This window comes from Pelecanus crispus, chromosome 1 (genome assembly GCF_030463565.1).
Source record: "Pelecanus crispus isolate bPelCri1 chromosome 1, bPelCri1.pri, whole genome shotgun sequence".
Taxonomy (NCBI): domain Eukaryota; kingdom Metazoa; phylum Chordata; class Aves; order Pelecaniformes; family Pelecanidae; genus Pelecanus; species Pelecanus crispus.
In genome coordinates this window covers 136,932,891-137,217,753 of record NC_134643.1, presented here as the reverse complement: position 1 = coordinate 137,217,753, position 284,863 = coordinate 136,932,891, and the positions used below count along the sequence as shown (strand labels likewise).

The 284,863-nt window shown below is 42.5% G+C and overlaps 8 protein-coding genes across 26 annotated transcripts; 5 read left to right on the top strand and 3 right to left on the bottom strand.

Moving 5' to 3' along the window:
• Nucleotides 1-21,016: 21,016 nt before the first annotated feature.
• Nucleotides 21,017-29,480, top strand: PRDX4 (peroxiredoxin 4). Its single transcript, XM_075717094.1, has 7 exons — nt 21,017-21,269; nt 23,350-23,467; nt 24,486-24,602; nt 25,140-25,262; nt 25,907-26,037; nt 27,718-27,752; nt 29,351-29,480. Exons 1-7 carry the CDS (start codon nt 21,017-21,019, stop codon nt 29,399-29,401), a joined length of 828 nt encoding a protein of 275 aa, XP_075573209.1. The 3' UTR covers nt 29,402-29,480.
• A 6,587-nt stretch (nt 29,481-36,067) lies between these two features.
• ACOT9 (acyl-CoA thioesterase 9) lies at nt 36,068-59,458 on the bottom strand. 7 transcript variants are annotated; one of them, XM_075726798.1, is made up of 16 exons: nt 59,413-59,458; nt 57,864-57,955; nt 56,271-56,297; nt 53,206-53,251; nt 49,381-49,551; nt 49,248-49,285; nt 47,031-47,114; nt 46,325-46,428; nt 45,116-45,189; nt 43,031-43,098; nt 41,985-42,096; nt 40,194-40,284; nt 39,593-39,678; nt 38,699-38,786; nt 38,365-38,515; nt 36,068-38,111 (listed from the first exon to the last, which is right to left on the bottom strand). In XM_075726798.1, exons 1-16 carry the CDS (start codon nt 59,424-59,426, stop codon nt 38,053-38,055), a joined length of 1,305 nt encoding a protein of 434 aa, XP_075582913.1. In that variant the 5' UTR covers nt 59,427-59,458; the 3' UTR covers nt 36,068-38,052. The 7 variants fall into 7 exon arrangements, with proteins under 7 accessions (XP_075582913.1, XP_075582930.1, XP_075582922.1 ...); XM_075726815.1 differs by lacking the exon at nt 38,365-38,515; XM_075726807.1 differs by lacking the exon at nt 56,271-56,297.
• A 6,727-nt stretch (nt 59,459-66,185) lies between these two features.
• SAT1 (spermidine/spermine N1-acetyltransferase 1) lies at nt 66,186-69,214 on the top strand. 2 transcript variants are annotated; one of them, XM_075712232.1, is made up of 6 exons: nt 66,186-66,429; nt 66,760-66,811; nt 66,896-66,979; nt 68,181-68,282; nt 68,368-68,408; nt 68,703-69,214. In XM_075712232.1, exons 1-6 carry the CDS (start codon nt 66,364-66,366, stop codon nt 68,871-68,873), a joined length of 516 nt encoding a protein of 171 aa, XP_075568347.1. In that variant the 5' UTR covers nt 66,186-66,363; the 3' UTR covers nt 68,874-69,214. The 2 variants fall into 2 exon arrangements, with proteins under 2 accessions (XP_075568347.1, XP_075568339.1); XM_075712224.1 differs by having other exon boundaries at nt 66,760-66,979.
• Nucleotides 69,215-87,732: 18,518 nt separating this feature from the next.
• APOO (apolipoprotein O) lies at nt 87,733-122,047 on the bottom strand. Of its 3 annotated transcripts, none has more exons than XM_075728001.1 (9): nt 122,006-122,047; nt 116,986-117,096; nt 114,495-114,614; nt 111,746-111,800; nt 110,592-110,687; nt 107,633-107,724; nt 102,023-102,130; nt 91,504-91,599; nt 87,733-88,506 (listed from the first exon to the last, which is right to left on the bottom strand). In XM_075728001.1, the coding sequence occupies exons 1-8, from the start codon at nt 122,012-122,014 to the stop codon at nt 91,531-91,533; spliced, it is 660 nt and encodes a 219-aa protein (XP_075584116.1). In that variant the 5' UTR covers nt 122,015-122,047; the 3' UTR covers nt 87,733-88,506; nt 91,504-91,530. The 3 variants fall into 3 exon arrangements, with proteins under 3 accessions (XP_075584116.1, XP_075584125.1, XP_075584132.1); XM_075728010.1 differs by lacking the exon at nt 87,733-88,506 and adding an exon at nt 88,513-91,089; XM_075728017.1 differs by lacking the exon at nt 87,733-88,506 and adding an exon at nt 91,100-91,142.
• Nucleotides 122,048-135,096: 13,049 nt separating this feature from the next.
• Nucleotides 135,097-162,947, bottom strand: KLHL15 (kelch like family member 15). Of its 10 annotated transcripts, none has more exons than XM_075709806.1 (5): nt 162,915-162,947; nt 160,489-160,585; nt 149,215-149,926; nt 139,543-140,299; nt 135,097-139,308 (listed from the first exon to the last, which is right to left on the bottom strand). In XM_075709806.1, the coding sequence occupies exons 3-5, from the start codon at nt 149,917-149,919 to the stop codon at nt 139,190-139,192; spliced, it is 1,581 nt and encodes a 526-aa protein (XP_075565921.1). In that variant the 5' UTR covers nt 149,920-149,926; nt 160,489-160,585; nt 162,915-162,947; the 3' UTR covers nt 135,097-139,189. The 10 variants fall into 10 exon arrangements, with proteins under 10 accessions (XP_075565921.1, XP_075565929.1, XP_075565871.1 ...); XM_075709814.1 differs by having other exon boundaries at nt 135,097-136,263; XM_075709756.1 differs by having other exon boundaries at nt 135,097-140,299.
• Nucleotides 162,948-163,280: 333 nt separating this feature from the next.
• Nucleotides 163,281-177,525, top strand: EIF2S3 (eukaryotic translation initiation factor 2 subunit gamma). Its single transcript, XM_075709365.1, has 12 exons — nt 163,281-163,355; nt 165,682-165,745; nt 166,249-166,376; nt 166,499-166,620; nt 168,064-168,158; nt 169,415-169,573; nt 170,830-170,964; nt 171,908-172,002; nt 172,926-173,070; nt 173,498-173,667; nt 174,658-174,830; nt 177,080-177,525. Exons 1-12 carry the CDS (start codon nt 163,287-163,289, stop codon nt 177,141-177,143), a joined length of 1,419 nt encoding a protein of 472 aa, XP_075565480.1. The 5' UTR covers nt 163,281-163,286; the 3' UTR covers nt 177,144-177,525.
• Nucleotides 177,526-199,535: 22,010 nt separating this feature from the next.
• Nucleotides 199,536-224,244, top strand: ZFX (zinc finger protein X-linked). Its single transcript, XM_075727938.1, has 8 exons — nt 199,536-199,570; nt 205,582-205,670; nt 206,129-206,695; nt 215,605-215,754; nt 215,952-216,095; nt 216,188-216,322; nt 218,878-219,018; nt 220,388-224,244. The coding sequence occupies exons 2-8, from the start codon at nt 205,610-205,612 to the stop codon at nt 221,572-221,574; spliced, it is 2,385 nt and encodes a 794-aa protein (XP_075584053.1). The 5' UTR covers nt 199,536-199,570; nt 205,582-205,609; the 3' UTR covers nt 221,575-224,244.
• A 26,144-nt stretch (nt 224,245-250,388) lies between these two features.
• Nucleotides 250,389-260,225, top strand: LOC104031837 (organic solute transporter subunit alpha-like). The gene is made up of 8 exons (XM_075727681.1): nt 250,389-250,467; nt 251,706-251,857; nt 251,974-252,047; nt 253,601-253,759; nt 256,767-256,878; nt 257,914-258,060; nt 259,448-259,553; nt 260,038-260,225. Exons 1-8 carry the CDS (start codon nt 250,389-250,391, stop codon nt 260,223-260,225), a joined length of 1,017 nt encoding a protein of 338 aa, XP_075583796.1.
• The last annotated feature ends 24,638 nt before the right edge of the window (nt 260,226-284,863 follow it).

Sequence of the window (284,863 nt, the reverse complement as noted above, 5' to 3'; positions counted from 1 at the left end):
CTGTCCATTTTACTTTATCCCATGATGTTGTTAGAATGAATTAATTTTATGTTTAGATCAAACCACCTCCCTAATAGGTTCACTCATCCTTTTGGCTACGCTGCTGGTGCTCCAGAGCACAGTGCCAAAGCTGCTGAGTCAGCACATCCAAGACAGCACAACACCTACCGGCTCCCAAAAACCAATGCAGCCACAACAGTACAGCACTACACCTGAGCCAGGTGAGGTGGAACATGGTGCTCACACTACTGTAACAGCTCCCTATCTGTGGCAAATGTGATAATCAATGGCTCAGGCATTTCTGTACTTGCAGAACAGAACAAGCAGATATTTCCCTTAGGGGGAAAAAAAAAAAAAACCCCAAACCACAAAACTATCTGTGATGTGGTTAGATGGAAATTAACTATCTACTGACCCCTGTAGGCACTTCAGTCCAATACTGAGAGCCTCAAAAACTACAAAGTGAGGGTCTCACTCACACAGTCACTGTCTAGTGCTACATGCCTGTCTATAGGCCCCTGCATTTTCAGCCTTAAAGCTCCTCTGGTGCTTAAAGTTCAGTCCTTGAGCATACCCACACAGTGCTGAGCAGATGGAGACTACCTCAAACCTGGGCTCCCACCAGGATTTACAAACCTCCACATTTGTCCATTCGCATTCCTCACTGCTTCTGCCATTTGCAGGCAGCACTAGCAGGGCCACTTGAGGATAAATCAGCCCACAGGGGTTAGGGACACAACAGAAGATGAGTACGCCCAGGGCAAAGGATGATCACACAAGCACTCCACTGGGAAGCCACCATCCTGCTTTAAGTGCAGGACAGGACAAATTAGCCCAAGCTTTTCCACTCCCGCACCAAGTGGACAGAGACAGTTGGGTGATGCACCACCGAGAGACAGTCACTGGACTTCACACTGGCCAAGAAGAGACTTTCCTAATGAGCACTGATTAAGAGAGGCTGGAAAGGTTTTGCTGCTTCCCTTGTGACATCTAGAGAACAAGTCTTATGAGGAGCGGCTGAGGGAACTGGGGTTGTTTAGCCTGGAGAAGAGGAGGCTGAGGGGAGACCTTATCACTCTCTACAACTACCTGAAAGGAGGTTGCAGCGAGGTGGGTGTCAGTCTCTTCTCCCAAGTAACAAGTGATAGGACAAGAGGAAATGACCTCAAGTTGCACCAGGGGAGGTTTAGATTGGATATTAGGAGAAACTTCTTCACCAAAAGGGTTGTCAAGCACTGGAACAGGCTGCCCAGGGAATTGGTTGAGTCACCATCCCTGGAGGTATTTAAAAGATGCGTAGACATGGCACTTAGGGACATGGTTTAGTGGTGGACTTGGCAGTGTTAGGTTTATGGTTGGACTTGACGATCTTAAAGGTCTTTTCCAACCTACATGATTCTATGATTCTATGATCTTAAAAGATATGGAAAGCTGGTATTAGTATTTACAAAACTCTGTCACAAATGAAGGTTGGTCTGAGTGCAAGTCACTTAGAGCCAAAGGCCAATCTTTCACAGTTTGCGTGGGTGGCTGGTTGATAAATCTGGAATCACAGCCAGTCCCCAGGAGGAAAGTTGTCTGAAAGCTGCATGGGACTTTGGTTTTCCAGGAAAAGGGCAAAGAGCTAAGGAACTTGAAAAGCCCAGTTTGATACAATGAGAGAAACCCCTTTGGAATCTTCTTCGACTATCCCTACAGGACACTTGGGCTCTGTTCTCTGCTCCTGTTCCCATGAGAAGATCCTAACCACTGAGTAAAAATGTATTCCAGGTTCACAAAATCATAGATTGGTTGAGGTTGGACGGTAGATCATCCAGTCCAACTCTGTGCTCAGAGCAGGGTCAGCAAGAGACAGTTGCTCAGGGCCGTGTCCAGTCAGGTTTTGAATGTCTCCAAGGATGGAGACTCCACAACCTCTCTGGGAAACCTGTACCCTCACAGTAAAAAAGAATAAAAATAAAAATTATTCTTATGTTTAAATGGAATTTCCTGCATTTCAGTTTGTGCCTCTCATCCTGTCACTGGGCATCAATGAGAACAGTCTGGCTCCATCTTTTTTACGGCCCCCCCATCAGGTTTTTAGACACATTGATGAGGTCCACCCTGAGCCTTCTCTTCTCTAGGCTGAGCATACCCAGCTCTCTCAGCCTCTCTTTGTATGTCAGACTCTCCGGCCCTTTAATCATCTTCACGGCCCTTTGCTGGACTCTCTCCAGTATGTCCATGTCTCTCCTGCACTGGTGAGCCCAGAGCTGGACCCAGCACTGCAAGTGTGTCTCACCAGTGCTGAGTAGAGGGGAAGAATCGCCTCCCTCAACTTGCTGGCAATGCTTTGTCTAATGCAGCCCAGGACACCATTGGCCTTCCTTGCAGCAAGGGCGCATTGCTGGCTCATGTTCAAGTTGGTGTCCACCAGGACCCCTAGGTCCTTTACTGCAAACCTTCTTTCCAGCCAGCGTGTACTGGTGCCTGGGGTTATTCCTCCCAGGGGCAGGACTTGGCCTTTCCCTTTGCTGAATTTCATGAGGTTCCTGTCAGCTCATTTCTCCAACCTGTTGAGGTCCCTCTAAAATGGCAGCGCAACCATCTGATGTGTCAACCACTGCTCCCAATTTTGTAGTGTCTGCAAACTGGCTACACTTGGATACAGATGCCCCCTTCTTGAAGCAGTTCCAATTTTATTAGTCAATCGCCTGAAAGCACTGAAAAAGTCTCTCTCTGGTAGAATATCAGTATTTACCTGTCTTTTAGCAGAAAGGCATGAGTTTTGCCTAGGGGCACTTTTTTCCTATAAAGTTCAACATTAAAAGAAGCAGTGCTACTATAAAACCTGTATCAACTGATTTAATAGAAGATGCCACCTCTCCCTAAAATGTCACATCTCTTGTTAGACCAAAATGGTTGCTGCAAGTACTACTGCTATTGCTACTATAAAATTTCAGTCGTCTTATTTGGGCTTTAAGAGTAGGTTTTACGGATTCTTTACCAGTAGTTAAAAACCCCTGCCTCTTACCTCTGCGTACTTGAATAGATTGCCTCATATATTCTGTTAAATTATTACTAATCACATTTATTACCTGAAGATTTAAGCCTTCATTTGAGAGATCCATATAAAGAGTAAGGAGGTACACACTGTTGAAGGGGTACATTGCTGAGCTGTCTATTTCTTCCATTAATCAAGGCACCAAAGGAAAGATCTCCACCAACACAGCTACACCAGTTCTCACCAGGCAATGATCTCCCATTAACACCTGAAAAGGATTTCTTATTTAACAATGCCAGAAAATTAAATAATCAGAGAAGCATATGTCTATGGAGAATCAGACAAGTATATGCCTATGGAGATTGTTCAGTCCCAGGCATAAGTGTGAGAATGGGGGTTTTTTTCTCTAATTAGTATTGAAGCTAATTTCCTTCTTAACTCTTTATCTTACGGCTCATTTGAATTTCTCAGCATTCGTTTTGTCTCTAAGAACAGTTGCATTTCAAATACTTGCACCTTTGTTGATGTTCGGATTAGATCTCCTCACGGAGTACAGTGCTCCCCAGGACGGCTCTGCTTAGCAGGACACAGGGCTCAGTATTTGAGTGAATCAATCCAGACCATTTCAGGGTCATTTTTAGCAAAGGAAAGCCTGCCTGTTAAGACCAGATAAGACTGAGGTCATTGATTTATTTTTTCCTCATTATCTGGCAAGGTTTCAGTTGAAGCCTAAACTCATTATCTCTGTGGAAATACAAACATAAGTTGGTCTCTTGAAGCAAGTTAATTTAGTTTGAAAACAGTTAGGGAGTTACCTTCTGAATTCAATTAGCTAATAACTCCTGACGGGTAAAGGTCACAGGAGATCAAGGCACCATGCTGGTTTAAGTTAAATGGAATTCCAGGTAATATCAGAGCAGCACTTTTTGCCTTTCTACTGAATCATGGCTGCAGCTTCTGGTCACCATCTCCAAATTCTCCATCAATAAGAAAGACACGTTTATGCCAGAAGAGAACACCTTCGGGGATGACAACAGCAGCAGTACCTTTGAGCCACAGCTCCTTCAAAGTCTTCCCTTTGTACAGGAAGGAAATCAGCAGGGGAAGACCTTGCCCCTTCCAACCACACTGAATAAAGCCCCTCTACTCACCTGCATTAATCAGAATAATGTGTACGTTAAAATCCAAACCCCTCTCTACAGCAAGGTTGCAGGCAAACGCAGGATCCATTTTCTGCTCCCACATGTAGAGAAATCTTTTACAAGGACTCATGCCATAGGAAAGCCTATGTTTCTGCAGAATATATGACACTCCTGGATCACTCATTGGCCACCAGCCGCAGATGCTGTTTCAGGCTGGGCTGGGAAAACATTTCCAGCTTAACGGCCAAGTTAGAAAATAACACTATGATAGAAACACTGACAGGCTTGATCACAGTATATTAACTGTTGGTATCACTATAATGGAAGGGATGTAAACAGTGCATGGGCAGCACATTGTAATTGTTCTCTCAAGGAAATGCTGGGCTCTGAACTACCCTGGGCAATCATGAGCTACAAGCAGCTCCCTCCTAGAGAAATGATTTTTCATGTTACAATGTGAAAGCAAATTTCTTGCCAGTATTACCTCAGGTCATTAGCTGGATTGTAATTCTTGTTTTCCCAAACTGATTTCCACCTTAATTTGATTTTGAGCACCTGATTAAATTTACCCTCCCTGAAGAAACAGACATTGAATTTAACTCCAGCTCGACATTATCCTCGTGCCAAAATACGGTTCTCATGGTTGCACTTTTAGCTATAGAGTAGTTTTGTCACTGTTTGAAAGTGGCATTCTCTAACCAATGACAATATATTGGCTTGCTCCTGCACATCTGTGTTATACACAAGCTCAGAAAGCAGAACAATAAACTGTACAATGCAAAAGGTGGAGCAGTAACCTTCAGAGAACTACAAAACATTGAATTACAGGATGGGAAAAGCCATGTATCATGCATTACTCAACACACTTTACCTTTCCCAAGTGACTCTTTTGATCCCACCAAGATGCACCACAGGATAATGTGCAAGGTGCAGCACTGGTATTCATCTTACTTCCTCATCGCACAAGCAATGGAATTCAATACCCAAAAGCATGGGTGTCTCTTCTGTTCATTACAGTAGTCCTCAGGGCTCTCCCCTCCTCAGGTGTCTGGATCAATACAACCTTCTGGATACTTTCTCTTCCGAGACTCTGAGTGGACATCCAGGCTAGGTCTAAATTCTTTAAGTAGAGATCAAGCCTTAGGACCCTGTGGGTCTCTGGGGTATTTTATGTGCCTTTCTCCCAGACCAATTCCTCATAAAAACATTATACAGAAGAATTATATCTGCCAGCAGCAGATACCGAGGGAAACAATTTTAAAAAGGGGTAACCATGCAGGCATTTTCTCCACTCTCTTCTCCCCGCATCCAGCAGCCTGCCATACAGGCAGTTCCTCAGGCAGGAATGTCTTCTTCCTGCCTAATAGCCCCTGATGGATTTTTTTTTCCCCACGAATTCATCTGATCAGTTTTGAGCCCGTCTAACATCTTGACACCCGGCAGACACTGTGAGACTGGTTCCAGTTTAATCACACACCGCAAGGACCAAGTTGTTTGCTGTTGTTTGCTTAAGCCGCTACCCAGTAATTCCACCTGATGTCCCTTGTTCTTGTTCTGGGAGAAACGCAAATAATCATTTGCTACTTATTTTCTCCATGCCACTCATGATTTTAAACACTGCTATCGAATGCCTTTCTACCTTCTCTTTTCCTATCTAAAGAGTCTATTTAATCAATCTCAATTCAGAAGCCGTTCTCTATTTCTGAAAACACTTGTCAGGTTTCTCTGTCCCTTTCAGGCTCTGCTATCTCTTTTCTTAGACAGGGAGACCAGAATGGCGCGCAGTAATCAAGAGGTTAATGCACAGCAAGATGATTGTTTTGTTTTCTGTGTCTTCCCTAGCAATTTCTGACAATCTGTTTGCTTTTTGAGCATTGCTCTGCCCTCAGCCATCATTTCTTAGAATTACTGACAGCCACTCTGAGCTCTCTTCCCTGAGAGGTAAGAGGTAGTTTAAAGCCATCTTCAGCATTGTACAGTTGGGTTTATTTTTTCCCATGTGCATTATTTTGTGCTTATTGGCACCAAACGCAGGCTGCCATTTTACTGCAATGCCACTCAGTATTGTGAGATTCTTCCATGTTTTTAAAACTAGATTTTTATTTTTCCTGTCCTGAATAATTCAGTTTAAGAAACATCCAGCAAGTCACTATTTAGCACATTTTCCAGACCACTTATGAATATGCCAGGCATCACAGATCTTAGTGCAGATCTCGGTGAGATTCCACTTGTTATCTCCCACTGAAATACCCAACCATCTATTCCCACCCCTCACATCAGTTCCAGAGGGGATCTTCCCTTTCATCCTGCTACAGTTTCACTTCTTTAGGATCTTCCAGCTCAGGAGCTTATCAAAAGCTTTTGGAAAATCTGAGCACACTGTACCAACGAAATCACCCTAATCCACACACATGCTGATGTTTCAGATGAACAGCAGCAGATTTGTCTCAGACAGGATTTCTCTCAACAAAAGCCACATGGACATCTTTCCAGAGTCCTTTTTAAAAAATTGGTGTCAAATTGGCATTTTCATTTTCTGTTGTCCTTTAGTACAGTGGATTTGGGGGGAGGTTGTCTGGGTGTGTGGGTATTTCTGCTCTCCTACCAAAAGTTGGCTGAATCAGAGTACACTGCAGTTGCAATGACCAAAAGTCCCTCCAGCGCTAACTGTGCAAACAAGGCCCCAGTTGCTCTTCCAAATGATGCCAAGCACTGTTTCTTCTCCCAGGCATTCCCTATTTAGTCGCTTCAACAAGCAATCACTCGTACTGCTTACAGCAGCAGTCTCCCTCTCCCCATCACAACGCTTTCCCAGCCTATCCAGAGGCAGCAGAAGTCACCCACTAACACTCCTGGTTTTTTTCTTCAGCTGCTCAGTTCTGTGGACTGTTTCCACTCCTTTAATGCCCTAAACACCCCCTGCAGAATAACCTTCCCCTCAGCAGCCAGAATTCTCCTGCAGCCAGGCTGCACTTCCCTCGTTAACTCAGGCCCTTCTGGAGCTCACCTGGAGGGCCGGGGATCTGCTTGCGTAGGGATGCGGCCCCTGCCTTTCTCCCCCACATTCAACCACCCTGATGAACATTACACAATAGAGCTGTCTTTTAAGAAGCATTAACAAAAGCCCAATCTACAATTCATATGGGCTGCCCAGTGATGAAAATTTTGAACCCACACAGACATACTAGCCCTTAGAATCATAGAATCATAGAATCGTTTAGGTTGGAAAAGACCTTTAAGATCACCCAGTCCAACCATTAACCTACACTACCAAGTCTAAGCCAATCAAGGGTAGACTGGACTAAACCATGTCCTGAAGTGCCACATCTACCTGTTTTTTGAACACTTCCAGGGATGGGGACTCCACCACCTCTCTGGGCAGCCTCTTCCAATTCTTGACCACCCTTTCCGTAAAGAAGTTTTTCCTAATTTCCAACCTAAACCTCCCCTGGTGCAGCTTCAGCCCATTTCCTCTCGTCCTATCGCTTGTTACTTGGGAGAAGAGACTGACACCCACCTCACTACAACCTCCTTTCAGGTAGTTGTAGAGAGCGATAAGGTCTCCCCTCAGCCTCCTCTTCTCCATGCTAAACAACCCCAGTTCCCTCAGCCGCTCCTCATAAGGCCTGTGCTCCAGACCCTTCATCAGCCTTGTTGCCCTTCTCTGAACACACTCCAGCACCTCAATGTCTTTCTTGTATTGAGGGGCCCAAAACTGGACACAGTATTCCAGGTGCAGCCTCACCAGCGCCGAGTACAGGGGAACACCCTTCCCTTTATGATTCTAGGTTCATCATCTTAGTATTACAGCAACTCATCTAAAGCCTGAGACATTAATTAAATTAATGCCAGTGACAGAGTTCCTCTAATAACACCCAGTTATTCATCAACAGACCTGGTAGTTATTCCAAAGTATTGTAATTATTCCAAATAAAATTTAACTATGTAAACATACTTTGTTTCTTTCCAGTTTTACTGATTTTTATGTTAATGGGCTTATCCTTATCTCATCCTTAACTCTTTCGATTTTTCATAGAATCATAGAATGGTTTGTGTTGGAAGGGACCTTAAAGATCACCTAATTCCAACCCCCCTGCCATGGGCAGGGACACCTTCCACTAGACCAGGCTGCTCAAAGCCCCATCCACCCTGGCCTTGAACCCTGCCAGGGATGGGGCATCCACAACTTCTCTGGGCAAACTGTTCCAGTGCCTCACTACCCTCATAGTGAAGAATTTCTTCTTTTTTTCTAATCTAAATCTACCCTCTGTCAGTTTAAAACCATTACCTCTTGTCCTATCACCACATGCCTTTGTAAAAAGCCCCTCTCCAGCTTTCTTGTAGGCCCCCTTCAGGTACTGGAAAGCTGCTATAAGGTGTCCCCAGACCCTCCTCTTCTCCAGGCTGAACAACCCCAACTGTCTCAGCCTGTCCTCATAGGAAAGGTGCTCCAGCCCTCGGATCATCTTCGTGGCCCTCCTCTGGACCTGCTCCAGCAGGTCCATGTCCTTCTTGTGCTGGGGGCCCCAGAGCTGAACGCAGTACTCCAGATAGGGTCTAACGAGAGTGGAGTAGAGGGACAGAATCACCTCCCTCGACCTGCTGATCCTGCTTCTTTTGATGCAGCCCGGGATACAGTTGGCTTTCTGGGCTGCAGGCACACATTGCCGGGTCATGTTGAGCTTCTCATCAACGAATACCCCCAAGCTCTTCTCCTCAGGGCTGCTCTCAATTCATTCTCCATCCAGCCTGTATTTGTGCTTGAGATTGCCCTGACCCATGTGCAGGACCTTGCACTTGGCCTTGTTGAACTTCGTGAGGTTCAGACAAGCCCACCTCTCAAGCCTGTCAAGGTCCCTCTGGATGGCATCCCTTCCTTCCAGTGTGTCAACTGCACCACACAGCTTGGTGGTGTCAGCAAATTGCTGAGGGTGCACTCAATCCCACTGTCCATGTCTCCGACAAAGCTGTTAAACAGTGCCGGTCCCAATACTGACCCCTGAGGAACACCACTCGCCACTGGTCTCCACTTGGACATCAAGCCATTGACCGCAACTCTCTGAGTGCAGCCATCCAGCCAATTCCTTATCCACTGAGTGGTCTATCCACCAAATCCATGTCTCTCCAATTTAGAGACAAGGATGTTGTGTGGGACAGTGTCAACTGCTTTGCACAAGTCCAGATAGCTGATGACATCAGTTGCTCTTCCCTCACCCACCAACGCTGTAACCCCATCATAGAAGGCCACCAAATTTGTCAGGCACGATTTGCCTTTGGTGAGGCCATGTTGGTTGTCACCAATCACCTCCTTATTTTCCATGTGCCTTAGCATAGTTTCCAGGAGGATCTGCTCCATGATCTTGCTAGACAGAGGTGAGACTGACTGGCCTGTAGTTCCCTGGGTCTTCCTTTTTTCCCTTTTTAAAAGTGGGTCTTATGTTTCCCCTTTTCCAGCCAGTGGGAACTTCACTGGGCTGCCATGACTTCTCAAATATGATGGATAGTGGCTTAGCAACTTCATCCACTAGTTCCCTCAGGACCCGTGGATGCATCTCATCAGGTCCCATGGATTTGTGCACCTCAGGTTCTTTAGGTGGTCTTGAACCTGATCTTCTCCTACAGTGTGCAGTTCTTCATTCTCCTGGTCCCTGCCTTTGCCTTCTGTGACTTCGGCGGTGTGGCTTGAGCACTTGCTGGTGAAGACTGAGGCAAAACAGTCAATGAGTACCACAGCCTTCTCTATATCCCAGGTAACAAGGTGTCCCGTTTCCTTCCAGAGAGGGCCTACATTTTCTTTTCACCTCTGACATACCTATAGAAACTTTTCTTGTTGCCCTTGACATCCCTGGCCAGATTTAATTCTATCAGGTGAAGTCCTTTCCTAACCTGATCCATGGCTGCTCAGGCAATTTCTCTCTATTCCTCACAGGCTACCTCTCCTTGCTTCCACCCTCTGTAGGCTTCCTTTCTGTGTTTGAGTTTGTCCAGGAGCTCCTTGTTCATCCATGCAGACCTCCTGGTGGTTTTGCCTGACTTCCTCTTTGTTGGGATGCATCGCTCCTGAGCTTGGAGGAGGTGATCCTTGAATATTAATCAGCTTTCTTGGGCCCTTCTTCCCTCCAGAGCTTTATCCCATGGTACTCTAGCAAGCAGGTTCCTGAAGAGGCCAAAGTCTGCTCTCCTGAAGTCCAGGGTAGTGAGCTTGCTGTGCACCCTCCTCGGTGCCCTAAGGATCTTGAACTCCACCATTTCATGGTCACTGTAGCCAAGGCTGCCCTTGACCTTCACATTCAACACCTTGAAAAATATAAATGTGCAAGTTTCAGTGGCAACTTAGCTTTTCAGAATACACCACAAGTTCTTAGAGTTTTATGCACACAATCGGTAAAAAATCCACCAGGATCTTAGGCACTGCTTTGCATGTATGAGGTGCTATCTGTAAAAGAATTCAATCAGAAAATTCATTACAAAATGTGAGAAATGGCCCAGAACCTCCAGTCTAGTGTATGCAGAAGTTTATGAAGTGGTATAAAGGGAAAATTGTTTCCAGAAGGCGTCAGACAGATAAGATAGCAAAGATAAAGACTTCCAGACAAGAAATCGGAAAACAGACCACACAGTAATGCCCAAAAATATGTCATTATAATTCAAGATACCAATGCTCTAGTTAACAGGTAGATCTGTATCCACTCATGTGAAGCAAGACTGGGGATTAAAAATGTTCCTGTCTCTGAAAACAGATATTATGAAGTATGTTAATATTAATGGATTATTCTCCACTGAAGAGGTAAAACCTTCCAGTGGAAGAAAAATAATTAGTTTTCTCACCGACACACATATTTGTGTGTGTACATAAAGATGGACACATGAGCTCATGGAGCATTGTGAAAACACATACTTTGAGCTTTGCAATATTCTTTAAATTGAAATGTGAAACAGGTAAAGTGGTACTACTGTCCCCTTGTGAAACACCCTCAAACATTTCATTTCAGATTAAACACTTTTTGCACAGGACCCTTTCTGTCACTGGGGCTACAGTAAGTACTACCATTTCAGCTTCCTCAACTCTTTATTCCACACTTACTCCTTTGGGTGCCTGAGTCAACCTTTCAGAGATGACGGTCCTCCAAACCCAGGCCCAGCTATTTTGAGGTATTTAACCAAGGCAGTGGGGTCCATTTGGACAGAGCGGCAACAGAGTAATGCCAAACTCCTACCAGTGAAACCTGTAATCCCCTTTTCGCTGACCGGCCTCCAAAAATGGCAGAACTCTGACCGTAGTCCATCCCCCAGCAGCAGTTGCCTGCTGGGGAAGAGAGGGTGGAAGGAGCTGCTGGCCTCTTCCCCAGCCAGCCCAGGGCAGGACAAGCCCTGGTGACCCGCCTGGTAGATTATGGAAAGGCTGTGGATGTCATTTACCTGGACTTTAGCAAAGCTTTTGACACCGTCTCCCACAATATTCTCCTTGGGAAGCTGGCAGCTCATGGCTTGGATGGGAGTACTCTTTTTTATTTTATTTTATTTTGGACGAGAGGAAATGGGCTTAAGCTGCACCAGGGGAGGTTTAGGTTGGAAATTAGGAAAAACTTCTTTACGGAAAGGGTGGTCAAGAATTGGAAGAGGCTGCCCAGAGAGGTGGTGGAGTCCCCATCCCTGGAAGTGTTCAAAAAACAGGTAGATGTGGCACTTCGGGACATGGTTTAGTCCAGTCTACCCTTGATTGGCTTAGAGTAGACTTGGTAGTGTTGGCTAATGGTTGGACTGGGTGATCTTAAAGGTCTTTTCCAACCTAAACGATTCTGATTCTATAAGCCCACAGGCACAGCAGGGGCTAAGCGGCTGCACAGACTCCTGTGCACTCTGCCCTTACAGCTGCCTTGCATAGAAGCCAAGACCAAATCTGACCCATGGCAAAAGGAGGAGAATCCTTCAGGCTCTTCTGCCTTCAGCTGCCCACAGACTGGGCGCAGTTCTTCAGGAGCATCACAGTATCTGCTTATTTTCCCAAAATCCCCCCATCGAAAGCCTCACAATTACATGAAAACTCATCTTTCATTTAAAAGAAACAACAGTTTTGGGAGCCCAGACATGTGAACCCTACACACACATGAGGAACCAGACAGGTCTAAATATCTCCAAAGATATTACTGTTACCGCTTTTCATCTCCCGACCTTTTAGCATCTGGATTTGGCAACACTGCACAAAAGCTCAAGGCATGTGGCTCATCATTTCCTTTCCTCCAGGCTCGGGGTTGTTACGTGCCGCCGGGGGTGAGGAAAGGGGACAGTTTCAGCCCAGTGACTTCCCCCGCCGGTCTGCCAAGAAGCAGAGCGCTGCTGCCCAGCGAAGCTTGGGCTCTTCACTTGTGGGAGCACCGCCGTCACCAACAGCAGGCTTCATACCAGAGATGTCCAGGCTAAAAGCAAAATTTTTACAGCTTCTGAAAAACAGCCAGCCCCTGTAGCTACAGACAGGGCAGACTCGCATTTTCTTTGAGTGGGTGCAGAAGGATTTAGCACATTTACCAACCAGGCTACATGTTCTGTCATCTGGAGCCTTCTGCTTGCTCTTTATTTGTAATTTAAAAAAAAAACCCACCCACCTAGCATAGAAACAGGTCTAGGTAACATGTCCCCTTGGTGAGGAAGGACATACCCTGGGTTGCTGGTGACAGTCTTTTCCCTCCCTCCCGCACTAACAACCCTGCAGCAGCTCTCCTGCCGTTATCAGAAGCGCCCAGGAGCACCAAGACAGGAGTGTGGATGCACTGAAGCATGAAGCAGCATGGGATTATAATGAGCTACCGACCCTTAACAAATAATTTGGTAAATATAAGCAGCAGTTGCCTACGGTGACCTATTCAAGCATGCCCAGGCGCGAGGCGCAGCGAGCGGGTGATTTGCAAGGCATACCGCTGCTGCCCCTGGAGGAACAGAGCACACAGCCCGTGGCACAGCCAAGCCTGTTCAGTATCGATGCCAACTTGCCACAGCTGTTTCTGGCTGTATCCGTGGTTTTCCAGTAAGTAAACTGACCTTAGGGGGAATAAAAATTAAATCACCAAGGAGATGATGTCAGGCATTTTTAATGAGGTGGTTTTAAAATGAATTATTCCTTGCTAAACATTAAGAGGCTCCAGTCTGTTGGTAACATGGCTGCAGACTCACCAGGATGAAGTGTCATGTCAGCCCTCTGTGAAATGGCAGCAAACGCTGCAAATGACCTTGAAGACTGTTCTCCTACAGGATGATCAGGAGCTACGGAACCTGACTTTTCCTTTTTTTTAAAAGTGCTGCTTGTTTCATTTCCATTAAAAATACCATCTGGCAGAAATCATATCTCAGAAATCAACACCGAGGTCTAAGAGAGGAACTCTGCCACACAAACTATTCTGTGTTACCAGCTTTCTTAACAGGGAACTTCAGCTCACGCAGCCAACTTTTCATAACAACTATTTCAAAGCATAGGCCTGAGGAATAATTCCACGTAACAGCTAGCTGTGCAGCAGTTCAACACATTATTTGACTTATCTCAGCAATACTTACCATCTTCAGAATCTTGGAAAGGTTTAAAATGTTTCTAAAAATTGGGGGAATTATTTAGTAGTGCCTCCCACCCAGTAAATGGTGGAGACAACACGAATTTTGACAAGACGGATGCAGCTCCGGAGCGGCTCAGACCTACCCGTCCCCATGTCCAGGGACAGGCTTTGCTGCCTCGAACCGCACAGGGAACAGCCCTCAGCCAGAACAGAAGCCGTGCATGCGCTCAGCAGTACAATGCAGATTTTTTTATTATTATTTTTATATTTTTTATTTTTATTTTATTTTATTTTCAAATGACCCAATGGCATGAACCAACCCATTGTCTTTTTTACCACTTCAGACTTCATACTGAAGAAAACTGTCACAGTATTTGGGTTTTTACTCCTCTATTGTAATTTAAGTGCGTAAGTTGCATACCATGCTTTATTTTAGGCCTCGAGAGTGACAGATACAAGAAAATCAGCTGTACACAACTGTAGCTAGTATTACTATCTTCTAAACATTTTCCTCAATTTTTTGATTCTGTAATGCTGAATGAGATTGTAGGGTATAAACATATACATGCTTTGCACATAGGTAATATACTTTAAGTGTAGTATCTTGAATACATGTAGTATCTTGAAATCCCTGTGCTTTCACTTAGGAGTTTGTAAACTTGCAAACTTTTCTAAACTTGTAATAATGCCTTTCTGAAGAAAAAGTAAGCAAGCAATAATAAATAAAACTCCTAGCTGGAAATGATAGGCTTTTTTTCCTTTAATTATGGGAAAATAACAGCACTGGATTTCAAGTTCAGATGTGGTATATCAAATATTGGCTCTTGCACAGAGGCATGGTTTCCCAAGGCCCCTTGGAAAGTTGACGATCCAAAGCAGAGAAGCAGCTTTGACACAAGCACAGGTTAGGTTAGTATTGACGTAAATCAACGCACAATTCACTACCAACACAACTTAAATGCTAAATTAGATTGTGGAGAAAATATGAGCTCACTGAAGGAGATTCAAGACATATACCTATGGTCTGGGGAACACCAATATTAGATCTATTTCACTTCCAATGACTAAGAAGTTTTGCTCTGCAAGGAAATGTCTAGGTACCTGCATTAGACCAAGCGGACAAACCGAAATAGTTGAATCTCTGAAATGCATGTAAAATTGAATCGGAACGGACGAGGATGTTACCATAAAAAATGGCAAAGTCTTCACTTATTTACAGCACTTCTAAATGGAGCACAGAGACTTCTGAAGCAGCAGAGAAGAATGAGGGCCTGTGCACTCGACTCAGCTGAGCTCAAGTAGAGATGATAGCTGTCTGAACTGCTATTTAAATTCCCAGAAAAATGTGTGTAGCTAGCAAAAAAGGAAGCAGAAACAAAAATCCAACACTGATTTCAGTACTCCATAGTGAGCAGGTTAAAACTTATCTTCTGTTACAAATTTCCACCTCTTTCACCATGGGTTTTATGGTTGGTTTTTTTTCTTATTTTGTCCTCGTTTTTAAGAGACTACTTTAGTATCCCCAGCATCTTCCCTCTCAGAGGCATAATCGAGAAAACTTCTTACTGAAAAATTATACAAGGTTGATTACCTTTATTGTTGTAACGAGTTCACAGGAACTGGGGTTGTTTATGAGTATTGAATATAGATTTCATCTTGCATTTCCTACTGTATTTTAGAAAAAATAAATTAAAGAAAAATTAAAAATTTTAAGAAAGCTCTTCTGATACCAAATCGTCAGATTTTCAGAAATTTCAGGCACTTGGCAAATACACAACTTAATTTTTTTAAATCGGTATAGCAGCATTTTACTGCCACCTAGTGAGCAATGTAAAAGCAACTAACACATTAAGGCACATGAATATTTCTGGTCAAAAGCCATTTTTCTCTTTCACAAGTCCAAATAGAAAAGAAGGGCAAATTTAGATATGGAACAGTGTTAGAAAATAGATAGTACAAAAAGCTTTTTGAAAGAAGACAGGAGAGGAGCAGGGAAGCAGGCGTAAGGAGAGGAGCTGGGAATTTTTTAAGCCCACCTTATCCTGGTACCATTCAGCCTCCTCTCTTCCACAGATCTTGATGTGATCACCAATGCTTCAGGCAGTAGGGTCTATTTTTTTGATGGCAGCTAAACATTTCATTTTCCTCCACTAAGCCCGAATGCAAGGCAGCTAGCACACCCATAAGCTTCAGCAAGGCTTAAGGGCTGCTGCAGGGTCTTTTTCCACCCACGAGGCTCCGGTGGCAGGCACCTGCAAGGGCAGGAAGCAGCTTTGCTTTTTATCTGAGCTGAGGTGACAAGTTTTCCACCTTTTCCCAAAGGCTGACTGAGCCAGACTTAGACCAGAGTGTGCTAGCCTCAGTTCAGACCCAAAAAGGCAGAACCAAGGGTGGGAGCCTGAGGGCAGGAGCCTGCGAACCCCTGCGAGGGTTCTGAAAGAGACCACTACACTTGACACAGTGGGGTTACTGCTCTGTGGGCAAGGGCCTCTCTTGGTCAGCAACACCAGACGAAGCCAGCTGGGTTATTTCGGCTAGCAAGCTCCTAGCTGTGACGGTCTCAGGGCACGACAGCAGCACACTGCCAAGGGCAGGTCCAGATGTCCAGCGTTGGTTTTCAGGTGCAATACCTCAACTATCCTTTATAGTCCACTGACTTGTAGAGGACAGCAAACGTCTAACAGGTCTTGTTCAGCGTTGGCTTTCTGTCCTCACTTGTCAGTGCTGCTGTCCAAAAATTGTGCTAATGCTCAGAGACATTTTGGGCACTTTCTTTGAAAGCCTTCTTGTCAATGGAAGAAAAAATGGGATAGAGCGTAAGTACACTTGTAACCCACCGCCCAGGAGACAACCAAAGGAAAACTGACAGGGCCCCACAAGGACTGCGTTATTTATTAGGTCAAGAAGGTGGTCTCGCAATATTTGTTTATATTCACAATCTTGTAGATTCTGTCAGCACTTACAGAGGCAGAAGAAAGCTTAGAACAGGTGGTGCTTTAGTAACTGTACTCCCCCATTGCCCAGTGACTAGCAGTATTGATCACCCTTTTTTGCCATGCTCCGTCAAACACATTAATAACATGCTCGGTCCTGTTCCTATCACACAGGCCCCGCAGGGTTTCTGACACCAATGCCGCAAGAAGCAGAACCGGATGGAGGAGACAGGGAAAGAAATGAAGCAGAACTTTTCTATGGCAGGTGTGTTTGCAGAGGAAAAACATAAATTCATCTCCAAACACTAGCATATTCCCCAAAGGTAGGAGAAGTACACCTATTGTACCTCTACACTACCAAGTGGCAGATTTTAAGAAGTCTCTGTTTATATTTAAGCAACCATACTGCTTCAGCTGTATTAGCAGCAGTTAGAAGTTAGGATGAAGTTCCCATCAAAGCATATGGCAGCACCCAGCACTTCTCAGCCTGATACACTTTTTCTTCAAGGACCCTTTGCAGTCAGCACACACACAGCTGATCCCACCAGTCTAGCCTTATCAAGAGCCAAAAAGGAGAAGACTTCTCTAACTGGTAATTTTGATTATGGTTATTCTGATCCAATACCACTTACAAAACAGATGTTTTCTACCCTCCTTTCTCCGGCAAAGTTTTCTACGCTATAGATTTTCTGTCATGCATGACAAGCAATGCAATATATTTGTTAAAATGTCCCTGTAAGCCATGAGGAGTATAAAACCAACTGCTAGTTTCACCAGTGCAATATTGAACATCTGCTCCATCTGTTCCAGGAAATGGTGACAGGCATCTTGCTACAATATACTATGCTAATTTTTCCAGGATGTTTTTATATTAGGTCATTTAAATGATAGTGAGGTATTTTATTACTACAAGCAAGAACAGACAGAACCTCTGTAACCATTTCTAAACTGCTTTAGTAGCCTAAATCGCTCCCTGCTTCTGTAACTTTAGTGCCACCGTGGCAATGACACCCTGCCACAATCAAGCCCTTTACCAAAACCAAACCACCCTTGCGGGCCTGAATATGGCGGAAGGATATAAGAGCTTTCCCTTTGCACGCAGTAAACCCTACCAGCTTCAGAAGAGCTGTACAACTGGATTAACATAGCACAGTGTTTCTCTTATTACATATTAACAGCATCACTTAATGTCATCAATTCAAACACAAAAACCAGCATTCAGTTCAAGTGTTTCATCACTGGGTAAAGAAAGAAGGCTGCCTGTGTTCTCTGTTTGGACACTGAAGGGTGATATATATTTGGATTTCATCTTGGATTTCATTTACGAAATTTTTCATTGTTTATTCACTTGCAGAAGTCTTGATGGTACAGCAGGAGCCAGGAAGTCTTTCTTGTTGCTCTTTTGAACTCTGTTCCATGTTTATATATACTTAATCGCATATAAACCTCAAATTAGTGCTATTTAACTAACATTATATTCTGCAGATAAAACCCACTTTTCTTCTTCAGCATCTTCTCCACTCAAAAGAGGCCTGATTCTTTTCTATTTTTACTCCATTAATTTTACTGGTTTTCTCTCTCATTTATAGGTATTTGGGAATATCTTTTGACTGAGGGATGTCAACATGACGCAAAGTGCATACATCTCAACTGCTCTTTTTTTTCAACTTTACTGTATGACTATTTTTCAAATCACTACCATTTCGTGCGGCTCAAAACACCAGCAAAAAGAGAAGAGCAGGGACAACCAAAATAACTTTCTCTGTGAACTCATGGAGGTCATGACTGCCACATTCTTTACAACCAGTGAGACTGAGGGAAGCTTGATATTAAATTCAGTACTACTAGAGTTGGATCATGTAAGATGGCAATCTATCGACAAATTTTAGCAAGCTTAAATGTAAGGCACACCTGAATCTGAAACCAGTGGGAGTACAAAGCTTGTTGAAGTGCTTTTTTCCACCTGATCCAGAGTGCTTAACACGAGCAAACGGGTTTTGTTCCTCCTCCCTTTTAATGGCATGTCCTTGATAGGGGAGGGAAGTCAAACTTAAACAGCAGCACTGAAAAGAATGTCAGATTTTATCCTGCTTCCAACATTTTAGGAGGTATAATCAGAGACTGGCCACCATCTATTCACTGTGAAAAAACAGGACAAGGGGATATCATGTGCCATCAAGTCCATTTCCCCTGTAGGCAGACATTTAATACAATTTTTTATAATTTCACACATGCTGATCAAGCCCGATAGCTATGTAGGTATTTTGCTCCCGTACCTGTCAGAGTGCTGTCCTTCGAACCCTTCAGGTGGGCAAATATGCCTGAGACAGACTATTGCTGTGACAGTATCAGCATGAATGGCATTTTACAAGCATGATCCCTAACTTGTACAACCTACACTGGAACTTACACGCAAACATGACAGGAGATGGGAAAGGAAAAGAGCTCCCTCTGGAGAGGATTCACAGCTTCAGGAGAAAGGAACACTAAAATCACAGGTTAAAAGAACTGCAAGCATGCCTGCAAGGTCGTATTTCTCCCACTTCTGTGAATTTAATTTTGTGAAATATCTTTTTAAAGGGTGGATTCTGTTGTAGGGAGGCCAGAAAAATAATAAGATTCGTTCAAGACACAACATATAATGATAGGTACCTTGCTAGTCTCTTTCTTCTTTGACAGAGCCTGTGTTCTTTGAAAATGGCCCTCAGCATTTTCTTTTGACTCTGCTCTTTATGTGCCTGTTCTGTATCATTTTTAAAAGAGAGAAATTGTGCTGTCCATTCTGGTGCAGGTACCATACCATCCTGAAGGTATGTTTATCACAAATCATCTGCAGAGACAGGATGCGATGCAGATGTTCCTCTGTTAAGGGCCTGACTTCATCAGTCCGGGGTAACTTTTTACTGAACCACCAGTTTTCCCACAAGATGGCATCCACAGTGCCCCGTGCACAAAAGGTCAATGGTGTCCCCACTTTCAACGAGGCACAGCTCCAGCTCTCTCACATCTTACTTTTTAAGGATCCTGGTTACAGTTTAACTGATACACTTGACAGATGACCTGAACTGTCCCAGTCAAACAGATATGCCTTGCGTAACCTAGTTCGACCAAATACTGTGCTGCAAAGCCTTACCTACTGCTTGTCACAGCCTACTTACTGTCTTCAAAATCTTGCTTGTTACTGAATGTGCTGCCGAATTACCTTCTAGCATTGCTTACATGTGACAAGTATGTACCTATTTTGCGATACGGACCACAATCTACTCAGCACTGAGCAAAATGACCTCTCATGAGGCAAACTTGAACCGAGACATCTGGGCCACAAAAGTGATCTGAGGGCTGGAGCACCTCTCCTACGAGGCCAGGCTGAGAGAGTTGGGGTTGTTCAGCCTGGAGAAGGCTGCGGGGAGGCCTTATTGCGGCCTCTCAGTGCTTAAAGGGGGCCTACAAGAAAGATGGGGACAGACTTTTTAGCAGGGCCTGTTGCAATAGGACAAGGGGTAATAGTTTTAAACTAAAAGAGTGTAGATTCAGACTGGATACAAGGAAGACATTTTTTACGATGAGCGTGGTGAAACACTGGACCAGGTTGCCCAGAGAGGTGGTAGAGGCCCCATCCCTGGACATATTCAAGGTCAGGTTGGACGGGGCTCTGAGTGACCTGATCTGGTTAAAGCTGTCCCTGCTCACTGCAGGGGAGTCAGGCTAGATGACCTTTAAAGGTCCCTTCCAAACCAAACCTTCTATGATTCCATGACTCTAAAGGCACTTAGCAGCCTCATTTCTGTTTAACCACACTCAATGCAGCCAGCACGTGCATTACATGGAGGTCATTCACAATTTGCGGCCCAGCTGGCAGCAATTCAAGACTTCAGACCTAAAGCAGCACGCTTTTTCACGTTTCGTGTATTCATTAGGCCAGAACGTACAAGCTGCAGTTGGCATAGATTGGTGAAATGAAATGCCCACAGAACCCACGCTGCCACAGATAAGAGAGACACCGGGGCAGGAAATCTCACATATTGGCAGAGCGCTTCCTTCTGCAATCACACGCGCTGGACTACATGCACGCTGTCTCTCCACATAGACGTGTATTTTTCTTTCCTCCTCTTCTCCCGACATAATTTACCATTTCCTCCGAGGCTCAAGCATGAGGCCACAGCCCGGGCCCCGGGGCCCCGGCGGCAGGCAGCGCCCAGCCCTACCGAAAGGCCGGGCCTGGGGGCAGCGGTGCCGGGCGGGGGGCAGCGCGGCGGGCCTCGGGCCTCCGCCTCTCCTCACGCAGCCGCCGCGGGGCGGGCAGCGGCCCGGGGGGCCCGGCCGTGCGGCTGCGAGCGTGTGCGAGCGGAGCGGCCAAGCTCCTCCCCGCCGGCGCCACCGCCCCTGCGCCGGGGACGTGCACTCGCTCAGCGGGCCATGGAGGTGGCGCGGCGGCGGCGGCTGCTGCTGCGGGCGGGCGGCGGGCCGCGGGCCCGGCTCTCCGCGCTGCTGCTGCCGCTGCTGCTGGCGGCGGCGGCGGCGGGAGGAGGAGACGAGGCGGAGGAGCCGCGGCCGGCGCGGCAGCGGGGGGAAGAGCAGTGCCATTACTACGCGGGGGGACAGGTCTACCCCGGGGAGGCGGCTCGGGTGCCCGTCTCCGACCACTCGCTGCACCTCAGCCAGGCCAAGAGTAGGTGCCGGGCGGGGCTGGGGCTGCCGAGGGCGTGGGGCCGTTAACGGGCGGCGCGCGGGGCCGTTACCGGCCGCGGGGTGGGCGCGGGGGGGGTGGGCAGCGCCACGTCAGGCGGAGCGCGGCGGCCCTCGGCGGCGGGGAGCCCAGTGCCCGCCCGAACGGGACGGCGCGGCGCGGCGGGCCTGCGGGCCTGCCTCCCTCCTTCCCTCCATCATGGGATCCCCCGGGGTCCCGCTGGCCCCGCACCGACCCCCGCGGGGTGCCCGTGGCCGTTTGGTCGCGGGTGGCCCTGCGGAAGGTGGCGATGGCCGCACACCCCGCGGCTGCCTGGCGCCTTCCCTTCGCCGCATCGGCTTCTGGCTGTAGCAGCGTGCGTACGGCCTGCCGGGGAGGCCTCGGGGGGGGAGGGAGGGAAGGCCCACCGCCCCTTCCAGAGCCACCTTCTCGGCGGGGTAAATTGGCAGCGGCTTTAACGTTTCGCAGACCTTTGCTCTGCGGTTCCAGAAACAGCGAACGAGTTCAGGGAAACGCTTTGAACAGCGTGCAGAAGTGTTCATGCTCACACTGAAATACTGAACAGGCACCTCTCAAAATGTTTACCAGTTATTACTGGGCTCGTTCTGTCGCTTGCTTTTGTGCCTACGCTCTCTTGTGATTTAAATACTTTATGGCAGACCTCGGTGCAAACATCTGTAATTTGTCACGGTGCGATGTTCAGGGGCACCTGTTCGAGTGGGTAGATGCTCTCCTAAAGCCCTGCTCTCCAGAGCAGAGGATGGAGAGAAGTCACATAGAAACAATCTTTGCTGTGAGAATTTACAACTTTAAATCCTTTTCCTCTACCGAGCCAGGGCATAAATTCCATTAGACACATTTGCAAACAGATGCTATGAGAAAAATGGAAAACCAGTCAAGATATGTGTAACCAATTTGGGGTTTTTTTTTCCTCCCTTTGTAGTGTAAGTTATTACAGCATTTTAGACAAGTATTTTTAAACCAAAAATGCCACATTCATTTAAAAATGGGTCAAGATACATCTTATTTAATTTCTTTTCCTTCTCCCCAGTAATGTGAAGGTCAGTTGAAGAGAATGTTTTACTACAAAGAGATTAGATTTGAGGTGTCACTATTTTGTAAAGAGCAACACATTTGAAACATTTTTGGAGAGCTCAAAATGACTTGGGTATTCATGCTTTCTTTCACTTCAGCAGTCATCGTCCAGATAATAATTAAGATTCCATGTATGTTTCTGAGCAGCATTTCCCTAATATCCTGGAGCTGCATGTCAATGTCCTTGACATCACAAGTGTATTCAGATCACCTTGTATCTCCAGCATACCGTACCCTCTGTCTCAGAATTCACATTACTATGAAAATAGTACCTGGTAGAATAATTTTTAGTATTTTAAATTCAAGGTTAATGTCTTTTGATAGGAATAGGAAATATATTTCATGTGTTTTAACTGGATTTTTTTTTTTAAACACAACTATCTTCAAGTTACAATTTGCTTAGGAGTTGTAATTTAATAAATATACACTGCATTTTTAGGCATTTGTCTCTAAACATGTTGTAGCATGTGGGTTTTGTGGACTTCAATTCCAAGTAGGTTTTTATGGCTAAAATGTAACAATATGAATTTGAACCATCTTATGCTTCTGATTCGCAACAGCTATTCATAAAAAAATATGAGATCTTAAACAGCTTCTCCTTGAGTCTAACAGATGTTCTGCCATGAGCTGATAGTGCACATGCAGTTTGTTCAATATGCCCAGATAAGGTTTCTGTGGCCTTGATTATTAGTGATTCAAAGGGCTCATGTATAAGCACAAGTTGGTCAAATTATTTGCTTTCAATGTGTACTGAAACCTACCTTTCTTCATCATCCTGTAACCTCTGCCAGCTGTGAACTTTATTTAAAGTGGTAAGAAAGTTTCATTTTGTAACTGCGTGCAGTAGGGGTTTTTTTCGGGCAAAAGGAAGAACAGTTGACCTTGCGCACAAGCTAGCTAATGAGCAGCTTGCTTTGAACACGTGCTTCGTATTCTGACTTCTAATCGAACGTTCTTTGTATTTCAGTCTCCAAGCCAGCACCTTACTGGGAAGGAACAGCAGTCATTAATGGAGAGTTTAAAGAGCTGAAATTAACAGATTATGAAGGAAAATATCTTGTCTTCTTCTTCTATCCTCTTGACTTGTAAGTAAGACCTCTGGAGACATACCAAGACGGAGTGCAGCTACACCAGACTCATAATTCATTAATTTTTCTCTTTTTTTGAGGTCTTTTTTTTTTGTTTGGTAAGGGTTTGGGGGAGAAGGAGTGACAGAAGAAAATGTATTCTTTGCGTTTGTGTTTTCATCATGCATTGGCAAAATTGTAACACAATCTTTGTCCTAGTGTGTCCACCATTTTGTGTCTCCACACAAAAAACATAACTTTCAGTCTGTAGTACCCAGTCAGGCAACCTTTACGTTCTGTATGATGCTGTAAGTCACTGTTGCAAACAGAAGACAGCAACCCATCTGTATTTCCTAGAGTGTATGTAGTGTATCTAACACATGGTGTTTTCCCTTTAAGCTCCCATAACAGCCTAAGAACACTTAACATTATCCTCCTTTATTTGGAATGCAGTAACTTCACTGGCTGAATGAAAACATCTCTGCTTTCTACCAGACAATCCCATTCTTTTCCACAAAATGAAGAAAAGAGGACAGAGATTCATAACTACCTTAATATCGTAAAGGAAATAACGTGGCTCTTGGCCCTTAGCTTCAAGGCCATAGAAACTGTGATCTTTACCACTTTATTTCTTCTGTAGTGGAAAAAGTCCAAGTCAAAACAGTTAAAATTTGCAGACATGCACAGTAACAACAAATTATAGTATGTTCATCTGAAAAAAAATGGCATATTGTGCTTAAATTCAGCCACTTAATATTCATAAAGTCTAAAAGAAAGTAACTGTAAAACCACTTGTATCCAGATTGTAATCTAACTGTAGGTTTATAATCTTCTTCAGTAATAAACTGTTTGTAACTAGGCTAGAGTCCGAGTCTGGAAGATTTGTCAGGCAGCATTTTGGTTAAATACTCAAGGAAGCAATAAAAAATAAGTAAAAGCTGAAATCATTTAAGATAATTCTACAGTTTTAAGTTAAACAGAGAACTTATTGGATGTTTCATGAAATTTTGACTTTATCTTGTCTTAAATTATCTAGTACATTTGTATGTCCTACTGAGATAATCGCCTTCAGTGACAGAATTGAAGAATTCAGAGCAATAAACACCGAAGTAGTAGCATGTTCTGTGGACTCAAAGTTCACTCACTTAGCATGGTATGTATCTTATCCTTGTCTTTCACTAAAAATTATTCATGGGTCCATCTTAGCTGAAGAACTGTATCCCCAGATTTGTAGCCTATGTAGGTATATCATAATGTGTAAAAGCATGATACTAGTGATACAAATCTTTACAATATTTTTCAGTGGTAAAAATTTTTAACCCTAGTGAAAGTACCTTTATCTTTGAAGTCTGTTTAATATGTACTGCTTGAAAAATATTATGTCTCAGTCCAAAAAAATACTGCAAATACAAAAAAAATTCACTCTCCCAATTCATGAGCACATTGGTATAAAGCAAATACGACTGATAAGAAAGAAGTCACTATTAATAGATGTGGCCAAAAACTTCAAAAGATCTACTGAACATTTTGCTCGAACCATAAATAGTATTCATCTCCCTTGTGTGTGGAAGAAGAAAAATGCCACTTTCACTAAATCCTTCTGTCTGTACTGCTCTGGTTTGTGACTTAACTTTGTGTAGGGGATATAAATCTTTATGAGAAATACATCTGTATCTCATTTCCTTCAAAGGATTAATACTCCTCGAAAACAAGGGGGACTTGGACCTATGAGGATTCCACTTCTTTCGGATTTGACACACCAAATTTCAAAGGATTATGGTGTATATCTGGAAGATCAAGGGCATACACTTAGGTATTTCACTTGGTTACAGTTAATTTTGTTCTGCTGGAGTAGTACTTCCTACTTTGTATCTAAAGAAGCATTTGAAATTTTTCTTTGAGAGCAGTTTTTACTTGGGGATTCATACTGAGAAAATATATATTGAAGAACACAAAAAAACCAGCCATAATGAGTCAGAACAGGGGTCGACATTAATACCGTGTTTAACAGCAGTCATCAGCAGATACCTAGGGCAGGGCAAACATGCAGAATACCTGAGAATTGCAGTTACTCAGGGACCTCCCAAGTCCAGGTGGAGTCAAAACTAAGGGTAACTAATGGCCTCAAGAGATACATCTTTCATAAACTTGATTAGTTGTTTTTGGGATCCCTGTAATGTCATAGCATCTGCAGCATCCCCTGGCAGGGCCTGCCACAAAGCTTGGTTTTATGTTCTGCAAGGAACTATCCTTTTTTGGTTTTAACTTGCCATTAGCTCATGTCATTTGATACCCCAGGTAAAAGAATAGTAGGTTAGCAGTATTCTAAGGTGCTGGGTATTTTATGGTCTTTGCAGAGATCAGATTCTTCCCATCCAACAGACATAAAATAGTGTGTAAACACAACACTGCAATTAGTTCTGTTTCCTAACACACACAAAAAAAATGTTTTCACAGAGGCCTTTTCATTATTGATGATAAGAGAATCCTTCGACAGATCACGATGAACGACCTTCCTGTTGGGAGATCAGTGGATGAAACGCTTCGTTTAGTACAAGCATTCCAGTACACAGACAAACATGGAGAAGGTGCTCATTTAAATACTTTCATGTTGAAGATTTTTGTTTTACTTAGACTGGAAGCTGTATTTGTAGCTTTTTGGAAGAAAGGTACTCAGTAGCATTAGAGACTGGCCTCATGCAGTGAATGAAGCTGTTTGATTGCCCTGCTACAAGATTCTGTGGTCCTGGTACCTCCATAGGTTGTTTCTAGTGTAGTAATTCACATTTTGCTTCATGTCCACAAGAATGCAGATCATAAAGCATTCCTTAGTCTGAATTAAGGCATTATGTACAAGCGTAAATCTGTACAAAATGTGAGGCCATGAAGAATCATGCCCAATATTTCAGTATGTTTTGACATACTAAAATAACTGAGATGCAGGCCATCCTTGTCCTGTGTCATTTATTGAGGATCTGTGACAAGTAATTGAGCATGTTTCATGTCAAGATATATGGTGATACTCTGAAAGTTAGACCGCCATTATTTGTGTTTTCTTTACAAATGCTATGTGATCATCTTCCCCTGACAAAGCACTCTTCACTGGCTTCAGATCATTACTTTGTCTTAAGAATTCGTATTCCCCTCAGTTCAAGCATAGGGTGAACTTTTCACATTCCTTTAACTAATGTGTTTAAATAAAAACATTCATTTTTTTAAAGATTTGTTTAAATATTAATGCACATGTTCAGCAGCTTAAAGTCCATTTCAGCTCTATTCCACCTGGCATTTGAAAGTACCTTCATCTTGAAGGTACAAATCATTATTACGCTTTGCTGTACAGATATAAAAAGATAAATGCCGATGCTTAGGCTACGCACATTTGACTAAGGACATTTAACCTCTCTTAATTAGTTATAAAGCTGTAACTAAATTGCAGAATAAAAAGCAGAATATTGACCTGCAGTGTGTTTCCAGAGTATTACATTTTTTTTCCACCTGTACGTGGAATCTCACCAGCTTTTGCATGAGTGCTGAGGAGAGCCTTCCTAGACACCTTATTGGATTCTTTGCACAGAACAGGAAAAAAAGTTCTCCACAATTCCTAATTGCATTTGTGGTATTTTGTCTAACAGCGTGCCTTAAAGCAGCGTAATATGGCATAACTTGTTGGGCTAAAGCCTCAGAGGGAGAACTCTGAACAGTTAAGAGCTTCACTCCAGAATGTGCAACTGTGCAGGTGGTCACAGGGCTCTCAGCCACACTGCATGCTAACCGCATGCTATAATCCCTTTACCCCTGAGCAAGGCTTCAAATAAAATCGATCAGTCTCTTGTGGAATCTGTGAACTGATCTCTTTGCTAAAAAATTTCCCCTAGCATTGGTTTGAAAGAAAGAAAGGTAGGTCTCTGTGTAGTCACCTGAAATTTATCATGAAGCTTTTGTTTCTACTAGAATAGGGGTTCAATCTCAGATACTGCTTTGCCAGTACTTTGTCTAGAAGGGCACAAGAATTAAACCAAGGCATAGACATCCATCCAGAGATACGCAGTTGCTGGTTAACAGAAGTGGTAGGTAGTATCACGTATAAACTGTTATGACACCATTCCATGTATAAAGAAAACTGCATATTTAATAGTTACAGATACTTACATGTGACACTTGTGTGCTGTTTTACTTCCAGTTCAGAAAGAGAATATTAAGTCCACAAAAGTAAGTGTGTGTAAGAATACTTTTACTAACTTTGTCCTTTTTTCTCTTTTTTCCAGTTTGCCCTGCTGGTTGGAAACCTGGCAGTGAAACAGTAAGTCACTGTTTATATTTAAATGCACGTACTACTAGAAAACACTCAGTTACCATTTCCGCTAAAGGCAAATCCAAAGTCTTTGCAACTTTCAATGAGATGATATGAGTAAACTCACATTATTATAGTTACAGCTCTCGGGTTACTACTGATTTCATTAGGAGCTCATTTCCCTGACACTAGACATATTCCAGTTGTTTCAAATTCCCCATGTATGAACAAAACTCTTTTGAGCAGCAATGAGTTCATGATCAAGAATGTTTTTTCCTGTTAACACCTGATGAGAGGAAGTTGGAAACTTCTCTTGAGTCTCTCCTGTCTTCTGTCCATGTAAATTCTTGGTTCCGTCGAGTCTTACTGTGGATCCTAGGCACTACCCAAAAAAGGAAAGATACAAGTTCCCAGGCTGCTGTAGTATCTGACAAAGACAGCGTGCCACTATCGGAACTCCAGCAGAGAGCACTGCTTTGCTGCGCAGTAGCTCTTCCTCCTCTGTTACTACTTGCCTACATGTGACTACAAGCAGAAGAGCTAGGGTTCAGACAAACACACATTGAATGCGTTTGTGTTCTCTGGGCTTGGATCAAGCCTCAGCAGAATAATGAAACTTTCAGTAGAGGTCTGAGCCACCTAGGTCAGATGAGATCACTGTCATTTATTTGAGCACGTGGCTTTCTTCTGAACCATCTGGTGATGACAGAGCGTTGTTGTTTAAGGGCTGTCTTGACAAAAAGCAGGTCCCAGCAGCCTCTAAGCACAGTAGTGAGCATTGTAATTGATAGTAAAAAGAGTGGTATGTTAAACCATGTTTCTTTGCTGGATGTGAAAACGTCCCAGGATGACTTGAGGCTAGGAGTCACCTCTTTCAAGCTAGCACAAGAGTGTCTTAGTGGGGAAAGCTGGATAGCAAGACTGCAAAATGAAAGAGGGCTGGCTGGCCTAGCAGACGTATTTGGCACTGAAAAGTTCAGCCCTCCATAACCATGGATTGCCTATATAATACAACATTAACATACTTTCTAAAAAACAGTCTTGCAATGCTGAGGCTAACAGCTCCAATACTGCCAATTTAAAGATCTAGAGCAATGCATAAGCATTCTCTTTCTCCTCTGTGCAAAAGATGTAGATATTTTAAATAGCGGAGTAGTTCAAAGACTTTCATGAAGATGTAGCCATGCCTTCTAAATGTGTTTGATTTAATTAGATCAAACCAGAGGAAGCCATGAGAGTGTGGTGGCCAAGGGAAGAACTGTAAGTAAATTCTAAGACTCTGGATTACAGGCGTTAATTTATTAAAATACCTTGCTTTTGGGGCAAACAACATAGATGTATGCGCTCCCAACTGTCAAAATTCTTCCTTTGGTAGGCTGCACTCTCTCTTCCCACAGTTAGTTAAATCTTTCTGCTTACTGCTGTTAGGTACCTTTGGAGATAAACAGTAAGCTAGTTTCAAGTCAACGGATAAATTACTCTTCAGTGTTGCTTGCGGGTTGGCCTAGCATCATATTATGAAATACTATGCTGTTCTGCTTTTATAGTTTGTGATGTTTGCATGGTTTTGTTTTTAGACTAACATTTTCATTTTCTTTCTTGCACAGATAATTCCAGATCCAGCTGGAAAACTAAAGTATTTTGATAAACTACACTGAAGCTCTCTTCTGTTGAATTTCACAGGTCACATTCAACTTGATATTTGCCAATAAAATATCATTAATTTTGTTACTTTCATGAGCTTGACTAATATATAACTATGGTAGACCATTAAAGGTCTTAAAGGTGCTTAAACAGGAGTCTAACCTGTGTGAAGCACAGTTACCTCATTAGTTACAGAGAATATTCTTGTGAAATACGTGTTTTCCCTGTAAGTCTTCTTTAGACGCTTGGTTTTCCCAAAATTTACTCTTAGCTTCTCAGGCTTCGATTCATGACTTCTACTATTGATAGATTACTTAATTTCTGAAAAAATCTTGTCTGCTTGGTCAGATTCTAGGAGCTACAGCTAGAAAAGAGCCACTTAGTTACAGTACATTAGTCTGTAGTCCAGAGGCAATACCAGCTAACCCAAAAGCCAGAAATAAGTTACAGTTGCTGAATTAAATTTCCAGTCTGTCCAAAGCTAGAAAACATTTTTAAACTACTAAGAACATATCCTACACTACATAAATCCGTAGAACTGCACTGAAAAAAATACAGCTATGCCAGTTCATGTGGTTCAAGAGCTGAACCAGGGATTTTTTCCATGCTTGTACTTGTAGTGTATATGCTGATAAGATCGATTCCGTTTCACACGGTCTGAATTTTTTCCCTGGCCCTACGCGGTTAACAGATGTACAGGGCGGTTAATGTCCTGTGCTGATCCACTCGTTAACTGTGGCTCCTAATTTTAAGGGAGTACTTACAGTGTTTCCCAGGATTAGTATTGACACGTCCAGTGGCTGTCAGAAACTCCTGTGGCTCTTGTACATGAATTTCTTCTTTCAAGGGAAAAAAAGAACATCTCCATGTCAGACATACTTCATACTTGTCTGCACTGGAGATCCCTTCCATAAGAATGCCTTCTCCTGCTCCTTCCCACCTCTCCCTCTTTGTAACATTGGTGTTCTGGAGTCTGTGCAACTGGGAAAACAGCACCTGAAGTCAGTGTCAGCCCTTCACCAGGGTCATCCTTGAAAAGGCCACAGCGAAGGGGCTTCCTCCCTGCTCCAATCCAGCACTGCTACGTTATTGCTCTTGGTTGGATCCCACACTTGTGAGACCTTGCTCCCCTTCCTCCAGCAGGCCATACAATTCCCTTCCCTATACACAGACACTGCAGTTCAGCAGAACTAGATCAGCAGTTGCATTCTCACTGTAAAGTTACCTGATTTTGTAGACTTCGGTGAGTATTGAGCAGCTCTCCGGATTAGTCGCTGCAGAGAGCAGAAGCAGCTGCTTGACTTTTGCGGTGGAGTCACCATCCCTGAAAGTGTTTGAAAAACGGGTAGATGTGGCACTTTGGGACGTGGTTCAGTGGGCATGGTGATGTTGGGTTGATGATTGGACTGATGATCTTAAGAGATCCTTTCCAACCTTAATGATTCCTAGTTTTTACTTTCAAAAAAATAATCCAGCCACCAAGCCAGGAAACATGAAATTACTACTCTACCCTTAACTGGTTTAGTGGTGGAGTTGGTAGTGTTAGGTTAGTGGTTGGACTGGATGATCTTAAAGGTCTTTTCCAACCTAAACAATTTTATGATTCTAAATAACACCTACGCGCATGCCTAGGGCAGAGGCAACCACAGCCAGAGCAAGCAGAACACCACCAGGCCCCGAGGCTCTGTGAGGCCTGGGGAAAGGGGGAGCTCCTGATCCCATCCCAGAGGGTAATGGAGGCACGGCGGGACCAGTGCCAAATGCCAAAGGCTGCTAATGTGCTGCCCCAGCCCATGTGATCTCAAAGGCCAGAGGGCAGCATGTAGAGAGGCGGTTTCTCACATTGCTAGGCTGTAAATCACCCGCTTGAATTTTACTCAGGATGTTGTTTACAGCCTTTATCAACCCTGAAACACCAAAAACATCATCAACACAGAGAACGTTCAAATAACTCCAAGCAACTGCAGCGTGACGAATGCAGGCCCAGCTATTACGTGGCTGTTCATAAGCAGCCCAAGGCACAAAACAAACCCAACGCTCGTGTCTGCCTTAGAAATAGTGCTTGTGCCCTCTTCTTCAGCAGCTTTGCCTGCCTCTCCGGCCAGGTCACTCTCATACACACCTAACGCTCCCCCAGCAGCAAAAACCTCTGTTGCCCTAAGCCCGCAAATGAGACATTATAAAGACAGAGACGAGTTATCCCCACGCGTTGAACGTGCTCCGTCCAGCCCATGGCTCCATGCAGAGCCAGGCGAGTGCTGAGTTACAGCAACAAAACTACAGGTTGTATCGCTGTAGCACACAGAGCAGCAAGAGCATCAAACAAAAGCAGATGTTGAAAGCTGTACAAACCCTGAGCCAAGAAAAGAAAACGGGGCTGAGAACGCTTACTGACTGAAGAAAACTGAGGCCATCTGCACACTTTCAACATTGCAGATTTAGGTTCACAGCAGTGTAGCTGTGCCAAATTTGAAGGCCCTAGCCCCCTAAATGTGTGTGGTAAGGAATGGGCTAAGGATTTTTTTTTTTTTTTAAAAGCAGTTCAATAGGAATAAAAAGTCTCCGGGAAATAGTCCTTAAGCAAAGACCTGAGTCGCTATGTCACATTACATATTTGTAATGAAAGATTATTTCTATGGAACGAGAAAATGGGGTTTTACAGAGATTTGCATATGCTGGTAAGAAAGTTTAGGAAGGAAAAGACTTGGGGGAAAAAAAAATGCGGAAGTGCTAGCATTTGAGAGAGAGAAGTGAGAGTTTGGGGGGTGTGGTGGGAAACAAAGGCAGACCCTCAGTTGTACACTGCCTCCAGGAAAAGGGGAAACTGAAGGACAGAAGATGAGATCCCTGAGTAGAAGAATAACACTGGAAACTCGGCAGGGGGCAGGGAGGGAGAAACACTGAAGTCTGTGGGTTTGGGATCATAAGGATTTGCTGATGTGCAAGACAAACGGAAAGCTGAGGATCTGCCTTATCACTACCTACTAAAGCTACTGCCTTCCTCTTCCTCTACTATTGAGAACTTGGTTTCAGCGTCCCTTGGGATAACGTGTACCATTTAATGGCCTCAGCTGATTTTTGTACTACCCTCCATCACGTAAGAGCCTGATGAGCAGCTCTAAGCACTACAGAGCTTCCTCGGGTGGTTGTTCCCTTGGCTGCAGGGAGAAGTCAGGGAAGGAGTGACAGAAAGCAGGACTAGAAACTAACACCACATTAACAGAGCAAATAAAGCTCCTGAAAGTGCAAGGCGCTATTCTGAACTGACATTTCCTGGAAGAATCATGCTTTTTGGCTTTCATACACATACTATATATACCCTGATAAATGCAGTGAAATAGTGATGAATTGATAACTTTAAGGATGATGCTATGATAGCGATTTCAGAGGCTCATGTGGCTGTTTACTTCTTTGTATTATATAATCAGCAGGGTTTGAGATCTTCCAGCAAAACCATCAAGAAAAAAACCTAAATTTCAAAATCAGAGTCTAGTAGTACCAGTATCTTGGATAGGATTATCCAGCAGGCAAAGGATTTTAAAGGTTCACTTTGCCCTTCCATGTTTCGATTAACAGACTGCTGCAATCATCCATCCTTCTAGTTCTGGTCTCAAAGTCTGCCTCTTACATTAAGCACATATAAAATATGTCTGAGCTGAAGCACAGTTACTGGGAGACTAAGCAACACCTGAGGCCTTTAGTATCACATCCAGTCTGCAGTTGATAAAGGTAAAATGTAGGTAGTTTCATTTAAACAGCTGAAGTTGATTCTGACTCCTTAGTGATAATGAAATGCTGAGGCAGTACAGAAACCCACTCCTCTTCCACATGCACATCGCTAATCCTTGCCTAGTGTTTGGATGAGGGATTGCCATGGCCTTGTTGGCATACCTGGAAATGTCTTATCCACAGGTGTAGGAGCAAAATCTTCAGATAAGCACAAGCAGGACAAAAATTAAAATCCTGATTATTTTTTAGGCAACAAATAAAAGTGACACTGTCTCCTGAAAGAAAGAAGATCCATCAGCGAACTTCACTGAAGTTCACATTGTGACAGATACCCTTAGCACTGCTTGAAATAAGACCCATTAAATGTCAGTGCAGAGAGGTGAGTCTAAGAACCTGATTTCCAGCCACCGGTTTGAAATTGGTGATCCACATCACGGCAACCTCAAATGAATTCAGATAGCCTGGGCAGCACCACCTGCAACAGTCTCTCACAAAACAGTAACTGAACAAACGACAGTGGTCTGTTCTTCCAGTACTCATCACCTGAGGTTTGAAATAGTGGAAGAATTAAATCTCACACAACTCTGCTTCCCAAACCCTGGGATGTATTCACGGGCCTCTCCTGGAAGTGCATGAAATGCAGATGCACGGAGCTGCCATTGTGAACTCGTCTTTTCAACAGAAAAAGCAAAGAGCTCCTGCAAAGCAAGCAATAACACGTAATGAGACACTGCCTTCAACTTCCACCGCTGTTTCGGGCAAGCCTCTCACACGCCTGACCGCTACCTCAGCAGTTAAAGAGAAACTTTATACAGCGGTGAGGTCTGCAGGTGAAAGCCACTTCTCCAAGCAGAAAGGATCCAGCTGGGGTAGGAATTTCTGTGACACCCCCCCCACCGCCGCCTTTGGGATGGGTACTCCAGCAAGGCCACCTCACGGAACAGCACCCGCAGATGCTGCCCCACCGCCCCCGGATGCAGGCAGGCAGCCCTGCCTCTCCTGCGGTGCAGAGCCCTGGCGCTGGCCTACTTGCGATGCCTGTAAGAAGAAACTCACTTTTAGCAGCATTTAATTCTGGAGATGACCCCGTCACAGGCTCCCCATTGGCCTGGCAGACACAGAGGGCCCAGGGGACTGGTCCCTGCTGCAGGACTGCACCTGAGTTTCCTGCTGAACAGTTACCAGATAAAGAAGTGACACTGTGAGCAGGGACCAGATGCCCTACCACTGTCCTTTCTGAGTGCCCCAAGCACCAGCCCCCAGAGCCATGCTCCCCTCCTCCAGAAATCTCCTATTTTTTGCTACGTAACAGAAGATAAAAAAGTAAGGAGCAGCCAATGCCCAGAAGTGCCTCCAGCCTCGTGGACAGGAGGCCTACAGGGACAAGGATCCCCTGCTGTCAGGGCAAGTGCTCCAGTGTATTTTCTATGCAGGTATCATCATCCAACTCCACCTTCCACAAAAGGAGTCCCCAGTTCCCCTTCCATGAAAGCTGAGTATTTACCCTTTTATTTTCCCATGAGCTAGTGCCTAGCCCATGAAGAAATAACCTCTCCCACTCCTAGTTAAAAATGCATTCAGAGGAGGGCCAGCAATCAAACAAATCTGTCACCAAAGGCTGGACTGAACGTGCAGTAAAAACAATTAAATGCGCAGAAAGTTTAGAGCAGGTTTCTGAACTATGCCCTCACTCAGTGGCCCATGCTGTACCAGCTCCAGCAAGCTTCTTCCCAGAATGCTGTACACCACAACGCGGCTGCAAAGGAATCGTGCGTATTTGAAGAATGGCTACCAGAAGCTGTTACAGTAAGTTTGCGTTAAGTAATTTTAATATTTATTTTTTTAGAACACAGAAAAACAGTTAAAACAAAGCGCTTTTTCAGGCACTGAGCTCAGCCAGTCCCACAGGAATCTCCTTTTGTATCATCATTAACCACTGAGAGGGTTAGGGGAGGCAATGCAGCTACCACGGACTTCCTCCTCCTCGCTGTATTCCAAGATGCGATGGGCACAGAAACATTTACTTCCCACTACAGAGCCACAGCCAATTACACAATAGGTCCACTATAAATAAAAAGATCTTCTACCAATACCTTTAGGCTTGTGTGGTAATGGTTAGTCACTTAGAGCAGTGACAGGTTAGTCATTAAGTTGCAATATAAACTCAATGTTAATTACTGTGTTAAAATACTTTAATTCTGAATGCAAAATCTGAGAACAATTTTCTCACACACAAAGGGTATACAGTGACATGCATAAATAATACCCTTGAATAAAGATACATTTAGCCTATTATCAGAGAGGGTAACAACTTGCAGTTACTTTCTCCGAGTAAAAAAATATGTGAGCACATACTCTATGTCTTTCTGTTTATTACTATATATATTTTATATATTTTACATATGTATATCCATACACAAACACATTCTTTATGACTGTACATACATTTCTATAACTACTGTGATTGCGGTACATGATAAAGTTATCATAAGCTTTGAAAACACACTAATTCTTCTAAGCATCTTCATTTGTGGGATTCCTTTTCTTCACTGTGTCCAGAGGTTTTGATGTCACGCCTTGCTCCCTACTCTATTACCTCTTTTTCTCCTCTCCAATCCCTTCCTGAAGGCTGAATTTAGAAATTATGATAAATTCATATTTAAATACAGCTGAAAGGCAGTAGAGGAAGAACTTGGTACCCCCTTAACTTACAAATGTTACACAAAAGCAACCCAGGTAGGACCACTGGGTCAATGATAAAAACCTGTAGATAGTCAGGAGTAATATATAGTTCTGAAATAGATCCCTCCACTTCCTGCCTCCCTACTTATTTTTTAATAGCCAACAGTGATCCCTGCAGCGAGTGGGGAAGAAGCTGGGATAGAATTGCAGTTCTTTATTTGTGTGGTCAGGCAAGTATATTCAGCTTCCAAAGAGTTTTAAAAAGGAGAAAAACAGAAAATACAATACATATCCACAGTGTCATAACCATTAAAGAAAAAGATTATAACATCATACAGCTGAATCAGCACTGGAGTGTGGCTGAAGAGAGAAACTTTGTGTAATGAACCAAGAGTTTACTACCACTGCCAGGCATGAATCTGATCCGGATCAGGCAACACCCCTGTGCCTCCACTGGAAGGCAGCTAACTTAGCAATACAGGCAGCCAAATCCTAGAAAGCAAAGGCTGATGCATAACATGTTGGTTATTACAATGCTCGCTCTCCTCACATGAACAGCAATCAGCTGTTAGGAGCCATGAACTTCATGCTATCCTAGCACCAAAGGAAGCTGGTCCTAATTGTGAATTTCTCAGACTCTCTTACTCAGAAATAAAATTTCAACACGTTGCTTTATTTTATCAACCTGTGTCATGCATCTGTGCCGATTCACATAATTTCTACTTGCTGCTTCCTGATTTCAAAACATTTTAAACCTAGCAGGGAAACCAGAGCCTATTCTCATGTATTATATAAGACATTGTATTTCATCCATTTAACCTACCATTGAGCCCAACTACTCCTCTTTGGGTGTCTTCATCAGACAGCTTATCAGTCTTGATTTGAATGTATCAGAGGTCCAATTTTGTGCTTGTGACTAATCATCCTCACTGCTAAAAGCTGATGCCTCCCACCCACTCAACCTTCCTAATTTCAGGATGTTGGCCTTTATCTGCCCGATACTGAAGATTATTAAAACTTCCTCCACTACATCAGAAGCACTTCAGTATCAAGTACTTTCTTCCTGTTACTTATATGCCATAGTTATGTCCACTGTGGTGTCCCCTCTGTGGTGGGGAATTACTCTGTCCTTCACAGGTAAACTTGACAACCTTTAAAACTCTGCAATACTCGTACTTCATTATTGTCTACCAAGGAACCAGACAAATAATCCATCTGAGGACGCTGTCCTCTAGCTGTACCACCCCTCAGTGGGATAAAAATCCTCCCACCATTCAGCAGCTGACTTGGGAGCTGCTCAACACAGATTCTCTGGACCCCTAACTCCAGCATCAAATATAACCATTACCGTTTTGGCAGCATTTTACCTTTCCTGCTCTCAATCCCCAACAAACCAAAATATTCTGCTCTACAATGCCATTTCCAAGTCCCACCCAATCTCACGAATCAGATCCCTACTCTACAAGCCATGAGAAATAATTCATTAAGAAACTCACTTACAGTTACATCCAAAAAGAAAAAGTTAGAAGAGGCGGCAAGGACTGGCTGTACATGAACAGAATGCCAGAAGAGACCATCTGGCCACCTCATTTCATTGCAAAAATCAGCTTCCTCCCAATGGAACATGAAACCATCCAAAACAGAAGCTGCAACAACCTTGTAAAATCCCATCTGATAGGAAACACCTGCTTTACATTGGGCACCCACTAGTAACTTCTGAGCTTATGCTGCTGCCCAGATGCATGTGTCCTTGTTAAAAAAATAAGAAAGACCCTAAACCTAATTTACACAAGAATGTAGGTCAAATGGCTTCATCTGTCTGTATCTACTTATTGCACACATTCTTCTGATAGAACTTCTATCCCTTATCAGGGAAACACAAAGCAGAGCTACGAAGGGAAAGAAGGCAGATGGTGACAAGAGAGCAAAGGTCGTAATGAGATCTCTCAAAGCAGACAAAGAGAAGCTATCTAAAGCTTAAGATCATGGTTTTTCAGCCTTTTTTCCTAGCATCAGCATATAAAAGTAGTTTTCAACAAATCCTAGTAGCAGAGAATAAAAACTCCAAATATATGCAAATACATAAATAGCACTAAAAAGGTGGGGTTTTTTTTTGGAGGAGTTTGGTTTGGGGTTTTGTTTCGGTTTGGGATGGGGTTTTTTTAGTATTGCAAGCACCTGTCTGTTAGCCATCTCTGGTGACAACTTCCAAGGCAGCATGCTGCTACACTGCTGATGCAGCATTCGGTGTGTGTCAGATTTCTTTCATGATTGCAGCAAAGTGTCGCTTCCCATCTAAATACAACATGGACTCTGAAATAAGGTAGAAAAAAAGCGAGAATCACATTAGTAACTTAGTATCAATACTGGGCAACTACATAGAATGATAAGATTAAGAAGCAATCCACACTGTAATCAAAGCATAAAATAAACATGGTTTGCCATTGAATCCTGTTAAATACTTCAAATGCCAATAGTTCACCTACTAAAATTACCAATGTTCCAACAGAAAGCAAGCTGTCTTATCTACAGAGTTACGATGACAATGCATTAATTGGATACTTGCCTCCGTAAGTTTTGGGGACAACCCGTGGGACCTCATTTTCTGATATAAATGTAAAATGGAAGATATTGGTTGTGTGGTGCTCCCTGGTATCTGCATCATAAACCTCACTGTGTACTCGAACCTGCATGTAGTTTTTTTCTGTGTAACAGACCTGCACAGTTAAGAGTTATAGTTCGTAATTTATCACTGGTGCTGAAAAACTGTAACATACTTCATTGCACTATTTAACAAGAAAAGTCACACACTCTCATAATGCACTGTTCATTAGCAGTGATTAACAGTGACTACAGCAAAGATAAGTTTTTCTCCTTTTCAGAAATAAATCAACTCCCACCTGTCCAGAAAGCAGTAATAAGGATCCAACCTCAACTGGCCTCTGAAACATGATATCATCAACAGATACAATAAAAGGTCTGGAACCCCTGAGCAAGAAAGAGAGAAATTGGTTCTCAAGAATAACGAGGGTGTTTGGAGAAAATTTTAAATATTTCATTGTCAGCATTTTAATGAAGGGTTACTAGAAAATAGATCTCTCTCTCAAACACAGGCCACAGGAACTGCTAAAGAATTATGTCATCACCCAAGACAAAAATAACTGGAGGAAACCTCTCGCGTAAAAATACACACTCTCTAAGGATACGTTATTGCATCATTATTGTATCTTACAACTTACACTTGCTAGGCAATCTTCATGCCATCATTGCTTATGCCTCAGTTTTCCAAGCACTGATGTAAAACACTTGCTATCAAGCTGTGCATGCTCCATTAAACTTATGCGTAGATCTTTGCTGGGTGATGACCTCAGGCACACTTTCTAAGCGCAAGCAGTTACTAGAAGTAGTTCAGAAACCATTCCTCTTGTGTACAGAATGAAAAGATGTAATATTTATTTGATAGAATGTCTATTTTATATGGTTAGAAAAAAAACATACCTTCAAAAGTCAATCTCAATAGCTTGGTAAGATAAAAGAAAACAGAAAAAAGAGGTATTTTCTATCTCGACTGTAACGTTTAAAAACCAAGCTCCAAGGAGCGAAATGCAAATCTCTTCATAAACACAACAGATGCTCCGAGTAAAATAGTGCTGTGCACCAATAGTGCAAGGTTCTACTAGACACCTAGGTCTTTTCTACTCAGATTGTCATTAGGTCGGTTAGCTTGGCTTCCTGACCTATGTATATGTGCACAGCGCTCTGGATTATATAAATACTGTAGGTCTACAACTCACCCATAGCTGCAAGCAGTTGCCCATCCCAGTTCAAACGCCTTTCTCATGAGAAAACCCCCAAAGATCCTATTGAAGATGTTCCGTTCCTGTATGTAGAAACAAAAGTCAAACTGCAGTATTACAGATATTCTTTTCAGAGTATTGTGTTGAAGTCTGCACTTCAGTTCACAGTATTTAACAGAACTTCCAGCATCTGAATGTATAAAAAGCACTACTGAAATATATACGTGAAAGTCCAAATGGCTGAGGCAACTTTACTTAGCAGGAGCTCATCTGACTCATTTGACAACGTAAGATAAAAACTCAAAATTGCGTCAGCAACCAGAAGCCCAACTTAAACACTTTGCAAAGGAATTTCTTTACACAAAATGTCTGGTAATGTTTACACAAAATGTCTGGTAAGAAAACAAAGTAATTAAAACTCTTCTGTTTTGAAGCGGCAATCCATACAGATAATAGAAAAATGGCAAAAGAAACTACGATCTAAATACACTGCAAGGACTGCAGCAGTGAAACAAAATATTGGATTGACTAGTCTTAAGGATCCTAGGGCAACTCATAAGTAACTGTTTCTGTAATTCATTAGTATTTTTCAAAATACCTGAGGATGGCAAATCTGTAGGCCTTTTAGCTTTGCATCTTCCATCCACACTGAATTGGGTGGTAATTTACGACTCCGGAAACTTACTGTCCTTTGGAAGAGACAATCAACTTTATAGCCCAGGTTAGCAGAATTCAGCAAGTCAAAAATGCACAAATAGCAAATGCAGACACACACAAAAAAAAAACCCCAAACCAACACCCCCCCCCAAAAACAGAAATGCTATAACTAAAAGTTGTTGCAACTGACCTTGAAGCCTTATCTGAAGTGAAACTTTGATTTGTTACTGCAATAAGCCTACGCTCCTGATCTTTCAAAAACTTCTGCTAATGTTCAAGCTTATGTGAATGAACAAGCTTGAGAAAGGTACAGGGAAGAGAAGATGAATCACACTTTGTCAGAAAAGCCTTACTCTGGTTTTTAAGTCATAATAGGAATTAAAAGCACACAGTGAGCTAACAGAGTAATTCAACATCAAATATGCAGACAGTTTGAGGTTTTCAAATCCAGACAGAATGTGTACAAAATTGTCCTTGTTTTGGCTGGGGTAGAGTTAATTTTCTTCCTAGTAGCTGGCATAGTGCTGTGTTTTGGATTTAGTATGAGAATAATGCTGATAACACACTGATGTTTTAGTTGTTGCTAAGTACTGCTTACACTAAGTCAAGGACTTTTCAGCTTCCCACGCTCTGCCAGGTGCACAAGAAGCTGGGAGGGGGCACAGCCAGGACAGCTGACCCAAACTGGCCAAAGGGCTATTCCATACCATATGATGTCATGCTTAGTATATAAGCTGTGGGGACTTGGCTGGGGGGCAGCGACTGCTGCTCAGGGATGGGCTGGGTATCGGTTGGAGCGTGGTGAGCAATTGCATTGTGCATCACTTGCTTTGTGTATTATTATATTACTATTACATTGTTATTATTACTTCTACTATTTTACTTTATTTCAATTATTTAACTGTTCTTATCTCAACCCAGGAGTTTTCTCACTTTTACTCTTCCAATTCTCTCCCCATCCCACTGGGGCAGGGGGAGTGAGCAAGCGGCTGTGTGGTACTTAGTTGCTGGCTGGGGTTAAATCACGACAAAAATACATCCACTTATTTTAAGGGAAAGCATGTCTCGCTTTGGTAAACACCTTTGAAAATAACAATTGTATAATGTTAGTAAGTTAAAGAAATTATAAATTATCCACAAATACAACACCGCACTAATGTCATTAGGCATTGTTCTATCACCATTGGCACTGGACGATTTCACACAAATCTCAAGTATAAGAGAAGTACGCCAACAACAGTCTCCCTCAAATAATTCTGTCAGGTTTAAATTTAAATTTAAAATGCATTGCAAAGTTACCTGGTCAAAATATTGCCAATTCCTGCCCTCACAGGTTTTTTTTCTAGATATCATGGCAGAAAACTCTTAGACTGTGCAAGTCACACAGCTGCAAAACCATTCCATTCCCTTATTTGGTTAAACATCATCAACCTTTTCCCTCAAGACTATTCCTAACAGCTTGCTCAGAAGCTCTTCGTGCTTACACTGTCACTTTCACCATCTTGGCACAGCTAACACTCTTTAACAACAGAAGACTCTTAAGAGATGCAGATGTCACATTAAAGTTTGTACCTGTGTTTCAAATAAAATGCCACTGAATTTAAATGGTGAAATAGGAAAACAAAATGCGTGTGTTTATTCCAGACTACCCTCCTATGAGCACCCACTCAAGAGGCACAGGACTTTTCTCTTTCACAAGACTTCAGTTCTCCTCCACCCCTCCCCTTCTTGCCTTGTGTCCAATGTATTAAGGAATATGTCATGAACAATGTTTCTTTCTTCTGCAGTGGGAGCCATTTTCAGTAGGGAAGCAGTGCTGAAATCAATCCTCTTCAGCTTGTTCACTAAACATAAAAAAAAAAAAAAAGAATCAGAGCTCAAAGAAAAAAAATTTGGCTTGGCTGTGGAGATCTTAACCTGGAATCAGCTGTCTCTTTCCTATTTTCCCCCCTATAAGTTAAAAGCTGTAACTTCACAGTCCCATAGATTCAAATAGAAATTTGCCTTTTAGAATTGACTGCATCAAAGAAAAAATAAGGCTGAAGTTCACTGTTAACTCACCAATGTGATGAAGACCTTTTAGACATGTATTGTGATACTCACCCACCGCTCCTACAGAAAACTTAAGTACTTCCCTCAAAGTACAGAAAAACATACCAAACAAGAAACCCGACAGAACAATCTTCTCCAGGTTTTGCCAATGGTACAAGAATGCAAATTTATGATAGAATTCATTACCATAGACCACAATGATTGAAAGTTTAGCTTAAAAGATCTCCTGTTCAGTTTATTCAGTCTCTAATGTTTCTCTAATTCTCTGCTTTAAAATTCCAGCTTGAAACAAAAGAAGATGGAGCTACACACTCCTTCCCCCACTCTCCCCGATTCGTTTTCTGAGTTCCTTTCTAAAAGGCACATGGGCACCTAGACAGGTAAGGAGCTGTGATGCACCCAGCAGACCCACCATGGGGGCATTAGGAAAACCTGTGCTGCACTCAGGTCTGAAGTGGAGCAAGCATCCTGGAAACAGAGAAGTCTAGGGGGGGTGCAGAGCACATCAGGAGGGCCCTTGTCTGTCAGTGTAGCCAAAGCGTTTCCAAGAATGCAATAGCAGGCTTTTAAACTCTCTTACCCTACTGACACACATGAGACAATGAAAATCTGATTTTAAACAAATTAGGAGCATTTCTAAGCAGCAGAACTTCTGAAGTCTACTTCCTTCCAGCTACTGAGTTGAACGTGAACTAGATGTGCATACTACCAGGAAGTATGACATACATTCCCCTTGCTTGAAGATTTCTTCTTCCTCAGGGGTCTCAGGAATGAGTGGATTAACAAATGCTGGCCTACGGACAGGAATTTTTTTTTTAAGTTACAAACATTGTAAGAGTTTGTCCTGTGAATACATTATAACAGTCTTCCATGTTTGCTTACATGCACATTACAAGATGAAAAGACATGCACTTCAGGTTATGTGGCAGCTGTCAAGAGAATATCATATTAGCTTTAACTCTGAAGTAGCAGTTAAGTGATCCAACCACTATCTAGTGTAACTGAGAGAGTAAGCAACACGTCTATGCTTCTTAAAAGCTAAAAACTGTACCCACAGATTATAATGAAGATTATTCAAGCAGAAAGCTGCTTAGAAACTCAGCAAATGAAGACGTGATGATCTAGGATAGTCTAAAAGAGATACATAAAACTTGAACGGTATCATTCCTCCTGGAATAGAAAGAGCACAGTGCCGTAGCTAGCAAGTGTTCTTTTAATCTACACATTCCCATGACAGCCTTATCAACAGCCAAAAGCTGTTTACCACATGTACTACTTATCAAAGATGATAGCAGGCTGTCTTGAGTACAAATTTGTATGTTTATTTTGCTGCACAAATAAGTTTAACCTAATTATATAACATTTAATTATTTCTTTTCACAAGGCAAGGCAAATGCTTATTTTCAAGAGACATTCTTCCCCATAATTTCCAGTTATTATTTTTGCTGAACAGTTCACCTCTACCCCAAGCCTGTACTTGGGCTGGTGACAAGAGGCATGCAGACAGGACCTTTTCACTTGGAACAAACTGCTCTTTCCTGGCTTGCTAAAGCTCTGGATTTTGAAGACACACCAGCTCCTTCTCCATCGCAGAGCTCATTCTCCCTCTCCTCAGCTCAGGACGCATCTACGTCAGCTCTCCTGTCCAAGCCCCAAGCTGCTGAGATGCAAGTTTGCTATGGTCCAGAAGCCACACAACCATGTTTCTGCAGCACTATAACCAACCTAGCATACCCTGTACCTCTCTGAAAGGTTTTTACTTGACACAGAATAAGCGCCTTCCTTGTATGGACAGAATGCTTTCAAAACACAGCTTGTGGCCGGCTGGTTTGAAGAACAGCCACTGAAGTTTGTATCTACCTGCACAAGTCCATGTAGGCTTGTCCTCAGTTAATCTGCTAGTGTATAACTACATCAGATTTGATATAATTCTTTTGCAAAATAAGTCCTTAAAATGGGAACCATAAATATACGTATTTTTCTTTTAAACGTATATTAATGGGTTGTAAAAAAATCTCACAAATCTGAAGGAAACCGACCTAGTAACTACTTCTAACATTATCAGGACTAAGTAATTATGTCAAGCAAAGCCCCTTCATTAAATACAGGCAATTATTTAAACTAGTTAGAAACAGAAAATTTCTTATTACTTTTGCAGGCTATGCAAGAAAGAGGTAAGAAATACAACCGATTTTTCTGGTGCTGGACTCATAAACCAAAACTGAAACTGAGCAGCCTGTTAGTTTAATGACTAAAAAATTACAGAGAGAGTAAAACCAGAAAAATACGAAAGTGGGTGGGTTTTTTTTAAGTTCTGTGGGAATACTCATCAGTTCCATGTTACCCGCATAAGCAAGTTTGAGGCTGAATTATTCTGATGATACCTATCACGTGTCTATTAGGGAATTAATGGCATTATTCACTCAAAGACTATTTAACTATTGAAACAATCTTTTCCGTTTTTATGGCAAGAAGGCAATTAATTCTAAAAACTACTACAATGCAGGTGGGTTTCTAGCAGACTCATCCACTTCTGTGTTCATCAGGCCAGCCATTCAAACACAGGGAAAATCTCTTCAAGAAAAGGGCCAGATCCCAGTACTAACAGCAATTCCCAGTATCATCTGACTGATGAAATCAATGCTCTGAAGCTTGCTGCAGGAAAATAACACTTGCCAGCAGAAAATACCGACTATGTGATTTATTGGTCACCTACACTATACGGCTTCTACACATACATAGCAAGCTGCCATGTTTGCTATTTTCACCACAGCAGGAGTCTGAAAACTATTTTTCTGTCCTACAAATTACCGTTTATTCTCTGGATCCCGGGCCACCATGACAAAGGTTGCATCTAACACAGGGCTGTAATTGCCATCATGTAGCTAAGAGAGACAGGAAACAGTTATATTTTTAAACTCTAAAATTGTAAATGTGCTTAGCAAGCTATTCAGTTGACATCAACTATGCCATCACACTGTTAATGTTGTTTACTTTCACATTCTGTCATCCCTTCCAAGATCTCTCACAATAGGTCAAAGAGAAGGAAATAACACAAATTAAAAACTCTAGTTCTGGCATTCTGCACTGTAAACATTAAGCAGGGAATGCTTATTAACTACTACTTTCAGCTGGGAGAAGAGGAAATCAACACAGACGTCATAAAAGGACCCACTTACCCTTTATTCTGCGAAATGCCAAAACAGTATTTTTTTGTCAATACCAAATTTCTACTAATGCCAGCACTGCAAGGAGTTCAGACAATAAAGGTGTAACATTATCTTCTATATCAGAGACTTTACTTAAGGAGATCAACTGAATAAAAAAATATTTATCTGTTTATGTGAATTATAGCCACTAATACCACTTAAGTGTTTATAGCACATCTTTGTTATTCTAAATAATTAAATAACTGAATTAATGTTTCAGTTAACTAATGAATTGACAGTAAATATTCAACAGAAATGTTAAGGATTTTTAATTGAATTATTAATATCCCTTTTGCTTCCTGCACAGTGTAGCGTAGTTACACCCTTCATTTAATTTATTTTATATTATTTAGTATTTCATAATTTACTATAAAAATTATGCTACACAGTAGATAAATTGAATCTCTTGTATTCATCTTAATACTGAATCTGAATACTGACAATAAATTTATAAATCTGTAAAATACAAAGGTATAAGGAAAACAAAGTTTTTCAAAAGCAAGGAGAAACTTATTTAAGAACATGCAGAGCACAGCCACCTATTTTTTCTGTAGGAGCACCGTGTTGCAGTTTAATTACAAAATGCTGGTTATGAAAAATGCATGTCTTGAAAGAAAGATTAGCAACAGAGTATCTTGCTGCACCTAGATGACTGGAAGTCATCTTGGTCTTGAAACACTAGGGCTGTCTCAAGCCCTTCAAGAACAGTTATTCTAGAAAACATAATTTAGATTGCTAATGTCATCATCCAGAGTTCTCCCTGAAGCACCTCATACCTGTAATAGGATGGAGAGAAGTCACAGGAACTAACCTGCAGCATGTGCATCTTCACTTCCATTGAGGTCCTCCCAACCCAAGAAACATTGCCTGTGAATTTGATGTCACAGTCTGGATATATAATCTTCTTGCACAAATCTACATGACAAACGTTAGAGGTTACTGGAGACAGATGACTCACATCTAATATTAGGAAGACTGGATTCTCTAAGACCTTTTTGTGTTCTGCAAGTGGCAACACACACAAAGACAACCCAGAAAGGACAGTTGTTGCAAGGGACGACACTGCTAGCCTGCAGTTTCTGCCTTCTCAGACTTGAAAAGCCAGAACAGGAGGTAGTAGGCATACAGGTGGCAGACAGATGGCAGACCCGCAGAGGTGTTCAGCAGAACACGTGACACAAGCAGGGTCCAACTACACCAGAACAAACACTGTTCAATAGTGAAGCTAAGAAACTCACATGCCAAAATAAAACCAAATGCAGAAGTACAGGAAGCATGACAGTTTTATTTTGAAGGGAAGGGAAATATGAAATGCTGAAAAGCATCTACAAAACCCTCTTCTCTCCTCCCTTACAACAAAAGCCACAGTACTCGGAGTTCAAAGCCAAAACAAGATGAAGTGAACTAAACAGGAGAGGGAAGAAGGTATCCTCAGAAACAACCAGGGGAAGGCAGTAGGTTCTGAAAGAGTAAGACAAACAGCTGAAACCATTTCTACTGACCAAATTGCCACTTACTGATTTTATCCACCAGAGCTGTAACTATTGATAAGGGAGACCTTGGCTGCATTTCCTGCTTGGTGTGAGTGTAGCAAATAAGAACTGCGGAGAGACCAAAAATGATGTCAGCTGTTTAACAAAAACTTCAGTGGAGCAGATCAAAGCCATCTTTGTGAAGCATGAGAAGTACCTGCAAAACACAAACTAAAGTATCATACTGTAGAGTGCACGACTTCCACATTTTCATGTATGTAACTCACAGAATGGTTATAAAGAAAACAGTGATTCAGCAGCTGTCTCAGTTATATGCATATTTACGTACTACAAAGAGAAATTTAGCTGGGCACTTTAAATCAACCCAATCCCACGTAATCTCTTCCCTCTACCCCTGCAGCCCACTGTCTCAGGTCCTTCCTACCTTCTGTTTTGATTTCATGTAGGTTGTCCAAGGCTACATGCTATCTGAGGACTTATTTTCAAATACTGATTCCTTTAAAGAGATGCAGACTGGATAAACTGTGCCTTACAGGCATGAAAGCATAGTCAGAGGTATTTATCACACCGTAGTTACTAATAGCCAAGCCACTATTTAAATTAATTAGCTCTGTTCATAAGAGCACATCCAAGCAAACAGACTCCTTAGAGTAATAAAAGGCTGCAAAGATTTTTTTTCTAGTACTCATGTGATTTTTACTCGACACAGATTTCCATAATCAAAAATATCTGTTTGTACTTAATGAGATAAGAGAGAAGGAAGATCTCTGACCTTCCAGGTAATCTAAGATTTTTTTTTTCCCCTAAAATTACTGAGTCACAATTCTAAAAACTGTAATGCCTATCAACTCATGCCATCAATATGATTAGTAAGAGTCTGAATGAGATTTATCTAAATCCTATTGCCAAAACCAAAAAACTAGAAATCAATGAGACCTTTATGCAGTACATCTGCTGAGATCACAGAATATACTGGGAGGGAGGGGGGGATGTCTATGAAATGGTACATTTTCCTGTGAAAACTGCTGACCACCATCCTGAATATTGTGTAACTGGGATAACAGGATCTTGATTAACCCAAAATGATACATCCCCAGTGGAACCGACTGAAGCCCAGTATGACTACAAACAAGGCAAAGACTTTCTGTGCTGCAACAGGAAAAACCTAAAATATTCACAGATTTCCAGGGAAAATAAACAAGGCACAGAATGAGAAACAGGCTCATCTCATCTACCAGTGGAGGGTAGCCAATAGTTTCAAGTCTCCTTTTCTAATTCAGGACAGGTACTGAAACCACTATCTTCCACATCCCAGAAAGAAACACAAATCATCTAGCTATTTTGTCTATCCTTGATAGATAGGTGACATGCATTCACTTGTTTCTCTGCCTTCCTCAATTTTGCCCATCTGGACCCACAGAAGGTCTTTCTTTCCTGCCAAAAAACCTGTTCCATTCAGAACTTCCCCTTAATAAGCACTTACTCTTTGTCAGAAACCTGCATCAAAATGATCCCAACGAGCTACAGAACTTTGATGAAGGAAGTCAACTGGTGACATTTTAAGAGAAAAGTATCTCCAAGTTATATTACCAACCTAGCACTTATTTTAGCTGCAAAACAAAAGTCAAAGATCTTGAACTTTTAAAGACCACGAATAAATGAAAAGGAGAAAAAAAAAAAAGAACGCTAACTCATGAAACAACTGAGATGTTTTTACCCTTAACGTCAACTTGGACACAGAACCCAAGTGTTTTGCATTTCTTCTCAATGGATACATTCTCTTCTTTCCAGGTTATACTCTCTTCTCCCCAAAAGGAAGATTACAATATTTGCACCTCACTATCTGTTGGCTTTTGTGTTGGCTTTGTGGGGTTTTTTTAAGAGAAAAATCGTATGTTTTAATTTGAAATAGCACACTCTGCAAATTTTCTCTGATTTAACACTCAGTGCAGATTCATAATCTAGGATCATTTCTCAGTAAATTATTCTTGTAGCTGGTCCTTTACAAAATTGGCAGAGGCAAGAAGATGAAGTTGAGCAATTTTGCTTCTGTCTGTTCTTTATCAACCTTCCTTCTCTTTCAGCATCAGTATCTTTTTTTTTGCTACCCCTTTGAGATAGCGCATTGATATCACTCCCTCCCTAAGGTTATACTATATCATACCAAACAGTGCTCAACAGTACTGAAACTCACTTTGTCTGCATTACTTGTGCAATCTTTACAAGGGCATAGATACATACCTCCTAAACTGTCAAGATCTTCAAGTATCCTTCCAAACCTGTAAGATACAGGTTTTTTGACAATTAAATACGTAAATCAGTAGTAAATTAAAGTTAACACTTTCCTGTATGTGTAACATGGTTGCTTTGTTACCTTACACTGTTGTGTACATTCAGGTACTTTTCTCTTATTTCAGGCTGACTTCCTAGAGGCAGAATAACTTCCAAGTAGCTATCCTTCATTCTCCTAGGAGAAAGATCTTCTTGCCGTTTTGCCAGTAAAGTATGAAGAGCTTTCCTTTCTTGCATTGCTTGCACATGATCCCTGGTAAGAAAAAAAACACTCTGTCTGGAGTATGACAACAGAACTGCAATCCTAGCTAAAATATGTCACATTGAAGATTATCAAAGTGAAAACAAGAAAGTAGTAAAAATAGCAAGACACAGTAAGCGTGCCTTGAAAAGCAAGTGGAATGCACATAATGAGATATGCTAAGCAAGACTACTGCAGAAAACTTTTAAATAGTTTTGTGTACAAGTGGAAAGCACATACTTTGCACTAGAGATGAACAAAATTTATCTCATTCTGAATGCTACCAGAATGGTTCCCCTTCAAAAGAACAAATCAGACGTAATGTAACCTGTGAGGTTTTGTGCATTCATATCTTCCATAGCTACTGTATCACAAGTCTTCCTACAGTGCCAATTTTGATGGACTGACCATCAACTTACAATCCTTCCCAAGAAGTAAAGCAGATGTATAGTGTTGGTTAGTACTAACAACAAAGAGAACTCATCTGCTAAGACTTGCTATCATCCACAGGTGACTTCTCCCTTTACAGGATCAGTTCATACAAGATACACTTGATCAGCACACTAGAAGAAAGTGAGAATTAATCTATTTCTCTCTCTCCTTACCCAGTCATCTTACGACTATACAGGAAAGTTATAGGAAGAAACAATACGGAAAAGGGAGCACTACCCCTTCAGAGCTGCTTTTCCAGCATCACCAGGTCAGAGGGGCTGCAACTCTCACAAGGGAGTAAGAGCCAACTTACTGTCAGTTCTTTCCAATCTACGAAGTTGGTTCCTTGCACAGGTATCTATGAGATATAACAACCTTGCCCAACATTCTCTCTTACCTGTTCCTCCAAAGTTCCCTCCCCCTAAAAGTGCAACCTGACTGAATAAAGCAAGTATTCCACAACATTCCTAGAATCAACAACAAAGCATTAAAAACCTAAGGGTTAAACATGCAACCGTTCCAGTATGAGGATGAGTATGCAAAACTATGAATCCATTTCATAGAGTAAGAGAAGGCATAAAACACTAAGTAACCAACTTAATTTTAAACTTGTGGATGTATGCCATTCATTCAGTTGTGCATGCTGCATTGCTGAGATCTGAGTGCCATTGTGTTTAACAAAACCAATTAAAAAAAAAAAAAAAAGGAAAGAAAACAACAGAAAGAACCTTTTCACCAAAAAGAACATTTGTCTTAAGTTTTGACTTTGGATGAATTCTGGGTATGAGCCATTTATGTTGAAGACTTTTTTGGCTTGAGTTTTATTTTTGGAAGAGGAGAGGCACAAAGCAGTCACACTTCAACATAGTTATATTCCCTCTTTTCTGTTTAATAATTTTGAGGGAAATATGAATAATCCATGATCAAAGAGAGTAAAAGTCTAGCAGAAAAATTCAGTTAGTTTTGTTTGTTTGTTTGTTTGAAATATGAAATATAGTTTACCTCATCTGGGCAACATGACTACTGCAGAGTTCAGAGAAAATAGAAAGGTAACAACCTCCTCCACAGGGTTAATGTTTGAAGTTATGCCACTGCATAGAAATAGAATATACTAAATGACTAAGGACAGATGCAATGTCCAAGATGATGCACCTTTATGCTTTTTAAAATATTTGTTTCCAAGGTCTTTCAGTGAAAGGTTTAAGAGAAATTAATCAGAGAGTAAATCAGAAATTTGTCTACAAACACAGAGAAAGCAAACAATAAAAAATTAACTATATTCTGTTTTCACCAGTCCCATCCTGGCTCCTCTGAGGTCAGCAGCAGAACTCTTCTTGACTTCAGCTTCAGAATATACTCTTCAATATACGGAGGTATTAGGCTCAAGGCAGTAACATTTTTCAACAGATAAATACTGTTACACGCTGCAGTACCAGTCATACAGTAACAATACTTCACCTAAGTATTAACTAATACCTGCCCTAAACATTCCGAGAAATGACATTATTTATTTCTGAAATGGCCACAACTCTATCTAGACTATAATTAGCAATGAACAGATTAATAGTTTTAATTACAATTTAAGTACAAAACCAGAATAAATATATAAGCAAGATGTTTCTTTCTAATACAAAATGCCACTGGCCTTTACAAGAGAAATCATGAACCAAAGTGTCCTTTTAGCAAAATTAACGGCCGAAGGCATTCCTCCAACACGCATCTCTCCCCTCTCCCAGCAATCCAGATGTATGTGCATCAGTCCTTCCCTAGTTCCCATTTCGGGACCCCTATCAAGCTATTCTCTTAGGTTTGTCCTCTTCAGTCATTCTGTGGTCTAACTTGATTAAAGCACTGGCTGTTCAGTCTCCGTGTCTATCAACTCTTTGTCACTCCATTTTAAAAGTGGGATCTCAAAGACGACATGATCCATGTTGTCCAAACCTCCCTATATTACACCCGTCATTCTCAAGCACTCCCAGATATGGGCTCCCCGGCTTTACTGTTTCATGGTAGTTGAAGTGAACAGCACTCTGCAAACCATTTCTGATGTATTTTACACAGCGCGAGAGACATACCTATCTAAGAAAAACACTGCTGTGGTGATCCTGGCTTCAGTCTGCTTTCCTTCCAGGGTAGGGGTAGCGGGGGAAAAATGGATGGAAGATCAGATTTGACCAGAGCCCTCTCAAATCTCGATCCTCGGATGGTATTTCCATATGGCATGGTTCCTCCCCAGCCATTCTGGGCTGCAGGAAAGGCTTTTTTAAAAATCAATTTCTAGAGCTCTTTTCAGCTGACCTACCAAAAAATTTCAAGCCCCCTCATGCTTAGATACTAGTATTACTAGGCAAAAATCAGCTTCCTGGATTCAGGCATTTTCTTTAGCATGCCTATAATCCTGTTTAGACAAACCTAGTCAGAAGGCCTGGACATCAGGCGTTCCATCCAGACAGGCCTCTCCATTTGCCCATCAGTGCACAAAGTATGAAACAAGAGCTCAGCAAACACAGCCATAAGAAAACCAACAATCAATACAATACATTTGGGACCAACCAAACAGCAATATGTCATTTCCCCAGACTGCTATACTGACTTATTCAGAATTGTTAACACTAGAACATTACAGTCAAATCTGGCTTATTCAGCATAATGGAGGGGGAGGAAGGTAACCCGCATAAAGCCGAAACATCACTGACTTATTTAAATTGTATGTAAATTAATCTAAAATTAAGTTACAACAGAGAAAAGAAATGCCCGAGACGCTCCTGACTAAGGAGACACAGACCTAAAGCTCACAATTTTCTCAAGTGACATGGGTGCTGCCAGGCAGCCTGCTTCATGCTGAACCAGCTCAGCTGCCTCTGAATCCAGTGCAGGACAAATCCACCATAAGGGTAATCCACCAACAGGTAAGTCAAGAGGTAACAGCAACATAACATGTCCAGTCAGACTCTACAGCTCTTAAACTTCCATCAGATTCAAAGCTAATGGGAGAATCTTGTAAGCATCAAGATCACATATTTTGCTCCTCTGGTGCTAAAGATCTTCTGCAAGAGAAATCTCAGAAGTCTGTGATCCACAAAGTAACAATTCAGAAACCTTGTTTGCGTTACTTCTTAGCTTGGATCTTTTTTCTTCCCCAGTCAGCAAGCTAACATCAACTTCCACTACAACGACACTGAGCTCTCCCTGGGTTTCACAAATAAAGTAAAATACATTTAATGTACACTGTACCTCCAGTTGGTAGATGCTCCCACTATATCCCTCAATCTGCTCCGCACTGGAAAAAAAAAAAAAAAAAATTCAAAGCAAATCAAGCTTAGTTGTGCAGGTGATGAACTTGAGGTTGCCTGGTGCTAAAAGGCACAATCCTCATCCCAGAACAGGAAAATTAAGCAAATTCATGCAAATAGCAGCCCAGAAATAAAAGTTCAGCCAAATTCACTGATGCTGTTAGTAGGCATATCACAATAATGGGTTGAGTAACATGATTCCGTAGCTTACTGTGTACAGCCAACAAAGAATGCATCGCGAGTGTTTGTTAATGCAATCAAACACCTGCAATGCTAATTAACAACTGAAAGAGACAGTGGATCAAGATCAGATTGAGAAATTCTGATGTGAAAATATTTCAGCCTGAATACAAACAAACTGTGGAAATAACAAAAATCAGAAAGTCGTCATAAAAAAACATAGAAAGGAACAGGGCAGCTGGGAGATGGGGACTGAGGAGAGTACTTTTTAAATAATCCCACCCATGAAGGGCAGGTAAAGTCAGCTGACTGCCTGTTGCCAGCAGGGTCTCATAGCCTAAATTTTCAGCAGCCTCAAAAAACATAATGTTAAGACACTGAAGACAGGCCTACAAAATTGCTTCTGGCACTGTTTGCACTGTCAGAGTTAATGCTAGCTCTGCAAAAGTTCTTCCTAAATTTCAAGAATAATCTACATAAGCAGTTTTTCTACTCTTTCCTCAGATGAGGCTATTAAGTGTGCTACGGCCCCATCAAATCTATCAAACTACTCCATCACTGTTAGGCAGGTGAACATACGCTATTTGGAAACACCTGAAAACTAGCCGCAATTCCCAGGCTCAAAACAGAAGAAAGTTAAGAACTAGATAGCAGGGATTCCTTGCTTATTTACAAAGATTTTTATACAAAGGGTTCAAATATTAGAGCAAAATAGCTAGGGACAGACCAAGGAAGGGCTACAAAAAAAAACCAAACCAGATTTTATGGTGAAACAGAGAAAGGGCTGCTGGTGACTCACAAGCTGATCCTTTGTACTTTCAGGTTATTAGACATCATCAGGCTTGGCACATTCCAAACTAAATGCCCAGTCAGTGTATCCACAGCGATCAGCAAGCTGTCCTGTGAACCCTGGAGCAAGCAGAGCCTGATTTCCTAGGTATTTAAATCACATACCCCTCTCTCAGCCAGATCCACCCGGCTCTGCCCCCCTCCTCCCCATACAGTCACTTCAGTTTCTGCTGCTTTCCTGCCCAAGTCCCCACACCTCCACCACTGCCATACCCCTAACCTACCCTTTCTCTTTCCTTCCTCTGCAAGACCTTCAGCTCCCATCCCTACACCCCCAGGCTGCTTCTGTTTGGCCTGCCCTCTAGACAAGCACCAGCATGAGCCATGGTTATCCCGGAGCTGCGCAAGGCTGACCGCCAGCATGTAGATCCCGGTCACTTGCCAACTGCCAGCAACACCATGGTCGTGGCTGACCCCAACGCTATAGCTCTGGCACCCTAACAAACCTCTGATTTGCAAGTCAATTTTCACAAAGCACGTGGAAAGGCGTTTCTCTCCAAGATTTGTGCTTGTCTATTTTGGCTGACATCAAGCAACACAAGGTTCTGGAAGAAGAGGGGGACAAGAAGATAGGCAGACAAAGACAAAATAGATTGCTGAGGCTTCATTTCTTTAGGAAATTAGGCTAAAAACATGTTTTGAAATTAGAAGAGTTCCACTACTAATTCTAAGAACAAAAAAAATTTCAATGAAAGAAAGTGATTGAAAATCTTAAGAGTTGATTTTTTTTTTGAAGGGGGCAAGGTCTGATTCTTTTTTTCTTAAGAAGCAGTGGTCTTGTTTACGGAATAGGTACTACTTTCCTGTTACTCATACCCCACCTGTGAAGCTGCCATAGCATGCATTCGACTAATACAGTGTTAGCAGAAACACTGTTACAGCTTCTAGAACACAAAACCTCAATTTTCCAAGTGTGCAGACTGTGCTGGGATGGAGGGGGAATAAACAGAACTTTGTTTAAACGAGGTCCATCTTCCCTTCAACTCTAAAGAGGTAAAAAGCTCTGAAAAAAAATCTCAGGTCCAAACCTGCAAACATGTATGTAGACTGTTAGTCCCACTTAATACTTGTGATTTCCATTTTAGACATACAAGTAAACATTTGCCAGGCTGAGACCACATAATTTTTATTTTAACAATAAAAGGACAAAGTGTAAAAGTGTTTCTAAAATTTTGCCAAACTAAATCGAGTCCATTTTACAGGCTCTTAAGTACATAACTTCTCCTCTTTTTTCACTAGAAAAACTGTATTGTTCTTCTAGATACTAATTATTTTGCAACAGAAATTTGAGTAAGTAGTTAAGCGTAAAAATCCATAAATTCCTTCTCTTTCTCATTTGACAAATGTCTTAGATGTGCAAAACAATTACGGCAGATGAGTTTTATCCATCATTACCATGTCGCATATTCTACAGTATCTCCTAAACTGTGGTCAGTGGATCATTAATGCCAGAGCAGCAGGGCCTGAGTTTATTTGCACTGTGCTGTGACAAAGGACAGGGGGGCAGCTGGACAAGGTCACTGCTTTCGTCTCTGCCAATAAGATCCATGGCCCTTTGTGCTGGTGCCTCCCCAGGCTGCATCCAGGTTCAGGTAGACCGCTGGGATGTATTTTACCACCAGTTTTGGTACAGAGCTTGGTCTGGACTTCAGTGAAAGATGCAGATTCAAATGGCTAAAGTGAAGCTAAGTACTGCAGGAGCTGCTATGTAAGAGATTTTGTATCCCACAAGCCTCTTAGAAAAGTGTTATCCAGCACGCCACCAGAAATACAGTGTGCTGACAGAGATCTAGTACAACAATACTGCCACAAATAAGATCAAAGCCATTCACTGAAGGCAAAGAGGCTTTAAGCAAGTCGACAGAGAAGAAGAATAGTATTTCATTTCTCATGAGTGCTCAAGTGAGGAAAAACAGAGGCTGAGTAAGTTTAGTGTTATAGCAAATATTAAAATATGTACAGATTACCACAACACACCATTATTCACATGAATGGGTAAGTGTCCTGTGGAGTGGAAAACACAGGTGAGATAAACAAAAAAAATGCAAATTACATCTATTAAGGGTTACCTGATTATTCTACCTGCTTGAGTACCATTTACGCACATGTTCCTTAATTTCAGTAAGCAACTGTAAGAAACCTGTCCTTGCCTGACTTACAGTCAGTATCTTTGTGTTTGCAACTGAGTTCGTCCTTTCCTTCAAAGCCAGCTTTCCAGTTCCTTTGTCTACTGGTTCTGTGTAGCATCTGATTGCAGTGTAATTCCAATCGGTTTGCCAAACTTGGTGCTACCACATACTGTTGACAAACACTATTAACTTTGGAAATAATATCTGGGGCACTTTTCAGGAAGCGGGATGAGAGTTATCTCGGACAAAACTTCCAAAGTCCTGCTTGGTGTAGCCTTTGGGAGAGCCATGGAAGAATTGAGGGCATTCACAACTGGGACCCAAAGTTGGGAGGAAGCATGTGAAAGGATAGTAAGAATAAGTATTTGATGCTTTGTGAAAGAAAGCATGGATACCAAATTAAAGGAAATTAGTTTACATATCAGCAAAAGTTTGTATAACGTTATTTAAATGTTACAATTTTGGAAGAGAATCTCAAATATTTACAGTTATTATAGTCCAAAAAATGTTAGTATTCCTTGGAAACCAATCAGAGGCAAGGCCAAGGATGGCCTCACTGCTTCACCAATTTTACTGGCCTTCTAGGTGGTATCATTATCAAACACCAAAATAAAAGCGCAGGGTAATATTTGCAAGTGTGCAGTATTCTGTATCCTTGCTTCTCTCCTTTAACCTCCCAAATTACTATTTATTAACAGTATTGAAAAAAGGTTCTCTAACAACAAATAACCCTCATTTTCACTGGATAACCTGTGGTTTCTATTTAAAGAACAACGGGGAAAAGATGATCTCAGAAACAAGCAGAACTCCATGAAGGAATTATTTGTACCTGGCTCCAGCCCTTTTCCTCATCCCCTTTTCTCAGTACATGGGATTAGAATGCAAGATTTTTTTTTTAAAAGCTTCTGGAACAGGAACATTATGGTTTATTACGATTAGAGCGCTAAAACAATCTTTCAACACAAAGCTCTATTGACACAAGAGCATTTTCATGAGGCAATGCTTCTGATCTGATTAAAAGATTTCTCTATGAAATTAATGGTATTGACACATTAAAAGTTCTGTAAGACATTATTTCCACTCAGTTCCTCCATTTCTTGGTCATTCTCTCCAGTAGCGATAGTACCTGTCTGTACGACGTTGACCTTCTATCTAGAGCCAACTTGAGAAGCAGTTGTCCCTCCAGAAAAGAATCACACGCTCTCCCAAGACTAAAGACCCAGACAAGCCCCTAAATCTGCAACTTCAATGATTATGCGTATTTGTTGCCATTAATCTCCACACACGGTGATTTTCTGCTACTTCCTAAGCACACTATGAGCTAACAGTCAAGGACATATCCATTATCCAAATCATACTAACACATGAAGGGCCACCATCTGAAAGAATAAACTCCTTAGAAACATTTCTGAATCTTCCAAAGTACAGCCAATTTTTTTACCTTCAGACATGTCAGGAAGCACTGGGGAGCCACTGGTCCCAGAAGTGAGTGTCCTAGCCAGAACAGATGGAAGCTTCCTCATGGTGCAAAACCTACAGGCAGAGTGGAAGAATTTAGTGTCATTAAAACTAACACCACAAAAATAATTTAGGGTTTATTTTTGGAATGGCACTGATTACTTCAGGAACCCCATTCATTTTTAGCCTGATTTTTAGAACCAGACAGTCAGTACAACAGTTCAAGCCACCTGAAATTCCAACTGCTACCTGTCCTTATCTGAAAACAGGAAGGAGGACTGGTTCGCTGGTGGCAACTGTTCTCTTCACTGACTATTCAGATGCCCTGGGACAACCAGCTTAGACCAAACACCAGCTGCTACCCTGTAGACGTCCTAACACACACAGGGTCCATGTGCATCTAGGAAATCATCCATGACCCTAACCACACACTTCTCCTGCACTTGGCTGGTGTGCATAGTGGTGGAAGGTGGAATATCCCAAGAAGGATATCACAAAGCCTCCCGCACAGTCCCATTCAGCTAAGCCTGGTCTTTTCCTCCATGGCTTAGTACTGCTGCGACTCGGAACAAGCCTAAAGTGCAGGACATAATCCTCTTAGCTGTTCAGCAAGAAGGGACAACCATGAAACCCTTCAAAGAATGTAATCTGCCCAGCAGCTCAGTAAGTGTTCAGCCAGGTAGTAGCCAGTGGAACTCCTCCAGGCAAGCAAAACTGTGGTAACACAAAAATACACAGAGTCAGCAGGAGTAAAACCACTCATGATAGTTCACAGCGTTACCCTGACAAGGAACATGGGTTACCTGTCCCTTCATTTTCTTCAGCTGAGGCGGGGGTTTCACCTCAAAAAAGAGGCAAGCCCCCAGGCACCAGCCGAAAAGTGGGGCCACATGCACATCCCTATATACATATCCCTGAGGTATGTATCTACACATATATATCATGTACACACAAGCTTCCTCTGCCTGCAGGTACACCAGGATTACTTAAGAGAGTAAAAGGGGACACACACAAAAAAAAACCCCAAACCCTCGGAAGCCAGCAGAGTCTCGTATGCACCAGAGACGACATTAATGGCAATTGCGAAAACTCTCTGTGACCGGCTTCTGCCCTCAACGCGTGTCTCACGGCACAGCCGGCAAAACCGCCCTCCCGCAGCCTGCACCCCCCAGGGCCGCCCCCCGCTGGGTGCCGTTGGCGAGGCCCAGCCAGGTGCCCGACGCCCCCCGCGCAGACGGGCGGCCACCGGCCGGGCCCGGCGCCATCGCTCGGGGCCGCGCTGCCAGCGGCGCTCGGGGCCCGCCCTGACAGCGCCCCGCCGGCCGCCGCACCGAGCCCCGCACCCGGCAGCGGGCGGGGCAGCCGCGGGGCGCGGGTCGGGGCACGGCACCCCCGGGCAGGGCGGCGGCGGCGGCGGCCCAGGGCCCTGCCCCACCTCGCCGGCACCGCCGCGCCTCAGGGAGCGGCGCCCACCCCGGCCGCCCCCCGCCTCCCCCGGCCCCGCCGCCGCGGGCAGGGGCTAAGTGCCTTACCGGGTGGCCAGCATGCTGCTCGCCGCGCCGGGGCCGGGGCCGTCAGCGGGAGCGGGGCCGGAGCCGGAGCCGTCAGCGGGGCCACGCCTGTCCCAGGCACGCGGTCCTCCAGCACCATAGACTGGCGGCTCGCCCGGCACGGAAAGGGCTCCGCGCGCCGCCCTCCAGCGCGACGCTCTGCGCGCTCCCCAGGCAGGGCCGCTCGGGGCCGGCTCCCCTCGCCCTTCCCGCCGCCCGGCGGCTCCGGGCCCGCCGCGGGGTTACCGCTCGGCCCCAGCCACCGCGCCTACCGCGCAGGGCCGGGCCGCCGGCCCCTCCGTCCCCCTCGGCCCCTCCGTCCCTCCCGGCCCCGGGCGGCGCCGCCGCCGCTCTCTGGCGGCGGTTGGGGCCGGCGGCGACCGTTAGGCGTCGGGCGGGCCCCGGCAGCGCGGGCAGGCCCAGCCCGCCGGGCCCCGCGTAGGGCTCGCCTGTCATAAACACCGCCACAACGGTTCGGTTTTTAATACTCCTTTTGAATTCCCCTGTGTCCTGAGGAGGAGCGGGCGCGCAGCCGGGCACTGCCGCGGCGCCAGGCCCAGCTCCCGCCGGCCTGCCCCCCCCCGCCGCCCGGGCGTTCGGCAGGCCCGGGAGCCGCCCCCCGGGGCCGGCCGGCCCGCAGCGGCCGCTGCAAAGCTCCAGACGGCTGCGTGCGGCCGGGGCAGCGGGGGGCACAGCCTCCTCCCCTGGCCGGTCACTGGGTGGCACTGTTAGGGTAATGGAGAGGGAGCCTCGGTGTTTCCTAGGAAGAGGATGTTTAAGAAAACACTGCCGAGTTAGAGTAAGCTGTGCGTTTTCCACACGCGAAAAATCAACAGTTTTAATTCATTCGAGTTACTTTTATCATTATCATTTATCATTATCATTTATCACTAAGGAACCTTAGAGCAGAGAGGACGATCAGCCTGCGCCGGGGTCTGAGGGCAGAGGGGCAGCTCCTGCTCTGCACCGAGACAAGGTAAGGAAGCGATTTCAGAGGACTGGCCTCTAACTGTGCCAGCACCTCCGAGTGACTTCTGTGTAGGTGGCCAGGCGCAACCCGCGGCTTTCACACCGACCAAAACTTCTGTGGTTCTCGCTGGTCATTTCCGCTTGCCACCAAAGTGGTGCTTATAGGAGGTTGTCGTGGTTTAGCCCCAGCCAGCAACCAAGCACCACGCAGCCACTCGCTCACTCCCCCTACCCCGATGGGATGGGGGAGAGAATCGGAGGAGTAAGAGTGAGAAACACTCCTGGGTTGAGATAAGAACAGTTTAATAATTGAAATAAAGTAAAATAGTAATGATAATAATAACAATATAATAATAATAACAATATACAAAGCAAGTGATGCACAATGCAATTGCTCACCACCCGCCGACCGATCCCCAGCCAGTTCCCAAGCAGCGATCGCTGCTCCCCGGCCAACCCCCCCCAGTTTCTGTACTGAGCATGACGTCATGTGGTATGGACGTCAGTCATACATGGTCAGTTTGGATCAACTATTCTGGCTGTGCCCCCTCCCAATTTCTTGTGCGCCTGGCAGAGCATGGGAAGCTGAAAAGTCCTTGACTGGCATAAGCAGTACTTAGCAACAACTAAAACATCAGCATGTTATCAACATTATTCTCCTACTAAATCCAAACCACAGCACTATGCCTGCTACTAGGAAGAAAATTAACTCTATCCCAGCCAAAACCAGGACAGAGGTACAAGTTAGCAGTGAAGTTGTTAAACATACCTTACTAAAGACTTAGCAAAGACACCACTGAGATTGTATGAGGGTAGGAGAAAACAGATGTTTCTAGCAAGCAGATTACTATTTGCAAGAGTAACACCTGATCAGTCTTGTTTCTCTATGACCTTTTTGATAAATTGCTTCCGAACAAAGAAAACGTGAATCGAAAAACAGGATTCCTGTCTGTTTAATATGAGACTTGTGATTCATCGCAGTTTTCCCTTTTGAAAGACTGAGAGACTGAAGTTGTGTGCCTTGCACACCGAGCAAAACCCGCCCAGAACCGACCCTTGCTCCTGGCATAGTTTTTCTGTCATGGATGTGGGTGCGAACACTTCCCTCTTGTTTCATGACCGCATAACCAGGCACAAGCAAGTGTCCTGGCGCGTGAGCCTTGTTCATGGAGGAGGAAGAGAGTGGGCGGAGTGGCAGGCACAGCACGACGTGGGAAAGGCTCCTCTCAGCTGGCCCACACCCCCCAAGATCTTACAAGTCCTGTCCCCAGCTACAGCCCTTAGATATGCCAGCCCGTACAGTCACACACCTCATGCTACGTGACCACTCATAGACCAGCTCTGCACGTCTACAGAGAAAAAAGTCGAGACCGCTATTGCAAAGCTGCTTGTTCACCTGGTCGTGGGAAAAAAATGTGGAAACCTGGTATGGGTGCGTGCTGAAGGTTCAAAAAGCAAGATGCCATGAAAAGAGTTGCCTCTGGACAGTGCAAAAGACTGTGCCAAAGGACAAAATTGTGACAAAATTGTGATTGTGACACAAGAAAAACATCTGCTCATAATGAGAATGCCCATTAGTTTTAAGGAAAAATTTAGATTCCCTGGGTTTCTCTTTAGAGCCTGAGATATTGCACCCAGGAACACTGATTTAAGTATATCTCAGGATCAGGGCCAAAGGGACTTCTACCGTATCCAGAACATAAAGTTATAAAATTGAGGCCTGGTTTGACTTTTTTCCCCAACATTTCTCTCTACAACTTTTATATCCCAAATTATTTGCATGCATGATGTAGATGGTTTGTGGATGCAGGCAGATAATTAGTTATGTCTAAATCCCAAATTCATCAAATTGTATAATTACAAATGACACAATGAGATATATCAGCTTACAGGAGTAGTGTTCTAATGACCTAAAATAGGTCTTCAAAGATAATAATGGAAAAGTTATGGTCCTTTTCTTCAGTAAATGGAAACTGGTTTAAGTGAAACTGTTGATTTTGCATTTACCCCAAATTTTGAGCAGTGCTACTGCAGTATTTATTTACCATTCTGTACCATTCTGATAGAAATGAGTATTTTTTTCTACGTACAGCCTAGTGTTGATAAACTGAAATTGTAAGTTGCTTGGAAATAATATCTGGAAGCAACTGTGAACTCATAAATATCAATGCAAGTTCTGAGTATTAAAAAGAAATCATTCAGTTGAAAATGCTGAGAATCCTGAATGTTGCCCAAAGATTAGCCTGGAAAAATAACAGGTCAACACTGAACATTAATTGCATTTTCTGTATTTTGCTCCAGAGATTTGACAAGAGATACAATATGGAGATACAATTTGGAGATATAATTTGGACTGAAATACTTGACAATATTTACTACTGTAATTAAAAATGCATTTTAATGTGGAATAAGCAGTTCTCCTTCCCTCTTTTATTTATTATAGAGAACCTTTGAGGCATGAGAGAGGCATTCATATAGGTATTCAAGGAATCTTCCTAGCGAAGGAGGAAATTGAAAATTAAAATACCAGAAGTAAAGGAAAGTTTGATTAGTTCAACAGTAAAGAAAGCAAGCTGGTGCCCACTTTCAGCCTTCCCCTCCAGCATCCGAGATAAAAGGACATTCAGAAATTGATGCAAATAAAAGCATGTTAACAGCACAAGTGTCCAGCTGAGGTCCCATAACTCTCTGAATAAATTGTTCATTCACATCGCCATGAAAGAATCCTGAGGAGCTAGTATGGCTGTTTCCTGTAGCTTGAGACTAGACAAGACCTCCATCTCCGGAGAGGATGTGGGGAAAACTTGCCTCAGTCAGATACGTAGCGCTCTGTGTGCTTTTATTGATACCAGTTCCTGTTGCATGCTAAAAAAGAAAGCGTTGCTAGCTGTTTTGCATGAAATTTGCTGTTTCCCCACTTACAAGTGAGATCTGGGGAGGAGATAAAATGACAATAAGAGGAACAATGCACATGATCTCTTTAGATAATTGTAACCATTCTACCCCTCAAACACCAAAGTACAAGCCCTCCTGGTGAAAGTGCAGATGGATTCACAGTCTGTAGGTTCTGCATGGAAGAAGCTGCTGGCTGGTAACAGAAAAGCGAGCTAATCCAGACTTCAGCGCATATTTCATTGTAACAGGTTGTTTCAACATCGGTTTACCTTAAACACGTTCGCTGAACACTTTCCAGAATACATAATTGCATAACTTGAGAAAAACTTGATCCTTTTCAGGAGACTTACCACTACCCATTCCCCTGGGCAGAAGTGCAAATGAATAGGCTGACTATTCAAGGATAAAATCCGAGCCCCATGCCAGTCATTAGAGATTTCACCACTGACCTCAGCTACGTCAAGATGACACAAAACCTGCTCAGAGACAAACGGACCTGAGACAAAAGGAAGAAGCTGAGAAGTACAAGGCCCATCAGTCTGATTCACTGACAAGACTGAGTTCTTCTAGAACCTCTTTGTAAAATATTCTTACCATTCTTATTAATCTTACTTACTCTGGAAAAACACCTCTAGTAATACATAACTAAATAATTGCAGCATAATCTCTGAGATCTAGGAATCTTAATTATGTATTTTTCATTTTCCTGTTGGTTTTTTTTTTATTCTCTGCATTTTCTATTGTTTCATGAAACTATTTTTGTTACTTTAGGAGATTTTTTAATAGTTTTTTCTTCTGCCTTGTGAATTTGAAAACTAACTCCAATGAACTGTATTCACTGGGGCAACACAGTATCAGCATATTTCTGAGCAAGTTAAAGCAGGACTTTCAAAAACAGTCAAGATGGACAATGTTGGTTGGTTTGTTTTTTTTTTTGCTGAAACTTCAACTTCTAAAATCATACGACTTTTCTGACTTGAGAATGAAAGAAATCAGGCACTTTCTGCTCTTACACAACAGTAGGTTTCCTGACAGCATGACTTCCTCATTATGAAATGCAAAACAAAAAGAGTTGACCCAACACAAATACTGTTAAGTCTTTCACAGAGACAGTATTCCCCATTTCTGATCCCAGTCAGATTGTTCTAGGGATTGAAAAAATGTATATTCATTAAATGTATATAGTTAGGCTGAGTCTATTCTTTGCTAGGTTATTCAGATTGAGTCTCCCTACCAAAAGCCCTGTCCTGAAGGATTTCCAGATCCATAACGCATGAAACAAATCTCAACTTTCCTACTACTAGCCATTGGCTGTTGCTTTGTGTTTTGGAAATGCTTCTGTTCTTTGAGTATCTCCATTTTTGCTCCAATAGAGGATAAAGTGAGCCAGCTAGGGTGTTTGCATAAATCCTAAATTACTCTTCCAGGACTCTAGGCACTTTCCACTGCGTGCCAAAGGATTTTCTTGGCTAACAGCAGCCACCAGAATACACACTTCTTTATACAGTTCTCTTGTAGTATCATGTTCCATGCTGACCCCTGTGTCTAAATGAAGGTGAACCTTGTAGGTTGTTGGATACACTGAAAAATAGGGTGCAAGTGTTGTGAGTGTGGGAATCCAGGTTTTCAGGATTGTTACTCTGCAGCAGTAGCATGACTTAGTGTCCTCCCATATCCCAAATCACTCTTAAAACTAAGATTAAGTTAAATGTAAAATAAAGAGCTCCTTTACAGTAGCTAAGAACTGAGATGATAGCTGCAAAGTTTATAGAAGAGGGTGAAAAGAAAACCATGCGTATGCCAAGGTATTATACTTCTCCTCTGGCTGGCCTAGCGGGTAGGTCTATAGACAGGCATGGTCATCCAGATCAGGATCCTGCTCTCATTCGGCAGCGTAGATCTACATCTGTAGGTAATGTTCAGCAGAAGACCTGGGCTGGGGATCATTCCTCCACCCTTTCATAGTCTGAAGCCATGTTGGGGAGTTTATCCAGATTGTTTCTTCATCACACCCGCCCCTCTCCTCAGGGACATCCATACCTCCACAGGGAAGGAGTCTCGGCCTCCCTTATGGCAGACCACTGGCAGACCCCTCCTGTTTTGAAAACACTCCCGTCTTTTGTGCTTTTCCCAGCACTACCCCTTCCTCTCCAGTCAGGCTGGAAAACCAGGTCGGTTACGGTGCGCGCATCAGGCCGGAAAATGTCCCAAACCCAAAGTGAAACTTCAGTGCTTGAACCCGTTTCCATCCGGACGCTCCGGCCCAGGGGCATACCGTGGTACGTGACACACGCACCCCGCAGGGTTCGGTACGGATCACTGCTTAGTATTTCAACCAAATACAGAGGCTTTTTTTTCCCCGCCCTACACACACCGGTGAAAAATACCGTGCTGAAGGCCTGCGCCCAGAGCCTGCGGCCGGGGCGGCCCCACGGCCCCCAAGCTGGTGGCGCGGCCCCCAGCACCCCCGCAGGCAGCGTCCCCCATCCCCAGCGGTCGCACTCCTTGGGGCACCGACGGGCTCACTTTTCGGGGAACAACCCTCGGCGGCCCTGGCGGAGAAGCCGCCGCCGGGAGAAGCCCGCGGCTCCCGGGGCGGGCTGGGGCCCCCCGGGCCGCGCCGCTGAGGGGAGGGGGCGGGGCCTGGCCCGGCCGCCCTGCAGCGCCGCCCGGCTCGGCCAGGGGGCGCCACAGCGGGGGGGGGGGGGGAAGTCACGAGACACCCAGCTGTTGCTGGCAGGCTGAGGCAAGATTCCGGGGAGGAGCGCTATCATTGGCTGAGGGCGGGCACCCCGGGCGCTCCCATTGGCTCGCCTGCGGGGAGAGGCGGAGCGCGGGCGTCTATAAATAGGGAGCGCGGGGCGGGCGGCCGGCACAGTTGGCGTCGGGGAGGCAGCGGCAGCGGAGGAAGGTCGCTTGTCTATTCAGCGCCGCCGGGACATGCTCGCAGCCTGACTGACCGCAGGTGGCCGCCGCGCCCGGGACACGAATGAAGAAGCAGTTGCTCCTCCTGTTCACACATCGGGGACTCGTCAGCCGAGGGGGCCGCAGGGGGAAGCGCCGTCGAAAATGGCCTCGTTCAGCATCCGCGCCGCGCGTCCTGAGGATTGCCCCGACCTGCTGCGACTGATCAAGGTGCGGGGCGGGCGGCGGCTGGGGGTGCGGGGGGGGCAGAGTCGCCCCGGCGGCAGGCCAGACCGGCCTTTGCCTGCCCCCCTGGCCGTGCTCTGCCGGGGGAGGGCCGCGGCGGGGCCGGGGGTCTCGTCGGGCGGCCGGGCTGGGGGCAGATCTGCAGCCTTCAGGACGGCGGGGGGCGGGGGACACGACGACACCTTTTCCCTTCCCTCTGAGCAAAAACAAGCTCTTGCGCAAGGCTGCGGGGGGGGGGGGGGGGCGGAGCGGCCAAGGGGGAGGCGGCTGCGGGGACCTGCGGGGAGAATCTGCTCACTCGGCCTTCTCTTCCAGGAACTAGCGAAATACGAGGACATGGAGGATCAAGTGGTGCTAACTGAGAAAGGTATAAAAGCGGCATCCGCTCACCGGGTCGGTAGCCTGGTGACAGTATCTGTAGCTCAGGTGCCGATTTCTTCTGTTTTTCTAGAACTGCTCGAGGATGGTTTTGGCGAGCACCCTTTCTACCACTGTCTTGTTGCAGAAGTGCCGAAGGAACAGTGGTCGTCTGAAGGTGAGACTTCCTGATACTTATTTTTAGGTGCTAAATACACAAGACGCATCTTATACTTAATGTTGTCGATTGTACATAAGGTTCCACCAGTGATTTGGGGTAGGATGAATAGGTTAACTGTTAAATGCAGTAACATATGGTAGTGGTACTCTGCGGAAGTAGTTGCTAATCCTGGAGGCGTGGGAAGATCAGGTGTAACATAATGTACTTGACTCCAATTAATTAAATGGCTTTTCTTGTTTGACCCTGACTTACCTATATGTAATCCTGTTGAATCACATTTTTTTCTTTAATTTGTCCCCAATCTTCAGGTTACAGTCTCTAGCTTCGCCATGTACATGGCCCTTCTGTGTACATGGATGGGCGGGGAGGTAACTAAAAGATCCGTTACACAATAAAGTAGATGATCATAATATGAGGTAAGGTCTACAGGGACAAGTGCTATTCCCAAACCTTTACCAAAGACACAGTAGATCAGAAATCTGTTTGCACGCTTCTGTTACAGTATGTGCAGAGTGTTATGGCAGATGTAGTTAAAATACTCAAGGTCTAGGTTTGAGCGGGCTGCTGTTGGAAGAGTTGGCTTCTCTTCCCTGTTGAGCCACAGAATTATAATTGAAGCTGCAGCTTTACTTGACTTTATAGTGCTGAAGGTCAAGAAAAGAGTGTGATGCTCTCAGTGGAAGCCTAAGTTGAGGTGCTGGAAATGCTGTGGTAAAGGTGGCCTGTGAGCATGCCTTCTTGCGCAGTGTAGTTACTGAGGAATATACATTGAAAGATCAGTGTTCTTTAGAGTTTGATAAGACTGTTTTGGTTGCCAAAGGAGCAGAGCTGGGGCAATCATCTAGATTGTGAACTGCTGTGTAAAGTTTTCACTTGTATTCCAGAATGGAAATACTGATAAATCAGTAGGGTATGCAGTTGTTTGTAGAAAAAAGCCTTGTATTCAGCACTTACTATGATAGTACTTTTGAGGATTTAAGGGTATGGCAAGGGTGATCTTCATTCTGTTAGGTTGATACAAGTTTGTCAGAACTCGTATTTTCAGTTGTGTGCTTACTTGCAAATTTCATTCTTAATTATAATGTAATAGCAAATGTCTGCATGTCACAGAAAGAGAATATGTTTAAACATGCATGTAAGACTTAATGGTTTTTGCCTTTTAAATTCAGACTAGCTAAAGTTACACCCTTTGTTTCAGAACACTGTATTGTGGGCTTTGCCATGTATTACTTCACTTATGATCCATGGATTGGAAAACTGCTGTATCTTGAAGATTTTTTTGTGATGGCTGAGTATAGAGGTATGTATTACAGAATTAGATGAGTTGCTTCCTATAGGGCTTTTTTAAAATTAGGACTTAAATTCTTGTTGTGTTTTTTTTTCAGGACTTGGCATTGGGTCAGAAATTCTGAAGAACTTGAGTCAGGTATGTCTAAATAGGTCTAAATAAGCAGAACTGAGGACACACGGCAAGGCAGTGTTCTTGCTCTTATGCTAACTGCCTGAGAGGTTCTTCAGCACTACTCAGAATTAAAGGTGGTGATGGGACACTAGATGGCTTAAAACATTGTGTAGAGTCTGTTAAACAGTGACAAGTGACCAACAGAATGAACTTCATGACTTCTGGTGATAAATAGCTGCTGAGTAGTCTCGACAGTTCTTACTAGGCTTATCATCTGGGGCTGTCATTTGAATAGCATCTCGTTGCACACTTTTGCAGGTTGCTGTGAAGTGCCGCTGCAGCAGTATGCACTTCCTTGTTGCAGAGTGGAATGAACCGTCCATCAGGTTCTATAAGAGAAGGGGTGCCTCTGATCTGTCCACCGAGGAGGGGTGGAGGCTCTTCAGAATTGACAAAGAATATCTCTTGAAGATGGCAACAGAAGAGTGAGAGATTATTCCAGCAAACAAATTCTTTCTGCGAATATATATGCTCTCTGAATAAACTCCTTCTTGCTTTCTGTGTACAGTAGTGGAATAAAGTAGTGTGGATGCTAATAATGAAAATGCTATGCAGGTGTGGTCATAGAGTAATTGGTACTGTGATCTGGAGTTGAGGCATCTGTGAAGTTGTGTATGTGCTTGTGTACATCCTTTACCAGTGTGGGCTTGTAATCTTTGTATATGGAAACTTCATTCTTGTAAGTGTCATTCAAATGTGTACAATGTACACACTGGTAGGGTTTGTTTTAATTATTGCCTTTTATAAAAATAAATAGTGTTTTCACTTCATGGCAGTAGTTTTGACTTTAATTCTCATGTAGAGTTTTCCATTATCTAAATGTGCAAAATAATAAAAGGCTCTAATTCACCTGAATGCTTTCACACAAATGAAGCATGCTTTACCAGAGTCCCAGAGAGATCAAAGGTGCACTTGTGTGCCTGTGTGACCCAGTGGTGGGCATCTGGGCGCCTCTGCCAAAGCTGAGCCTGTGGAGGGGTTTAAGATCAGTTGCTCTTCCTGTGTGGTGCAGTGTTGCCTCTGATGAGCGAATGAACTCGAGTTACAGTTGGTTCATTTGGAGCCCCTCAACTAGGCTGCTGGTCTCAGTCCTCTAGAAAGCAGTTCCAGAGAAATGGGAGCTTGTGGTGTTGCCTCCTGGCAGAGCACCTCAGTCTAGGCGGGCATAGCCTTGGAAGGGGAGGATGCTACTGTTTCCAAGTCTACATCATAAAAATAAGTTTGGCCAGGAGTAGAAGTATTTTTACAAACCACAAAAAAAAACCTCCCTTATGTGACTCTTAAGACATTGACCTTGAATGCTTCTGGTAATCTGGGTTTATGTACATTATGTCAGATGCTGTACAGTTTTTCATGTGCTTCAGTGCTGTGTAGTCAGGGGCAGTGGTGAGCTGCCTGAAACCAAGTGCTGTGGTAAGCAGTGAAAAACTCTGATCCTGTGTGTTTAAACCTTGGTACAGCAGTAAGTGAAAACAATGCTGCTCATCAGCTTTTTAAGCAGCTTGGAAACAAACTTACCAACTTTGCAGTACTGTGTCTGCCTTTCTTCTGAGTTGGTGGTGAAAGTGGGTGCATGCAAGTTTTAAGCTGCTCTCTTGGTGCTCTGTAGCAATCCCACAATAAAAGGCTGCTTTTGGCCAGGACTGCTTTCACTTCAAAGGAAGGGAACAGACTTACCTGCCTTGCAACATGCACTGGTTTAAATCAAACAAGGTTTCAAACTGATGTTGATCGCTGCATAAATCATGTCATCTGGAGGATGTCCCCTCATCCTAGAGGGTAGTGGGCAGTGACTGCTTCAACCATAGGTAACCCTAACCTAAATTTAAGAACAAGATGTCCCTCTGCCTAGCACCAGCAGCAGGTTGTGCAGGGCATTTAGCATGAAACTATTCTTGGTTTCTGTTTTGTTTTTGTTTTTAACTAAAGCGTAGGCAGAGGTGCCAGCTCTGCCCAGGTGTGAGATACGGCTGTCAGCTGTTGCCTCAGGAATGAGAAAACCAGTAAGAAGTACAGGAGCTCTTGGAAGAGAGCAGGAGGTAGCGTATGTCCAAGTGGTTGTCTGGACAAACACAGGCTGGACTGAGCCCAGAATCCATCACGTAAATTACCCTGATTTTGCGGGTCAGGTTCTGCATAAGAAACAGCCATTTCCAGACACCACCCGTGTCCGCACAGCACCTCAGCTGTGAGAGTATTTATACCACGCGCGGGAGCCTGAGGCTCAAATCCCACTTCTGCCCGAGGGGAATAGCAACCTGTGTTTCTTGCTTGACAGCAGATTGACTGCTGGGCTACAAACCGCCCTGTGCTCGCAGAGGTGTTCGATACTTGCCCTTGTTGAGCCTGTTCTATTCTGCATTTCAGTAGGCCAAAGAACACAAGAGTAAGCCCACCCGATGACCCGGCCCAGTAACTGGAGCTGGAGGCAGTATGGGAAGGACGAGATGGTCTCCGGCAGCTCTTGCTGAGCCTCAGGGTGTTGCATCTTCTCATGGGTGAAGCTGCAGTAATTTCACTGGTAACCCAGACAGCTGCAGCAACCTACTCGTGCATCTCCTAGTGGAATCTGGTTTGAAGTCATTTTAAGCTGGTCCTTTTGGCTCCATGTATCAGTCCAGAAGGTGATCACTAGTAGAGCAGTTTAAGAATGTTTTCATTTTCAAATTAACTCTTCATTAGATATCTGGGACAGACCTGCTTAAATCTCAGGCCCCAGACTTCTGGAGCACAATAAGGCTATCAAAGCTGCATGACTGAATGGAACAAGCCAGCTAATTAGGCATTATAATTAGGAAAGCAAGCAGCTTAGTCAAATTTTCAATCAATTTAAAAGTGTTTATTGTATCTTGTTCATCTTCTTCTGCCAATTACAGTTTACCATTGCATTTTCTAAACAAATTCTGATGAAATAGATTCTCAGGGAGTCACAGAAAAAAAGCAAGGCGCTGCTAAATGAGAAGACCTTTTCTAGCCAATTGTGATAATTTTAAACATTCACAGGTGAAAGTAAAGACAAGGACTAACCTTTCAGATGTGACTTTCACTGAGATCCTACTAAGAGGTAGGGTTTTTAAAACCAGCAGAGATATTCTCACAGTTATGGTACAGAGTCTCCAACAGAGTGATGTGGTAATGCCATGGCTCAGGAAAAGACCAAGTTTAAATTCCCTCAATAACTTTTTCTCAAGCTACCGGGGGACCAAAGTGACTCTGTAACTACAACCGAGCCATGCAGCTGAGTATTTTCATAGAATCATAGAATCATAGAATGCTTTGGGTTGGAAGGGACCTTTAGAGGTCATCTAGTTCAGCACCCCCTGCAGTGAGCAGGGACAGCTTTAACCAGATCAGGTTGCTCAGAGCCCCGTCCAACCTGACCTGGAATGTTGCCAGGGATGGGGCCTCCACTGCCTCTCTGGGCAACCTGTTCCAGTGCTTCACCACCCTCATTGTAAAAAATTTCTTCCTTATATCTAGTCTAAATCTGTTCTTCTTTAGTTTAAAACCCATTTTCTGTGGGTTTAGACATGGGAGAAACCTCCCCCGGCTTGACTTTCTTCATTTCGAGGATCATGATTGCACCACCAAGCTGCAGTGCGAGCGGATGACCGGGGCTAAGCAACACCAGTAGGCTTTGAGCTGGTGACTGGTATCACACCAGTAGGAAGCCATCACAGCGCAGACATGGGGCCTGCAGGTATGTCAGCCTCCTGCGTTACCCTGTTTCCTCACTGCAGTGTGCCTGCCTCTGGGGAAGAGTTAGAGAGCGGGTGTTATGACAGCACTGATGATAACATCTCCGGAGAGGTGAGGTGCAACGATCCTCCTCGCTCTCGCTCTCCAGCTCATGACCTGGGAAGTTCTCCTCACCCCAAGCCAGCCAGCAGAACGCTTCACAGCTGCGGCGTTTCCACATGCCCATCGGGTGGGGATGGAAGGGTGGCCTTGGACAAACGTGTGGCCGGAGGACACAGCGGAGGGCCATACCCGGCTGCAAGAAGAAGGAGCGCCGGGCTCGCCGTCACCTCGCCTCTTGGCGTTTTCCTGCTCGCAGGCTCCCACACAATGATCTGAGCTGTAGCCATAGCAACGGCATAGAAAGAGGCTTTTTTGTCTACATAATTTGACTTAAAACATAATATATGCGAGGAAAACAACCCTTCCCCCTCCCCTCTTCTTTTAAAGAGCCTTTGCTCTCAACGTAATTCAAAAAGCCAATGCAAACGTTTCCCCCCACAGGGCATATAGGTGCTTGAGTGCGTTCCTGCACATGGTGGTTTTGTTTTGGGGGACTTGCCGTCCCGGAGGCTGGCCAGCAGAATGCAGAGGTCTCGCTGATGCAGCTGCAGGGAAAACACCAGCTACGTGTGGAGCAGGGGCTCAGGAAACCATTGTGTAACTCAGCACCGCACACGCTACCTCAGGCTGGAGGCCAGCCCGGAGACGTGCTTCATGCCTCCCTTTCCTGGAGCCGACCAGGTTTATCACCTTCGGCTTGCACAAGCCCCCTCCTCACGGCGCTCGCTCCCCTGGGCTCTCCCTCCACGCGCCTTGGGGCAGCGAACGCTGAGCTGAAGGAGCGCACGCACAGACGTGCGCGCGCACACGCGCCGACTGATGGCAGCGCCGACGCGACCTGCGGCGCGCAGCTGTTCGCCTTGGTTTAGATAATCCACCTCATGTAACAGACTTGGCTTTGCCCAGTTGTTTTGTTTGTCTGGGCAGGATTGCTTAAATGCTTTTTTTTTTTTTTTTTTCTTTTTTTTTGAGCTCGGGTTTCAGAGAAGTGGCTGCAATTTAAATAAAGGCATTTAGCTGCTCTCTGAAACAAAACAACACACGACTAGCGCGCCTGCCGCTAATGTTTAATCTCACTGCAAACTCGAAGCAGGCTGGAACGTCGCCATCCGGGCGCGACGCCCTCCCAGGACTCTTCTTTCTCCCCCCCCCCCCCCCAAGACCTGGCTAACTTTTTTTGCTGTCGAGCAGGTTTTTGGTAAGTGCAAGTGATGGAGGGCTTTAGAGCCCATCAGGAGCTCAGCCCGGTGCCCACAGGGGGCTTGTGGAGGAGCGGGTGTAAGGCTGAAGATGGTGGATGTGGGGTCTGGGGTAGGGGCACAGCCCGACGCCAGCGCAGCGCTGCCAGCTGCACTTCCCCCGTCCCCCCGGCCTCGCCCTGCCGCACTCGGGCTTTTTTTTTTGCTACCAAAAACGCTCACTGTGGTTGATGATAACAGAGTAAAGCACAGGTACACACCTCTACTGAAAATAGGGAGCGGGAGGGGGAAAAATTACATCTTCAAACCAGTTTTGGTTTCATTTCACAAATTTACTGGAGGCCAAAGCAAGAAAGAGAAAGCCCTAGGGGATAATTGTTCATAAGGATGAAAAATAAACACCAGCTGCAGAAACTCCTCTGAGTTAAGTAGTTTTGTTTATTTGCATTTGGATCTTTGCGTGTTTCTATTGTTTACACAACAGGTGTGAGCTGGTCAGGTTCACTCAAAGGGAAAAGGCATCTTCATTTTTTTGAGCTCTGTTTCCTTTCTCCGCCAAAACAGGTTAAAAAGAATGTGCTTTGGTAAGACAAAACCGGGTGCCCGTCCTCTCCTGAAAGTTCGCTGTACGGCATGCTGAGGTGGCCTCACACCTTCCAAATCACCTCCCAGGACCCCACTGTGCAGGGAAGGGACACGAACCCCTGAAATTCCTACTAGACACCTTCCTCCACCTGGAAGCATGAGAGAGACGCTAGCTTTCCACATGAAAGCCCATTGGAGTTTCTAAGCAACTTGAATATTGCAGTGCCGTTTTCAAAACACACTGGTGAAAGTGCAGGGTGAGATTTTTCAAAGCTGGTTACTATAAGGCAGCATCCAGATGCCAAGTGCAAAGAGACCTTTGAAGAGTCTTCCTCTAATTGCTCTCATGATGAGAAAACTCCAGTCTGGGGTCTTCGCAATCCCCCTGAGATTTCGTATTTGACCTGTTTCAGTCACCAACACAGGAACACCACTGCACAGCTTGTGCAGGAGGAAACAAAAGGACTTGTAGTTCTGGTCTATAGTCCTGTGCCTTTTGCACTCAGTTCTTCTGGTAGAATTTTGGGGTTTTCCCCAGCCAACTTCCCACTGTGGGCTAACACGAATGTACAAGAACATTTCCCACCACGCAGCCTGAATACGTGTTAGCTACAGTTGCAGGCACGTGGGTCTTCCCCCCCCCCCCCCCCCCCACCATTTTTTTCAGAGCCAATATGGAGGGAAGGATCAGAATTTGCATTCACCACTCCTAGAGGTAATAACCTCTGTATGGAGCTGTCCCTTTGCCATCGGGGCAGAAACTGTAAAGAAAAGAAGAGTCAGGAGGAGAAGTCTGCAGCAGTGAAGGGAGGCCAGGGGCAGGGGCTGACCACGTAGGCTGCCACGGGGAGCCCCACGCCCCATGGAGGCGGTGGCATCAAGGGAAATGGGTTAGTCTTTATTCTTTTCAAGTAAATGTAATCAGAAGAAACTGGAAGAGTCTTACTTTGCAAAATCAGAAGTCTCAGAGGTAAATTCCTGGGATACATTAATACTTTCAGGATTATTTTTACCTCCCACCGATCTCATTAGCTATAACTCAATGGATTAGCAAGCATTGGATTTAGTGGTGCAGAAGCAGGAATTATTTGCTGCTGAAGAGCAACAGGCAGAACTGGCAGATAGAGGCAGCAACATGTGCTAGCATCAAAGAAATAACACTATATTAATCCAGTTTTAAAAAAAAACCTAGCTGAAAATTCAAGGGATAATGGTAGTCAGTGTATGCTGCTCCTTAGCCAGGCAAGGAAGCATGCCCATTTCATGTAACTACATATCTCTGAAAGCTGGCAGACTGTAAATAAGACTAATAAAACAAAATCCCCCGCATCACAAAGTACAGCTGGTCCAAATGACAGTGAAGCGAGGACAAGGTTAAAGAATCCCAGAGGAAAAAAAAAAAAACTTTTCATAAGCAAATACTCAGGATTTATAGGCATCAGTTGACTACCTTCTCAGCACAGAGAAGTAATCCTGCATTTCCATGCTGAGTTTGCCATCACCAAGATTTGACTGAAATTTGATTACAGAAGTCTTCCGGGGAGTCATGCCCAGGGGAAACCTTGCATGTGTGTGGAAGCTGTGCAATGGCCAGAACCCCAGAACTCCTTTTCTTGCCATTTGGGCTTGGCATCAGCAAGCTATTGTTTCCCGCTGTTAAAAGCCAAAGCACTTTTTCATCCCTGCAGTTCAACGCCCTCAGACATCCCTGCTTCACTCCCAGGTAGGACCAGGTTTGCCTCTGCGCACCCATAGCCACGTGCCTCTCCAGCACAGCTCAGGCAGCTAGGGCTTCCCTTACGCACGCCTACGTCTGGTTTCTCAACTAGGGTATTTTCTGGAATAAGCACAGGACTGCAAAAGCCAAAGGTCCTCTTACCACAGCTCTAAAAGCAAGAAGGGTTTGTGGGGTGTAGAGGAGGACATGACCTTATCTCCTGTTCTTTCTTAGAGAAGATGTTGAGCCTTTGGGATCCAAGAAATATAAAGCACCAGGTGCTCCTGCGTGCAGGAGTAAAGAACGTGAAACAAATGTAAATCCGCCTAAAGCCTTGTCGCAGCTTGCAACCACAGGGTTAGGAACACAAGTATGCGCGGGCTGCGCTGGGCCAGCCCTCGCCGCTTGCTGGGCTGCTGCCCCAGCTCCCCAGCCGGCCGGGCTGCCCCGCGCGCTTCACAGCCCCAGCGTTACGGGGCCAGCGGCGCTTGCAGCTGGTCCTTCCGTTTCATGATCTTTTCCACGTCCAGCCTTGGTGGTCTTACTTTACGCAGCTCCAAACAGCACCCGCATCCCCCCCTGCCCCCCCAGCCCCATCACAGGTGCTGCGGAAGGCGTTTCAGAGGAGCTTCCGTGGGAGCTGGCGCAGGATGGAAGGGCACGGGGGCGGCCGTGAGCAGCTGGCAGCCCTCAACGCCTTGGTGCACGAGCACTCGCCCTGCGCCCAAAGTCCCGCCGAGTACTTCAGAGAGCCGGCTGCCTGGGGAAATGATCACAGCCAGCTCCCAAGTGGCAAAGTCTGATAGCGTCGTCATCCCCGGTGCTACCCGCAGCCAGCAAAACCTGCCCGGCTGCAGCGTGGGGAACATCTTCTGCAGGCTCAGCGCCTGCTGACGCACCACATGGGCGCTGGCCAAAGCCAAAATGACGTCCCTTTCCAGGGAGGCTGATCCCCAGCAATCTCATGACATGGCAAACAACACTTGGGAAGAGCCCAAATACGTCCCAGCCAGCTTCCCGGCAGCGGGGCTGAGCGGTGGCAGCTGAGATTTAGTGCCTGCTGGGATGTGAAAGTCGGAGTCACGGTCATGGGCTCGCTGGGGTCTGCAGCGGGAGCACGACGGAGGAGAAACCTGCTGAGAGAAACGCGGGGAGATGTGGGGAGCAGAGGTGGGTTTGTCCCTCCTCAGGTGTTTGGGCACCTGACCGGCCAGCGGGGGGGCCCGGGCACCCGGAGGGCAGGAGAGGGCTGGCAGCACGTCCACTCCACTGCCGGCCTCCCTCGGCGGCCATTTTACACTACGGAGGAGAGGAAGCTCACACTTCTCCTTCAGGCAATAAAGCGTCTTGTCCAAAGAGATTTTTGGGCTTGAATGTGATGTGCAAAGGGCATGTTATGGGGCCACGGATGCACACGTGGGTACGTGCCTCACAGGCTGCTGCCCGGCACGCTTGGTAAAACACACGCCGAGTTTTATAAGCGAAGAACTACAGCCCCCTGCAGCGAAACAGCAGGCGTTCCCAAAAACAGCTTTCTGCAATGCAGCTGGCATGAAACGTAAATATTTTTTCCAGAGAGCCTCTTTTACCAAATCCCTGCAAACTTGGCCACTGCCTCGGCCAGGCAGCTGCCGGCGGCCGGGGCCCACACACTTGCATTTCGGGAGAGCGTCGGGGTGTCCCTGGGGCCAGGCAAATATGGACAGGAGGATGTTCAGGGCTGCCCTTGAATCAGCCCTCACTGCAACAGCCGCCAGCGACCTCCATGGACATCCAGCAGGGCTGCCGCCATTAACTAAATACCCTTGTCTTCAGTGTAATTTGTTAAATCACAGAGCCTCATCGTTATGTGTGACTCGTATAATGTGTGAGTGAGCACATGTATGGGAGTTCCTCTTCTTTTCCTCCGTTAAAGCTATAGTTAAAAGATTTTTCCCACAGAAATATATTAAGATTTTAATTAATCCCCAGCAAATACAGTACCTGAGTGATAACGTGCGTGCATAACGCATAAGTTGCACCTAGTCATGATGCATTTTTGTGTTACTTCCATTAAAGGAGTAATGGTGAACTTCTAACGACCATATTGCAAGGAAGCCTACAGAAGGTGTGCTGAAAACACTAAACGCTGCATTTATGCATGAAGTAATTTATTCTAGGTGTTTTATTCTTGAGACAAGCAACTGTACTATTACAGCATTAAATAAGAGACTTTTACAACCACCAGTAACAAGCGCGTACTATACCCTCTGTTTTGGGCATTGCTGCCCATTGCAACCAAGTGCCGTGTTTTGGGTACCCTCTGCCCGGCCGAGAAAGACACGCTCCACTCAGCAGCCCCGGCGTGTCCCCGGCCGCGTCCCAGCAGGGCGAGGAGCTGGTCCCCGCAGCGAGGACCAGCACCCCCAGAGCACCCCAGCCCTGGCTGGTACCTGCCAGCTGCCTCCCTGCAGGTGTTACGGGGCTTTTTGGCACGGGAGGAGAGCCCACATCCCGCTGAGCCCTGTGGCAGGGATGACGAACGGCCGAGCCACATCTCTGGTGCAATCTTGTTTGCTTACAGAGTCCATCTCCCCTCTTTTCCTGGAGGCCAGGGGGTGGCTGGGTGCCATTTGGGCTTTTTTTCTTGCCTTTCTTTTCGGAAAAAGGGCAGGGGGCCCTGCGGCGAGCCTTTGGGCCGCCCGCGTTGCCCTGACACGCGGAGCGCGGGGTGTCAGCATCGCCTCGGGACCGCCTTCCTTGGGCCGTCACCTGCAACGCCAGCTTCCTGCAAGCCAGCCCTGAAAATATCGGTCAGGTATCTGAAACCTGCCAGTTTCTTTTTAGTCAAAGGCTCCGCGACACGGTTTTATCCGTCCTTTATCTTTCCTGCCCTTCGACAACCCCTCACGTCACTGACTCACCTGACGGCGAACAGTGCCCAGGCGACGACGCGGCGCTCAGCAGGAAGTCCTCGCCTCTGCTGTGGCTCCTAAAAGGTTACGAGATGCAGCTGTAACCTTCAAGCATGCACCAGGAAAAACATCTGGCACACTTCCCAGCAAAGCGTTTAATAACATTTTTTAATCCAAAACCACCGCCGGACTGGGATTATCTCATGATATATTACTTCAGGGTGTCTACTTTTGTTTTCAGTAAGATAATCAATGGCTCAAACTTGTTGATCTATAAAGAGAATTAGGGCACTGTAATTGCACAGGCATACTTGAAGAAGCCCAGATAGTTTCTTTTTTGCTGTACGCTTATCTCTTCTTTTTTTTTTTTTCCCTTTAGGACAAACTAAATAGATCAGATGAATAAATCAATGGCTAAATCTCCATCCCAGGAGAAGCAAGCAGCTCTTCTGTACACCTTACTATAAGCAAGTTGTTCTCCACAAATTTTTTAAAGATCTCATATTAATTTCTTTCTCCTGAAGTCAAAATGTTTAAATGTCAAAATGTTTACAGAATATATTACCTAGAACAATCAAAAGAAAAGTCAGCATGAAATGTGTCTTTGAGCATTCCCTTTCAACAGTTAAAACTTGATCTAATTGCCACGCTTGTTATCAATATACTGTTGAAGAACTGCTATTTCTAGTAAAAAATAAATCCCACCTAAGGATGGGAGAAAAACTCTCCTAGATTTATTAGCAGGCAGGGTTTCTCCTCTGCATGCAAATAGGCACACAGCCTCCACTGTGCCCTACCACAAAACAAATAACATAAAGACCCCTTGCAACTACAAGGGTACATTAGGAAAAAGTGATTATAACAAGACTTAGAGGGCTACTGTAACACCTTGAGTGAAATCAGGGCTGGGGTGTCGCTGGGCACCTGCCCATCGCCAGCCTTGTGCATCCCAGAGATACAAGTTTTCCTCTTAGACAGCTGGAAGTTGCCCACAAAAATATCCCTTAAGCTTTAACCTGGGGAGGAGTGCGGTACCCTTCCAAACTGTCCTGCCGAGCTGGGAAGAGTAAAGGGGAGAAAGGAGAGGTGGGAAAGCAGTCCTTACTAGTGGGGGTAGAAAGTCAAGAACGGAGAGCACACATACAAAACAATCTACCATAGCATGCATATGCTATATATATATATACACACATACCTCTGCATGTTTTCACTGCGTCCTTTCCAATCACATCGCACACTTCTGCTCTCCCTTGCACTGATGTTTCTTTTTTCCCTGGTTTGTCATCGCCCTCGTCCCTGCACTCAGCACGGAGGGAAGGTCAGGTCCAAGGAGCTCACCTGCCCACGGGTGTCACCACGTCCCCCCCGTCAGGCCGGCTGTCCCCCATAACTGCCTTCACACAAGCAGGAAACAGCATTAGAAAAACAAATGCAACACCAATCTCTTCATAAATAAATACTCGTATCCTTCGTACACATCCCTTTTATGCAAGGCATGCTCTAACACCCTTTCAGATGGTTTTTGGCTGCACGGTGCCAAAAGCACTGCAAAGCTGCTGCTGCCAGGCTTTTTAGGGACAGCCGCCCAGATCTGCAGTGTGGAGAAGGAGGAGGAGAGGCTGCGGCTGTGCCAGCACGGGGAGACAACCTGCGCGCACCCACGTTGGCACTGGGTGACGCGCCACGGCCCCCTGCACCGTGTGTTTAGGAATAGTGGCTTGGGGGGCACCAGGAGCCCTCCAGACATGCCGGCGCAGAGCCGAGGCCCCCCGTACTGGGTCAGATGAGGCCATGGGACCAGCACAGCCATCACCGCTAAAAATTAACCTGGCTCAAAACCTTGACGTTTAAAATAAATTATATTTAAAAAAAAAAAGAGTGAGCTTATTGTTCTCCAGCTCTCAAAATAATAATTAACCAGGTTTTAAGGAAACACTGTCTCAAAAACAGTAATAAAAGCTGCTAGCGGTAACCATACATGAGAAGGAGCTAGAGGAATCCATAAATGAGAAACCTTGAAAGCAGGGGCGTTGAGGTGTCAGAATTCCTCAAGAAAATTACCAAGGCAAGAGAAAAATGTTGGGAAGACCTCAGCGGGGCGCCTGGGCCAGGGAGGCACTCCAGGCAAAGCTGAGAAAGTCCACCAGAGACAGAGGTCACAAACGCAACAAGAGGATAAAGGTGAGAGGAAACAAGTTGGGCGCAGAAATTAAGTCAACAATCAATATGGAAACATTACAGAATCTTCTGCCTAGGGACCCCAGGGTTGAGTTCCCACAGATGCGGGACTTTTCCAGTTGGGAGGGACAGTGTTGAGCTCCCCTGCGCTCCAGGAGCACCCCTCCAGGGCTGGCAGGCGAGCCGGGTGGTTCACACGGTGCTCCTCAGCCTTCCCGCGGGCAGAGCAGTCTTCCAGCTGCAGGGGAAGAAGGGAGAACTCCTGTGCAGATAAAACTGTTCCCCTTGCGCCTTTTACTCCGCAAGGAAAATATGAACATACGGGAAATCCCGCAGGATTACCAATTAAAATTACCACTTCACACCTCCTTAATGGTTATGTTTTTATTTATGGCAGTTTACTCACGATTGATGGCCCCGAGTTTATTCACGGTAGTTAACCCTGTAGCCTTCCAGGACAAAAATCAGGCTCCGAGCACAGCATGTTCCTAGATCAGAAACTTGCAGCCTGAGGTATGGTAACAAGTTCTGCACATCTATGTTACACCTTAGCTTACCCACTGGGACCCTAAAATCACCCGGCTTTTTTGCTCCCATCGTTCTGTTACTTTTGGGTGTGAGTCACCGGCTAGCCCAGGGCTGAGGGTGTTTTTACACCACCGCTCCTCTAACATTCCTCAAACAGGAGGGTCTTCTTAACAGGCTAACATCATCTACAAATAGAAAAATAGTGTAAAAACAATATGCTAAAAAGCAACCAGTAAATGTCTGGCTTTTTAAAGAGTTTGAGAAGGGTCACGGTAGTAAAAGAGGATGTGCTCATATTTACATTGAATCGCCTCTTTTTTCCACAAGCTAAGACTTCTTCCCCTTTACTGTTTTCTTCTTGGTCAAAACACGGTTGCTGATTTTAGCATCTGTGCATTTTGCTCTCTTGTGCAAGGATAGATCATACCGCTCTTACTCCATCCAGGCAAAAGTACAGCCAAAGGTCGTTTGGCCCCAGGGACATGTCCTCATACAGCTGGATGCTGCACAAAAGCTACTAAACGGCAGAGGACTCCAATATTATGTCTGAATTGGCTCACTCTCTCTCCTGGCAGAGATGGGGGAGAGCCGAGCAGATGCCCGTTGCCTTCTTCCACCAGCCAGTAACAGCTCATCTTTTTCATCGTCAGATGAACGTGAAGGCGAGCACGGAAGAGATACACGCAACAGACGGCGCCTCGCTGACCTCCCACCAGACCGCAGACAGGAAAGTAGGTCCTCCGCTGCTGGTAGCCAGCCGAGTTTTCTCCAGCATCTTCATTCAGTCTGGTGTACAAAGGCTTGCGCCCAGCCTGCCCGGGCTTGCCAGCGAGGCTGCTGCGTAAGCACCGTGCCTGGCACCGTGCCGAGGGCGACTCACTCCCAGCTCCTGATGCCACTCCTCGTCCCTGGCAGGATACGTAGAATGCGTCAAGCCTGGCACACCATAGTAAGCATATTCCTTTGGGCTGGCTTTGGTGCTTTTACCAGCCCGTTTGCTTTCGGGCGGTTTGTAAACGATGCTTTTAAGACAGAAGATCAAAAAACCCACTGGCAAGGCTCCCGGGTAAATGCAAAGATGACCTCAGCGTGCTGCGCTGAATAACAAAACTCTTCTTTTTGCACAACGCCGAAGTATCGAAGTATCGGCACTTTGAACGGAGGTTACCTTTATGATTCACGGCATGAATGAGCACTTAGTGGGCGCATACAAGAGCGCTGTACGAATCAGGAAATGGCTCTTTCAGGTCTCTTCACAAAAGGAAGTGAGTCTGAAGCTTGCTAAATTTACAGAGAGGACGTTTGTGAACTTAATCTAGGGCAGGGGATGGGGGGAAGGGAAGAATCCCTTTTCTTTCACTGCGAGTTGATGCGCTAACTCTGTGTGTTCCTGTACACGATTTTTAACAACAAAAAAAGAAAGTAAAGGGGCTAAAACTGTGGTGGCAAGGTCTGCCTCTGCAGCTGCCTGCCTACGACTCCTAGCTGGTGCGTGCGTACAGCCACAAAGACTTTTCTGGCCTGACGCTTCAGCGTCCCCCGCCATCGCTGGGAAAATAAGCGAGCTTTTCTACGCCCCTCAGGTAAAGCCGTGAGCCGGCACGGAGGGAGCATCACCGCACGCCTCTGCTCGGGGCGTCCTTCCTTCCTCCTCTGCCTCTGGGGCCGGCTGCCTGCAGAGCGGGGGCACAGGGGGCTCGCAGGGCACCTCAGCACTCCCGGCCAAGCGCTGGATGTGGCTCATTTTCAGTTCAAAGACAGAGAGTACTTCATCAAAGCCACAGGTGCTGCGCCCTGGAGTTGAGTGAAGGTACTTCAGGTTAAGACTCGGTGTTGGGAGATTCGGATGCAGTGGGACACATAATACCAGATTTTGAAAGATTTCGGTACGGGAGGTGGTGTGGTCCTGGAGCCTTCACACCATAATGGCCAAAGAAGGAAGAAATGAGGTTCTCCTCTTGAGGTTATTATATTCAGGCTCGCCGTTGCTGATCTCACGACTACCTTAAAATGCATGCTGAGCAAGCCCCTGAGGCAAGACGAGGTGCTCACATGCAGCCCTCCAGCACTCCTCTGCAGAGCGGTCTCAGGGCTGCAGGCCACCTTCCTCGGGTAGGACTGATGAGCCCAAGCAGTAGAGGACACCAACAGCCTTCCCGACACAACATCTGCCCTCTCTGCCAAAAAGTGTGTAGCAAGCGACCCATCTTGTTACTTCATGGGACTGTCTTACAAACTTTAGGTTAGTGTTGCTGACCAAGATCTGGATGCTCAGACTACACATAAAGCACATCCTTTAGCTTTAGTCTCTATCAAACTAAGTTCTTGAGTCTTGTGCAGGCTTATATTCACACTATAAACAAAACGAGAAGTTCCCGGACCAGGCTGTCCCATTGCCCCCACTGCTATTTTCACGGTGGGCACAAAGACTCTGCGATCATGATTCCAAGGGCAGTTCAGGCTGCTGCACGGCTATTCCCAGTAGCAGGTCACCCAGGACCTATGTTCCTCTCCAGAAGACCCAGCAAAGCTTACCAATAACAAGATCATGCCTCAGTAACTGGGCTTGGCGATGGAGCATCGCACCCAGCTTACCCGCCACAGCTGGACGTGGCCCACACGGCTGACTGGCTTTGCGTGTTAGTTGGTAGATTCAGACCTTTAAGCGCACTTGAAAAAAAAGAGGCCAGGAGGCAAGAGAGCCTGACAGCTTACTCTGGTGCAGGCACCGTAGCTCCATTTCCCATGCAGAAAGGAATTTTTAGAGGAAGATTGGTAACCAGCTGTGAGACGTCCCGAGCCCATCTTTGATTTCTCCACCTTTCAACACCAATGCAATGGCTACCAGTAACACCAGCTTGAAAACATGGCCGTGAGAACCACATTCTGGTGGAATCCATGAACTTCAAGACAAGATGAAAGTCCAGACCAGACTTTGGTCTTTAACCAGAGATGGCCAGTAATGAACTTCACTGACGTGAAACAGGAGGAAACGACACAATTGCATCAATATACCAACGTTGCTTCCAGAGAGACCTTGAGAAAGCTGTCGGCTCCAGTCAGTTTAAGAACCATGCACAGTCAAAACCCAGCAGAACCAGCTAATGGTACAGACTTAAGAGGACAGGGGGTTTTACACAATTAGAAACATCTTTTTTTCTGCTAAAACATCTTCCACTTTGTAGTTAAGATATTGTTATCAAAGGTTTTCCTTGTAAACAAGAAGCTTTTGTACCTGTTGAAAACACTCCGCAGTGGGGTTGCCCTAGCCAGCTGCCAGGCCATCCAGGTGCAATCACTGACCCTGCTTTGAGATGCTACATCCAGGAAGGTCCAGCGAGAAGTTATGCAGGCCTCCCCAGCACGCCTGAAGAGCCAAAACGCTCCTTGTCAATAGCAGTTTATTATGATAAAACTGGCTTTACAAGGAGCTTGGGATTTATGGGACGGTATGAAAAAAAAAAAAAACCTTTACAAAACAAAAAAAAGGGGAAAAGACACACATGCTGCAGGAGCTCATATTTGTTCTGAAGCAAATGTGCTCACACTGAGATTTTTCTGCCAGGGCTAATGAACAGAGCAGTAGGTAAGCTGCTTCAACTCCCAGGGCATTATTTTCTCTAGGTCTAAAATACAATTCCCTCCGTATCAGTCTTGCTCTTTATTGCACTGCAGTTACAGCTCTCTTTGAAGGTAACAGATGCAATGAAGAATGCTCAAAAATATTTCAGTTACAACCTCTGCTAAGAAGTCTGTGTCTGGGGCCTTCTACCGAGTCTAACCCAGATTAATTGCAATGAACACTTGTGGCAAAATACTGTGTTTTTATTCAAGGCTGCAAGATTGTGCATATTTACCTGGGTGTTGTGGTTTAGCCCCAGCCAGCAACCAAGCACCCCAGAGTCGCTCGCTCACCGTCCCCCCCGGTGGGATGGGGAGAGAAGCAGAAAGGCAAAAGGAAGAAAACTTGTGGGTTGAGATAAGAACAGTTAATAACTGAAATAAAGTAATAGTAATAAAACTAGTAATAAAAATTGTAATGAAAAGGAGAACAACAACAGAGAAACAAAACCCAGGAAAAAACAAGTGATGCAACTGCTCACCACCCACTGACTGATGCTCAGCCCATCCCCAAGCAGTGATCGCGGCCCCCCCGGCCAACTCCCCCCAGTTTCTATACTGAGCATGACGTCATATGGTATGGAATAGCCCTTTGGTCAGTTTGGATCAACCCTTCTGGCTGTGCCCCCTCCCACTTTCTTGTGCGCCTGGCAGAGCATGGGAAGCTGAAAAGTCCTTGACTAGCATAAGCAGTACTTAGCAACAACTAAACCATCAGCGTGTTATCAACATTCTTCTCATCCTAAATCCAAACCACAGCACTATGCCTGCTACTAGGAAGAAAATTAACTCTACCCCAGCCGAAACCAGGACACTGGGCTCACATGATTATTGCAGGTTGGTGATGCTCTTTCTAGCAAAAGGAGAGCCTATGCTGTCCACTTTTATTCAGATGACTTAACACACTACCTACAGGAATTGTCATCCCACCATCGAGGGCTGCACAGGCCAACCTGATGATCTCCAGTTCTACAATTTTCACATGCTGCAGAAATTAAAGATCATGTTTTTAGGAGACAGCACTGCAACCTGGCCCCAACGTATCTGCTAACAGCCACTATGGCTGAGGATGCTGAGATGAGAACACTATTTCCTCAGTTGCACAGACTCCAGTTACCAAGCCGAAAGGCTTCAAGTGGAAGGATGACCAAACTGTTGACGTGAAATTTGGGTGGGGAATATGCCATTTTCAGCTTATGTTGCAATACCTACAGGCAAAGTCTGGCAAAAGACAACACATGCGTGCACAAATTAGTTCCATGCATCTGTGTATGTGTATATACGTACATATATATATATGAACAGTGGTCGACTGCTCTCCGGTTCCTCATCAGGAAAGTCTGTGCCAAGTAAGTTGAATGTTTGCAATCTCTTGCACTCTTACCAGCACGAAACTTTTTTTTTTTTTTCCATTTCCTGTACTTGTAAAAAACCAGAAGACATAAGGAAAAGATTTCAGTTAGGCTATCTTGCTCACACTTTGGAACCATCTCCTCACCATGTGTGTATGCAGGTGCTCCAAGGCAGTCATTTCCTGCTGGCTAAAAGCACTCTGTTTTGATGTCAATCATGTGGGACATTTTTAAGCAGTAGTGTAAATATGCAGTATGAAGATGTGATCAAGCAAAAAGCATTTAAGTCAAGTGATACTTATTTAACCCAGGATTTTTTAAACAAACACATACATATGTAAACAAATAAAGAATAAAAGCTGTTGTGTTTGAATGAGGATTAGCTAATGACACAGACTGGACATGAAAAGCTTCACTTCTCTCACAGGCAGTAAAAAGAAACAGAACAGCTAACAACTGCATCAAAGAGGAGAATGAGGAAAGCACATCTCGGTGGAGTCCAGGGGTGAAAATAATTATGTTCTTAAATGCCAATGTGGCATATGCCAGATATTACTGAAAAAAATACAGGCATCTAAATCTGTATTCCTAACTCAATGGTAATAATTTTCTCTAGGTTATGACAACACGTAAGTGTAAGCCTATCTTTAAGGGAAGAAACAGATCTATGCCTGTATTGCAAGAGTGGTGTAACAGAGCAGTTACAGCTATAACCGGTATTTCCCAATTTTCCTTTCCACTATTGACAAAAACACTACTTTGATCCTCCCAAGCCTGTTCAAACTACGTTGGAGAAGCTAAAGCAGAAAACAAAACACACACACACACCTCCCCCAAACCCCACACAAGAACTCTGCTCCCTTTGCTAAATCAACACCCATCTTAACCAGCCTGAAACGATCATAAAAACATACACTGAATATGTTGGGAGATACTGTTTTTCTGCCTGAGGCAACCACATGCCTTATGCCTATATTAAAAAAGAGTTGGCCTGTTTTATAATACCCACACAGGCTGGTGAATACCAGTCATTGCCAAGGTCTGTTTGTTTTTCTCTAAAAGTCTGTGGAATACACTCAGCCAGAATACCTAGCCAAGCAGTAACAAAGATGTTTAAAAACATTTTGAATACGATTTACTTTGTATTTTCTTCCCTGTTCTTTGTAGAAAGTTAACATCATACAAACAGACATTTAATTCCATCCTTCCCCCAGTCCTCATATTCACTGATTAATTTAGGAACATTTAAGACCCACCAATAGAGCTTTAAATGCTCTGAGCTACTTGGATTACAGTAACTTGTGAAGCACCGTGCCCAAAAAGAGACACTCATGGAAATGGCAACAAATGATGAAAGGGTTTTATTGTGCAAAGATTTCAAAATGCTGGAAATCCTTTTGCATTTCCCATCACTTCACTTTTTCCTCCCCGCCCCTAGCTGGGAATAAGGAAACAGCGAAGTTATTCTATAGCTGGTTCCCACCACCACAACGTTCTGGTTCCCATTGCGCTGTGCATTCAAGCAAAAACAAGAACAAACATTAACAGCTCCATTCCCATCCATCTACTAGACAGGAACTCACAGATGCTTCATTATATACCTCCTGCTGGCACTGATGAGGCAGAAGATTTGTAAAGAAAGGAGGGTAAGACTCAGACAAAACACAAGAGTCACTGTAATTGTTCTCATTCCTAATTCTATTAGCTAACGTTAGCCAAAACACCATGCTACTTTAAGCTTGTCCTCACTGTTAAAAATACAGGCATTGTCAACAGCATCTCGAGAACCTTTCATGGATTGTGCAAGTGTCACATACATGAGTTTAAAGAAGGTAAGAGGAGGGAAAAAAACCAGGACCATTTTGTGTAACTGGAATTTTATTTTATATATAAATAATAACAAGAGACTGAGGAATTTTGAGACTTGCTACTTGCAATGCTGATCCTGCAATGGGACAAGATGGGCAGACTTGAGTCCCACTGCAGAACTGAGGACAAGGTCTCAAGACTGACCCAAAATACATAGTGTCCTTTCACAGATTCCATACCAGAAGCCCAAGCAGCACACCATCAGTCTTTCTCTCCTGAGGCAGAAGGCAGATTAGTCACATTCAAAATCAAAATGGATTCAGACAGTTTTCCTCTTTTTCTTGGGAAATGTTGCTCATATCTGTACTTTTTGTCCACCTATAACCAAGGAAAGGGGACAGAGGATAAGGGGGAGAGGGAGGAGAAAGCAGAATTAAATATCATAAGCCTTTTCTTTCCATTGTCAAAGTGCAATTACAACTTTGTTCCTCAAATAGATTTTGATCAACCTGCCACATCAAAGAAAATTCTCAATACCAATTTACTTCTAGTACAAAGATTTAACGCTTCATATTGCTGACATAAGAGCATTAATGATTATGTCTGCTCTAGAGAACTCGATTCCTATAGTTGAACTGTGTGGAAATATAAAAGAGAAAGAACACTTCACAGCCACAAAACACCAACTGGAATCTTGTGTAATAAACCAACTTTCTCAAAGAGACTTCTCTTTAATTCCCATCGGTTGCATTTTTTCCTAACCTCGCTTACTCTGGTGTAAAGCTAGGGTAATTTAACTTGAAGAAATGGAATTACATAAATACAGAACCTGAACAGAGTGAAAATGAGATACGCTATCTTCACAGAAAAACACAAAGCCATGTGACTTCCGCGCAACTCTTCAGCACAACAGCTGGATAAAATTAAAGCTTGCTTCTCCCACAATGGGATGTGGTTTGAACTGTAGTTTGCATATAATTATTGATGACAAACATACTATAATAAAGGAGGTGCAATGCTGCTGTTCTTTGGAATGGAGAAATATGTTACTGTCTCCAACCCGAAGTGATTTTGTCCTTGGCTGATCATTCACAGTTCAGAGACCCATGCTGTGGCAAATCTTTATGAGGGAAATGAGACTGTATTCATTTTAGTAACCAGATTCAACTAGGAATATTGCCAACAGCTGAAAATACAGTGACACTTTCAGGACTGATCTCGTTTGGAATAAACAAATACATCTTTTCAAAGATCACAGCAGCGTTCTCCAACCTTTGGGATCACCCAAACCCAACAAAACATCTGGACTTGGGTATGGATTTAAATAACTGGATTTGATTTCAAGCAGAAGTAACAAATTGCCACCCCCACACAACAGCCGAAAATTGATACTGAATTGAACTTTCAACCATCTGGCTGCTCTAGGTCAAAAATCTAGCAGTTCCATTTATGTACCTCCTCCAGAAACGTGGCAAAACAAGCAGACTTCAAAACCAGCAGCACCCAGGTACCTTAAGCACCTGAGCAATTATCTTAACTCTTTAAAAAGAAAGACAGTAGAACATCTGGGGCACCAGCTGTTAGTGAGGTTTTCCTCAAAACTTACTTATGTAACATGAGTATATTTATGATTAAAATCCCAAGGACAAAGGGTCTGGATACCAACTTCAGTATAAGTTTTCCTGACAGCTTTGCTCCTTTCCTTCCACCCACGCCCCCTTAAAAAGAAAATGTGCCTTAAGCAAAAAGCATTTCAAAAAGTGAATAATGACTGACCAGAAATTATATTCACATAGTAAGAAATGCTAAAAGAAAATAAAAGGTATTTATGGGTTTCTGTTTGTAATGAGCCTTGATATTTGCACAATGTCCCACACACATAAACAAAAGTTCAATTTTCCTGGCTTTTTATCATTTAGTAGCTCTGTCCTAGTTCACAATAAGCACAGTGTTTTAGTGAATTTTAGAAAAGCTTTTCTTCTTCTTGGTTCTCCTGGGTATCTTTACTCAAAACAAAACTGTTCTATTTTTTTTTTAATTTTTATTTTACAGGGCTATTTTATAAAATACTTGGAAAACACGTATTCTTAAAGACTGTATATTCATATGGCTGAAGGAAAAACTAATGCACTCATAAATCAGCCAGCCAACATACCTTTTTGCCCTTGTGAGAATTAGCTATAGCAATTAAAAACACATTAAGGGAAATACAACATTAGAAACTAGTTTTGCTTTTAAAGCTGACTGTGTAACAGTGGAAAACCGTTGCTCAGCAGATGCATGTGTTCCATCATATCTGCAAACATTTGCGACTAGTGATGACGCACGGAAGAAAAAAATTGGTGGAGTTTTCTAAATCCAGACTCTATTTACACAGTTGGCAGTTAGGAAAAGAACAATTTTACTGCTAAATGGAACACTGCATACAAACATAATGAGGAGTCCCGACAATGCTAGGATTACTTTCTGATGAACAGTAAGTCTTTAACACAATGTGAAAATAATATAGGGCAAAGACAAGCAACTAGAAAACACATTCAGAAAAGACATCCTTTATCAACTGATAGCAGAGTAGACATCTGATTTTGTAGTAAATTACGTCCAATTATATTATCACTAGCAATAATAAGCCTCAAATACAGAGCAATTTTTGTCCTATGAAATTGAACCATCTTAAAAAAGTTGAGAAGGTGGTTTCGTTTTCCTTTTCTAGAAACTGTAACAATCACAGGACTTGCTTGAGTTCAGAAAGCAGCCCAGTGGCCAAGTCAGAAACAAAAGTGGCATCTCAACTCGGGTTTCTGGCTCAGAGCACTGGGAAATGCTGCCTCTACTTCCTCCATCATTCGTTCCCAACTGATGAAGCATGTCTCATTAGGGAGGCGCATCAACATGAATGGTCAGGCACATCGTGGACTGTTACAGGCTGTAAGATAACGCCGTACCCTGGCATTGACAGATCTTTAGAGAAAACGTTATCAGTAGGAAAGGCGTTTCTCTCCCTTCCTTCATACCTGCGCAGGTGTGACAAAGAAGGCAAAGAGGTTTGTGGTACAGGGGGCGGGGGCAGAAATGGGAAGGAAAGAAGGAAAAAATACCCAATACATTAACAAGGCCTTGCTAAATTAACTCGGAACCTTTGGAGGAGACATACATTTACTTGCTGTGCTCTAAAAATGAAGAATTTAGATAAGTTAAATAGTGTTAAGGAGCACGCATATTCTTGAGAAATGTTAAGATGAATCAAATTATTACCTCTCTTCCCCTCTTTATCATTATGAAGAAGGTAACTGCAAGTCAAACTTGCAAATGTTCAGCTTTTCCAGGTTATTTTGCTGCTGTAGCCACATACTGTTACCAGTCTTTATCCTTTACCTGTTTGATGCCAAGTGATCTGGTGTTCTACTTCTGGGCTTGCTCTTCATTTGAAGCAGCATGGATTTCCAGGGGCTTGTCATCATTTGCATCACCCTTGAGGAGGGAAAAATTTCACAAAATTGCACAAAATTTCAACTGAGGCAATCCATGATTAACGTTTTTGCTAGAACAGAAGCCCTCTTCAAAAGCTGAAACAAAAACTTCTTGCAAAATCAAGTGGTTGATGAGACTAATTCAGTATATTATCTTCTCCCAAACGGTTCCTAGATTTTAGTCTTCCTGTAGTTAGCTGAGCAATTAAAGGATTTGAAAGAACACGTAGTTCAACAGAAATGCTTTAATTGACTCATTTTGCCTGCACTAATAACAGAGGATGAGTTCCCACAGAGTAGTTGCTATTTTGCATTCTCTGAATTCTGTGCGGATTCATACAATAGGTCTCTTTTAGTACATATCCTTTGAGAGAATGTTCTCACACTTTCCCCGAAATAAATGGTAGACATCAAAGAACGAAGAGAGGCTTGTTAGAGCGTCTCGTCTATCTATTTGCCAAGTATGCTATAACAAACAGGCATTTGATTATAGTTTTAAATAGGTATCAATAAAAAAAATACTTAAAGGGCCACACACGTGGCTAGGGGACCGAAGCACATGACACACAAGGACAGGCTGAGAGATGTGGATCTGTTCAGTCTGAAGAAGACCAGACAAAGGGGGAACCTAATGGCTATCCACAGTTCCTTAATGGGCATTTACATATTTGGAAGAGCCAGACTGTTCTCAGAGGTTCACACCAAAAAGACACAGAGCAAAGGACACAGAAGCATGGCAAATTTCTATTAGATCTAAGGGGAAAAAAGAAAAACACATATCACTGATCGAGCACTGGAACAGGTTTTCCATACAACATTTGAATCTCCATTGTTGGAAATATTCAGAACTTGACTGCACAAGGCCTGAGCCACCAAATCTAACTTCAAAGCTGTCTCTGCTTTGAACAGGGGGTTTGATGAAATGATCAGAGGTTGCACCCAACCTCAATTTGTCTTAAATTCTACACATGAAAATTAAATGGCATTTTTTTTATTCTAAAAAGATATTTTTACCAATATGACTTAAATGTAATGGCAAATGTAACAAAAGAAGCCAGAAGAGACTGGCAAACATAAACATTTCACAGGATGGGTCAGATTTATGTCCCAGCACAAATTAAACACTATGAATAAAGCGCCGAGTCAACGAGACCCTGCATATGCTGCACTGGAGACAGGGACTCAATACATCAAGATTCATCTATGAAGATAATTCTTAAATTTCTTATTCAAAATATGTCTAGCAAGATGCAAGGCCTTTAAAAGGTAATTCTTTCTTTTAAAAACCCATTTTGTTTTGATCACTACCCCAGATATTTCATAGTGTAGGAAATCACATCCACAAACCACACCCATTTCAAAATAATGATCTACACCATAATTCCCTGTACAGGATCTTGTAAGTTACGACATTTTACTACAATATAATGAATAATCTGACTCACAATGCCTCGTCTCAGGGATTACTCAATCCCGAACAAATGAACTAAAAATAAGTTGTTCACAGAGAGTTCTCTGTTTTTCCACTCTCTTGTTTTAACTTGTAAAAAGCAAATACGATCTAGGTAAGCTTCCCCCAACCCCCACCCTCCCCCGCCCGAAAGAAGGAAAAAACCCAAAGCAACACACACACAGACACACAAACGTACAGGAAGACAGGGGTCTTGCTCAGTTTCTTTGTTTCTGTGAGTTCAGTAGATCTCACCACTAGATCTATTGAGCCCAAGTTATTTAATTCAAGCCAATCCACCGCTAAACTGTCATTCCTCACACAAACTTGTTTGCTGAAATAGGAATTAAGAAGTTCTTTTACCTCCACCCACTGTATGTGACCACTATGTAAATAGCGAGCCTGAGTGAGACTGATCAAGCAGTAATATGGGGAGCCAGAAAAGGCCGTCCTTTGAGCTAGCACAGGACATAAACACACCTAATTTTACAACAAAGCGTCAAGGTCCTCTAGTCACACTCAAAACCAGATTGGAAGCAAAAAACGTGTTTAGATCAATGACCCAGAAGACAGGCCGCCTCTGTGCCATGATGCCCTCTCATAATTAGAACCAGGCACATTTTCAAGACAGTCTTTCTACTTTCTGGCTCAACACAACCACTCCGTAATATACGTGGGTGGCCAGAGGAGTTCACGCATCAGAGCTCTATCCCACAGCAGAAGGGGAAATATTTTGCAGCATTCTTACGCATCTGACGGTTTGAACGGAAAGGCGACTGATAAGAAATCTCCATAACACATTCATTAGTAAAGTTGAAAGGGCTAAACCTCTGACAATACCTGACTCAGTTTTAGTTATCTGCTGAGACATATATTTCGAAGAATGTGACTCCTTACGGAGAGGTTCAGACTTTGAAGAATAGTATCCGCGAATTTTTGTATCAAAGTGTTCAATACATTGGAATTCCATGGGATTTAAAAAAAAAAATTTAAAAAATCATTATTTGAAATTGGAAATAATCTTGGAACTAAGGGGACTGTACACAATGCTTTTTGTAAGGTTTCAGTACATGAGTGATCAAAAGATGCCCCAACTTAGCTCACAGTATCTAACAGAGATACATTGAGACCTCAATTTGAAATAACACACACACAAAAGAAGCAATTATTTCTGTGAAAATTTTCCTTCCATACAGAGAAAAATGCCAAAAAGCAACGTAGCCTAATGTCAAAACTACAAATGTGGGGTGGCTTTTTTCTCACATTACAGCCTAGTCTGATGCAGAAGTTAGTTTCTGTTGCTCCCTCTGAGAAAGTCTTGCAGACGGCCAGGCCCTTTTACACTGGCACCTAACCTCAGAAATTGTAACTCCAAAGGTAAGTATATATCTCTTATGCTTATGGAAAATTCCTGAAAGGTAGTCTGGCCACCAGAAAAAACACACACCTGCAAAAGAAAAACAAAGGCTCATCTGGGCTCACAGATTAATAATTTACCTTTTCTTCTATCCTCTTTTGTTTGCAATGTATTGCTTAGAATAAAGAGAACGTCACTGGTTTACCTTATTCATCCTCCCCTAGTCAATCAATAACTTATTCTCCATCTTTTATTTTTAGCTGAGCTTGAACTTAACTCTCTCAGAAACAGGAAGCACTTTTAAAAATATTACTCTTAAGTTGCCCTAAAAAGCTCAACTTTTCGTGGAGTAGATTCTGTCTTTCCTACCTCTAACACATTTAAATTCAACACAGCCCAAACTAAGGATCCAATCCAAAAGAAGTAATAATTTTTACAAGTTTTACTCTGTTGTTGTTCTTACTACCAAACTGTAAAAGGAGAGCATATGACAGGGAACAGCATTTTCTGTCAGAAGTAGATGTTTATCTTTTAGTTCAGGTGGCCAAACTTTTGCTTGTCTGTTCAGAAGCTACCCAAGACAAGTCTTACAAGCATTTAGTGTAGAAAGCAGCTCTCTCAGCTGCTTATGTTGTGTTTTAAAAGATCCTCAAAACACAAGTGACTTAAAAACTCTCCTCTCCTTGAAAACACAACTTAAGGTTTGCTACAGTCATAATCCACAATGCTTATGGTAAAGGTCCCCAGTCAACACACTGACATCACAACTTCCACCAGAGCTTCCAGGTGAGGATAATCCAGGTCCACAATTTCCTTGATGCTTGTTCCGAGCAAGTGCAGGAAGCAAGTACCCAAAGCTGAGCAGTCTTTGCACTTGGAAGCACTCTGTCACCAGCTAACAATTAATAAAATACCCAGACACAGCTATATAGATATAGCTATATTTGTAATATTTATGTATTTTTATATGTGTAATAAATATGTAGAGAGGTTAAAAATATGTAATATATATTAGTATTGGTAAGTCACAGATGGCTTCTGTCAACAGACCAGCCAGGAATGAAAACCTAACAATAAGCTGCAGGAGTTTCTCTCAATCTCTGAAGCTGTTTAAACAACCAAATGACAGCAAGAAAAACAAAACAGTTTTTTCTAAGGTCTTATTACTGACTGGACCAAAGTGGGAAAGAGCACACATATGAAGAAAGGAACAAGACCTGAAAAGGAGGGTGTTTTTAGAGTTCTAGCGCTGTTCTGGTTTTTCACATTTCAGCCACTTCAGTAAAAACAACAGGTGCCCAATTCAGTGTTGGGGGAAGAGAAAGAATCCAGAATAGCTGAAAATACAGCGAAAGTCTTTGAGTGGTATAAAGACAAGACAAAGCAAGACCTAACTGAAGAAAACTGGTTTTCTATGTGTTTCAGTACATATTAGCTCACTGGCTGGAACAAAACCTGGGTTTAAGTGACTTGGTGCCGTAACACATTCCCTTGTCATCTGAAGATGAAGTCATTATAGTATGAGAGCTAACAACCCTACAGCACAATACAACAGCACAAATTATGGAAGTATCGAAACCAGAGGCAGAAGAGGAGGGGCAAAAAGGCTGCATTTCATGAAAATAAACCTTAAATGAGCTGACTGACAAACAGGACCCAACTGTTAGAAACTTACAGGTGGTATGTATTGAACTGTGGCTCTGAAATACTGATCTTTAAGCAGTTTTCTGTAAAGAAGTTATAATCCTTTGTATAGAAAACCACAGCCCTTAAGTTTATGCTGTTGAATAAAATCCTCAAGCTGCTATGGTTCGTCTGTCCCCCTGACCTACGGACAGGTATTAAAGCTGATAAACTCAGCCAGTATTAAACAGAGATTGCTGTGGACAAGGGAAAAAGAGAAGCTGCAATTCACTGGCTTAACAGTTCAGCTAGTTCAACACTTTTGTAGGCACTGGAAGGCAAAAAAGTGTAGAAGAAAATAAATGTAGAAAAAGATGATCTTGCATGTACTCTGATATCACTGGTCAGAGCAGAGGGACTAGTTACTCACAAAGACTAGCTGAAGGCAATGCAGGGTATTGGCCTTCACAATTGCAAAACCCCAGTAATTAAAGTCTGATGCCTCCTAAGGCTACTCAAAAGGGTTTCAGATGCATTGTTCCAAAAAACTATGTAAAAGCATAAGTTGGTATGACTCTCTACAAATTTTGCAAACTAAGATAAACAAGCTTTGAGGGACACATCTTCCATTTCACTACGGCTTCCCGTAAGGATTTACAACCTGATAATATAAATGTTAACACTAATTCCACCAATTTTTGTGGAATTACTCCTTGTGAGTAAAGATCACTCAAGTAAGCAAAAGATTTTCAGAAGATAAAACCCTTAAAATATTCCTGCCTGCCCAACAAGATGGTTACATTTCTTCTACTATCTCCTCTACCTGGGGGAAGAAGTAGAGAAGCTGTCCCTTTATATCGAGATAAAGTATACAGAAGCCGAATAACTGCTCCTGCAGTTATATAACTGTCCCTTAACAGGAAAATGTTTCACCCTTCTGGAAATGAAAAACGTGAACACTGATTTTTACTTATGGTACTTGTGTAGTTTTAGCAGAGGGCTTTCATCCGGACATCCTGAAGAGCTGGCTCCTTCAATAAGCCAGCTTCAGGATACAAGAATGCTATACTGTAAACAGTGTATTCAAAACCTTATCCGACAGACTTGCCCTATGGAGGGGCTCCAGCCACAGTGTTTTGAAATGTAGCAGCAGAAGGTCCTGGAATTCATCTTTCTTGGCAGAACTCAGATTTCAGTTGATATGACCTCAATTTGGCACAGGTTTTTGTTTCATAAAACCTTCAGAAAATTAACATACCACATCTATTTTAATGACATATTGCTGCACAAACATGAAGTTATGCACAGCTGTGGTACCTATGACTATCAAACAAATTATGAACAACATAACAAATTAACACAAGCCAAGAAGAGCCACCCATATATTGCTTGACTATTTGCAAGAATCCTTTGTGTAGCAACAGAAAAATGCTAGAGTGAATGTCAAAAACAAACAAAAAAACCCATCTTTTGCTCTGGCATGGTTTCACAAAATGGGTTACATCTGCTGGAAGAGCAACTCAAGAATAACATCTATATTTGCCTTCACTAGTTAAGGAATCTAGCTGCCTCGTACAACAATAAGAAATAAATATACAAAACCAACCAATTCTGTCACACAGCTGTCAAATTAAGACAGAAATCCCAGAATCTCTCCTAGAACCTTTTGCCAATTTTAGTACATGATAGTTAGAAGTATTTATTTTATTCCATGACATTTCTGTATCAGTAAAAGCTCCAATAAAAATGCAACTTGTAACAGAAATTCTTTTGCTGGAAAAGTTGATACTGATTTGGTGGATCTAATCACCTGTATGAACAAAAAGTACTTTTTTGCACTAGTATAACTAGTGCTTGTATGTATAAAAAAAGGTAGAGGTTTTCATTGTTAACCATGACTGACCACATCCTGATAGAACAGAATAACACAGATAAAAATTATCTTTAAGATAAAAAAGAAGAAAAAAACTAAACAAAAAAACCCCAAACCCACCCCTAGCCTCCCCCGCTCCAAATTCTCAACTATGTATTTTATAGTGCTTCACCAAAAGGAAGTTTCAGAGCAGACTTCTTCCACTAGAAATACTTTTCAGTCCACATTCTAGTGACTTCAAAAGCATGTGACTTTTTACAACTGCTACTCAGCTTCTCCAGACACCAGGGTTACAATACCGTCTCTTCAACAACTTCAGAGGACAAAGAAACAAGGAGGCTGTATACTCCAGTGGTAAGAGATCACTGAGCATCTGAAATGCCGGCAATTTCACCAAGTACATAGTGCTTCTTCACATAAGTCACAGGTTTTTTGTATCTTGCCTAATCCGTGAAGTTAAATGGCAACAGCTAACACTAACAATATCTGATCAATCAGATGAACTTTAGGAGGAAACCATTCAATGGCATTTCATTCTTTTCTGCAAATAACATATTTTGGCAACTAAGGGGTGTGATTTAAAGATTCTGCAAGGAGGAAGAGAAAGAAGCATGTTTACTTAGTCGTCTCCACAATTTTGCATGTCATTTGTTTTTCTGCTGAGGTAGCAAGTGCTTGAATAAGCCTTATAATAAGATGAAAGCTTCAGACGTTTTTGCCTTCCAATAACAACCACATGTTTCTTTTTGAAAGCCTGGGACAATAAAATAAAAAGCTCAGCTAATTTCTACTGATGCTGTCAGTTTGTCTTTTTGAAATATTTTAATGTTGCCTACTTTTTTGAGATACTTTTTGGCAGCCTAGATTTTAGGAAAGGTATAGTAACTAACCTTTGTTTATTCAGGGAGCTATACAAGCGCATTTACTGAAGCGCCTCGGGTCGATACAGGACGAGTATCCACTGATGACTCTTTCCACTCTCATAAGACTCAGCAACTGACAGGACACGCAAGCATTTCTCCAACCCAGCTTGTTTGGAACTAGTCCCACACCTAGACCTACCTAGGGAACTCAGTCCCATACCTGCAGTCTATTCAAATGCAATTGCCTCTCCAAAACATCTCTCTCTCAGTGGCTATCCCCCTTACGTCTTAGGCCTCTGGGTTGAAAATACCATGTTCTGGTCAGATAGGACTTCTGGCTTACAGCAAGCCAGAAGCCATACATCATTGTCAACCTAGTATGAACTGTTAACAGTTGTGAGCTATGGCTCAATCAGGAGGTCCACAGTAAAAGACCAAAACTTTCTGCCGGTTCAAAGCTGTTTTGAAATCACCTGCTAGTTTTGCCAGGCTACATTAAACAACTAAAATAAGAGATGGGAAGCAGTCTGCAGCTAGGGCAGCAGTTTGTAACAACAGAACAAGCATAGCTGTTTAGAAATCAGGAATTGAAGATGCAGTGAGTTTAGAAGGGAATTTAAACCCACAGAAGCTTTACATTACACACCTGAACTTTTATTTCTTTAAGTAGCAGTTAAAAAAATTTCCTAAAAACCTTACAGGCTCTCTCTGGCACACATTTAAGCAAGACACACAGTTCTCCAGTCTCTCACACTCTGGTCCACTGAGCCATCTACATAGATTTCCTAGAAGTCAGTTTGCTTATCTGTATCAGAGAGGTACAACTACAAAGACTGCTTGCTTCTGTGGGGTAACAGAAATGTCTAGTAGATAAAAACCAAAAACATCAAGATACTTAACTCCAGAAGCTTCAGGCAGGTTATAAATTATGATCAAGACATTACATAACGTAATGGTTCATTAAAACAAGTTCCCATTTCTTCACTAGTCAGTGTTAATCTTCAACCGGTATCATTAATCAATTTTGAAAACTTGGTAGCATTTTGTAGAACGCAAAATGCATTTGAAGGAGCAAAATAGGATCTCATTTCAGATTTTTTTTTTGGGGGGGGTGTTATATATGAGTATTTGCTCTAACATAATGATTTCACTGTATACTGCTCTACTGGACAATAATATCAAGCAATTTGTAGAAGCAAACAATTATAGACATACAAAACTAAAACCCTACAATTCACTACAGTTGTGTACCATCTTGACCAACTTCACAGACAAAGTTTAAGTACTGTGTCCAGCTCTGGGCTCCCCAGTATACGAGAGACACGGACATACTGGAGGGAGGCCAGTGAAGGGTCACAAAGACGATGAAGGGACTGGAACATCTCCTGTGAGGACAGGCTGAGAGAGCTGGGACTGTCCAGCCTGGAGAAGAGAAGGCTCAGGGGGATCTCATCAGTGCGTGTAAATACCTGAAGGGAGGGGGCACAGAGGACAGAGCCAGGCTCCTTCCAGTGGTGCCCAGGGGCAGGACCAGAGGCGATGGGCACAAACTGAAACACAGGAGGTTCCCTCTGAACATCACGAAACACATTTTTTACTGTGAGAGTGACTGAGCCCTGGCACAGGTTGCCCATGGAGGTTGTGGAGTCGCCATCCTTGAAGATATTCAAAAGCTGCCTGGACATGGTTCTGGGCAACCAGCTCTAGGTGGCCCTGCTTGAGCAGGGGGCTGGACCAGATGACCTCCAGAGGTGCCTTCCAACCTCAACCATTCTGTGGTTTTATATAGAAACATAATACTTATTATGTATATTTTTAAAAATCTAATATGAAGTCTTAATACACACTGCTTTAACACACATACATAAGCAAACAGTTAGATACCAAAACAAACATTAACTCAAAACCAAGGATAAATTCATTCATGTACACTGAATAATATGACTTAAATATAGCACAACTACTTTGATGACTATAAATCAACTATGGAAGAGCATGGTGGCTGAGATACTGAGATTTAAAGTAACTAAAGGCACACATGCCTTAAAATGGTGGTATTGTATAAGCGTGGACCACAGGAGTGCTGGAAGAAAAGACTTCCCTTCTCTGGTGAAGTACACAAGAAAATCGTACTGTATCAGTGATGGTCTGTAGGGGGATTAGGGAAGGCTGCTCTGTAGGGGGAATGAGGAAAGCTGCTCCATTCTAAAACTGAAAATAAGCATGCAAACATTCACTTAGTTGTACTAGCAATGTTAATTCAAAAATGATGTTTTAAAGAAACCTCAGTGCTTACCAAACTCTGGAAAACAAAGCCATTATGTTAGCATTTGCTCTGTCATCTCTAAGCAGACATCAGAACAGTAATGCCAGACCAGAAAACAAAAAGTGACTCGCATAACAAAAAATAAAGATGAATGTTATTCTAACAAAACAAAAAAAAGAAAAAAGAAAAGAAAAAAAATTCACATATGTGAATGTTAGTCTGACCCCTCATACAGTGTTTAACAATTGGAAATCCAGAAAGCAGAAACTGTCAGCAATGACTGCGCTTGGTACCTCACAAGGATGTCTGGTTCAAAGCAGATTCAAAAGAAATTCAATTTTTATTGGCAGTCTTCTGGATGAGAACCAATTAAACCAAAGTTTCCTAAAACAGGGCTGTAAGTATTAAACCACACAACTAGTTATCTGTGACTAAATCCCCAAGAACTGCATCTCTCTATGAACTGCTGGTTTTATGACTAGATAGTAATGTTTAATAGAGCAGCACACAATGACATTATCACGTTAGAGCAAATATTCATGAACATTCCAAGGAAAAAAACAAAAAGGGAATAAATTGGAAACAAGATTCTACTGTCTCTCTTTAAAAGAGGCAATATCTAATAAAAAAAAAGTTTTTTCAGATTTTGAAACATGGAGCTTGTCAAAATAAATTACTAAAAAAAAAACCTTTGTTTTTTTAAATAATCAAGACTATAAGAGCCTTGATCCCTAGCATTCCAATCACAATACTCCCAGCCTTCCTATTAAACACTTAGTTGATTATACTAAAGAAAACTTCCAAACGGCATTTCTGAAAGTTTAACTTGAAATAAACTTAATATTTTACCACAGCTTAGAAAGACAGAATGAAACCTTTGTCTTCAGAAATAAAAGCTGAGTCACAGTGGAAAAAACCCCACTATTGTTTGTATATTCTTTGTCTGTAAAGGCAGTGGTAAATTCAGAAATCAAGTTCCTCAGACTTCTTACCTTATCACTTTTTTTTGCAGATTTCTTCTTCTTAGGATTATCCTTCCAAAGAGATTCTACAGCAATATATCCCTGAAGACTCCAGTCATAAAGCTGTGTACCAGCAACCTTTGAAACAAAAGATATTAGAAAGCATGAACTTAATAATCTGGGAAATATTATTTTGCTTCTTGTTTAAGTGGGAGAAGTCTCAAAACACAAGATCTTTAACATCTTCCTATTCAAGCTCAGGGTGTACACCATTAACATACATCTTGAAAAAAACGACACATGAGGAACAAGAAAAGCCATCTTGCTAAAAAACTGTCTGAAGACTACCTGAAAATGTATCAGTATAGAAAGAGGTGGAATGATGCTGCATAGAAACAATTGTTTTTCTTAGTATTCGACGTTCAACAGATTCAACATATGCAAATTATTTCTTAATTTGGCCATACTCATTTTAAAGACCAAAAAAAAAAAAAAATTCCCCTACTTAATTTGTTACTATTTTGCAACTTTACATTTTCACTGCTTTGACAGAACAGTAAGGGTACCCCTTTGTTTCTCTTTATTTGCTATTTAGAAGACAAACCTAATTTGCTAATAGATAGATGTAATGAATAACCAGCTATCAACTCTCAAAACAGAAGACAGCTAGGAAAGACAGTGTTCGCTATATTACACCACAGGTAATTTTACAACAGGAGAAATCCCCAAGTCTAATAAAAGAGTATCTCCTGCCCTTTACACGACATGGAACTGTAATATTCATAGCATCCTTTAAAACTCAAGAGTGTTAGGCTTTTACAGCTCCAAGATCAGGTCAGTACTCACCTTCATATCACTATCAGTTTTCTTACAAATAAAGAACAGCAAAAATGGACAACTTGCCCAACGAGACAGCTATTAAACTAAAAAGCTTACAAAATCAAGAAATAAGAAGGTATCACCCTATCTCCCACAGCAGGCAAAGAAAACCAAAACTATGAGAACAGGGCAAGTGTAAATTATGTTTCTGAATTTTTTTTTTTCCTGCTTTAGTAATCATTCTAATAAATCACAAATTTGTACAGGATTTATTTCCTCACTGCTCGTATTACTTTAATTTGTGTAACTTTGAACAGATGGTCAGACTGTGTATGTGGTAAGGGAACTGAGTTCAATACTAAAGTTTATTTTGTTCTGGTGGAACTTTAACTAGTGTTTTGGAACTGTATTGCTTTCCAGCTAATCATAACACATTCAAAATATTTTGTGTTTACTGTGGCTTATCTTCCATCTGGAAAAAACCTTCCATTATGAAGTTACTTAAATTAGTCTCATTATCATTAGAATTTTTGTTCCTTGTTGTTAGAACTTCTCAAATTTCCTGAAGTAGCATGTGTTATGCTTATCTTCTTCTTGAAAGAAAGAAAAACTTCCTAAGGCACCTTTATTTCTTTGACAACAAACTAAATTATTTCTGTGTCTTTTGAACCTATACCTTGTCCCTTGCCCAGTTCAGTCCATAAGACATAAACAGTTGTACTGGCACCACTAAGAGCATGACATGATTACAGGAACTGTGGGTTGAAAAGAAGGAGCTGGGGTCACTTGATCCATGTTTGCTGCAGAATGAAATGCTTGTGAAATCGCACTATGACTACTTTGTTAACAATATGTAGAAAAGCCAACATATTCTCAGTTTAGTTTCTCAGCATGCAATGTAGATAAAAAATTGCTAACCATAATTCTGCTCAATAATCTTGAACATATAACATATGGTACAGTCAATATTATATGCTTATGGTCCTGTGTGGAATTAAAATATGGGAGCTTGTTTACATGCACATTAGGCCTTCGAGACTGCTGATGCTACCCCAGAAGCGCCTACTATGGGTGTTTAAGGCCCAAGGTCACTTCCAAACTATTTCAGAGTTGCTGTCAAGAACCATTCAAACTGACTTTCGAGCCTGTTTGTTCAAATTTCAGCATACAAACTTACAGTGTTGCACTGAACAGAGGTGGTATTTTAGCATGTTGTAATTTAACACGAACAAGCTGGAAATTGTTACCTTCCAGAAATTAAGAATTCCAGATGACTGAATGGAAAACCGGTCCCTCTTTGAAAGAAACTCTTTGTATGAATGTTGGAATGAACACTTTGAACAGCTGGATGAAGTGTTTGTATTATGATTATTCCTTTTACTTTCCCTGGTTGGAACTGTCACTCCAAGAATAGTAGTGGCAACTGCAGTACTCACCTGCTTCCTCTTCAACTGTTCCATGAGAAAAAGAGGTATAAAACACAAGCCTAACGTGTGACTCTAGTGTTGTGTACATGAGAGGATGCATTGGGTGGTTTTAAAAATTTCTTGGCTATGTTCCTATTGACCCTGTAACTTGCAGCTTACAGTCTACCTAGAATTGTATTTTTCAACCCATGCAAACTGTGAATGCATGTGTGGGGCCCAGCTCTTGGGAGGTGTGCACAGTGTTGAAACATTGGCTGACTGTGGCAGACTAAACCATCTGGGTTGCTGTACCTTGTGATGTAGCTACTTTACTCCAGCAATGTGAATGACCAGTTTCTCATTTGGTGCAATTCATCATTCATCTGATCATATGACTCCTATAATAAGCATATTTTAAAGTTTGCACTGTTAGGTATTTAGAGTGTTTTTAAGTATTTTAATGGAGTATTTTTAGGCAGGAACAAGAAATGGCTTATGGATAGTTGTTGTTTCTCATTTTATGTTGATAGCTGTGTCCTCAGTAACCTTGCAGACAAAAAAAGCCCTGTTAGTTTGTTCATTGTGGTTATTTTTCAGTCCTGGAGGGTGTGTACTGCTTGCACATCTGATCACACTATCTTTCCAGATGAGCCATAGGTTTCTCTGACTGTCAGAGCTATTTTGTTTAAGTATTTAAGAATGAACACTCCTGATACTGAAAAAGAAGATAATCATCTATACCTGCAATGTTTGAATTGAGGGATTTTGGAGATTTAATACATTCATCCCTGGAACAGTTGGTGTGTTTTTTTCTGATGATCTTTATCACCTTCAAATATAGGGAAAACTCAGTCCATCATACTAACTTGTTTAAAACAAAAGTACAACTGTAACTGCCAAATGTGGTGACAAATACGCTAGCTCTTTGTATTTAAAACAGCCTACATTTTGGATTTAGTTGGGATTTGGTAATGTAGTTGCTGATTTGGGTTTGTTTTCTTTTAATTCTAATTATTAAATAGCCTCTTCTGTAAGGTAGTAACATGATCACTTGCCCAGAAGCACATCTCTTAGCATTGTGATACGTAACTGGTGTACTTAATTTTGTTCAGACAAACAAAGGGAAGTGGTTCTTTGTACCATTGTGCCCAGCAGCAGAACTTCTTGGCACAGGATGTTGTGGATGTTAAAAATTTGCATGGGGTTCAAGGGGAAGTGCAATAAGTTAATAGGAGGGAAATTCCTTGGGCATTGTTATACACATAGAAATCATCTCTGGCTCAGGAAATCTCCGAGCAGTGAATTGTTGGAGACTGGAAGAAACTTAAAACTTTCAGAACTGTGCATTTCTTCCATCTCCAGTTAGATGAACAGTGTTTGAAATCCTACCTATTACCAATGATGAAGTCTGTTACTGTAACTTCACTTAGCAACTCACACATTTTAATTAAAGAAAAAAGTTTTCTTCCAGACAGATGCATCAAGTTTTGTACCTCAACTGCAAATACATTTTGCTGTGTTTGTTTCCAACTCTCCAATGGAAAGTGGGAAGGAAAAAAAAAACCCACCACCCAAAACTTTTTTAGTCTTTTAAAGTATGGTCAAATCTGAAAGTTTACCAAATGAAGGGAACTATACCACTGTAAATGAAAAAGCAGTGATGAAGTACTCAAATGTGGATGAAAAATAAAAAGAACATAATATAAAGAATAAATAAAAAAAATAAAATTTATGTTCTTGAATATTTCCTATACTGTTCTATTAACTTGGCAAGTGAGCTGTGTACTGCCAGCATCCCTTTCTAGGCTTACAGAAATTTTTTGAAAGGCTTATGAAACACTTCAAAAAAGTGCTTCCAATTTCAGACTAAAGCGTAAAAAATACAGATAGTAACACCTGATGTGCTTAATCTTTGCTTTTTTAAGAAAAGAAAAGTGAGAGAGAGATTAGAGGAACCAAAAGAATATCTAGGATATCACTCTCTCCACATTAGTTTTCAAACTCTTACATCTAGTGTCCTGACCAAGACAACAAAGCTAAACCTATTCCAATCAAGTTTCAGGCTCATGGTCTTGTATCAGAGTTTTTGTTAGTCAAACTAAGAACTGTGAATTAATCAAAGGGCAATCATGCACTTCAAAGTTTTCATAAAATAAACAAGATACTGTGAAGCTGTTAGTAGCAAATCCATAGTTAAGACTGAACTGAGCTTCTTTAAAAACAATAACATCAGTTTGAACACCATTCAATCACTTCCCACTTCACTGTTCAGGAGGCAACTAGAATTTCAATATCCAGTTTCCAACAGAAATGTCTAAGCTTCTTAAATTTTGATGCTTTTTTTCCTGCCACTTGCATAATTTTCTCTCCCTGAGAATAAGTCAACAGAACTATTTGTATTTAGAGCATCTGACTCCTGGAAGTACTAAAAAAGGATTCCATCAAAGATCAGGGTATCACCATGCTGTCAGAGTTCAAACACAGTGTTTTTGACTCTCCCTATGTTAATGACCTTTCAGTTTTCAAAGATCATATGTTCTTGAGAATATCATATTTTCATCCTGACATCTCAGTGTCATTCTCAAGTCACCAGTAACTGGATAGCCAATTTACCAAAGCCTGAAATATAAAGTATTGCTGACACACTAAAATATGTGTGCTGTGTGTGGTTAAAAGCTGGATTTGAAAAAGAATGTGGTGGAGAACTGAGAAATCTGCCAGTACAATTAAGTGTGGATAGCAAGGCATATGAACTGACATCAGTAGGGGCTGTAAGCAATTGTTTGGTCTCTTCAGGTCTTTCTTTCACAGGAAACCCACATAAGCAACTGTAAGTTAACATGTTTCTTATGTGCCTGAAAGAACAAACGCATAAACAGGAAAGCATCCAATAAGCAGCAGAATTCTACCCCATTCCAGAATGTGCATGCTATCTTTCTTAAAACTCTATCCAACAAAAAGCAGAAAACTTCAATAACAATGTTTAACTCAAAATGTTGTTCCTACAACTTCTCTATAGAATCTCCTTTTTTTCTTTCCTCTTTCTTCCAAACACTGTTTTCATTTGCTCTCAAGGTATTTCAGGCTTCCTTAGTATTGTAAGTAAACATGCAAACTGCGCTTACTAAGCATATTTATGTTAATTTATTTGAGGTTAGAGATTCAGAAAGGAAATTATGTTCCTCAAACTGAAGACACTACAGCAGATGTTAGGACAAAAAAAGTCACTAGAAGAAACAGAATATCTGACCGTCTTTCAGCCTAGACTGCATGTTTTTTGACAAAATAACTATCATTTTGTTAAGTGCCAAGCACACTGACATGGCTTTTAAAAATGGATTACCAGTTAATTTGAAGGTAGGAGGCAACAACCAAAGTAAAAGACGCTTCTCCAAAGAAAGGTATCATCACTGACCTTTGCAATAGAAACTGCTTGCTGAGGGTAATACATGGAGGCACCAATACCCATGAGACCTGCAGGATACACTAACTTCTTTATTTTTGAGCCTGTTTCATAACAAAAAAACAAAACAAAACAAACACCCAAACCATTGTTAGAGTATATGTTAACCAAGACAGCGGAATGGCCCTACCCTTTTATTTATAATCAAAACAATTTTATTAACTACAGTTTACCATATTTCTGTTCAGTCCTATTGGTTTCTTAAGAAACATTAGTACTCTGATCAGTAATTATTCTTTTAACCTTTTAAAGAGAATATTTTTATTAACATCTTTCCACAGTGAAAATTACCTTACAACTATATTTACTGTAGTAATACATAATTTATTTCAGTACTGAATAATGAAGTAAAAGCCACAGTTAAGAGATGTTTAAGAGAATTATACCAACTGATAGTCTTTCTAAATTAAAAGGAAAAAACTCAGGCAAAGAAAAGTTAGGATAGCATTCTTTTGAATGCAGAACAAGCATTCAGAACAAGCAGAACAAGAAGCTTTCCAATACAAACTTTAAGTTACCTTGACTCACAAACATTGATTCTTCCACAACTGCTCTTATGAATAATTGTTCTTAATTGCAAATAGCCATTTGCAAAGCATTTGAAAGTACTTTTAAACTAAAGTACTTACAATTATGCCATGCCTATTGCTCAGTCCCCAACTAAATTTTAAACATTTTAATCAATTTGAACTCTCCATTCAATTATACAAGTCTAAAATCATTTAACTGCCTGAAAAGTTCATCCTCGTATCACAGCTGGCCACAGGTTGTGTATCCTGGCTGGCCAGTGACAATACGCATCGCTGAATCAGTTACAGGGCATACTGCAGTTTATCCAGTCAGAAAGGAACACAGAAGGGAGGACGTAAAGGAGAAAAGCAAGCAGTACAGGAGAAAAAAGGTCGTAGAACAGACCTATGGGAGTCAGGACGCAGTAGTTTTGTTCCTCATAGAACAGCTTGTTCTATATGCGAAGCCACACGTGCTTCTAATAAAGGAATAATGAATTTTGAAGAGGAAACGTGTATTAGAAGTGTTTAGTGTTTCCACTAACATATGCTCATGATGAGATGAGAAACTTAGCAGTAAACAAGAGACATTCATAAAGTGATGCTGCTAGTCAGGTGAAGAAGGAACTTGGTACCAATTAGTTATAAGAAAGCACAGAAAAGGCAAGCTTCATTGCATCTTTACAACCAGAAAAATTATGCTTTTGTTGTAATTTCTGGGAATGGGGAAATCTTCCTTAGTGACAGCTTATCAGTGTGCTTACAATATCACTTTAGGAATAAATATAATAGCTGAAAATATTAATGCCTTCCAGCAGGCTGCTACCTACTGCAGATACCCATTAGAGGGAAGTTTAGGAATACTCCCGTGTCCGTTCCAGTACTACTCAACAGTTAGAACAAATTCTTTTCAATGGCATTTTAAACCAAGCTGGATGACTGCACAATAGTCACATGATTAAACTCTGAATACTGTATTTTCTACTTAGCGGTCAGCTGTATCTTCAAGTGTTCTGGTTAGAGCTGGAAGATTTTATCTGTACCTTCCAAGAGGGGAGGGCATTTTTCCGGTGACACCAAGGGGGGAAGGGATAAAAAAAGAGAACATTTGGTTCTAACTTTCTGTAGCATCAAAATTAAGGGGCACTTCCTTCTACAGTTTGAATACTTTCTTGAAATAACAGTCAGTATATATAACTATAACCAGACAAAAAGTTTTAAAATTATGGCTCCCATCCTAAAAGATTCACAAATCAAACATCTGTATTATGAGGGATTTTTATTTTTATTAAACTTAGGACCCTCTCATCTTTCAGATCCATCCCCAAGACTGCACTTCCCCACTGCCAATTTTGCTACAGTTGTAAAGGCTGGAAGCTGATCTCATTCATAATCACATAACTCAAGAAGCAGGAATTTGAAGAGAAAGAACTTCAAATGGGTAAAGTTGGAGACCTTGATTTTCATTTTAAAAAAAAAGCAAGGAAAAAAAAAAATACTGCTTTCAACATCTTCACGGGAAAATTAAATATTTTGAGGGTGCATATATAAGTGTATATATTCAAAGAATGCTTTCCATTTCTACATAGCCAGGCACACACTTCCAGTTTGTTCAACACGTACAGGCCCCACAAAGGTGTATTTTTATCCAAAGCAAGTCCTCGCTAGTATTTGAAATCTAGAACTTCATAGTTTTGTTACTTACAAGCTTTCTTCTTGTGTTACTTCATTTCACTGTATTAAGAATATCCCAATAAAAACACAAAACACTTTTTCACAATTAACATTTCTTAAAATAACATTTATTTCTATAAAAGCATAAATGTATTAGTTTCTTCAACTAGTGTGAAGAAATTAACTGTATCACATTTCTATAGCAAAAATGTGCGTGTATTTGTAGTACATATAGTACACCCAGAGTTCACAAGTATTTTTGCCAAGTATCACCATCTGCAGCAGCTCTGTGCCTGGACACACAATACTCAAAGGAACTCGAATATGCAACTAATTGTACATGTATCATACTTCAGGAACCTCTGTATTTTATCATAAAATATTCCTCTGTAGTTTTCTACAGTAACATGTGATTGAGAACTTAAGTAATTAAAAAGATTTTCTGGATAAAAAAAAAATCCTTTCCTACTTCTGCTATAATAAGCTAGAACTGGAAAAGATCAAAGACTAGCTTCCAGTAACAAATACAGTATTCATAAACAATAATTGATGGTTATTACACACCTTTTACATTAAGTTTCTTTATAATTGGAGGAACACTGTAGAAACATGCTTGTACAGTTAAGTCAGATCTCATGCGTCACAATTAAAAATTAGTATCCAAAAAAACACAAATAAATTATTTATCCCAAATCATAACATAAACAGTTCAAAAGGTTCCCACTTACCTCTAGCAAGAAACAATCCAACAATTCCAGCAAAACCTATCACGCCAAGCCTTGGATAAAATCCAGCAGGGGGGTTTTGGAGAAATTCACAGCCCTCTGAAAAGAAGTCAGAACAAAGTGCTTTAATGTAATGTGAAAGTGGTTTTGTGATAAGGAATCATCAACACATGCTGGCAATTGTTACAAAACATAAAGAGTTATCAAAACACATTTAACTATCATGCACATTTTGGATCTGCTGGCATAAATTTCAAAGCCTGTGAGATCTTCTCTAGTGACACATGAATGAAACTGAACATCGTATTGTATTTACCAATTTTCATAGAGGCTTTTTGCCTTTGCTCCTGGGCCATCTATTTTGTTTTGCTCTTTTGCATCTCGATTATATCTTTTTCAAATTAGTGATAAAAACCTTTGCAAAATGGATTCTTACATTTACATGTTAACACGAATTAGTTTCAGTAAAACACTGTACAAAAAACAAAACACAGAACAAAGGAAAGACAGTATAAACAAAGCTCACTCTAAGATGGGAGTCCGATGGGTGAATGGAAAACTGTGAAAAACCTTCCATACAAAGGAATTCCAAAGACTCAGACTGTTAAGTTTAAGGAAAAGAGGCGCAGTATTTGAAATGAGCTCTAGATAGCATCCATACTCAGCCCTGACAACCCTAAGTATGAAAGGATGCTTCCAAAACCAAAAATAAATACAAATTATTTTGGATTAATTCAAAATTCTTAGGACATCCAAGGAAGTAAACCAAAACGAAAAGGCTAAACATTACAAACAAAAGACCTAACACTTGGAACAAGTAATAAACATTGCAGGAAATTTCAGTTACTAGGCTGGGTCAAGCAAATACTACCAACTGGGAGTAAATGTGAGGCTGTTTTTCCTTCTTTTCTTGCATAACTCTCATTTTTAGTGACATTGGTCAACATAGATGCAGGTCTCTGATTTTAATTGTTTAGAAATGTTGTGTCATAATGACCTACAAAGGAAATTTAAGCATATACACAGTGCAAATAAAGTAGCCTCAAATGCATTAGAAATTATGTACATAATGATGCTTAATGGACCTCCCTTTTAACAGAAGATACAGTACAGTCTTGCATTTTAAATTGCTAGTTAAGAAAACTAAACTGATTTACCTCTACCATGCTCAACAGCTTTTTCTAATTTGGGCACAGCTTTAGCATAAAGATCCTAAAAAGAAAAGAAAACAACAGTAAATAGATACCAAGTAAGTAAAGTATTAACTACAGGTAACTGACCTGACGAAGAAAAGGGGGGAAGGAAAAAAAAAAAAAAAAAAAAGTGTTGAGTCCCTAAAATAACTTCTTTTTATTCCCACTTCCACCCTTCACTTACAGGGCTATGCTTGCTCAACATTATGTTTGGCATAACGTACAGCTTTTTCTCAAAGCAGTCTTTAAACACATATGAAATATAATACCTCAAAACACAGAAGTCAACTTCAATATTTCACTGAGTTCCTGGTCGGGTAGCCGAAACTCAGGATTATCTCAGGTTTCTCAGTGTACATAGGTATTGCAAAAATACTTGAGTTGATGCAAAGAAAGGAAGTACAGCATTGTAACTCCTTCCTAGCACTTCACAGGGGTACATGACTCATTTTGCAAGGTGATAAATTCCACCTTCCAAAAGACTGTCTTAGGCTAACAGAACTACATGTTTTGAGTGCCTTGGAAAATGAGATGTCCATAGAATGTCCAAAATAAATCAAAGAACACTGCATCAACCCCACAAACTAGTTCTAGATTTTTTTCTCAGACTGAAAATATGCAGGAAGTAAAAGAATTCACACTGCCTTTTATCAAAGTAGGAAAAAAAAAAAATCTCAGTAAGAGCAACCCTGCTAATTGTTATTATGCTAATAATCCTTCAGAGAGGCAGTGTAAGACTGTCTATCAATTACGGAACAAATTCATAAACATGTATGCCCAAAGCTAAAGCAGAAAACGGTCTTGCAATACCACTTGAGCTATATCTGTGCAGAAGTGAAAGCATATCTTTAGAACTTTCATTTCCTCACTGGCAAGAGTGACCAAAAAAAAAAAAAAACCCAACACCCAAACTTGTCACGGAAACAGAAGTGTTAGCATGTGACACACAACATAACTCTAAATGGATGTTATGGATGTTGGTCTTATTAAAAGCCAATGAAAAAAGAACATGCTCCAAAGACTCCAGAGATGAAGTCTGATATTCTGTCACAGCTCATATATAACTGGCTCATTTCTACATCTGTGTTTTGAACCGATTTTCCACTACAGTTAAGCAAGCAATTTTGAAAAAAGTAAAATGGACACACAAACATAACCAATTTTATTCTCATTATTCTGGATTATGTTTTTAATTTTAAAGACAACTGAGACACACCTAAAATGTTATTTTCTTTAACATAGCAGGGGGTGGGGGTGGTGTAAAACCAAAACTATCTCTGACTACAGTTAAGCAAGCAAGATGACCCCAAACCCATAAAGTTTACATGCCCACTTCATAAAATGAGTCAGTAAACCACTGCCAGGAAATGGCTTGCTGTGTGTGAGCAGAAGAGCACATCTTATGTAAATAATCACCATGCAGACAAAATATAAAGCAAACAGGAAAACAACAGGCCAGTGAGACATAAGCACTGTTCAAGGCTTACCTGCAATCAGTCCAACTGGGCAACTAACCTTGTCTCACATTTCATTCCCAGTTAAGGTTACCGCAGGCAACCAAACCGAACCCATGTGTTTAGTTGGTCAGAGCTCTAACTGTACTGTGGAAAATCCCCCTTCTCCTTCAAAACTGAAGTCAGTACTCCTGCTGGTGGCACTTTAGAAACACATCACTAGACTGAGTAGCCCTGGGTATTTCTGAAAAAATGCTTCAGTACTGTTAAAGGTTAGTACCACAACACAGAGCTTCTAGGCAGAAAGGACACCCTGATCTGAACAGCTTGGCTTTCTACGGAGAACTGGAGAACCAGCTTGCAGCTTAAGAGGAGGATTCACAACAGCCAGAGTGCAAAGCAGAGCATCACCTAAAGTTGCCAAGAGGCAACCAGGTGACAAGGATGCTCTTGCTTCAAAAGTAAGCCTCAACATTTGCTGGGTCAGGAAAGAACAAGAAAGCCATCATATGCCTCTGCAATCTAATGTCAGTAATTTAGGCCTCGATTTAGATCTTGGTTTTCCTCTATGCTCCAAAGACTATTTTTGTATTTAATGACTGTTTAGTATAAACATGCTACCTAATAAAATACGTAAGAAAGTTTTGGGTTAAGGTCTGGGGGCTAGGTTTGCCACTCCTAGTGGCCTGGGATTTTCTCTCTTCCAGAGAGCCACATTCCTTCCCTAAACGTTCCAGTTCAGCAAACACTGATTTATTTTCTGCAAAGTTGTGTTTTGTCACAGTTGCAGTGAGGACAACTCGGTATTGCTGCCCCAAAACACACTGCTTGATAATTTAAGACCTTCTCCTTGAGCATGGAAAATGCAAATTTAATCACTCTCCTGTCTTCCTCAGTCACAGGACGGTACCAAATCCAGATATCTCCAGGCATCTTGAAGCTTAAAGTTTATTTTAGATAACAATTCTAAGCTCTAGTTAATTTTCTTTTAATTCTTTTGGAGGGATACAAAATGCAAACAAGCAGGGATTTAGTTCAGCAAGTTAGTAGAAAGAAACAACTGGTTTTGTGTGAGGAGGGGGTAAATATTATGATCCAAACTGTGGAAAATTTTAAGTAATGCAGCATTTCGGAAAAATGCTTGTACAGCTATCAACATTTACTTTGCTGCTATCTATTAATTCTGTCTCTTAGAAAAAAAATCCCAGCTCAACTTTTTTCACTGAACCACTACCACATGCGATATAAAACCATTATACCTGACACCAGGCTGTATATGGTTCCATAACATGCCGTAAACGTGAAACCCCCTCTTCCAGTTGGGTTTGTGGATTCTCCACATACTTAGTCTCACGAGCTGGAGAGGAGTAGAGTGACAGCTGTGAATATTAGCAAACAAGAGGTTAAAAACAAAGGTGTAATGGTGTAAGTAGGTCTTCAGGGCATGAACAGTCTAACCAGAGAACACCTAACACGGTGCTTACTACATAAACAATGCATAATAAAAATTCAGGCACAGCTGTGAGACAACCATTATGAGCAAAGTTTAATTATATACTATGATGAAGATGACTTCTAATTGCTATGCAATTCATCCATAGCTGCTATATGATCCAAGTCACAGGTTATAAATTAATATTAAACTAGTTTAATAAGAACACAGAACATAATTGTGAAAAATGTTTCTGGTCTTAATCAGCACTTCTGGTTCCCAGTTAACATACTAAATGTACTAGAACTCTGAAATCACAATCGATCATTTTCTATATTTGCACAAGCCATCATTAAAGGGTCTAAGTAGGTTGTAACAAAGGTAACATCCGATACAAATTTGTCTGTTTGTTACTGAGCAGGAAAATGGTACAACATCCCAATGTTGCAGTCATTGACCACATCAGCAACTGACAGCATTAATAGCGCCATGGGGCTGAGCAAATAGGAACTGCAATATCCACCTGAAGAGCAATGGGCATCTTCACATAATAAATACTAAACCACTGTATTTAGGGTTTAACATCACAATGTATTCATTACAATTACCTAAACATATTTAAAATTGTATTCCATTAAAACAAAAAAAAGTCTATACTGTTGAAGATGAACAGCAAAGTTTAGATCAAAACAAAACCTGTTAAAATTCCTAGCATATTCCTATATACTACACTGATGTTTAGTAGAAAGAGCTTATATTTTGTACATTTATACTACATTTAGTAGTTCATTATAAACTGATGTTTACATGTATTGTTGCCTCAAAGTGTAGCTAGCCCTGTTCAAGATAAGTTGGAAAACAATTGTATCTCTATCATAACAAGAAAAGCTGCTAACCATAACAAAATATATAATGACATAGAATTTGTCAAATAATTCGCTAACTCGTGCAGCTGGATTTCCAATAATACTTTGAAAGACAAGCATTAAGTCTCATTTCCCTAGGAAATCCAGTCATCTCTGGCAATCACAGTCACAATCGGTTTAACTTTGATCCTGTCAGACAACCTAACAGCCGTGTCTGGCACAAGGACAGAAGTCTCAGAGATAAGGAAATTCCCATACATTTTTTTATGAAGCTGGACAGCTGACAGTAGAGATCCAAACTAACATACACTGTGAATGGTAAGAAAGGCAGCCAGAACTCCACGGCTTGCACATTCTGCTTTGCTGAAGCTGACGGGCAAGTCAATTATTCAGCACACAGGTAACCTTCAGACCGCTGCCTCACTACTGACTCATGCCAGCGGTGGTGTAGGCCACGCCGACGGCCCAAGCTAAGGTTACTTCACCGGGGTGAAGTCAGGAGACTGCTTCAACTACTGATCCTCTCCTATTATGCAAGTGAACTGCCCATGCAGACACATCCAAAAGACCTAAGTATACACAAAAATAAGTTACATTTCATTTCCCTGCTCATGTAACAACACTTCAGCTTGGGTTGAAGTACTTAAAATTGTTAAACATCTACAAACTCTCATGGATATAAAGCTGTATTTAGTTATGAACTACAACTTTTTTTTTTTCCATGTTGGAGACTGTTAAAAGTCTATGGCAACAGTGCTGGTGAGTCTACAGTTTTACAGGGTGTTTTAAAGCTCTGCTTGTGATATAACCAAAACATTTGTAACATCTTAGACAAACAATAAAGTAACAGGTTTTTATTATCACTACTTATTGTATTTGTTGTTGCTTAGGTCTGCACGCTGTAAAGAAAGAAAAACTGATAAAATTCTGTAGGCTACTATATCGGATTCAAAGCATTGCCAGACAAGAATTTTGCCTGTAAAAAGAGAATATTTTTAGAAATAAAAACTTTTGATTTGCTGTTTTACAGGAGAACATAAATGAAATTTTATTAGAATTTGCCAACTGTACTTGTAATAAAAAAAATACATGGTGTTACCTGGATAAAAAGCAAAGAAAGTATTTCTGGGGATTTGAAACATGACCACAAGTAAATCTACAAACACAAACTTCTGAATGAAGAACAGAAGGCTTTGATGTAGGAAAAAGATCTTGCACACAAGCAAGCCTGACACTATCAAGCAGAGGGCATCAAATGCAACCGTCGGGTAAAAGAAGCAAAACCATATCGACATCTCTATTACTGAAAATAGAGAAGCAAGTTTAAAGGCAAGAATACAAAGGGTGAAGAGATGCACCTAATGCTTTCACACATCACAATATAATGTCTCTCAGAGTTCCATAGGTATTTCCATATAGATAGAAGAGGACTAGGGCTCTAACCATACTTACCTCCTCAATTTTCAGCAACTCCTTTTTGGAAGTCTCCTTCTCTGACGAGGAAGCATAAACCTGGATAGAGAGCAAGCTCAGGCTAACAGGGGTGGCCCCCAGCCGAATTACCTAGAAACATTATAGGAAGAGATGTGAAACGTTAAGTTCAAACAAAATGGCAACACGTTTGAATATATCCATGTAGACAATGTTCATGTCCCTGCATATGTTAATAAGTGATATATTAAGATGCTTAGATGGTACAAGAAAGGGGAGTCAGTGGTACACAATCTAATGCTCTCAGGCACTCAAATGAAAACACCTAAATTATTCAGATGGTATTCAGAAAAGCCTAAGGCTAAAGGAGACAGTAGATATAAATGCTGATCTCATCAGTTTTCATCTCACAAAAAGATCTTCTGTTTTCTCTCACTTGAAACATAATTTTGTCAACTTTCTTAGTATAGATATTAACAACATTATATTTATATTTTAACCAACTCTGTGAATGTCCGTAACACCTCCATTTTTCCATAGTTAGTACCAAGAAGTTCAGCATTTTATTTCTAGTTATTCGCTAACATCTAGATTTAGGGGAAAGAGAGACCTGCAGCTGAAAGTATCAGAACATAATCACTGCTTTCTGCTTTCACTGCTAAGAATTTTAGGAATATCTCCTACTTTTCTGTAAGAAACATGAATTACAGTGCATCATGACAGATACTTGATTGTTTTTGAATACTTCAGATTCAATCCAGTCACACAATGCAACTGCCATGAGTAAGGTGAATATAATTCTTCCTATACTCAGGGCCTACACTAAATTGTATTTCTTAACAGGAGAGACTGCTTTAACTTAAAAAACAGAGGACAAAAATCTTAGCTGTGTAGGGAATCAAGAATGCGTAGAAAGCATTTTCCAACAAATGCACATCCTTATTAACAGCAACATTTAACTCAAGAAGCGGCAGTTCCAACGGGAAACCTTTCAATGCCTCATATTCACGTTACTGCTCAGACAAACATGTGCAGAATTACAACAGCCTGTGGTTTGTTGCTATCAAGTTACAGCGCGAGCGCATCTAACAGCCTGCGGCCACCAAGCTGCAGAGAGAGGTTTGGCTCTGCTCGCGGCATCCGTTCCCAGAAGTCCTGCTGCTCACCTTGCCCTAGCTTTGGTGGCCGGACGCTTCCACCGCGAGGCAATTCACCTCGCCAATTTGGCAAAAGATTAATCCTGAAAAAGAAGCGGAGAGCTTTGTGCGGGCTTGGTAAGTTGCACCCATCCACAAAACAGCCTGACAAGCACCAGAGGAACTGTGTGGCCAGGGAAGAGGGGATGAAAAAGGAGAAGGCAGCAAGCCCTCTTCCTTTCCAGTAAGGGTACATTACATTGACCTAGCTGCTTGTGAAACTGAACCCTTGGTCAAACCAACACATCCTTCATGCTGTTACGATGAGAACTGACACAGCATCAGGACAGTTACTCTGAAACTTTGTTTCTGCCCTTTGCAGAACTGTTAGAAAATTATCCAGACTACATGCTTATTGCATACAGATCATTATTTGCAGCTTAAATTTCTTGCGCTGCTTTGCAGACGGAACATTTATTAAATGTATCCAGGAGACTCCTCAAACTCAGAACTAGACTATATAGTTGTCAAGCTTCCTGAAAATGTTCATTTACATGTAGAGAAACAGCACGCAAGAACTAGGTCATAGGATTTCTTTTCAGAAAGACATAATGAATCTGATGGATCAAAAGGTATGGAAAAACTTGCTTAAAATGGAAGTTTTTCCTTATTTGTATTTATGGAATCATATTACAGCACTATAATGAAACACCACAATGACCGGATCAGCTGTTTCACAGCCAAGGAAAGACATGAACAATCTTTAATAATGTTTGCTTAAACAAAGACTTTTCACATACTTTCATTAGCCAAGATAAAAACGTGAACGCCACTAACCATTAATAACTGTAGATATATTTCCTCATTCTTTCCTTTTTTCACTGCAAAACTGTTCTGTCACTGAAAAGGCAAAAATCTGAAATGCACTTTCAATTCTGAAAAACATGCTTTCAGTAAAATATTACTTCCTGTGATTTTTGGAACATTTAAGAATGAAATACACAGCTAAAAAAGACATCAAGATGTTCACAACTCCGTTCACTTTCCTCAAAGCAGTTTCAAATGTATTTAAGCTATAGCTACCGGTTACCTGAACAGCTGTATTCAGTGCAAGTATTTCATGTGAGCCTAAATTTCAAACAAGTCTAAAACTACAGCTTCGGTAGAACAACTACTAAATCAATGGCATATACTACACTCAAAAGAGGTTAGCAGCAGAGGAGGGTTTTGAAATAAGCCCTGAAAAACACAACTTCACAGAGAGCCACTCGGAGACAAGCATCTAAAACAATTCCTGAATATGGCAAAAGTTTGTTACATGAATATGCATGCAGAGTTTTTACATCTTCTATTTAACATTTCTATCAGAGTCCCTTGCAGTAAAAAAAAAAAACCCAAACAAAAAAACCCAACACCAAAAAAAACCCCAACAGCAACATCAAAAAATAATACTTTAATTAAAGTATAAATCATTATTGATAATCTCTGTTTAGGAAAAATAAATCCAGTCTGCTGCGTTAAACAAGAGGTGTGGTTTTTGACGCTCATCAACACCATTTATATTGTTTGAAAATTATCTAAATGTCACCAGCAGAAACAGTAAATCCAAATGCTTTAAATATTTGAGATTTGTATATAAAGACACACGCAAACAGGGGAGCATAAGAATGGAACCACCTTGGTTTCGCAAACAAATACCAGTGATGACAGAACTACTCATACTGAAAACACCATAGTATCAAAATACTAAAGTGCAGACATCTTCCAAAGGTTTCATATTTACATTTTAAACAAAATGAAATTAACCACTAAAAGCCAAGAAGAATCTCTCCTTAAATGCACTGTTCAAGCTACACTGCAAAGGTCTTCTACATCAGCCAAGTTCATGGGACAGATATAACCAGTACTAAAGTACGGTACGTATGCACACACTAACAGGTTTATTCAGTAGTATGAAAGATTAACTGTTCTACTTTCTGTTTCCAAGAAAGCGAACTTTAGGATCTCATTTCTTAATTTCATATTAACCATGTTATTACTAAACCAGTTGGTTTAGTAAAACATTTTAATTGAGCTGTGCCTTCAGTCTGCCTGTCTTACAACTATTCAGTTGATACCAAAAAAGTAGAGCTGACATTCCTCTCTCTAGGCAATGCTCAGCATTTCCTTTAAGTAAAAAAAGATATTACGTTTATTCCTTTCTCTAGCTGAAGAAGTCAACTTTATCTGTAGACACCAGATCACTCATAAGCAAATTCCATCTGAGAGTTGGAGGGGAAAAAGACTATCACATTTCATCTTCCATTGTCTTGCTTGACTTTCTCAAAGTTCTTAATTCTTAACTAAAAATGCCTCTGGGAAGAATAAATCCTGTATTAGGTCACAATACAAACGGGGCTGGGGAGGGGTGGGGGGTGGAAAAGAGCTAAAGGATCAACTACAACTTTTGTCTTTTTTTCCTCTTGCCTGTGGTTTCTCAGTTCACTTGTTACTATTGTCAGCCTGTCAAAACTGGAGAAAGGAAGAATAAAAGCAAAAAAAATCCTTAATCATACTTTTGTGAAGGCTGATATTTGCCCTAATGTATGAAACAGCTTCATTCTTCTTTTTCCATTCTTCCCCCTCTCTCTCAACCCCAACTAAAAAAAACCCAAAACCCAAACTCTTGAGCTCTCCTGTTCCCTGAAGCACAGATATTAAAGGCAAGAAGCCACCTTCCCCTTTTGCTCTTAGAGGCAAAAAATTAGGTTGGCCTGAAGCACTGGAATCTGCCTCACCTCGATGGTTGTATAAAAGTAATGACATTATGCACAGTAGCTCAAGCCAGAGGTTCACATATAACCTCTTTCATGACGATTCAGTATCACTTATGGAATTCTCAACAATTCTGAGATAAAGTCCTTACATAAGAATTGCAGCAATTGCCCCAACATTAAAAGTACCAAAAAAATGAAGTTGCGACAAGAGTAAAGCAAACATAGGCTGCTCAGCATATAAATGCATTGATGTATTATCAATACTTGACAACCAAAAAAGATACAAAAGAGAACGAATTTCAAAAATTGAGTGTCACCAGTTTTTTAAAAACAACTCCTGCTTTGTGAGTAGTCATGACAACAATTTGATTGAAACATACAGCTTGCTTTTGGCCTGAAGGCACCTGGGGCTCTTCTTATCAGAGGCAAAGACCTTTGAGACAATGATCTGAATTAAGCCCAGATCATGCACCTTTGCCCCTTTTCACGGATTTCGCCGACAACCTACATGCAATAAAGGGAGATTTTCACGAGGAAGGCTTTCACAACTGTACGAATCCAAACTCCGTAAGACGACTAACTCATAGCTCCATGCTGCTGCATTCAAGAGGTAATTCTGAATAACGAATGTGCTGTTCACGTGTTTCTTTTTGCGCCACACGGACAGGGCACGCAACTTTGGAGTATTAAAAAGAGACATTATGCAGCTGCAGCAAAACTAACAGCTTGTGAGAGCTGTAGATAAAATACCCCGGGTTCAGCTGCCAGCAGATAATACGGGTTTTTAGGACAGTTCTAGCTGGAAGGTGAAAAAAAAAAAAAAAATCATTGGCGGGTAACAACGCCAGGGTCTCCCCTGCCGCGTCTCGTCAACCGAGTAACAAAAAACCGGCTTTAAAACGGGAAGCGGGAGAGAAGGGGCCCACCCTCCCCGGGCCAGAGCCCCCGCCTGCAGGCCGCCTCAGCGCCGGGCCCCCCGGCCGCGCTCCCCGGCCGCCCCCTGCCGGCCACCCCGCCGCCGCGTCCCCGCTGCAAGGCCCCGGGCCGGGGCTGTGGTGCGGCCTGAAGGGGAAAAGCCACCGCCCGCCTCCGCCCGCTCCCCGCCTCGGGGCTACGGAGGGGCGGCGGCGGGGGCAGCGCTTTCCTCACCTTGAACATGGCGGTGCCGAGCGGGCGGTAAGGACCGGCCGCTCGTCGCTGCGCTGTGACGTCGGGAAGGCCCGCCCACCGAGGAGGCGGGGCCTCCTCCGAGCAGACCCCGCCCATTGGCGCCTGGTAACCTGGCAACGCCAGAGGGGGCGGGGCTTCCTCCTCGGGGGCCCCGCCCACGCTGCCGCCGCCGTCGCCGCCGCCGCCGCCGCTGCTGCAGCAGCGGCGGCGGCGGCGGCGACGGCGGCGGCAGCAGCTTTACAAGGGGAGTACATCCAACACGCTTGGAATTCTTTTTCTTTTCAATTTGGACTTGGATCTTCCTTTGAATTAGCGCTTGCCGTCCGCTGGAAGAGGCTTGGGGGTAGAAAATATTCTCAATTTCAGTAGCTGACAGTGCGGGAACATCTCTTTAGAACTTATATGTCCTGGTTTCGGCTGGGGTAGAGTTAATTTTCTTCCTAGTAGCTGGCATAGTGCTGTGGTTTGGATTTAGTAGAAGAATGCTGATAACACGCTGATGGTTTAGTTGTTGCTGAGTACTGCTTATGCCAGTCAAGGACTTTTCAGCTTCCCATGCTCTGCCAGGGGCACAAGAAAGTGGGAGGGGGCACAGCCAGAAGAGTTGATCCAAACTGACCAAAGGGCTATTCCATACCATGTGACATCATGCTCAGTATAGAAACTGGGGAGAGTTGGCCGGGAAGCAGCGATCGCTGCTCGGGAGCTGTCTGGGTATCGGTCGGCGGGTGGTGAGCAATTGCATTGTGCATCACTTGCTTTGTATATTATTATTATTATCATTATTATTATTATCATTTTACCTTATTTCAATTCTTAAACTGTTCTTATCTCAACCCAGGAGTGGTTTTTTTCACTCTTACTCCTCCGATTCTCTCCCCCATCCCATCAGGGTAGGGGGAGTGAGCAAGCGGCTGCGTGGTGCTTAGTTGCTGGCTGGGGCTGAACCACGACACGAACTTATATTAAAAAAAAAAAACAAACCCAAAACCAAAACAGAAGCGCCGGAGTGACGTTAGTGCATTCTTTATGCCTGCACACGTGTCTTCAATGTATTTACCTTGCGGCCTTTATAAAGGCTATGCAGAGCTCCCGCAATGCCGTTAGAACTTGGATGGGGCTAGAGTACAGATATCAAAATAGGGTTCCGTGGCTTTCTAATCGCAAAATATTAAAGTGAAACCAATAAAACTATGCTTTTCTCCGTATCTTAACGCTCCTCGGTTTCTGCAGCCCGGGATGTGGCATCTCCAGCTCACTTGAGCGAGTCGGACGGGAGCAAGCTCTTTTCCGCTCACATCTGCTGCGAGGGAGGGTCTCGTACACATCCTATGCTGGCTGACTCGTTACTCAGAGGCAGAGGAACATCAGAAATAACGAGTGCTAAATTCCCGTCAGATAAGATAAACCAAGGCAATTTGCCTTTCAAGAAAATAATGCAGATCCTCCCTGTATGAGTTTTCTCAGGTCGTTCCCCCCCTGCAAATTGTAGCAATTTAAGGGTTGATGTTGCTTTTAGAACATGAAGAATAGCACCCTATTATATGAGTCCTGGAAAATTTTATCAAAAAGAATTTTTACATAAAAGGTAAAGCACCTGAAGAACAAGGCAGCAGATAGTTCACTGGGAAGGGTATCGTGGAAAGACAGAGGAGGTACGCACCCTCTCATGATCTTAAAATTTCTTGTGGCGATAGTTTTTGTTGTTCTCTCCTAAAGAAAAAGCCAACATTTCTTTATGGCAGTCTCTTGACAGACCTGACAGAACCAGCTATAGCAGGAACAGGTATTTTCCAGCCTAATGGGGATGTTTAACCATCGCGTTGTAGAATTGGGCAACGCTTCTCAAGGAGCTGCCTGTAAAATTAGCAGGCAGTCCTTCTTACTTGTTGGCACATTGGACTATTGTCAGGAGCAACATGAGGTAAAGTAAGACGACTTCAGGTTTGTGCCTTTTCTTTTTAAAGCTTTATTGTCTTTTTCTGCTCTAATTCACAGGCAGCAGCTGATGCTCGCAAGTTATCGGCATGTTGGAAATATCATGAACAAATGGAACAAGATGAGCTTCAGTACCCAGACCACAGGATAACAGATGATAATGATATTTTATTACAGATTTGGTTATGAAGGCTCCCTCTTTAGCAAGGAGAGTTATCTCTAAAATGTCTGTAAGTGACTGACAGGTGACGATGGCTAATGGGCCTCTTTCTCCATCGCATTACGCTTTGCACAGTCAGCTATAGCTGTGGAAAATAAGCAGCCAGGGCGCGGCCCGTGTTTGTGGAAAACTGATTTTGCAGTGTTTTATGTCAGTTTTGTGAGAGCGTGGAGATTGACCGGCTAGTTTGCAAAGCAGTCGCATTTCTTGATGCATTTTATTCATCCTCAAGGAGTCAGAGAAAGAAAATTTTCAAAGCTCAAAACGACAGGCGAGCCCACAAGAGGAGCGATGGCGTTGAGGTGAATAATGGCGCCTGCTCTGGTTAGTTCTCGACCAAAGCTAAGGCCCAGGCTGTGGGTGGGACCGGCTGTTTCCCAATTTTACAGAGGACAGACATAAGAACATTTCAATTCTCTTTTTAAGTTTGGTACGTGAACAGTAAAGAAAATTCCCATTGTTTCTGGACATGCAATGGTGTATATGTTACAAATACATATTTTTGTGAACAATTTATATTCAGTGACTGCACAGCAATTATTGAGATATAAACACCTGAAGAACAGATAGTTCTTTTGTAAAATTTTTTAAACCAAGCAATTTAATCAGCTCCAGGATCAGTGAAGTTTTTTCTTTAATGTGGATATTCATCTTTAAAGTGATTGATACGACTGATCAAAAAAAATGGGAAAACCTTTATAGAGAAGAATGATACAAATATATTAGCTTTCATGTAGGTGAATTGTTCTCCTATGGTCTACAAGTAATCTGGATGAAAGCCCTGCATACTTTGGTAGCAGGAATAACTGCTGGAGAAGGTTGTCTCTGCAAAATTTCCCTGGGACGACAATAAAATATGCCATAATGGATTACACATAGTCCAAAACATTGTCAGACAGACTTAAAAAGGAGCTGAAGTTTCTGCTGCTGAGGCCACAGAATAAAGAGTTTTGGCATGATGGATTCCTGGCTGGTTTTAATGTAAGAACCTATACCAAGTTTCAGTTTTATTTTGCATGCCAGTATTTTTCCCTTTCCCTGGTAACTGGCTTTTCTAAACACTTGTGAAAAGGAAACATTTCCTTTAGAAAGCTGCAGCTCAGAGAAACTTGAAAATGTTGCCACAGTTCAGAAACTATATCACCCCAGGCAGAAATACAGTTTAAGAAACGTGATCTCTAATCCTTTGCCTTAGCCATTACAGTCTGAGCTTTCATAATGTTGCATTAGATTGCTTATTAACAGTTTAATTTTTTTTGTCAGGAAAATAAGAACAGTCCTTTACTAGCAATACAATGACAGTTATTTGCCACACATTTATAGGTACAGGAGGAAAAAAATGGACTTGTTGCACATTCCTGTTAAAACGTGAGTTTGTAACGTCTGCCCATTAAGTATCAGTGCAGTTACCTACTCATAGTGATCACTGGAAAACATTGTAAGTCTGAAAGGCTGGCTTATTTTGATGTTCTCCTTCATGATAATGTATGTGTATTTTTTTTAAAAAACCCACATTTTTCCATGCACCTTTTATTCACTAAAATGAACAAATTTTTTAATACCATGACTTGCCACTACAGTTTTGCCAGCCTGTTTAGAATTTCTTTTTAAGGTCTTTATAAAATAAACTGCCTCTGACAGCTTTCTTTTTGTGTTGTGTTTTAAGTTAAAAGAATGCTGTTTGGCAGATCTCTCTTCCAGTTCTTTTGAAAATACGTAGTTAATAGAAAACACACAACTGCAAGGGCTCCAATAAACTCAACTTTCAGTTGTTAAGCAGTTTCACCTAACACTGTGAGCCTGGCTTTCTAAATGCTCCGCACAAAGCACAGTCAGAGGTGACATGTCAGGTACACAGCTTTTCTAGGTCGGTCTCCACACAACCCATTTCTCACGTTCCCGTCGCTTTTAGCACAGATTTGTTGAACAGCTAATTGGACTAGCTTTCATAAGGGTGTGTGATGATGGACCTTTCCCAGCATCTTTATGAAGGGGGTGCAGTTCACATATTCATAAGAATACTCTTTCATTCATTCTACTTTATTCAATTCCTAACTTGGAAAAAAAAAAAAAAAGGGTTGAATAGATTTTTTTATTTAACAATACTGTTTTATTTGGAGTGAAGCTTACCTTGTGCTTTTGCCTTTCATACTTAAGGATGGTCAGTTTTCAGTGTTTGTCAGAGGTCCTATTTCGGCAGCCATGAGGTCTGAAGTCACACACTCAGAAAGTAAATCGAATGTTAAGGACAGATGCCATTGCAGAGCTCTTTGTGCTTTCCCACTGACCTACCTTTAATTGCAGCAAAAGCATTACTGCATTCACATCTGGGGTAAACCAGTACTTGAATTTCAGCCCGTGCTGTCTCATCAGCTTCATCATGTTGTGACGGCATCCAAAATACACTCAGTGCTTTCTAAATAAAGATCCTATATTCTAAGACAGGGGACAGGTAGAAAAGAGAAACATATCATGCAAAAAAACCAGTGTAGTCACACTGCATATAGTGTCACTTTTGATATAGCCATGGTCAAACACTCAAACATTCCTTCCCTAATTCAAATCCGTGACTTCTCACTGCAGCCATCAGTAGCTGTAGTTCCACTTTTTTCAATTACTCCCTTCTGGCACCGATGAATAATTCTTCTGTTAACAAGTCGTTGATACTACCAACAGAGATGTCGGCTAATGTGTGGTGTAGCAATCCTCTTCTAAAGCACAGATACATGCTACCAGTAGCAGCAAGAACACAAACACCTTTCTGATGCCCTTAAACACCATCCAAAGTCCAACTCCTGTCAAAATTCAAATGCATCTCAGATTTCAGTTGAGCTGGATACATTTTGGAAATTAACTGAGGCTAAAAGGTGAAAGGTCTTGCATCTCTTGCCAGTCTCTTTAGGTATTTAGTGCATCGAGTCTTTTTACCTTCAAAATTATTTTCACAGTAATCCTTAATTTCCTAGCAAGATGATGTGAATATCTTCACCTCATTTGCCTGCAAATGCATTGACATCAGTATCTTCATAAATGTATATATTAAATGTAGTACCTTACTTACCTGAATGACAGGTTCCAGGTCTACCAAAACATTTCAAACTAAAGGCACGCACTCCTTTTACTGTGCTGCCTCTTTAATAATTAACAGTGACAAGTAACTGGGCTTACTTTGTTACTTATAACTGACTTTTAGGATGAGCAGTTTTGAAAAGTTTTAATTTCTATTTTACTCTCTACCAGGACACATGATGTAGCTTTCCCATGAATGAGAAGTAGAATGTATTACATGCTTACTATATACACATATACCATTACATGATTATTACAGTCTGCTACTGAAAGTCTTCTAGTGTCTTCATTTTTGCCATTAGGAAATTGCATTTTAATGTTTCTAACAGTATCCACACACACTTGTAAGAGTGAGAGGAGTAGTTACAGCGAGGTCCACGGGACTTACCACTCACACACACACGCACAGACCAGGTGGAGAACGCAGCAGGTACCACTACCTGCTGTGCAACATCTTGCACGATACAAGTTCTTGAGAAATAGGCCAGGATTTGTGTACCTGAGTAGCAAAGCCTATAGTTATGTTGTTAGTTAACTCTTGGCTTCAGCTCCAACTTGCTTCCCCATTGAGCCCCTAGGCTGGGGCTCGAAGCCTTGCAGCATCCTAGGACCCGAGCAGCAGACCGTTCCGCAGGGGTTTGTTGCGCAGCTCGAACAAGAAGGGAGACAGAGCTGAGCAGCACACGAAGAATCATCCAGATGTCTTCCTCACTGATGCTGCCACCATCATTCGATGTAATAGGAGAAGAGTGTAAGGGAAAACCTGTATTATTGTATTTCTAGAAGGCAGAATTTGGTTTCATGGCTTTATTTTTTCAGTCTGGAGTAACACCCTTTTTGAGAGGAAAAGCCTGTATTTGGCTTTTATATTTTTTCATTTCTAGATCTTCATTTCCATACAATTCACCAGTCACCTCTTCATTTTACTGGCCCACTACAGTGGCCATGCAGCCAACATGTTGCTCTTCTCAAGCTCTACAGAAGCTAGGAAAAATGAAGAGGACATATTTGAGAGAGAATCAGGCAAAACTGGAAGCAAGATGCCCTTTTCAGGACATAATCCTGTGTTTCTGTGGAGAGTACTCATAAGCCAGAAAGTCCTACTAGAGTTCCTTGCTCTTTGGTACCATGGCATTGTTCAGGCTGGTTTTGCACCTTTCCATTCCTTTGCCTTGTATTCATGAAAAACCATCACATCTGGTACCTTCAACTACACAAAGGAGTAACACCCAACCTTATGCATGCTCAATCCTGAAATGCATTTCAGAAACTCTAGGACATGCTTCAGGGGTCTTTCACAATCGCTAATGAAAACTGTCATTTAGATAGTTTCCCCCAGTGATCCCTTATGTATTTATAACATGTGTTATCACCTACTACTTCTTATACTCCCCTATGGAGGAGGGCTACGGCTGGCGTAGTTGCAGCTTATGGTGTAGGAACTGAAGGGGCACAGGGTAGCGGTGCACGGACTGACATTGTCTTTACCTTTAATTGTTTCTCTCTAGCACAGCATTTGAAACTGCCTCTTCAGTCTCGTAAATTAGTACAATATGGTGCTGACACAGGTAAAAACCAATGCTTTAGCTTGCTTTGGCAGTTTTATAGATGAGAAAAACGTCACATTTCTCGAGTGTGATTGAGTAAGTTCTTAATCCTGTATGTGTGTAACAATGCCTGGTATTATACAGGTACAGAAACTGGATGTTCCAAACAGGAGCGACTTCGCTGAACATCAAGGGATGGCAATTTCACAAAGTGAAAAGCCCAAGGGATCGATCTATTGCTGCAGAAGAATGGGAATACGAAGCAGGTAAATTGTATGCCTGGTCCCAGGCATTTTCTCTGGAGGATATTGGACAATTTCCATCCACAGCAGATGTGTAAATCTTCGAAAGTTAAGGCACTGAAAATTGCTAACCCTTCTACTCACTTTAATGTATTCTGCCCTGCTTTGAACAAGCCTGCAAATCTGAAAGCATGACTTCCTACACCGGTTTAACAAGTTTAGCAAAAAAATACATTCTTGTAATTAATTTTTACCATGGGAAAAATAAAAATCTCTGCACTGCAAAGCTAGGACAAAACTAAAACTGAGCAACTGTGATTGTTTTGTAAGGTTCATAACTTCTGCAAAGTACAGCTAGCTGATTATTCGGGTGTTAACAATTTTGTACTGAGATTTCTTTGGCTAGAGTATTTTGTTTATTTAACTTATGTAGAGGTCAGCCTCACTCCTCTTGTTTTCAGAGAACAGTACTGAGCCAAAATCCAGCTCTTTCAGAAATCAGCTAAAACACTTCCAATAAGGTTGTTAATTGGATCAGCTCCCAACTTTAAGACCATGAAAAGTCATTAAATTAAAAGCTATACAGTTCAGTTAATTATCATCACTTTTTTTTTTTTTTCTGACTACATAATTCCTTTTAGTGCTCTGGATAATCTGTCAGGAGAAACAGTGAAGGAAAAACTAGTACTCTTCCTGATTGCAATAAATGAATAGAGAATCAGGAGGAGAAGAAATATATATATATACATACATATATATATATATAAAAAAAAGGTTTCACACTCTGAAATGTCTTCTTCTGAAACTTCAATTTTTGATGTTTTGGGTTTCGTTATAATAAGTTAAAATAAGGTCTTGGTATCAAGTTGCCACCTGTGTTAGATGAAAAAAATCCTTGCAGAACTACCTGTAAGAGCCAAAGGAAGAAGTGAGAGCACATGTGACACGAGGCAAATCCCACAGCACATCCTCAGCCGACCAAGGGTGACTAGGACTCAGCCCTGGGAATAAATTAGCCATGAGGGCTTTCCGAGAGGTGCAAGATGACAGCAAAGCAATTTCTTGCTTTCCAGGAGTGAAAATGAAAATGTAGTGATACTACACCAACATACAGGAAAGCACTTAGGCCATGCCTTGCACTGACACCAGTGTTGCCACCACAAGCACAATCCCATGCATTTTGTATGACTTCAGCAATCTAGGAAGGTAAACTGACCACCTCAGAATTTCTCCCCCAAGATTATGGAAGTTAAACACAGGGGAAATACTTGCTTTCAATTAGCATTATGCAATTCTTTTGACAAAGAAGGGATGGTAAAGTCAGAAAGTCTCATCAGTGGTACTCAAAGACATATAAACAGACCCATAACATGCAGAGTTCACCACAGGAGATAAAGATTCTCACACAGAAAAAGAATCATATGGTTGGTGTAACTCAAACTTGTGAGATGAGCCACATGACAAAAAAAAAAAAAGCAAACAAACCAATGCTTAGAACATGCCTGAGGACATACTTAAATGGGTGTGGGAACGGAGGCTGCCAGTTTAGGCCAAAGACTTATCTGTCTGGTAAAATTAAATACTGCAATAAAAGGGTTAACCATTAAAGCCATCTATCTCATTAGAAAACAAGTATTTTTCTCGGCACAACTTCCTGAGCAACATTTATCCATAATACAGGAGGACTGCTACCAAGGGTGACATCACCAGGAGACACATTTGACAGACATCAGATACATGGCAAAAAATATATTTTTAGTTCCTCAAGTACCACACAGCATCAATCTAGAAGGCTTGCCGCTCAGCATGCGATGCTTAATGCTGGCATTCATTCCAATGGACAGATGACTGACGAGTCACTGGGTACTTAAAAAGAGATCATGCTGAGGTTTATTTTTGCCTGTAAACATCTCCGAAAGCACCTGTGAGTGCAACTAAAGCATCAAATGTAAAAGTGGAAAGTGTTAACGAAAACAATAAATTAAAGCTGCCTTTACACATATTCCCTACCCTCTCCCTTGAAAGAACAAAAATTTTGCACATGCCAAGAAAGTTGCCTTGGACAAGAAGGCACTCAGATTAAAAGATGACACTGAAACATCAGTAAGACTTGATAGGCTAAAGGCTGGGTGGGGGATCACATGTCCAATGAGTATGTTATGAACTCAAAAGGCACAGAACTAATACAGAATCTGTGCAACACCTAAAGCAGCAGTTTTCCTTTCCATATTATGAAGCTGATGGAATCGGAAAAGAAAAAAAAAAAACCCACAAAACCCAAACCCCCACAACCCAATCTCTAACAGAGGGGGGAACATCTGTTAAAATCAAGAATTTCAAGTCAACAAGGGCAGGTTAACTTGTGCCAAAGAATCTGGAAGGAATTAACTGAAAAAACCCTTTCCCAAACTAACATTAATTTCATATCACACAAAATAAGTGAACACAGATGACTGAACTACTGCCAAAAAGTAAGGCCGCATATTCAAAAAAAGCGAAGAATTTGGTACGAGCAACCATGAACCAGCTAACATGTGAGAGCTCTCCTTAGCGAAACAATGGAACCATTACTGGAGATTTCTAACCAACTACAGAGGTGCTAACAAGTCAGTCAAGCTGGCCAGTGTAGCATTGTGGAAGAAAGTATTGACGAAAAGACAACCTGGCTCACAGAGAAGGGAAATTAGAAAGTTGAACAAAAAATGATTGTAAATAACATTTACAGTGTGAAAAGACTGATACAGTGGCAGAGGACAGCAGTCTAATACATTTGGTCTCCTTTTGAACCAAAAAATGGGAAAACATCACAGTTAAAAGACGCCCTTCCTCCCATGATGCATCCCACTGGGACCAGCACAAATTCATCCACAGCATTCTCCCGTTAAAAAGTACTACTTAGTGTAGGATGAAGTCAAGTTACTGAAGGCCAGCGGGGGTGGGGGGTGGAGTTACTTCATGCAAACAGTTTTAAGTCATTCAAAGTCTTAAAATAAAATTAAATGCTATTTTAGAACCCAGTATTTAAAAAAAAAAAAACACCACAGTTATTTTCAAACATTTTTGATAGCAGATTGTCAAACCAGGGGCTTTGATCTGACAGCAAGAGAGCTACCAAAAAATAGTGGCAGAGAAAAGTAAAAGTGTGGCAAGGGACTGACAAGGCAGGCTTTCACCAGACTGCCTGAGAACGCAAGATCATCGCCTCCTGTCTTACCTGCCCCCCCCCCCGCCCTTCTTGGTGTTGAATGTTTTTCCAATCTGACACTTTAATCCTGAAATGAAGTTTCCCCTTCCTGTTATGGGAAACATTAAGCAGCATGACTTGGACTTCTGGCACTCTGAGGTCCAAGCGTGTGAAGAAGGTATGTTGTCCCAGAGCCCTCAATTCTGTGTACTCAATAGTGGGGAACAGTCTCTTCTCCTGGCTGCTAACACCAAAGGCTGGCTTCAGCTTTCAGTCTTATAGTTTAAATTTACGCCTTGACACGGAGGTACAAATCTAACAGTGAGGTCAACTCCAAACGTTACTTGAAGCTTGAAGTGCAGAGTAGACACATGAATGCACTACAGCAATTAAAACTGTGAAGACTGTAAAAATACAGCTAAAGATATCAGCTGGATGCTATATAAGGACATCCAGCATTTCTTTTTGGGATAACTTTAACGCAATGTTATGAATTATAGCGACACAACGTTTTTGAAGAGTTGCTTTACCGAGTAAACTCTGACGTGCTGTAGAAAGTAATCCAGGTCCACTACACTTTCAGTATTACAAAGTTTACACGAGAGTGTTTAAAGATTAAAAATATTTTATTTACACTTTTCTTTATACACATTTTATACATTTTTTCAGTTTAAAACCCGAACAGAATGCATATGCAAGTCTGAGCATACTGTATCCATAGCTAGGGAAAATTACTTTCTGCCAAAAAAAGACAAGAAAAAAAGGCTTTAAAACAGTTAAAAAGAGGCAATTCTTAAATTATTCAGAGAAGTTTATAGCAGCCCTGGGGTAATCATTAGACAGTTAATCCAAATGTACATATGAGGTCATATATATATAGTTCTAATTTTCTATAGGAAAAGTCTTTCCAATTGCTAGACACAAAACACAGCACAGTTTGAAAATAACTTTTCCTGTTAACTTATCAAATACATTCTTTTCAATACAAACAATCTGATATTGTACACTGGAATCAAGTGGGATACTATAGTGGAATTGCAATCTCCAGCATATAATAATTTATTTTAAAAAGATCTACAAAAATAACAATATATAGGGAAAAATATTTAAAATAAAAACATAGCTCACTCTTCCTTTCACCTGTTCCCAGAACTGACATAAAAGTTAGATGGGTCCCACTGAGGTAATAAAAGCCCCCTAAGCATATCTAACTTTAAGTCCTACATAACACTGTATTTTCCAGACTTACAATAACATTTTCTACCAGAGCCATAAATAAAAACTACCATCTGCAAATAGAAGTGGTTTTCCCCTAGCTACCAACTTTATATTAATCCAAAGGTATTTGAAATTGATCTTTGAAAGTTATTTTTAAAAGACTATATAAACATTAATTGAAACTTGCAAAGTGAACAAAAAATTAGTAGAGGGAAATGCAGGAAAGCTGTGCTCAAAACAAGTCAGGTTGTCCGCCACCTGCCACATACAACTATGTTTTATGAAGTTTACCCACACGAATGGAAATTTTGAAGTACTCACCAACTTTCAAAAATAGAATACAGATGCAAAAGTAGTCATTAGTATTTATTTTAAGCAGCTTCAGATTGTTTTACAAACATTAAAATCTCAAAATGTTAGCTACAGGACACCAGCAAGCTTTGTCTTAAATAGATTACAGTTACGCTCTTTCCCACTCTCCTTCAGTGAGCCCTGCCACGTGTGATGGATCACGCTTATTCACATCACTTCACCAGCTGTGTTTTTATTAATGGAAGGAGAGCAGGACGGATGTTTTCTTTGATGCCCTCAACCCTATAAACACTTAAGCACAGGTTTAATAACATTTGCACTTTTATGTTTTCTTTTAAGTACCTTACAGTTTTCTGTTTTCTTTATATTGGACTGTTCACATACGAGTACACATTTGAAGTGTTAAAAGAATCAGGGGCCTAATTCACTATTTTTTTTTTTAAGGAAAAATATGTTAAAAGGGCAAAACGTCTCTACAATTGCAACTACTTCTAAGAAGACTTTGTCATATAAACGCTGACACAAGCTTGAAGTTTATTTTTAAAGAGCCATTAGCATCTCCCCAGAACGCTTACCCTCCTTTTGCAAAAGAATGGACATAATGAGTTAAGCAATGTTTTTTTTAAAACCAATCTGAATTTGTACCTGCTGAATTTAATCCTTCGCTTCCTGAGCGTCAAGCTTTGTCCCTGATGCAAGTAGTTATCATATTATCAGCATGAAAAAACGCAGCACTTGAGTTTGTTCAAGGCAGGAGGTCCTCAAGAAAAAATGGCTGCAAATCTCAGAAACCCGAGAAATATTAAAGTCACAAGCCCTCAGAGCTAGTTATAACAGGACCGCTATCATACTGCACAAAGTAGGGCATTGTCCTGGTTTCGGCTGGGATAGAGTTAATTTTCTTCCTAGTAGCTGGCATAGTGCTGTGGTTTGGATTTAGTAGGAGAAGAATGTTGATAACATGCTGATATTTTAGTTGTTGCTGAGTACTGCTTATGCCAGTCAAGGACTTTTCAGCTTCCCATGCTCTGCCAGGCGCACAAGAAACTGGGAGGGGGCACAGCCAGAAGAGTTGATCCAAACTGCCCAAAGGGCTATTCCATACCATATGACGTCATGCTCAGTATAGAAACTGGGGGGGGTTGGCTGGGGAGCAGCGATCGCTGCTCGGGAGCTGTCTGGGTATCGGTCGGCGGGTGGTGAGCAATTGCATTGTGCATCACTTACTTTGTATATTGTTATTGTAATTATCATTATTATATTGTTGTTATTATCATTACTATTTTACTTTATTTCAATTCTTAAACTCTTCTTATCTCAACCCAGGAGTGTTTCTCACTCTTACTCCTCCAATTCTCTCCCCCATCCCACCGGGGTAGGGGGAGTGAGGGAGCGGCTGCGTGGTGCTTAGTTGCTGGCTGGGGCTAAACCACACTTTTCAAAAGGAAGGGACATAAAAGCAGGTTGCCAGGTAGCTCACATGCCACCAACCAGCCTGTCTTGCTAGCAGCGCTTTCTGAAATAGCAGAGCCTTTGTAAAATCAAGTACTGCCTTCCTCCGGCTGAATCAATGGGGAAAAAAAATTTCAAAAGGTTTTTTTGCCACCTAATACTTCCCACTACGAAAATACCACCAACACTTTGTGGGGGAAAATGAGCTATTTTTTCCTTATGCACTACTTTGAAAAAATTATCTGTCCCCTAAAACCAGACATAGCAGCATGCAGAATGGGAACTGGCACCATACAACCCCTTTACAGGAGCACTATGCTTTTTGTCCATTCTGGCTCATTTGAGAACAAAATTTCCTCCTGGAGCTAGTTGCTAAATTAAGACACAAAGCTGATACATTTTTGCTATAAATGTGAAAAAAAGCCAAGACTGTAACTCACTATGTCCACCTGTTTAAGAAAAGGCAAGTACACTTCCTGTTGAAAAGCAGGTCATGTTAAATTTTAAATATGTGGGTGAGATCAGATTTGCTGGTATTCCATTATGGTGGGGATGGGAATAGAGGACGAACCCCCCCCAAATTTAATAATCGAAGATCATAACTTACCTCTTCCTTGACAAAATGAGAGGCATTTAAATGTTTTTAACACCCATCTTAATCTGATCATAATACTCAAAATTTGATAACAGGCAATTCTTGTTTAGCCAGCTTAGTTTTGTTTTTATTTAAACACTAAATTATCTGGAGCTAAATACTAAAAGCAACCAGAAAAAGCAAACACAAACAGAAACTTTCAATTAAAAAAACCAGGAAAATATCCCTCTGATATGCAAAGCAACAAAAATAACTGCCTCAAAAGTTCCACTGCAATGGAAAAGAGAACGTAAGCTAATTTTGTATTTCATGTTTGAAACAATAAAAGCGCAGTAGAAATGTAAATTAACAAATCATTCTCGCATACCCCCACACGTTCTAAACCCAAGCAAATTCCAATCATTCCTAATGCTCGAAAGGTTACAGCCAGCTTCTCAATGGAGACACAACTTCAGGGAAGCTGAAACCAACAGTTCAAGTTAGAATTTCACAGAATAATTACTATTAATTAAGCAATGTTAATTGCTTAGCTATTACTATCATGAACAAGATCTTTCAGAACTGGGTGCCTGAAGATAAACATGAACTTAAAAACAGAGCACCTAAAAACAATCTGGTTCTTCATGTTTCAAGTGTCAATACTCACCAATGACTTCAGTGGCAGTCACTTAGCGCACAGAACTTCAGAAGGTGCTTAAAATGCAGACTCAAAAACAACTTGAGACACCCCCAATCCTTACCATTATTTTTAATAAAGTCTTGGCCATGTCTCTTTACTACACCTGAACCATGGAAGACCAGATATCCAGAACCACATCCATTCCCCAGACTGGCCCTAGGTAAAAGTGAAGTACTCCATACTATACATAACATGCCCATGAAAACCTTCTCAAGCAGCATTAGTTTTTGCTGCCTCATAAACTTATTGAGAAATGTGCTGGAGACAAAAAAAACAATAAAAAACACTTGGTTTTCTTCTTGTGCCCCGACATTCCATGAACTATGTACAGCAGAACCTTTTTACTTGCACACAGCCAGCATCTACTGGAGTCACTTTATCCCTGCACCCATGCAGGGTAATGTACACACAAGTCTCACAGTGACACTGAGGTTTTAGTGTAAGCCATGCTGGCTTTAAGTTAAGGTATGAAGGAAGTAAATTAGATTTCTAATTCAGCAAACTGAATTTTGATTAAAGAAGACTTAAATTTAACTGCAAACTGGTCTGCATCAGAAGGCTGAATCAATATTTGGTCCAGTCACTACTGCTGTAAGTAACTTATCACTACAGCTATGATGGCATACATTCTCTCTTTCTGTTAAAACATATGGAAAGAAAATACTCTATCAATAAATCATTCCTAATTTAAAAAAAGAAAAAAAATCTGCCAACTTGCCATATAGCTCCAAATCCTCACATCTCAACCCAGAATGTAATTACTACAAAAATATCAAAATACAAGTATGAGGAGTTTCACATGTTGTTTTAACTTCTATGAATTATTTCAAACTTAGTTTAGGCAAGTAGGTGTTATTTCTAACATGGAAATTTAGGGTGATTTTGGTCCCTTTGTAAGTGCATTCTTTTGAACTCCCTGAGTACTGTACATTCCTTTTCTACAGTGATTTCTGACTGGAAGATGCTGAATAAAGTGGTTTTGCATTGCTGCATATAAAGTCTACTGCTTAAAGTGAAACACAGCAGCACAGGATTTTACAAAATACGCAGGTGCACATTTCAGCATTTTGCCCCTACACATCTGAACTAAGTGTGAGCCTTCAACTTCTTCAAATCTCTCCTTTGGGTTCTAGAAGTGGCTAATTTCACATCATTAAATATAATCAGAATGTAATTACTGTTATTATTTATGTCTTAGCAGATAATTTTTACCAACCTACTGTCAGTAATATCTGCAAGTTAACACCATGGAGTTATTCAAAGCCCTCTTGGACCACACATCTCGATGCAGGCACTCCGAGGTCAGCAGCTATAGCTGTGCAGGTTTTTTTTGTAAAAGAAACATAAATGGTACTAACCATCCAACCACCTAACTCCACATTTTCAAAACACAGTAGTTCATAGCAGTCGATAATTAAAATAATAATAAAAAAAGATTATACCACTTCAATACAAGTACAAACAAAACACTTGTATTGAAGTATGAGTACAAGCAAAGTACTGAGAATAAACTGTAGTTTATCCAGTTCCAAAAATAACTGTGGGTCAAAGCAGTGCTGAGCATTTGCTTGTTGACATTTTCCATTTTCATAAAAAAGAAGACCGGGCAGCACATTCAAACATAACAAAAACTCAGGTAAGATGTGTTTACTTTTTAAAAAATAATTTATAAAATAACAAGTTATCAACAGTTCATTATGTAGCATCAATATAAAGAGTTTAAAGTTACTGAATCAATCAGTATATACTAAAGATAAGATCCTTCGATACCAAACGAGGCCTCCAGTTACTTAAGAACTTTGAATTATTTAGCTCATTAAAGGATAGTACTATACCTTAAATTCAACAGATATGGCTGAATCTGTGCACTAGTTAAAATATAATATTGTAACTGCACATAAAAAGATGTATTTATATATAGTTCTTACAGTGTATGCATGTGTGTGTACATATTTTTTGCTCACCAACAAACACAATGCAGACAATAGAAGGCAGCATAGAAATAGTGTTTTTGAATATAAAAATGTTGTTTTCAATTTAGTAGAAAATGTGTAATTTGCATTTTGGCAGACTTACTGGTAGTACTATACAAAACCAGGAAAAAGGTCATGCAAAGGGGTTAAGATTATTCTTCAACATATACAAGGGAAAACAAAAACACCTAGCAGATTTGAGAATACTTTGCAGTTAATGGGAAAAGCATGCAAAAGACAACATAAAATACAGAAATGGTTTAGTTTTGTTCTTTTAAACCTGGTTGTACCCTCATACAGATGATGAGCTTTATTTTGGTGCTCAATAAAAAATTAAAATAAAGTCTTTCTTCCTGCCACAAATATTTTGTTAAACTCAACCAATATCAGAAGTATACTGGTATAATGGCCATTAAAAAAAAAAAAAAAAAAAGGATAAAAAAAGTATTATGGACATAAAATGTTACCAAAAAATAACCACACTCAAAAATATATTTTTCTTCCCCTACTTACAATTATGTTTGTTAATAAAAACAAAGCTTTTACAATATCAGACCAACTATTGGCTTTTCTAATAAACTTGGTAAGTACTCTCCCTGTACATCCTGCTTCTCTTCAGCATTTAGCAGTTGTTCTTATACACAAGGTAATGTCTCTGAAGGAATTCAACTGGTTTGTATTTTTTGACAAACTAGGTATAGCTTTTTGTATTTCACCGAGTTGTTCATTCTGTTTTAGCTGCAATGTCTAACATGCTCCAAAACATATTCAGGAAAGTGCAAGCTGCAGACTTGTAAGCCATCCAGCTTGCAGGGCATTCTCGGATATTCATCTTCTTTCCATTTGTTTTCCTCTGGATCAAAGGTGAGAATCGAATCACTGTAATGACCATTGTAACAAAGGCCTCCAAGAACCATTATCTGTTTGTCCAGAACAGCTACACCATGACCACTCCTACCAATTGGCATAGAAGCCAATATAGTCCATTGATCAGTATCTGGGTCATAAACCTCTGTAGAAGGACATCCTTGAGATTCAAAGGAGGCCCTTAGGATCACACAGACACCACCAAAGACATAAAGCTTACCGTTATAAGAAATCATTTTGTGAAAGCATCTTGCATAATTCATTTTGCATTTGTTCTCCCAACAGTTAGTGACCACTTGAGTTCTCCTTGTTCGCTGCTCTACTGTCCCTTCTTTACTGGGATCAAACACACACACTTGCTTAGAAGTTGAAGATGATGTAATTCCACCAGTGATATACAACTTGTTACCAAGCACAGTCCCTTCATGTCCGTATTTATTGACTGGATAGGGATCCACAAATTCCCATTTATCTTCAGTAATATCATACCGTTCAGTTGAGTAAAACGTTTCATCCCTGGTTCTCCCAGCCACTGCATAAACATACCTCCCAATAACTCCAACAGCAAACTCAGAACGTGGAACAGACATGTCTGCCATTCGTAACCAAGTGTTCTGTCTTGGGTCATATCTAAACACTTTGGATGAAGCATGAAATTCACCATCTGGCCCCAGTTCTTCCCCACCTAATAGGAACACAAAATTATTCACAATGGCAAGGCAGTCTGGTCGTAAAGGTACTTGAGGGCCCTCTAGTTCCCACCAGACCCTTGGTTTGTGCAAAAGAAGAATTTTACTGTTTACCATACTGTGTCCTATCATTCCTCTAAATACTGCAGTCTGGGGTTTGGCAGAACGAATTTTGTTCGATTTCATTTCCATCAAAGGCTGTTGGTGAACGCTATGAAAGTAATTCATGGCTTGGTCAACCTCATGTCGCAGCTGCCGGGAGTATCGATAAAACTCTGATGTTTTTACCTATGAATACATTTAAAAGATATTAAAATTCTGACCAAGAGAAACAATCCAGAAAACCTAAATGACTATGTGTCAGTAGAAGATTATTTTACTTAGTCTCATTCAGGTAATCTTGAGAGCAATTGCATTTGTGCATGGAGGGTTAAGCTAATGTACTGTTATCCAAAATCCAGAAGGTAATTTAGTAATTAACAGCAGTGACTAACGTTTTCAGTACAATACTCACATGCAGAACTTAAGCCGGAATTCAGCACAACTGAAATCCCCAAATCTAAAAATCGTTATTGCTTCTCCCCCAAAAAAGCCTCTGTTCATCTTCTGCTTAATCCTTGAAACACTTAAATTAAAAATGCACTATTTTCCTGATTTTGAAAAACATTCTACACAGCCATTTTGTGTTTACCAGCGTCTACCCTAGTCTAATTTCTGCTGAATTGTCAGAACCAAGCCCAAGCAGGTATTCCCAAATGCTAGGCTCTGCTCACAAGGCTATTTAACTGGGGTAGGGTAGGAAGGGAAGGTACCCAAACACCTTCCTTCAGAACACCTGATTGCACTAACCACTCCTCATGATGGTTACCTTATGGTTTCCCCTCTGTGAGTCTCCACATGTTAACGCATGCCTTTAACAGAAGAGGAAAACATCTCAACCTAAAATCCTTTGGGTGCACATTTATTTGGTAAATTGCAGAGGCAGGTTTAAACTTCCACTTCCCAGGTGAGAGTTACAACTGTTGAATTACCACATAGCAGTGAAGTGCTCCTTCTTGGTGCCATCTCAATTTGAAGAGCTATCCCTACTCAGTTTTACTGGAGTTGGGGAGAGAGGGGGAAGATTGTAACAATTTACCTTTCCTACTATCTAAGGCAATTTCAGTTCCTAAGACACTTCCAAAACACACTCGTCTTGAACATTTTAATAAATCTAGCTCCAGGCAGCCCTCGGGTCACCATATGATTCTCTTCAAAGAGGCTTCACTCTTCCTGCACAGTCTGGTCTAACGCAGCATTCTGAATTACACTTCTAAAACAAATAAAAACCCGCTAGATATTGCCAAATCCAGAAATCCTCTATCACATTTGATCCCAAGTCCCAGTTTCTTTCACATAGAACTGGATTGCTTTCAAACAGTCCGAATGCCTTTAGTTCCCAGCCAGCTCCAAGAAGAGAAGCAATGCACTGAAAAAATGTGAGGCCACTCTGAAATTTCAAAGTGACCACAAGATAACACCAGAAGCTACCATTTTTCAGTATCTGTTCCCCCACCTCCTCCTGTTCCCTGTCCCAAGGACAAAAGCACGTACCACCACTTACCTAAGGGGTGGTGGTGTGAATTTTCATGTATACAAAAAGCAATTTGGAAACAAATGTTCTTTATACCTTGTGAATAAAGTAGTTGCTTGTTCCATAAACATGTACTGTTACAATTTTGTTAGCTTTCTGTTAACAATTTCTCTTCCTTGTATAGTAATTAACAGATGCTGCTGTCATATAAACAATCCTAAAAATATCTTTTGAACTGGTGTTATTGGGCATGATTTGCACAGATTTTGAGATTGCTTTACACACCAGATTTTCAAAAAACCCTGAATACTAATCTATTGTTGTAAGGCACTGTATAGCTCAAGAGTTATAGTGATTTGATGTTTTTATTTACATTTTTTCTTTCCCCTACTTTATTTTGACAAGTTCGACTTATCTTTGCTTGGAAAAAAGAGTATGGTCACATGCAGATTGCAGATACTATTCTTGTGGCAATATCCAGCTTCTTTCTACCATTTTTACTGGGGGTGATTGTGGAGCAAAAAGGTTTACTTAGGTATAGTGCTTATGGAACATCCACAGGAAGCCCAACTCTTCTGGGGAATAACAGATCTATTTTCTTGTTGCAAATAAAGAATATATCATACAAACACAGGAGATCTGCTCGTATGGAATTTGTTAGAATAAACCACATACCTTGCCTGACTGAAAAGACTGAACTTAAATTCCAGAAAATATGCTGGGGGAAGGGTGTCAGGGAGAACCACAGCACAGAAAAATGGTAAAATATAGAAAGGCTTAAAGGTTACAAAAAATTAAACAGGAAGTTAAAATAACAAAGTATCCTGGGTGGGTTACTTTATCCTTAAAAGTAACTTTCAAATTCTAACATAGCACAACTATTTCATGCATTCCCAAACTGGCGCTATCATTTTTGGAATTAAACAAAAAGATAAACAATTTTTGTTCCACCTACATGCATTTCAAGTTTTCTTGGATGATTATGGAAGACAACAGGATCAACATGCTTACAACGTGAAGTATGCCAGCAAAGCCTGGCAGAGATGGAAAATGTTTTTTCTTTCCCCCTCAGCATTTACAACTCTGTCTTTAGATCTAGAAATTGAAATGCCAGCCAGACACTGGAATTAAAATAAGCCTCATGTATGCTCATCACTCTACTCCTTCACATAGCCCAAATCTCACCCCATGAGAGCATACAAAAGGAAACAAGGAATATCTCTAATTCCAGAGACATCATCTCAAGACTGGGGAATCAATCTATTAGTAGTTTACTACTACTTATCTTGACAAAGGCACAGACATCAAAGCAAAGCCTCAATCTCTTACCCTAAACCAGAAAGACATCAAAAAGCAAATGCGACTACCAGTTATAAACAACTCTTTCAGACTGAATTTCGTGGGGAAGCTATCTACATGCACAATCTTGAAGAGATGAACATGAAAATGTATAAGCACTAGCAATTCTTACAATATTCAGGAAAAAAAAAATCCACAAAACAAAACAGAGTGTCAGACTACCTACACTCTGGTAAGAAAGGTAGTTGGAGGCTTCCTAGACTTTGCTGTTGAGGAAAAATACCAGTGTTTCTAGCCTTCCACCTTTCACCAGCACAACCTCTGCCATACAGGAGTGGTACCTCTCCTGGGGCTCAAATGATGGTCTAAGATTAATGTTAGGATATGCCTATATGAAAGTACAGGCTGCTCACGCTTGCTTGATGCGAATGTAGGTCAGTTTGCCCACTTCCACATTCACACACTATCCGCCTGAAATCTTCCAGAATTATCTGAAAGTCCTATTCAGCCCATAGTAGGGAAAACCCTCCAAACACCTACACTTCTGAATAATTTTACAATACTTTTAACTACTTGTGTGTATAATCAAAAAAGAGAAGCGTTAAAATTTATGTGTTTAGGTAGTAAAATACAACTGTAAGTTCTGCATCTATTTTAGTTTTAGTAGATTAAAGAACATGGACTTCAGCAAGCCTTTTGTGGGAATTGCTAACACCCAAAATACACTGAAGGAAATCCTTCAGCATTCAAAAGTATGCTTCTGCCATTGCCCATAAGTAGCAACAAGTAGTTGATCAACAAATATCTAAGTGCTTACCAGCAGACTGATTTTCCTGTTAAGTTCAAATGGAGAAGCTCTACAAGGAACATGCCCCTAATTACCAACATACTCCATTAGAAAGAATGCTCACAAGTTTCTGCAAAACATCCAAAACAGATGGAAATGTACACCAACCGTGATGAACCTTGAAGTAAAACAAATGCACATTCTTAAGAGTACATCATCAGCTCTGAATTGATTAAAAAAGAATATATATATATGTAAATACTTCATAGCACTTTCCAAGTTTAAAGAAAGACTGTTCTGTTATCTTGCTGAAGGGTCTCGAAGTTTAAGTTGGACTTCCTTACCAACCCCAGTCTTATTATAAAAAAGGAATTTAATCCAAGTGCTAAAGCTTTGCTCATATCATTTTCTACATTCTTTCCAATTCTTCCTCTTCAGTTTTCCAGACAAAACCTTCTTACAGAGGTTCTGCTAGGACACAGCGCTAGTGTAAGAGCTCCCCAAAGAACTCTAATGAGAACCATCTCATTGCATCATCTACCAGTTTACAGTGGTTCAGTCAGACTTTCAGCTACACAGAGAGGGAACAGCATGAACAAAATCAAATGTGTCATTCCATAAAAAAAGAAGATAAGGAAAACAATTAAAAACATCCATCTCTATACTCACCCCCTAGGCAGTCAATATCAAAAACATCAAGACTTCACCAAAATCACCACCATCCCTCCAGCCACAGTAAATTGGAGCTTGAATGCATTTTCTCTTCTTCATTTTGAATCAGCAAAACTCACAGTAAAAACTGCTGGCTTTCCAAATTAATGCAGCTATTAATCATTGCCTATTTTTCTGCTGTATTGCAATGCATGCTTTTCTAGTTGCAGCAGCTATGCAAGTTTCAGAATTTTCCATCTATATTCTATGAAAAAGTAAAACCAAAAATGTAAGCCATTAGTTTCTAATTTGAAAAGTGATCCCCACAGAAGACCAGACATATCCCATGTTATGTTCATCATCTCCTCCTCCCCCTTAAAATAATTAAGCAAATTAATAAGCTGAGGAAGAGCAACGAAATGCAAGGTAAATGTTCTGTAACACAAGTTTGACTTCAGCATATAGCTGCCCTTTTTTTGCCCCCAATACAACCATTTACAGCTATTGCTCTATTTGTATTTTTGTTACTTGGGCTTTTAGGAAAAAACTTTCAAAACTATAAGGAAAGGCTACTTTTAAAGTGCCCAAACTAAACATCTATTATTTGTACACTGGGTAACTAAATCTTAACATGTTATTATATGCAGTAGATATTAGCTTCGTTCCTTCTGTAGAACTGGTAAAAAACCACAGAAAAATCTGGATGGCTCATAATGTGACTATAATGTCTAGCCACATAAGCAGAGAACTATTTCAAAGGTTATAAACTCGTGCTTACTTAAGTTTCTAAAACTGCCAATTCTAAATGTTAAGTGATGCAACTCAAACTCAAGTACTAGGAATACAGAAGCTATGCTACACCTTTTCAATTAATAATGATGGCATCTGTATCAAACTTCTAGAGAGCAAATTCCTTTAACTTGCAAAAAAATTGATACTTTACTAGCAATTAAGCTGAATCAAACTGAAGATCCATCAATCCTACTAACTAGGATCCTTATTATTTTCACATCTACTTAACTCTGGCCGTATTCTAAGCACAATTATAAGCCTGTCAACAAACATTATCAAAATGTTAACGCACTTACTCCAAATTAAAATTCAGTCAAATAGAAAAAGTCACACATGTGGGTAAACCAGCAGCAACCAAAATTACTTTGCAACCAATCAGTATACATAGCACTGGACAAGCTGCTGTACTTAACTTTCCCTATTTCTAGCATGGCTCATTACTCAGTTACACCCCATGGCCAGTACAAAAACTGGTCAGTACCAGTACGGGGCTTTGAAGGGCTATTCTGCAAGTGCTACAACTCACTGGTTTTCAGCCTAACCACAGAAACACAAGACCACATAGCCTCTGTGCAGCAAGGACAATGCCCTCAAATTAAGTATTCTGCTGTTCCTTTTTAGAAACTGGCAAGAGAAATTAGCACAATTAAGCTGGAATCTAACTCAAATCTAATCTCTCAAAGTGGAGCCAACAATCTATATGTCAGAATTGAGATGCTCAGCACATAATAAATACTGCTAGCAAATCTATCCAAGTCAGCAATAACCTTTAGACATAAAAATGTAAGTACAGCACCTACTTAAGAGTGGCCCACTAACCTCATCCACTAGACACTTATTCTAAGCTTCAGCATATGAAGTTGTAGAAGTAGATACATACGAATTACTAGACATGGAGGTAAGTGAGGAAGGAAAAAAAAAAAAAGATAAATTCAACACATTTATCAAAGCTAAAGTCACAATGACATAAAATTACAATGACATCTCAAAAGTTACTATTTTCTAGGCACAGAAAAGCACATACTCAAAGATAATGTGCTATTCATCCTACCTCTAAAGCAGAAGCTGATGCACCTAGAGATTAGTAAATTTCCGATTTAAACTGGGAATTTATAAATCAGCATGGGCTAGTCATAACAAACCCTACAGACTGGACATCAAAACCCAAAAACCTTTCCATTTTAAGGACAGAGGTTTTGAAACATTTCAATCCAAGTAGTAGACAGAAACTAAATGGAGCTTAAACGGTATATGAAGGGAAATCATGACATGGTTGCCTCCAGTAACACAGAAAGGAACTCAATGACCTAGGAGAAATGCCCTCTAACTTTTATCTCCAACCTTCCTCAAGACTTACAGAGCCATGGATATGTTTCAAATAAAGTGTAACATGGATAGTGGAACTTGTGCTTCTCCCCATACACTTTGCCTTTATTTTCTAACTATTCTTCAAATCCTTACTTCATTTGTCTTTCCATTTTCCCTCATACATCTACATCTATTTTAAGGGCTGAGGAACAAAAGGACTCTCTATTCACACTTCAGAAGCAGTTCTTCCAGGACAGCTTAGAGTCAGCAAACAGGCTGCACCTTCACTCCAAACGCACATCAGCCTCAAGGTATAAATCTAGTCGCCCGTCAATTTCTTTTTGAAAGGACAAGCCATCCCACTCAGACTGTAAATCTCTTCAAAAAGAAAGATGTAAGAAATAGAATGGCTTAAGAGGCCAGAAGTATCCTTATTGTGACTTGCAAAGTTAAGTTATATAAGTTATTTATATACTACAATGACAGGCATCTTAGAAATGCGTATTAGAAAGATTATGTAAGAGTACATATGACAAGCCAGCCAGTGTATAGCGAATTCAGAGCTCACTGAACCGTAAGAGTCAACTTCAGACTGTATTTGGTACATTCACGCAGGCATTTAGTATGTGCTGGCTTCAGGAAAAGGGCGAATTCTGTTTGTGGATCTCCAAAAAAAGCAGTTTTACCAATATTTTTCCCCTTCTATACACAGAAGAGAGCTCTCCTCAGGTCACTTCCACAACAGTTAACAGACATGCTCTTTTATTTAAGGGAAAGAAAAAAAGAAAAAAAAAAAAAAAAAAAGGTGTGGCCTATACTTTGATGTTAGCTCCAACTGCAGTTGTCCTTTGTCACTTGTCATGTTGGATTACTCAAAGCTCTCTAGCCAGAGCAAAACACGAATACTCTCCTAGCTGCAGCACCAAATGACATACTTATTTAGTTGTGCTTCCCTCTGCTCAGCTGTCCCACTCCAGAATCTGCACTGGCTTCTCTCTGTTCCCACATACAAGTAATGGAAAGGGTATTCACAAATAAAGCTTTTACATGCGGGTATATAAACTAGGATGCTGAAAATTATTTCTCTCCTTAAATTGTACCTATCTGGCCATTTGGTAGCTATCAAGATAAAACATGAGAAGCACTGTATGCAGAATTTATACCGCTGATACCAAAAGCAGCTCCAGAACTTATACCTAAATATAATGCTGAAGACCAACATATACTTTTCACATGTGCTTACAGAAATTTAACTGAAGACAGCTTGATGCTTGAACTTGTATCCCAATAAACGCAAAGAGCTTGAAGCAGACTTTTTCAGATGAGTCTTACCCTATTAGACTGACCTTAAGAATACTCTGTGACTCCTATCAGTTTTCCTACTGAAGGGCTTAAATGATATAGTAAGGCAAAAGTGTTATTAAAAACAAGACACTACACAGTATCTTGCAGAGTTCAGCTCTTACTAGTTGGAAATGTTTTAGCCCAATATAAACATTACATTACTGTTCTAAAATATGGTTAGGTATTTATTTTGTTTATGTTTATACGCTAAAATAGGATCATAAATATATTTTATGTATTTGTTACTTCCTCTACTCAATTCACACACACAAACCCCAAATCCAAAATACAAAAACTCACTAGTCTCTGAAGTAGTTAATAGCTTTTATAATTTAAAATACAAGTAAGTGTAAGCATTACTGCTTAAATGATCCAGTAGCCCTTAAAACCACCAAGAACAATACAACCTTATCTTTATATTCACTAGATACCGAAATAAAAACATATAGGAAATTAATCTGTTAGAAGCCCAACAAAAACACATGGTCTTAAATCCTATTAATTCACTGAGAAGTGAAAAATACACAAGTTAAAGTTGTATCTTATCACACAAAATTAACATTGTTAAAACAAAGCAGCACAGTTTAAGTAATTCCTAACCTGAATACCCTTACTGTTAACTAGCCTGCAAGAGAGCTGCTTACAAAGTTTTGTAGTTCTCTACTGTTGACAAATACTCAGAGATTCTCAGGAACTAGAAAACAAAATTTTTTGTCTATTCTTCAACAGAACAGTAGAAAAAGCAAGTTCTCTTTTAACCTCTTAATACATACAATGATCAGTTGAATTTTAGATCACCTGTTACAAAGATTCCTCTGATATTTAAGTAAATCATTACATTTCACACCGTCAATAACTTCTGATTGTATTATGTGCCTTGTGTAGAACCAAACGTATGTGCAACTTTGCAGGATCAGGGCTTAATTCCAACTGCCCTGTAACAGCACAAGAACTGAAGACAGAACAACAAACCCTGCAGATTTAACAGCAGATGCTAGCTTTCATTTGTAAATAAAAAAAATCTGTACTTAAACCACATAAAATCTACAGTCACTACGTTTTGATTATATTGATAACAATTATCATGACATATGCCCTACATACTGTATGCAGCAATAAAATCTCTGGAAAGCAAGCAGCAGCTTGTGGAAAACAGTAAGAATGATTGAAATAAAACTTGATACATGTGACCTTATTTTAAAATGTCCTTTCCATATGAAATAACTTAAAAACATGTATTGTAAACCTACCTGTTCTCCAGCCACTGTACATACTATTATCTAATAATCAGATGACAATACGTTTAGATGTTTGTCTTCTACAGGTTTATTCAAAAAATAAATGCTACCTTTTTGTTCCTCCTAATAGGTTTGGGAATCTTACCTATTTAATGGCATGCTGCCCTAGCTAAATGATGAATCCTGTCTATTGCTTTTCAAATGCACCAACCTTCTCAAAAACACTGGATGGTGTCATCAAACAAAACCTGATGTTCTGAATGATGGTGTCCGTATGCCTCCAGCGTCTTCTATCATGGCGCAGCCAGGCCTGAACAGCTTCATACAGCTCTATCTCTGGAAACCTGCTCAGATGATCATTATCCAAGTAAGACATGAGCTTCTCAAAGCTCAGATATGAAAGGAAGTCAGGTCTGGACATGAGTGGCACAAAATTCTCTAGCAGAAAGGAGTCCAGTTTTTCCCTGACTCCTTCGATGTTTACACCAAAATCATCCAGAAGTCTCATAATTTCTGCACAGTTTTCTAAGCAGATTTTAGCTAAGAGAAAAGAGCAGCAAAATTTTACCACCTCTATAAGCTGGACATACATGGCAGCCTGAAGGATTTCATGAACAGTGTTCATACTCAGTTCAATAGTTCCATAGTACATGAATTGGAGGACATGACTGAAGCCTGTAGCTGTCAGACCTTTCAAATGGATTTTGTCCTGATCTCGTTCTCGCATATCAGCTGTGAACATAATCCTGAAGTAATCACTCTGGGTGGCAAGCAGTGCTTTATGGGCCTGAAATTGGTGGTCTTCAATGACAAGTGTGACATCAAGAAGCAATCCCTCCTCATACAGTGCTCTGAATCCAGCAGAGACACTGGTGTCATGGATGGAGGAGCTAAACCCTTCCACGTCCCCTGCCATGAATCACCTGGGGGGGGAAGAAAAAATAAATAAATAAAAATAAAAATAAATTGTTATTTCTAATAACATATCACAAGCCCTTCCTGATCAGATAAATGCTGACTGAGATTCCTTTCATGAAGATGTAGAGCCTTCACCATCCTTTTTGCTTTCTCATCAGCTGAAAAATCAACTTAAGAAACAACTTAAAACACAAACTTTAAATATTTCTCCCCCCAAAATATTCTCATTTTAAAGAAAGGGTAGTGAACAAGAGTAACTATGCAATACTGCCAGAGTGATTCCTCACTCCAAGCTACTTAGTGGTCAGATAATGAATATGCAATGCTAAAAAGGTTGTCATGGTTTTCTTTCCTCCCCCCCTCAATCTTTCTAAAGAACTTATCTCAGGGGAACAATAAAACACCCACTCTTGAATATCAAAGATTTCAGAAAGGAAGCAGAACTTCCTTAACTTCAGAAACAAGCTCCAGTTGATCTGTACAAGGTATAACGTAAAAAAATTTTAGTCTCTTTAAAAATATATGTCAATTTACTCAAAAGTTATTTCTAGGAAACTGAACGTTTTCAGAGACACTATTTAAGTTTGTCTCTTTCACTTCTCCTGTAACAGCATAGTCCCGTCCGTCCCCCCCTGCCCCATTTCTTACTACAAGGATTAATTAGGTGATGAGATTTATAAAGCGCAAAATACTAAGGCAACAGGAAGCACCGACAAGATTAGGTCACAATAAATAATATTCTGTATACTGGGTGTAGTGAAGCTTAATTGCTTATTAAGCATTTGAACATTTGCAGATGCAGTGTTACTTACATGCAAGCTATAGTCAAACTGTAAATAAGCAAAAAAGAAATTAAAGACTATCAGGATCCTACCCTGTTAACATTAAGGAAGATAAATATTCAATAAAAATCTGTATCAAAAACTGTTCAAAATCCAGGAATTTCTCAAAATCTTGCTCAACTTCCTTGGGTTTAGGTAGAGCGAAGTTGCACAAGAAAGCTCGAGCCAATCTAACAATTTATCACTAGTCAACAGGCAACGGCGTACTCCATTCTCCCTCTCTGTCCTCATTCTAGGGTCTGAGCGCCTGCTGCCGACTTTGAGCCATTTCTGGGGCTCACTGGACTGCTCTAGAAATACAATTCAACTCATAAACCTGACAGAAAACTAAGCTGGAACTGAGGAGAACAAGACAAACACCACCACTCCCCAGCACACAGAAAACCTCAAAACCAGAGAGCTTTCTGCGTATCAGTGAGCTGACTTCTGACTTGACACAGCACAAGAACCAAGCTGTTGCAGAGGGCAGGGCATCAGGCACAACCAGGAACAGGGAAGACGAGTAACATCTTCCCTTTTTGGCATCAATCAGCAACTAGAACTGGTTCAACCATTTTTGTTGCACTTTATCCCACCTTAAATTACACTACAACATTCACTCAGTTATTTGTGCATTTAACTCTGAATTTAGTATAACAATTACAAGCAGTTGTCATGTTACTCCCACTTCCTCAAGCACCACATCCTGACTGCTGCCATTTTAACTGGAATGTATTTTATTAGACTCCATCAATAGATAATCACCTCCTCTCCTTAACTCATCAGCACACATCCTGGAAAACAAAACTGGAGATACTCTTTGTCTATGCAAAACCAAAATGGTGAGTGGGTGTTTGTAGCCACACCTTATGGAATTAGCACCGCTCCCACACTGTTGAAGCCTGCTGACAGGTTCTGTGCACAACAGAGTTAATGCCAGGAGCATTCATGAAAATTAAGGCCTTATGACAAAATTCAAATTCCTGAAAGTAAGAGCAGCAGCAAGAGAACAAAGCTGACAATCCAATCACTTTCTCACCAGTATCCATGATAGCACACTCCTCTCAATGTCACTGAAGACAGAGAGAAAATGCAAACTGCTTTGGAGCTTCATATTGCGAGTCCCTTACTCCTGAACACAGCACATGCCCACCAGAAAGAAAAATTACCACCAAATATTTTTCCTGGCTGTTGCTAATTGTTGCATAAAAGCAGACAAGGAAAGAATTACTTTACTAACTCTTAGCACCTCAAAAGAAGCAACAAACTGAAGAGGAAGCATAAAGCCTGACTCTTCAGGATTTTGCTTTCTAATGGGATTTCTGATATCAAGGAAAAGGTAAACACTAATATTAGCTTATTTCTTTCACTAGAACAGTTGTAAGACCTTCCCCCCCTGTCCCCAGTTCTCTGATGTTTAATAATAGTTGAGCTCATACTTCAGTCTTCCCTGTTTAAGAGATTTAAGGTCCTTTGCCTCCAAATGGGCCACCCATTTTCATAAAATATACAGCAACTTGAAACAACTATGTCTCAATTTTGTTTGAAATTGGCCAAGAGCTTCATAGGTTACTAAGATTCTCAGACAGTAGAACCATGTAAGTTACATTTCTTTAGGAGACCAACTAAGACATATGGCTCAGTTTCAATTCCAAGATCAATGGAAAAGACTGGACAGGACAGTTGGAATTTACAAATGTGAGACATGAACAGAATAACACAACTATACATTGGGAGGGGTGTGTGTCAGAAATGAAGCAACATTCCCCAGGTGACTGAAGCAACATAGATTAATCTGAAAATAATGGGATCTCTCATCACACAAGCTCATGCAGGCAGCAATCTCGTGGAAAGGATTTCTTCAAAACAGTACAATACATTACTGTTTACGTGAACAACATAGAAGAACCATACCAGTAAGCTCTGAACACATACTAGGGTCTTTCCCCCTAACTTATCTTGAGAAAGATAATTACATTATAGGCACTCTGCAAATAAAAGGGGAGAAATTAACATTTAGATGGGACGGCTTTAAAAGGCCTCTTTCAAAGAAGCAAAAAGAAAAAGTTGGCAAGTGAAGATAAGCAGTGACAAATGGTAGAGGGTAAATGCACCAAATCCAGAGGAGTACCTTTAGTGTTTCTTTTAAGGATGAAAACAAATAAATAATACACAAAACCCAAAAATCAGCATCAGAGAGTGTCCTGGGCAACCGGCTCTAGGTGGTTCTGCTGAGCAAGGCAGAGGGGGGGACCAGGTGACCTCCAGAGGCCCCTTCCAACCTCAACTAGTCTGCAATTCTGTGATCAAGCTGCTTTTACGTAGAGACCGCACTGAATTTCTTTTTGTGACCATCCTTTTAATTCTGACTAAATAGCAATAAAAGACACACGCACAAAAATCAGGTATAAGCTACTACCCTTCAAATTTTAAATCTATCAAAAAATGTGTTAGGAATCACCAAAATACATTAACACACACACCACACACACACACACACACACACACCCGCATTTAGGGAACAGCTTTTAGGGTTCTAATTTTCACATGTCCATAAAACTGGCTATTCTGTAAAAATATATTAAAACCAGAAGTCAGACGCAAAACTCTACAATGGTAACACAGTGGTCAGCACTCTGAAATTATTATCTCAGAATGTTTTAAAAATACAGAGGTTTAAGTCACTTAATCCTTCTTTTCACATCCCTGCTTATATTATTTTTAGTAAATCTACAGTCTTCAATCTCAAAATATTTTTCCTCCCAAACATCAGACAGCATTTAATGGATTATTTAAGTAGAGACAAAACCAGTAAGACTTCTCCATAACACCATCTAAAGAAGCTTCAGAATCCTACGAGTGAAAAGCAAAAAGACTACTTGTCTTCCTGCTTTAAATAAAAGGAGTAAATACCCTTTTTTTTGGCATAAAGCCATACACAGTATCAGCAGATATATTTTTCTTTACAACAGAAAAATGTATTGGCCAGTGCAAATACACAAGGCGGGGAAAATAGCACAGAGACTGGGAAACTAGATAGCTAAATGCCTATTATGATCAACTGGTAAAAATCTTCATTTCTATAGCTAATATCCTCAGTCAAAAGCAAATAGCAATGTGGCAGTTCAAATATTAAAAAAGCAATATGAAATATTCTCAAATGAAGTCATTTTTCTAAAGCACAGCTATGCCATTCCTCCCACACACAGACTTGCAATCTTAGATGTAATTCTATGCACTATTCAAATGCTGCAGCTTATTTCCCAGAGGATAATAACATAACGATTTTTTTTTTTCATATTTTCAATAAAAATGCAAAATTCAGAGTTAGATTTTCTTCACCCATGCAAATCACAATAGCACACTTAATCCTAAGGAAAACATGTAGCCTAAAGTGGTCTATAAGAAAACTGGAGCAAAAAATTCCAATGTATAAACAATAGGGGGGGGGGGGCAGAATCTAAGTTGACGTTCTGCATTGTTCTGCGCATACTAGAGCTGATCAGTATAATGCAGCACAGGAAGCAAGATTCTCTGCTGAAAAGCCAAAAGAGAAATACGCTTAACCTTATTAGCTTTTCCTGACATTTCTTCCTCTTTTAGCACATAATGCATTACAGAGTCTACTCTGCCGTGACTGTAAAAGCACTTACTTGGAACACTGATTTCTCATCTTTATTCCGCAGCTGTAATAAGAGTCTGAAAACCCTGTTCCAGACTGCTTTTTCTTGCTAAACAAGGAGAACCTTCTTTCCTCAGGGTGTCTGAGGCTCTTAGTCACAAGCAGAAGAAATGGAGTCTAAATGCACAGGCTACAGAGGAGGAAGTTACGGAATACCTGGCTCATGCCCTGCTTCATTTAAAAAATCTATCCAAAAGCAGTACTTCCTGAAAAAACAACCTTTAAATAAGTGCGTTTATATAATATGCAAGCTTATATGCACTTTCTAGGGATAGAAATGTATTGTTCTAGGAAAGTATTGACAATACCAACTCTAGCACACCAGCTGAAAGGCAGATTTCTGCTTTTCTTTACTGCTGTTCCTTAATAACTCATTTAAGATGCTGAGACAGAACTAGCAAGTTCCTGTGTTTACAAATTTTGAAGTTCTTGTTCATTCCATTCCACCTACCTCATAGAAATTCTGAGAAAGCACCTATGTGAATACAGCTGAACAACAAATTTTCACATAATAAAACACTGTGTCTACTGTGTTACACAAAAAGACATACTGGACATACCGAACCATGCTTTGGTTTACACAAAGTCCTAAAATAGAGCTTAAAATCCAATAATCTACTCCATCTATCCCATTCCTTTCATCCATCAAACACACGCATTTAAATGCAAACTTTAAAGCCATTACGTATGCTTTATTTAGTGAGCTGCACAGCAAAGACTGCTTTGAGCAGAATTCTCTGACCCTAATTTTGTTAAAACAAACACTTTCCTGCACAAAGTCAAATGTTATACACATGTATGAAAATACAAGACACAGGCATTTGCACATACAAGCAAAACATTCACAACTGCACACATTCATCACTAAAAACTGGGCCTCTGAATGCACTGTACTGCAATGAGTGAGAATGCAGTGAGTGTATAAATACACGTCTACGCAGCACAAATAATTTATCCCCCAAATTAAACTTTTGTTTATATGGTTTGACACTAGAACCATTAAATCTTGTCCAAACCACCATTCTTCTTTATAACTCCCCACTACAGAAGGAACAACAACAGAAGGAACGACATAGAAGTGAGATAGATCAATAACCAGTGGGTATCGGAACTTTCCATTGCTACAATTGCAAATGTAGGAAACCAAGAAAGACGTCAAGTTTGTAAGCATTTTACCTAAAATCCTTTATAATTAATATGCTACATTTGGGAAACAAGTTATCTTAAACACATTGGTAGGTTCACACTAAAGACTTCACCCATTCCATGGTGAGAATTCCTAAAACACTGCATTACTTTAGAAGCAACGAGTTAGGAGCTTACCGATCGCTGCCAGTCAGAGGAACCAGACTGCCAGAACTCTAGAAATTTAAACTTGGGTACTCCTGAAAACTGTCCACATTGCATGAAGAATTTCTTAGGGGCACGCATCTGACCATGACAGCTCCTCTTACAATCGCTACCCAGGTTGCCATCTCTGAGAGATCTGCATCAGTTCATAACAACAGTGGCACTTCTATAACACATCAGTTGTCTCTGAGTTCATTATGGTTATTCTAGAAGCATTACCAGAACTAGTTATAACCAAACATACTAAAACTCAGCATGGATTGTGTCTCAGCTCAGTATGGTTATACATCACTCTGTAAGTATGCTAGAAGCCTGCTGAGTAGTCTTTAGCTATCTTTGTAGAGTACAGTACTAGGAGAGAGTGTTTTGTTCCATTTTCTTTTTGAGAAACTTCTAACTCAACCAGGTGTGTTGGTGCTCTTATATGCACGTCTGCATAATGGATAGGTTTCTTGGCTCATATTACTCTGTTCTTAAAAACTTTTACTATAACCCAATTTAGTCTTTCTGCACAGAAGGATCCAAATGTTACAAGGGCGTGCACACACACAAAAGATCGCAACCATTTTGTTTTAAAATACTGTTGAAGAGTATAGTTTTCACATATGCTGAATTTAGATTAATGCTAATCGATTATGTCAGAAACTTCCCATTTTAACAACATTAGCCACCAGCTGAACTCTTAAACCAAGCTTTAGGATGACTATCAAAAGGATTCTGATGAAAGTATATGCTTGACAAACATTTTAAGACTGCCAGACATGCACATCAGCTGTAGTTACTTGACCAGTTTAACTTCCCCCTACTGAATCTAAACTCAGCTTCTGTCTCAGGAATTAACATTAATGAGATATACACTGGTTTCTCATCATATTAGTCCATTATGTGGATGATGTAACTGCACTTTACAGACATTAAGACAGTTTAAACCATTTGGCTAAAAGATCATTGCATCACTACACCTGTAGAAAAATATGCTCCCAAAAGCAAGCTCAGCTCAATGCTCTCCCAATTGCATTTACTGATACCAGACCAGGTGACCACTATGAAATATTTTTAATATATCCATGATAATTGCCTTTAACTAGAAAAACTTGTATCACTAATACATAAGAGTTAAATGGTGGTCATGTTGAAAACTAGAGATTTGCCAATGCTGTCAAAGTGGACAGGACTGCTCTATCCCAAGTGCCAACACTCATTATACATATATATTTGTGGCTTCTGTAATGATTCATTTTTCCAAATGTAAGAAAAAAATTATTAATGAAGAGCGATTGTCTTATTGTGAAGGTATTTATCAAGAAAATCACGCGGTACTTTATACAGAAAAGTAGCAAGTTAAGTATTTCTTAGTAGCAAAAATCTAATCCTACTTTTTTATATCAAAGTGTTTGGACTCATCACATAAATTTTTAGCATGATAAAAAGGTAATGAACTACAAGTAGTATTTAAACTATATTAGCAAATATTAATAATTTTAATCTAAATTAAGATAGTTGAACTACCCCTTACAATTGTCTTTTTGTTATTATCTGTATATTTATTCCTAACTTAGTTAATACTTGTGGCACCTTCTGAGCAAATTACATTAATGAGATTGTGCCTTTTGTTCAAGACACACAGCTTTTGACCAAATGTCAACCTCATTTGTCAGAAAGACAGAAATCACAAATATATTAAATTTCTACAAATTTCCCCCAAACTGGCAGCTAGATAAATGAAAAAGATCCAGTGTCTTCAGTGTGAGCTCAACAGTTATCTGTTCTGCTTTACTTGCTGAAAGGCAAATCAACACACGTGTAGATCCAAGCCACCCGTGGGGTATAATTAAGGAAAGTGAAAGGAGCTGAGTGACAGTGGGAAAGTTTATAGGACACACAGTAGAAATTAAACACGTTGGCTAGGTGTTGGAAGGAAGAAGACAGAAAGGATGTTGGTGCATGGTGGTATGCTGAGGGGATCCGAGTGTGAACTGGGGCAATGGTGGTGAAAGAGCTGGGCTCTTATCTTAGGGACGAATATACACAACAAAGAAGTCAAGAGGAAGCCAGACTTCAGTAGTTCTGCCCCTTTATCCAGTAACAGCTCCATGGTTCCCCTATTCTTCTTCTAAAGGAGCAAAAAACCCCCCCAAACAACAAAAAAAACCCAAGAACTTTATATTTTTAAGTGACATTTAAGTATTTACCAAATCGGTCAAAGCTCCAGTACCGCTCCTGAGCGGTACTCGTTCTGCTCACAGATACTTTTTTTGTCCCTCAACATCGCTGGTCGCGAAATAGCCATTTTCGGGGGAGGAACTCAGATGACCTACTTCAGCTCGTCTGCTTGACACGGTTAGCATCACTCCGCTCTGAGCGAAAGCTCCCGGGCCGAGCTCCCCGACGAAGGGGGCAGGCGGGCTCGGAATTCGAGACGTGCCAGCGCCCGCCGCGCCCGGCTCGGGGCCGGGGCTGGGGCTGGGGCCGGGGCCGGGGCCGGGGCCGTCCCTCAGAGGCCGCCCCGCCATCCCCCGCCCCGCGGGCGCCCAAGGCTTTCACGGCGCCCGGCCCGGCCCGGCCCGGCCATGCCCGCCGCCCCGCCACAGCCTGCCGCCCCCACCCCGGCGCCCGCGGGCACCCGGCCCGCCTCGGCCGGCGGGGCCGGGGAAGGAGGGTCCCTGAAGGCCGGGAAGGGGCCCGGGCCGGCCTCGGTGGGGCGGGCAGCGGCGGGAGGGCCCGGGAGACCCCGGCGGCGGCTTCACCTACCTCTCGGCAGCGGCGGCGCTGAAGACGCGGCTCCTCCCGCTGGACCGGCGGAGAGGGGGGCCTCTGTGTAACATAAAGCCGGGGGCGGCGGAGGGAGGCGCCGGGGGGCTGAAGAGAGGGGCAATGGCTGAGGCAAAGCCGGGAGGAGGAGGAGGAGGCGGAGGCGGAGGAAGGGGGGATCCTGGGCTCCCTCCTCCCCGCGGTCCGTGCTCGGGGGGAGCCGCCCCCCGCCGCGCCGCGCCGCCCGCGCACCGGCGCTCCCGGCCCTGCCTGGCCTCGCCCCCGGGGTCCCCGCCCGCCCCCCGCCGCTCACACTTGTTTACCTTCTGCGCTGCCTAGCGCGGCCGCAGGCGCCATCTTCCCCCGCGACAGGCACCCCGCGCCGGCCGTCACTTCCGCCGCCACCTGCGGGCCCGGCGGAGGGTGGGGGGGCGCGCCCGGGGCGGCAAACCCCCCCGCCAGGCCCCCGCCTCGGGGCGGCCCGGCCCGGCCCCGCTCGCCAACCCCGCCCCGCGCCCGGCGGCGTGCCCTGTCCCGCCGGCGCCTCCCTGCCCCTCGCGGTGTCGGCCAGGGGCCCCGCAGCGGCGGCGAGACCGGGCACGGCCCGGGGAGAGGAGCCCCTGGCCGGGCCTAGCGGAGGCCCCGCACGGCTGCGGCTTGGGGAAGCGGCACCGGCGAGCATCAGCCGCCCCCGGCCCGCCAGGACGCTCAGCCGCCAGCCTCCGCTTTCGGTGGCCCAAGGGCGGGCCGTTCTCTTCCACGCCTCAGCCTCCAGGCCGGGTCCCGCTGGGATCCACGGCCTCTCGCCTCTCCCGGGGGCGTCGAGCTGAAACCCGCCCCGGGCAACAGCAACCCCTGCCAGGAGCCTGCCGCACCCCTCCCCTGACAGCTGGCCAGCTGCAGGTGCCGCAGCCTGATCCCAGCTGATCCCAGCTCCCCGGTTCCACCCAGGGAACCGGCCACCGGCACTCGGCGTCGCCGCCCTCGAGCAACAAACTGCACGCAGCTCCCGGGGAACGGCAGCCCGGCGCGGGATGAACAGGGCTTTGCCGTAGGACAAACGTCACTTCGCCGTAGCGCAAGCATCGCCGCCTTGCTTTCTCTATCTTGCCTTCACCTGGCAAACCGCGACTTTATTGTAAGAGGTGAACTAAACTACGTGGACCTTTGGTTCGCCGCTGCCACCCCCAAACCATTCGCTACCTGCTACGTACCTCCCCGTCACCTTCTATGTCACTTGCTGCTTTAAATAGCAGGCGACACGCTGCCATCCTCTCCCTGTCTATTGCCATCCCCATCCCCTTCACCGCCTATTCTCAGCCTCTCAGTACCACCCCCACCCGATTCTTGACTTGTAAAACAAGAGCGTACCTCCTCTATAGCTGCCACCCCAAGCTGAATGCCTGTCCCACCTTTCACAGCTGCACACAATGAACCAGCTATTGCGTGCGCTGCTTCACAAAAGACTTCCCGCTGCTGTTCCCACTCTGCCCTCCTACTGCTCCCTCACGGCCTACTTATTCCACGCTACGATCAAACAACTCCCATTCCCGCCTTCATCCCAACGGCCTGGCCTCTCAGCAAACTTCGTACTATTCCACCTCACCCGCTTACTCACACAGTAAATGTGCCCCATCTCCCCAGTCACCATTTTAAAACCTGTTACTTGTGCACTTACGGTGAAACAACCGACCTTTACATATTGACTCTGCCAAGACAGCTACCGCTCCTGCCACCTACGTCTCAAAGGAAAGACATTCTCTCCCTTATTCATAGGGCCTATCTTCTGCTGTACCAAGCACGTACCCACTCACATCTCTTACTTCAGCAAAGAAAAACCAGGGTAGAAAGCAAGTTTCTCATACACAGAAACTCATTCACGCATCCTTCTGCCCTCTTCGGACTTTTGACCTTCGTAGGTCAGCGAGGGTGGAAAAAGCTAGCAGGACTGTTTCGGTTTTACCTGACTGTCATTTTGCTGTTTGCAGTTTGTGGCAAGCTGAGGTGTAAGATGATCTTCAGGTCTCTCCTACACACTGCCACAGAAGATGACCTCAAACCTAGCCAGGAAAAAAAAAAAAAAAAAAAAAGCCCAACAGCTTTGACATACTTATTCTCAACATTTAAAAGCACAAAAAAACCCCCACCCCATCTCCTTCTCCTTCACACTGGACAATCTGCCTCTACTGAAAAATCAAAATATGCTAATAATACCTCAATTCTAATTTCCTAAATAAAAATGTGAGTGCTAAATTTGGGTCCTCGACAACGACCAGTGGTATCACTGTTACCTTAGTTAATATTCATTTACACAGAGGTTTGGGCTGACCCCTCTGATTCAGGCATCTGTACAAAGTTGGCTACCAAGCAGTTCCCACCGGCTTAAATGAGACTATTGCAATGAATAAAATTCTGGATGTATATTTTTGAGTTATATTAATATACTGTTTACCATTTCATTTGAATAATTTTGAACATTTAATTTATACATATATGCATAATATACTTGACAATGCCTAGAAATGTTTTTACCTACTTTGACATTTGCAGTCTTTAGACTTTCCTGGTTTTTCTTCATATCACAAATATTCCCAAATACAGTGACTCAAAGTAACAAGACTGCCTCAGAATATGTAAAATGTATAAGCTCATTGTTAGAATAGAAGCAACAGGGGTTTTTTTTTTTCAGATTCCTGACAGAGTTCTTGGCAAGGATTAAATCCTTCCTAAAGGCTGCTGCAAATGTGACAAAAACTGTTTCCACAATTTTACACTGCACTGCATTATTGCATAATTTAAACAGCTAAGTAACTACAGTCTAGTATTTTCAGTTCATTTTCATAAAAGAGTGATTATACATGCCTGGACGTCGAAGCAACTACAACCAAGTATTGCATCATGTTCCTGCTATACTTTGTGTATCTCGGTCATAAGCATCTATTGTTTTTCCCAGAAGTGACATATTTTGTACAAAATTGAAAATATCATGTGGCCTGATGAAGGATTAGATATGAAAATTTATTTTCCAGACCAATGTGCAAAATTATTGGGTTGTACGACAAAATACATTTTGTCATTGGCAACACCATTATACATACTGTAAGGTTTCTTACTGCATTCTCATAGTCATTTCTTCAAAACAAGAATGCTGGCAATGTATTTGCTCTAGGTATATACAGCAGAACTCACTCCTAGCTCTGGTATCAGGAAAGAATGGAAATAGTAGTATTTGCAAAAGTGGGAGGTTACGAGCATTACTAAAGCAGGCATACCAGTTTTATACAGATTTACATCATCACATTTCAATCACATGGTTGTCTGCTCCAAACCTGTTTTTTGACCCAAGCAGTTAGCCAGGCAAAACCTAAGAACCACCACATTTTCTAGCAGGCAAAGCGACTGTTGATGAATGTGCGTGTATTTGACATAATTGGTTACTTACATTGAAACCTGTTTCTCTGATCATAGAATAAATCCTATACTACTAGCAACAACCTCTGTGCTTTTAAAAAGTTTCCATGAAGGAGAAGTCAATTCACTTTCCCACAGGGGAGGGTTGTGAATTTGGCCTTTGGTCTATGTTGAACCTCTAAGCTGGCTCTCATTGCTGGATCAGGGATATTATTAGATTTTTAAAGCATTTATGTCATACCCAACTCTGAAAAACAGCACGCATGCGGCAGGGTTTTTAGCTGTTTGGTACAAAAGATTCAAGCTGTTCATATCTTAGGGCAGTGCCTTACATCCATATGGTCTCCTTAACAGTAAGCACTCAGCGTACAAAAGACAGTATCAAGAGAAAGGTTAAAATTCAAAGTCTTATCAGCCTGACGGCCAGCAGATTACTAACATATGCAGAGCGACATTTTACTGTTCAAGCAGATAGACTGATCAGACCTGAAATTAGATATGCTCGTTTCCAGTACATGCAAGCATATCCTGCTTCAGGTTTACCCCCATCTTCCTTTCTGCACCACACCCACTCGCTGCCCCCACTCAACCTACACTGTCATACTGTTAGACACGCAGCAGCAAACGCTGAGGCATAAACCGTAAACGCCAGCTGAATCTCCTTTCTTCGGCGTGTCTTTCAACCAAACCCGGTGCCCATCCCCATGGCCCTACGGAAGGCCCGGCAGTACTTTAGGTAGGCAGCACACACACAGCAGCAGCACCCCGTAACCGCGGGGCCAGCCGGCCCGCCGCAGACCACAGCCAGCCCCCTCTCCACACACGCACTTGGCAGCGCGGATCCCCCAGGCGTTCGCCCCGGCAGCGGCAGCCCAGCGCTGGGTGTAAGCCCACCCACGCGTGCTCCCCGGCGGCCCGTTCCCCGCCGCCCCCCGCCCCGGGGCCTCCCCCGCACCCCCCTCAGCCCACGACCGTTACCCGCCGGCGGGCGCGAGGCGCAGGCGCGAGGCGCCCTCCCGCCGCCGCGGCCCCGCCCCGCGCACGCGCAACGCGCCCGCGCCTCCGGCGGCGCCGGCGCACGCGGCGCGGCCCCTGCGGCGGGCCGGGTTGCATCACCCGGCGCGAGGGAGACGTGGGTCCTTCTCGGGGCTGCCCGGCGGCGCGCCTGAGCCGCTCCCGCACGGCGGCGGGGCTGGCGCCGGCCCCGCACCGGCCAGCGCGGCGGGTCCCCGGGCCGGGCGTCCGCCCCCCGACCGGCGGGTGCCGGGCTGCGAGCCGGCGGCGCCGCCGCCGAGCGGAGCCGGGGGTCAGGCGGCCGCGCGGGGCTGCCCGCTTCCTCTTCGGGCCAAGATGGCGGGGGACGAGGCGGGAGTGACTCTGGGGCAGCCGCACCTCAGCCGGCAGGACCTCGCCACCTTGGTGAGACCTGCCCGGGGGGCGCCCAGGGGACGGGGCGAGGCAGCCGCGGGCCGGGGCGCCGAGCAGCGGCGGATGCGGGCGCCGGGGGAGCGTGGCGGGGCCGGGCGGGGCGTTGCGGGGTGGGGGCAGCGCCGGGAGGCCGAGGGGATCCGCGCCTCCCGCCAGGCCCCGCCGCGGCCGGTGGGGTGTGAGGAGGCGCGGACGGCAGCGGTGCTTCGGGGGCCCGAGTTGCAGCACGCCGGGGCCGAGGGAAGGGGTAGCTGGGAGGAGGCGCGGGGCAGAGCGGCGGCGCTGGGAGCAGGTTTGGCTGGTCGCGGCGGCTGTGGGCTGGCTTGGATGAGGCCCTGCGCTTGCCGGTGAGGGGGGCCCGAAGCTCGGCGGGTTGGCGTCCCGGCTTTGCGAGTGAGGCCTTTGTGTGACAACGGTGGAGACGGGCAGTTTTCTCCTTGTAAGGCTGTCCTGCTTTAGTGGTGTTAAAAACTCTTTCCTCTTCGAAGTAGAGTCATAAATTGGCGTTCTGTTCCCGAGCGGGCTAGACGGATTGGTTGCCAGCCCTGTCTTGGTTGATCTACCAAGGAAATTCGCTTCACTACCAAGGAAATCAGTTGCAGTGGTCTCTTGCTGTGCTAGTCTTGCCTGTTAAATGTCTCGCCTGGGCTGTCTCACTTATTACACGTATATGCAGACAAAACCAGGCGAAAAATCTTATTGCTGCGTCCCTGGTTTTCAGTAAACTAGAAGAGCTTGTTTGTCTTTACAGTAATAACGTTTGATATTCTTGGGGTTTGAGCACAAGAATTCTTTTTGTGTTATAGCTAAGCGTGTTGATGTTGGTTAGTGAAGCATATTAGTTATTTCAGAAAGTTTCTTTACTTCCTTTCATTGTCGACCATGGCATTTGCCAGTTGGAAAGAGCACAGATAGGCCTAGCTGGGAGGTCAGTAGGAATTACTTTAAGGCCTATTCTGTACTTTTTCAGTTGGCCCTTGAATGCTTATAGTTGACTGGAGATTATAGCTGAACTTAGCCTTACACCAGTCTTGAGGGAAAAATTGCATGCGTGCATAATTGTGTGCAGCAGGAACAATGCTTTTGATGACAGGATTTGCATCATGCTTACGTGCTTGTCACCCTACTAGGTGGTGCCATCTGCAGGTCGTGTTCCCATCGTCCACTTCAGTGCGTGTGGTCATTTTAAGTTAGATACACAAGTATAAATTGAATTGCCTGTGTTAAGTGGACGAAACTTGTTTTGTATTGAGAATGAACATTTTATTCATGTAATATTTGTGAATATGATGAGTGAGTTTACATTTTTACACAGATGTGTCTATTTGATTGTTATGCACAGAACCTGCATGTAACAGTGTAAACAATGCATGATTTAATGTCAGTTAATGTGTGTGTTATTTGTATCTTAGCAAAATATTTATATCCTGTCCTGCAGTGAGGACTCTTGGCATTGTGAATCTTTGCTTGAACTGAGCAGCTTTTCCATATGATTTCAGTGCAGGACGGAAATTAACTGGAAACAGTTTCAAAAATAGTACAGAGGAATGTTTTAGTGGATTTCAACATTGTCCAATATTTGGACAAACAGCTTTAAATAAACCAAAGCAACTCTTTCAGAGTTCTCTTTTTAACTATACAGGATGTTTTTGTAAGTGCTTTGATTTGCCAGGTGCTACCAGTAGGTTCATGCAACAGCCTATTTAGGACAGCAGAACTTTCATCTGGTACCTAAAGTGGAAATAGCAGTATTTGAGGAAGAAGGAGCCATTTAAAGAAAACAAAATTAAATCCACAATGCTAATGAAATCTCTGGACCTACTGACTCCAAAGTGTTAGTTGTAGTTATGTATTGACTGTAATGGAACCTTTATACCAATTAAGCAACTGTTTATTGACAAACCTTTGTTTTCAAAACATAAGTGCAGTTCACCGTGTAGCCCATGGAAAGTTAATTTGAATTTGCCTGTTATGGGTAATTTAAGTTTGGGGGTAGAAGAGGGGTTTTTTTTGTGTGTCAGAGCTTCTTTTGAGTGTTCTTGGGGTTTTTACTTCCATCTATCTTTAAAACTTTGCAGCCTATACCAATTTACAGTCAGTGTTTTGATTTGCAATCTATGCTTATTTATAATTAGGATTTTGTTCACTTGTCCTATTTCACATACTTAAAAGACTGGAATGCATGTCTAGAATTATTTTAATGAGCTTGGTTGGATTTGCTGACTAGAACTACCGGATAATTTTTAAGAAAATAAATATAGTATTCTCTAAACATTTAGATACAAGAAGAATAAATTCTAAAATGTCTCTCATACAGGATGTTACCAAGTTGACACCTCTTTCACCAGAAGTCATCAGCAGACAAGCAACAATTAATATAGGTAAAACCCAACTTCTAAAAAAGAGGGGGGCATTCATGTGACTCTTTCTGGTGCTCATGCAGTAGCATATGGTACCTGTGTGACAACATTTTTAAGAAATTCTTGCTAAAACAGATGGTAATATAGATACAGTGTTTTTATAATAAATTTTATCAAGATGCAGGGAGAGACTTGTGAAACCCTTTTACCTTGAAAAGCACCAATTTTACTTCAAGAACACTGTTGAACGAAGTGGGGAATAGTTGCTGAAGCAAAGTTTATCTTACCTTAAAATTAAGCATTGAAATGACTTTCTTGAAAATGCAAAGATCTGCCCATTGGGAGCTCAATTTAGGATCTTGTTTGTTGAAACAAAAATGATTGTGAAACCTGTACATGCTTCTGATGGGAGCTCTGGACTTACTGGCTACAGGGAGTTTGGGGTAATTATGTGTTGATCGTAATGGAACGTTACACAGAATTAAACAGTGGTTTATTGACAAACATTTGCTTTTAAAACATAGGTACAATTGGTCATGTAGCCCATGGAAAGTCAACAGTAGTCAAAGCTATATCTGGAGTTCATACTGTCAGATTTAAAAATGAACTGGAGAGAAATATCACAATCAAGCTGGGTTATGCTAATGCAAAGGTGAGTCATTACTATAAATCTAGCAAATATGTTGCTTATATATGTCAGGGTGGATGTAAGCTTATAAGTAACTAACCCTTCATGAATTTAACTTTTTCTCAATTTTTAAAAATTACTTACAGATTTACAAGCTGGATGACCCAAGCTGTTCCCGGCCAGAGTGTTACCGATCCTGTGGAAGTAGCACCCCGGATGAGTTCCCTACAGATATTCCTGGCACCAAAGGGAACTTTAAACTAGTCAGGTAACTGCTGTAAAATGAATGGTATAAATTGTGTTTACTTTATGTGGACTTCCTTTTACCTAACTGAAAATAGTCAGGATTGAGCTGCAAGCTGAATGAATTGTTTCAGCATACCACATGTTCTTAGATTCTGGACACCCCTGATCTTAGGCATCATCTAAACTGCCTTGTTTTTATTAGTCGTGATGCACAGTCCGTGGTAGAGCACCACTGTGTCTTCTGTCATTGGGTATTTGCGGGAGTCTGAAGTGAAATGATTTTTTTTTTTTTCTGCTATTAATACAAGTACATTTTAAAGCCACTAGAATGAGAACTAATGTGGACCATACAAATGCATGTTTAAAGTTCCTTTTTGGAAAGTGATCTTTGTTAAACTTTTTCTTCCTAGAGGCAGAAAAGTTTTCAAAGTTCTTTAAAATGAATCTATGAAAACCTGATACTTAATATGAGATCAGGCCAGGTGTCCTTTGTTTACTTCATTTCTAAGAAAGCATAACATGGTCATGATGCAAGCATAGTAACTACAACAGTTGTTACATGGGCCTTTGCAATGATGGCTCAAATGAGAGTAGTCACAAAGACTGTTGGACAGTAAGATTCCTAGTTCATGCTTATGTGTAAAATGCATGTACTGTTTTAATCATGTATTTCCTTCCTTTCCTCAGATTCCCAGTAGAGCGCTTGTTCTAACAGTAACTTCTGTTAGTTCTTTGCTAGTTCACGATTGAGTCTGACAGTCGTGCAGCCATTGTTAAACTATTGGTTAAAAGCTTTGGATTCTTTATCTTACTGTTTATTTGCTTATAGTAGATTTTTAACGTTGTCAGTGAAGCAGCAAATTAGTCCCTTTCTTTTTGGTGGCATGCTACCAGGAAACAATTTTTGTTTACTGGATAGGTTCAGGCAAGAATGTAGTGAATCGACTGCTATGGTCTGCACAGTAAAATCATAAGGTTGGAACTAGGAGCTGTAATGTTGTCTCCGTAGATAAATCTCTGAAGTGAAATGCAATTATTATAGTGTAATTAAAGACGCATAATTTTCTAAAATTGGAGGATGGGAGACGTCTTTTAAGAGAGATAAGAGCAATCCTGTGGTTTGTTGATTTTGGTTTTGTTTTTCTTTTTTTAATTCTGGTGCATTTAAATCTAGTCTAATTTACAAGTAAACTTGTGAAATATTAAAGCAGTGCCTAGTATGGATATATGGTATTGAATCTTAAAACTCAGAAAAACTATTCAGTAGCTGTTCAGTAGTCTTTGTGTTCTTACAAAAATACTTTTAAGGTATTAATTCTCAGCATCTGGCTTGAAATGTTTATTTTATCTATCTATTGTAAGGATGCTTTTAACTTTCATATCTGCCTAGCCACTCACATAAATCCGTCAGAGAAACTGTTGATAACTGGCTTTTGGATTTCTTTTTAACCTTCTTCTACAACAGGCATGTCTCTTTTGTGGATTGTCCTGGCCATGATATTTTGATGGCTACTATGTTGAATGGTGCAGCAGTAATGGATGCAGCTTTACTGTTGATAGGTAATGATTGCTACGCGAAAGCAGAGCTCTTTTTTTTTTTTTTTTCTTTTTTTTTAATATCATGAAGCAACTTTATGTACGTTTTAAAATTTAGTGTGGTGGGGCAGGCGATTAAAACAAGTGAATGTTTTTGAGATGTGTTTAAGAAAATTAAGTGATGCTACAACAAAAAATGTACCCTAACAAGGTGCGTTTTTTTTAAACATAGCTATACATACTCATTAGTCTGGTAGCTGGCCCAACTGATAGAAGATTAGGTGGCTAAGATGAAACCTTGTAGTGGTATAGTACTGTAGAATTTATGTAATTTTATGGAATGATCGCTACAGGTGTATTTTGAGTTTCTCTGAAGCTTCAGTTTGCTTTAAATACATAGCCTTAGCCATGCAGGAGAGTCTACAAACATCAATACAAACAGCAAAAACTCAGATGAATACGGACAAAATCAAGGCACAGGAGGTTTATATCAATTCATGCAATTTCTATTCTGATTTGCAGACAACGAGCAATGAGTAAACCTTATTTTTATATGTCTGGAGAACCATGTAGTGCTCTACAGTGATAAATAGCAATTATGTTACCTGGATAGGGCATGTCAACAAACAAGAACAACAGCTTCAGATATTGTAGTTTAAATTGCCTGAGATAGCTGATAAGTTGTCATTCCTCCTGCCTGTTCATCTCCAGAAAGTGTGATAGACCAGACTTCAAGATTAACCACCATAACGGCTCATCAGGCCAAAGTTGGCTTCGTGGCTGGCTGAAATCCAAACCATGCTGATAACTGCCCTATTCACATACTTTATATATTAATTGTGTGTTGTACAGTTTGGGGATCTTGGCATTTTTATGGCTTTGGCAACAAGAAAACACCAAAGAATTTTAAGATACGTCTTGAAAGGTGAATTGTCTATTTTGCTACAGTCAGCACTGAGGAGATGTCTAGAGACCTAGAGGATGGAATAAGTCAAGTAGACACAAGTTAGCTGTCAGTATCTTTGGAAACTTTAAATGTTTCTACTGGGAGCAAGTAGAATGGGGAACTCTGGCAACCTCTCATCTGTCATATTGTGTGGGTGGTAAAGCCAGCAATTCTGGAGAAGAGTAGGTGTTTATTAACTTGGATGCTTCACATGTAGCTTACTGAGAGCTGACCATCTTTTTTTGTAAAGATACAATGGAAAGTAGACATCCTGACTGTAGGAGTTTTGTCTATCTTTATAGTTTCTATATTGCAGTCACTTTTCTTCTTTCAGCTGGTAATGAGTCATGCCCTCAACCCCAGACCTCAGAACATCTAGCTGCTATAGAAATCATGAAACTGAAACACATTTTGATTCTACAGAATAAGATTGATTTGGTGAAGGAGAGCCAGGCTAAAGAACAGTATGAACAGATTCTTGCATTTGTACAAGGTAAGTTTTCAACAGCAGAAATCCAGTTAATGGTGGAAATTTTTCTGTGTTGGGACACGGACATAGTGGTTTTCTATATGTTTATAGAAAAGCTTCCCCTGCTTAGATGATGATGTTGTATGTAGTCTGTTAATCTGAAAAATAGACCATTGGAGTTGTGCTTCTTATCTGTGTCAGACTGCTTACGTACTATAATGTTATGGCTGTTGGTCAGAGCTCTTGATGTAAAACTAATAACACTAGCTCTTGTCTAGTAGCTTTCACTGAATTTGTGGTTTCTTCTTGGTATTGTTTCTTTGCTAGAGGTTGTTCTTTTACTGCAGTGTGGGAGATAATGAAGCAGTCAGTACTTGTTAGGAGCACCTTGTAGGCATAAATGCGTTAGTTACTTTTATTTAATCACAAAAGATTGGTCTTTCATCTCTCTCTAAGTCCTGTTCAGGCAGTGTTCTCCTTCTCTGTCCATAAAGTTCTGTTCAACTTCATGAGTTTCATCTTTCCCAGGAGCTTCCACTGTTTTCCCTGCTTATCTGCTTTAGCTGGGGTATGCGAAGAGCTGCAGAGCTACATTGTCACCATCAAAAGTAGCCAATGGGTCTCTCTTTTAGTTCAGAATTGTTGCCTTGCATAAGCTGTTCATAACAGCTATGTGTGAGTGGCTTGATGTGTAAATTTGGAGTTTGTGAGAACTGGAGTTATCACAAGAAACATAGGTATAATTAAAGCTAATAATATTTAACAGGCCTTCATAACTAAATGCATCCTTCCATAAATTAAGATTTTTCTAAAATATGTATTTCTATTCCAAAACTTAGAAAACATAGATCTTTAAATTGATAGGAATTTTAGTTTGTCAGAATGAAATCTGACTGTAAAATTAATACTGATGTGTCAAATGGTGAGATACCTGATCTCTCTGAGGAAATTATCTTAAGAATATTCCCAATCCCAACGTAGGAAGTGAATTCTCCCTTAGAGCAGAAGATTGTCTTGCGCAACGTTCAGTGAGCAACTGTAAATCTCTTCAGTACACAGTTATCCAGAGGCAACACAGTGTTTCAGAATGCCTCAAAAAATAGGTCTGGCTGGTTTGAGCTAAAATGTTGAAGGAAAGGGTAAATACTCTGATACTTACTGCTTTGGGAAATACACATAAAATGTGCCTTGAAATTCATCAGTGTTTTTAACAGTGATGGAACACGTGGTCATGTTGCTGTAAATACTAAGGCTTGATGTTTAATTTGATTTTGGTTTAGGTACAGTTGCAGAAGGAGCTCCAATAATTCCAATCTCAGCACAGTTGAAGTACAACATTGAGGTAGTTTGTGAGTATATAGTGAAGAAAATCCCAGTCCCTTTGCGAGACTTCACATCTGAACCAAGGCTTATTGGTATGTAAATGCTTACATCTGGGCTTTTGTGGCTAACCATTTACTACATGTACCTACACTTGGAATAGCATGTTGCTGAATGCTCTAAAAAGAGGTAGGTTTAAAAGGAGCATTTAGTGTGCTCTTATTTCGAAACTTGCATATTTTCTGAGAGCTGTGTGGTTTGTTCGTAGTTAACTGCTATAGTTAAATCTATTTGAGGTAGTTGCTCGTTTTGGTGTATAGTTCTATGTGTATGATAGCCCTAAAATGCAATAAAGATGGGAAATTTATCTCTGTCTTAAACATTCCTTCAGTTGCTATGAATTTAAATTTGATTTTAAAAAGTAATGACGAACTGCTGAATTTGAAAATTAAATTATTTTCATGAAAATCTTATAGGTAGCCTGGTTAGATTTTCTGTGTTAGTCTCCTGTCTCCTGGATATAATTGTCAAAGTCTCAGTTCTTGTCCAGCATGTTATGAAATTCGGTTCCACTACGATGAATCCATTTGTTTGCCCTTTTTTCCAAATAAAACATGGGAGACCTACAAAACATCTTCAGAATGCATAAAAATTGACTACATTAAAACAAGGTATCGGTATTCACAACTGACATTGTGAATATTGAAGGGGTTTTGTAATATAATTGATCATTGCTTTCTTTTTCAGATACTGATCTTTAACTTAATTTCTGCTATGCAGAAACAGTTTTAGAAAAACATTTGTGTATACAAGCAGCTTAAATGGTTTTGAGAACAAAATCAACTCTATACTTAAAAATTCGGAATAAAATGTTCATCATATTTTAGTGTTTTTCCCGAATTACGTTTTTGTAATATTTATAAATACACGTATACCTTCATAAGAATAGGGAAGTAGGCAAAGCTGCTAAAGACAGACACTAATTCTTTAAAAACCTGATCTTAAATTATAAACCTGGCTATGATCTATTCTTTTCAGTAATCAGATCTTTTGATGTCAACAAACCTGGCTGTGAAGTTGATGACCTTAAGGGAGGTGTAGCTGGTGGCAGTATTCTAAAGGGTGTTTTAAAGGTAACCTTTTCCCTCTTGTCTGGCGATTTGTAATGATAATAATGAGTAGAGTTTTTGCACGCTTAGTACAAAATGAATCTATATAATTGATTTTTTTTTTTTTTTTAAACTAGAATACGGTCAGATAGCACTTATCCTTTCTGTCTGTGCCTCATTTTTACTTTCCTGTTCTAAAATACCAGAACAAGAAATGCTGATCTTTGTTTTTTTAAATATATTTTTGTTAAGACTGTAGTTTTAACTTTTGGTAATAATGATACTGATTTCATTGCTTACAAATTGAGGGAGCGGGTTTTTTTCTGTCCTACCACTTTTACCTGCTAAATTATTGGGGAGAAGAGGGGAGCAAAAGAAGTGTGTGTGGGTTCCCACAGGTCCCCACTTCCCCATTTAAGTATTCTGTATATTTTGATTTTTTTTTTTTTGCTTGTGGGATACTGTCAATAGATGGAAACTTTAAAAGTTGCTCTGCTAGACTGGAAAGCAAACTACATCTTTGAACATTTATACAACTTGTATTTTCTTTGTCCTGTGGTTTATTGATGCTGATCAGTTACACCAATCAAATTAACTCCATTTTTCTTGGTGCTGTAACATTTCTAAATGAAATGTAATTTTAAAACATTAAACTAAAATTTAAATGCTGGAATTATTGCTGATAAAGATCCTTTGCTAAAGCAGTTTTACAAATTGTATTGAAAAGAAAGTTAATTGTTACATTGGCTGTAAGATACAGAGCTTTCAGTATTGTTCAATTTGCAGTAGACAGTGCAACAGAAGTCCTAGAAGTTCTACAGTAGCCCAGAACCAAAGACTTGTATAAATAGTAGATCTTGGGATAAGTAGGTCTTATCTGTGACTAGTGTTTAGCTTTATGTTCCTGTGAAACAACCATTTAATCACTTTTTCACTTCTGTAATTAGGTGGGTCAGGAAATTGAGGTCCGGCCTGGTATTGTGTCCAAGGACAGTGAAGGAAAGCTCATGTGCAAGCCAATCTTTTCCAAAATTGTGTCACTCTTTGCTGAACACAATGATCTACAATATGCTGCTCCAGGGGGTCTTATAGGTAAGAATATTCTTTTATGAAAAGATTTATTTCTTCATGCTTATTGAAAACACTTGGTGTCATTCAACAATAAATTTCATTGTAGTAAACAAAAAGGCTATGAGCAATTTCAAATAATTCATATATGTAGAGAGAGACAACATGGGTGTGAAAAGTGGATATTTAAATAATTTTCCGGAAGGACACTGGCCAATGCAGATCAGCTTGTGTTGTTAATGGTACCGGCTTTTTAACAGTAGAATATTTCTTCATCTGTTTAGACAGAGCTCACAGTCTTGCTGACATTCTGAAAGTGCTGTCCAGGTAATAGGGAATTCCCAGTACCTTCTCAGTTTGTTGTTTTTAGATCTCCTTCAAATATTTTAATATGTAAAATGTGATAAATACCTTTCAGTTATTCCTTGTGACTTTCCTTGTTGTGTTGTAGGTGTTGGAACTAAGATTGATCCAACTTTGTGTCGGGCTGACCGAATGGTAGGCCAAGTTCTTGGTGCAGTTGGAGCACTGCCAGAAATATTTACAGAGCTAGAAATTTCCTATTTCTTGCTGAGACGACTATTAGGTGTGCGCACTGAAGGAGACAAGAAAGCTGCGAAGGTCTGTACCCCTTTTTTGTTTTTCCCAATTTCTCTTCTTGTGCTAAGTTTTATTAATATATACTTTTTTCCATCTTCTGTTGTAATTTTGTCTCCCTGTTCATATATGCTTGCCACTAAACTTACCTGCTTATTTAATATTGTAGAAGAATGCTTTTCAGAGGAGTAGGAATTCATATCAGAGTAGTTTAAAGTAGCATAAAGTATTTATGTGTCCTGAGGTTAGGTATTCTTCTAAACATACTGGTAGTTGTTTTCCTTTGCTATCAGCCTATTCATTTATGCAATAATTAGTTTTATACACGTTCTGATCTACTTCCTCCTTACCTGCTTTTTGTAGATTCTCTCTGAAGGACTTTGTAAAGCTAAGTGTTTTTGAAACACTGTAGTTGAAAAGAAACTGAACTTGATGCACAGCGCAGTCTCATGTTCTGTGGTCCATTTTACACAAATAAAACTAAAAGATCTTAGTTTTCCATGTTAGCATTAAAATCTATAAACTGCTTCATGCAACAGTAAGTTAAGTGTTTCAGTGCTCTCTTTGTCCTGTGAAATGAATTATTTTTTGAGAAAACATTTTGATGTATGTAGGCATAAGGGAAATGAGAATATCCACATTATTTAGAAGAATGGTATAACATTCCAGTTTGTAGCAATATCTGAGACTGTTTACGCTTTTAATACAGTATGTGTAATCTTCAGTATGTTTTGTAGAAAATACAGAGAAATTCCAAGAAAGTACATCATACCGAGAGCCTGCAGTACTACATGCACAACATATTTACATATTTGTCCTTTCACGTGTAAACTTTATCCACTGACACTGTTGTGCATGGTTTGTGTGCGGGCATATTTATAGTTTTTACATTCCTCAGCTATATCTTTTTTTTTTGTGGCAGGTAGGTAACAGAAGATAGTCAATATTGTCAGTGGCATGTTTTTTTTAAAATACTAAAGCTTATGTTTCAGAGCTTTCTATGTCTGTCTTCAGGTGCAAAAATTATCAAAGAATGAAGTTTTAATGGTAAACATAGGATCCTTATCTACTGGAGGGAGAGTCAGTGCAGTAAAGGCTGATTTGGGGAAGATTGTGCTAACTAACCCAGTGTGCACAGAAGTGGGAGAAAAAATTGCCCTGAGTCGAAGAGTTGAGAAACACTGGCGGTAAGTTGGTGCTAAATTGGTAGGGTACCTGGTTGTTACGTTGTTAGCAAAAAAATACATGGATCTGATTTTGTTCTGGAATAGGTAAGTGTATGTTTTAAAAATTCCTCTGGATTCTCCTAACACCATTGACACCATTGTTGTAGGATGCTTCATTTCATTACTAGCCTCTTTTTTTAAAGCAGCATTATAATTGGGTAGATACCTATTAGTTAACAGACAAGGAAACATCTGAGGTTCATGGTTTGTTGCCAGAACTGCCATGCTGTAAATTGAGCTAACAGTACACAACCTTGGCAGAGTGTTTTGGAAATTCTAGTAGTGTTAAGCCAAAGCCTGCCTTTATACGCACCTAAGTCAATGGTGTTCTACCTGTGGAGCTGTTTGTGATTTCTAGTGCAACCTTGAAGTAATAGCAGGGGAATGGAGGAGGGACGCTCTAAGGTTCAAATATTTTAGGTACTGTGAGCAGAGAGGAAAGAAAAAAGTATCAACTGGATTGGCCCATTCAGATTACAAATATAAAATGTCTGACTGCACAGAAGCATCTGGAAGCTGAAAATGAGCAGAATTGGTTGATGATTCATTTTAATCTTAGTGCCATACTTCTCTAGATGATTATGCGTTCTGTACCTATTGTGTTCCATAAGACTACATGAATATCGTAAGAACATAAGGGTAATTAGATTCATTGACCCTGCACAGCTCTTGTAGTATAAGGGAACATAGCCATTTTTACAAGAAGTCGCTACTGTATGAAAAAGAACTAAGCTTTAAATATCCATGGATGCATGTTTCTTTTTCAGATCAACAAGAAAGCATAGATGGGAATTTAGTGCTTGCTGTCTCAGAGCTAGGTGACAAATTAGGGAAGAGATTATTCCCTAAAAAAAAAAACCCAAGGAAAAAAGATAACATGTCTTGAATGGGGAAAAAAAAGACAGGACACAAATTAAGTCAGGGAAGGCAGAAGAGGAGAAACTACTTGTATTGGAAATTATGCTTTTTTTTGAGCTATAGACTGACAGCCTGTGCAAATTTTAATGTGAGTTTTGTTGCTTCTGTAAACTACTTCCCACTTAAAAAACATGACCAAATTTTGCCAAAAAGCCCACTTGTCTCTGGATTATGGGGTGGGCAAGTAGTGGCAGCCTGCTATAAAGATTCTGTTATTAAAAAGTTGCCTTCTATGCTGTGTTAAAAGGACAAAAGAGACAACGTAAGAAAACCAAAAGTTGAGAAAAGGGGAAGTAGGCAAACTGGGAAGAGCAGCTTAATAAAATCCAGTTGGAGTAAAGACAGTGTACGGTTGGTACTGTGGAAAGGAACTTCTAGCCTGAAGCAATGGAGTAGTGAAAAGATGGAATAAAGTGAGAAAGCAAGAGCTGAAAAGGAGGTATAAAATAGGAAGTAAATATATAGAGGCATAGAGGTTAAACAGCAAATGGCCAAGCAAACAGGATACAGTAGCGATTCCAAGGAACAATGATTTCAAAGGTGGACTAGTTATAACCTATGGATATGGTCCTAAAAAGTGGCAAGTGCTGGGCTAATATACTTCAGTTCCTTTTTTGGTGTCCATAGACAGGGTCTACTGCTTAGCAAACTAAATTGAGATGCACATGTGGTTTCTGTGTATCTCCTTGCCAGAAATTGGAAATCTTTTAAAGACAGTTATATTAATAACATGGACTGCCTGATTGTGGAAATGGACATAATCTTAATTGTTTTTTAAAAGCGTATTTTTCTGAAGCAACAGTAGCCTATAAAAGGGGCCTTCATTTTACTGAATATAAACACTAGAACGTACCCAGCAGTTGAGTTACCTTTATAGGTTACATGTTCATTGAGAGTTACAGCTCTGTTTATAATCTTACTGCCATCTTGTCTGAATTTTCACATTTTTGTTTCTATTTGAAAGTAATGCAGCACTTCAGGCACAGGGGAAAGAGAGCAAGCTGTGAATAGATTTAGAGTCAACCAGTACAACATAAGTTACAAAATTTTCAGATTTTTGGTTTACTGTTCAAAGGTACATCCTTAGCTGATTACAAACATACATCATCCTTTTTTATTCCGTGTTTCCACTAGCCGGTCTTAGATCTTGTAGGATATTTTGGGTGAGAGGCAAGTGGAGAAAATTCTAAATGTGAGAATGGAAGGCATAAGCATGACAGAAGGATATTGATTTTATCCTGGATATTTCTGACTACTATTAAGAGTAATATAAGCTATTTTTCTTTTTGCAGTTTAATTGGTTGGGGTCAAATCAGAAGAGGAGTGACAATCAAGCCAACTGTTGATGATGACTGAAGAACAAAAAGTGCTTCATTTTTAAAGATGAAGTGCCTATTTCTATTTTGGAGGGGGTATATTTTGACAGTGGAATTGAAAGCTGTGCAAACACGATCTTTAAGTTGTATGACTGTCCTTGTACATTTTAATGAATTTTTACCCTCTTACTAAAATACTAGTCACTATCACCATTAAAAGTGTAAAAGAATTGGCGTAGAAGTGGGTTTAATTATCCACATTTTAGTAGAAATTAATTGTACATGTCTCACGGCATGTCTAATTTATGTTATTTTGTGTTTCAGATATATCTGTTTAATATCAGTCAAGCCAGCCCCAGTGTAACACACAAACCATAAATCTGGTATTGAAATAAAATACTGCTTATTTTCATTAATTCATATGATTTTTCTGAGTAACAAAAGACTGCAGTGATTGTTCAACCAGTACAAGAATTAAAAGCAAAAAACCAAACTCTTCTTGAAAACTAGTACCCTTTCTGCACAACATCTTGTTTAGACAGCTGTTGCAACAAAAACTTTCTTCGTTAGTATGTATGGTTCTGACTTTAGGATTCTAGCTGTATTACACTTTGTAATTAGGATGGCAATGATGACTGACTTAAATTTGTCACTTCCAATATTACAAGGAGTTTTGGTTAAAGCCCTGAAGAAAAACTACAAGTAAACTGGATCTGAACTGGCAGTACTGGTTTTGACCTTATTTTAGAATGGATTTATGCAAAGAATGTGATTAATTTGAAATGTAGCTGCTTGTCATCATGGAACTCTGTGTGGGTGACCTGAGAGCTCTTTACACTGTAGGAGTAAACTGTTTATTTCAAAGTTATATTGAGCAAATGTAGCTATGATCTTGAACTATAAAATATCTGGAAAAGGCTGTAGAAGGGAATTATTGGGGGGCGGGCATTCAGAATGAGATGAGGAAAAAGGTGTAAAACCACTTTTGCTTAGCTAGCCTGAATCACACTCCTTAGGAGATAATATAATGTAATAAACTTGCTGTAGGGTGCTAATACTTCCATCCATATAGGTTTAACTTCTTCGTTTGTACTAATGTATATAGTTCTAGGTATTTTATATACTAGACTATTTAGCAAGTCATGCTGCTTTCCATTTTTTTTATTCAAAGTACTGTGTTCATTTTGAAAGCCTTGTTTCAGTTGTATTTAATATTTTCAAGGGCATTCTAGAGGTAAATAACATTTCATTCATCAAAATGGACTTTGAAGCAACTTGAGTTTTGTTCCCAATTGTGCACTGTATTTTCTGTTGCCTTATTCCATCTACATTCTTGTACTTGGTTTCTCCATTTGTAAAGTACTTCTACCTCGCACAGTGTTGAGACTAAATACATTAATTTTGTATAGTGCTTCTCCTTTTTAAAAGAGAGTCAGCTATAGGTCTTCCTGATTCACCTAGTACTTGACCAATATACAATCTTAAATGTGTCTGTTTCAAAGACTGCATCTTCCATGCTTTGGAAGCTCATTTCTGTAACTCTTGATTTCTAGGAACTTGGATAAACTTACGTCTTACCTAGTTTGGGAGCATGAGGGTGAGCACAAAAGAGAAAGTAAGCTACCACAGGGTGCTGGGATGACACCAGTGCCAGGGTGAAATCTAGTCCAAAGAGTTCTTTGTAAATGCACTGAATGTATGGATCTAATGATACAGAAATGCTGAAATGCTTCTGACAAATTGGTTAAGCACCCATAGGCATTTTTAGGCATCTAGATATTTTGGAGATTGGGCCTTAATCTCTTGATCTGCAATGTAAAAAATCAAAGTGCTGTAATCTTTCCAAAACACTTAATGTACTCCTTCACTTGGGTAGGTAATAAATGCAAAGTACTAGTATTGTCCTAGTGCTAGTATTAGTAGCCAGCCTTACATCCTTCCAGCTAAATAGCTGTAGGTCATTATTTAATTTAGGTCTAAAACATGATTTGGTACTGCTGTAGTTGATAGCAGATGTACTAGGTAGGTATATATTATCAGTAACATTAAGAAATGCTTTGTGAAAGTGTCTTTTTCCCTCCGAAATGTTAAGTAATATTTTGTTTGCCTGATGGCGTGCACAGCAACTGGTGGGAACTCGGAAGAGAATAGAGGCGATGAAGTGCCAGGGTAGTGAATTTTGCTTCTGGCCCATTCTTGCATGAGCCTGCTTTCAACAATGGCTCTTCCAGGCTGGGCTAGGGTTTTTTTAGCAGCTGCAGCCCTCTCCCAAGGCAGTTTCTTACATTCTGAACTGTTCCCCACTTCCTTCCGATGGTAGACTTGGGTTCATTGTTCGTTCATGTATGCTGTGTCCTGCAGAAACCAGCTGCCTAAGAGTGGGGATGGTTGTTGCAGAGTATTATGTCTGGCCCAAAGTCTGTTCCTGATCCTTCCTAAGAGAAGGAAAGACAGTTAGGAGCATGTATAGGTAGCCTGAGGTGTCAGCTGTGATTTACATATGACATAAGCAGTGTGCTATATATCCTGTCACATTGTCGCGGCAGGGGGAAGGTGTAAAGTGCAAAGTTCTTTTTTTGCCACCAAAATGTTACATTTTCACTAACTGGAAAGCTTTGACTCTGCTGGCATGAGTAAAGCATAATGGGAACATTTTGAGACTTCGATGAACACATGAAGCACGTGACTGCAGCATCGGAGAGCCAAGTATGAGCAGTGTAAGTGTAAACAGATGATGTGCTGGTGTGCCTGTATCCTCCCGCTCTGCACTCGCTGAACTGTGATGCTGAGGTTTAGATAGATGAATGACAGGGGAGAAAGAGATGCCGTGTAAAACTAAGGAAGTTGAAAATTGCTTGGATTTTCTTGGCCAGGATGAAAACAGTAAGAGATGACTTGCGAGCTCTCTCACTTGAGCAAGGATTTGTTTCAAAGATGAAGTCATGACTTTCCCCCACCCCCCCGGCCTTTTACGCTTCATAGGTCAGATTTAGCCACCTGAACATAGGTGTGCAGTTGCATTTCAAAGGGGTTGGCTAGCCAGGGCACGCATGTGGAATTGGCAGCTGTCGTGCTTGCCACATTCTGGAGCGGTAGCTGGATGCACTGGGGCATCTGAGGTGGCACCAGTACCTACGCTTGGGTCACTGAATCTCTTCCCATAATCTGTCAGAACTCGGTAATTGGTTTCAGGAGGGTGCTAGAATACTGGTACCTCTTCACTACGGGGAGGAAAGTATATCACCTCCATAAATATTTTGCAAAAGACTTCTGGTATCTTAAGAAATGTACTAGACCAGTGTAAGTTAACTGAACTACTACCTGTTTTGTTTTTATTAACCTGTGCTTGGTTCTGTATGAAAACCAGTAAGAGACACTGGCTGGCTGTTACACCAAGGCTGGGTAACGCTTTTTGCTGGTCAGCTCAAATTAAACAAGCTACTTAAGAAACAGGGTTCTCCATTATGTTTAGCTATATCACAAATACAGCGCTGTCCTGCAAACCACTCACTTAAAATTCAGGTTGGTTACCTAGTCTAAGAAACTAGATTTTAAGCAGGTAAACGTGGACAAAATTTCGAGTAGTTCTTTAACTTTTTGTACATGCCAAAGCAATGACTGCTGCTTCACTTGATTTTATGCATGGAAATGAAGTTGTTTTATTAATAAAAGTGGATGCTAGTTCCCTATTGTTTCTGATGGAACTGAAGTCAAGTTTAAAACTGAATGGAAACTGTGGGCGGAAGGAGTGGTTGCTCTCCAAGGTCTGCATGCAACCCCTGACCGAGAGTAGCTCTCCAGCACTATGCTGTATATCCAAGCCTTTGTGGCTAGAGATTCTCCAAAAGCAGGTTTTCCCCTGAAGATAGTACTCCGGGGTTTTTTGAAATGTTTCTGCTTCCCATCCAGATGAGTGTGAAAACCTTATTAATGGAGCAAAACATTTTTTAAGAGAGTGGAAACGCTGTATTCCAGACAGCAAGGGTCACATCTCTCCTTCACAGCAAGGACTCCCACTGCTCTTCCACATCTGCATAGAATGCCAAAGTCATCCTCATTCAGGGAACTGCAGGTGGAGTTTAATCCTCTGTATGTACGCTCTTCATGGCATGGGACTTGCAACAACTGTCGGGAGGCTACAGGGATTTGGAGGACCAGTGTCAGAACTGTGATTCTAATTAACTCCGGGTGGAAACTCCGCTTACTCCAAAGTGGAATAAATGCCCACAGGAGAGCTGGTTTAGTTTCTTCCTCTTTCTTTCCTCCCTTCCTTTTCTCCCACCAGTTGTATGCATGAAAATGAAGGGTAAAAGGGATGCATTTGCTGCCCATCCCTATTTGTACAGAAGGTCTCACTCTCTTACAGACTAGCATCTAGTTAGCGACAAAAGATGTAGACATGTCTTCCCAGTGCCATGTTCCAAGTTCTCTTCTGCTCAGATCTTGCTGCATAACAGGCAAGAGAATCACTTGCTACCTTAAATTTGCCATAAAGAAAAATGTAGGAAAAATGCATTTACTGGAACCTTTAAAATGAAGGTTGGTCACCTTAGTAGACTTGGTAGTGTGGGTTAATGGTTGGACTGGATGATCTTAAAGGTCTTTTCCAACCTAAATGATTCTATGATTCTATGATTAGTAACATCTGTAGAAACATGAACCTGCTAAAATAGGGAAATGTCAGGTTAATGACAACTGTGGTCATTGTATTGGGTCTGCATGGCAAGGTTTTGGTAGTGGGGGGCTACAGGGGTGGCTTCTGCGAGGAGCTGCTAGAAGCTTCCCCTATGTCTGATAGAGCCAATGCCAGCCAGCACCAAGATGGACCTGCCACTGGCCAAGGCCGAGCCATCTGCGACAGCGGCAGTGCCTCTGGGGTAATGTATTTAAGAAGGGGGGGGGTGGGGGGGACCAAAAACATGGGGATACAAACTGCAGCTGGAGTGAGGAGTGAGAATATGCGAGAGAAGCAACCCTGCAGACACCAGGTCAGTGCAGAAGGAGGGGCAGGAGGTGCTCCAGGTGCCGGAGCAGAGATTCCCCTGCAGCCCCTGGTGCAGCCCCTGGTGAGGCAGCTGTGCCCCTGCACCCATGGAGGCCCACGGGGGAGCAGAGATCCACCTGCACCCGGGGAGGACCCCACGCCGGAGCAGGGGGATGTGCCCGAAGGAGGCTGTGACCCTGTGGGAAGCCCACGCTGGAGCAGGCTCCTGGCAGGACCTGTGGCCCCGTGGGGAGAGAGGAGCCCAGGCTGGAGCAGGTTTGCTGGCAGGGCTTGTGACCCCGCGGGGGACCCACGCTGGAGCAGTCTGCTCCTGAAGGGCTGCACCCCATGGAAAGGACCCACGCTGGAGCAGTTTGTGAAGAACTGCAGCCCGTGGGAAGGACCCACACTGGAGAAGTTCTTGGAGGACTGTCTCCCGTGGGAGGGACCCCACGCTGGAGCAGGGGAAGAGCGTGAGGAGTCCTCCCCTGAGGAGGAAGGAGCGGCAGAGACAACGTGTGATGAACTGACCCCAACCCCCATTCCCCGTCCCCCTGCACCACTCAGGGGGAGGAGGGAGAGAAATTGGGAGCAAAGTTGAGCCCGGGAAGAAGGGAGGGGTGGGGGGAAGGCGTTTTAAGGTTTGGTTTTGTTTCTCATTACCCTACTCAGTTTTGATTGGCAAGAAATTAAACTGATTTCCCCCAAGCTGAGTCTGTTTTGCCCGTGATGGTAATTGGTGAGTGATCTCCCTGTCCTTATCTCGGCCCACGAGCTTGTTGTAGTATTTTCTCTCCCCTGCCCAGCTGAGGAGGGGAGTGATGGAGCGGCTCTGGTGGGCACCTGGCATCCAGCCAGGGCCAGCCCACCACAGTCATACAGCTGCTTTAAAGGAGACGTCTGAGTTGCTTTTGAAGCTTGGACCTATCCTGCTCCTGGGTGCTTGTTCCACATACCTGTTGTATCAGCTCCAGTGCTTGTACAGATGGGCAGTGAATCAGATGAGGAAATGGGTTTGAAAAACTTTTTTTTTTTTTTTTTTTTTTTAAGAAATGAAAGGAGAGAAGGAGATAAAAGACAGTCTTTTCTGTTGGCAGCTTGGATTTAAAATGAAGTTTCTGTCATAAGGTTTCAGGTAACAGGGAAAATGGGAAATTCTATTTTGCTTTCCCCAGGTAGACAATAGCCTTTGTTTCCTCAGATACCTAATGTAACTTAAGACTTTATATGTATGACTTTGCACTCTACCTCCATTAAACTAATACTATATCCCAGCCTGCATGCATATATCAGTTCCATAGATCTATTAAGTCACACTGATAACACAGTTCAAGCCGGGATATTATAACTGTAATACTGGGATTCCAAGTAGTAAAAGTGCAAGTGAATGATGGATAAAATAAACCCAAACTATCTCTGGTGGTTTCCACTGCTTATTTTTTTTTTTAGGAATTATTCTGGTGAGCTGATTAAAGAAAGGAGGCACACCTGAGAGTATCTGTGGAGTATCTGTATTTTGGTTGGTTGTATCACAAGGAGGGTTACATGAAGAGAGCATTTCCCGAGTTGTGGTGGTGGTGCCGTTAACAGCTTAGGTTGGCTTTCAGAGCCCTGCTTTCACAAAAATGTGGGGAGAAAAAGTCATTAATTTCATATTGAAATTTTCTCTAAGGCATCAGTACATATATACTTATGTTACTGATACTATTGCATATATGTAACACTACCTCACTAGAAAAAGATCAGTGCATGGCTGTACAGAAACTAGAGTAATTCTGTGACACAGAAAAGAGATAAAGCTAAGAGCTTGTATTTGTGCATGATGCTTGTTGAGGTTCATTCTTTGAAAAAACAGCTACAAAACACTGAGAAAGATATCAGGTCTTAAAAGGATGGGTAGGCCTAGATTCAACAAAAATGTAGGGTGATGTATTGTTTTGTTGCATTGTATACCTTAAAAAGAAGAGATTTTAGGAAAAGTTGATTTGTTGTTATACCTATAAAGGCAAAAAGACATTGCTTCTTTAACTACCTTGGCTGTAACGTGCAGGACTCATTCCTAAAAGTAAAAGTTTAAGCTTTACATAATCACCAGAGTCCTGTGGTTATATATTGATGTGTAAAGTTTGTTGTTGTAGGAGTTAAATATACCTAATGGTGGAGCAGGTAGCTATTCGGTTGAGGGTATGGTTTCGTAGTTCATTTTTCAAAGAAGAGTGCTCTCCCAGTGTCTTACGGGGAGCTCTCTTAAACCAGCCAAAATAAAATGCAGTGAGGGAAAAAATGAGGGTAATTAGAGGGTCTGCTAGTTTAACAGTCATTACATTAGCTTCTGTCTCTCACCCTGTTTTCCTGTTGAGGCACTGAACGGTTCTGAACAGTGTAACAGGGAGGGAGGTTTGACCCATCATACAGTATTTTGTATTGGCTCAAGTTGAACTAAAGCATTGTTAAAGGATACAATGCTGACTGAAGACATTGCTGTGCCAGGCTGCATTACTTCAAGATTATCTAAGAAGGCAGCATGACATAATACATCATGTTTCTTTAATACAAATAAGTAGATATCTTGTGCAATGGTACAAAGTTAAGGCACTGCGTCAGTAATTATTTCTGAGATTTCAGCATGCATTTAGGAAATGCCATTTCCAGCCAAACCTCAGATTTTGTTCTGAAGGGGTGAAGCATGAATTTTCAATTAACATCTTTGCTGATTTTGTTCTAGTATATACAAAATCCAAAAGCATTTTAAACTTATGGTTTTTGTTGCATTAGTTTTTTAGCACTTGCAAAAGTTCCTTCCAGCTCACTTGCTGGAAAATGAGTTTCTACTGCTTTTCCATGCTGAGTTGTCTTGGCGATGGCCTCAGTATTGCCTACATGAAAGCTTTAAACCTCTGCCCCCATCCTGTTTGCATGCTGGTTTCCCATCAGTGCTTCCGCCAGCGTAACGCCCAGCTATGCACGCCCCTGCCATTCTGGGTCACTTCTTGCTGCAAGGCCAGGGCTAAACATTTACAAAGTTTCAAACAACTGTCCTCCCTTAATAATAATAATAATACATAATAATAATAATACATAATAATAATACATTGCACAAACTGCTCGTTTCCAGACCCTATCACCTCCTGACCATACGATGGCGCTTGTGCATGCATGATATATTCCGTTGCCTTTTTACTGCAATTCCCAGCTCTATGTACACTACTTGCCATTCATCAGTTCTTCCATTGCCAGAATTATTTTGGCATAGCTGGCTTACTAGCTGATGTTCACTTACCATGATGCTAAAACTACAACTGTGCTCTGGTTTCTTGTTGCTGCCCTTGTTTCTGTAAAGCTACATCTATATGTGCGTATCTAATTTCCTATACGTCTCCAGTCCATCTTACTGGCATAGTAAAAGTGCTTGGTTTGCATCTTTCCAGACTAAACCCGGGTAGAATAAACATTTTTAGAGAGTTTTTTGGTACGCACTGAATAATATTTCAGCTGTGACAATCAAAAACTGTAGGTAAGTGATACAAGTATGTAAATAAGTTCTCCTTCTTTCTTACCTTGAAAGGATTAAAACCCAAACAAACAAACAAGTCTCCTAACATGGGCAGAGTGCGAGGAAGAAGGAATAGGGAAGAGAATTTTGGTGCCAAGGAACAGGCACCTTGTCAAAGGAATTACCTCAAACATTTAAATAAATACATATTCTTCAATGTCTTTTATAAAATACAAGGAACTAGAATACCATACTCAAGCACAGATGAAAATTGTCAAAATATATTTGAAATAATGTTAATATATATGACATTTACTTGTGTTGAGGAAGGTTTCATTAAGAAATTGCAGGGTATGCATTTATAAAACACCAACTTTTCAGTTCAAGGAGTTGCTTTCTAAAGCCTAGTATACTTTTTCTAATATTTCAGTACATTTGCAAAAAAAAATAAAAATTAATATTTACAAATTAAATCTCATGTTCCACAATCCTAAGGATTCAAATTAGTCGGAGCACCAGCTCTCCTTTATTGCCTCTTTGTGGACATTTGTAAAGGAATCTAACACACTAGACAGGATTCATTATGTTATTTAGAAAGTACCAATACAGCACTATATTCCCCTGCAAAACATTACACAATTCTATGTTTAGTTATTTCAGTGTATTTAGGTTATGATGAAGACCTGAAAAGCATTTTCTCCTGCAAATGTGCCTTAAGGTTCTCTGATTCATTTTTCTTCCCGTTTTTGCTTAATCATCTATTTGGCTATGTAATGTATTATGAATCCCAAAATATTTCATTTGCAATGTAGTCCTAACTACTACACATACGGAATTAACAGTCTCAGCTTTTGCAAGTTTTCATTCAAGAAACCTTTTTTACCTTGGTGACTAGCATTGGGCATACAGAAGTAGAATACTTTTTCTTTTGTACTTTTTCCTGGCTACTGCCAAAATGCTGTCGATAACATAAAGTTTAGCAATACATATTTTTCTTTCTTTAAATTGTCTCCCATTTATTCCTTTGACAGTAATTGTATGCAACTTAATCCTTTATAAATCTAACATGGAGCCATTCTTTTCACCAAAAAACGGTATGAGAGCATGATTAGTCCTTCCACAGCAATCGCAAGCATTCACGTATTCTCCATATGGTTTTGGCTTCTTGCCTAGTTGTCTGATAATACTTGTGTTAAACATGCTGAGCCAGCAAATGGCAGTATACCCTGCAAACCATGTACGTGTATGCTTTAGGCACACAAATCATCCTGTTAATACCAGTGGGACCATTATGCACTTAAAGGTAAGCTTGTGCTTTAAGTGTTTTGAAAACTGTGATCTTAAATGACTTCCACTTCCCCAAAGGCCCAATTCTTCCTTTACGTTACTTGCTACTTCATGCTGTTGCTATTCTACCAGTTTGCATGTTCGTGCTGGGAATTTATTTTTGCAGTTAAAACTTCACATTTGTCCTCAAAAGAATTTTGAGCTTTATGGAAAGGTGTCTGTTTTGCCACGTAATGTCACAGAAGAGTGGACTCTTGGTACTCTTGGGTGGGAGTGTCGATCTGCTCGAGGGTAGGATGGCCCTGCAGAGGGACCTGGACAGACTGGATCGATGGGCCGTGGCCAACTGTATGAGGTTCAACAAGGCCAAGTGCCGGGTCCTGCACTTGGGTCACAACAACCCCATGCAACGCTACAGGCTTGGGGAGGAGTGGCTGGAAAGCTGCCTGGCCGAAAAGGACCTGGGGGTGTTAGTAGATAGCCGGCTGAACATGAGCCAGCAGTGTGCCCAGGTGGCCAAGAAGGCCAACAGCATCCTGGCTTGTATCAGGAATAGTGTGGCCAGCAGGAGCAGGGAGGTGATTGTCCCCCTGTACTCGGCGCTGGTGAGGCCGCACCTGGAATACTGTGTCCAGTTTTGGGCCCCTCACTACAAGAAAGACATTGAGGTGCTGGAGCGTGTTCAGAGGCGGGCAACGAAGCTGGTGAAGGGTCTGGAGAACAAGTCTTATGAGGAGCGGCTGAGGGAACTGGGGTTGTTTAGCCTGGAAAAGAGGAGGCTGAGGGGAGACCTTATCGCTCTCTACAACTACCTGAAAGGGGGGTGTACTGAGGTGGGTGTTGGTCTCTTCTCCCAAGTAGCTAGCGATAGGACAAGAGGAAATGGGCTTAAGCTGCGCCAGGGGAGGTTTAGACTGGAAATTACGAAAAATTTCTTTACGGAAAGGGTGGTCAGGCATTGGAACAGGCTGCCCAGAGAGGTGGTGGAGTCACCATCCCTGGAGGCGTTTAAAAAACGGGTAGATGTGGCACTTCGGGATATGGTTTAGTCTGGTCTACCCTTGATTAGTCTAGAGTGGGCTTGGTAGTGTGGGTTAATGGTTGGACTGGATGATCTTAAAGGTCTTTTCCAACCTAGATGATTCTATGATTCTATGATTCTACTCACCGGTGCAACCTGGCAGCTTAGGGACTGTTGAAAAGCTGCTGCATGTGTTAAGCAGATCGCAAACTCCTACCAGTTTAAATAGACCACAGACTCCATATCTCAGGTCAAGTGAGGACAGGGGCTTCTTCAGAGAACCCTTTACTTCTAGGAGTTTAGATTTAATTTGTACTTTGCTTCTTACTTTTGCTCCATTCTTAATCTGGGTCCTGTTGGTCCAACCCTCTTGGTTGGAGATTGGTCATATCTCTGCTGGAGGAACGCAGTTTTCAGTTTTACGTAGGATCTTTGACCTGAGGGTTTCAAAGTAGCCTTGTGGCTCACCCAGAGCACAGTTAATGTAGCTACAGAAGAGTTTTGCTGGAAAGAGAGCAAATAACACAGCTTTCAACCAACAAATACAACTCTAAAAATCAGTCTTTACTTGTCTTCACTGCTACTCTAGCAGCAAATTTTGGTCCTGTTAAAGTCACACTGAAAAGAGGGTTTGTCCCTCAATGTAATGGTTTGTTTTGTAATGCCCTGCTCTCTTGTTAAACTATTTATTAGAGAAACAGGGAGGGGCTGGCACAGTCCTATTTCAAAATACAGTGCTTATGTAGTCACTGAAGCAGATAGCCCTCGGGGCCATTTACAACTTTTTTAGCCAAGAAGAGAAAACAGAAATGCCTTTTAACTCTTTGAATCTTCTCTAGCCTTTCTTTTTCAAGATCTATCAGTTCTGACTTCCAGCAATGTATCGGGTTGAATATTTACTAGTCCTTTCACCTTTATTACATGTACTCACCAACAACTCTGGAGGTGATATCTTTGATTCATGGACAAATAAGGCAAATGAAATGTGAGCTTACAGAATTATAGGGTAAATCTTGGATTTTTTTATACCTTTCCCCCCTAAAATTATGACAGCTTAAACCAAGAGGATGTTATTTAAATTGTAGAATAAATAATTAACCTCCCTACCCAATTAAAAATTCCTTTAAGCTTGCGCAGCACTTAATAAGGAAGCACTAGAAATAAAATTGTCTGTGAAACCCTACCTTTAACAACTAAGTAATAAGAGGTCTACTGAATACTTGTAAACCAAGATATTTTAAAGATTTTAATGCAGCCAAATAACTTGTCAGCTCTCCAGAGGATGCCAGGGACCCCTACTCAACACAAGGACCACCCTGCTGTTTAAATGTAAGATTAAAAATATTTTTCTTTCTGTAACTTTTCAATTTTTTTTTTTTTTAACAATGTAAAAAAATCTGCATTTTGATCTCGGGCAGCTGAAAAAACTGTGTCTGGAATGTTCCCAAAAAACTCAGTTCAAGGCCAACACCCCTTACGGAAAATTTCAGACTTGTGAAAGCTGGCAAAGTTCTATGAGCAACTAAAAACTTGTAGAATACAGAATGTCAGGCAGCTTCAAAATAAGTGACACTATGCTGCACATTGCTAATATTTTTAAATAGAGAGGTTATCTGAGATAGATACACAACTGTAGAGGTTTCATATTGGCCTTATAACATTCTCAGCAATTCAAACCTATTAGGTCAGTTCAAACCTATTGCTGTGTATAACACCACCACAGGAAAACCTGTAAATATCCGGACCCTCTTCTGATCTTTCTCTACAACTATCCAAGTGCAAGGTCCTGCATCTGGGTCGGGGCAACCCCCAGTATCGGTACAGGTTGGGGGATGAAGAGATTGAGAGCAGCCCTGCGGAGAAGGACTTGGGGGTACTGGTGGATGAAAAGCTGGACATGAGCCGGCAATGTGCGCTTGCAGCCCAGAAAGCCAACCGTATCCTGGGCTGCATCAAAAGAAGCGTGGCCAGCAGGTCGAGGGAGGTGATTCTGCCCCTCTGCTCTGCTCTGGTGAGACCTCACCTGGAGTACTGCGTCCAGCTCTGGGGCCCTCAGCACAAGAAGGACATGGACCTGCTGGAGTGGGTCCAGAGGAGGGCCACAAAAATGATCCGAGGGCTGGAGCACCTCTCCTATGAGGCCAGGCTGAGAGAGTTGGGATTGTTCAGCCTGGAGAAGAGAAGGCTGCGAGGAGACTTTATTGTGGCCTTCCAGTACTTCAAGGGGGCCTATAGGAAGGATGGGGAGAATCTTTTTAGCAAGGCCTGTTGTGACAGGACAAGAAGTAATGGATTTAAACTAAAGGAGGGTAGATTTAGACTGGACATAAGGAAGAAATTTTTTACAATGAGGGTGGTGAAGCACTGGAACGGGTTGCCCAGAGAGGTGGTAGATGCCCCATCCCTGGAAGTGTTCAAGGTCAGGTTGGACGGGGCTCTGAGCACCTTGATCTAGTTGAAGATGTCCCTGCTCATTGCAGGGTGGGTGGACTATATGACCTTTAAAGGTCCCTTCCAACCCAAACCGTTCTATGATTCTTGTATAGCACAGTACAGGCAGACCAAACAGAATGCCTGTTGCATTCCTCTTCTGAGTCTAAACACAGCCAGTGCTTCCACCAGGATGTTCTTTTGGATACAGTTCTCTAAGATGCACAATAATATTTGAATAAAAACTGTCAGTTAGCAGCCTGGTAATTTTGAACACATTTTTAATTACTCTTCTTTGTAAGTATGAACCATTAGAAGCTCTGTCCAAATCTGAGTCCATTTTTCAGATTGCAAGCAACACTGACAAATAGGATATTCTCAGATCACATTTAATTGTTCAGCCTGTGTATTTCCCACTCCTTTGCTACTCAATATCCCAGCCTCATCATGATGAACTTCCTCCAAATGAACATGTTGCCATGCTTCTTTCATAGATTTTCCTCTGATACCTTATTTTTCAGCATTACACAGATCCCAGCAATGTCTACATTGGGACTTGGAAAAATTATGTTTTATAATGCCATGAAAACGTTCTTTGAAAGACTTTTGGTTTATTTGACAAGCATTTTTAATGGCAATTTCTTCAACAGAATTTTGTGTACTAATACACGATTGTTCGGGTCAATCTTTTTTTCATTACTTAACTCATTGCAACTAGTTTTCTTATCAAAAGAAAATATTTCTCTCTTACAGCTTCATTCATCTTCCTTTCCACTCAAGCCTTTGGCTCCCAAACATTTTGGCTGCCTGCACGCACGGGCAGTTCAGTGAGCATCACAACTTTGGTTGTCTGAATTTGTCCTAGAGACTGGTAGACATAGCCAAATTCAGCCGTGCTGCTGAATAAAACTGGAGCGTATTTCTGCCCTTGGAGGTGATTACCAAGCTGTACCACAGGATGGCTCAGTATCCCCGAGTGCCTTTGGCACTTTTGTCCCTAAGCTCCATGGGTTGAAGCGAGTCAGTGGCTTCGTGCTGCACGTGTTGGTATGGGCTGTAATGTGCCCATCGAGTGGTCCAGCCATTTGTTCTGATGAACATCAGGCCAGATGCTACCCGAAACCCAGGCGCTGTGACAGCCTGGGCACCTTTCCAGCCCAGGCTGTGCCTTCCAAGCCTTGTTTCCCAGAAGCTCTGTGAAGTTTCCCGCCAACACCAAGCCAGTTCTCTCTTCAGTTCTCTCCAGGGAGCACCCTGAAGACCAGAGGTGATTGCAAAAGTGTGGGCGGACGGGTCAAAGCCCTTTCACAGCCTCCCGGGGAGGGCGACGGGCAGCACGCCAAGCCGCAGCACTGAGCTTGTGTTCCAGCTCCGTGGTGAGGACGCTGCCCGGTGGAAGCAGGTCACGCAGCAAACCCAGGACTGCTAGTTGCTGAAGCTAGGGGATATGGCCATTGACTGCCCTGGAGTTCTGTGCTGATTTTATACTGGCTTTAATGAGGCAGGTAACTAACAGAGCCCCTGGAGAACAGGGAAGCCTCTACTTGCAAGCAGCCTGGGACTGATTTAGTGCCAAAGTCAAACTGTTTGAGCCATGCCTTAGGAGAGGAATGCAAGGTTATAAAGCACTTGTCCTTTGGCGCCTATGGATCACATACGCACGGCGAGATCTGGACAGTTTTATAGGCTTGTGATCCCCTACCCGCAAGAAAGATTAATCATATACACCTCCCTTTCCCGGGTCCAGCAGGAATGCCGAGCCCTGACTCCTCGTAACATCACTTCACACCTGAAGTATCTTGTGTCCTTTTTGTCTGACTGCATCTGTGCTATGCTGTGATTTCTCTGAATTTGATGATGTTGGGTCCTTGGCCATAATATGATTCAACACTTCATACCATAGATAAAACATCCTGTCAATTCCAGATGACTTGAGCTGTCTTCACTTTTCTGTAGACAGTTTCAATGGGACTTTGCTTCATCCACTGAGATTTTATGCATAGCCATATGCCTGTGTCACAGCAGCCAGCCACAACCAGTGCTGCTTTGGGAGGTTCCAGCAACTGTTTTCTTGCCAGGACTTTTGCCCCAAGTGAAAGGCGTTTAAGAACCTCCTTTTCAGACCCATTTTGGGCACAGTGGCTGGGAACAAACCATCTCTGACCCATTTCCTTCTGTGGGTCGCAGCCCATTCTTCACTGGATGTTTCCAAGTCCTGCATGGAAACTCTTGAGACCATCTAGCCCTGGACATTTTTGGCGAAGGGCCAAGTGATTGCCAGGAGATAATGAAGGACTGGTGACGGCAACCTGGTGGCAACGTTATCTTGTGGTGGCCACAGAAAGACCCTTTCCTAAAGCAATCAGTGAAGAAGCATAGGAATAGGGTCTCAGCCTGCCAGTAAAAGGTTTGGCGCTATTTAGAAATGTCGATGCTGTAATATCTGAGACTGGAGAGAGGTGAGAAACAGGCACTGCTGGCTGAGCGCAAGCACCAGAGCACGGACACTAGAGGACTCTACAGAATTAAGTGTCTCCACAGGTTTGTATTAGATAATTACGTTAGTGTAACTTACAAATACAAATTGATGTCTGGACAATTCTTTTGAAATTTTGAATAGCTCTATGGAGACTACAAAAAGGGACAAGAAGATTTTACTGTCTACTACAGAGCAAATAGACCTGGGCACGTCTTGACAGAGCAAAAGGAATGATTTGAAACTACTCTTAAATAGAAAACATCAGAATACTAAAAAACATTATCTCAAGAAATTATATTCTTCTAGATACCTGTACTTACTTCCACTGCCAAAAGGGCAGGGGAGAACTGTGACAGATGGCCCAATATGAATGTCTCTATGGTGTAAGCCATTAAATTTCACTCACTCCTTTGTGAATCAAAGGACATTGACTTGGGCAAAAATGCCAGAAAGCCATCCAATCTCGAGCTGAAGGCATCAAGGGGAGGAGAACCCATCCTGTCTCTTGTGTTTTGCTCATGGTTGATCACCTTTTACCATTTAGAAAGTCAAGGCTAAGTTTTTAAATTGAATCCTTCTTGTTTAAACTTCAGCTATCAATTTCAGTTACACTTTTCTCTAGACTAAAGTGACTTCCCATTACCAGCAAAGCACTATGAAATTCATGTATCTTTTTTTTGTTGTTGTTCCTACTGTTATTAAACAGCTAGAGACTTTCTAAGCCTCCAAATTCTTCTATGATTCTTTGTGGCCTCTCCAGTTTTCAGTCTATTTAAAAAGGGGATGCAGCAGATATTAAACTAACTTTATATCTACCACCTATTTCACTGTTATCATCCCAGAACAGCACTAGCCCTTTTTGTCCCACATGTATACCAGAATCTTTTCGAGGTGTCTTGTGACGGCATCCCTTTATTTTTTTCTGAAGTCTATGCTTTCCAGGATACAGTAATATTTTCTAGGTATTCTACACGATTTGCATTCATTAATCGTAGATATGCAATTTTGCATTTGGACACATTAAGACATAACTTATTTAAGCGGTTCCATTTACAAAGTAATCCAGTCTGTGTGATTGTTCTGTGCTGCTGTCTTTTCCTCATCATCTGTACTTACCCACTCCAGTGCCATTGTCACAGCCACAAATAAAATCAGAGGCAATACCTTGATGACTTCTACACCACGGACGGAAGCGTTGGGACATAACTAAGGCTCCACTTCATGAACAATCCAGCTGTTTGGTTATTGTTGTAATGTTACTTATTTCTTCAGATCTGCCAGTCCAGCAGCTTTTAAACCATTTCACATATTCTACTGAAACTAAGCGAGACTCACTGGTGTGTAGTACGAAGCATATTACCAAAGTCTACTGCATCTACACAACTACTTTTGTGCTGAGGCTTCTCACCTACTCAAGTACTATGAAGCTCAGTGTGTTTGCCAAGACCTTTTTTCCTTAAGCCACACTTACTGGTATTAGTTAAATCCCTGCCCTTTAACTCTTTATCAAAGAAATCCCATGTTTTCTGTTATTTTGCTGAGAACTGACTTTAACATGATGGTCTGGCTTATTAGTACCTGACTCATCCTGCTCAGACAAATGGGAACTGGCCCTGATATCACCCCTCCTGAAACGGCTCAAGCCTTTTGATATGCACATTTATTATTGTAAATGGACCAGCCACCTCCTCTGCTGACAAAGGCAAAAAGGAGTGTATTTTGAGGCACATTTTGCATGTACCACTCTACATTATCCCTATACTTGTACTTCTCACTAGGCATTTTCTACTGATTACTGTCCAGAAACAGCTTATGAGGTCTAAGAGACTTTCGGTCTGACAGACTTTCCTTTGTTATGTTCACTTTCAAGACTCCAGGGTTATCTGGACCTGCAGATTAAATAGTATCAATAGAATGAATTCTTATCGCTCATACTTCCTTCACTTTGGGACATATTTTTACAAGGACTCCTTTTCAGTGTAACTGTCCCAAAGACTACACATGACAAATGCTCCTAGTATGGCTGTAGCTTATACCACAAAACACCACTTTGTTTTGGCATGCTTTATGCCACACTCCTTTCTTCCTGAGTAAATTAATTCTAATAAAGGAACTGACCTTGCTGGCAAACCTATCCCAGCAAAAGTTCACAATTTAAATCTCACAGAGTTGCTTGTAGTCTGAAAACTGCTTTATTTAATCTTAATGAACTACAAACATATTTTGCTGGTTTTGTCACATGGAAAACAGAAACACTTATTCCACCACCCCTTTTTCATCTACCGATGGAAATATACATTTGCTAAAACCTGTTATTGCTAACATACTACAAAGCTCTTTGTCCTCTACTGTCCTTGTCAGGGGCAGTTTTAGTGGTGATACAAGCAGTATGAAAACAAGAATACTAACTACTTGGGTGTTTGGGTTCTTCTGAAATTTGTATTTTTTTTAAACACATGTAGTTTTTGATACGTATCATGGGTTGCTTGGATGAATAGCTGAGATGTTACTAATAAAGGTAATTCATTTTTCCTGGATATCTCAAACGGTTTAGCGAATAGCAGTATTACAAGCACTACCTCAGAATTACATGTGCAAGGTTTTGTATTTAACTACACCAAACTCCTGTTTCTTGTGTGGCTAGTTGCAAAGGTGGACCACAGCCAGCTAAAACGAAAAGAAGTTTCTTCCAACTCTTCCTTACAGTAAATCAGCAGCTACTACAGTTATGAAGTAAACCTTTTTACCACTGTTATGAGCAACCTTGTTAATCCTCCTTAGTCATTCCTTTTTAATCAAATGATTGCAGGTAAATATTGGTGCATGCACAGCATTACTAACAACTAAAATAGAAGATGTTATGGAAGACTTTAAATCCTTGGATAAGGGAACAGTATTTCCTTTTTATAGACAAGTTTCAAAGAGAAGCTGAAGATAGAAAAATTATTTGTAGAATTTCCATGAAATTATATTAACAGAAGACTATTCTGGGAGAAATTAGAACACCCCACACACACTTTCTTGCCTACCCAGCCTATAATTTCCCTCCATCACTGTGGCTGCATAGGAAAAACACAAATAGAACACTTCAGTAGGCTCAGTATGTTTACTGTACAGTGAAGTAACCTTGATTCAACTCAAAATGACCACTCATCACCAGCTGATGGGTTCATCAAGGTTGAAAAATTGCTACTGGTAAAGGAAACATGATAATGTTACTGGATGATAAAATAACTCAGTTTCATTGTAGATGAAGAAGCAAACACATCTTTACCTAAAGGCCTTCAAACCAGTCAACACAAAGCTGATGACCCTCAACTTAGCATCTTAAAACCTAGAGCTGTTAGCAATAAAGGAGCTAGAGCTGGAGAAATCTGGCAGTGTTACTCGGCACATTGCAGTTTGCTAAGCACGTTGCCAATACCTGGAAAGAGATCTAAATAAGGCACAAGATAAATCACAAGGAACTGTGACTGAAAATGGGTCTTTACTAATTTTTATGATTTATTCACATGTAAATTATCAGTGAGATGGATGCAAACATTATCAGCCATACTGACTTACAGCTGTACCAATTTTTCAGGACTTGAAGGACACACCAACTCTTTTTAAGATTACCTAGATGGAACCTTATTGTAACATTGTAATAGCCAATGTGATAATTAAGTGTTCAAGGTAAGAAATTACCAGCAAGTATGTTTAGAACTAACTCTGTGACTGCTAAGTACAAGTATAATTTTAAGAGGACATACAGCAAAAGCCACCAGCTTAATTTGCTTTTGTGAGGGTGAAGTCAGATACAGCATGGTACCTACTGCTGAGTGACACTAAAACAACCTATAGGGAAAAATATAAAGAAACACCGGCTCACAGGTAAAACCAGAGTCAGAAGATAAGGGCTCTGTTCACAAGATGGTGAACAATTGAGCTACAAACTTTTATATACCAGCTATATTGTGTCTCTGGTGTATCAAATCTGACCCAACCTAACCACTAATTAAGGTCAGAAATCCTATTGCTTACAATGTATTTTTACCATCTGCCTATTCCACTCCAGAAAGTGCAAGTTACAAAAACATTTTTGCAAATAAGTTAACTTATGTTGTTACAAAGTGATGGAAGCATACCTATTGTACCTGCAGTTTTCAAGTGCATTCTGCCCTTGGATGACTCTCTTATCTCTGAGAGCAGAAAGGGCTGTGAATATCAGTTGTAAACATGGCTTCCTCTCTGGCAGCTCCACGGATGGGAGTTACCCTGTTCCTGATCATACCAGGGTGTTTGTGGCCTACTAGAAACCACAGTGGCTGGGGACAACATTTAGGTGATGGCTGCATCAGGACAAAATGTCTCTAATGACTCAAAAGCTGCTGGTATCTGGCTCCCAAGTAGTATATATGCAGACAGGGTGAACAGCCAACCAGACAAGAAGTTAAGGTTCAGGTCTTCGCAAAACATCTAGCATCACAATGGCATCACAGTTTTTCTGAGGTCTTCCCCTGCAATGACTTAACATTTGGATACGCTGAATCTTTGAGGGTAATGCGCCCTGTATTCCGGACTTCCATTCCCTATGTGAATGACAGGTTGATTAAAATGTCCTTGCAGCCAAAGACCTTCTAGGATATCCTGCTATTCATTATAGTTTTTCTATGCACTTTATGTTTGTTGGAAAAACTGTCTTAAAAATCATAGAATCATTCAAGCTGGAAGGCACCTCTGCAGATCGTGTAGTCCAACTCTCCTGTTCAGAGCAGGGTCAGCTACAGCAGGTTGCTCAAGGCTGCGTCCAGTTGGGTTTTGAGTATTTCCAAAGATGGAGACTTCACAATCTCTCCGGGAAACCTGTTCCACTGTTTGAACAAATTCACAGTAATTTATTTCTCTTACGTTTAAACTGAATTGTCCATGTTTGTGCCATCACCTCTTCACTCAACACCACTGAGAAGAATCTGGCTCTGCCATCTTTACTTCCCCCATCAGGTATTTATACGCATGGATAACATCTCCCCTGAGCTGTCTTGTCTCCAGGCTGAGCAGTCCCAGGTCCCAGCCTCTCCTTTGTATGCCAGATGCTCCAGTCCCTTAACCATTCTAATGGCCTAGCTCCTACGACAGCATCGTATAATACAAGCTATTAGAGGTATGTTCCAACCAAGGATCTTGTCAATGCATAAATAAAACCAACAAATAGTTTGACCCTTTTTTTACTTTTCTATATTAGATCTACCTTGCCGCTGTGTGCAGGGCATGTGTTTATATCATACTGAAATAAACCACAAGCATTGCCCAAATTACTTTTTAAGCCTGTGCATTAAGATAGAAAAGACCAGTGCATAAAATTAAAGCTGAGTCAAGGCTGAACCCAAAGGCTCATTCACAACATAAACAGTGCACGTATGCTGTTCATGGTCAGATAAGTCACTTTTGCGTCATTTGATAAGTGCAACAGCCAGTTTCCTTCCAGTTTTCTTAAGCGTTAAGAACAGCATACAAAGTAGCCTCCTCAAGCCCTGACCCTGCAAGAACTCTGACCAGATTGAATGTACCACCTCGTCTCCATGAGGTTACTCATGGCATGTAATTTCTGATGCCTCAGAAACTTTGGGGTGCGTCTTTCACGGAGCAACAGCAATTCTTTCCTTAAAAAAAAAAAAATAAAATATTAAATTCTTATTAACTTTCATGACGAGGATGAGAAAACACTGCTAGCCAAGAGTTTGGTTTCGACGGCGCGCAACTTCAAATTTTCCACCGCCCACAAAGGCGATTCCCCCCCGGCCAGTACCGCCGTTCCCGGGGGGAGCACGGCGGGCAGCGCCGTCCCGTCACGCGTGGAGGGGCCGCCGAACGCGTGGAAACCCAGGGCTCCGGCCGCGCCCGCCGCCGCCCCTCGACCCCGGGCCCGGGCCCGGCCGCCGCCGCGCCGTCGGTGCTTGCCGCTGCTGCTGTTGTTCGCAGCAATTCCCACCGGTAGCCGCGCCCCACGCCGGGGTGACTCGAGGCCACGCAAGCCCCGGCCCAAGGCCCGCGTCCGCCCCAGCGCGGGGCTTCCGCGCCCCAAAAATCCCCCCCTTCCCGTGCCCGTGCCCCTGTCCCCGTCCCCCGGCGCGCAGACGCGGGTTAAACACGCCGGCGGGAGCGCGGAGCCCGCCGGCCCGCACCCCCGCAGCGTGGCCGGGCCGGGCCGCAGGCCTGGCGGCCGGCGCCGCGGGATGGCGGCCGCGGGAGGCGGAGGGCGGGGGAGGCTCGCCCGGGCGGCGCCAGCATGGAGGGGCCGGGAGGGGAGGGGGGTCCCCGGGGCAGCCGCTCCGCTTCGGGGGCGCACGCCGAGCCCCGAGCGGCGCTTCGCGGCCGAGCTGCGGCGGAGGCGGCTGCAGGAGGAGCCGCAGGGAGCCGAGCGCCGCCGCGCCTCCCCCCCCCCCGCCGCCGCCACCACCACCCCTACCCGCGGCGGCTCGCCTCGCCCGGCAGCGGCCCCCGGCCCGCCCGGCGGCCCCGACCCCGGCGGGCGGCTGGCCCGAGGCGGCGGGCAGCGGCGGCGGCGCGCTCCCTTCCGCCTTTTCCTGGGTCTCTCTCGGGCAGTGACGTGACGTGCTGACGGCGGGCCCGGCCCGGGGAGCTTGGCCGCTTCCACTCAGCTCCGAGCTCGGCCCCTCCCTCCCCTCCCGCCCGCCCGCCCCGCCGCAGCCGCCGCCGCCGCCGCCGCGCTCGGCCCAGTCGCGCTGAGAGAGGCCGCGCCGAGGCGAGCGCCGCCGCCCGCCACCCGCACGGTAAGCAGCCCCGGGGCTGGGCCCCGCCGCCCGGCCCGGCCCGGGCCTTCCCCTGCCCGCACCAGGCCGCAGCGCAGGCCCCGAGGAGGCCGCAGCTAGGCCGCGCCAGGGCTCCGGCAAAAGAGCGGGCCGCAGGGCCCGGGCCGGCGGGTTCCGCACGCCCGGCGCGGCCCTGGGCAGCGGGGGCGGCGGCGTGAGGGGAGCGGAAGCGGAGGGGGGTGGTTGCGGGCCCGGGGGGAGGCGGGCGAGGTCGGTGCCAGGCCCCGGGCCCGGCCGAGGGGGGTTCGGAGAGTGTCTGGAGGAGGAGACAAAATGGCGGCGCGCGGGGGGGGGAGGCGGAGGGCGCCGGGCGCCATCTTGAATTAATCGCTCGCCATAGCCCGTGCCTCCGCGCAGGCCGGGCCGGGCCGGAGGGGGGAGCCCCTGGCCCCGCTCCTCGCAGCGCCGGGCCGCAGGCTCCGGAGAGGGCGAGCCCGTAGCTTCCCCACCCCCGCTTCTCTCCCCCGCCTCTCCCTTCTCCCCGCCTCGGCGCCTGCCAGCCAGCGAGTCGCAGGGGAGCTCGGCGCTTTCCGGCCCGTGGCGGCTTCCTGTGCGGCCGCGCCAGGGCTGCCAGCCGTGCCCCCTCCTGCCGCGGCGCCCGGCGCAGAGCCCCGCGATCTCCTCTCCTCCCTTCCCGGGCGGCCGGGAGTTTGGGCAGCGCTGGGAGGTTCGCCCTCAGCCTCCTTCGCCCAGCCGCCCCGCGGGGAGCCGGCTGCGGAGGCGCGGGGCCCCCCAAGACCCTCGCCCCCCCCCCCCGCCTTGGTGCTGGCTTCTCCTCCCTTCTGGCTGTCCCCCCCCCTCTTGCAGAGGCCCCCAGCTGAGTGGAAGGTAGTTTCAAAAGGGCGCCCGGGACTGGTTATTTCCCTGATTTAGGTTTCTTTAGGAATTAGCTTACGTCTTGTCTGTCGCACCACATCCCTATGAAATCTGGAGGAAACCCATTTCTTTAACCGGTTTCTGTAAATACACCGCTGCGCTACAACAAAGAGGAAAAGGCTTGAGTTTTTTTACAAAATCACAGTGAAAACATCAGGACTGATTGTCCTGCCAAAACGGGGGGAGATGCATCAAGAAATAAACAGCTAAATGATTACATTGCCACATTTGTAACATTGTTTTTATTCTTCCATTTATTCACCTAATAATTGTGGGGCTTATTTCCAAGATAAGAATTAGATGCTCTAGGAGTATCATTTTTTTTACCTTTCATGCGTGTGTGATTGAGAGGGCTTGTGTGTACATTGCATTCTCCATAAGTGGGTCACGTAGGGAGAGTTGTGGCGCTGCAGCAATAGTGTAGGCTGAACCCACAGTCGTCTCACAACCACAGCGAAGCTTCGGGTAGCTCGGGGCTCTAACCCAATTGGGACATGCAAGGCGTGCTGCAATTTTTAATGTGATGTAGCAAGGCACGATGGGAACTTGGTTATGGTTGTACACTAAGTCATCTCAGCATAGGTAGGGGCCGGGGCTTGGACGTGGGGAATTTTGCTGTTTATGCCTTGATTTTTCTGGGAAGGGTCAGAATTTTGCTGTGCAGGTATTTGGTTTATGCCTCTGACCCCAAATAAACCGATGGTAGCGTTCTTTCCTTAGAAGTAGGCAAAGGACTGTTTTATGTATTCCATACTCATAAGGGTGGTTTTTCTGAGGTTTCCCCTTTCTTTCCTTTTTTCCCATTTTCCTTTTTTTTGGTGAGAGCAGAGAAAGTGATGGTGTCTGTGGTATATTAAAGCTCTTTCTTCTAAGGAACTCGTATTTTTAAAGTTGCTCTCTCTTTAGAATGTGGCAGCTTGTCTATTTATTTCATCTTGATTACCTTGCTAGGCCTATTCAGTCAAGGATTTGTAGCATGGCAAGACTACTGCACTGTCTGTGATGCTTCTCTTGACTGACTGCACTCAAGATCAGATTTATGGAAAATACCCGTTTTTATTTTGGGAGGCTATTTTAATCACTAGTAGCTTAATACCATTTCTTCCATTAATGTAGAATTTTCTGTCTGCCCTTCCACTTGAAAATATTGCCTTGACTTTCATAAAACCAAAACCAGCCAAACCTCTGAATAAACAGGTATAAATCACTTTGTAAGAACTAACTTTACAAACGGAATTAGGTGTATTTCAGGGTTGTATTGATTCTCGATCCATGTGGAGCTGACGTAGACCCAAGCCCAGTAAAAGATGTAGATGTTTAGTTCTTTTCAGAGGTATAAAACCTGGTTTTAAGTGCCTAGGCTTTTTCTGCTGTAGTAGTACAAGAGCAGTTCCTGAGTTACTGAGATTTAAACAAAGAACCATGTAGATTTGGGTGTTGAGAAGGACTAAGTGTAGGGAAATGGCTGGGCACCTGCTTTTCTTTGAGAGTTTAGGTTCCCAAACCGGAACTGAAAATTGATTCTGTCTGCTCTGGTGCCAGAACCTGCTCCTGAGGTAAGCGTCAGATGGAATATTTTGAAAGAACTGAGAGGACTTTCTGCCGTTCTTGAAATCTTCCAGAAAAATGAACTGCTGGAATTGCTTCTTAGCTGTATGGTACCACAGAGCTTAGGGTGCTTGCCAAAGAATTTGAAGGTACTCGGTGTGGTGCTTACAACGAGAAGCTCTGGTATTTCTCGTGTCACAGAACAGTGCCTTCATCACGGAGCTGTGGGTTGGTACAGAACCATGTGGCATACCTGCCTTTGTGTGGCTGAATCTTGGCCCCTGTGCTGGTCCACTGCTCAGAAGAAGAGCAAGCAGGAAGAAACACAGTGTTTTCTCATCTACAGGTTAGAATGCTCAAACCCTGAAATGATTTCAGGAAATTTTAGGGGATTTTCCCGCCCCCCCCCCCCCAATCCATGGACAAATGTCTTGATGCCATTTTGGACAGCAGATTTTGATTTAGGCACCTTTATCATTTTAGATTATCCTTTTAGTTAAATCCTGTTTTTAATGCCTGCATCTTCTTCTGGTCCTCTTGCTGCAGCAAATTTCTGTGGAGATGGGGTCTCTGCCCTAGCGGAGCACTTTTAAAGTCTTTATGGTCCTGCACAGGGGCAAGAATTCCTGTACATGAGTTTGTGTCTGGGTCTGGGTACAAAAGCACATAATGGGAAACCTTATTTAGGAAGAAACTCTCTCAGTGAAAGGGTAGGGGTTTTTTTCTTCTTCTTTGGAACAAGTACCAAAGCATAAATCTGTGGCCTTTTTAAGACTCGGTCTTGAAAACCCATGTGCTCAAGAAACTTCTTCAGTTTGCGTAGAACCTGAGCCTTTGTTTTGCAGCATATTATGCCCCTGTAGGTAGGTGAAAGGACCTCGCCAATACAGAAGAGGCCACGCTGTCCTGCAGAGTATGCAGTTGAAGGTCTGCTGGGCTGTCACTGCTTGTGGCAGTGTGTTTGTGGAACTGCACCATCGTGAACACTACAGAGACTTGTTGGTTTTGGCATCTGTCGCCTGGAATCTGTGCAGCAGGGAAAGCAGCAGTGAAGAGATGGCATCAATGGGCTTGTTCTCGAAGCTGGGAAGTAGTGGTGGCAGCCTCTGGGTCTCATGGTTGAAGAGGATGGACAGAAGGACGATGAAGGAGAGCCTCACTCATAAAGACAGTGAGGAATTTGGGGAGAGGATAGGATAGAGAAAGTACACACATGAATCATAAGAAGAAGGAATTTGTGGTGGAGCAGTGGTCAGGTGGGTGATGAAAGCAGGAAGCGGAGAAAACGAATGCCAGTTCTTCCAGTAGCTAGTGGTGAACTGGCACTTCAAGCTGGTTGGGTCCCAGCTGATGAGAGGCTAATATATATGATAATACAATCCTCAAAAGCACAGGCAGAAACAGCATTTTGACTTTTCCCAGAGAGCTGGACAGCAAGTGCTAGCTTCTGATGTGTGTGTTGCCCGAGGTGAGGCAATTTATTTCCGCCAACCCTTAATCCCCCTTGCTTCCTCCTCCTCCAAAAAAATCTCTGAGTTGCTGATACAATCTTTGCTACAAATTGATGAGTAGCATGGTTTTGTGTGAATGATGGGAGTGTGCTTATGCTGGAGAGATGAAATGAGCGGGTGAGGAGGTAATGAACATAATATAGGTACAGGCACACAAGGCGTTGGAGAAGAAGCAGCAGAAAAGAAACTAAACACTGAAGACAACACAGAATAGATGACAAGATGAATAGGAAAGACATTTGTAATAGACTGGCTAGGTGCATACTGAATAGATGGAAGTAAACCAATTTGGGTATGAATAATTCGTGCTTAAATGACTGCATGAAACCTTGTTGTTCTGTTCTTGTTTCTGTGGCATGGCAGAGGCTTATTGCCATCAGTCAAGCTATGTCTTGTATGTGAGGCTGAGAAACGCTTTTCTTCTGCTCTTGATTCTGAAAAAAGCATCTGTGTGACGAGCTGTTCCTGTTAATAGTGGGTGCTTCTGACAGAAATGCTTGACAGTCAGAATAATTGTGAGGTGATTTATGTCCAGCTGGACACCACAATGATTTGTTAGCACAGCTGTCTTTAAAATACAGGTGCCTTCCAACTGAACATCACACAAATATGGGACCCCTTGGAAAATTACTAGACTGTTGCTGCTTTTCCTCCAGTTCAATTGCTGGCTATATTTCTCCCTCAACTTGTAAAAATACATTTTCGCTTATATAAATTGGGTGGTTAGCTGTGAAGAGTTGTGAAAAGTTGAGCAAGAAAAATGTTGAAGTCTAGAAAATGCTTGCTACAGATTATGGTTGCAGGTTTGTGTTTTGGAGTAGTTAATTTTTACTTTTGTGTAGCAGTTTCCCCCATGAAGACTTAATGCAAATGTTAGTTGACATAATTTGGAAAGGTTATTATTCTTATGGAAACCTTGGGCAGAATCTTAATGTTTTCTCTAGGTCTTTTGTGAAAGTATCACAGGAATGGGGAGATTTCTGCCTGTCACTGTGAAAAATGTTTAGAGGAAGGAGAACCGAATCTTCCACTTGTACAGAAACATGAGCAGAAACATGTAACAACATTCTGTTGCCTCTTGCTGGTTCTGCACTTAGGAAACTAGTTGGACTAAATGCAAGGGAGTAGTACAAGTTTATGTTAGATCACATTTTACCCAACTAGGTTTGCCTATTCCTAATTGTAATGCACATATGTAAGCAGCAAAATTTAGTTTGCAGTTTCAGATTTTAGTAAGTATTTTAACTTTGTGGTCTTGTTTGGCTCTTTTGTTAAGGTGATTGAAATCTTAAGTTGTTATTATGCATTGAAGAAATGTTGACATTCTGTTTGAAGGAATTCAGTAGAATATGACATTTAGTGATTTTTGAGAACTGGTGATATTTTTTAATACAAAAGCAAATGGGTACTTTGTCTTGGGGAAGGAGTTTTTAAAATATTCACACATCTGGGGTTTGAAGACATGCAGTGTTATGTTCTAGAAGCAGTTTACATTGATGATTTCAATTCCTGAAGTGACATAACAGTAACTACCTCCTGATTGCCCAAGTATGAATACAGGGGGCATCAAAAGCAGTGTGCATTTCAGGTTATTAGCTGTCTACCTGTAACTTACCTTATCCAGCTTTATTGATTTGACAATGCTCTATTCCCCACCATCCAGAAAAGACTTGAATGTGAGCTTGTGTAGGCTTTGTCTTAAGTTTTTTTTCTTTGTAAGATTATAAAAAAATCATATTTTCATATCCACTTATCAGCTGCTTCTGTGTTTGTGGAGCTGTGGGGTTTTGAGAAATGGACCTGGAGTGTTGGAGCTCACACTCCTCTTGTTCAGACCCTGGGTGTTTGGTGCTCTAGAGTAGTATTTCTGGAATCCCAAACAGAGGTACCCTGAGTGAAATCTGGTCCATCTTAAAGTCAAGAGGTGTTATCTGTTAACTTCCATGTGCCCAAAATTTCTGCTTTTCAGTGCACAGACAGAGGCAATCTTCATAACATAATACGAGTTAAATAACCTTTCTTCTTTACCTTCTACAGACACTGTGACTGATGAGAGTTAAAGGCCATGGATGAAGATGGGCTTGAATTGCAGCCACATGAGCCGAATGCATTTTTTGATCCAACAGGTCTGTCAGGAGATAACATGTAGATAAGAGTGTTCACATTAGATACTATTGACTGTCATTTATTTTGTCTTTGCTTAAAAGTGCTATGCTGCATCAGTGCTTTTGTGTAGAGTAGTTGCTTTCATTTTTTGGTTGTTTTTATTACACAGAGCAATATGAATGAGCCACTGTTTTGTCAAGTAATAGTTGTTTAGATGTTGAGGGAGAGACTAAAAAGTGGTAACCTTTTCCAGGAGAGAAAATGTTGTTCATCTTAGTTACGTTAGCATATACAGAGGACTTGCTTTATCAGCTCCCCGTGCATCTGCCTATCTTAATTGCTTATAGGCTGTTATGCTTGTTTTACTAAATTGCAGTATAGTGTAGAAGTTGAAGTAAAATAGAAGTAATTTCAATTATTAACCACTTCACCTGAGTTAGCTTTACAATTTAACTGCTATTTTAATTATGTCTTTCAGGAGCTGATGCAGGACATATGGATGGAGATCAGATTGTTGTGGAAGTACAGGAAACAGTATTTGTTTCAGATGTAGTCGACTCAGATATAACCGTGCATAATTTTGTTCCTGATGATCCAGATTCTGTAGTAATCCAAGATGTCATTGAGGATGTTGTTATCGAGGATGTTCAGTGCCCAGATATCATGGAGGAGCCAGACGTATCTGAAACTGTCATTATTCCTGAACAAGTGCTGGACACAGACGTAGCTGAAGAGGTTTCTTTGGCTCATTGCACTGTCCCAGATGATGTTTTGGCTTCTGACATAACAGCAGAAGCAATGTCTATACCAGAACATGTACTGACAAGTGAGTCAATGCATGTACCTGAAGTTGGACATGTAGAACATGTAGTTCATGATAATGTTGAAGAAGCAGATATTGTCACTGATACTCTGGGAACAGATGTTGTTTCTGAAGAAGTCTTGGTGGCAGACTGTGCATCAGAGGCAGTGATCGATGCCAATGGAATCCCTGTGGAACATCAAGACGAGAAGGGCAACTGTGAAGACTACCTTATGATTTCCTGTAAGTGTCTGGGTAAAGCCATTGAAATTCTCATGATATGGGCCTGGGTGGTGCTTGAAATATCTGAGGGAGGGCTTACAACTACCAAAACCAGATTTTCTGTATTACTTAATGAAATGCAGATCTCACAAATGTGCTCAAATGGGGGTATTTTTAGGAACATGTACCAGCTAAAAATTCTGGTGAAGCTAATGGAGAGAAATACTGGGAAATGCATGTCTGATTATAAATTATTTCTGTAGCGTTTTATAGCATATGAACAAAAGAGAATTCCAGTAAACTAAATGCCATAGACTTAGTAGGAACTGAAAGAAAATAAATGCGACATTGTTTGAAAACGCATGTATATGCAGGTTACTAAGATTACTGCCAAGACATTAAGAAAACAACAAAAAAAATTATTTAATGGAAAAGGGAAACTGAAAAAAACCTTGGTTTTTAGAAGTCCAAATGACAATTTGTTATCCTTGTTTTTTGCTAAGCCCCCACCCCTTCCACCCCATTTATAGTTAGATACAGGCAACAATATGGTTTTCTTTGCTGTTATGATGTTTTCTTCTCTTGATTAAGGAAAGGACAGAGGTATGCTGCTGACAAAAAGAGTAGCTATTGCTGCTCATATCTGAGAAGCAACCGTGAATATCTTAATCTCCCTTAGGAACAGTGGCACAATCCATTTGAATCATATTTCAAAAGACTTAAAGTAGAGGATGGAGAAAAACAGAGTATATCGTCAATCCTTTTTCTACTGAGTATATCTATTTGTGCGAACTAGAGCCTTCTCTTAAGTATGTTACTTACTGTAATGCTTACTCAGTGCAGCACCTAGGAACATCAGAGTGTCACTGCTGAACGTTTGTTTGTCATAGAAATAGAGAAGCTTTGTTAGGCTGGTTTGTTTAATTGCCATTTCGGGCACTTCAGTTTTGTCTAGCATTAAATGACTCCATTGATGAGGCATACTTCATGCTCTGCTTCAGTTACTTTTTTTTTTCTTTTTTTTCTTTTTTTTTTTCCTTTTTTTTTCCTTTGGACACTTTTTTGAAATGTATAATAACTTGTTTTATATTCTGTACTTATGGATTTTAATGTTGCTTCTCCTTGCCTAGGATCACTGCATTTCTTAATTTATCATCTCTTGAGTTCCTTGAGTAACCTTGTGCAGCCATGTTTTGAGTTTATATGAGGTACAGTTAATTCTCTATTATCTGGGAAAACAATGAAATGGGATAATGCAAAATATGGATAACACAAAATATTGTACAATTAAGCTGCAACATCATACTGAGGTGAAATAGATCAGGGATGCTGCTCTCTGAAATAGTATTTATCCAAACTAATAAATGCACTGTGTACATTATGGTACAGATGCAACTTTCTGATTCTGGACCCGAGTTAGATCAGATGAAAGCAGCTTAAATGCTTCTGCACCTGCAGCATAGTTAGGCAACAAAGTGGATAATCCACCTATGGATAATTGAGGCCTGACTCTGTAAAGACTCTGGTGGTGATCCTTACCTGTTTCTTATCGCTGACTGTAGCCCTTTATGATGCTGTTGCTCCTGTCTTTCTGCTCACCCTTCCCCTGCGGGTTGTCATCCTGCAGCATGGGCAGCAGAGTGAGGCCTCTGAGGCTGCTGTCCTAGGAACACTTTGCAAACCGTGTCTGTGTAAATTCAAGTGAGAGGGTTGGGTAGGTAACATGTCCCATTCAACCATTGCCAGTGGCTGGATGAGGACAGAATGTCTTGGTAGATGCCATGTTGCCTGATCCCTAAAATACTCACCCAGCTAGGAAGTCTTCTTAGATGTACCAGTTGTCAACAGGTGGTAACTGGCAGAAAACACATGAATTTAATTGTTCAGTTGTGCTGGGATATTCTCCATTTTCAGTCATGTATTTCTGCAGTTTCATACTCTATTTAATATTAAACACCTCTTGATAGTCTTGCAATGTACTTTGTTTAGATTCAGAACCTTAACTAAGCCAGCATTTAAAACAATCGTTATGCTACAAACCATGCATCCTTTCTATATATGTTTAAAATATTAAGTGCGTTTTACAGTTCGTTTTAAAGGGAAGTTCCCTATTACCACCTACTGTGTTTAAAGCCTGCATAACAAGTTCTTCCGGTTATGAAGTCAGAGTCTAGTGCTTTTCCATCAAGTAAAGACTATCTTGCCAAATAATCTTTTCATTGTATGGAAAACATTATTTGAATTAATTTCTTTTTTTTTTTTTTTTTTTGCATTGGCAGTATATGTGTGTATTGATCTGTTGACTGTCTCAGTTCTTCAGTTGAACTTAGGTGGTTTTGAAAAGGTAGTTTTTGATTTTTCATCCTAACCTGTAAATTCATGCTTGATTCTGGCAAACCTCCCTGAACTGCTGCGGCAGATGTTGGAATGTAATTTTGTCTGCCATTACAGTAGCCAAATGTAGCTGCTTCCCAGATCTGGGAGCTAAGCTGTGTTCTTGATGATGCTTTTGCCTGTCGTCTTTCACCTAGTCACTTGCAAAGCAGGGGATGAACTGTGTTCTTTCTGTTGTAGGTTTCTTAGTCTATATTCTTCAGTGGAAGTTATTGGCAAAATCCTTTTGCTGTCTTCTTCCTATCTTGTGGCTCTCTTTAAGTGTTCCCAGTTTTGTTCCTAATGAACTGCATCTACATAGATTTTCTCAAGATAATTTTCTTAGCTTTGTCCTGAAAATACCTGTTTTGAAGTAACTAATCTATGGGTACTTTTTTTAATGTTGTGTTTCTACCTTCTTTCTTGGTTTCCAACTGGTTTGTCTTTTCAAAGAGTACAGTGGGTTTCATTCTGTGACTTTGCTTCAATAAACTCAGTATTTTAATATTTCTGTTCCCATTTAGATTTAATTTAGCTTCTGCATTGCTATGCCTTTGTTTTTTTCATTTCCAAGATAATGTTCCTTGGCACAGCTGATATTATCACTTACCTTTTGATGTGCTCATCTTTTTTCTTGGATACTTTGTTTTTGCCCTCGAGCTTCATTTTTGGTCCATGGTAGATTTGGGGCACTTACGGCAGAGCAGAATCAGATATTAATTCAAGAAAGAATGCAGACTGCTACTAGTTAGTAGCTTGAAAAGGATTCAAGGAGGTTTGATAAATCAGTTTTTCTTTCACATATGCCATGACAAGCCAGTTCATGAGTTTGGTCAGGAAATGATAAATTGTGTTCTGGCTCACACTGATACTAATTATTTGGTAGCAAATTTTAAGACTTGGAAAATTGTTCGCTGTAAGTGAAACAGTAACGGTGAGATTTGCTAGTTTGTCAAAACAAAAAAACCCCACCCCAGCATTTACTAACCAAGGAAAGTAATGCCTTACACCTGGCCATAAGATGGAAATTAAGATTTTTGCTTGTCTGATTTTATTCGATTTGGCAACGTAAGACACATCCTCTGGCATGAACTTGTTCCATAAGACAAAAAGTTGTACTCTGATATACTCTTATTTAATTGCAGTAAAAATCGTGAGGCACAAAGGAGGTTTGACAAGGGGAGCCTGGAGGGAGGAAACGGTAGCCTCACAAAGTTTAAGCTGCAGTTTAGGAGGTTATATCATGTTTGCAAATACAAGGGCTATGTTATGTCCTTCCATATCCTTACTTTGCTCTGAGTTAGACATGCCTTTTTTTTGTTGTATCTGAGTTAACACTTTTCATTATAGGAGTCAGAACTCAGGGTACTCAGAATAATGATTGAATCTTTTCATAGGTCTAGGTGAAACCTATCTTTTCTCATCCTTGTTGGATCCAGCAGTGGATCTGATCAACAAAGCCATAAAGTTCATAAAGCCCTTTGTTAGGGCCATCCAGTAGACTTCTAGTCAAGAAAACAAAATGCTTTTATTTGCTTTTTTAGCATAAGTAAGTACCTCCCTCTTTTTTTCCCTGGAGGTTCTTAAAGGTGCAGGTAATCCCGTTTTCCTTTCTGTGAGGTAGACCTTGCTGCCATGCTTCTGCCTGACCACTGGAATGGCACCAACAGTTGTCGCAGCCAAGGCTGCTTAGGAGGTCACCGTGAGAGGTGAGGGAGATGTGAGTTCACTTGGGCTGAGTGATGCCTCAGAGCTCAGTCTGATTTGTATGCTGGGGAGAGCAGGATGGGAAGGACAAGTGTTGGATACCAGTTCGGAGCTCAGGAAGTTCTCCTCTCATAGACTGCTGCCCTGAGGGGAGCTTGAGGCACATAGGGTATGCTGTTGCTCGAGTAATGGCAATGGGATTCAAATCAAAATAGAACGGAGTTCTGTTTTCTCACAGGTTAGGAAGCCTGCTTTGCCATTTAAGAAATAACTAGACAGTAAAAATAACTTCTTCAGTGGACTAGGAATTCTCTGCTATCAAGCAAAGTACAAGTAAAATGTTTGTATCACGGATAACTGAACAAAGTCTGTCTGGTGAATACAGCATGCTTTTAATCTATTTTAGAGAAAACAGAATAGTTAGCAGTGGCCTTTTTCATTAAGAAGGTTAAGTCAGGTTGTTTATTTTGTAAGCAGGCAAGCATCCCATGATACACATTTTTTTAGCAGCGAAGAGAATCGTTTGGGAACATAAAGGCTGACAAAATAGAAGATTCTTGTCTAACTGCTCTGTAGACAGATTTTAAGATCTGTTAAACTGGTGTAGAGACAGACTTTTTCTTGGAATGTTTGTAAGAATTGTTTCGGTGTGTTATTTAGCAATGAGCAGTGTGTACTTGAAAAAGATGGAAGATTTCTCAGTGCTTAAGATAATTCTATCTTTTACAATTCTTTTATTTTCCTCATTAATCCCATATAGAGGAGAAATGGTAGGGAAGAATAAATGTAAAAGCTTATGGAAACCATTAAAAAAAGTTACAGATACTTGCATTTTTCTAGTTGGGAGTAAAAGTCTGCAAGGCTACCAAGTCTGTATCTGCTGATCCATTAAATTTTGGATATAAAAAACTAAATACAACTTACTGGGCAAAGTGTATGTGTCATGGTTAAACAAAAGATGTACCATTTAAGCAAATGCAGTATGCAGGATCTTGGGCTAGCATTTATGCTCCTATGTGGGGAAACTGCCCTCAGCTGGGTTTTAAATATTGTTTTTGTTATCAATGCACAGGAGCTTGTTTCTGTCCCAAAAATGCCATTGGGCATATTTTAATAGGAGGGTAGAGATATAGGAGATAATTATTCATTGGACATTCTAGTTTATGACATTATATGATTTTTTAAATTAGATGTAATATTTTCTAGGAGACAAATGCCGTCACCATGATAGAACACATTAAACAAACAATCTGTTGTTAATGTTGCCTGCATCTTTTATTTCTTTGCTTTATTCTTTATTTCTTTTTTTATCTGTTGGTCATTTTGTTGATTTCCTTGTAATGTAAATGATAACTAGACAGGCTTTAAATGTGCCACATCTTTGATGCATTGACACCTTTCTCATCTGTGCTTTTAATAAAAAATCAAGCATTATCTTTATATGGAAGCAATTATTGCAACATTGAAGAACCACATACTTTTCTAGTTGTTTCTTACAGCTCATAGTATGCAAAGAGCAGGCTCCTCTAATCAGTGAAGTTTGTGAAGAACATCAGCAGACTAACCATAGAATGCATTCTTGCAATTTATGTGAAATAATGTTGTGTCTAGTAATTTTTCTCTCTTCTTTTTTTTTTTTTTAACTTGGAGAATTAGTCTGAATCCACTTGTTTACTGAAGTAAAGCTACCAGCTAGTAGAGGGGAAAAAAAAAAATCATACATTTAAAGTTTTTAGTGTTCAGTTAACATCTAATTGCATGGGGGCACAAGGTGTGACAGCACTGGAATAATGGTGGTCTGAACTGTTTTCTAGCATGTGACTTGTGATTAGTTTAGTAACTGCCCAGCATCTCTACTTGAAAGGAAGTGGTCTCTTATAAGCTTAACTAATACTTTTAAGTACTTTTGGGGTTTTTTTGTAATTTAAAAAAGGAACAATGTGAGAGAAGATCAGTCATGGCATGGTATTTGTGGGATCACTTGATGGGCTGTGAATTTGAATGAAAAATTCAAACATCGTCAGAGTTCCAACTTCAAACATTGATCAGTCAAGTATTTATGAATATAATTTTGTCTTGATTGTGAGACTGAGATACGTGGAGAATGCAGAAACATAGGAAAAGTGTTAAACAGGAATCAAATTTCATAAATGCCACCAGAGCATCAATGAATCAGTATAGGTAAATGCTTATGTAGCCATAGGACAAAATACCATGGGAATGGTGCTTTGTGTGATAGATACCCATTCTCTTTTGTCTTGTTTGTCTCTTCCCATTTTTATGTTTTTTCCTACCTTTTTCTTTGCACCCTACTTTTCTTCCTGTTACCTGTTTGCCACTATACTGCACATACTGTTACTTTTGAAGCCCTTCAGGGACTTTAGTTTTTCAAGCATTACCACCTGCCAAGAGTGAAATTTTTTCCTTTTGGATGAGAAAAGTTGGCTTAATATTCCTACACATTGATTTCCTTACAGTTTAATGATGCTGTTAAAAAATATTTAAACTGCTTGTTACATTTTGAAAACACTGTTGAATATAGAGGGAAATCAGGGATAAACAAACTCTAAATTATGTAACTATTTTTTTAAATCATGTTGTTTAAAAGATTACTTTGAACCTTGGAGAACTTATTTCAAAGAGTAAATGGAGCATATTTTTAAGATCTAGAATTCTTCTGTTGTGTGAATGCTGTCAATGGACACTTCCATATATGTATGGAAGTAAAAAACTCTGTTTTGGTTAAAAGAAGCCAGCCTGTTTCACATGGTGCATGTAGATTTGTTTTCTCTTTGATTGCTTCAGCCATAATTTTCCTTCCTTGAGTATGTTCCAGCATCAGTTGAGCTTGGTGGCAGACTTCCTCTTTGGCTTCAGCAGTGTAAAATCAGTCTACGCTGATTTGAAAGCCTTCCAAGTACACATGCGTGACACTGGAAACAGCCAAGTTAAAAGAGAACAACTACATGAATCTGGTGTAGGAATGAAAGCAAGTTTTCTTTTTGTCAGAGTTCCAGTGACGTTTGGTGTTTCATGCGTACGCCAAAGAATTTATGAAAGTCTGCTCAATAACTGAACATACGTATTGTGGAGCTATGTTGTTAACATGATTCAAAAGAGCGTCGTAAGGTGTTTACTTTTGAAATGCTTTGGGGTTTCAGCTACAAGATGTTATGTTGTCCTGTGGCACAAAATCATTTTTTAAACATCATACTGCTTGAAACGTTCTGGATGGTGGCCATTGATCATGAACCTGCCATAAGAGTATGTAATGTTTTTTCTGCTGCTCTTTTGGTGAGGGGAGAGAGAGACTTAACTTATTGTAGTGCTTCATAATTTAATGTTACTCATATTTCTTTGTGAATAATGATGCTCGATTGAGAAATTGTACTTAAATATGGTTGTGTTTGATACATGAGACAGAACACATGCTAGTTTATCTAATTTAAAGGATAATTTATTGACTCCATGGCAGGAAAATAATAGTAATAATGTTTTGAGCTTTTTTTTTTTTTAAGTACATCTTAAAGTAAATGGAAGAGTTGCAGTTACTGAGTAGTAAAGCTATGATTTAGTTACGAGGGTAGTTTAATGAGTGCCAGTAAAATAAACATATTTTATTAAGTATTTTGCATGTGCTAGTCATGGTAGTTAAACATTCTACAGCATTTATGGGACGGTTCTTACACTTCCTTTAGTATAAATTTCATGCCTTGTTGTCATGAATTGAAGTTATGCATGTCTCTGAGGGAGCCATGTCAGCCTCCAAAAGTGACTTTATCAACAATAAAGTCACAAATTACAAAAGTATGCCATCATGTTAAGAATTCTTAAATAACCTCAATACTCAAGAAACTTCTGAGGCTTCTGAAATTGGAGGATTCTCTGAAGGTCTTGAGATGCTGGATTTTATTTTTGTGAATGCCTGTTTAGTATTTATTTCTTGAAAACCGACACTTGGTAAAGTAAGATGGTGTGTGTGTGTGCATGTGCCTACGTAGAGTATGTTTTAAAAATGAGAAATGTGTTTCTCACAAAGCTGGCTGTTAGCCATGTTTACGTGGGAGGCCTAGGCAAGTTATGGCAATTCAAACTGAAGCGTGGTGTCGGTGCACTTCTGAAAGGAGGAGAGCAAAATTTGAGACAATAGTAAGGAGAGTATATAGGGCTACAGCATAAAATCCAGTGCAAGTCCCTTTCGGTAAGGGCACCATGAACAATTAGTTGAATAGGTCCACCAGTGCTGTAGCGTCAGGGCAGCGCTTTTGACGCTGTGCTCGATCCCTCAGGTGTTCAGTAGATGAGAAAAATGGAGGGTTTTCTTCCTGTAGTTTTCATTTAGGTTTCCTCTCTAGTCAGCTGAAGAAGTGTCAGTAACACCGCTTTGCAAGGCACCAGGTCTGACTGGCTTGCATTAGAGACGGGGTTGAGCAACAGATAATGCTTTTGAAAAAAACAATAGCTTATTAGTTGTGAAGGAGAAAGCAATTAAAACTGAGAATAAGTGAAATTATGCCACAGAGTAAGTACTAATGTGCAGTTTCTTCCTACCATCATCTTGCTGCAGATCACTGTTTCCCTATTAGCATTGCCTGGTGTGGTGCTCATGCTTCTAGTCATATCACTGCAGCACTCTTGCACTTCCCCCTTAACTAGAAGGTACGGCTTGATTTATTTCTGTGCTTATTGTCGTTGTTTTCAAGGATATGAAAAAAAATATTTATTTTAGGTAGGTTCTTTATCACAGTGTAATTTTAAACTGCTTCCAAATTTGAGTAATAAAGTAATAAAGTCTTTCATATATGTCTGTCTGTATATGACTGGATAATTGTAATAACTTGTTTTTGTAGTGGATGATGCTGGTAAGATAGAACACGAAGGTTCTGCTGAAATTACCATGGAAGCAGAGTCAGAAAGTGGCTCTTGTAAAGTGGATGGCATTTGTCCAGAAGTCATCAAGGTCTATATATTCAAAGCAGATCCTGGAGAAGATGATTTAGGTAAAATAAGCTCATTTTAGAATACTCCAACCTGACATTTGAAATTTTGCATAATTAGAGACTGTGGTTTCTCTCAAGTCATCTGTAAAGAGCCATGGGTCTAATGTTAAAGAGTGACAAACTTTCCATTTTCTGCACTTTAGCATAGAATTTGAACAAAGTGTATTAAAATATTTTGCTCTGGTCTTCCTAATTAGGGGGCACAGTGGACATTGTGGAGAGTGAGCCAGAGAATGACCACGCAGTTGGATTACTCGATCAAAATAGCAGTATTCGTATTCCAAGGGAGAAAATGGTTTACATGACTGTAAATGATTCTCAGCATGAAGACGAAGACTTAAGTAAGTAGGTGGCTTTCATTTGGGAACAGGGATTTTCGCTTTCAACAGTGCAGTGTTTGTATTAATTTTTTCTTGACTTCTTTTTCTCTTAGATGTTGCAGAAATAGCTGATGAGGTTTATATGGAAGTGATTGTAGGAGAGGAGGATGCAGCAGTGGCACATGAACAGCAAATTGATGACACTGAAATTAAAACTTTCATGCCCATAGCTTGGGCAGCAGCTTATGGTAGGTAATACTCAAAGAATTCTTCCTGGTGACGTTGTCTATAGCAAAAGGTTGGGGATTGTTTTTTGGAGGGTAGTGGAGTATTTGTGTTTTTGTGTTTGTTTTTATAGTTTTAGTTTAAGAATGGTTTCTTGGCATAATGAGCCTTAAAAAGAGAAGAAGAGAGAAGCTGTAAGGCTGGCTGCTTCTTATTCCAATTTTAACAGGCATTTTCCTTCATATTTTCATGACATAGAAGAGGAGGTGCACAAGCTTTCAGCTGAAAAATTGCATCTCAAGGACATCTGTCCTTCACAGTTTTAGGACACAGTAGGAGCTGTCTTGGGAATAGAACTGAATATTTTTATTTTGGGGGGGAAAAAAAGCAGAAGGAAATATGTAAGATTCAGTGTAACAGTGAAAAGCAACACTGACCTCTAGCTTGATTTAAATGCTTTCTAGAAGGAACATATAAATATGTGATTTTACTAATGGAAATAATAAGTTGATTAACAAAAAAGAAGCTGAGGGAGACATCTTAAAATTGTAACAGAACCTTGAGAATATTTCCAGCATGCAGAACCATGTTTCTTGAACATCACTATCTGAGCACCAACTGGTGCACAGACTGATTTCCAAAACTTACATAAGCTGGTAGATCAAAACCTTATCTTAGAAATACTTCTGTATTGCCCCGTTCTTCTTCTAGACATACTTTGAGTAAACAAAGCAGAAGAAATAGTGGAGTAGAGGACAAAACTTAGGCTGTATGTCTGCATGATGTGGATTGTCGTGATGGTGCCAGCAAACAAATGGCAGGGAAGTGCTGAGAACATGATGGGGGCTGGAATCACGGTCGTAAGTCAAGGGAGGGCAAGATTTCAGGGAGGAGCGTGTTTTAAAAGTTGCTTAGGAGATGGATGGTAGTGCACCCAGAGCCTTATCTTTGGCCGCATGCTGGTGAACACAGTTTCAGTGAAGAGGAAAGCACAGAAGCCAGGTCAAGTGGGAATTAAAAAAATGAAATTAAATGAACTCAAAACAACAGTCATAGACTGGACATTCAGTGGTTTTGGAGGAGGAGAAAATTGAGCAGAGTGTATTAGGAACAGAGAGATGGAATTGAAAGGAGAATTTAAGAATGTGGGAAACAGTGGAGTCATTGCACTGTCAGCAGCAAGCAACCTAACATGCAAGGTGAGAGGTGGTAGGGAAGGGAAGAAATAATGCAGCCTGAAGGCGTGAAAATGGCAGAGGTTTGTCATCTGCACTTCTCAGGACTCTTCTCCACTTAAAGAGGGTTTAAGAGCTGATAACAATGGCATCTTAAAATGTTAAATTTGTTTTGTTGCTGTATTACAGCAAAGCCCAGTCCCACTGTGTTTTACATTCCAGAAAGTTTTTGCAATTTTATTCTAGTATTAGAAAATGTTTGGGGCCTGTTTTGTGTTATACTCTAGAAGCACTCTTCATGCACCTGTTGTGGACTTTCTACATGTAAGATGTGAAATGGGTTTTTGTTTTCAACGTTTGTCACTTGCCACATTTGCTGTTCAACACTTGAGCTAGCATATAGATCAGAATCTTCAGGCTCTGCACATGCCCGTTCCTGGCGCTGAGTCTTCCTACATTAATCATGGCTATTCATTCTCGGCACTCGACAAAGGGAACAGTTACTGAGCGTCTTGCACTTTGTTCTGCTTCAAACTTCCTGTCTTATTTGTGTGCTTTGCTTTCACTAGGAATTGTTGCCTTCTATTTATTCAAGTAAATACTTAACCACAAAATTTATTATTAAAATTTTCTTACGCAATTAAATCACCAAACTGATTGCCAATAAATACCTTCCCAAATATATAGTTATATTTACTTGTAATTTTCATGTTTGTTTTATATCCAGTGATACCATTTGTGTATTAAACACGAAGCTCTGTGAGACAAAGATTGTTTCCTTCTTTCTATTATACAATACTGAGCATGCTCTTTGTTCCCCATAGAAAGAATTTGTAAGTGTTAAAGCATCAGGTGTGCAAATAGTAAGTAGTGTACTCTCTGGGCAGGTTTATGGGCTGTTCAGAACAATTCTTTGATCGCAGTTCCAGTTCTGAAACTTGGTGTGGGAGAAACTTCTGTCAGGTGAATTCAGATGTCCAGAAGTGAACGGGAGCTCACAGATGAATGTATTTCAGGACTGAGAAAAAAATGGGACACAGTAAATACTGTGACATGCTGTTGTTTACTGATGTTAAACATTTTGGGCATAATTAGCAACCAGAGAAATGCAAAAACCACTGCATTTAAAGGAGAACTCTGTGAAATGGAAAAGCATTTATTCCTGTAAATTGTGTACTCCTGTGAAGTTAGTTTAACAAAGCCAATCCTTCCAGGTTCATAATACCAAACATAATTTGTAAATTACATACAGAGAATTTTTGCAGCTCATCCTGTACATTGTTATGGTTTGATTAAATGTCCAGGTAATGGTTTATCATTTCTTTGACTACCATTGTAGAGTTTGTTGCTCAAATAATCTATAGAGTGATGACAGCAGGTAACTTTTTAACTTATCTTGGTAGGTAATAATAACGATGGCATTGAAAGTCGGAATGGCACTGCAAGTGCTCTTTTGCACATAGATGAGTCAGCTGGACTTGGGAGACTGGCTAAGCAAAAACCAAAGAAAAAGAGGAGACCTGAGTCCAGGCAGTATCAAACAGGTGAGCGAGTCTCTGGTGGCTGGCCGTACTCTCATTCCTCTAGGCACTTACCCATAAACAGATGTACTTTGCTGGTGGGGTGTGCGATGTCTTGTAAAAAACAGTGACTATTTTGGGAATTGTTTCATTGGCAACATTTCTACATCCTAAATGAGTGCATATTTTATTTTAAAGTTTTAAAATACATAGCTGGTTTGGGTTAAAGTGATGTTAGATAAACAGTGTTCTGTAATAGTACCTTTTAAAAATCCTTTTTGTCTTTATTGAAAATATATCGAACAATACATTTCATTATATCAGCTCAATAAGTAACTGGAAAATCCGAACATCACATGTTACAGTAGGTAGTGTGACTTCCATACCCTTTTCTGTTTTAATTGTGAAACAAATTGCCTTGATGTTCACGCCAGTGTTCTTACTTGCATCTGTAAGAACAGATGCGCTGTTCTGGCATTATTTGGTTTCTGCTGTTACTTGTTATGGTCTGAATGATTTATTTGGTCTGATAAAGTTGAAAGAGCACATGACTCTTTTCTTTAGTAGCCTTGCCTTAAATGATACTAAAAGTTTCTTCCCAAATTGTGACTTAACTGTAGGACTTCTGTTTTGTCTAGCACTGAATTAGTAAACCAGGCAAATTTTAATCTTGAAGTTTGCTTTTTCTATTTCCAGCTACCTAGTCAGTTCTCCTTCTAAAACATTTTTGGAAAAGAGAGCTTTTTAGCATGCCTAGACAAATTCAGGGTAAACAAATCAGGCTGACGGATGAGTGCAAATAAGTTCCAAAGCTTTGAGGTGTCTGTATGTGAAATGCATTCTCATTGATTCCTCCTTGATACCTCTTCAGATTGTAGCTGTGACAGATGGCACAAGAAGGAGGTGTTAGTTTGGGGACGTGTGAATTGTAGTCAGCGGTAGGTGATTAAACTGCCGGATTAAACTTTATCTACGGATTCGTGCAAAGTCAAAGAAGATCACGTGCTATGCTTACTATGTAGTACTCAGTTTAACAAGCTGGCTTGCTGTTCTTTGCACCAGCGTCGGTTTCTGCATGTATTTAATGGTGTGAACTCGGTCAGAATTCTTCAGAGTAGAATTATTTGAGGTGAAGAACAGCTGGGTGATGCTTTGGTTGTCTCCATCAAAAAGCAGGATTTCCTTTCTCCTGATAATGAATGGAAGCAGTAATTCCCTCAATTTCTTCTACCTAACCCAGTAACAAGCTTGTTTATTATACACTACAGTGTATGTGTCTGCCTCTGATCTTATTTAACAATTCAGCTTATTATTGTTAAGGTCGAAATACGACGTTTATTGAAGCGTAATATTGTTGTATCATATTGAGGAAAGGTTTTTTGTTGTTTTTCAGCAATAATCATTGGCCCTGATGGTCATCCGTTGACAGTCTACCCCTGCATGATTTGTGGAAAGAAATTTAAATCTAGAGGTTTCTTGAAAAGGCACATGAAAAACCACCCAGAGCACCTTCTTACTAAGAAGAAATACAGATGCACAGACTGTGATTACACTACGAATAAAAAAATAAGTTTACATAACCACTTGGAGAGTCATAAGCTGACCAACAAAACAGAAAAGCTTATTGAGTGCGATGAGTGTGGGAAAAGCTTCTCTCATGCAGGAACTTTATTTACTCACAAGATGGTGCACAGGGACAAAGGAGTTAATAAAATGCACAAGTGCAAATTCTGCGATTATGAGACAGCAGAACAAGGATTACTGAGTCATCACCTTTTAGCTGTCCACAGCAAGAACTTTCCTCATATTTGCGTGGAGTGTGGCAAAGGATTTCGCCATCCGTCAGAGCTCAAGAAGCACATGCGAATCCACACTGGTGAAAAACCGTACCAGTGCCAATATTGCGAATACCGATCTGCCGACTCTTCTAACTTGAAAACTCATGTAAAGACTAAACACAGTAAGGAAACGCCATTCAAGTGCGATATTTGTTTCCAGACTTTTTCAGATACCAAAGAGCTACAGCAGCATACGCTTATGCATCAAGAAAGTAAAACACATCAGTGTTTGCATTGTGACCATAAGAGCTCAAACTCGAGTGATCTGAAACGACACATAATTTCAGTCCACACAAAAGACTATCCTCATAAGTGTGACATGTGCGATAAAGGCTTTCACAGGCCTTCGGAACTGAAAAAACACGTGGCGGCTCACAAGGGTAAAAAATTGCACCAATGCAGACATTGTGACTTTAAGATTGCAGATCCGTTCATTCTGAGTCGCCACATACTCTCAGTTCACACAAAGGATCTTCCATTCAGGTGCAAGAGATGTAGAAAGGGCTTTAGGCAACAAAACGAGCTGAAAAAACACATGAAAACACACAGTGGCAGGAAAGTTTATCAATGTGAGTACTGTGAGTATAGCACTACAGACGCCTCAGGCTTCAAACGGCATGTTATTTCCATTCATACAAAAGACTACCCTCACCGTTGTGAGTATTGCAAGAAAGGTTTCCGAAGGCCTTCAGAGAAGAACCAGCACATTATGCGGCATCATAAAGATGTTGGGCTGCCTTAAAGTCTCTTTCACAGACTTACGGCTGGAATTACAAAGGAATTTTGCCTTTCGGGCAGTTAGCTTATTTTAAAGCCAATCACCTGCGTTCACACACAAAAAAACCAACAAAAAAAACATACTGTGCATTTGATTTGTTGCTGTATAAAAATAGGATTATTGCTTCTAGTTGACTTTTATACCTTTTGTTCAATAGCGTGTTCTGAATTCTATTCAGTTTGTTTAATAAATGAAGAAAAGATGGCAACAATAAAGTTGCATTTAATGAAATAAACCCTGTCTCTTACTGAATTTTTCAACCGTAATAGTTTATTTAAGTATATTTATCTTACTGACCTCGTTGATACTCACAGTGTCCATGTTAATGCAGTTTTGTCGTGAATTTTAAAAATATGAAATTTCTCTTTGATGAAATTGTCAGAGGTGTGTACAAAACGGGGAATTGTGATGCTGAAGATAAAGTCACTCGGGCCCGCCTGATTGTCTTGTTTTGACTATACAGACTTTGTGGCAGGTTAACCATTTTCCATTTGAGGAGTTAACACGTCTAACTTTATTGCGGAAAACTATTCTGCATTTTAATTCAGGTTTCAGAGAGAAAAATTTTTAAACAGTGATTTGGGGCATTTGTTATCTTTCTCTGGTGAATTTAAAAGTATGCTCAAATATTATGTTTATTGTTCTGTGCTTCTTTGTCTTTGAAAGGTTTTGCCTGTTGCAAAATGAGTTGGGTTTTCTTCAGTTCACTGCTGTCTTAACATTGGAAACGTAAAATACTCTTGTTCCATTTGCAGAGTTAATAGATCACAACTGTCTGTACGTGCCGGTAAACGTACCTCAAACTTAGTGCTTTTATGTATATTAGTATTTCTTGGAAAGAACAGTTTGTGGATCAAGTCACATTGTTATTGTGAGTTGTTTTAGAATAAAATTTAAGACCAAGAGGTGCCTGGATTTTGGAAACGAGACATTTACAGCGAGAGCTTCAGAGGAGGGTGGAATGGAGCAGATGCGTTCATGAGCAGTAGAGATGTTTTCATGTAGACATCCTTAATACGAAAAGTAACTTCTGATAGTAACGGAACAGTTTCTAAATTGAATGTTTTTCCTAAGCCTTTAGCAGCCGTGTTAAGCTGCTGTTTATTAATTAGTACAGTATCCAGAATTAACCCAGTTCTTTTAATCTGTTTATAAACAGCTGGGAGAACATTACAATTATTATATGCAATTTTGCCACCTGAAGACTATTATAAAATAGCGCCATATCATTTGCTAACTGCAGCGTAAACATACCAAGCATGAAGTCATGTACCTTAACAACAACTGTGGAGCAAAAAAACCCAAACCGTTTAATTACATGTGAGATTTTAGGACCCGGCCCCGCTCCCCTTGCTCAAATTCCCGCCGAAGCCACTGGTTGAGGATGAATTGCAGGATTCGGACCTGGCTGCCTGCCAGCTTAGGATAGATTTGTAACCAGCAATTCACTAATGGCAAAGGCTCAGCGCCTGGCCCGGTGTCCACTCTTGTTTCTAGGCAGGCAGACTTCCTATTGAAATGGAACAGGAATTTTAGCGATGATTTCAGGTTTGGGGTGATAAAGGGACGAAGGTTTCCTTTCGGATGTGCTTCTTCTAAGCCTTTTGTATTTTGTTTTGTTTTGTTACCGAGCCCTGCTCCTACTGCTCAGCCCTTCTGTTTCACTGTAAGCTGAAATATTTGTGTTCCATTTGCAGTTCAGGAGAGTCGGATGCCATGTCACTACCTTTGTTGCATAATGTTTTTTTTTTCTTTTGATGCCTGCTTGACGGTGCCCCCAGACTTGTCCAGCGTGCTCTTGTGTAACGTTGCTACTAACGGGCTGTGAACCTTGAGCGTGTAACACCTAGATGTGCTGCACTCTGCCTTCGTTGAAATCCCCGGTGAAGTCAGTGGATTTCCTACGTGGCCGTAGCTGGCTGGCTGTCGCCTGCCGATTGCCAAATCAGATGCAGTAAAACCCAGCAGAGATTTTCCATTCGCGTCTCGCAGGGTACCCTCCTGCGACTTTTCCCCCCTGCCCTTCTTGCGTTCAGGCGTTTTCTAACTGGAAACCTGCAAAGCGTACAAAATCTGCATAAATTCCCATAGCGTTGCCGAGGATTTTAGCCATTTTGAACTTTATTTTGTTAAATAAGCTGAAAGACAAAGAACACAATTTTACACGTTTTCTTTCTCTTACGTAGCCTGGAATCATACACAGTTTTTTTTTTTTTTAAAGCACAATGTTGAAACTTTTTTTTAATAATTAAGGGTTTCGTCAAGTGGATTTTGTAAAATGTATTTGTCTGTATAAAGAGAAAATGAAATTATAGTTATTGTTAATGTACTGACATTAGTTACAGGTTAGTTTTAATTCTTAAATAATTTGCTTAGCAAATGCTATAAAATGGATGTTTCAGTTTAATGTTTAAAAAAGGTACAGATTTTTACAAGGACATAATATAAATTATTGTTCTGTAGAAAATACCCTGTTAAATATTGTATACGTCCTTCCCTCTGTACACTTTGTAAAAAAGACAAAAGAAAAAAACAAAATACATAGAATCATATAGGGATGTGTGACATTATTGTAATTGTGTACTTGATAATAACGTGAAAAAATAAAATTCAAAATATTTTCCTGTTAATGAACGTTTAGTCTATTTGATGCCAGTACTGTGATTGAGCGTTGTTCTGAGGGACACGGCCGTTTTGAACTCTAATGCACCTTAGCTTGTTTTTCTGCTCCCCGTTTTTCGGCTCATTTTGTGTAGTACTGGGGTGCGGGTGATTCAATCCCTCATTTGGTCGAAACATACCTTTACGAGAAAGTCTGCAGAAGTGAAAGGCAGGGGTGGCAGGCAGGTCTTCGGAATCCATTTTAATGCCCGTTTCTGTATTAAAGGATTCATGTCTGCTGAACTTCTTAAAACACCTTGATGTTCTTCAGCAAGGTGGTTACCACACTGCCCCCAAAAGTGCTGCTACGCTGCCCCCAAAAGCCCCGAACAAACCTCGAGGTGAACGAGGCGTACAGCTATCGTTGAAACTAAATTAATAAAATGGGTTTCCCGGTGCCTCTGCTGTTGGCGCCTGAGCCCCCACGGGGCCGGCCGTGGGGACGGAGGGGGCTTACGGCTGGCTTTCTGCGAATGCCGCAGCCCCGTTCCATGAGGGCGCGTGTGGGAATGGTTTTGGGAACAGTTCCCCCGGCACAGGCCGCCCCGCTGTAACGGTGCGTGTGCCCTCGCGCCAGCCCGTCGCCCCGCTGACCCCATGACAGAGTGCTGTTGGGCGTCGCTGCCCTCCGCACCTGCCCGAGAAGGGAGGAGGTGAAACGTGGAGGTGGCGAGTCTGCTGGCCCAGGCATCGCCAGGGTATTTAGCCCAACCAGTTTGCTGGAAATTTCCTACGTTACCTGTAGGAAATGCTGACCCGTTCCCTCCTCATCTCGGCTCACCGTGCGGACGCACTGGCACTGGGCAACTCTTCGTAGTAAGAAGCTGTCACGCCGAGTTGCCAGCGGTCGGCTTTTGATTTGTGTTCTTGTTTTCTCCATCTACCCGACGTTCCTCGACCGCTCATCACAAAACGGTACGTTGAGTACCAGAGACATTCGGGGCGCCGGAGAATAAACACACCCATTTCTGCCTGCGGTGAGGAAGAGCCAGGAGCAGTTCCCAGTTCCAGCTCACGCAGACTAGCAAATCCCCTTGGATCTACCCCCCCCTTTCCTCTTGGATTTCCTTAGCTGTGAAAGCCTCACTGCTTTGCTGCCAGGCTCCGCTGAAGGCTCCCCGGCTTGCCAGGTGCCTGCAGCCCGCGCGGGTGACGTCCCCCTCGCTGGGACGCGGCGGCAAAGGCACCCAGAGCCTGGATGCCAACCTAAGAGTTCTCCGACAGCCTTATTTGCGAGCCAAAAGGCTGCGTCACTAATTAGGAAAAGAAGCAGCTGGCTAACAGCTCACCGTGGTTCGCTGGCTTATTAAAGGCAGTAATTAAAATTAAATAATATATCATTAATAGGAAACACAATTACTATGTTAACAATTATGACAGGTAGAAAACTGAGCAAGGAGTGGCTGACTGAAACCAATAAGCAGGTCAGCAGAGTGGTCAGGAGCAAAGAAGGAGATATCGATACACATAAAAGGCAGGCACGCCAAACACCTTTCACTAGGTGGAGAAGTTTGAAGGGAGGGTTGGTCGTTTTGGTTGCCTTGAAATGCTGATGCAGGAAAGGCAAGCATTTTGATTTTTTTTTTTTTTCTTTTCTAAAAGTAGCAGAAGCATCAAATGAGGCTGAGGGTGGTTTTTTCCAGACCTGTGGCAATCAAGAAAGCTATTAAATTCTGTAGGCAACAAGCACTTTAAAAACTGCAAGTGCAGGTGGTTCAGAGGCCGTGTAGCATACAGATTTTTGTAATATTTACCGGAATCCCACAGAAACTCCACAAAACTGGGGAAATGTTACTGTTCTATTGAAGACAAAACTTAGTGGGTAATCTTGACATGAGCCCAGGCAAAATATCGGGATAAAGAATTGCTGCCATTAGGACCAAGAACCTGAAGGGAACAGAATCATAGAATCATAGAATCGTTTAGGTTGGAAAAGACCTTTAAGATCATCCAGTCCAACCATTAACCTACACTACCAAGTCCACACTAAACCAATCAAGGGTAGACTAGACTAAACCATGTCCCAAAGTGCCACGTCTACCCGTTTTTTGAACACTTCCAGGGATGGTGACTCCACCACCTCTCTGGGCAGCCTGTTCCAATGCTTGACCACCCTTTCCGTAAAGAATTTTTTCCTAATTTCCAGTCTAAACCTCCCCTGACGCAGCTTGAGCCCATTTCCTCTCGTCCTATCACTAACTACTTGGGAGAAGAGACCAACACCCACCTCAGTACACCCCCCTTTCAGGTAGTTGTAGAGAGCGATAAGGTCTCCCCTCAGCCTCCTCTTCTCCAGGCTAAACAACCCCAGTTCCCTCAGCCGCTCCTCATAAGGCCTGCGCTCCAGACCCTTCACCAGCTTCATGAAGAAAACGAGGTGAACACAATGAACGCATCCCATGTTACAGATACAGGCCATCCATATCTGCCCTAGCTTTGAACAAGCTCATTCAAGACCTTGGTAGCGCGGAGCCCGTATGCCGAGCTGTCCGTGGTGCAAAAGCACAACCCCCCCCCGCCCCGCGCCCCGCGTACCACCACGCCTGCTTGCCCCTGCTCTGCCTCTCGCCTCATTTTCTGCTGCGGTTTCACCATTGATTGAGGCTGGCTTCACCCAGCTCCGCCGTGGAGCCACGGGTGGGGTGTCACGAGCTGCAGGCCAGGTGACTCCTGTTGCGGTGCCTGTCGCCGCTTGCCGCACGGCTGGGGGGTGCCTGTCCGCCCCACCACCCCGAAACGCCAATGCCCCCGTGCCGGCCAGGGGCTGAGGTGCCTGCCTGAGCGTCCTGGAGTCTATTTGGAGGAGCCAAGCGCTTGAAATCAGGTACACTCGATAATCAAAGCCCAAAATGTGGTGACCAGAGAGCACCAGCCCTGATGAGGGCACTTCCAACAGGGACCACAGAGATGTTTGTGCCTTAGGAAACAGAAAGCCACACAAAGTGCTCATTCTGAGATTTTTTTTTTTTTTTTAAACCAAAGTCTAGCACGTTGGCTGGAAGCTCGGAGGACAATCTACGAGTACGGTGGCACAGGTCCAGAAGTCCTGCCTCATCCTGTTCAGACTACTTGGTCTCCGTTCAGTTGCTCACATCTAGGCACCAAAAGCCACCCGTGATCATCTTGGGATTGCCAGGTGCCACGCAGGCCCCAGGGGGGACCCGCACCCGGCGGTGTGGTGCCCAGAGCACCTCCCACGGCGCTTGGGGGCCGCGGAGGGGTAGCGACATCCTCCAGGGATGTTTCCTACTTGCCTCCAATGGACAAGATGGGTCCTCTGAAACAAACAGGGATGAAAAGACACTTTTGTGACATACGAAAAAGGAGGTAACATGGACCTGAGTTTTCTCTTGCGCTGGCATGAATTAAGAGCTTTGTTAAGGCTGTAAGGTTACCTTTAAGAAGACAGGGACATGTTTTGTCTGACACAGCCCAGGAAAACAGGGAATGCCAGGACTGTATCCATTTGGAAGGATGAATCATAACTAACAAGCACTCACAGGTACGGGAGCTGGGATGTTACAGCAGGTCAAATGACTGGCAAAAGCAGAGCGTGCCAAGAATAAAGAAGTACTTGAAACTGAGAAAATGAATGTATACTTCATATATTTGCTATATTTTTGAATGTAAATATGGTATCATTAATACCATTTTACCTATCTGTCATGGACCTACTAAGAGAGTACTTTAGTTTCCCTACTTGTTAGGCTTTTGATGCAGCGGTTTTGCTAGGAAGCCTCTGCCAAGGAGCAGTGTGAACTCTCTGTGGGCGGTCAGAGCAATGCTGACACTTGACCAGACCCATGAGCTCCTTTGCAGCAGTACCCAAAGCTGTCACCTCACTGGACCGTTGACCAGTATCACAATAAACCTAACATGGATGCAGACCCCCCCCCCCCCAGCCCTATAATGCCATACCACAGAGCTTTTTATAGTACAACATACACCTTGCAAAAAGACACCAGCAAGCCGGGGTGGCAATACTGCCTCGTGGCAATTGCAGAGCAAGGGGAGCCCCAGCCCTCTTCTTTTTAGAGCAGTTCTGGGGCTCGGGGCTGTCACCGCAAATTCAGATGCTTCACACGTGCATGCACAGAGCCTGGGAAGCACCAGGAGAAGCTGGCTGCTGCAGAAAGGCAAACAGCCTGCGCTCCAAGTGCCCCGTGCCAGGATTTCCATGCAAGCCTAAAGAGAACCACCAAAGGAGGGCAGGATCAGCTCCTGCCTGCGGCAAGAGGGATGGTGGAGCCATACAGCTGAGGACAGGTAGCTCTTACCTGCAAACATGGACCAAAACCTGCCCCATAACATGGGCGAGAAGCGGCCACTCCGGTACAGCTGGCAAGCAGGATCCCTGTTTGGCTGCCTTCCTTGGAGCCCAAATCGCTTGTGCTGAGTCGCCGGGCCTCCTGAGGGCTGCATGCAGGGAAGGAGCTAACCCCCTCCGGCTGGAGGGAGGGACGGCTGCTGGGCCAGCAAGAGTGGCTGAGCAGCAATTCCTTTTCGTATTCAATGTCCCTTTTTGTAGTCAGAGCTTTTGAAATGAGCTGTAGACAACCAAATGCAACCCAAGTACCTTCTTGGCCACTTAAGGGGGGGGGGGGGATCAGTTACAGAAAGTACTGGCTAAAAAGAGATTTCCTTCCTGCTGCAGGGAGACAAGGAGGCTGGGGAGGAGGCACCAGCAGTGAGGCACCGGCTGCATCACATTTCCTGGTGCAGAAGACCCATTCCCAGCAAAGAGAAACCCCCTGTACTTGAAGACCCATTCCCAGCAAAGAGAAACCCCCTGTACTTGAAGGACCATCCCCAGCTTCTCAGGGAGGGGAAGGACTTGATTTACCATCTCTGTTCAAATAAATACAAGTGGGAGAAGGTAAGAGATGTCCCCCAGAATATACACCCACCCGTGAAATACATCAGTGCTTGAGAGGTAAAAATATTTGGCAAGTGATGTCTGTTCAGTGTGTTGCAGGTCTTATTTAAAAGAAAACTAAAGTAGCTTGATCTTGACTCTGAAACTTGAAAGCAATTCCAGATTACAGAGGAGCCTCAGAGTTGAGCCTCAAATGCCTAAAACCAGCTTTTTTTTTTGGCCTTTCTATTTATTTATTTATAATTTTCGGAAGAACTTATAACGAGCTGTAATGCAAATAGCAGGGAACATGCAACCAGCCCCAAAGGCTCTGCCTACCTTAACCAGCAGCCTGGATTGCTAGAAGAGGTCGTGTAGAGGAAGAGGGTCAATGCTGAGGGCACCATATCCATCCTTTAGTCATCTCGGTGGGTTTTGTATGGTTTGGATGTCCAGGGCTGCTCCTGGGCTGCAAGAACACCCCTGTGGTGCTGGGGACACCAATTCAACCCCTGAGCCCCATGGTGTGCCCTGTGCCAGCACCCCCCAGCCAAGCATGTTGCTTCCCCGGTGGCTTTTTCTTCCCCATCACAGGATTAAGTAAATTCTTGTATCCAAAGCCTTATCAGACCTGCCGGTGCTTAGCTCGTTAGCACTAAGAGGCTTGCGAGCCTTAAATTGGTGATCCCGTTAGTGGGACCAGCGGTAGGAACCTGTAGGAGTCCTGTTCCCTCTTGGGGCTGGCCAGTTCAAAGGACAGAAATCACAGGGTTTAGTTTTGGCTTTCCGTTGGCCTGGCCAAGATCAAGTTAAACCCTGCGACTGACCAAATGATGGCACAGTTCAGGAGTGCACGGCTTTTGCTCCGTCACCACAGCGGCGGCTCCACCAGCACGTGATGCTCCCGGCTGCAGAGATTGGCTTTGCACACCAAACCAACCCTGAAACCCACCCTGGCGCTTTCAGGGCTTAGGGGAGAGGTGCTGAGGGGTGTCTCCAAATGAGGTGAAGACTGTACAGCTTTCCTGGCCGATGCATGCTCAGAAAGCTTGTGGTGCTTCTGACCTGCCAGACTCCTGCTGCTGGGAGCTTTTCTGTTTGGAGCCATTGGGAGCAAGAGGCAAGAGGGGTGAAAAGTGGGAATTGAGCCAATAGAGCTGGAAAGCCGCCTGCACGCAAAGCTCACCCTAACTTCTGCACCTCTCACTGACTTACTGGCGGCAGCCCCTCTCTGATAGCACCGTGCCCTTCCATGGCAAAAGCCCCACAGCCTCAGCTTGCCAACGCCAAAATGATCTGCAGAGGGACTGCTGTGCCTGGACGCAATGAGTGGCCATTTGCGTCCCCAGGGAGAAGGGCAGTCTTGCCGGGATGCCCTATGGCTTCCCGCCCACCCGCATGCACCTCTGCCTCCGGCCGAGGCCTGCAGCTCCCAGCCGGGCAGCGGAGCAGTGGCGGAGCAAACCCTCCCGCCCATCGCTTCCACCTCCCTCGCTGTTGTGGGTTGACCCTGGCTGGATGCCAGGTGCCCACCAAAGCCGCTCCATCACTCCCCTCCTCAACTGGGCAGGGGAGAGAAAATATAACGAAAAAGCTCGTGGGTCGAGATAAGGACAGGGAGATCACTCAGCAATTACCGTCACAGGCAAAACTTGGGGAAAATGCAGTTTAATTTATTGCCAATCAAATCAGAGTAGGTAATGAGAAAACAAACACAAATCTTAAAACACATTCCCCCCACCCCTCCCTTCTTCCCGGGCTCAACTTTGCTCCCAATTTCTCTCCCTCCTCCCCCTGAGTGGCACAGGGGGACGGGGAATGGGGGTTGGGGTCAGTTCATCACACGTTGTCTCTGCCGCTCCTTCCTCCTCAGGGGAGGACTCCTCACACTCCTCCCCTGCTCCAGCGTGGGGTCCCTCCCATGGGAGACAGTCCTCCATGAACGTCTCCAACGTGGGTCCTTCCCACGGGCTGCAGTTCTTCACAAACTGCCCCAGCGTGGGTCCCTCCCACGGGGTGCAGCCCTTCAGGAGCAGACTGCTCCAGCGTGGGTCCCCCGCGGGGTCACAAGCCCTGCCAGCAAACCTGCTCCAGCCTGGGCTCCTCTCCCCACGGGGCCACAGGTCCTGCCAGGAGCCTGCTCCAGCCTGGGCTTCCCACGGGGTCACAGCCTCCTTCGGGCACATCCCCCTGCTCCAGTGTGGGGTCCTCCCCGGGTGCAGGTGGATCTCTGCTCCCCCGTGGGCCTCCATGGGTGCAGGGGCACAGCTGCCTCACCAGGGGCTGCACCGGGGGCTGCCTGGAGCACCTCCTGCCCCTCCTTCTGCACTGACCTGGTGTCTGCAGGGTCGTTCCTCTCGCATATTCTCGCTCCTCACTCCAGCTGCAGTTTGTGTCCCTGTGGTCCCCCCCAATCTTAAATACATTACCCCAGAGGCGCTGCCACTGTCGCCGATGGCTCGGCCTTGGCCAGCGGCGGGTCCGTCTTGTAGCCAGCTGGCATCGGCTCTATCGGGCACAGGGGAAGCTTCCAGCAGCTCCTCGCAGAAGCCACCCCTGCAGCCCCCCCCCACTACCAAAACCTCGCCGCGCAGACCCCAGACGCCCCCACCCCCCCCCGCTCCGGGCCGGCCCTGCCCCGGCCGAGGCAGCGCCCGCGCGCCCGCTAGGTGGCGGTGCCGGCTAAGGCTCGTGCCCGGGCCGCGCCCCCCGCGGCGCTCCGGCAGCCCCCGCCTCGCCCGGGGCACGGGGCAGCGCTGCCAGGGCCGGCCTTAGACCCGCTTCCAGCCAGCAGCTCGGGGGACCCCGCCGGCGAAGCGGTTCCCCAGGGGTGTCAGAGCCGGCTGGCTGAGGGGGGGCCGCCCCGCAGAGGTGCCGCCCCGCAGGGATTCGGAGCATTGGCCCCTACAGCCATGAGCTGCCTTATTGCCGGGAAGAGGGGAAACGCGTGGCTGCGCACCAGCAGCGGAGGGAGCAGGACCTCGCCCCAAACCTGTTGCTCAGGCTCGGTGCGACCGGTGCCCGGCCGAGCCCCCAAGAGCGGGACGAAACCACGACGCCCACCCTGGGCGCCATGGCCGTGAGCGAGGCGACCCGGCCACCGGCCCCCGGGAAAGCAAGCGCAACTCAGCGTCACCGGCCCACCGGCCAGGGACGGTAGCCAACGCAAAGCCAGGACGGGATCGCACGCCGTCTCCAGCGTACGGGCAAATACCTTCATCGCAGCTAACGCTGCTACAGCGAGCACCAAAGGAATTAATGATTCACCACTTAATTTCCTCTTCCCCTGCTCCCACCACCTTTCTTTTGCTTTAATAAACTGGTCTGGAGCCAACCGCAGCATCAGGTTAGTAATGACGTTAAGCACCATTTATGCTGCTATCGTGGCAATTTAAATTGTCACTTTCTATTAAAAGGTCTAACTCCAAACGGCTTTAGCTGAAAGCATCGGCACTGACAGTGCAATTAAATAAAGACATTCTTTTCTCGGGATGTCAGCGCAAACACATTTTAAATGAGGGTTCAGAAGCACCTTGCTAATTTAAACAACAGTATAGCTTTCTAGTGAAGAATAATACCCGATGCAGGGGTTTTTTCCATGCTGTGTGATGGTTTTCATCATCATTGTAAGACACTTAAAAACATGATGTGCCAAAGGAGTCCAGCAGCTTTGGAAACCTGCTTCTCTTCATGATAAACACGGGCAGTGCTGCATAAGCAAAAGCCATCACTTCTCAGCAGATACCCATGAAAAGATTTTCATCATAGAATCATGGAATGGTTTAGGTTGGAAAAGACCTTTAAGATCATCCAGTCCAACCATTAACCTAACACTACCAAGTCCACCACTAAACCAATTAAGGGTAGAGTAACAATTAATTTCATGTTTCCTGGCTTGGTGGCTGAATTATTTTTTAATGAAAGTAGAACTAGGAATGACTAAGGTTCAAGAAGGATCTCTTAAGATCATCAGTCCAACCATCAACCCAACACCACCATGCCCACTAAACCATGTCCCAAAGTGCCACGTCTACCCGTTTTTTGAACTCTTGCAGGGATGGTGACTCCACCACCTCTCTGGGCAGCCTGTTCCAATGCTTGACTACTCTTTCCATGAAGAAATTTTTCCTAATATCCAATCTAAACCTCCCCTGACGCAGCTTGAGCCCATTTCCTCTCGTCCTATCGCTAACTACTTGGGAGAAGAGACCAACACCCACCTCAGTACAACCTCCTTTCAGGTAGCTGTAGAGAGCGATAAGGTCTCCCCTCAGCCTCCTCTTCTCCAGACTAAACAACCCCAGTTTCCTCAGCCGCTCCTCATAAGGCCTGTGCTCCAGACCCTTCACCAGCCTTGTTGCCCTTCTCTGAACACACTCCAGCACCTCAATGTCTTTCTTGTAGTGAGGGGCCCAAAACTGGACACAGTATTCCAGGTGCGGCCTCACCAGTGCCGAGTACAGGGGGACGATCACCTCCCTGCTCCTGCTGGCCACACTATTCCTGACAGAAGCCAGGATGCTGTTGGCCTTCTTGGCCACCTGGGCACACTGAACATCATGTTATTAAAGGACTCTGATTTACAGTCCTGCTTTCCTCCAGACAATTTGTAAGAACAAATCGCTTTACTGGGCATCCATCTGATTCTCTGTCTCTAGCCATACTGGTTACCTTTCAGAAACGGACTATGTATGGTGCGCTTTGCATGTCTCACACTCCCTTTATCTACACATCTTAAGTCCTTTACAAAGCACATTGCTTTGCGGGAAAAGAGACCCCCATCTGTGTTGCAGCTCACCTGTAAGAATTGCATCCAGTTCCTCAACTGGCTGCAAAAAAAAAGGCATTTTTTGCAAGCTCTGCAGCAGCTGCAGTGCCCATGCCAGGCTGGCCAGCCAGCTCCTCCTTCCCCACCTGCTCCATCTCAGTATCACCTTCCCTCTGGGTCTGGCCCTTTCCTTCTGTGCCGCGCACAGGCTGGTCCTCCTTTAGCAAACATCTCTGGGCTCCTGATCTTCAACTCTACCCTGCACATTATGCTGTTTATCTTTTGGTATCAAATAAAAATCCTTTTGCTGCAAGAGGGAAGAACGTGCAAAAAGTGTTTAACATCCTAACTGAACTACCTAGCATGAATATTATAAATCACAGCATCATGAAAATATATTTGCTCAACTTGCGTTGATTTTCCTTATTCCTATGGAAGAGGCAGCCTGACAGCACAGCCTTTTTAGTTTTTTAGAAGAGTTACTAGACATCAGACAGAATAACACAACTGCAATCTTCAGTGTCTGTGCCTTAAATAAGAAGTTGGAAAATACCTGAACAGCTTTAATGGTTTGTATTTTATTTTAATGGCTTTAAAGCTTCTCCAGTACATGACAGTGTCCCTTATGTTATGACCACTATGGTTTCTCTGAAGTGTATTACAGCTGCTGGAAATAAATGAGTCATAACACTTAAGCTCCCCCTGTCCCATTCTCAGTTGCTACAGTTATTGTTCTGAAGGACACAGAGACACATCTTGAGATAAGTAGTCATAGGATGGTTATGGATATGATTTTTATGTCTACACAATTACATTTCTAGCTACAGAGCACTCCACATTTTACCACTTCACTGCAAAGAAGAAATGCAGCAAGAGAGATTGATTTATGGCTAACCTTTACAAAAATAACATGCAATGGAATAGGATCGAGAGTAATTTTCTTTACAGAATTATGAATACTATTCTGCTTCATTTCTTTTTAAGAAAGGGAGAACAAGCAGAGAAATATACTGGTATGATTCTGAGGAGAAATGAAAGAAAGGGAGTTCGGGGTACATGTGGTTAGGACTTTTTACTTAATAATTTTGTCATCATAAAAGTGGCATATTTGTTAAAATGAAAACTTTTCATGAAAACAACCCTGTTTTCCAGTTCCAGTGGAGCTCTCGCTTTGTGCAAAACCTGCACACTGTCTCTCCCCAACATTTGTTTTCCAGCTAGTTTTTCTGTCTTCAGCCTTACTTTCAAAGACCTCTTTTTTCCAAAGATTAAAAAAACCTGGTTTTCTTTTTTTTTTTTTTTTTAATATCAAAAGATTTTTATGAGACAGAAGAAATAATTTTCTGTCCAGGTCTAATTTTGGATTAGAAAAGAAAGAGATCTGGGAAACGTGATTAGGCAGAAGCACTCTTCAAGGACTAACAGTATATGCCGCATGGCTATGGGAATGTGAAATGCCAACATGCTCAAAATAATAGTCAAAGCAGGTGAAGGAAAATGAGAGAAATCTGCAAAAAATAAGCTACCCCTCTTCATTCTGCAAATATCCACATGGGGCTGAAACTTGGAGGCAGAGTGTGATAATACCATATGTTAAAGCAGGGTCCTACCTTTGACAGCACCTCAACAGCACCAGGCGTTACCCCTTTACTGGGGAGCACGGCTTCATCCAAGCCCTGGGCAGGTTGAAGGGTGCTCCCATTTTCACAGACATGGCAGTAAACGAGAAAACTGGACCCAGGTTTCCTAAGGAGATCTTCTAGTGACAAGTTTTGTGTAGCTCTTTCTTGGGCTTCACTGTGCTTAGGTGGAGCAAGCGCCTCCTCTCTCCGCATTTCTGCTTGCCAGAAGAGCCCCCAGGGCCTCTCCATCAGTGAAAAGTTAGCGAGGCCCCTGGTGTGGGGCCCTCGGAGCCGGATGCCGGAGGCTAGGAGAGGAAGGAGAGGAAGAGAAGGGGCTTCCTGGCAGGTGTGGGGGTGTCTGTGTGCATGTGTGTGTGCACGTGTGTGTGCACGCGTATGTGCGAACTAGCCAGGAATGGCAGGGTGCCAAATTCCCCAGCTCCGTCCCTCCCCACTCCATTCCTGCTGCCAGTGGACGAAGATCACCCTGATGATGATGGATCACCATGATGATGATGATGGATCACCAGGACAGATGATAATCACCGTGATGAGGGTGATGATCACCGCGATGGATGCCCTTCGTGGGAGGCAGTCCAGCCTTGCCTGCATGCACGTGGTGGCTGCCATGTCACAAAGCCTGGGCGCGGAGGTGTCCCTGTGCTGCCTCTGCTATGGCAGAAAGGTACCCACGGCGCGGCCTTGGCCTCCTGGTAACGTCTCCTTCAGCGGTGGGGTCACGGCAGAGCCCTACAGTCTGGCCATGGCCTTAAGGGCGTGCACAGCTCCAGCCCGGCTCAGCCAGGTTCCTCCAGAGGGGCTTCTCCTTCGCCCAGGTTTAATCTCACCGGGGCAGACAGAGGTGCTCGTGTCACTGGCAAAGAGATCACTCTGGTTTGGAGCCTCTCCACCCTTTACGGAGCGCCTTTCATTTTGGGAGTTTACCCAGGTTATGCAATCGGTAGGAAATATTTGTTCATGGGCTCTTAGTGCAGGAAATAACACTCCCAAAGAAGCAGCTAGACAGGATTGTACAATTAATGGCTTTATGATGATTTTGCCAGAACAACCCTGACTGCAGGGAGTGCTTGTGTCCTGTAATACCCAAGGAACCTGCCAAAGTTAAACCAAGTCAATAGCTGCAGATAAGCAATCTAAAGGTGCCTCTTTTTCCCGCCTAACCCTTCTGCCAGGGCTTGGCTGGGAGGACAAAGGGCCATATTTAAATGGGGTCATTCAGCTCCCTTCCTCCAATTCTCATCCTCCATGAAAAAATGACACCTAATCATCCTCATGCTCAGAGAGTTCATTTTTCCAACTCATTCTCAGACATAAATCAATTGCCTTCGCATTATTTTAGCCGAGGATAAAAAACGAAACATTTGCAAGGTCAACATAAAGGACAACATAAATTATTTATCTATAGCTTTTTTACCCTGAAGAGGGTAAACTGTCGTGGTGCCCCCCCAAAGCAACCCTAGCCTTGGTGTTTGGGACCATTAGGTGTCGTGGCTAAGGCTGGCACCCCGGCTGTGCGAAGGGACCTTCTCTCAGCCCTTGTGCCATCACCCCTGCTTTGCTCCTGCTCGCCCCAACAGACAGCAAAGCCCTCATCTCTGCTCTTCTTTTTCAGATCACAAGAAGCAGCTCAAACAGGTGTTTTCCTGCAGGTGGCAGGGCCACCCCGGGCTTCCTCAACTCCTTCCTCAGGGCAGGCTGTACTGCTGTGCCCATTGCTGGGGCTCTTCTCCCCCTCCATTTATTGCCAGACATTTCGGCAGGCCAGCTGGCCCCGGCTCCTGGGGTCTGTTGCCATTAAAAGCTCTGCTTCATTTTAAGGGATGACTCTTAACAGAAACACTTCTCAGACCTAATGAAGCAGCATCACCCACACTCACACATCTCAGACCCGCTCACTGGTCTTTTCTTCCAATCTCCCCTCTTTTCCATGAGATATTGATACCCATTTCCCTCTTTTTTTAGGCTTCCCTTCCCTTCTGAAATCCTTGCAGGGAATGAGGAGTGGAGGGGGTTCACTTTTGCTTTAGATCTTTGCCACTGAGGTTGTATCCAATACACAAAATATAATGGAAGTCATTTTTCATTACTTTTTCAGGTATACGGGAAGACCCTGCTAGTGTAATTTACTTCTTGTTGACCAGTATGTGTCTGCTGTAGATGCAGAGGTAAGAAGATAATGCCATTTTAAAATTATTTGAGCATACAAAACATACACAGGCACATTCATAAATTCGAGAAGTACCGACGTTCTATAAACAAGCACCTCGAAACCAGAATATTCCAGGGATGCAGCTGAGAATGTAAAATGGTTGGTGGCTATACGTTATAGCACGTATACAAGGAGAAGCTGAGAGACTGGGGACTGTTCAGCCTGGAGAAGGCTCGGTGGGATCTTCTCCATGTATAAAAATACCTGACAGTATTTACATATGGTGGTGGTGGTGGTGTGTGTGTATATATATATATATATAAATACCTGATGATATTTATAGAGGAGTGAAGATTATGGAGCCAGACCATTCTCAGTGGTGCCCAGTGACAGGATGAGAGGCAACAGGCACAAAGTGGAACACAGAAGGTTCCACTGAACATAACAAGACACTTCTTTACTGTGAGGCTGATCAAGCCCTGGCACAGAGAGGCTGTGGAGTCTCCATCCACGGAGATACTAAAAACCCATCTGGACACGGCCTGGAGCAACCTGCTCTCCCTGACCCTGCCCTGAGCAGGGGGCCAGAATAGACAGTCACCAGAGGTGCTGTCCCTCTTCAGCTGGTCTGCAATTCTGCGTAATCCAGCATGACAGCATGGTGTTTCTCTAAGACAACGTGACTTGCTGTTTCCTGGGTGTCCTGCACATGGGTGATAGGGTCGGATGGAGAACTGGTACTGGAACACAGCCGAGAGAGATGCTGTCCACTGGCATACGAAGGCAGTGAGTTGCTTGGACACCGGCATATCTTTAATCTCCTGAAATGGTTACTGACTTCCCTGCATCATGGCTTCCCAGGGACACTCTCAGCTCCACAGAGTTTTATACAGGTCAGTAACTTTCCAGTGGGATAGAAAGAGCTTCCACAAAGGCCACTACAGACAGTGGGAACTGCAGGCAGAAAGCAAGTAAAGGCAAGGAAACACCCCTTCTTCCAGAACTGCAAGAACCAGAAGCACATGAATGCATTTGGGAACCATACAGCATACTGCTGTGCTTTATGCCTATCTATTATTAAACACCAGAGGCATTATACCTGACTTTTAAAAAGGGAACAGGTTCATCAAGTGTTGCAAAAATAGCCCAAGAATCATTAAAAGCATCATTTTGGTTTGAATACATTTTCTTAAGTATTCTAGCTTATTGGACTAAGCTGTTACAAGCCTCGTTCACAGAATGATGAAATTTAAAGAGATATATACCTTTTATGGCATTCTGTTGGGTTTTTTTTTTGTTTGGTTTGGGTATTTTTATTCAATCTTTAGGATATAGACCACATTTTCAATATTTTTTCTGATAAAGCTATCTTTTAAAAATGGACTTTTATTTTGAACAAAAGCTGAGATTCTTGCAGAAAATGAGACTTCAAGAAAAATACCAAGTATTATGAAGTTTCCTTTCTTTCTAGAGAGATAACAATGTGGCTTTCTGCAAGCATTTCACTGAATTAGTTTTACTGATGTGAATGTTTTCAGCCATAGTAAATTCCAAGCAATTGTTATCAAATGTTTATATAAATTTCTTTCAGGACATGCAAATGTTTGCACTGCAGAAATCGGACCCTAAGTATTACCTGTCAGTCAGACAAGATAATAATTTTCTATCATGAGACTTGAACACCTTCCACCCCCGCCCAAATACACAGCTCAGCATTTGGGTGGAACTTATTCAGCTTCTTGCTTCCACTTACAAAGTCAGAATGAATTGCTGGGGAGTAAATGTTGGAGAAACTGTAAACTGACTGTATAGAATTGGGGGACAGAGGAAAAAGAAGCAAAGGGCATCAGAGAAATTATTCTCTGAAAATTATTATGTGGGAATGACAGTTCTGAATCAGGACAGATATCATATTATTCAGCTGTCAGCAAGGGCTGAAAGATGCTGGGGGAGCTGCGACAGTTGCTATATGAAGGTGCTAGTCAACTCGTCAGATGCTAGGAAAGAGGAAATTGGTGGCAAGAGGAGATAATAGAGGAGGCAAGTGGAGGTAAATCAGAAAGACGTTAGACGAAGGGAGAGCTAACAGATGCTGCCATGGGAACTGCCAAGCAAGAGTAGGAAAGCTTGCGTGGGTCTCAGATAGACTACACACCCTGCAACTTACACATTAACACGAACAATTTATCCTGTAAACCAAAAAGATATTCTAATAATATAAGAAAAAGATGAGGGGAAGAGAGAAGGAGGCTATTAGGAATGTAAGCAGTATCCAAACATATTTAGTAAATTCATCAAACCAAGAGAAAGATGTACAGAAAAGGTCTCTGTAGGGGCTAGCTCACAGTATGTTAAAATTGCTTCTGCCTTTTGAGCCTAGTTGCCGTTAAAAAGTTGCCTAAGGTTACTGTATGTGAGCCAAAAATTTTCTTGGAGAAGGAAATACGTCTATTAAAATCTGCTGTCTCCGGTGGTTCCTCACATCTGAAAGCTTTCCTGGTTTTTTCCCAGCTTACTCAAGTTGGGCTAATAAAATTAATTATCTCTTCCTACAAATTTGCCTCACTAGCACGCAAAACATCTGCTTTTCTCTTTCCTTTCTATGATTTTTTTTTTTTTTAAAAAACCAATCTCTTTATAATGATCTTTGTCCCCTCAGGAACATGATTCTATATCCATTGCATGTCCTGAGATGAGATGAAATGTAAAAGGAATATGTAACAGCTGTTTTGAAAATAGTTCAAGAAATAAAAAGAAAGCGGCCAGCAGTACAGTTCCTAGCTGCTCTAAAGCATCTCCTTCCTTCCTGCAATAGATGCTGATGAAATTCACCTTGATAAAGTCTGTGCATTTATATTGGCAGGTTTGTCTGGGAGAAGGACAGGCATTAAAAGAGGCTTTGCTGATACTAATACAAGGTGGACAGCTGGGATATGCTGCTGCAGCTATCCTCAGTCATGCAGAAATACCACGGGAATCAGCTTGCTAACTTCAGAGTAGCCTGGAAGCAGAGACACAGGCTGGTCTTCTACTAAATCTCAGCTGCTGGCTGTTGGGGGAGAGCCAAAGCAAGCCCTGCGCTCCCAAGGTCCCAGCCCTCACCAGGAACATTGTGCGCATCTCCCCTTCTGCTCTGCAGCCCCAGCCTTCCTATTTCTCTTGAGTTTGCTGTGAAAGTGCCAGAATAACCGTTCATGCGATGACAAGCACCGGGTGCTGCGTTGCGTGGGGGTGACGCCCTCCTCTCGGTGACAAGCCTGCCTGTGGCCAGCTGATGCCACTTTGCTGCCGTGTCTGCCACCCGTAGCAGCAGGAGTTGGACCAGCATGGACTGCCAGGCTGTGTCTGGGGAGGATCAGCCTACCCTCACCGAAGCTGCAGAAGGGGAATGTGCAAGGTGCACTCTACCCAAAGCCGAGTCACCTCAATGCATCTTTTTTCCCCCAGTCTCCCATCAGGTCAGATGTGGACCTTCTAGAAATGCAGGAGTGCCAAAACTCTGACATTTGGAGCAGGAATTTCTATCTTAGCTTGAAAGGTGTAATGGGAACTCCCAAGCTGTCTACTGGCAGGTACTACTTTTGCTTCCTTACGGAAAGACAGGCTCTGAGTTTCACCTAATGAAACAGGTATGGCGCCTTTGCCAAAGAACCCCTCCAGAGTTAAGCCAGATGTGATGTCCTGAAAGTCCTGCTCTGCAGTTCTCCGGCTCTGCGAACTGGAGCCCTAAATCACAACTGCTCAGAAGCCTGCGTCTCAGTTCAGGACGACTACAGTGTGCGCCTACGTCCTATGTGTGTATTTACCCCAGATGGAAGAGGATCACAAATTAACATTTTGAACTAAGTAGGATAAATATGTGTGAGGAGTGGAAGAAAACTGCTTTCAGGTAAAATCCAGATATGTAGACAGTAGATGACAATAGTCAATACACCTATTCCATTTCAAATTGCTTTTCCTTTCTGGCAGGTCTTTGCAAATTTGCTTAATGCGTAATCTTCCATATTAATGGATCACGAGAGTTAATGCTGCCGGGAGTTACGTCAGTGTTGCTTAGGCAGAGCTGCATTAGAAGGTGGCATTTTTTTAGCACATTTGTTTAAAGCATCAGCAATGAAATCATGGCTATCAGATGCCATTCAACGGTTTGAGAGGGCAGAAGCGCACAGAAAATGAAAGTTCTAAATATAAATATATGCTCACTACAGCGATGCTTTCTGTTTACTTTTTAAGGCTGGTATGAAACTATTCTTTCAATTATTTGGTGATGACTTTTTGTATTACTTCAGACTCCATTTTGCTCTTTCAATGGTCACAAATTTCTGGCTGTACCCCCTGACAGTTGCTAAGATGATGTGACAGCTGCTGATAGGATGTGAATATTTATAGTCATTTGTGGTTCATTATGCTGAAGGACTAAGCTGATCTGAACACGTCTTTTGGCTAATACAAATACCAGCTAATACAATTATGCAGTGTCTCTCCCTCTCTGTAAATGAGGCCTTTAACCCTATACTTTGGAATAAATCATAACAGTTCTGCCCAGCAAAGCTAAACATTTGAATTCAGTGACTGCCTTTTAAAGAATCATTGAAAGATGATACATTTCCAAATATGAAAAGTATCAGGAGAATTCACTTGTCTACTTGGATGGTCATCAAGAAACATTTTAATGTTTCTTGTCCTTTTGCAGCCATCACCGGGGGGGCCCTTCTACCGCTCTGCTCTGCAGGCAAGTGCAGTTTTGCCATTGCACAGACAGAAAAGCTGAGACTCAGACTGCTTGACTTTTACAATAGGATGAAAGAAATCCTTGCCAAAACTACAAAGACACCACAGCTGCTGTGAATCTCCTTCACTGTATTCATAAGACCCGTTTTCTGTTCAAATACAGATAGAGTGGAAACAAAACACTGGACTTTTAAGAGACCAATATCATAAAACCCAAGAATCATAGAATCATAGAATCGTTTAGGTTGGAAAAGACCTTTACGATCATCCAGTCCAACCATTAACCTACACTACCAAGTCTACTCTAAGCCAATCAAGGGTAGACTAGACTAAACCATGTCCCCAAGTGCCACATCTACCCATTTTTTGAACACTTCCAGGGATGGTGACTCCACCACCTCTCTGGGCAGCCTGTTCCAATGCTTGACCACTCTATCCGTAAAGAAATTTTTCCTAATTTCCAACCTAAACATCCCCTGGTGCAGCTTGAGACCATTTCCTCTTGTCCTATCGCTAGCTACTTGGGAGAAGAGACCAACACCCACCTCACTACAACCTCCTTTCAGGTAGTTGTAGAGAGTGATAAGGTCTCCCCTCAGCCTCCTCTTCTCCAGACTAAACAACCCCAGTTCCCTCAGCCGCTCCTCATAAGGCCTGTGCTCCAGACCCTTCACCAGCTTCGTTGCCCTTCTCTGGACACGCTCCAGCACCTCAATGTCTTTCTTAATGGTACAGGTTACTCATTATCAAGGCAATACTAACAAGATGCAAGTATTTTGCTGTCACTGAAAAACACAAGAAATGGCCACTCCCTTGGGAAGTACCCTGTAGCTTTCCCTGATGCTCTACTTCCCTCTGGCAGCCTGAGCTGCCCCTGCCAGTGTCCGTGAGCTGGGGGAGAGTCAGTGAAACCCCCCGGGGGTGATGGCGCCGGCACACCAAGCACACCAACTCCCCCGCGTGAAACCCCTCACGGGCTGCAACAAGTCATCAAACGCCGTAAAAAGGTCTAGGGGTGTGCACCGGAAAACTACAGGGTCTTCTGCAAGTTATGGGTTTGGGTATTTTTTTCTGTTCTGCAGAACCACAAACATTTTAGCAGTGTTTGTAAGTCCTGGAGGGCACCCCCCCAGCCTCAAGAGAAGCGCTGCCCCTGGCTGAGCAGTTTTATGTCTGGAGCACGTTTGTCCCACACACACGGATCAGAGGCACAGACACCATTTGCACAACGGAAGGGAGCTGTGCTAGAGAGCGCCACACGGTCTCTCACTCTTGCTAACAGTTTCATAGGGTTTTTTCCTGGTTTATTGTGACCTGTATATTATTTCATAACATCTCAGATCAGCCAGTTACTCCTGTCCAGTTTGGGTATTTGTCTGAAGCCTAACTTTCAGTTTTCATCTGCAGACAGCATAACTTTCAGCTATTACAAATGCGTAATATGCTTATTTGAAGGGTTTTGCTTTTCCTTTCCAGCCAAACTGTGCTCCAGACGGTCTTGCTTCTCTACCAAAATCTCTTCACTGCTCCTGTTGGCTCAGTTTGTGTATGAACCACAGGACAAAAATCCGTGATTGAATGCCATTTGAAGGATGGTTGTGCTTTTCTTTCACCTTCACAGCTCAGTACAAACTCAGACATTGCCTATGGCTTTTCAATGTTTTTAAAACCATGAATTTCCCATGCATGTAGGGGCAGCTGTAGAATTGAGGTAGCTTTCAAATAACATCAAACTGAAAACACCATTTTTTTTTCTGACTGCAACTTTCTTAATCTAATTTCTATTAATTGCTTACAGGATAAAACCTTAGGAGTGCATGTCCAGCCAGAAACAGGGTTCATTTTGGAGGAAGAAGAAACAGATAATGTAAGCACACAGCCTAAGCTCCCCAGCCTTTACTTGTAACATTACTTGCAAGCTGAGCTTCAGAATTTCACAAGCTGTGTTTATATAAAGGTAAAAAGTACAGTTTCAGGCTGTAGCATTGATTTTGTAGGTAGACAGTCCAGGTTTTTGCCCATGCCCAGGCTACTGGCAGAGGCAGTCTCACTGCTATGGTGACTAAAACCCATGCTGGCAATGTTTTGCATTCACACCCGTATGCTTTTTTCACCTTGCTTGTTAGCGCGTGGTCTGCTAGCTACAAAAAACAACACACCTCTAGTTTTGGAGGGTGTTCTGTTTTGGTTTTTTATTTTGTTATTATATTACAGTTTTACTGTTGTGTATGCGTGTTCTGGTTTTGGGGTTTTTCTTCCCCTTCCCAGTAGCAGCAATACAAAAGGAGCAAAAAACCATTTCTGTCATGTTATGACCTGCGGGAAGAAATGCATGATCTGTCTTGCCCAGCACCTGACTGTTGTGGAACAAGCAGGCTCAGTCATTAACCGCAGTGTGCCTGAGATGCCATCTTCCAGTCAGAACAACATCAGTAACTTCTAAAGAGAGCCCCGCTTTCCCCTCCAGGAAACAGCTGTAAAACATCATCTCGAGCAAAGTTGTCTTGACTCTACATATCCTATTCCATAAAGAGGTCCTCAGCTTTTGTTAAGGTTTGCTGTCCTGAATTAAGTTGAAAAGCAGAAACTTCTATAAGCAAAAAAGAAATAAATCATTTTGTGTGCAATTCCCTCATTTTGAAACATTGCATTTTGATTTTCATTGCTTCTATTTTTTGTTTTAATGAGTTTCAAAATGTTTCAGATTTCAAAATCTGCTTTGAACAGCAGATGCAGAGCGGTTCATGTAGGAAATGTCAAATTGAAATGTTTCCACATAAACTAAAGTTAAAAAATAGTTTCCTGTCAATAAATCTTTTAAAAATCACCCCTCTTATCAGAAGCTTCAGTTCAGATGAACTGGCATTTTTGACACAAAAACTTCTCAAAATTCTTGACAGCCCTCCTCTAGAAGTTGGGGATTATAAATCAAGACTGGGAAGTAAAAATCTACAGAAATTCACCTGAGGGAAAGAACTTCTTAATCCTATTCTTTTTGATGCTGAAGATCTGCAAGGTTTGTCTTTGCCCATCAGTGCCCTTGGACACATATGAGATGCTCACAAAGTGGCACTTACTTGGTCCTTAAGACATATTTGTCTTACTGCTCATCAACGCTCCTTTGGGGAAAAACTTCTCCCATCGCTGAAAAGCTCTGCAATCAAATATATGTACTTTATCACAGCAATGGCAGAGAAAATGCACTACCTGCCTCTATTCTCCTTCAGGATGCTGATTGTTGGCTACCCACCTTACCACCAATTTGGGGTCCTAATTTTATAAGGTTCTTTCAGCTCTTTGTTCTACTATGAATTACGGTGAATTTCCTTTCTGTTGTTCTACTGCCACATCCAATTGCTCATAAGTTACTTCAAAAAGGTAAGACAAGGCAAATAATTACTCGTATCTGGATGAAAGTGTAACAATATATTACAAAAATAAGAGTTTGATTCTGCCTCCTTGTATTTCTCCCCTATATTGACTGCCAGAAACTGATTTGCTACTTTGGAAGTGAGATAAAATCAAACTTGTTAGCTTCAGGTTTAATGAAAGCCTCTCTCTTTCCTCTTGTATTGCTTTTGGGCTCAAGCTGCGCCAGGGGAGGTTTAGGTTGGAAATTAGGAAAAATTTCTTTACAGAAAGGGTGGTCAAGAATTGGAAGAGGCTGCCCAGAGAGGTGGTGGAGTCCCCATCCCTGGAGGTGTTCAAAAGACGGGTAGATGTGGCACTTGGGGACATGGTTTAGTCCAGTCTACCCTTGATTGGCTTAGAGTGGACTTGGTAGTGTAGGTTAATGGTTGGACTGGATGACCTTAAAGGTCTTTTCCACCTAAACGATTCTATGATTCTATGATTCTTTACTGATAAGAGTCTTTGTCTAAGCTTTCCTCTTAAAAGCACAGATGTAAAGCTTCTGGAACACCTGATATTCTTTTTCATGTAGAAAGTTGTCCATCTGAATAGACAGGAAAATTACAATTTAGTTTTGTTAACTTAATTTATTTCATTGTAGTCACTGTATTTATTTATTTTTACAGTTGCTGCCAGCATCCAAAAAACAAGCAAATCCCATTATTAATTTATTTAACAGTGATATAGGTGTTCCTTCTCTTACATTAATGAGCCACCTTTTCTGAAATGGGCACTTTATTACTGGCAGTAGGTGAAAAGTCAATAGCTTTAGAGTGGAAAAGGCCCAGTTGCATCTAAGTTCAACTGTATAATATGCTATAGCTGAGAAACAGGATTTAATTTCATTATTAAACCTGTACATGCCTTTGGAAGCTGGACAGTTTTAGCTGACTTTTCTTAGCTGGTTGGCTATCCAAACTAGTGAGAAATCTGATGTACAGTCCTACGGCACTGAAAATTCTTTATTTCTTTTTCTAATACAAACTTTTGTTAGCTTGAACTCAGCTGAACGTAATTTGCCCCGCAGCAAAGGTCTTTGACTGTATTTCCCATCTGCGCTGCTGCTGCTGCTGCTGAAGTCTGCTAGATTTCCCCACAACCAAAATACCTTAGCCTATCCTATATATCTTATGTGACGGAGCTTAATGTTTGTCCTGTGATAGCCTGCAGGATCTCCTGCTGTTCAGCTTCTGAGCCAGGGCTGACATCAGGATTTCTGTCTGTAGGCTTGGCCCATCAATATGGGATAGAGGGGCTTTGTCACCTTCTGAAGGCCAGTATGCCTCCTTCGGGGAGAAACCACAGATGGCATCGGCCCCTCCGGACTGCGTGCCGGGGGGCCATGATGACAACAGGCATCTTGTTCAATGGAGCTGAGAGGATGCAGTTATTCCTGCCAGCGAGGGAAGTGAAAATGAAAGTCATCATAAAAATGGAAGAAAGAGAAACATCTGTGGTGCTCTTTAAAAAAAGAGCACACTGGTAGATGCAAAGGGGCATGCTCCTCGAGAAGAAACAAATCTGAGCAGCACAGTGTCTGGAAGGGGGCTGAACCACACAGTACTTGAAAGCCCCCAGCAAACAGAGGCAGGGAACTGCGTTCACAGGTGGTTTTTATTCTGAGGAACTGTGATAATCTCTTGATGCATTGAAACGGACAGGTGATCCATTTGTAAATACTTTTCTACTGTTGAAGGTGTTTTTTGTGGCAAATAACATGTATTAAACCAAAAACTGAAATAGTGGAGCTGGGAGGAGAATGTACTTACACTCCTGGTGATTTGGAGGGATTGCCGTTGGTGTAGACACCCAGCATTTGGCTTAGAAGGAGGGGGCACTGCTGAAGAGCCTGGGCTAAGAAAGTGTGCGCAGAGCAGCAGACCTCCAGCTACGGTAGCTGAGGGGTCATGGCATGTTCTTCAGTCTGATTTATTCAGTTTAAGGACTGTCGGGCAAATATCGTTGCCAAGAAATAGCCCAGAATGTGAGGAAGAGATGCTGCACGCTCCCACCAGGCATATGGCAGCTTTTAAGGAAGTGGATCTAATGTTTGACCCAAAGACAGCAAATGAGGTTTCTAACAAGAAGAAATCGCAGTAGATACGTGGTTTTATTTTCAGACTCTATTCTGCCTAAGGGACTCCAGCAGAAGAGAGAGTAGGATGGATCTCTACAACAGCAGCTGAGAATTAATCCTTAACCTCTAAACTTCAACCTGTTACTTTTCTATAGGTTCATGAGACAGGAAATTCTCTAATGCCATGTCCAGTGTATTTGTTCCAAACTGGTATTGCTGAGTGATTAAAATATGACTGTCAAATCCAAAATTGTTACCGTGGGGATTCTTCAAGGAATTCTTAAGTCAAGGCAGACTCTGGCTTTCTTTTAAATATGGCAAAATAGCCACGAGTTTTGTCACTCCTACACTTAATGTGCGAATTTCTTTAACATAAGCACTGACAAACCTGCCTCATTCAAAGAAGGCATTCATAGGAAAGGGATTTTTATTTTTAGCTTTCAGAGAATGCAAGGAGCTGGCAACCAAAATAGCAGCAGATGGGAATCCTGTTGTCCCTGCTCAGAAAGGGCCTTCAAAGGCTTTGGGCCATCTTTCCATCTCAGCAAATCCTAACTTGAGCTTTCGGTCACATTTTGGAATATGCAATCACCTTCAAATAGTTTGATAAAAATCAAGCAAACCTGGGTAGACAAAGCAATGGTGTATTAAGGTTATTTCCCCCTCTACTAGCCACTGTTTCTTCAGGATGAGTAAACAGACTTCCAAATGGAAAATAAGCTGGAACGATGTTTCAAGAATTTTGCCTGTGTCTTTCTGCAGCTGGGCAGCAGATGTGCTGGACAGAGGATGCTCTGGGCAGCCTGTGAAGATTGGGCAGATACTACATTCTAACAGCCAGTTACGGTTGCATCCCTCCTGGTGAAACTGTAAAGGTCTTCTCTTCACCTTTCAATGCAGTAAAAACAATGAGAGCAATGCCAAGGAGAACTCAAAATAAATAGCTTTGGTCTACAACCAAGTCTTCCTTGACAGTAACAGAACAGGCCGTCAGTAGCCTCATCTGTCTTGCTCCCAAATCCTGCCGCACTGGAAGGGATCTGCCTTTTCTTAATACCTGCTGGTCTTTAGCCACTGAGCAGCTCGGTTCTCCCCTGCATCCCTGTGTTCTTGCTGGCAGTGTTTCAGTGTCCAGCCTATCCTTCCCGTAAAACCTTTGGGAATCCTGCGAAAACTGCAAGATGGCAAGTTTTACCAAAAAGGCCCGTGATGCCTACAAACGTCCCGCAGTCCCTAAGCTTCCCACCTTCCCCCCAACTTGTTCAAGTTCCTGGACGAAGGGAGGCCTTCATACACATTGTAGCTGTTTTGTGTCTTTGGTTCTTTACGCCCTAATTCTCAACAATCCTTTGCATTTTCTTCCATGCTGATTCCTCAGCTGCCATTTCTGAGGACTATCCATTGTGGCCCCAAGATCTTTTTCCTGAGTGGCAATAGCTAATCATAGTGTAGGTAGTTTGCATTGTCCTCCTCCCCCTGAGCACTACTTGGTGTTTACTGATAGAGTGTCACCTGCTGTTTTGTCACCCCATGCTGTAACGATCCCTCTGCCGCTTCTTGCAGCCAGCTTTCAGACTGACTATTCAGAACAACTTGGTGGGTCACCTAACTCCTTCATTTCATTGCTCATTCCATTTTCCTGGAAACAACCTGGATACGTTGCACAGCACAGGCTCCAGAAATGATCCTTCCAGGCCCTGGAAAGGATCCTTCCAGCAGGTGAAACACGTGGGAAAGTGGAGAATCCCTCGCTGTATTCCTACCCTCGACGTGCTCTCCTTCAGCAAGCGCAGAAGACGGTGCTGCTTTTCACCTCACTGCAGCCAAGATTATCGGGAAGTCTTTGGCGCAGGGCTCCATGGAAAGTCCTTGGAACATCTGCGACACTGACCCAGCAACTTTCCCCCTGCGCAGGCCCCTGGCAGAGAGCGCAGTGCCCAGGGCTGCTCTGACCGGGCTGGGGTGAAGGTGGACGTGGCACTGGGGAATCCAGCCCGCTCCTCGGCTGATTCCCCATCCCTCCTCGGCTGGCAGCCGGAGCTCCCGTGCGAGACCCGGCCCCGAGTGCCCCGACACCCCGGGCCTCCGAAGGAAGGGACGCGGGGCTGGTGGCTCCGCGGGAGCCCCTCCACGGAGGGCGAGCAGAGACGCCGGGAACAGCCGGGACACGGCTCCTCGCAGATGGCGGGGGCAACCATTTGCCCCGCGGGCTCGGCACTGTCCACCCCGCCGGTGCCCGGGGCCGCTGGGCGCCAGGAAGCAGCGCGGAGGCCGAGCCCTGCGCGCCGCCCGCCCGGCCCCGGCTCCCGGGCTTATCACGAACCGCCCCGCGGCGGCTCCGAGCAGCCGGGCCGGGCGCCGCGGCTCCCGCTCTCCCCGGCGACCAGCGGGCGGGCACCGGACCCCGCCGCCCGGCTGCCTCCCGTCCCCTGTCCCCTCGGCGCTGCCAGGGCGCCTCGGCGGGGGCCGGCGGCCGCGCCGCCATGGAGGGCGAGGCGAACGGGACCCTCCGCTCGCCCTGCGGCGCCAGCGAGCCGCCCTACTCGCAGGAGCTCCTCCGGAGTAAGTGCGGCCGCCCGCCCGGGACGGGGCGAGGCGGCGGGGCCGAGGGAGAGGGGACTGCTCGCTGCCCGCCGGCCGTTAACGGCCCGCCGGCCGGCCGTTAACGGCCCGCCGCGGCGGGTGGCGGGGCTGCCCCTGCCCCTGAGAGAGCAGGGTGGGCGGCGAGGGGAAGGGTGGGAGGCGGGGAGCGGCGCGGCCGCCCGGTACCTGCCGAACCGAGCGCTGGAGCAGCCCACAGACCTGCGCCTGGCCTCAGGCTCCGCTGCCGTGAGGGCAAAGGTGTGGAGATGCCCGCTGAGATGCGGCACTGCTTCGCCTGCAGCCACGTCTAGAAGTGCGGGGTTTATTTCGAAGCAGGTGAGGTTAAAGAGGCTCGGGCAGAGGCTCACCTTTGCAGGCACTGCTCGGTACGCCTTTAGATAGGCTACGGCCGCAGCGGGAGTTGGTACCCGTGACGAGCACGAACCTCTCCTAAATTAAGCATGACTCCACTGCAGTGCTTTCTTCTGTCACCTTTCTTGGGGGAAAATACACCTCAACCATCAGCCTGGGTAGAAGTTGATATCCATACCCAGTGTCAATGGAGACATAAAATCCATCAGCTGTGGGTAAATATTGACATCCACATCCAGATTTAAGGGAGAAGTAAGAAAGAATTTGGTGAAGGCATCAAGTTTTATCTCAGGCTAGGTATATCAGGGGCTTATCCTTACATTGTTTGCGTGCCCCACAAACTTCCACTGAGCCTCTAAAAAGTTTGCATGCCTAAGGAAGTTATACACAAACATGCCTATGAACATACAATGGAAGGAATGAACTAATATTGAGTAAATACATTTGTGCTTGTAGTCTGCCTGGAAAAGTTCCCAGAATACATATTTACTGTATTTATGTATTACATATTTATTTATATTCTGTGGTGTACTTGCATTCATCTAAGGACATTTGTCCTGGAACTCCACCTTTCTGAAGGGGACGTTTGCATAATGCTTTGAGAACATGGAGGCATATTCTTCCCATATGCTGTCTGTGGATCCTGGAAAGATTAGTCATGAACTAAAGTTTAACTATTTGAATCATCCTGTGGAGTCAATGGCCTATCTATATAGCTAAGGATGAGTGCAAGTCTTTGCAGGAATAGGGCTAAGAAGCCCCTCAGAGATGGTGTCTTTACATTAAATGTTTGGAATGCTTATGAAATAAATCAGGACTGTCTGTTTTCTTTTCTTTCTCTCCAGGCCTTGACCTACCAGGAAGATTTCTCTTTGCGATCTTGACTCTGATGATGCTAATTGCCAATCTGGTGTTTATGGAGGAAGTGGTCTACATCTACAGGAAAATCCCCTCCTCCAAAAGATCAATCATAATTTGGATTAATGCTGCAGCTCCAGTAAGTTATCATGGAAAAGAGATAAAATTGAATGTTGAAAGTGGAGTTTCCCTGAAAATCCACATGAACCTGCTTTATCTCTGCCCTTCGTACAACCCTCCTCCCTTTCTCTGTAGGTGATCGCTACTACTTCATGCATTGGCATGTGGATTCCTCGCTCAACAATGTTTACAGATTTCACAGCATCAGTGTGAGTATTCTGCTTGTTTCTAGACATTGCCCCAAACCCTGAATTTCTTCCCTTTAAACATCTGCTGGTCTTGGTAAACACAGTCATTTTCTAAATTTAACAATTTAGTAATTTTTGGTTTGAGTTGAAATCTCTTGGCAGCTCTTTTCTGGGAGGTGGAAAATGCTAAAGCACATCCCAGTGCTACAGTCCCCTAGTGTGGGAACCTCCGTATGAAAGATCTGTGACTCGCATGTAATTGATCCCTTAGATTGACAGTAGCTTTGAAGCAGTACTCTTTCTTTCCTCTCTCTGCGTGTCATGTGGAATGAGACTCTGACCTGTGACTTCTCTGCGCTTTTACTAATGATGAGGCATGGAGGTCTGTTATTAACGGTGGCAAGTGAGCCTCCGATGAGTATATCAATGTAAAAATGTTCTGTGGTTGTCCTGATAAAAGCACTTTCTGTACACGCATGACAGCTCTGATGCGCACAGAGAAGAATGGAGAAATGTGACCCTTGCTTTCTGGAGGTGATGGCGCAGCCCTGGTAGGCAGAGCCAGGTGGGGGGATGCCGTGGCCTTGGGCACTCCACAGTTGATTTTGGGATGATTTTGGAACCCACCGCAGGACAGTATCACAGACTCTCGTGAATAGCCTCACCCCTTGTCGCATTGCATTTACAAAGGGAGTACAGTAAAAAAGGAGGGAAAACACCGTAGTAGGGAACGCTGTGAGTGTGCAGCCATTTGTGCAGGTAGTGCAGATTACCAGAAACTTCCAAGGATCCAGTCTCATGGCACTTTAAGCCTGTCTGAATCGCCCCTCTTCCTTTGCCCAAGCTGCAGGTTCCTGTCCCCTCACTTGCATCCACTACCACCCAGTCTCCAGCAGCACAACAAGCTCCTTCAAGGAGGCATTGCAGGTGAAGAGGACCTCTTTTATTTGGTGGCATTGGATTTCAGTGAATCAGTTCCCTAAATCAGTTTGGGAAAGGGAGGAAAGGGTGGTTGCACAATCTGTAGCTCCTGGGAAGGGTTGAGACTGCAGCTGGTGAAGGAGGGAGAGGTGGGGTTGCAGCAGTCAGTGCTTGGATCGGCTTTGGCTGCCCAGGAACCACACCCTGACTGGGGCAGCACATACAATGATAGCTCTATGTATATGAACCTAGCCATGTTTCTTCTTGTTGGTTGTCAGTGGTTTTCTTTAAAGGAGGAATAGGACTTGTTGTGAAAAGTTTGGACCAGTCAGAACTAGGTAACAGATAGGAAAATATGCCCATAATGACTTGGGCCAGAAAAGCCTGTGCTTTAACACTGACTCTGCCACCAGCCACCAAGTGCGGCTTTGGGAAATTCTACAGCTACTCTGTGGCTCAGTTTATTCCTCTTTTGGTGAGGTTAGGGCAGTTCTGGTCCTCCAAGGTGAGGGAAAGCTGAAGGTTTTTCACAGCCAGCGTTAGACTTTCTGTTGATTGCAAAGCGCAAGTTGGAAAAACCCTGGATGGAAGGCGGCACTGGCATGCAAGAGACACACAGGCAAGTTCAAGCTGGCATTTTCTTCCTCTCCTAGATTTTTTGCCATAGTTATCCACAAGTTCCTGCTGATGATGATTAAAGAGTGTGGAGGTCAGAAGTTGCTCCTCAGGCGGTTTGAAAATGGTCGCTTCAAGGTCAGCACCGGTCCCTGCTGCTGCTGCTGCCTTTGCCTCCCTCGTGTGCGCATCACTAGGTGAGTTGCCCTTTAAGATTTCCCAGCTGGAAAACGGCTGCTGGAATTCAGCCAACTTGGCAAGGCCAGGCTTACAGCAAAGGGCCTCCCCGCTTCCTGAAAGTCAGTCTCAAGCCCTCTCTTTTAAACAGTGCCATCACTTTGGGGCTGTACACCACCACTAATTTATTTTGTTTTTATAATGTAGAATTTTGCATAAGAGCTGAGAGCATGAGCTCTCTCAGTTTAACCCAGTGCAGTGTTCCCACTCATAGTAATGTGGAGCACTGTGTTATCTCCCCAACTACTCCCATTCTCTTTCAAGAAACCAGTTCTATAGTAAGCAATGGTGTGTGGGAGGAGGGATTTCTACTCTAGAAAACCTAATAATTTAGATTTCAGTTTCTTTTCATTCCAGAAGGGAACCAAATTGGGTATTTTTCACAAGCACAATTGTCAAATTGAGGCTGTCTTGAAAGAAAATTTCTTACTTCAATGAAATTGAAATACTTCATTTGGGTTTTGACTTTAAAACTACTTCAGAATAAAATAATTTTTAGAACAAAAAATAGATGTAATTCCTGGAAAGCTTTGATCTCAATGAAATGACATTGCCTGGTGAGGCAAAAGCAAATATTTTTTTCTACTAAACTTAGTATTAAAGCACCTTTGAGAAGTAGGGTGAGGATGGAGACCTGCACCTGCGGGAGCCAATATACTGTAACAGAAACCCTGCCTCCTTTGAGCACTGCCTGGTGGGGCTCCTTCTTTGGCTAGTGTCACCCTGTCATTTGCATGCAGCTCCACAGCCTGGAAGGCTTGTGTATTTCCCAGGGCTTTCCTACTGGCACAGAGTATGAGAGTGTTTCTCTCATTCAGAGCAAAAGCTGATGGACTGAATGTGCAAGACAGAGACGTTTCTATGACGCCCTGGTCGTTAGTGTCAGAGGGACCTAGGGACTTTATTGTCTGGTTAAATGAAAGTGGCAAACAGAACGCAGCATAGTGGTTTGTGATGCTTTTGCAAAAATTCTTTATTTTTATTGTAATAATCCTTCCTTAAACTGCCTCATTTGGTATTGGACTTTAAACTCTTTTTTTCCATAATTTTATTTTAATGGAATAACAGTAATTATTTACATGGAGGGGGCACCAAGAAGAATAGGTAGTAAACCAACTGAAAAACATACCTCCAAAAATGGAAGTAATACAATGACGTAAAATCAGCAACTACTGATATGGATCTAAATGACTCCTACTAATTTTCATGGGCATTGGTTCAGGCTCATTTCAGCAATCAGAGCTGAAGAAGTGCCATGGGACAGAGCTGTGCTATAGATCTATAGAGCTGTGTCACCAGTATATTTGTTTTTCTTCCCGTGTCTGTCACCCTCTGTATAGGTTGTGGGAGCTGAGAGCCTGGGAGAGGATCCTCTGCTCTGCCCTCCTATTGATCAATCCAGTGACAGTTTACCCAGGATGATATTAGCTAATAGTAACTCCTTTCAGGAACTAGATAGTGCTTACTACTGCTGGGAGGAAGGACAGCTGTCTGTTTAAAAAAACAGGCTTTTTGCTCTGCAGAGGGCTTAGGGCTCTTTCTCTGGCATCTGTAGCACTGGGAAACCCATCTGCTGTCTCTGCTTCTGACTTCTAGCCTTGTCCCATTACAGGGTACAATTTTTTTAAATATGGGCAAGCTATACTGGAGAAAGGTCAGTCTCATATTCTTCCCGTAGGTATCTTCTGGAGAAACAGGGAGCTACTCCAAAGGAGGGATTCATTCGTTTAAAAAGCTATATACTATTGAGCAGTCCTGGGAAAGCTAACAAGGTACAGTAGACTGATGAGCCAAAGTAACAAGCGATGCAGTGGGGAGAGATGTGGCAGAAGAGGTCTGATGGTTAAGAAAGATAGACCTGCATCAACAAGGAAGATAACTCCTGGCGTAGCAGTGACTGCAGTGTTTGTCATATTATTCTTCAAAGCCTTTTGGGAATAATAAATCTTTGAAAAGGCACACGCACTAAATGGCTGGCCAGTTGTAGGCCCTTCCACGTGTGTTTGTGCTGTTGATAACCCTGTGGTTATTAGCTCTATTAATCGAGCAATTCCTGTAATTCTTGGTTCATGGCTATGTCCTGTAACATACTAAATGGCAGCCCGTTTTCTGCTGAGGCATCTCTGATGGCAGTCTCGAGGGCCCAAGGAGCTACAGTGAAGACAACATTAACAGTATGGAAAATACACAGTGATAGACTAAAACGTGAGCCAGCCGTAGCAGCCGCAGCTTGTCCTGTGAAGACTGAGGGAGGGTTCACGTCAGTCAGCTTTCATGTCCTCTGTTAGCAAGTGCATCTGCCCCTTTCCTGGTGACCTTTTTAATGCCATCTGGCCAGGTTAATGTGTATGGGCTGTGTTCTGGACACAGTTTATAATGCCAGAAGTAAGGAAATCCTGAGCTGTCCTGCTGGCCTTGTGCAGTTGGCCAAGTAAAAGGTAGTTCTTTTCTCCTGCTAGAGTACAGAGGAGCAAAACCGGGTGGTTACATGGTAGTATTCATGATGCATTGAAAAACTACCAGTCATTTCACCTGGGTCTGTATGATTCCCTTTCTTGATCTGCCACGGGACTAGGAAGTGTCTGAGGAGGAAGGCTAAATTGGCCAATTTCATCAGAAAACTGAAATAGTAAGGCAACAAGGCAGGAGCAAGTGGCATTATTGTTCAGAAACCAGTTATGCTGCTGCTGGCTCTCTGGTTAGCTTCAGGGCAGAGAATGACACCATGTTTTGCCCAGCTTTGGTTAGTATGTAATTGCTGCAGAACAGGAAAAGTACTATTTTTGTAGAGACTTTATTAAATAAACACTGGGTAATTCTTGGAAAGATTTTCTAATCTTGAAGCTGTTCCTCCCACCCACATGCTACAGGAGTGGAAAAGTTATGCAGTTGAAAGTATCCAAAAAACGTTATTAAGGTTGCTAATAAGATTTTGGCCTATGTGATTTTTTTTTTTTTTTTGGCCAGGCAAACCCTCTTTTGGCTGAAGCTGTGCACCTTTCAGTTTGCTTTCCTTCGACCTGTGCTCATGTTTTTATCAGTAGTGCTTTGGACTAATGGCAATTACACCCTTTACAATGTAAGTAAATATTTTAATTGAAGATGGTCCACAAAATCCATAGGTTTTAGGGTTGATGTCAATATCTTAGCCTACAACTAAACTGTGAAATAGGACATGGGACATGGTTTAGTCTAGTCTACCCTTGATTGGTTTAGTGTGGACTTGGTAGTGTAGGTTAATGGTTGGACTGGATGATCTTAAAGGTCTTTTCCAATGTAAACGATTCTATGATTCTATAAATCTGGGACCACTTCCAAGTGAGTCCTTACTGTATTCTTTTGAGACCCTGAAACGTATAATTTCTGCCTTTCCCCAGACTCTCCATTTCCTGGCTTCTCTTGGAAGGAAACTGGCCATCAGGGTGGGCTGGGCATCAGGTTATTATGCTCCAGTATGTTTCCCAGCCTGTATGGTTAGAATAGCAGGACTGCAAGTTGCCCTGTGGGATGTACCTGTCCTGTGTTTTGTAAGGTACAGCCTTAAGAAACAACTATGTGTACTGGCTTGTAAACAGGAAGCCTAATTCTATGTTTTTCTGCAAATCACGGTGATTTTTATATCTGTGCAAAGTAGAAAAGATAGTACTGTACTTCTGCTTTGTACCATGTAAGCTGCAAGATGATGGAGAGGTCTGTATCTGCTAATAATTTTGCACTTCTTGGATAAGTCAGATTAAAAGTAGTACTTTTTTTGTTGTTTCATGGTGTAAAATAAATGACCCTTCTGAGATGTTATGCTGAATATGCTCTTATGAGCTGCTGAGTGTTCCCAGGTGTTGCTGGGGTCAGATTGAGGGGTTGTGTCGCCTGTTACCTTCCCAGGCTGAACCTATTTACACGTCTGTGCCTGCTGGGCGAGAGCACTGTGCTAACACTCCAGTTGGTACTGTGCAGTTTCCCCATGCAAACCCCAGCAACCGCTGCTGCCATCAGCTATCATGGAGGTAGAAACAAACATTTGAACGTCTGCATCATCCAGTTCACAACTTCTTTCTGGAAATAGTAAAAGGCACTGTAAAGCTTTATAGGTGTGCTTGTTTGATTTGCTTCTCAGTTATCTCCCAAAGGAGCTGCAATATGGATTAACTGCTTTGTTGCTGTCCTCACCATTATTGCTCTGTGGCCAGTTGGAATCATGTTTCAACAAGTTAGGACTCTCCTTATCTGTAAGAAGATCATCCCAAAGTTTGCTCTTTATCAGGTGAGAAGTTTAATATTTCTGATAAGAATGTCTCTTAACTGCTGATATAACACTGTCTCTCTGGTTCTTGGTCCTTTGTTGAAAAGTTATAGTATTCTTTTTTCCCATTAAATGCACTGTGGAAAGGCATATTTTTACCTGATTAAAGCCGCATCCCTTTGAAGCGTTCTCCTTGGCTGCTGTTCTGTTTCAGCTTGAGCCAATTTACCTCTAGTCTCTCAGGAGTGCTGGAGATGTGAAAGCCGTGTAAAATCCATTCATCTTCAGGCAACTGAAATCAAAACAGCACCTTCTGTGGGACTTGAGGGAAGCTTTGTAGATGCAGTATGCTGAAACACAATGTTAAAATGCTGGTGTGTACTTTTAAAAATTAGGAGAGGATGTAGAGTATTGTGTGGGTGGCTGTTGTTTGAGCTGTTTCAGCATGTCACAATGTTTGGTTTTGACAATATTTTTCTTGGCCATTCTGCACTTCAGAGTTAGATAATAATGAAAATACTGGCTGGTAATCATTAAATAGTAAGGAACAGAACCAGATAGGTTAGACTGAAAAAGGCCAGGGACAGGGCCACCCTATTCCACATCAGCCTGAAGAGAGTACAGCAGAATCCTTGGATATGCATCCTTTTTGAACAGGACGTATAGAGAGGCTGGTGCACTAAGGTTTCTGTTAAGTAAATTATTAAGCACTTAAAAATGCAATAAACAGGATAGTCATGCCTGCAAAGCTGCATTAGGGTGAATCCAGGTTTAAGATGGCAAACTGTTGATATGAGGGTTTATGCTCACTCAGTTACACCAGCAGCTGGAGAGACACTTGGATATCTCCAAGGCAGTGAAGGCCTAGCTCAACGAATAGCAGGTAATACGATGCATAAGTGATTGTTGCTGAAGCCAAGCTACGAAGAGTCCTTCATCTCTTCTGGCAAAGGAGCCAGTCCCGTATAACTCGGGGAGCACCACATCTCCCTGCTGTAGCAAAAAGAGAAGACGAGAGAAAGGACGTTCTTTGAGTCCTTCCTCCCCTAAGAGAGACCATAAGCTCATCGGTTAGATTAACAGGAAGTTTTTAAAGCATTGTTACCTATTATTCAGAGCTCAGTATTGTTTCAAATCCCAGCTGGGAGTTCTGTGTATATTGCACCTCCCAAATGAAGGGCTGAGAAGAAACACTTTTCAAACAGAGGTTTAATGTAACACTGGCATTCACAGCAATATCACCCTGACCTGAAGATGAAGTCTGCAGAATGGCAGGCAGCCTGCTGGTAAATGGGAGGAGAGGGAGGGCAAGAAAGGAGGAATGAGGCAAAAGAGGGCCTGTTAATAAAGGCAGAACTATAAACCTTTTCCTGGTAGCTAAGGCATCTGTTTTCTCTTTCTGGTGCAGTTTATCCTCATTCTGAACCACTTGCAGGCAGCTATTATCAACGTTTTGGCCATGCAAGGAATTATTCCCTGTGCTCCACCACTCTCCTCTTCAGCAAGAGGAGCATGTAAGTTCTTTTGGGAAGGATGTTGTTCATTTACTTATAAAGGTGTCAGTTCAGCATTGCTAACTGCAGTATCTGGTGTTTTCCCAAAATATTCATTTGCTGGGATCATGTAGCTTTTGGAGAATCTTAGCTTTTACTTAAAAAACAGTATCAAAATTTTATAGCTGTCATAGTCACAGAGAAAAACTTGGTAATGAGAAGAGTTGGAATCAGAAATGAGAGGACAAGAAATCAACATGCATAATTGCTGTTAAATCTCTTGCATTTTGGTTGCATAACTTATTGCATACTCATTGATAGGCAATACTGTACTTCTGTAACTGATTTTATTGCTGAGAGTGAGAGACACTCCATTATGGGGACAGGATGGTGAAGTTTGTTCCTTTTGCACAGATGAAAATTAATAAGCCAGGTATTCACTTTGTGTCTAATAGTCATTTTCTCCTTTTGGGGCTTCTCTTTGCCTCCCTTTTTTTTTTGGCAGATATGACCCAGCAGCTCCTCATCATGGAAATGTTTCTGATAACCCTAATCTCAAGGGTGGTCTATCGGAGAAGATACAATGACCTAGAGCCTCCGGAGTGTACGGCTGAAGAAGCTGGGGACAAGAAGCAGACTTCTCAGATTATCCCAAGTGATGCAGTTAGTGAAGATGGGTTGCCAAGGGTTTAGAAGCCCCGGTGCTCCTATTCTGCAGGAGCTGGAAGCTCAGCTTCAGGAGCTTGTGTGTTCTTGCACCACAAACGGCCACTGTCCATGTCGGAACAACTACTGACATAAACGCCTGTGAGCTGTAGCACTGAAAGGACCACTAGTGGAAAGATAACCCTGTTTATTCTCCAGTGATAGATACATGGTGTGAGGGTTTTCATACCATGTGATTTAGTAAGATTTCATACCATGTACTTTTATGCTGTTATTGAGCACTTGATGGTAGCCAAACTGTCTCACAATGTGGTTTTATTTTATTTTTAGTTTTTGGCTATTAGAATGGCTATGATTTAGAGTTAATCCAGTCACTGTTGTTCATCTCTCTTGACTTTTTTTAATCTTATTTCACCCTGGATTAATGTCATATGCCCAACACAGCATTTTCCCATCCTTCCTCCATTAAAAAGTATCAGCTCTCACTCTGCTACAAGCTCACCATAGCGAATTCTGATCAGTAAATACATTTGCATATGTTTGTTCTGAAATCCCCAAACCTGTCTGGGCTCTCCACCTACAAAAACGATGATTTCTTTAGGGCAAGACTTTTTACATTCTTTGGCAATTCACCTCCTAACTCGGTAAACACAGTTGCTGTTTGTAAATACATCGCTGGCAGATGTTCTTCCTAGTGACAGCAGATTCTCTGTCACTGGCCTGGAAAAAGAAAGTAGGAGTTAGAGTCTGAGATGTCTTCTGCCACTGCTCTGTGATGGTTATGTGGTGCTTTGGTTCTCTGCTTGGAAAATGGGAATAATGATACTCAAGATCCTTGTGATATAAGTGTCTGTAGGGATAAGAGTTATTGAAAGGAATCTCGTTCAAAAAAATCCATGCTTCCCCAGCTTCTTCACCCCAAATCTGACCTGCCCTGGCATTCGGTAGGACATCAAGTATTACAGGATCTTTTCAATTCACACCCATTGCTCTGTTTTGCATAAACCAGTTTTTACTTCTTGCAAATGATCCTGATGTTCTTGGATGAACCCAAGTGCTTTGGTTTAGCTCACTGTAATTTACAAAATGATACTGTGTTTAGTAAGCACTTGGGTATTCTGTTTTGTTGGGGCAGGAGGTGCAGCGTCATATACTAGCACTCATCTATCCTCATCTAGTCTGATCCCTAGAAGTAAATACCCAATCCATGCAGCAAGAATGCTTATTCCATACGTAGGGTGGGAAAATGTTTCATGTTGCAAAATATGTTAATAACATCTTTTACCTATATTGTGTAAAATACAGCTTATCATCAGAGCAAAGCTAGGCAGGTAGTGGGGCTTTATTTTCAGTTTACACGGAATTCAAAGAATACTTTCAGTTTGGGAGTTGCTGGAAAATGAAATATTCTGAAAACAGCTAGTGAACCATCTGGAAGTAGAAAAGGGGGTTAAATTAAACAAAATATTTTCTTCTTTCTGATTGAGGTCAGAAACAATATTTTCTTTAACAATTGAAGGATTCCATTATAGTAGGAAAACTGAATTTTTGTTTTGAAGTGTTTGAAATTATTTTTATATTTAATTTTTTTCTAAGCAGGCAGTCTGGGAAATTAATACAGATTCTTGAACTCATTAATGTGAGAGAATCTGCATTTTTCTCTGGAAAAATAATTTAGGTGAAAATTTTCACTCTGCATTAGAGTGTGTCAGTAGAATTAACTGGGATCAGCTAACATGTTCTTGACATGGGACATTTTCTTAATGTATTTTAACATTATGGCTATTAGCATCTTCCTAATGTTGCTTCATAGCAGTGTAGCCTAGGCCACAGGTACATTTGTAGACTTGCAGAGCAGTACTTAATTTCATAATGGCATTGGGAATGGTTGGCTGTGAGTTCAAGCAGCATCAAAACTGGAAAATAAAATATTTTGAGTTGGTAAGCAATCTTTGTGAATGGTTGTGGAAAACACTTGAAGTAGTAGAGCAAATGAGACAAATGAGCATTACTGGAAAGTGTTTTCTGCGAGGGGTATGCCTTGTTGCTTTGGCACAGAAGAGCAGACCATGCGCCGCAGCATGGACAGTGCATTCGAGAACAGACGGAGTGTATGGAGAAGTGGTGGTCTCTGTAGGTCCGGCGAAGGCAGCTGCCGGGCCACAGCAAGAGTCTTCACCCATCACTGTTGGTCTGGTATCTGTCGTGTCTCTGAAGTGCCTGTTAAATATATCTTGTAAACATCAGCATGGGCCTGATTTAGTCACAGGTATCGCTCACTGTTACGCTTTTAGGTAGATAATTAATACTTGTGATCTTCATCTTCAGCAATAAAATGTACCATGGTGATTGTCAAGCAGACTTCAGATTTGGCAGTGAAGATGAGTCTTTTTACTATGTGCAGTCATGGAGGTCTCATTCCAGAAGTCACTTGCTTACAAAGAACCCTTTTCAGAGCAAATTTGGACATACTTTATCTTAAATACGTGCCTAAGAGCTTTCCTGAGTTACAGCTTTTGTGAATGCAGTAAAATGTATGGGTCTTATTGTTACAAATTTTTTTACTACTTTTTTTTTTTTTTGTTGAGCTTTTTAAAGGAAGAATTTCTTCCCCACCTCTGGCTCAGACCAGTAGCTGTAGCCTGCCTAATCTGGGTAGGTGTCTGGGAGCTAGCAGCCAGGGGCAGCAGGTGGCCAGTACTGCCATGCATTCATTCAGATGCTCTTGAAATTAAAACATTGCAAATCACAACCTCTAGGTTGGACCTTAAGCAAGTCTGAGTATGGAAAAACAAATCAGCAAGACGGAAATTCCTCGTATCTCAGTTCTGATAAGGATCCCTTTCAGGTCAGTGAAAAAAATTCGCTTTCAATTATGTGTTTGTGATTAAAGCATTTGAAAACATTTAACAAAAGCTAGAAGATAAATTTCACAACTCATTTTATACAGGTGCTGTAAAGTAATGAGTGTTAAGGTGAGTTCATAACCTTTATGCTATGTTTGCTTGGGATTATCGTGTGAGGAAGGGTAAAGGTAATTTTATCGGTGTCTTTTGTGATGATAAAAGGCACCAACACCATTAAATAGAAAGATAAGCATACACAATGATGCATGATCGAAGGTTAAGAGAGTTAAGGCATTTGGAAGGAATTCATGAGAATGCAGGGGAAAAGATGAGTTAGTGTTTTGGGTGGCCATGCGCTCAAGATGCAGGTGTGAAGGTGAGCACTGACCACGAAGGCTCCTGGAGCGTCACTTAGGGGTATGCAGCACGAGCAGCACACGCACGAGGCGGGAGAATGAAGGCTAGCACCCTGTAATGTTGCAGGAGTGGGCTGGCAAACAAAAGCTGCTCAGTGCTCTTCTTTTCCGTCTGTCATTCAAGCTATTATTTTTGAAACAACACTAACCGAATTCCTCCTGTTCCAGAAGACCATGGTGCGGGCTCCCGGTGGCTGGAGCCTGGGCAGCGCTGGAACGTTGAAGAGGTCCCCGCAGCAGACCTCCTCGCAGTGGTGAGCTGTCATTGCCTAGGTAGGGCTAGCTATGGGGGGCAGTGAAGAGTGTATTTAAGTGCGTGCCTTTGTGTTTCATCAGCGTCAGCAGCAAAGGCCTCATGACTTAATACCCAAAGGATTTGTTTGGGGTGTTAAGAGGGTGTTCTGCTGATTATAGACCTTTCTATCCCTGCCTCCTCCCTCCAATTGTCCTGTCTGTTCCTGCACCCTGCCTCATTCACGCACTCAAGAGAAAAAAATGTGGCATGCTCCTCAGGGAGGAGGTGCAAGGGTGTAGGCTCATGCCTGCAGACCCAAGGGCAGCCAGGCGACAGAGCCTCCTTTCTATGCAGCATCTGTTTCCAAAGAAAGGCCAAGAAAAAAAGAAAAAAAAAGACAGTACAAAAGCTGAATTGTGATCCCATGGTTCCCAGAGCTGGAGTAGGGGAGGAAGTTAGGTAAGACAGTAAGGATACAAACAGTGGTAAATTGAACAAGTTAGGGAATAGGTAGGTTTAGTGTAGGCAGTAGAGAAGCCCGGAAAACGTCTCATGGATAACAGAGGAAGATAGCAGCCATTTGCTACACAGCTAATGAAAATGCTAGAATAGGTCTGTTGCAACAACTCGACCTATTCAATACATTGCCACTAGGCTTCCTTACCCTTTTAAACAAGGTCTGACTGCTGCTGACAGTTTGAATGCCACTGGTTACTGACAGCCATTCACGTGTTCCTTCAGGACAGTTCATGAATCTGCTTGCACCTCCCTAGCTCCCAGGTAAAATGGATTGCTATTTTTAAGACATGATGTGTGGGGGAAGAGGGCTAGATAACACACTGAGTTTTTTACTGCTTTAGATCCCTTTCAAAGTGATAACTAGGTAATTCTAACAGTTGTCTGGACTCGGTGAGCAAGATCATCTTTGTTTTAGCAAGGGGAACTGAGGCAGAGAAACCTAGAGAACTTGCCCAAAGCCACACAGGGGAATTTTGTATCAGCTAGGATCAGGCTGCAGAAGTTACCCAGCCTCACCTCCCTGCTCTCAAAAATGCTGCCTCTTAAATGTGGTAAGATCACAAATTAAGCTAAGAGTGTCCAAGTTAAATAATGGTTAGGTGAGTTAGATTATGGTTAGATAATGCCAGAACAATAAAATTAGTTGTTCTCAGCATTCATAACCTCATCTGAGTAAGAGCTACAGGTCAGAGCGTCGCTTTGTCGGTTGTGGAATTGGTGTGAAGACCAGACCTTTGTATTGTTGACTTGCAAGGAAAAATAGGCAGAATATCTAGGCTATTTTTCTCTGCCGAGTCACACCTTAGTGTAACCCCCCACAGATCATTGTGCAGCCTTTTTAGTAGAGGTACTGTCTCCTTCCACAACCCTTCATTCTTTCTTCTCAAAATTCTAGTTCCTATTAAAATGTCTCCACATAAAGACAATCAAATCAGAACATTTAAAGAGCTCAGAACTCTGTTTTTGCAGAATATTCTTTTTTGCCATTTCTCAATTCTTGTTACCCTTTCTTTACATTCAAAAATCTTGTTACACCTATGCTGGTGCCACTTACTGCCAAATAATCAAGCAGTTGGTGTGCCAGCACAGCACTTGAAGGCACAGGTGCTTCGTGACATACCTAAGGCAGCTTGAAGTCTCAGACTATTCTTCATTGTTCTTCAAACAAGAAAATTCTGCTGCAGAAAGTGCACTGAAAAACAGGAAGAAGGTTTTATTGAGTAATTTTTACATTTTTGTGGGAGAAATCAGACTTCAATTTTGGCAATATTTTGGACTGGTTTGGTCAGCTCTAGGGAGAGAGAAGAATTGTCCAAAGGCAATTTCCCTTTCATTTGTGGATGTCTCTTCCCTTCACAACTACAAATAGGCCACCTTCCTTAAGACCTGACTGCCCAGCATCGATTATGCAGACAGGGTCACAGCATACGTAGAAAACTAATGGGAGGGTAAAATTACTTTTATTGCCTTTTAATGCAATTTAGGAGCTGAAAAGTGTCAAGTTTCCCCTCAAGAGATTCAGGCATCGGATCACAGATGGGTTCTGGGATCTAAGGCATAGTTTTGATACAGGCTGAAATTGGTTCAGACATCTTAGAGAACTGCTAAGCTCTGAAAAAGCGCTGCAAGACATTCTGAAGAACAGAGCCATGAGAAGAAAGATTGCTGGCAAACAGGAGAGTGTTGACACAAGGATAATTAGCAGCTCAAGGGCTCTTAAAGAGAAAAACTAACATGAAAAACATACAAAATCCTACAGAAACAAAATCAAGTAGCCTGAGGATGGCAGTTGAGCAACAGCAAAGATCAGCCCTTTCCAAGCAGCTGCAGAAGCCAACCCTTCCGCCCTTGACTGAAGGCTGCCCAGCCAGCAGTGACTCCCTGGGTGCCTTATCAGGCACATTAGCTTGTTGGCTCTACCTACACATTGTGCATATTGACCAATAAATCATAAGTTTTACTCTTTTAAGCTGTGAAATCCTTTTTGCAGAGGCTTGGTACGTAGCAAAAGGCACCCAAATGAACTGACGCAGAGGGGGGAAGGTTACAAAACAAGGGAGAACTATTCAGTATGGGCAGTACCTCCTCCTGTATCACCCGTTGAGAATCACTGTCTTAAGAACCAAAGGAGGAGTTAGAAATAGCATGAAAATGACTTCTGAATTTATATTCATCCTTTATTGCAAATTACTGCAAAAGGTGAGTTTCTATGTCTCCTTGTAGCCTTGCCATACCCAGCCAGCAAAGGGTGTGAGCTAATTGTTAAATTCAGTTCAACAAGTTCCTCATTAGGGGGAAATTACCTGAGTTTGAAATCTGCTAATTTTCCAATCAGGGTGAGTGTTTGCACTTGTGATTTGGAAATAATTAACACATGGTATAACATCAAAACCTATGTAAAGCCTAATGGTAGAAGGACTAATTTCCTTGGCATGAAAATGGCGTGCTCAGTTTCCCCAGAGCTCTATTACTATCCTTTCAGTATCGGTAGCTGCTCCATAGGGTGTTCTAGTATTTATTTAGATTGATTATCTGCAGAGTTGTACTTTTTTATGTTAATTTTGAAAAATTGAACCATTATTTTGCAGGGCTATGAGTAATTTTTTTTATTTTGAAAGGTGCTGTATTTATTTCTTTTTCTTCCTGTCAATACAGACTTTTCCAGAATTACTCATTTCTATTATCTCTAAAAGCAGATCATAAAACCGTGATGAGTTCTGCAAACTTTAAAATGCACGTTTGCAGGAGAGCCATGGTCTGATCCTTAAGGGTATTCCTAGGAACGTGAATGCCCTGTAGTATTTAGAAAGGAAGGATGTCCAGGTAGGACAATTAATTAGGAAAGCAGATGTGTACATGGGAGAAATAAATGTTGTTGGAAACTACAAACTGATTTTCTACCTTAAAGTTTCAGCTATTGACAGAACCTTAATCGTCACCACTTCTGTGTATTATCAGATAATACAGCTAGTCTAAACCAGATATTATTTCTGGTAGATGATGCTACCCTTATAGCTTAGCGCACAGTGCTAGTACAACTCAGTGCATTAGTGATCTCTCACCACGAAGCATGCAAGGGAAAGGAGCGACTTAATCTCTGGTAGCTGAGTCAACTCCACCCAAGGGTGTCGTTAGTCCTGCTGGTGTGAATATACTGCAGCTGATTGATGAGAAGGGTGTGACTTGACAGCTACAGACAAGGAGAAGAGCCAGTAACACGTGAGCGGGCAGCATGCAGCAGAGCACAGGTATATTATCTGGACTAACGTCTAGTCTAGAAGCAGTTCAGTTCTGGCCACCGGCGCAGTGACACAAGCGTGGTATGTGAGCTCTGCTTGCCCGTGATTAGCGTGTGGGGCTTTTCATTGCCTTTTGTCACCGCATTGCCTTTAAACCCCTAAGACCTCCAAGCAGAGCCTCCTAGAAAAAAAGCAAGCCAGCAAGGGTAGGGTAGCTTTAAAAGGCATCTGATCTACCGAGGCTTCGTCAAGCAGCATCTTTTAGGCAGAAAGGCTGCCCCGCAAAGCCCTAGGAGGGACACATGGCTGTATCTGCGCAGCCCTGTCTTCTCATGGGTCCACAGATATCTATGGCTACTGTTTGCACTGAGATAGGAGTTGTGTTTCAGGTACGTGTGAGTCAGCACTCAGAAATTCTCTTACTGGATTAATATGTCTGACTTAGGTAACCTGTCTTGAACACTTCCGATATCTTCATTGTTTTTTCTTCTCAATGCATTTTTGCATGACTGTAAATAGAGCTTGCATTTCTTCCTTCACAGAAGCAGCATTTGTGATTTGTGTGCATGCCCATCAAGTAGCATTCACACTGCCAGAAATGCTACACACAGGTGGTAGGGATTTGCATTTTCATGCAAGCTGACAAAGACTCCCTTTCTCAGTCCATTTTGCTTTTTATAGCTCATTGCTTATGAATTACCATTGCTTCTCAGATTCTGGACTGCGATTCTCATATCCATTTTTCTGTTGCTTTCTTTCTGTTCACCTGCCTACTTTCTTCATGACATCAGCTGCTGCTACTTCTGTGCTTCAGCAGGCATTGTTCACTTCTGAATTGGTTGCTTTGGTTATAGGCAATATTTCCTATGTCAAATCCCCAGAGCTTTGAGAGCATCTTCTTTTCTCTCTCTCGTATGGAGCATCCCCCCTTGCTGCTCATATGTAACATGAAAAAGAGAGCATGAGCAAGTGAGCCTGAGGGGCTAATACATTCAAATTCATGTTTTTGATTGGAGCTGATGGTTTATTTTTCTGAAGCTATTTATTTTCCCTATGTGCCTTATCTTCTACTTCCAAAAAGGATCAAATTTCAAGCTTTGGTCAAGTAACCCTTATTTCACAAGAAATACATCGGCCGTTTCATTCTGGCTCTTACTGAGCAGCCATTGTGTTACAAAAGACACACCTGGCAACTCGGGGATAATTTTTTTTGCAGTGCCAGCTGCCTTGGGAGTTGCCGAGGAACCTACGCTGCATGAGCAAGGAAGATCAAAGCCGTTAGGTCACCTGCCAGGCTGAGTCCTGCCAGTTGTCTGCCTGTGGATAACATTAAGGAGATAAAGCTCAGCCAACTGTTTCTTTCTTCCTCTCTTATCCTTTTGGTTAGGCGCTGCTTTCTGCTAGGCAACCTCTTCTTTTCATGCTCCCTCCTCCCTCTGAAATTCTCTTTTTGGAGGCCTAAAGATGGCAGCCTCCCGCCTGCAGACTGCCTGGGGAGAACGGCCCCTACCACGCACATGGGAGGTGCGCCACAAAGTCCCCTGCTGAGCTGCTACCTTGTTTGGCTGCCTGCTGAGGACCCAAGGCAGCGCTCAGCCCTCAGGTAAGTGGCTGTGAGGTTACGATGGTCTTTGCTGTCAGTATAATTATGCGTCAGGAAATCAGCCAGCTTCCAGCTTCTGGAAGCTAATATTAGTGTCTTAAAAATAGTAATGAGTTAAATGTTAGTTGCTCTCTTACCAGAAAATTGTGGATGTCAAATGTGCGTTACTTTGCTACCCAACAGTACTAAAAAAGAAAACATTAAAAAATTAACTCTTGGTGATTCTCCCAATGTATGCACACACAAATACAAATCCCTCCTATAATTTCTCTGGTTTTAACCATTTGCACAGATTTAACTGAGTGACATGCAACACTGGTACCAAAGCCATATGAAGTAACACGTGTACGCTAGGCTGAGCATGCCAAATGAAGGTTTTGGGGAGTTATTTAAGTCCAATCCAACGTAAAAACTATTTGACTATAATTTTTACACCGTATTTCCAAATCACCATCGGGGCTATCAAGCCATTCTCTGTTTTTCATGTAAATTGACCTGTTGTTAAGCCTTGGCCCAGCAGACAGCATCCCTTCGAAGGGAACAGGCAGGCGCGTGCTTTGTTCGGATGTTCCAACTCCTGAACAGCCAAGGCAGCTCACCACCTTACAAGGCAGCAACCGGCAGCAGCCGGGTGGCGTAGGAAACCAGCTCTCAGGTTAGCTTTGCTTCTGCCATACGGTGCCCTCGGATACAGCTTCTTCAGTAAAACCATGTTTGCGAATCCCTTGTGAAGGAATGAATTACTGTTTTTCTTGTAATGGGATTTTGAGTTGCTTTTGTAACGTTAAAGAGGAGACAATGCTAGTATTGTATCAACACCACTGTCATCGTTTTTAGCCTGTCTCTCCCTCAAGGAAAAGAATGCTGATAAATGGAGAGAGATTAAAAGGATTTAATTTGGATTTATCATGATTTAATTTGGATTTATCATTCTTAATTTTCTAGGCTTAAACCCACCCTTTGAATGGCTCTTTTTGAGGAAGCGATCGGAATCCTTTACTAGTTTAATAGGATTTGGCTAATATTACTGACCTTATCCCATCCTCAGGCTGGATTTCCACTGATAGTCTAAACAGATTTGCCTGACACTAAGGCAAAACCTCTCTGTAAACAGCTGTAGCTGTCTGAGACAAGACTTGCTACCGGTGCTTTCCGTCCATGTGAGTAAGCAATCTCTGATTTAACCGTCTCCTGAGGAGAAGTGAGAAAAGTGTCCCTAAGTGCCAGCTGGCTGTTTGGTTTTTCTTTAAAATCATGTGATTAATTACTTCCAGATTTTCTTATCTTCTGTCTGTATTCTTCTACCACCCAAAGCTGGGTGAAGGACCCCTGTAATTATGTCACACTAAAAAATTTGCAGTGAGAGGTGATTAGTAAAATTTGACTGACCATCTTCCCCCCTGTCTGAACTCCTGCATTCAAGGAAAGCTACAGGCTGACTGCCCGGGAATGTGCAACATCTATCCCCATCCCTGAGCCACATGAGGGTTTTTCTCTCTTTTCCAATTATTGTTAATCATTGAAAATGGCAAGCATGTGCAATGTGGTGTTCCCCCCCTCCCTCTTGCACCTCTTTCTGTTTGTCCTACATTGCAGGTAGAAGAACACTTGGGTTTGTAGTCTATATTGTCCCGTCTTTCAATTTGTTTTTTTTTTTTTTTTAGCAGAGAACTGATACCCATTTTGCTTTTCTAGGACACATCAAAGGACTTACTATGACAGATGTGAATTTTTTAAATTGTGAAAATAATTCTCAGAAAAGTAAAATATTTCTCATGGAAAAAAATGTGAAGCATCCCTCATGATGCTCTCAGTGAGCAAAAGGTCTCATTTTTTCCCCTGATGTGTAACATCTGCGCTATTCTCACTGTGTGTATCCCCAGGCAAAGCCTGTTTGGTCTAGCTTTTGGTGGTTCTATACATCACTAAGAGCTAAATCAAGTTAACTTGATTATTTTTTGTGGCTAACATGTTTAGCTTTTTAAATTTGCATGCGCAGAAGTGGCTAACAGAGCAAGGGAAGGGGAGCTACCAGAGAAGCGTCAGTGAAGGAGGGGCAGTCGCCAAGGATAATGGCAGTAATTCCCCAGCAGCCTCAGTCTCAGAGGTTCCAGCACACCGTCACTGGGAGAGCAAAAGAGGCTGGAGTTCATATTTGTGCCATGATGGGAAACAGAGTTCACCTCCATTTAATTTATTTTTTTTCTACAGTATCTCCAGGGGGTTTAGTGCTACACCTCAAGGAGGAACCTCATTCTGCTCATGAAGTCAAAATCACTGTATTTAAGATAATTCCCCACTCTGGTTAGAAAGGAAGAAAAAAAAGGAATATGATAAAATAATTGTGTGTCACCCTCCCTCGTCCCTCTCCCGTTTCCACATTTCTTCACACCCGAGGAACTGAATGCAGTGCCCACAGGGTAAGGCCATGATTTCACAGATTACAGAGCGACGGTAACTACTGAATGCTCAGTGACGCCACCTAAGTCGCCTCTAAAGGCTGAATCCACTCTCTCTTACCTTCTCCAGTAACCGGATTACCAGCAACTGTGGCAGTACCAGCAGTTTGAAGCAGCCAGCATAACATCTGGGACATACAGATGTTCTGAAAAACAGAACCGCGAGGAATTCCTACATGTAGGTGCTGCAAGTCATGACTTACCCATAGGCGGTCCTCAGTCGAGCAGCTGGCAGTCACTAGATGGCACACTTAAACAACTCACTGCGCTTTCTCACCTTGCTTGCTTTCCAGGTGCTGGGATGTAGCAGAGAGCTTTTCCCACAGGAGACAAGGGATTCTTTGATGCACAGTCTCGTTCGGTGTATATTCATATTGCAGTTTCCCGCCTTCATTGGTAAGGTTACAGTTTATTATTAGCACGCAAAGCTCAATTTCTTTGCCTTCAGTTATAGTTAAATTAGTCTTGCTGACTTTGATTTTGGAGGATGGCTCGTTTCGGCTGCTTTGAGGAATGTCTGCACAAAGAGATATGAACCTGGCTTGCAATCCAGCAGCGGTCACACAGCTGCAAGCTTATGGGGACCTGTGATTTATTTGGGGGGAAATAATGCATGGTGCAGCCCCTCCTGGATACGGTTTTGAAAGAACAATGTTTACAGAATATTTGTATCCCTTCCATCCTTTTACACTCCCCAAAAGATTTAGTAGGAGTTACTGTTGTTATCACTGCTACCAATAGCATAAGCAGTAAGACTCAAAACTGGTTTACCTTCTAACCATCCCTGTAGAGAAAAAACGTAAATCAAACCAGGGATGGGTGGTGGTTTCAGTTGTTCTTGCTCAGATCCTACTGTATTAGTCCTGCCAGGTGGGCACTACTTCTCTTTTACTGCAGAGTATGCCTTTGTGTGGCAAAAATCACAAATTCAGTGAAGTTACTCCTATCGCACCTTTTGTTCTGACTTTCAGCCTTGCCAACGCGAGACCGCTTCTGGGCCATGGAGCTATATATGCAGATAGCTCTTGAACCCTGCCCTCCAAGGGGAAGCACGGGTGCGGGGACCTTGGGCTGGTTCTCCAGCTTGTGTTGAAGCCCACCCCCTGTCTGGCACAAAGCAAACAACACTTCAGGGATGCATTTTTACAGCTTGCCAGGCTGGATGTGTCTTCAGTAACATTTTAAATTGGATTAGCATTTGTGAAGCAAATCTAATCATGCTTCTAATGATGCCTTGGGCTGCCCAGGGGGCTGATCTCTGAGCACTCTGGTGGGATGCCTTTTGGGGGGAGCTCAAGGGAGAGATGTGCTCCAGGAGTGCACCTAGTGCTCCTCAGCTGCCAGCAGGCTTTCAGCCCACCGGACCAGCCTAGAGCTAGGCCGAAATGTGAGTAATGGAGATATCAAGTCCTCAAAACAAACCATTGCACTGTAGGGATTTACCCCTATGGTGCCACAATACCTGCCAAATGTACCTGGAGATACTGTTCCTGATGCTTAATGTGAAATTTCTCCCAGTCTTCCTTTGGGAGCAGTCCTTGAATTTGCCCCTCACCGACTTCTATACTGTATGTTGTTTCCTTCAAATTAAAGCTTTTGGAGAATTTTGCCGTCAATTAGTGAGAATGTACCTACTGTGCAGTGTTTTTCTCTCCTCCTTTCTCCTTGCTCCTGTATGAAGTATCAGTCATGACTGTCCCAGGAATTTGTCCTTCTGCAGTGTTGATGGACATGCTACCACACACAGGAAAAATTCTATTTCATACAGGGAAGTAACATAACCCACTGCCCTAGCCTATAGTTTGTGGTGCCTAGGGGTTGGAGCATCTTAAAGGCATGCTGCAATTTGCCATCTAGGAGGATTCAGTCATACAGGGTAGCTGTTTTCAACCTTGCTGTTTTTCACCTTATCGTTCTGGTTTGGAATAGGATGTATAAAATCCAAGCTCAATGTGCCCTCTAGTGAGAGCCTATTCCTTCCTTCTGGTTAAAGAGGCACTGTCAGAATTTAAAGTCCTGGTTTATTCTTCCTTTAAATATGGCTAGAGAGAGACTGCTGATGCCACTTACTAGTGGAAAAAAATCTTCACCCCTTCACAGCAACCCCTTCTGTTAGACAGCAATACTGTCTAGGGATGCATGTTATCCAATGCCATTTTAGTTGGTGGTATGTGGTAACTTCAGGCCTCGAAGTCTTACTGTGTGGCAAGAAGAAATGAAGCAGGGGCAGAGGGAGAGGAGAAAGAGAGGCCAGGATTTAGCACTCACACCTGCAACCTTTTCCTAATGCCTCATTTTTCCTTGGGCACCTTCTACTATGCCAAAAGACTGCAAGGTTTAAAAACATATGGCCACTATTTGTATCAACTAATTCATACAGTACATAGGTACAACTAACAGGCAACTCGGCTAAGTATTACTTGAGTGTTAACTGTTACTTAAGTACAGGCTACTCAGCTAAGTATTACAAGTATTACTGGGCAAGGCAGGCAGCTGTTGGTCAGGAGGGGAAGTTTTCATTTCCACGGCTCTTTGGAGAGGGTTGTGACCCCTCGTCCGGCCAAGTTAATGTCTGCTGAGTCTCTGCCTTCTTTCTTAGGGTGTTGCATCTTCCCCCGCCACTATTTTTCCAGCTAACTATTACTGCCTCTACAATTTCACTTCTGCCTGTGTACTTACTTTCACGTGGCTTTAGCTTACACTCTTTCTTGCAGCTGGACAACAACTTTCTAAGCAAAACTCAGCCCAGGCGTCACCGCTGTGCCACTGCAAAAGCAAGCCTGGGGTCTCAGGCATCTGAACATCTGGGCTGCTGTTTAGTGTTTGAAAGTTAGCTGCCCATTCCCATCAGAACAAAGGTAAAGGCATGATATTGCTCTCTGTCGTGACACCTAGACTGGTGTCACACTGATCATTAACACCGGGTTTTTTTAATTATGATTAGGGCAGGTTAGACTACTAGCCCTTCAGGTGTTTTGGTACCAGCATGAAGAAGTTCAGGCTAGACAGCTCATCATAACACCAGCAACAGAGTCCTTGAACTAACTGTTGATTATATCACAGAAAGTCTTTCAGATAAACACAGTGGTTTTGATTTCTGAAAAAATCTTCTAGTGATAGAAAATGTCCCACAGGCTCAGATAAATTGTCCCGGTGGTTGCTTTAACACCTTAAGAAGGACCAAGTGCACCAGAATGCTTTCAGCGAGACGTGCTGGTTTTGAAATGGGCTGTAAAAGATCTGAACAACAATTTTGGTGGTGGAGTCTTTTGTAGAGAACAAAGAGAATATTAGAATCCACCTTTTGAAAGTTCAGACATACAGGAGGAAGACCAAGCTTTTTGGATAGCAGAGCAGAAAAGCCCCCGGGTATCTGATACAAAAAGAAGCACTTACTTATCAGAAGCCACACATATGGAGAATGAAGTATGTGATCTTGGTGGGGCAGCTGGAAAAAACCCTCTTTGATTTGCCAGTTAATCAGAATGTACTGCAGAGAAATCAATATAAGGATAATCTCATTTGCTATTTATTTCTGGCTCATATTTTCACAGGCTTTGAAATGTGCATTTCATCAGTCATCTAGTCTGGAGAGGAACGGCATGAATTTCAACACTTCTGCTATTTTTGCCTGCAAAATATTCAAAATTGTTTCTGCAGAAGCTATGAGCAGCAGTGGGGGACGTTTATTTAAAGAAATTTGGAACAATGGATCACTAGTGATTAAAATAAAAATGGAAATTACATTCTGGATGCAGGAGGCAAATGAGTATTGCATTTACAATACTTTGGCATTTTGCATGTATGAACTATTCCTGAGTAGTTGCATTTTGGAAATTTTGAAGCCTGGTTGTCTTTTGAAGCCTATGAAAAATGCAGATCCAAGCTCCTCATTTTATGCTAATGTAAACAGGTGAAGGAGAATACCAGTTTGTTGAAACAAGGAATTAGCATGTGAATGGGGAGCATTGGAATTCTCCCTCTTGAAAAGGCAGTTTTCAAAGTAGAAACTAGGACTTCAATCTCACGCTGTGATTCTTCTCTTTTCATATCCCCAAATCATGTTACTTGTAGTGCATTAACAGCCTTCGAGCCTGTACCCCATCAGGCTACAGGTGCTGTCGTTTTAACTAATAGCGATAATCCACAAATCTAACCATCAATGACCCAACTTGTTTTCTTTCCCCGCCTCCTAATTGTTCTTTTGGATCTCAGTTTCAGTTTTCAGGACTGACGGTTATAAAAATACTTACAAAGTAAGAATCTGACTGGGAGACCAGCCTGGACTCCCTCTTTCCTTGTCAAATCCTTTTTTTTTTTCAGAGGACTGTGCTGTCAGCCTCGCCAGAGAGGTTTGCCTTTGGTGCTGATGTATTCCTTGCGAACAAAGCAAGCTTGCAGCAGTACGTTGCTGAGTAAGCTAGATTGCAGTGACACAGGAAAATCAGTGCCTACTGAAGGGAAAAGACTTGTGGAGATCCTTTCAGGAATGTTTCCAGCACAAGCGGCCATCCACATGTCTAAAACAGCACAGCTCAAACAACCTAGTTGCGTACTGTAACATGTCAAGCCACCTTCAGCAGAGACTATGACGTTCTTCTCTCGCATGAAGTAAAAGCTCAGGAATCTCTGCTGCAAATGCAATTCCCCAATGAAAGCAAATTTTTTGCCTTCCGAGCTCCTCTCCTCCCCTTACCCCCATCTCCGTTCCACTGAATTAGCCATGGTAACCTGCCCTGCGTTTCAAATGCCCGCTTGCATTTGTGCGACGGCGTGCATGTTTGCTCTCCTTCATTGCATTTTATTTGCCTTTGATTAATGATTAAAGCAAAACAAACCCATTGTAGCTGGTTTTAAGTGCCTCCTTTAGCAGCGAATGGAGCTTGCAGTAAGTCTGCTCTGGTGGCACGGCTACTCCTGCCTCTGCCAGCACTAGAGCTGGGCCACTCGGAGGTACAGAGCACAGCACCGCTCTCCAGCCGAGTCCTGCAAATACGCCTTGATATGATGCTCTCTTCCCTGCCCAGCCTGCTTTTCTCTGCAAATACATTCAGAGGATTTTGAAAACAACGTTTTATTTGACAATAACATGGAGATTTTTCAGTTTTAGTCTGCTTATTTGTTTGGGGTAATCATGGTAGTCTTCTTGTGAAGGAACACTAGTCTGGGCTTTGTAGCAACTGGATGTTCCCACTGCAGTATCCGAGAGCGGTGGTTAAATCCACTTCTGCTGCACTGCCAGTTGGAAAGGTGGCAGGAGGTACGGTCAGATTATGCTCCTTTAAAGGTTATAAAGCTCTTCTTTCTCCTGGCAATGCCAGTGTTTGCCTTCCTGACTAAATGACTGACTTTTTGATGCAATAGCTGCTTTGCTCCATAGGGGGAATGTAAGTCACTCAATAAAACAAGTGTTTACAGTCATAAAATTACAAAGGTTGTTTGGTTTTGTTTGTTTTTAAAATGGATGTGTACTTGTCTTGATTGCCCTACTGGGCAATAAAAGTTTTCTAGTCAGTTCAGTGAAAATCTTGATTGGTACAGCACCGGTGTTGTTGCTGACTTGTAATGAGATGCAGTGTCTCTCAAAAGGATTTATCATAACACACCTGCAATCTTCTCAAGAGAAGGCAATTTAGGTGGTAGCTGGTGGGAGAAAACACACCACTTTTCAGTTCAAGCCGCCCTGACCGTCCTTCAAAACCAGTAACTGATGTCACGTTCCTAAATCTGCTTTACATTGTGCTGATTTAAATGAACTCCCCCCTGACGTCTGCATCAGTGAATCAGAAAGCTACTGGTATAGTTGCAGTCAGGTCGTGCCTAAAGATGAGGCCACTCATCATGGTTGAACAAATCTCACGCTGAAAGGAGGGGCTCTACCGTTACCCTGGTTCCTTCACAGCTCTGGAGAGGATCTGTAACCTCTTCTCTTTGCTGTTTCGGTGATGAGCGGGTAAGTAGAAGCGCTTCTCTGCTTCTGCAGATCCACCTCCCTAAGATGGCGCAGCCTGAGTCGGGTTTGTGCCCTCAGCAGGGCAAGGAAGCACGCGCGGGAAAGGGGAGAGGGGAGGTGGGACAGCCCCTCGCTGCGGCTGAGGTGCTTGTGGCAAGGTGTGAGCCTGGTACAGTCACAGGCGCCGGCTGTACTTTTCACTTGTTAGACCAAGACGCTCCAAATGAGGTGGCACTGTAAAGTCCAGCCATTTGCAGGCAGCACTCCATGACGGCTCAGTACTGGCTTATTTCGAGCCGTAAACTGCTGGGCGCCCTTTGATTCTTAAGCCTGAGCATTAGCAAGGCAGCCAAGTGACTTTCGGCTGGGGCCAGGACGCAGATTCTTCCTCAGAGCTGTCTCAGCTTCCTACCTTCCTTGAAATTGTTTACCAAGAGATGTCTTGAGCTTTTTTTCCATATCATGAATATAGAACAAACCTTTTGGTTTGTTCAGCGTAGCAAGGCAGAATACTGTGCTGTATTGAGCTGAATGGTTTGAGTGCACTTTTCTCTCACATCCTGCAAGCGTACGTGCTTATACAGATGTGCCTCACATTTGTCTTTGTCTCTATGTGAACCTACATCAAATCATAAAGGTTGAACAGAATGGCTATATTTTACTAAAAAGAAGCCTCTGTGAAATCAGTATATATGGCCAGGAGACTTTTCGGCAAAACATTTTAATAAAAAGTATTTGTGAAAAATTGAGATGTTGAAAGAAATACATTAATTTTAAACAAATCCCTTGGTGGAAGGCATGGTCTGAGACAATAAATAAATATGGGAACATTTGCAAAAAAAATTCTCAGTGTTAATGCTGAGTAACACTAAATTTGAAGATCAACTTCATAACTCCTATTCCATAATCACAGGATCACAGGATTACGGTTGAGGTTGGAAGGGTCCTCTGGAGGTCATCTGCTCCAGCCCCCTGCTCAAGCAGGGCCACCTACAGCTGGTTGCCCAGAACCATGTCCAGGCAGCTTTTGAATATCTGCAAGGATGGCGACTCCACAACTTCCCTGGGCAACCTGTGCCAGGGCTCAGTCACTCTCACAGTAAAAAAAGTGTTTCGTGATGTTCAGAGGGAACCTCCTGTGTTTCAGTTTGTGCCCATCGCCTCTGGTCCTGCCCCTGGGCACCACTGGAAGGAGCCTGGCTCTGTCCTCTGTGCCCCCTCCCTTCAGGTATTTACACGCACTGATGAGATCCCCCTGAGCCTTCTCTTCTCCAGGCTGGACAGTCCCAGCTCTCTCAGCCTGTCCTCACAGGAGATGTTCCAGTCCCTTCATCGTCTTTGTGACCCTTCACTGGCCTCCCTCCAGTATGTCCGTGTCTCTCGTATACTGGGGAGCCCAGAGCTGGACACAGTACTTCAGGTGTGGCCTCACCAGTGCTAAATAGAGGGGAAGGGTCCCCTCCCTCGGCCTGCTGACAATGCTGGCAATAATCATAACAACTGAAATATTTAATTTACTTTCACAAAAAAAATTATTTACAAGGATGATACTAAATGATTTTGTAGAAGAAAAACATTTTACATTTAGGTTTTCTGATGACTTCATGAACTCAACCCTGTAAGATCAGAATTGCAACTATGAAACTCATGAATATGTGAGATGTGATTTGGAAGGGAGATGTAGTTTGAATGAAAAGGACAGGAAAATATCTTAGAAATGGTGTGCATTGCCTAATGATTCTACAGTCAGAATCTAATACCCTGCTGACCATCACTGCAGCACATCTAAAACATTTCACGCACATAGTAGTCACATAATCAGTTTGTGTCACTTATAATGTGTCTGTGAGAAGGGGCTCAGTTTCACTTGTATAGTAAGGCATTTATTTGGGAGGAACAATATTTAATATTCTTATGGCATTAATTTTTCAGCTGTTACTGAATAGCAATGAAAACATTTTTCATGTAAAGATACAAACTACAATAAAATAATCAAAGTCTGACCTTAACAGATGAAAAATTATACAATAGGTCTAAGTGTGACAAACAAGCTGGTAAATACCATACCATTATAACCAGCAAGTCAGGAGACAAAAGCAAAACACCTGAGAAATGCAGCCTTACCAACTAACTAACTAACTAACTAACAATACTAACCTAGTATTGTTATCTTTTCCTTCACTGTGCCTGGCTCAGAAAGATTATTTTTCATGTTAGCAGAACTGGACTCCAGCTTTCACTTAGATATATTAAAGAAGGATAGGGAGGAGTGACACTAGTCCCCTCGTGTCCCCCTCAGAGTGATGTGAAACTTTCAAGCAAAAGGATGATTTCTTAGAGCAACTCCCTCTCCAGCGCTGCTTTATCTCAGGTGATTGCTCATCCCCAGGCTGCCTGGACGCTTTCTGTAGAGACATCCAGCTCATATTTCACACCGTATCTTATCTGGAAACCTGAGATTCAATAATTGTGCTCCTCCAAGGGTAACAGCTGTAGCACAAACAAGACAGAGTCCCTTTGAGCTCTACGTTATAGACATCTAGGCCTGCTTCTGCTGTAGCTTTAGTCATGAGTGCACCTGATGAACCTTTTTTTTCCTTTCCCCTGACTTAGAAAAGCCATGTTGTATTTGTACCTTATTCATTATGCATGTGTAACATCAAACTACCAGAAGTCAATACTGGTCAAGTGGTTAAGGGTTGATGAAGGTCTGCTGAACACAACTGAAAATCACTTCTAAAAGCAAGCGTTCAGCAACCTTAATAATAAAAATGGTCTGTGCTCTTCATTCTGCTTTTCAGTGGGTCCATCACACACCACTCCTGCCTTCGGCTGAGAAGAAAAGCATTAAAACTACATGGATGTGGAAATGTTGTTAATCACCTGAGTGTGACACCCTCATGCTTAGTATTCAGTTGCTTAATGAAGTGTAAAGATGACCTTGGACCATCAGTAATTCCACTCTTATCCATGTCCACATCCATATCCATATCTAATCTTTGAAAGCTAATCCATCCTACAACAAACCTATAGACCTAAGTGATGATGCAACGTGGAGAAAGTAAGACTTCCAGGTAGTCAGGTCTCTGCACAGATTCCATTTTTCACCTGAAGAACAGCATTTTATTACTCCTGTTATCTCAAAGCACACATCTACAAGCAAACACTGAAGCAAAAGTTTCTTCCCCATCCATGAAGCTCTTGGGCTATTGATTTCCCACTGATCATCAGAATAATTTGCAAAACAAGCTGCATATTATGTTCAGTAGATAGAACAGTTGAAAAAAAAATTGTTTGTTTCTCTTGCTGAATTACAGGTTTTTCCAGTCATCTTCTTCGAGGAGGCTCTGTATAGAGACCCAGGAGATTTTGCCAAATGGTACTCCTGGAGAAGCCAACCAGCTGTTGACAGCAGGCCTTCAAGCCTGAATTGAGGCCTACTACATTTACCAAGATCGGATGCATGGATATGCCAAATGAACATGATGCATTTACCTCTCCCTTGGACTATGTCTATAAAGACAAATTAAAATGTTGTGGGATTCTTATTTGGCATTGGTCTTGAGCCCCACTGTAGGCATGGATCTGAGCAACCACATTTGCATCTTGGTGTGACTCCCCACTGTTAAGAGGAACTGGAAACTAGGATCACAGTGCAAGAATGGCTGTAAAATATGTACCAGAAAAACTTATCTCTAACCAAACCTACTCCTGTTATAACCCTGGAAAAGGTTTCTTGTATTAGTGAGGAGACACGGTCTTCCTTTAATGGCTCTTTTCTTTCTCCTTGCAGAACTTCATCTGCTGGAAGTTATGCTTAGGGCTAATTTGTTAAGTTACCGTAAACAGACATAATCACTGTATTTGCCTATTTTCTCATCTAGACCAGTCTAGGAGCTACAGTTTGCAAACTATTACAGAAAATCAAATGAAATATCTATTGCTGTTTACTCTACAGTGAAGAGGAACTCCAGAATCTGGCAAAAAGCAGTATCGGCGAAAGGTGCAAAAGTATATTTGAAGTTCAGGATGTCACAAAAAGGTTAAAGACGATGTTTAACTTGTGTTATGCAAACCAGTTCAGTTTCTTTCCTGTGCACTTCTAAATCCATAATAAATAAACTGAATAAGTATATGAAAATGGGAAAAATAAAAGCTTATTGGTTGAATAAATGAAGAAAAGTGGTTTTAACAGAGAAATGAGAGAAGCTGCAATCATTAGTTTAAACTTGCCATAGGCTCAAGTTAAGATTAAAACACCTGCCAAATCATGTGTAAATCTATAGAGTGAAAAAGCCTGATGAACAGTAAGAACCGCAGGCTAATAAAACATATCAGGTCAGACAAACCTGATACCCAAACCCGCTGTAATTGCAGGTGTGTTATATAAAGTCATTCTAGTACATGTAATGCTTATTGATTTCAGAAAAGCACTTGATATGATACTGAATTATAAAACTTTTAGCATTTGGTGCATGAGATACAGGGAAATATCATAATGGGGTGGAGAGTGATCGATGCAGAGGAACAAACTGTTGTATCACTGCATCCTCAGGGGGTGGAGCTGCTATTGGAACAGAGGCTCTTCTCTCATCCCATTTTCTACTGCCAAGACCTGGGAGAGGAGGCAATCAGAAAATGCACTTGTGCTTCCCTAAAATGTCTTTTTTTTTTTTTTTTTTTTTTTGAGGAAAATGGCTGATAATTCATCACAAAGGGTATATTTGGACTCAGAGATTTTTATGCATTTGTTTGTCTCTTGGCACACAGATACCTCTGGAAAGGGCAGCTCAGGAGCAGGAATTATTCTCTGAAAGATTTTAATGTTCAGAAAGCTCCACAATGACAAGCATGACAGCTCTTCTTCCCAGTTGTTTCTGGAGCTGAACTTCTATACGATTTTGTTTAAAGAATCCCATGAAATGGGTGGATTCACGAAGAAGAACGTTTTGATGTTTCTATAAAAACTATGATGTTTTCTGGAATCTTGAGTTCTCATCTCATGGGTTGCAGTGAAACCAAAAAGCCCCAGTTTCAGGACAGTCCATACGGCAGAGCTGTGGAAGCTGGGGCATGAAAGCCCTGGGAAACATGCTTCTCCAGTCCTCCAGCCTGCTGGACAGGGTGTCAAGTACCAGCACAGATGGGAACAACTGCCTGTGAGATTATGGTGATTTTCAGACAAAACTGGCAGTTTCTTCTTGAAGATTTGAGTGCATGGAAAACAAATGTTCTATGCAAGATGGACGAAAAGTGCATTTCTCTCCAGCTGAGAATTTTCAGAGCCACAACGACTCAGATCTACTCCCTGAAATGGCAGATTTTATTTTATTTATCTGAGGATACAAGAACTTCTCCTGCTGCTTGGTAAATTCATGTAGCAAGACCTAACTCCTTTTCAGCTTTTTCCTTGCAGGGCCCCTGCAGGCTTCAATTTCTGCAAACGAAAAGGTGCCGAGATGATTTTCCCCAAAGATAAAAGTATGCCAAGGGGTGGTTCAGCAACTCAAACTGAAATAAAGTTTTGAATTTTCCCCTAGGAGACTCCCTAGCAAGGGAAGGAAAAAAAAATCAAGAGATGGAATTTTTTTCTGGAGTGGAATTTTCTACTAATGCCAAACTAGTGCTGTCCTCCTCCTCGAAGTAGATTGACAATCCCATTTTAAAGGATCTAGTACAAAACCCAAAGATGTATTTCTTATGTATATCTAGTGACTCTTCCTCAGCTGGTGTTCTTGCAAGCTGTTTCTGGAAGAGAAGATTAAACATAAATCCTTGGCATAAGTGTTATGACTGCTGGTTAGATTCAGTTTTGCACATTTTAGATGCGAGTTAGGACCTGGCTGTGGGTTTTTCTGTACATTTGAACGGTCAAAGGAGCACCAAGACATAGTCTTTCAGGGAAGGGGATTTTCTGGTATGGATCTGTGTCACCTGGTCATAGCTCTAACTCACTTGTTCCAATGGTCGCTCTTACGGCACAGGTAGGACAAAATACCATGGCAATAAGGATACTCCTCCTAGACAGTTTCCTTGTTCCTTTCTGACAACTGTTAATTTGCTTTATCCTGTCTGTTAGGTTAAAATGGGACTTTCCACCTCACCGACATTTTTACCTGCCTGATGGGAGAACAGCCCCCTGTGACGGGAGCGTTGGGTTCAGAACTCTGCTCATGCCTTTGTGGCACTGGCGGGGCACTTGGGACAACCACAAGGACTGGCTCCTGTCCAGAGCCCACAGAGACTTGTCCTCCTTCCCCTAAAATGCATTTGAGAAAGGGGCAGATGTGAAATTCTGTTGGAGAAAGAGAGAGAGAGGAACACCCATGAAACAAAAGGAAAAAATGTGGCTAATGGTGTAGTGTTAAATAAAAGTGGGTAAAGTCACAAACTTAAAGTGAGCTTTCCTCGCTGCTGAGAGAAGTGGGTAAACTCTTTTTCTCTGCATTTATTTTCAGTTATCTCAGTGGCAAGGATTTTCTCTCCTGCGTGCCTTAATTTCAAAAGAAAATCACCTATTTGTTTTTCCTTAGAGATGAAATTTTTATGGGCTATTAAAGAATAATGTAGCTCTGTCCATTAATACTGGACACACAGATGGTGTCATCTGATAGAAAGCCGACATCACCACCATGGTGGCACCAGCTCTACTTACTCTGAAGCAAATTACTGAGGATAGCGATATAATTAAATGAGTCATGGAGTGCATACGCTAAAAAACCCTAATACCTCTGAGCCAGCTAATTATAAACACTTTCACAAGCCATTCTCTTTACAAAGAGAATCAAGAATTTCTTTAACTTCCTACCTCTTAGACTTGCTGAACATAATTTTTGGTAGTCCCCAATGGTTCCTTTGCTAAACTTTGCTGGTCAACTAACTAGGATGAGGAACACTAAATGCACTGACTACTCACTTTTGCTGGCAAAACAACTTGGTAAAGAAACTTTGTTTTCTTGGGTAATAGACAAGAATGGCTGAAAATGTAGACTATGATAATGACAGAACATAACACTACATGTGCATTCCCAACTGTAATGATTGTATTTAAACTCATGCCCTTGAATGCTATCAGCCTTCTGACTATTATGGGTAACAGCCCATCCAAACTTACCCATCTGAGTGCATAAATACTAGGAAGAGATAAATTATTAAAACTAAAACCAGGTCTTTTTTGAAGTTTGGGAAAGCTTCATTAAGAAACCTTAACCTTTTCTAACTCCATGTGTTCTCAATGTGGCTTTACACAATCCACTACTTGAATCTACCCTTGAAAGCATACAACAGCAGGTGGGAAAATACAGTGGTGTTATTGAGAAAAATTAGCGCTATGAACAGAAAGAATTTGTATGAAACGTTGCACTACCCTATGCCAGTTTTTCCTGTTCTGTGCTG

Excerpts from the sequence above, each read along its gene's own strand:
- PRDX4 (XM_075717094.1), top strand. The coding sequence starts at position 21,017 with ATGGAGGTGGCGCGGCGGCGGCGGCTGCTGCTGCGGGCGGGCGGCGGG. Across the intron at positions 25,263-25,906 it reads GATCAAGGGCATACACTTAG|AGGCCTTTTCATTATTGATG; the intron begins GTATTTCACTTG and ends ATGTTTTCACAG. Across the intron at positions 27,753-29,350 it reads GGAAACCTGGCAGTGAAACA|ATAATTCCAGATCCAGCTGG; the intron begins GTAAGTCACTGT and ends TTTCTTGCACAG.
- ACOT9 (XM_075726798.1), bottom strand. Across the intron at positions 49,286-49,380 it reads AATGTACACAACAGTGTAAG|GTTTGGAAGGATACTTGAAG; the intron begins GTAACAAAGCAA and ends TGTATCTTACAG. Across the intron at positions 38,112-38,364 it reads TGTCCCCAAAACTTACGGAG|AGTCCATGTTGTATTTAGAT; the intron begins GCAAGTATCCAA and ends ACCTTATTTCAG.
- SAT1 (XM_075712224.1), top strand. The coding sequence starts at position 66,364 with ATGGCCTCGTTCAGCATCCGCGCCGCGCGTCCTGAGGATTGCCCCGAC. Across the intron at positions 66,980-68,180 it reads GGAACAGTGGTCGTCTGAAG|AACACTGTATTGTGGGCTTT; the intron begins GTGAGACTTCCT and ends CCTTTGTTTCAG. Across the intron at positions 68,283-68,367 it reads TGTGATGGCTGAGTATAGAG|GACTTGGCATTGGGTCAGAA; the intron begins GTATGTATTACA and ends TTTTTTTTTCAG.
- APOO (XM_075728001.1), bottom strand. Across the intron at positions 114,615-116,985 it reads AGTTGCTGAAAATTGAGGAG|CTGTCACTCTACTCCTCTCC; the intron begins GTAAGTATGGTT and ends TAATATTCACAG. Across the intron at positions 111,801-114,494 it reads CATATACAGCCTGGTGTCAG|GATCTTTATGCTAAAGCTGT; the intron begins GTATAATGGTTT and ends TTTTCTTTTTAG.
- KLHL15 (XM_075709756.1), bottom strand. The coding sequence starts at position 149,919 with ATGGCAGGGGACGTGGAAGGGTTTAGCTCCTCCATCCATGACACCAGT. Across the intron at positions 140,300-149,214 it reads CATCCAGTGTTTTTGAGAAG|GTAAAAACATCAGAGTTTTA; the intron begins GTTGGTGCATTT and ends ATGTATTCATAG.
- EIF2S3 (XM_075709365.1), top strand. The coding sequence starts at position 163,287 with ATGGCGGGGGACGAGGCGGGAGTGACTCTGGGGCAGCCGCACCTCAGC. Across the intron at positions 169,574-170,829 it reads GATTCTTGCATTTGTACAAG|GTACAGTTGCAGAAGGAGCT; the intron begins GTAAGTTTTCAA and ends ATTTTGGTTTAG. Across the intron at positions 170,965-171,907 it reads ATCTGAACCAAGGCTTATTG|TAATCAGATCTTTTGATGTC; the intron begins GTATGTAAATGC and ends TATTCTTTTCAG.
- ZFX (XM_075727938.1), top strand. The coding sequence starts at position 205,610 with ATGGATGAAGATGGGCTTGAATTGCAGCCACATGAGCCGAATGCATTT. Across the intron at positions 206,696-215,604 it reads AGACTACCTTATGATTTCCT|TGGATGATGCTGGTAAGATA; the intron begins GTAAGTGTCTGG and ends TTGTTTTTGTAG. Across the intron at positions 219,019-220,387 it reads GTCCAGGCAGTATCAAACAG|CAATAATCATTGGCCCTGAT; the intron begins GTGAGCGAGTCT and ends GTTGTTTTTCAG.
- LOC104031837 (XM_075727681.1), top strand. The coding sequence starts at position 250,389 with ATGGAGGGCGAGGCGAACGGGACCCTCCGCTCGCCCTGCGGCGCCAGC. Across the intron at positions 252,048-253,600 it reads ACAGATTTCACAGCATCAGT|ATTTTTTGCCATAGTTATCC; the intron begins GTGAGTATTCTG and ends TTCCTCTCCTAG. Across the intron at positions 253,760-256,766 it reads CCTCGTGTGCGCATCACTAG|GCAAACCCTCTTTTGGCTGA; the intron begins GTGAGTTGCCCT and ends TTTTTTGGCCAG.